This window comes from Antechinus flavipes, chromosome 3, assembly GCF_016432865.1.
Source record: "Antechinus flavipes isolate AdamAnt ecotype Samford, QLD, Australia chromosome 3, AdamAnt_v2, whole genome shotgun sequence".
NCBI classification, from domain to species: Eukaryota; Metazoa; Chordata; class Mammalia; order Dasyuromorphia; family Dasyuridae; genus Antechinus; species Antechinus flavipes.
The window spans coordinates 584,760,206-585,048,563 of NC_067400.1; the positions used below are offsets into that span (position 1 = coordinate 584,760,206).

The 288,358-nt window shown below is 41.0% G+C and overlaps 1 protein-coding gene across 4 annotated transcripts; it reads right to left on the bottom strand.

Moving 5' to 3' along the window:
* Nucleotides 1-123,786: 123,786 nt before the first annotated feature.
* Nucleotides 123,787-242,807, bottom strand: VWA5B1 (von Willebrand factor A domain containing 5B1). Of its 4 annotated transcripts, none has more exons than XM_051988362.1 (23): nt 242,645-242,807; nt 196,832-197,035; nt 194,993-195,139; nt 190,723-190,933; nt 187,919-188,064; nt 186,914-187,045; nt 185,461-185,585; nt 178,062-178,238; nt 168,190-168,300; nt 166,084-166,286; nt 165,239-165,353; nt 160,696-160,878; nt 158,015-158,183; nt 154,852-155,042; nt 152,761-152,968; nt 151,696-152,025; nt 147,815-147,952; nt 146,178-146,324; nt 141,126-141,257; nt 132,419-132,490; nt 131,079-131,148; nt 129,487-129,613; nt 123,787-124,501 (listed from the first exon to the last, which is right to left on the bottom strand). In XM_051988362.1, the coding sequence occupies exons 2-23, from the start codon at nt 196,968-196,970 to the stop codon at nt 123,887-123,889; spliced, it is 3,888 nt and encodes a 1,295-aa protein (XP_051844322.1). In that variant the 5' UTR covers nt 196,971-197,035; nt 242,645-242,807; the 3' UTR covers nt 123,787-123,886. The 4 variants fall into 4 exon arrangements, with proteins under 4 accessions (XP_051844322.1, XP_051844323.1, XP_051844320.1 ...); XM_051988363.1 differs by having other exon boundaries at nt 151,696-152,028; nt 194,999-195,139; nt 242,645-242,806; XM_051988360.1 differs by having other exon boundaries at nt 151,696-152,028; nt 242,645-242,806.
* Between the last annotated feature and the right edge of the window lie 45,551 nt (nt 242,808-288,358).

Below are 288,358 nucleotides of genomic sequence, written 5' to 3' on the forward strand. Positions count from 1 at the left end.
GAATGAGCAGTCAAGGGTAATGACAAGGTTATAAATCTAGATTCATAGCACCCTTTTGTAGCATTCTTTGGTTTAAACAAACTTTGGCAGAATCCTGGTAGTAAAAATGATTCTTCTTAATGCTTATTAACAAACATCAAAAAATTCATTAAAAAGAAACTTGAAGTATTACAGGGTTCCTTTTAACATGGTTTGAGAAAAATTGGTGGAAGAATCTTAGAAGTATAGTGGTATCCTTAACAGAAGTGGGGAAGTTCAGAAGGAGGGCTATTTGAGAGGCAAAGATAATGAATTGAATTTTGGATGTATTGAGTTTCTGTCACTTGACTATTACCATCGTCATTACTATTATAATCATCAGTACATCACCACCACCATCATTACAGCTGCCACTAGGACCATCCCAATCCACCCAATCGCCGACACTCTGATTGCTATTATTATGAGATCAGGGAGGGTCCTTAGAACACAGAGCTTGGAGGGCCCTTGCAAATGGAACTAAGCATATGGAAAGAGTCTTAGAACATAGAACAGTAGATCTGTAAGACACTTAAGAGGTCATCTGTTCCAGCTTGCTGTACCCATTTTACAGATGAAAAAAAGGCAATTACTAAGCCAGGGTTCACTTCCTTACATTCCTCTGCTCTTCAGTGGATTGTGGAGGGCTATGAGGGAGCATATAGAGGTAGCTGACAGTCTGGCAGAAGGTTCAAAGGGGCTTCCCCCCCTGCCCCCTTGTCTGCACTATGGCTCGTGGAGGTTCTTGTAGCTGATTTATGTCCCCATCTATACTTGTCGAATGTTTGACTATGGGACCGCGTAAGATGCTGGAACCCATCAAAGAACCTGGAAGAAAAATGGATAGAGGGAAAATCCCAGTATTTGGTGCTCTCCCAGTGAGGTCACTAATGGCTGGTGGGTATAGATGGATGGGTTTGTTTTGGGGATGAGCGGGGATGGGTTTACTTTGGTACCATCACCAGCTCCCTGACCTTGTCTTCATCCCTTTTATGGCCAATTTCCTACCATACAAAGATGATAGCTGACATTTTTATGGAACTTCATTCAGTAAATTCCATCCATTTGTTTTTCTTTGATCTTGGCAATAGATAGGCAATGTGGGTAATATCCTCATTGTATGGATGAATAAACTATGACTCATAGAGGTTATGTGATTTCTGAATTCCTTTTGGCTCACCCTCTGTTCTTTTTTATGAATTAAAAAAAATGCCCATGGACTTCTTTTTACAGCCATTGCTACATCTAAGAGTCTGTTTAAAGTTCCCATGACAGGAGAAAATCAGCTACTAGGAAAAGCTCGGCCCCATGGGATAGATTAGGAAAGCACTAAGAGACTGAGGTTGCAGTCTGGGCTCTGAGCACTGCAGGGAGTGACACTCTGGGCCTGTTAGAATTTGTGTGTCTTCCTAAGCCCTTAGTCTCCAGTTTGCTGGGTGTGACTATTATTATACACTTTAAAACCCAGGATTGTCTGCACTTGGAGCAGGTAATTCCATAGAATGTTGGAGACCAGTGGGATTTTAGGATTAGAGGATGTCAGAACGTTGGATCATAAAGGTTAGAGTTGAAAGGGACTTTAGAGGCCACCTAGTCCAAACCTTCTCATTTGGTAAATTAATCTCTTTTCAATGAACAAACATTTGTTTTCTTTCCCAAACTCTTCCTTTGTATGGAGAGCAACTTGAACTCAAGGGATTGTGATTTGCCCAGCAGAACTAATAATGTACCTAGGGTTCTTTCAACCATGCAATGCTGGAACCTGGAAGAAATCTGAGAGCAGAGAGTGTCAAAACAGGAAGGGAGCTTAGAACACAGAATATTAGAACTAGATGGTACCTTAGAACATAGAATTTAAAAAACACTTTGGAAGGGATCTTATAGCACTTAATGATATGCCTTGGAACATAGAATAATAGAACAGAAACATTATATCACAAAATGTTAGGGCTTAGAATGTAAGAACTGGAAAGGAGCTTAGAACACAGAATATTAGAACTAGATGGTACCTTAGAACATAGAATTTAAAAAACAATTTGGAAGGGATCTTATAGCACTAAATGATATACCTTGGAACATAGAATAATAGAACAGAAACATTACATCACACAATGTTAGGGTTTAGAATTTAAGAACTGGAAAGGAGCTTAGAACACAGAATATTAGAACTAGATGGTACCTTAGAAAACAGAATTTTAAAAACAGCTTGGAAGGGATCTTAGAACACCAAATGATATACCTTGGAACATAGAATAATAGAACAGAAACATTACATCACACAATGTTAGGGCTTAGAATGTAAGAACTGGAGAGGAACTTAGAACATAGAATTTAGAGCCTAGAGGGGCCTTAGAATATAGCATGTAAGAACTGGAAGCTATCTTGTCACATTTGCAAGTGGATCTGTTAACATTAGAAAAGAGATTTTCATTTTTTTGTGTGTTTAGAAACAGAGGCTAAGGAAGTGCAATTGATTTGCCCAAAGTCATAATGAATTAATGGCAAATTGGGATTGGAACTTGGGTTTCTGATTTCCCAATCCAGTGAAACAAATAATTGTTTCAATATCAAGCTTGTGGCTCAATTTATAGAGGCTCAGAGAGGTTAAGTGATTTGTCCAGTGTTACATAGCCAGTGTCTGAAGCAGAATTTGAACCCGACTTTTTTTGGATTCCAAATATAATTTTTTGTCTACTTAGTCTTTTTGTCTTTTTTCTGACTTTTGCTTATTTAAACCATTCACTTTGGCTATATCCTTTAGTCACCTGATTACCATCACCTTGAATTGTTCCCATTGCCTTCTTTAAAAAAAATACTTATTTACAAAGCATATGCATGGGTAATTTTTTCAACATTGACCTTTGCAAAACCTTTTGTTCTAAATTTTCCCCTCTTTGCCCCCACTCCCTTCCCATCTGGCAGGTAGTCCAATACATGTTAAATATGTTGAAATACATGTTAAATTCCCATTGCCTTCTTACACTTATGTCTGACTTTTTCCCTTCCTCAGTTGATCTTCTTGGATTTGACCATTGACCATCTAATTTAGGGCACATGCTTCTGTTTTATCCAGTTGTGTTTATGGTTTCCCCTACTTTTGCTCTTATCTGTGGCACTATGCCCTTGGCTCAGGCTAGCCATTTTGCAAACTGGAGCTGTTGATAATAAGCAGGGATGAATAACAGTGTGGATTGCTCAACACAAACCAGTTCTCAGAGGTAGGAACACAAAGAGAAAGAATCACTTTCTCTTTCTGGGGCCTCAGTTCCTTTGGACTATAAGGGTATTGTCGGCCACAGACTGCTTTAGTGTCCAGAGCATTGGCCTGGGAGTTGGTTAGCTCATGTGCTCATCAGCAAATGATTTGAGCCTTTATTTGTGCCTCTGGAAAATTTAATGGTTGGATTAGGTGATCTCTGAGGTGCTTTCCAGTAAGGATCCACATTGCAAGTTCACTTCCAGCTCTAACATTCTATGATTCTCTGACTTTGGCTGGGGACTCTGAGAGTTGGACTCCCTCCCTCTTTTCCTGCTTTTCTGCAAGGGGGATTGACCATAAAAGTTCTGGGGAGTGAGAAAACATTAGAACGGGAGCCCAGACCTGACTATGAATTAATAATGACCTGGTATATGTGGGGGAGAAGGGAGGGCAAGGCTCAGGGCTCAGGATTGCACAGGAACGTAGAAATCCTGACTGTTCCTATAAGTGGCAAATGACCCATGTAGGACTCAACATTCTGGCAACCAGGGTGGGATTATTGGCAACATTAATCCCTCTTCCCCATTGGGCAAGCTGGCTCTTGGAAGCTGAGCAGGCCTCCCTCCATCCCCAGGTGCATCTGGGGGTGATCATCTGGCTGCCTATTGTGGAAGGTCCCATTGTCTCCTCTCCGCCTTTCTGTTCCCAGGGACAATGGGTGGCAGTAAGGGCAACATGATCACCAGGGTCCCCTTACGTAGCCCTGGCCCCCTGTGCCCCATAGTGACATGAGGAGAATGCCCTCCTGGGGAGATGCTAGGGGCTCAGGCAGGCAGGGAACCAGCACCAGATGCATCTCTCGCTGTTTCCCTGGTAACTGCATCCACAAAATTGGTGGTTGGAGGTTTTTTTTAGGGTTTGGGGTGTGTATTTTTTTGGTTTTGTTTTTCAGTTTTGCTCCCTTCTCACTCCCTCTTGCTTTAGAGGGAAAAGAAATTTCTGTGTTGAAAGATCTTTAACTGGTTTGGGGCAAATGACTAGAATCTAAGACTCCTGCCAGCATACTGGGAGAATCTTAAGGCATCTCTTAATTTACCCTGTTCTTTCTGAAGAAAGATGGAAGAAAAGCAAACAAATCCAGTAATTAGATTTGGAGTCAGGAGAGCTGAGTTTGAAGTCTGGCTCCATTACTTATTACCTGTGTGACACTGAACAAGGCTCTTTCTCTGATCCTTAGTTTCTCCTTCTGCAACATGAGAGGACTGCTCTATTTCTAAGATTCTTCCCAGCTTCAAATCCTGTGATTCTAAGTCAGAAACAGTAGAAGGAGACATGTCAGGAAGTCTTGAATTATAATCTGACCTCAGATACTCAATAGCTATTTGATCCTGTATGAGTCCCTTTCCTTTTCTGGACCTCAGTTTCCTCATCTGTAAGACCATCATTCATCTGTGAGACAAGAATAATAAGGAAGAAAAAGAATAATGTTTGTATCACATACCACATTGTGCTGTCAGGAGAATTAAATGAGAGAATGTGTCTAAAAAAGTAAAAGACTAGGGGGCCATTATTCTTTAAGTATGGGGGACCATCAAAGCCAACAAAACTTGGTCTTATGGCGTTCTGAGTTTAGTCCTTGGTCTAACCTCTAGAGGTTTGCAATCAATCATTCAAACGGTTCTTGTTCTTTGTCAGGTACTGTTAGACAATGGGGATACAATGACAAGAAGGAAATAATTCTTACTTGCAAAAAACTTACATTCTAAGGCTCTCCAAGCTCTGACATTCCATGTGCTAAGGGCCCTCCTGGCTCTACATTCAGTGTTCTAAGGATCTTCCCAGCTCTGATCTTCCATGTCCTAAGGGACCTTCTAGCTCTATATTTAGTGGGTCCTCTCAGCTCTGATCTTCCATGTTCTAAGGGCCCTTCTAGCTCTACATTCAGTGTTCTAAGGATCCTCCCAGCTCTGATCTTCCATGTCCTAAGGGACCTTCTAGCTCTACATTCAGTGTTCTAAGGATCCTCCCAGCTCTGATCTTCCATGTCCTAAGGGACCTTCTAGCTCTACATTCAGTGTTCTAAGGGCCCTCCCATCTCTGATCTTCCATGTTCTAAGGGCTCTTCTAGCTCTACATTCAGTGTTCTAAGGGCCCTCCCAGCTCTGATCTTTCATGTTCTAAGGGCCCTTCTAGCTCTACATTCAGTGTTCTAAGGATCCTCCCAGCTCTGATCTTTCATGTTCTAAGGGCCCTTCTAGCTCTACATTCAGTGTTCTAAGGATCCTTCCAGCTCTGATCTTCCATGTCCTAAAGGACCTTCTAGCTCTACATTCAGTGGGTCCTCTCAGCTCTGATCTTCCATGTTCTCAGGGTCCTCCTGGCTCTACATTCAGTGTTCTAAGGATCCTCCCAGCTCTGATCTTCCATGTCCTAAGGGACCTTCTAACTCTATATTCAGTGGGTCCTCTCAGCTCTGATCTTCCATGTTCTCAGGGCCCTCCTGGCTCTACATTCAGTGTTCTAAGGGTCCTCCCAGCTCTGATCTTTCATGTTCTAAGGGACCTTTTAGCTTTACATTCAGTGGGTCCTCTCAGCTCTGATCTTCCATGTTCTTAGGGCCCTCCTGGCTCTACATTCAGTGTTCTAAGGGTCCTCCCAGCTTCTGGCTTCTAAAGCCTTTTCCAGTTCTGACTCTCTATAGACTCTGGGTTCTATGTTTCAGTCCTTTCTAGCCCAGTTATGTTCTGAGAGCTTTTCTAGTTCTGCCATTCTGCATTTCAGTTTCTAAAAGGCCTCTGGAGCTCCTTGATCTTAGCCAATCAATACAGAGACACAGGAGTCTGTATCCAAACTAAGGGAGGTAGCTCACCCTAATCCCCACCCCATCTCTTGGGCCCTGGAGGGGACTTGCCCTGGATGAGGGAAATTCCACCAAGCCCTTTCTCTAAAGTCCTGGAAAGGTCAAGTCTGGAATTCCCCGGGGAGGCTCATTGCTAAGGAGGCTCCGAGCCTGTTTGGGGGTGTTGTGACTTTCCAGCCAAAGCCTATCTTATCCAGGCCAGCATTCCCAGGCTCTCTGACTTCTTTAATTCTTTTTTGTCCCCCGCTGTGTTCTTTTAGAGCGCGGGGGTGGGACCCACAGGACCTGTGGAGGGGAACGTGGGTGGAGGTGTGTGTATCTGTGAGAATCACCGGGTGTTTGTGTTTTAGAACCAAGTTCAGTACTGGAACTAACAGAAGCCCAGGAATCTAATCTGGGATCTTTATTTTTTAGAAAGGGAAATTGATGATTCTGAGAAAGGGAGGTGAATGGTCCAAGATCACCTGCCAGTAATTAGTCCCTGGGCATTCCGACATGGGAAACATAGGTCCTCTGACTGGTCCCTGGTCTGGGGCCCTGTGCTTTATCCTGAAGCCCCGGTAACAGCAAACTTAAGGTGGGCTCCAGTCGGTCCTAGGGCTGGGAGGAGAATGTCAGCACTGACAGGTTAGAATGACCGTCTTCTAACACAGATTTCTCCTCCACTCTGGTTTCCCTGGAGCACTCACTCTCTTATCTCTTCCCTGCAATGTGTGTGTGTTGACTGGTTGGACTGGTGGGAAGGTGAGTGTATAGGGATGGTTGTATGTTTGAAGCTATGTAGGACATGTGTGGGATGTATATGATTGAATATACACAGGTGTGTGTATGTGTGGGGTAAGAGGCAAACCAGCCCCATGGTTCTCAATCTGGAGTCTGTGAACTTGGTTTCTTTTCTCCCTTTTTAAAAAGTATCTTAAGTATGAAGTAATTGATTTTTTTGTAATCCTATGAATTTATTTTAGGCATTGAAAACACTATGCTAATAAAGGGCCCAAAATTTTCACCAAAAGATTCCATGATTCTCAATCTGGAGTCTGTGAACCTGTTTTTTTTCCTTTTAAAAAATATTTAAAGTATTAAGTAATTTATTTCCTTTGTAATCCTATGAATTTATTTTATGCATTGAAAATACTTTTAATAAAGGGCCCAAAAATTTCACCCAAAGATTCCATGATTCTTAATTGGGAGTCTGTGAACCTGTTTTTTTTTTCTTTTAAAATTATTCTTTATAACTGTATTTCATTGTAATTGATTTCTTTTTTAATCCTATGAATTTATTTTATACATTTGAAAACATTTTTCTGGTAAGGGGTCCAGAAATTTCACCAGAGGAATCCATGACAACAAAAATGTTAAATACCCTTGTTCTTGATCAAGGTCATTGACCTCAGAAGGATTCCAATTCTTATTCTTCCATCTTTTTTTCTTGGAGAAGTGAAGTCCCTTTCAGAGAGGGCTGGGTAAGTATTGCCTATTAGGGACCCTGAAGTCCTTGGGCAAGGACTCAAGTCCCTGTTATCTTCTCTCCCCCTGAAAAGAGGATCCCAGAATCTTCTCTCTTCCTTCCTTTACCCAGCAACATCTGTGTTATAGCCATGGGGTGGGAGCTGGGGAGAACATCTAGGGCAGGGATGTTAGTGCAATAGAAAGAGTGGTCTCATGGGTCTGACACTTGGTGTGTCACCCTGGACAATCACAGTCTCATGTCTCTCATTTGAAGAAAAAAAAGTGAGGGGGATAATAAAATTTATATCACCAGCCTCTGACCTCCACGTCCTGAGAAAAGTGCTTTGTACCCTGCAAAGTGCCCTAGAAATGTAAGCTTCTGTGTGGTGGGGGCAGGGGTAACATTTTCCTGCTTCTTGAGGTATTTCTTCCCTCTAAAGCTGGAATGTGCATACACACACACACACACACACACACACACACACACAGACACACACACAAACACAAACTCGCTCCTCGCCCCCTGATCTGGGGCTGCCATGGCAACCAAGAAGTATTCTCAGCATCTCATGCCAGGGGTGAACTCAGCCAGGGGCTGACCCAATAAGTGAAGGGGATGTTGGGTGGGGGCAGGAGGAGTGCACAGATGGACACACTCCAGGGGAGTAATTCTCTGCACCTGTCACTTTTTGGCTCTCCTCCATCCCTGGGGCCAATGGATCACACACTCCCCCATCTTATATCTGGAGAAGTGGTTGTGCTATAGGGAAAAGAGCCTCATGGACAGGGAGCCAGAGGTCTAGGATTCTGATCCTGGAGGATGTCTCTGGCCCCTCAGTTTCTCTCCCTGTAAAAAATGGATGACATGTTTTTTCTGGCTTCTTCCTGCTCTGAGGCCCTAGAGCTCTACGGAAAAGAGGGAGGGAACTCTGAAATTCCATGATTCACCTTCAAGCTCTGGCTACTTTGCTGTTTGGATAAGTTCTGAGCTCTCTGGTTTTCTTTCACTGGAACAATGTCTCATGAGAGGAAGTGTAGAGTTAGGGCTGGAGCGCTGGTCCTGGAGTCAGGAGGATCCAGTCAAATCCTACCTCAGACATTTAGCATGAGACTCTGGAACAATCTGTGTGTCCCAGTTTCTTTTTCCATAAAATGAGAGGGTCGGACTCAATGGTCTCTAAGGTTCTTCCCAGTCCTAAAACCCAGTCAATGATCCTTACCCCTTCCTGGCTCCCAGGAAGATAGAACACATTTATTCTGAGAATAAAGGAGTAAGGAGGGATTGAGTCCTATGGAAGAAATGGGACCAAGTTAACCTTGCAGTCAGGTGATTCCAGTGCCAGCAGCAAGGGTTTTAAAGGGTCTGTTCCTCTCAAAGTGCAAGTGGCTCTGAGGTGGGGCATTGAAGCTTTCCCAGTATGGGGCCAGATTCCGAGGGATATCTGGACTGCGAGAACATAATTCTCTGGCTTGGGTCCAAAAGCCCAGGACAAGATTCCGTCCCTTGCTGAGGAGGACCAGGGCTCGTAAATGTTTAATGTGGAGAACAGGATCACAGTGGACAGGCCTGAGCCAGAAGGAGAAAGTTACCTGCTGGCTAGGTAGAGATTTATAGCTACTCATAGAATTCTGGAGCTGTAAGGGCCCTTTGAACCCAGGAGGTCAGAGCCGGGAAGGCCCTTAGAACCCAGGAGATCAGGGCTGGGAGGGCCCTTAGAGCCCAGGAGGTCAGAGCTGGGAGGAACCTTAGAACCCAGGAGGTCAGAGCTGGGAGGGTCCTTAGAACCCAGAATGTCAGAGCTGGGAGGGCCCTTAGAACCCAGAAGGTCAGAGCTGGGAGGGTCCTTAGAACCCAGAATGTCAGAGCTGGGAGGGCCCTTAGAACCCAGGAGGTCAGAGCTGGGAGGGTCCTTAGAACCCAGAATGTCAGAGCTGGGAGGGCCCTTAGAACCCAGGAGGTCAGAGCTGGGAGGACCCTTAGAACCCAGGAGGTCAGAGCTGGGAGGGCCCTTAGAACCCAGGAGGTCAGAGCTGGGAGGGCCCTTAGAACCCGGGAGGTCAGACCATTAGAGACCATCTAATTATGTTCTCTTGTAACTGGAGAAGGGTGGAATGAGTCGTCCCTGGATACTCAGGAAGCTGGATGAGGAGTTAGCACTAGGATCAAACTCATGGTCTAGCGGCTTTCTAACCTTACCCTCTTCCTGTCATGATGCTGTCAGGAGGGAACATGGCAGCCCTGTGAGACAGATTATGGGGCCCAAGATGTCCGGCCCTGCTTGTGTACCTGGTGACTGTTTCAGCTCCTGGTTCATTCATTCCCTTCCCCGATCTTAAGCAATTCTTCTTCCCGACCCTTTTACTCCCATCAGCAGCAGCTGCTGCCCAATCAATTGGGTAGGAAATGCAGGCTTGGGGGGATGCCAGGTCTAACCCTTTCCCCCATTTCAGTAAAAGATCTCTGAGGAGGGGAGTGACCTGAGCCCAGCTGGACTCTGGAATCTGGAATCGAACAGTCTTTCCGGAGTGAGCCTGTTGGGAAAGACTGGGAGCAGAGAGGCCAGTTTGGAGGCCCAGGCGATTGCCAAGGTGTGAGGTGATAAGTTTTTACCATAGAAGGATGGCTTTGGGATTGAAAAGGAAAAACTTCCCAACCCTCAGAGCTGTCACTGGAAAATGGGAGGGACCATGTCTGGGGATGGTGAGCTCCCTGCTCTCTGGGTGGCCAGGGTTTAAGCAGAGGCTACATGAACACTTAATGGGAGGTTGTGGAAGGCATTCCTGCTGCAGGAGAAAGTGGATTGGATGACTTGAGAGAATGGGCAACAGGAGAAAGTACACTGAAATAGCAATATTCTCAGAGGCTGAGGAATCCATCCTAGCTTCAGCTATCTAGGTGATAAACATGGCCAGCCTGACCCCTCTCCCTCTCAGCGTAGTCTGCGATCCAGTAACATTGGCCATTTTGTTCCCATTTCATCTCTTGACACTGCATTTTCACTGAGCTTTGTGTCATGAAGACCTTTCCCTGGTCCTTTCTATCTCTGTGATCTTAGGCAATTTACTTGAGGGAGGTTTCTTTTGCTCAGTCAAAAAATGGACTGAATTTCCTCTAAGGTCCCTTTTAGGTCTAAATCTCAGATATATCCCTCACCTGAGGTTCAATTGAGTTAAATTCAGACTCATTAGCGGTTGGCTGCTGGATAATGAATTTTCTTAGAAATTTTTTGTGATGTGGCAGGGTTGGAATATGTATCTGTTCCGGTGGTGGGGGGACAGGGCAGTGAGGGAGGGAGGACACCTTAAAAATCATGAATCCTTAAAGTATTGATTATTACCATTTTTTGGAACCTACCTGTCTTTGAGATATCTTGAAAACTGAGTCACTATTGCCTTTAAAATGGTGTCACTTCCAGTATGAATTTCTTTTATGTTTACTTGGCTTGGCCCGGTTGCAATTTCTGACTTAATTTTCTTGAGTGCCATTTTCACTTCTCCACTTAGTGCATTGGGTATTGGGATGGTAAATTCCAAATGTGATGATTTTGTATGGATGATGAGAGTTAATTGCTATAGAAATACTGGCAAATCTATTCCATTTCACATCTTTTTGTTCAGTCTCTTTTTGGTCTTGTCTGACTCTTTGTGACCCCATTTGGGGTTTTCTTGACAAAGGTACTGCATTAGTTTGTCCTTTTCTTCTCTAGATCATTTTATAGATGAAGAAACTGAGGTGGACAGGGTTAAGTGACTTGCCCAGGAGCACACAGCCAGATTTGAGCTCAGGACCATGAGTTTTTCTGATTCTAGGTCTAATGCTCTCTCCACTGCATCACCTACTTCATCTATAAATTCTCAGAGGACGGTCTGGCTTGATTGGATCTTACACTGTGCTGAAGCTTCCATAGTGTTTCTGTCTCCACTACTTTTCACTATTCTGAAAGGTGATACTACTCATGATCACGAAGTTGGCATCTTGGCAATGGATAGAGTTCATAATCTAAGTTGATTCTTGGGCTTCATCTTTAAAGGGAGATAAGACACACACAGAAGGAGATATTTATCCAGATGGAGAGCTACATGGAGAGGAACTAGTGCCAGGTGGAGATATATAAGGAAAAATTAAATGAGTAAGAGAGAAAAAAGATTTATTTGGAACCTTGATGTGAGAAGGTGGGAGAGGGGATGGAGAGACCCAGCCCTCCTTGCACCTAGTGGAAAGGCCACAGTCTACACTGTATGACTTGTACCCTACGTTGAAGAAGGACCGGCATGGCAAGAAACCACATACGTCAAGGAGCAATCCAAAGCCATCCATATGTAGATACCATTTGTTATGTAGACTGTAGAGGTCCAGAAGGAAGGTAGGATCCACCAGAATGTGGGCTGCTTGAAGCCTTCCAGAAAGGGAAAGAGAGTTGCCTGGATACTTGCAAGAGAGCTAAAGGATCTTGTGGGGACAGAAAACACTCTCTTGGGAAACTATGGGTGGGGGACAAAGGGATTTATAGAGATTATTATTGAGAGGGACCCTAATTGGGAACCCCATTCCAACTGTGTTAGGAAATGGGATAATTGACATATAGACTTCACAGATTCTTCTAATTTTATGTTAACTTCTACTTTTTCTCACTTTCTTGCATTTTTAAAACCAGCTGATGATTTGACTGCAGACACAAAGCTAATTCGGAAATGACTCCCACAACATCAGTAAACAGTAATTTTCTGTTTTTTAAAATATAATCAATTTCATTTTTGGATGATGTTGTTCAGTGTTTACCAAGCATAGCACCTTCATATTCTCTTCCTGAGAAAAGTAGTCATGACATATTTATATTGAGGACTCTCAGATGGATAAACCCAACCCTGGTTTCTCCCCCCTCAGCTTCCACGCTACGTCGTCAATTAACCGTCAAACCTTTCAAACTGGAAGTTCTGTAGTCATTTCAAATTCAGCACGTCCAAAGAAGAACTCATTATCTTCCCCCCCAAGCCCACCCCTATGCTATACTTTGCTACTTCTGTGTGGGGTACCACCATCCTTCTACTCTTAGACTTTTGTAACCTTACCATGATCTTTGACTTCTCATTCTCTCTCAATCCACATATCTTTGTTGTTGTTCAGCTGTGTGACCCTATAGACCATAGCACCCCAGCCCCTTCTATTCTCCACTATCTTTCAGAGTTGAAGTCTGTCCAAGCTCCTGTTTGTTGCTTCCATCACGCTTTCTCTCTGTCTCATCATCCGCTCTCCCCTCCTTCTTTTGACTTTAATCTTTCCCATTGTCAAGGTCTTTTCCTACGAGTCCCATCTTCTCATTTTGTGGTCAAAGAATGTCCCATCAGTTGCTTTTTCAGTTTCTATGATAGTTCTTCCACTCACCCCTTCCTAGAATTCTTAGAATCCAAGTATAAAATCTTCTGTTCGGCTTTTAAATCATTGCCTCAGCGAATCTGCCCAACTTTTTGGACATTCCTTTTCCCTTCTCCCATATATTTTTGATCTAGCAAATCTGGCCTGTTTTGTGGTTCCTACACATGGTATACCATCACTGTTCAACTAGTTGATCACTGGACAAAGAGCCCCCATTTAGAACACCAACAATTAATGATCATAGGGATAGGGACTGTGCTATTACCAGTCTCTTCACCAGTACAGATTGGTGCTTCTCTACAATTTATTGTCTTAAAGAATTGTTTAGATACGGAGATATTGAACTCAGTCTCTTCAACACTCCCAAGTACAACTGGAACCAGATAAAATATATATTGGATCCATGGGAAGGCCACAGTCTACACTGTATGAGTTGTCTCCAAGCTGAAGAAGGATCACTATGGCAAGAAATCACATACATCGAGAAATAATCCAAAACCATCCATATGTTGGTACCATTTGTGCTGTAGGCTGCATAGGTCCAGAAGGAAGGTAGGATCCACCAGAATGTAAATATAATATGAGCTGAATGTAATAATACAACATAATATAACAAAGAAAATAAAATATAGATGATTTAATATGTGATTTTCTGAGTCATTTTGTGACTGGAAGGTATCCTTATATAGGACTTAGTGAATTCTATTTGAATTCGGTGTCACTGGCTTAGAGTTACAAACCAATCCAATAAACATTTATTAAGCTCCCCTCACGTTCCAGGCACTGTGTTAAGTGTATTGTTGTTGAGGTCTTTTAGTTGTGTTCTCTTCTTTGTGACTCCATGTGGGGCTTTGTTGGCAAAGATACTGGAGGGGTTTGCTATTTCCTTTGTCAGCTCATTTTACAGATGAGGAAACTGAGGCACACAGGGTAACGTGACTTGCCCAGGATCACACAGCTAGGAAGTATCTGAGGTCAGATTTGAATTCAGGATGATGAGTCTTCTTGACTCTAGGCAAGGCACTCCACCCACTAAGGGTGTTCTAGCTAAGTCCTGGAGATAACATTTTAAAAAATAAACAGTTCTTGCCCTTAAGGATTTGCAGTCTGATGGGTGTGTGTGTGTGTGAAAGAGGCAACAGAGCAGGTGGTATCTGGGGTAGGGAAGCAATAGATGCAGGACTGTCTAAAAGTCCAGTTTCTGCCCTCTGTAAAGGAAGACACGGGGAGGAGTTCAGTGCTCCACCCTCCAGCCCTCCAATCAGAGGGGAAGGGAAGCTTGGGAGAGGCATCTTGTTTTATGGAATAGAATCCAACAGTGCAGCAGATGCAGAATGGAGGGAGGATGTATCAGAGGATGTTTTTGAACCCGGGTCCTAAAGCTTTCAAAGCTAGCTCCCAATTACTACAATATAATATTACTAATGTGCTTAGAGAAGAATTTTTTTGATTAAAGCTTTTAAATTTTCAAAACATATACACAGATCATTTTTAACATTCACCTTTGCAAAACTTTGGCTTCCAATTTTTTTCCTTCCCTCCCTCCCATCCCTTCTCCTAGACAGCAAGTAATCCAAAATGTTAATCATGTGTAATTCTAGAACAGAAATTTAGCCTGGTGTCTGTGGAGAGATTTCAAGGGATTTATTAACTTGAATTAGGAAAAAAATACATTTTTTAATTTCAGCATAATTGTTCTCCTTTGTAATACTGTATATTTATTTCGGGCATTTAAAAACTTATTATTCTGAGAAAGGGATCATGGGCTTTACTAGATTGACAAAGGGGTGCAAGTCACAATAAAGGTTAAGGATCCTTTGTGCTTCCTATCTTCTCCTATTCCTTTTTGGCTGTTCTGCTCTCATCACAGCCCTCAGGCCTGGAGTTGTCCAGGACTGAGGGCCATTTCAGAATTTAACTTGGTTCTTGGGTCCTAGCAGCCAACAAAATTAATTACTTAATGATCTCTGCTCTGCACATAGCTAGGTGGGCCCTTGGATGGCAGACTCAGCCAGCCACCTGGACAATACTCAGAGCCCTGCCAGCTGGGTATGGCCCAACTGAGCCCGAACATAGCTTTTAAGAGCCCCCCCCCTGCTTCGAAAGGGAGGGGACACTGGGTTAGGGAGCATTGGAGAACATCATGGGATGGTGGAATAAGTACTGAATTTAGAAGCAGATTATTCAAGTCCAAATCTAATCACAAATGACCAAATTTTATCTCTATTGCTCACTACCTATGAATGGAATGGGCTCAGGAACTGGGCTCTGGGAAGGGTTCTAGGTGATACAGAGTAGGTAGAATGTTGGACTTGCAGTCTGAATCCCATGTTGCCTGATACATGATGGTGCTGTGATCATGAGCAAATTACTTTTCCCTGTGAGTCTCAGTTTCCTCATCTGTCAAATGGGGATGTGGTGCTTCTACATTAATAGCCACAGGGCTATTAATGAGACCCAAATGAAATGATGTGTGGCAAATTTTAAGTCACTATTTATTATGTTAGTGTGGATTTTTTTTTCTATAGGCAGAATACTCAGGAGCAGCTTTGGAGGTACTTAATGGGAATGGAGAGATCTTGGACAAATCACTCCATTGCAATTCACTTAACCAAAGTTTCTTCATCTGGAAAATGAGATCTCTGCTGAGTCTTGATGGGAAGTGGGTGGTCCAATGGTTAGAGGGCTGGTCCTTCATGATTTCAAATCCAGCCTCGAAGACTTACTTAGCTGTATGACCCCTAGTCACTTAACCCTATTTGCCTCAGTTTCCCCATCTGTAAAATGAACTGGGGAAGGAAACTGCAGGGCGCTCCAGTATCTTTGCCAAGAAAACCCCAAATAGGATCACAAAGAGATAGACACTGCCAAAACTGAGTCTTTGACACTTATTTACTGAGCCACAATGGGAAAGTCCTTTCCCTTTTTAGGAGCACAGTTTGCACCTCTAAAAGGAGAAGGATACTCATTATACTGCCAGTTTTAGTGGTTTGTTGTAAAAAAAAAAACACTCCTTAAAGAGGTGCGATCTCTCAAGTTCCTTCCAGCTCCGAATCCTAGGACCTTTGAGGTTCCTACAATCCTGAAATTCTGGCTGGGGAGGAAGGGGCTAGATTATAAGGAACACAGATCTAAGGAGCTGTAACCAGCCTTGGGAAAATAAATGGCATAATTTCCATCCCCTCCAGCATCCAGCCTCCTCTGATGTACTCTGCAAGTGTCTGAATTGGCTGTGGGGAACAATTTGAAACTCATTCCTATCGAGGTCCCGGTGACTCATGGCTGCTTGAAGTGTGACCCTGCCAAGGACAGTTACATTTTCAGAGGAATCTTGATCTTATAGCCAAAGGAATAGCACTCTAACAGTGGAATATCAAGCATCAGGCAGGTATGATTAGAGCTGACATGCAATTTACTACGTAAAGATTTGAAAAATAATTTCCATACAGTATGAAAGCTCCTTCAGGATTTAATTTTGGCTCTGCATCTCCAGAGCCCAGGAGGTGACTTAGCACATATCTGGCCCTTAATCACCAAGCATTTATTAAGCTCTTACTATGTGGCAGGCACTATGCTAAGCAATGGGGAGTGCAAGGGAGAAAAAACACCCAGACTATATTTTCAAGGAATTTGTATTTTAAATGAGACACATTTACATAAACAAATACCTGTCAATTACCGACAGCGAAGGGTTCTGATGGATCTCATTTGATCTTGCAATAGTCTTTCGAAATAGGTGCTATTTTTTATACCCATTTTACAAATAAGAATACTGAAGATCAGCCTAAGATAGTATACATAAGGCAGTATAAGTATACTCCTAGCTCCAAGTTCAATATTCAAAGTCATTAAAATTTGTCCAGTGGTTTTCAAGCTGTTTAAAGCTTTAATTTTAGAAGTCTTTTTGTATCCATTATGTCTTCTGAGCTTTTTGCTTACCTGGTAAGATAGATAGTCTGGGAGTTATTTCCTCCTCCATTTTACAGAGGAAGCCACGAGGTTGGATGAAGTGAAGTGACTTGCCTATGGTCAGTTAGCTAGAGCATTTCAGAGGTGGGATTTGAACTCAAGTCTTGCTCATCCTAAATTCTATACTCTGTTTAGGTGAAGGTGCTGTTGGGGGGATAGGGACAACAGAGACATATATTGGAGGAGAGAGTTGGGAGAGTTTGTTATTCTTTTTTTCTGTTCCCCCTCACAGATGTGCCCCAGTGTTCCCCTACCTAGCTTGGTCTGGGGTTTGGGTTTGGGGAATGGGGCTGCCATCATTTTGGGGTATCCCATGTTCTCCTTACTAATTTGATTTGGGTTTGGGGATTCAGGCCTGTATTGTCCCAGGGTAAAAGCTTGAAATTGTGTGTGTTTTGTGGGTGCTTTATAGGGGGGAGTAGGGCAAATAGCAGCCAGGTTTCCCTTGCCCATCCAGACAAAGATGGTAAGACACAATCCTTGCCCCAGTTCCCCGCCCCCCACATACTAGTCTACTTTGCCAGTTCCTACTCTGCATCATCAGTGGCTGATTGTCTAATGCCTTGAAACCCTGAAAAGTTCCCTAAATGAAGTTCTTCACCATTCCAACGAGGTCAGTCTAGTAATTCATGTGATTAAGAAGCAAATGGATGACCCAGGTCTGTTATCTCTGATCTGTGTAGTTAAGTGGGCAGTCCATAGATCTAGACCATCAGACCATTCAAATGGACCATGAGCTGAGCCTGGAAACGAATTGGAGGAACAGAGTGGGCCGGATCGCACCTAAGGTATGGAGCTGGACTCGAAGCATTCCCTGGGCCACAAACAACGGCAGCCCTCCGGGGATGTTACACGGCCGTGACTCGTGGAATTAGCTCTTAGCCTGTGCTGAGAGTGTGTTCAGACTCAATCACCACATCTTTTTCCTACTTACTCATTAGTCAAACTAGAATTTATAAAGCACTTATTAGGGTCAGGCTATACTCTGATAGGTTGGTTGTTGTCCTTCATTCTCAAAGAGGACCAAAATGACATCACTGTGTACTATGTATCCGACTGTGGCTGATCAAACCCATACGAACTTGGACCGCTCTGCCACAGGTCAGGCACAAATAGTCCGTATGAACATTTGAGGTGGATTCTCTAACTTTGCACTTATCACATTTCTTCTGGGCTAATTCCCTCTAGGGTTACAAAGAAAGACTCTCAAAGAGCTTATCAACAATAGGAGCATCCCTCTTGTGCTATTAGGTTTTTTTTTTTTTTAAAGATTAAACATGTATGATTCTTTAAAAATATTTCCATATCTGTTATGTTGTGAAAGAAAAATCAGACCAAAAGGGAAAAAACCATGAGAAAGAAAAAAACAAGCAAGCAAACAATGGTAAAAATACTATGTTTCAGCCCACCTTCAGTCTCATAGTTCTCTGGATGCAGAAGGCATTTTCCATCCCAAGTCTATTGGAATTTCTTGGATCACTGCATTACTGAGAAGAGCCAAGTCCCCCACAGTTGATCATCACATCATCTTGCTGTCATTGTGTACAATGGTCTCTGGGTCCTGCTCACTTTACTCAACATCAGTTCACCTAAGTCTTTCTAGGCTTTTCTGAAATCATCCTGCTGACTGTTTCTTATAGAACAATAATATTTCATAACTTATTCAATAATTCTCAAAATGATGGCCATCCAGCCAACGTCCGATTCTTTGCCACCACAAAAAGGACTGCTACAAACAGTTTTGCACATATGAGTCCTTTCCCATCTTTTATGATCTCTTTGGAATACACACCTAGTAGTGACACTGCTGAATCAAAGGGGTGCCTTTGAAATTGCTCTCCAGAATGGTTGCATCATTTCACAATTCCACCAACAAAACATTGTACTACCGAGGTTCCCTTTACCTCCAGCCTCCCCCCTTCCTAATTCAGCTTCTAAACTGACATTTGTAAAGCCTAGGCCTGAACAAGTCATTCCACTGCTCAAAAAACGATAGTGGTTCCCTATTATCTCAGAGACAAAATACAGGCTCCCCAGCCTGCCACCAAAATTTCGCTGCCATCAGATTTCTCAGGATGGATTACCTGTCATCCCCTTTCCGCTCTACATTCTAGCAAGACCGGCTGCATCTGTGACTTTGAACAATGGAAATGTTCTCCTTTCTCAGCACCGAAAAATTCAGCCTAGTAATCCATATGATTAAGAACTAAATGGATGAGCTTGGTCTGTTAATTCTAGACTATGTAGGTAGATGAGTGGTCCATAGATTTGGGCGCTGGGATGGGTGTTAGAGACACAAAGAAGGGAATAAATAATCTCTGCCCTCAAGAAGTTTACATTCTATTAGTAAAAATGACTTCTCTGGTTTCCTCCCACTTCTAAATAGTTGGTCCCATGATCCTTAAAAATTTTCAGTCCCTTTGAACTGAATTCCCAGAGAGTAGGAAGTTTTTGTTTGTTTAATCTCAACATCTGGGCAGATACCTGAGCATAGTGTGGCTTGAAGGATGCCAGGCTCAGTCCTGGGCACTGCTTTTTAGGAAGGGCAGGGAGGAGCTGGGGGGCATCCTTGGGCAGGGTAACCAGGAACAGGGGAAGAGTAGGATTGTGGCAAAGGAGGAGAGATTCAGAAACTGTTTTTAGGTGTGGATGGTGTTTATCTTGAAGAAGAGAAGGCTAGGGGTGTGAAAGGCTAGAGGGACCTTTAAATGTTTAAAGGTCCCTCATTTGGAAAAGCGATGAAGCTACTTGTGCTCGGCTCCAAAGAGCAGAGCTAGCAACAGTGGCTGGAAATTGCTGAGGGAAGATTTTGGACTCGATGGGCTTCCCAACAATGAGAACAGTACAGAAGTGGGGCAGGCTGCCGTGGGGTTGGGTGCTGGCGGGCTCCCGTCCCTGGAGGCTTGCAACGGCAGGCTGAAGAAGCTCTTGGTAGAGAAGGGTTATTTCGGAGGGGATGCTCCTTCAAGCTCCAGAATTCTTTGATTCTAAGAAAGCTCAAAGGAATTTTTTTTTTGATATTTTGATTGCTATATTTGATTTCCTTTGTCATCCTACATGTTTGATTTTATGCACTTTGGAAAATGTTTTTTAAAGATGGGGTCCATAGGTTTCATGAAATTGCCAAAGGGGTCCTAGATAAAAAAAAAAGTGAAAAATTCCTGCCTTACAGCAATATGTTCTGTATGACTTCATATCTATAATGGGTATTGTATTTCTTGCCTTTTCAGTGGGTGGGGGAGGGGGTGGAGGAAGGAGAGAATTTGGAACTGAAAATAAAATTGAAAAGAAAAAGGAAAAAAAATCCTGCATTAGATCATCTAATTCAATCTTGCCTCTGTTGTTTATTACTTGTGTGCCTCTGGGTAACTCACTTCATCTCTTTCGGCCTTATTGTCTTCATCTATAATAATAGTAATAATAATTAGCATTCATATAAATATATATGTCACTTCGAGGTTTACAATGTCCTTTATATAGGTTAACTCACTGGATTCTCAGTCACCCTGGGAGGTGGGGGCTATCGTTATCCTCAACTTAAAAATGAGGAAACTGAGGCAAAGACGTGTTCCGTGTGACTTATCCAGGGTCACATAGCTAGGAAATGTCTGAGGCTGGGTTCGAACTTGGGTCTCGCAGATTCCAAGAGGTGCCTGGGTACGACCTGTAGTAACCCCTGGAGCCTCAGATGAAACGTGGAGGTGGGACATGATGCCTTCCGGTTTCTCCCTTCTCTAAGCCTCTGATCCCATGACCCACTCAGTGGAGGGAGCCATGGGGCTAGAGTCAGGAAACCTCAAATTCAGATCTGGCCTCAGACACTAGCATGGAACCCGAGCAAGTCACTGAACCCCTGTTTGCCTCATTTTCCTCATCTGTAAAATGGAGATAGTAATAACATCTGCCTCCAAGGGCTATTATGAGGATCAAATAAGATATTTGTGAAGTCCCTCCTCCCTCCCTCTCTCCCTCCTTCCTTCCTTCCTTCCTCTCTCCTTTCCTTCCTCCTTCCCTCCCTCTTTTCTTCCTTCCTTCCCTCCCTCTTTCCTTCCTTCCTTCCCTCCCTTTTTCCTTCCTTCCCTCCCTCTTTCCTTCCTTCCTTCCCTCTTTCCTTCCTTCCTTCCCTCTCTCTTTCCTTCCTTCCTTCCCTCCCTCTTTCCTTCCTTCCTTCCTTCCCTCCCTCTTTCCTTCCTTCCTTCCCTCCCTCTTTCCTTCCTTCCTTCCCTCCCTCTTTTCTTCCTTCCTTCCCTCCCTCTTTTCTTCCTTCCTTCCCTCCCTCTTTCCTTCCTTCCTTCCCTCCCTCTTTCCTTCCTTCCTTCCCTCCCTCTTTCCTTCCTTCCTTCCCTCCCTCTTTCCTTCCTTCCTTCCCTCCCTCTTTCCTTCCTTCCTTCCCTCCCTCTTTCCTTCCTTCCTTCCTCTCTCTTTCCTTCCTTCCTTCCTTCCTCTCTCTTTCCTTCCTTCCTTCCCGCCTTCCTTTCTTGCTCCCTCCCCTTCTCCCTCCTCCCCTTTCTCCCTTCCTTCCTCCCTCCTCCCTTCCCTCCCTCCCGCTCCCATTCCCTCTCTTTGTACAAACCTACCACAACCCGGAAGTAAGGGACTTGCTCAGGGTCACACGACCAGTTTGGGGCGGAGGAGGTATTGGAACCCTCCCCCCCCCCCCCCCCCCCCTCGGCCTCCAAGGCCAGCTCTCTAAAATTCACAGACACTTTCCTCACCAAAGCCCGGGGAAACGGGCGGTGTCAGTATTGTTTCCCTCATTTGCCAGAGGGGGAAACCGAGGCCGGGGGAGGAGACGGGAGCCCCGCCCCGTCGCGCCCGAGCGGCCCGGCGGTCCCAGGGCCCCCGCGCGGGGTCGGGCATCGCTCCCCACCCCGCCTTCCTCCGCGGCCCAGGGATTTTGGCGCTCGGGCACGTGCGGCCCGGTACATGTGTGCGCGCGTCTGCGCCGCCAGACTGGGAAGCAGCCAGGGCCGCCCGCCGTCCCCCCGCGCTCGCACCTTCCGCAGAGCCATTAAAGCATCTGAAATCCCGGGCCTCCATTCCAAGCGAGCTCTCGCGGCGGGACAACGAGTGTGAAATTCAATTCGCACTAATTATCCCGAAGTGAGAGATGCCGCCGAGGCGCCGGCTGCCTTACCCAGACGCACCTCGCGGCAGCCCCAGGGTCCCGTGTGCTGCTTATTTATATATGGGCCACGGGAGGAGGCTGGGGGAGGGGAGTCGGGCTGTTGTCATGGCGACGGAGGCTGCTCTCGGGTGCGCTCGCGGCTCGGTGGGACGTTCGATGGGCGTCCATAGGCGGGCCTCTGTGGGAGGGTACCTGGCTGGGGGGAGGCGGGTGGGTTTGTGGGGTTGGCAGAGGCCGTGTGCTGCTGGGTGGGCAAGTGGGCGAAAATGATCGCTCGCGCTCCTGTGGGCGCTAAGGTTTGCAGAGGGAGCCACCGGTATTCACACGTTTGTTCCTTTCAGCAAGCCTGCAAGTGAAACATGACTTGTAGGTGCGCCAATCATTCCCCTTTTACAGATGGGTAAGCTGAGATACTTACCAGGTAGACACTTGGTGGTGAGGGGGATGACCTGCTGAGCCTCAGAGTCAGGCAGCCCCGAGTTCAAATGCTGCCTCAGTGACCCTAGGCAAATCATCTAATCTCACCGCCTGCCTCAGTTTCCTCATCTGTAAAATGGAAATAGTGACAATATATACCTTCCCAGAGTTGCTATGAAGATGAGATGGTACTTGTGAAGTACCCAACAAATGCTCTTTATTATTATTATAATTATTATTTTTTTGCTGAGGCACTTGGGGTTAAGTGACTTGCCCAGGTCACACAGCTAGGAAGTGTTAAGTGTCTGAGGTCAGATTCGAACTCAGGACCTCTCTACTTCAGGGCTGCACCCCCTAGCTGTCCCACTTCATTCTTCTTCTTAAAGAATCAGCCCAGGACCATGCAGCTAGTATATGCCGGAGGTGAGGTTCAAAGTTGGGTTTTCCCTTCTCCAAGTCCAGCACTTGATTCCATGTAGTTGCTGGGTCTGTGTGTGTGTGAAAGGGAGACACAGAGAGAAACAGACATAAAGAAAAAAATGGGTATGGATTGTCTGTCTGTTGTGTGTGGTTTGTATGTTGTAGTCGAGGGCGCGTATGTAGTTGAAGATATGTCTGTGTCTGTCCAGCAACCAGTGTATGTAACGTTATTTAAGGGCTCACCTTGTATGTGTGTAGTATGGCTGAGGGTGTATATGTGGTTGAAGATGTGTGTGGAGTCTATTTTTCTCTGTGTAATCATGTCTGAATGTGCAAGAACAGGCGAGCCTCCGTGTGACTCTGGGTGTGGGTGTTTGTGTGTGACTTGAGGCTTTTCTCCCAATAATGGTGCTCTGGGCAGAATTGGCCCGTGGGGGGGAGGCCTTGGGGCGGAATGGGAGTCTGTGATGGGTCTCAGCATGGAAGCTCACTGTGTTTTTTGTGGCACTGAGACTGTGTTTGCCGTCAAACAGTGGTTTGTGAGGATTATGTGGGCAGGTCACTGTTTCCGAGCCATTTATCCATTAATTAGTGATATTCGTGGTCCTTGCTGTGATGGATCGTTAGCCTTGGGAGGGCCCCAGCCATGGTAACAGGAAAAAACCCCATTCCTGCTGTCAGAAGCCTTGTATAATTTAGAGCTGCTTACATTATGGCAGGGCTAAGTCCTTGCAGTTCTCCTCCCTCTCTTTCCTCTCTCCCAGAATCTGATAGAAGGGAGCTCAGAAGAGAAAGGGATTGCTTTGTTTTTCTCCTTGACCTCAACATCAAGCACAGTGTCGGGCACATGGGCATTTAACACGTCTTTTGCTTGATGGTTTTTGAGCTTTTGACGTCTGAAGGAAACTAGAAGTTTCAGAGGGGAAGAGAGAGAGCATTCTAAGCATGGGGGCAGGAAGGATGGGGGGGTGCAGCTTTAACAGGCCCCGTTACTGCAGGTCAAGGGTCAGGCCCAGAGGCCCAGAGGCCAGAGATGGCCAGGTTATTAAAAAGCAGAGTGTGAAGCTGAGCGAATTAAAAGCAGGCTCAACCTCCACAAAGCCCTGTGTTCACTTCAGTGGCAGCTCTAATAGTTAGGTAATCCTTATTCTCACATTCAAACCCCACTTTTCCTCATCTCCTGGCTAAAGATTCCCAGTTCTTCAGCCGGTCTTTGTATGGTATGGTCTCCATCTCGGCCCATCAGACTCCTCTGGATGGTTAAAAAGGCACGTCGCTGTCCTTCCTGAATGCGGCGCCCCCAGAGTTGTGGGATAAGGGCATCCACTCACTTCTCTGACTGGATACGACACTTCTCTTCCCTTGGCCCAGGGTCTCAGGAGTTAATGTTGCGTCTCCTGGCATCATGATGTTGACTCATTTTGACCTTGCTTCTCACACAAACACCTGGGTGTTTTCCCACAGGAACCATGTCTCATCTCAGTCTCCTTTGGTTTGTGCTCTCCCTTCCTGTAAGATTTCAGTGTTGCTCAGTCACTCACAGAACTTTGGGATCTCAGACTTAGAGGGAACAGTAGAAGTCACTAATCCAAACCATCCCTGCTGAAAAAGCCGGATAGAATGCCGTGCTTGGAGTTGGGGAGACCTGCATTCAAATTCAGCCTCTGACATTTATTAACCGGGTGACCAACACAAGATAACTTCTGCCTGTCTCAGTTTCCTTGACTGTAAAATAGGTGTAATAAATAACAGTACCCACTTCCCAGGGTTATGAGAGCCAAATGACATAATATTTGTAAAAGTACCTATATAATGCTTACTACAAAAAAGCTTCCTTCCTTCCCTCTGAGTGCTTTTTTCCTTCTTTCCTCTATATCAGTTTTTGTTTGTGAACCCTCAGTGAAGGAGGTCTCATTCTCAAAGACAGTTTCCATTCTAGGTTGGGGGAGTTCTAATTGTTAGAAAGTTATTCCTGACATCACACCTGCACCTGCGTTTTCACATGCTTTTGTCTCCCAACTCCAGCTGTTCCTAGTTCTGTTTTCTGGGACCATGCAGATCGAGCCCAGTCCTCGGCGCACATGATGGCCCCTCAAATGCTTGAAGAGAATCACTACGTTCTAGGGAATCTTTTCTTTTCTAGGCTAATGAAGCCCAGTTCTTTCAACTGATATTCACACGGCACAGATTTGAGACCCACATTCTGACATTAGGTTTCTGGAGAGGAGAGAGAGGAGTGTTAGAAAGGCAGCAAAGGAAATGAGATTGGCTTGTTGAAAAGGAGGAAAAGGAGTTCTGTCTGACAGGGTTTGGGTGTTTTCAGTTCTCTAATCTGTGGCCAGAGCCCTCCTTGCCATTGCCTATTCTTTGGACCACCATTTTGGAGTTCTGATGCCCTAGTGTTCCACTCTCATAAGAACCTACTGGCCATGATGCCTGTCTTCAAAGCAGGGACTTAGATCATTTAATGTTAGAGAGGAAATATTTTTTAAAATATAAAATGGCAGGACTAGGAGAGCTCTTAAAATACAGAGCTGGGAAGGCCCTTAGAACATGGGATGTCAGAGCTGGGAGGGCCCTTGAAACCCAGGATGTTGGAGCTGGGAGGGCCCTTAGAACATGGGATGTCAGAGCTGGGAGGGCCCTTAGAAGATGGGATGTCAGAGCTGGGAGGGCCCTAAGAATCCAGGAAGTCAGAGCTGGGAGGGCCCTTAGAACCCAGGATGTCAGAGCTGGGAGGGCCCTTAGAACCCAGGAGGTCAGAGCTGGGAGGGCCCTTAGAACCCAGGATGTTGGAGCTGGGAGAAACTTTCTTAGAACATAGATTTAGCTGGAAAGAACCTGAAAGTATAGAATGTTAGAATTGGAAGGGACTCCAAAAACCATTTAGTTCTTCCCTTCATTTGCCTGAAGAGGGGAAGAGGAGACTTGAGGTTTCATTCTTATCAATTGCCTTCCTCCCCTCTATGCAGGAGACGTTTGAACCCCAGGGGGCTTTAGAAAAAAAGGCACTTTTCCTAGCACTTGTCCCACCTCCAGCACATAACCCAAGGGCTGCACCTGCCATACTCTGAGCAGGGATTGGTACCAGTAACTTCTGCCCATCGTCATTTCTCTGTATCAGTACCCAGTGGTCATTCATATGCTTTGGTTCCCAGAGGGATGTGTTGGGGGGAGTTGGGGTGGGCAGAAGTGCTGCAGGGGTGCAGAGGGAGCCATCCCCTGGGGTGGGGACCCTAGCTGCTGGGGGGGGGCAGTCACAGGGGCTAAAAGCCACCCAAGGGTCAGCCACTGACTCAGGCTCCTAAAGCTCTTCTCTTCTCTGACTCTACCCTCCCACCCCACCCCCAAAGCAAAGGGGAGAATGTTTTGCAGGCCTCCTTTCCATCACTTCTTTCCATTTCAAGACAGCTTGATGTTCATTTTATCCTAATTTTACCTGGGGTGAAGGCGTGAGGAGGAGAGGGAAAGCCTGTGGTTTTTGGCAGGCACATCCTGGGGGTGGGGTGCGGAGATGGGGGATGGGGGTGGGACGGGGGCGTTGCCTGGAGGAACAGGCAAGATGGCTGGGGAGAGAGGCTAAGTATGAAGTGGGGGAGAAGCCACTGGGAGCCAAGCTTCCCTCTCCCTTCCCCTGCCAGGTGCCGGGAACTGGAGGCATCCTCCACTTTTTTTTGGCTTTCTTCTCCTTCCTCCTTTTCCTCTGTACACAATCGTCTTTTCCTCCTTCTTCCTTCCCTCCCCAGCTCTGTCTTCTCCTCTTTTCCCCTCTTCTCTCCATTCCTCCTCTTTTTTCTGCCCCCTCAGCTTCCTCTTTCCCCTTCCTGTCTTTTCTTCCTCCCTTCCCATTCCTTGTACACTTTCCCTTCCTTCCTTTTCTTCCCTTTGTTCGTTTTCTCTTCCCATTCATCCTTTGTAAAATTTTTCCTGTTTTCTTTCCCCCTGCTCTCTTTTTTTTCTCTGCCCTATCTTTTCCTTTCTTTATTTTCTTTTCTTTCTTCCTTCCCTTCCATATTCTCCTCTCCTCTCTCCTTTCTTCCTCCTCTTTCTTTTATTTCTACTATCTTCTTCTTCCTCTTACATCTTTTCCCTCTTCTCTTTCTCTTCCATTATTTCATTTATTCCTCTTTACTTTCTATTTTTCTTTTTCCTTATACTTTCCCCCTCCTCTCCAACTCTCCTTTTATCTTCCTTTCCCTTCTTTTCTCTTTCTTTTTCTTTCCCTCTTTCCCTCTTCCTCCTCTTCTCTTTCTTTCCTCTTTTGCCTTCTCTTTCCCCCACCCCTTTCCTTTTCTCTCCTCCTCCCGTTGCCATTTCTTCTTCTTTCCTTCTCTTCCTTCTTTCTCCCATTTTCTTCCCTTCTCCCTCCCTTCTTCTCCCCTCCCCCCTTCCCTCCCCCACAGCTCCCTCCCAGCTCTTTCTTCTTCACCACTAGAGGCCGCCGGGACTCTGTGATCTCAGGGTGATTTATTTGCTGAGTGGGGACACTGTGGGAGGCCACGGGCTCAGGGACTGCAGGAGGGCAGCCGGGGACCATCGGAAATTCCTGTCAGCCTTTGGCCCCGTGCCCCTGGCAGTCCTGGAGCTTTGCAGCTTCCTCAGCAGAGCTCCGAGGAGGGGTGCCAAGCCCCGAGAGGCCGCTTGGCTGGCTTGGGCCCGGCTGACCTTGCGCCTGGGGGATTTCCAGAGAGACTGGGGGACCCTGGGCTGTCCCAGGACCTTCCTGCCGGATGGGGCTTTTCCCTTCCCAGTCCTGGGCCTTAAGTAACCCAGCTCAGTAACTTCCCCGGAAAGGGTCATCTGGCCACAATAAGTCCCATTTCTATGTTGCTCCCAAGGTTAGCAAACTTTCCCCGCTCTGTTTGGGCAGCCATTTTTCCTGGGCTTGCGTGGTTGGATTGTTACCTAATTAGGTTTATTTGAGTTTCCTTTACTTTCCCCATTCAGCAAAGCTTCCCCTACCCCACCCCCTTCCTCCTCTTGGCTCTTGAAAGTGAAGAGCAGCAGTGGGCCTCCGGCCTCCGTTGGCAGCTGCCCAGCCAAGAGAGCACTTCTCTGTGGTCATCACATCTTTCCTCTCCCCGTCTGGCCCGTCACAGGCACCCCTGCCCGGCCCCTGCAGACGCCTCCTCCCCGCAGTCACCGCCCCCAGCACTGGTGGGAGTGCCCAGTGTGTGCCATCCCATCCGGCTGGGCTGTGCCAGGGACAGGACGGAAACCCAACAGCCCCTGCCCACAAGGAGCGCCCCTTCTACTAGATGGAAGCAACAGGGCCCAGAGGAAAAATGAGGGAGGGAGGGTGTGTGTGTGTGTGTGTGTGTGTGTGTGTGTGTGTGAGAGAGAGAGAGAGAGAGAGAGAGAGAGAGAGAGAGAGAGACAGAGAGAGAGAGAGAGACAGAGAGAGAGACAGAGGGAGAGAGAGAGAGACAGAGAGAGAGAGAGACAGAGGGAGAGAGAGAGAGACAGAGAGAGAGAGAGACAGAGGGAGAGAGAGAGAGAGAGAGAGAGAGAGAGACAGGGGGAGAGAGAGAGAGACAGAGGGAGAGAGAGAGAGACAGAGAGAGAGAGAGACAGAGGGAGAGAGAGAGAGAGAGAGAGAGAGAGAGACAGAGGAGAGAGAGAGAGAGAGAGAGAGAGAGAGAGAGAGACAGGGGGAGAGAGAGAGAGACAGAGGGAGAGAGAGAGAGAGAGAGAGAGAGAGAGAGAGAGAGAGAGAGAGAGACAGGGGGAGAGAGAGAGAGACAGAGAGAGAGAGACAGGGGGAGAGAGAGAGAGAGAGAGAGAGAGAGAGAGAGAGAGAGAGAGAGAGAGAGAACTAGAGCTGCTAACCAGTTTTTCTGATTTGTTTTGATCTGGACCTGGGTTTCACTGGGGGCACTGCCTCCGCCAGTGCAGATCAGCTGCTTGTTTGTCACGGGTTATCTTGGACAGTTGCTCATGCAGCTGATGTTCACCAAAGGTAGGGGAAGGGGCTAGGAAGCAAGGGTGACAACAGAGCGTTGGGAGATCCATGGTTATATTGAAATCCATCCTGTAATTGGACATTCTGATCCACATTGTGTCCCAGGCTTAAGCTTGTAGTCAATGAAAATGCCTAGGACCTTTCCATGGGAACGGCTGCCAAGTTGTATCTCCCACTTCCTGGATTTGTGTTATAACTTTAAATAATTAAAAAATCTAAATAAATAAAAAATAGGAAATGAAATAAACCAACCAATTAAGTCTTTATTTACTTATTTATTTTTTTTCCTGAGACAATTGGGGTTAAGTGACTTGCCCAGGGTCACACTGCTAGGAAGTGTTAAGTGTCTGAGGCTGGATTTGAACTCAGGTCCTCCTGACTTCAGGGCCTGTGCTCTATCCACTGCACCATCTAGCTGATCCGAATTGTCTTTATTAAGTGTCTATTGGCCAGGGCAGTAGGTGGTGCCATGGTGAATAGAGCGAGGAGTGAGTTCACATGGAGTGAGTTCAAATCCAGTTTCAAAAGCTTACTAGCTGTGTGACCCAACTAAGTCACTTAACCCATTTTGCCTCAGTTTCTCCATCTGTAAAATTAACTGGAGAAGGAAATGTGAAGCTATTCCAGTATCTTTGCCAAGAAAACTCCAAATGGGGTCAACAAATGCTGGATCTGACTAAAAAAAAAAGATTGAGATTTGGTGCTGAGGTTGGGAACCTGAGTTCCTTTTCAACCTTACTTCTGCCACTTACCCCGGTGTGAACAAGCCACATTACTATCTTGGACCTCACTTTCTCTGTATCCAGAATTAGGGAGGTTGGACCGGGTGACCTCTAAGATCCCTTCAAGACTATGCTCAAATTATCTTTGCTACTCATGACCTTTATGATCTCAGGCAAGTCACTCCCCTCTCTCTGGCTGTATTTATTCCTCTTTATCAAAAGTGCTGGACTAGACTGAGCTTTTTCACCTTCTTGCAATATGGATCCCTTAGGTGGTCTCATGTTTTTCAGAAAATATTTAAAAAATAGTAGAAAGAAATACAAAATTTGCAGTTAGAATTTAGTGAAAATAATGCAACATTTATGTAATAATAATGACATTTTCCCTTCCCCAATCGATTCATGGAACTCTTGGGGATGTCAGAGGATCCCAAGTTGAGACCCTCTGGACTAGCAGGTCCTTGAGGTCCTGCCCAGTTCTATATCCCTGATGATTCAATCAATGGGCCTTCGTAATCACTTTCCCTATGCCAGGCACCGTGCTACCCAAAATGCAAGATTTTTGCCTACAGATTTTCATCACTTGAATTGACTCATTGCAGTTTGCCGGGAAGATACTTCCAATCTCCTTGGCAGGAAAAGATGGAGGAGCTCTTCTCTTTGCCTTCTAAGGCTTTTGTCTCTGACTTTTTATTTCTCCAAACCACTTGCCTTAGGATCCTAGGCTTTGGAGCTGAAAGGGGAATTTAGAAGCATTTACTTGGAAGATTTATCATGATTATTATTTGCAGATGAAGAACCTGAGAATTCGAGAGATGAAATCATTCGCACCACATCACCTAACTCAATAACAGACCCCAGATTCAAATTCGGATCTGTGGGACCCCCACCCCATCCCCCTTCTCGCTGCATACACTGGCCTCATATCCACCCTCAGCATTCCTTCTATGGAATGATTCACAGACCATCCTTCCCCGGTTCTTTTTTGCTCCCTTTTAAGTTCTGAGTGGCCCGTGGCAGCCCCAGTGGCTGCTGTCTTTGCATTGGAAGAGATCAATGAACGAGGGGCAACCTCAGCCTTGGGAATAGTCACCCTCCATCCCCCAACACACATAAGCACACGGATACACTCACACACACACAGACACACACAGAACCAGAGTGTTGGTAGCAGTGTCTGGGGGAGCAGACAGTGTCTGTTTACACACAAATAGCTTAGTAATCCAAATGATCTGAAAAGACATGAACAGAGAGAAATCAGGTGATGCTCCCAAGAGAATGCAGGAGAAAACAGCATGCAATTTGCTGTATTGATATATAAATAGTTTCCTCTGATTGGGAAGAGATTAAAGAGAGCCAAGTGGTGCAGGAGGGGAGTGAGTCACAGGTGGGGAAAGATGGAGAGTCTCTCCACTCCCTCACCCCCCCTCCAGGATGGAAACTCAGGAGGGAGGACTGTGTGTATGTATCTGGATGTTCTCCTCTGGCTTTTCAGGCTCAGGAAGAGAAAAAAAAAGATCCCTGTCTTTGGGGAGGAGGAAGAGTCATGATTGAATTTAGAAGTGTGATGCTTGGAAAAAGAGGGATGGGCTAAGTGATTCCCCATTTATTCAATAAGCATTTATGTACATGGGCAACGATATATGTCAGGGGCTTGGGATATGAAGACAAAATGAAGACAGTCCCTGCCCTCAAAGAGTTTACCTTCCTCTGGACCTTTAAAGAATACTTTCTTCCATCTCCCTTCACCTTCCCTCCCACAACTTCCATATGTGGGATCACACAGAACCTCCACGGCTCAGATTGTAAACAAGATTGTAAGATTCTAGGAATGCATCTACCCTTATCCCTCTTTTTATATTTGATAAAATCAAGTGCTAGATAAGTTAAATAATCCAACCAATAATATGTACCAAATGACTCCAAATCCATGGATTTCTGGTCTTGAGTAGGGTCCATCTCCTGGGGAGATTTCAATTTCCTCATCTGTAAAATGAGATGAGACTCGGCAACGAGGGCCCCTTCCAATATTCTATGCTGCTGTAATAGCCTGTATTGTCAGGCTCTGCCATAGAAAGCCTTCCATGCTCTGACATTCTGTGTGCTATGGCCTCTCTCTCTCTGGCACCTAAGCTACAAGACCCATCTCCGGTTGCTCCTGGCTCTGTTTTGCAAGGTCTCTCCCAGGTGTGACACGTACGGTTTTAAGGACCTTCCGTGCTCCCACTAGGTTCTAAGGGCTCTGCAAGCTTTGACATTTTAGGAGCAGGATTTCAGCCCACAGGAGACATCCATTACCACTTCTAAACTCTTCTCCAGAGAAACAGCTGCTTTGAGGTTGGATGATGGAGATGCTAGGAAGACACATGTTCCTTATTTATCCAGCTCAGCCTTCGTCTTGGAAATGAAATGCCTTTTAATTTCATTGTCCGTTTCTCTTTTTATTTTCTTCATAATTTTGTCCACGTGCCAAGAGGCCTTTGGACAAAGGATGTGTGTTTAATAAATGTAATAAAGGCTTCTGTGTGTCTAGCATCTCTCTTTTCAGAGTTCCAAGAGCAGGTGGAGACATTACCTCATTTCTTTTGCCTACCTGTGTGGAGCCAGGAGATGTGACTAGGGAAAGGGAGAAGGGAGGGAAGGAAGGCTCCGTTCCTCCTTTGACCAAGGTAAGAAAGAGAAGCATGGATTCTCAGCACACAGTGGAAGACAACAGACATCATTCATTCTATCAACCCATCAATCAACAAACCTTTGGAGGATCTACTATGTGGCCTCCATGGTACCATACGAGAGAAAGCTTGAGGAATATCACGGACCATGTTGTCAGTGAACCGATAATTAAGTCATGGCCACAAAGAACTTTAATATAAAATGAGGTAATATTTACAAAGTGTTTAGCACAGGGTCTGACACATAATAGGTACTTATTAATTGCTTCCCTTCCCCCCATATAAGACAGAATGGTCTGGTAAGAGATGCCCGGCACTATGGGAGGTCAAAGCAGAATGTTACTCTGATTGAGGAAGACCTCATGAAGAGCTGAAATTTTGTTTGATGCTTAGAGTGGGACTTGGATAGGGGGAGATAGGAGAGGATGAGGTTGGGAGGACATTACAAGTGGAGGGAAAGGAAGGAGGCCTGCTCTGATTCCTCTCTCCCTAGCCACTGATGTTCTCTCTTCCATCCTATTACTTCCTGCTCTAATTATCTGCCTGCTGTATTGTGTTCTTCCTCTAGAATGTAATCCCCTTGAGGACAGGATCTGTTTACTTTTTTTTTCTTTTTGTATCCTCTGTGTTTAGCCTAAGTACTGGTTAGAATTAAGTGGTAGCTTAATAAATGGTGGCAGAATAAGACTAATAACTACAACAAACTACTTTACATTGAATTGAGAGAACAAAGGGGCAGAGCCAGGAAAAGAGCAGCCAGGGAGCAAAGGATCATAGAGAACCACGAAATCAGAAAGAGACTGTGGGACATGGAATGTTAGAAAATAAACTGGAGGAGCAGCTAGGTGGTCCAGTGGAGAGAGCATCAGCCCTGAAGTCAGGAGGACCTGAGTTCACATCTGACCTCAGACACTTAATACTGCCTGGCTGTGTGACCCTGGGCAAGTCACTTAATCCCAATTGCCTCAGCAAAATAAATAAATAAGTAAATAAAATAAACTTCCATAAGAAGGTTTTCTTCTAGAAGAAGGCCGAGAACAAAGAATGCCACAACTGGGAAGACCCTTAAAACAGAGAATGTCAGACAATGGGAGAGCCCTTAGAACACAGGACATCAAAGCTGGGAGGACCCTTAGAACCCGGGAGGTCAGAGCTGGGAGGACCCTTAGAACCCAGGAGGTCAGAGCTGGGAGGACCCTTAGAACCCAGGAGGTCAGAGCTGGGAGGGGCCTTAGAACCCAGGAGGTCAGAGCTGGGAGGACCCTTAGAACCCAGGAGGTCAGAGCTGGGAGGGCTGTTAGAATCCAGGAGGTCAGAGCTGGGAGGACTCTTAGAACCCAGGAGGTCAGAGCTGGGAGGGGCCTTAGAACCCAGAAGGTCAGAGCTGGGAGGGGCCTTAGAACCCAGAAGGTCAGAGCTGGGAGAGCCCTTAGAACACGGGAAAGCTAGGAAGGGTCTTTATAATCCATTCATTTTGGCTTCTAAATGTGTAGGACTCATTTTGCTACATTTCAATTCATGGAAACATAGCTTTGGAATCAGTAGGGAGTCTTAGAAGTCTTCTAGTCCCAGCCCCTCATATTCTAGGTGAAGAAAAGGCCAGAGGGCCAGAGAGTTTAGGGCCTGAGATTCAGCCAGCGTTTCAAAGGTAAGAGTAGATAAGCCAAGGTGGCCTTCAACCTTGGGTTTCCTGACTCCCAATTATACTTCTTTTGATTCCACCAGGCACAGGAATTACCCAGTCCCAGCTCTCATGGAGTTTTAAGTCATGGCCACAAAGAACTTTAATATAAAATGAGGTAATATTTACAAAGTGTTTAGCACAGGGTCTGACACATAATGGGTACTTATTAATTGCTTCCCTTCCCCCCATATAAGACAGAATGGTCTGGTAAGAGATGCCCGGCACTATGGGAGGTCAAAGCAGAATGTTACTCTGATCGAGGAAGACCTCATGAAGAGCTGAAATTTTGTTTGTGCTTAAAGAGTGGGACTTGGGTAGGGGGAGATAGGAGAGGATGAGGTTGGGAGGACATTGCAAGTGGAGGGAAAGGAAGGAGGGCTGCTCTGATTCCTCTCTCCCTAGCCACTGATGTTCTCTCTTCCATCCTATTACTTCCTGCTCTAATTATCTGCCTGCTGTATTGTGTTCTTCCTCTAGAATGTAATCCCCTTGAGGGCAGGATCTGTTTACTTTTTTTTTCTTTTTGTATCCTCTGTGTTTAGCCTAAGTACTGGTTAGAACTAAGTGGTAGCTTAATAAATGGTGGCAGAATAAGACTAATAACTACAACAAACTACTTTTCATTGAATTGAGAGAACAAAGGGGCAGAGGCAGGAAAAGAGCAGCCAGGGAGCAAAGGATCATAGAGAACCACGAAATCAGAAAGAGACTGTGGGACATGGAATGTTAGAAAATAAACTGGAGGAGCAGCTAGGTGGTCCAGTGGAGAGAGCACCAGCCCTGAAGTCAGGAGGACCTGAGTTCACATCTGACCTCAGACACTTAATACTGCCTGGCTGTGTGACCCTGGGCAAGTCACTTAATCCCAATTGCCTCAGCAAAAAAAATAAATAAGTAAATAAAATAAACTTCCATAAGAAGGTTTTCTTCTAGAAGAAGGCCGAGAACAAAGAATGCCACAACTGGGAAGACCCTTAAAACAGAGAATGTCAGACAATGGGAGAGCCCTTAGAACACAGGACATCAAAGCTGGGAGGACCCTTAGAACCCAGGAGGTCAGAGCTGGGAGGACCCTTAGAACCCAGGAGGTCAGAGCTGGGAGGGCCCTTAGAACCCAGGAGGTCAGAGCTGGGAGGACCCTTAGAACCCAGGAGGTCAGAGCTGGGAGGGCTGTTAGAACCCAGGAGGTCAGAGCTGGGAGGACTCTTAGAACCCAGGAGGTCAGAGCTGGGAGGGGCCTTAGAACCCAGAAGGTCAGAGCTGGGAGGGGCCTTAGAACCCAGAAGGTCAGAGCTGGGAGAGCCCTTAGAACACGGGAAAGCTAGGAAGGGTCTTTATAATCCATTCATTTTGCCTTCTAAATGTGTAGGACTCATTTTGCTACATTTCAATTCATGGAAACATAGCTTTGGAATCAGTAGGGAGTCTTAGAAGTCTTCTAGTCCCAGCCCCTCATATTCTAGGTGAAGAAAAGGCCAGAGGGCCAGAGAGTTTAGGGCCTGAGATTCAGCCAGCGTTTCAAAGGTAAGAGTAGATAAGCCAAGGTGGCCTTCAACCTTGGGTTTCCTGACTCCCAATTATACTTCTTTTGATTCCACCAGGCACAGGAATTACCCAGTCCCAGCTCTCATGGAGTTTTATGTCGATGACACAGACAAGAGTGCATTAAAGAGGCACAAACAGCAGACTGGATTATCCAGGGACCTGCCACTACCCCGTTTACCTTCCCACTCTTCTCTCTTCTTTCCCTCAGTGTATATCCACAAATTCTGTAATCCCTATAGTACAATGGAGACCTGGAGACTTATGGGGAACTGGAGGGATTAGAATTCAGAACCTGAATTCTGTCAGGCCAGGGGGATAGAGTATATTTTGAAACTGGGTGGGGGGAGGAGAATACATCTCATTCTCTGGTGCAAACTGCCCATCATTCTCCCCATCCCACCTTATCTCATCTCATGTGACCTGCTTGTGCACATGGGTACCAGGAGGCAGTTGCTATGGTGACAGTAACCATGAAGTAGATCAGCTCCTGGGATTTGCTCTGAGCCTTTACATTGGAGCTGGGAGAGAGCTGGAAGTTTTCATCCAAGTGCCTGATGGAAAGGGATTCTGGCCAACATTGTCCTTGTGTCCCCCCAGGCCCCTCCCCTCCCCCTCCCTCCTCCTTTCCACCACCTTGAATAACCCCATTTCTGCCCATAGGCCTGGCTGCCAGGCTCTTCCTCCAGCAAATGAATATTCATAAGGAGGGAAAACATAGTCCAATTTTCTAAGCTTCCTTCTGCCTCACTCCATTTAAATGGAACCAAATCAGTCCCTTAGTTCCCATTCCATCAATCAACAAGCAGTAAGTCCCTACTACGGGGTAAGCACTGTGCTAGGTCCTTAGCATGAAAAAGTGACAGATTCATGGGATCATGGAGTCAAGGAGAAATGGTAAAGATCATCTAGTTCAAGTCCCTTCATTTTTCAGATGAGGAAACTGAGACTGAGTGGGGACAGTCAATTTGTCCAGGATCATGAAGCTCTTAACAGAAGTGGAATTTGGACTTAGCTACTCTCTGATCTTTTCCACTGAAGAAAACTAATATCTTTGTTTTAGGCATTTTAAATCTCATTTTAATTTTTGTTCATTTTGAACTTAAATACAAAAAGGCAAAAAAGGAGAACATTTTCCTGTACACAGCACACCATAAAAAGAGAATTCAATATAAAACCATTAGTTTTCATGTCACACTGTTTAATAGAAAAGCAATATTGTGTAAAGCAGATTTTAGCTCTCAAGTGGTGTAGGGAAGAGAGAAGAGTGAGTTCTGTTTTTTTCCTCAGCTCCTGGGCTCCCAATGAGTTCTATTCCATAATTTTGGGGTCATTTTCCTCACCCTTACTCCTAGAATTCTCCTTGACTTCTTCTGCTTTAGCTTCTGAAATATTTGTGTTTCTTGGGTTCCTTCCCCACTTTGGAAAAAAAATGCTAAAGTGATGGGTGGTGGAAAATGCAGGGGGGGAATAATCAGGGGCTGTGGTCTCAGATTCTTGTCATGGTCACGCTTCTGGGTCTGCCTCAGTTTGCTCACTTATAAAATGAGTTGTCTGTGTGTTGAGGTCCAAAGTAACTGCCCTGCTTAAGAATTTTCATGGCTCCCTATTGCCTTTCAAAGTAAAATACAACCTCCTTGCCTTGAGGTTGCTTATAGTCTGTCCCAGACTACCTTCCCAGGTTTCAGGCACATCATTCTTATTCAAACATTCTACCTTCTACCCCAGCTTGGAGGAAGGGAAGAACATGCATTTAGTAAGTGCCTACCTTGTGCCAGGCAAGGTACTAGAAGGTGCAGTGAATAGAAAGAATCCAAATTCTGCCTCAGACACTTACTGGGTGACCCTGGGCGAGTCCCTTTGCCTTATTTGTCTCAGTTTCCTCATCTGTAAAATGAGCTAGAGAAGGAAATGACCAACTATTCCAGTGTCTCTGACAAGAAAACCACCTATGGGGTCACCAATAGTCCTACACGACTAAAAGCGACTTAACAATAACACGGCACTAAGTGCTTTACGAATATTGCCTCGCTTGATATTATTGGATTCTCACCACAACCCTGAAAGATAGATGCAATTATTATTCCCATTTTTCAGCTGAGGAAACTGAGGCAATCAGAGATTAAAAATAACTTTTCTAGAGTGGAAATTAGAGGGTGGATTTGAATTCAGGTTTTTCTAACTCCAGGCCCCCTGTGACTTTACCACCTAGTCTGATACTCTATCCCCCCATTTACATAGGCTCTGTCCCCTGTAGGGAGTGCACCCCGTCTTGGACTCTGCCTCTTAAAATCTGTTTTTCTTCAAGAATCACATCCTGTGCCAGCGTCTCCTCTGGAAAACCATTCCTGCTCCCCTTCTTGCTTAGTGCTCCCTCCTTGCTCCTTAAATTATCTTTCCTGGCCTCATTGCAGTAGCTTCCCTAATTGGTCTCCTTGACTCAAGTCTCTCCCCACTCCGATCCCTCCTCCACACAGCTGCCAAAGTGATTTATCCCAAAGCACCAGCCTGACTGTGTCATCCCTTACTCAATAAACTACAGCAGCTTTTCATCACCTCGAGGATTTAGTGCCGGCTTCTCTCTTCTGCGTGAGACCTTCCCTGAGCTCCCCAGTGGCTAAGCCTTCCCCCCAGACCTTGTACTTCGGCTCTTATTTTCTATGTTTATGTGTTTATTTATATATGTACATTTTGTCTTCTCCTATGAAACGGAAGCTTCTGGTATGCAGAGACTGCTTTATTTTTGGCTTTGCATCTTAGTGCCTAGTGGAGCACCTGGCACTGCGTTTGATTAATGCTTGTTGGATAGATTGGTCCATTCTAAAGGCCCGGGATGATATGATCACATATCCTGTCGGGATAGGATCTTAGAACAGAGAGTATCAGAGCTGGGAGGGGGCTTAGAACCCAGGAGGTCAGAGCTGGGAGAGCCCTTAGAACCCAGCATGTCAGAGCTGGGAGGGGGCTTAGAACCCAGCAGGTCAGAGCTGGGAGGGGGCTTAGAACCCAGGAGGTCAGAGCTGGGAGAGCCCTTAGAACCCAGCATGTCAGAGCTGGGAGGGGGCTTAGAACCCAGCATGTCAGAGCTGGGAGGGCCCTCAGAACCCAGGAGGTCAGAGCTGGGAGGGCCCTTAGAACCCAGCATGTCAGAGCTGGGAGGGGGCTTAGAACCCAGCATGTCAGAGCTGGGAGGGCCCTCAGAACCCAGGAAGTCAGAGCTGGGAGGGGACTTAGAACCCAGGAGGTCAGAGCCGGGAGGGCCCTTAGAACCCAGGAGGTCAGAGCTGGGAGGGCCCTTAGAACCCAGGAGGTCAGAGCTGGGAGGGCCCTTAGAACCCAGGAGGTCAGAGCTGGGAGGGCCCTTAGAACCCAGGATGTCAGAGCTGGGAGGGTCCTTAGAACCCAGGATGTTAGAACCGGGAGGGCCCTTAGAACACAGATGGCAGAGTTGAGATGAGAAACTTAGAACACAACTTGTCTGAGTGGTAGGGGACCTTAGTACTTAGAAGTGGCAGAGCTTGGGGGCCTTCAGAGCATAAAATGTCAGAGATGGGAGGACTTTTATGGATCATATCCTGTTTACTGTTTGAGGTACTTGTCCTGGGCAGGAGGAAATGAGTTTGTTTAGACATATGGCTAGCAGGTGGCACAATAGAGACTTGAACTCAGGATTCCTAATTTCCACCCCAATATCTGTTCACCAGACGTTCTCCTCTGGTTTACTCTTTTTTTCCCATTAAAAACCAAAGGTGGGTTAAAAACAAGGAGGAGTTTCTTTCCCCTGGAATCTGGTTTGAGGTTGCTCTGCTGGATCAGAATAGCTCTATACCCAAGGCTGGGTTCGTTTTCCTGGCTACAGTGGCAGAAACTGGAAAAGCCATTCTCTCCTCCCTGTTCCCTTCTTCCACCTCCCATCTTCATACTCCCTTCTCCTTGTTCCCTCCTCCCTCCTTCCTCCTCTCTTCTCCCTGCCCCCTTCTTTCTCTTCCCTCCTCCTCCCTCCCTCCCTCCTCCCATCTCCCTCTTCCCTGTTTCCTCCTCTCTCTCCCTTCTTCCTTCTCCTTCTCCTGCAGCCCAACTTCTGCTCTTTCAAAGGCAGCTTCTCTTGAGTGATCTAAGGGCCCCAAAGTTCCTTGGGAAGTTTGGAGGGGAAGAGGGGGGTTGGGGGCAGAGCTTAATCATCTTTTTTTCCTGCCAATTGATCTTTTCTGAGCTGGAGCTGCAGTTTAATTACTTAATCCTTGCTCAGAGAGAGAAACTCACCCAGGCCCATGCAACACCAAATATACAAGTGTGCATATAGCGGGAATCAGGCTTCCACGGGCAACACAGACCAACACGCACACACATGTACCCATACAGGCACTCACACATGTATGTGCACACAGGATACTGACATACATGCTCAAGGTAATGGACAGGGGCTTGTGCACACACATGTGCTTACACACATGCATACTCACAGGGACATGTATGTGCACACGGACATCCCATCAACACAAGGAAACTTACTCAAGGCAACAGGCAGGGACTTGTGCACATACAAGTACACGCGTGCACACTAGGGCACAGGGCAGGGACATATGAAGATTCTCTTGCCTGTAGGAGAGTTCCCATGAACATCCTTCCCTCTGGAGCGTCCTATTTTTGAAAATCACATTTCACAAGACCAGCAAACACCCCCAAAGACTTCTGTCTATCCATCTGCCATTGAAGGAAATTCCCTGATCCGGAGAGGGCAGACTCTGCCAAGCTGAGATCCGCGCTGCCCTCTGGCCCTGCCCGCCCCACCGCGTCCACAGGCTCCCCGATGCTGACCCTGAAGTCGCTGAAGACAGTGGATAGAACCCGAGAGAGATGAGACTTCAGAACTAGAACATTAAAACAGAGACTCCTGGAGGTGGAAGGGCCCCTAGAACCCAGAATATTGGAGCTGCAAAAACCCCTACCATGCAAATCAACCCATCAGTCAGCGTCTATCGAGTGCTCATTCTAGGCTGCATTAAGCACCAAAGTTACAAAAGGAAGCACAAGACAATCCTGCCTTTAAGGAGCTAAGACTGAATGTAGCATTAATGCTGAGAACACAGGACGTCAGCGTGGAGAGAAATCTTTAGAACAAAGAATGCGTTTCATTGAGAGAGATGGTTGAACTCAACGATCTTATTTTAAATTTGGGGAAACTGAGGCTAAGAGAGGAACTATCATACTCGAGCTAACACAACAATAACTTCAAATCTGAGGCTAAACCCAGATCTTGTATGCCGGGCTGTCTCCTTGTAGCCATTGGCCCACCAGTCACTGTCAGTTTCCTTGGTGGTACTGAGCATGGGAAAGGAAGAAGGGAATAAACATTTAGGTAGCATCTACTATGTGCTAAGTGTTGTTTTTTTTAAAACAAATATTATCTTATTTTATTCTTACAACAATTCTGCAAAATAAGGGCTATTATTCCCATTTTACAGTCGAGGACACTAAGGCAGCCAGAAGTAAAGTGACTTACTTGCATAGGATCACTGAGCTAGTTACTCCCATTTTACAGTTGAGGACATTAAGGCTACCAGAAGTGAAGTGACTTACTTGCACAGGGTCACTGAGCTAGTTATTCCCATTTTACAGTTGAGGACATTAAGGCTACCAGAAGTGAAGTGATTTATTTGCACAGGGTCACTGAGCTAGTTATTCCCATTTTACAGACAAGGACACTAAGGCAGCCAGAAGTGAAGTGACTTACTTGCACAGGGTCACTGAGCTAGTTATTCCCATTTTACAGTTGAGGACATTAAGGCTACCAGAAGTGAAGTGATTTACTTGCGCAGGGTCACTGAGCTAGTTATTCCCATTTTACAGTTGAGGACATTAAGGCTACCAGAAGTGAAGTGATTTATTTGCACAGGGTCACTGAGCTAGTTATTCCCATTTTACAGACAAGGACACTAAGGCAGCCAGAAGTGAAGTGACTTACTTGCACAGGGTCACTGAGCTAGTTATTCCCATTTTACAGTTGAGGACACTAAGGCAGCCAGAAGTGAAGTGACTTCTTGCACAGGGTCACTGAGCTAGTTATTCCCATTTTACAGTCGAGGACATTAAGGCTGCCAGAAGTGAAGTGACTTACCTGCACAGGGTCACTGAGCTAGTTAAATATCTGAGGCAGGATTGGAACTCAGTGTTCCTGACACAAGGTCCAGCACTCTATCCACTGCTTCACCAGTTGCCTCATGGACATGGAGGATCCTCTCAGAGATGACACTGGTGAGTGGGCCCATTTCCCTGTGGACTCTTTTTTGGCAGAGAATCGGTGGAAGAGAGCCTTCTGTCCTGGTCCGTGGGGATAGCGTGGGCTAACACATAATATCAATATTATCTGATTTTATCCTTACAACAAACTAGTAAGGAGCTTGTATTATCCCATTTTAGAGGTGACATAACTGAGGCAGGAAGGGGGTTAAATCACTTACCTAGGTCATAGGTTGGGATTTGAACTTAGTTCTTCCTCTCTCCAACTTCAGTCAATGGTCTTTCCCAAGACCACATAAATGGAAAGTGTGTGTGTGTGTGTGTGTGTGTGTGTGTGTGTGTGTGTGGTCTAGTGTGGAATCACAAAATCATAGGATCCCCCACTGGAAGCTGTTACATCGAACCCTTTGTTTTACAGATAGGAAAACTGAGGTCTATGCTGGTAAATGGACTTGTTCAGGGGTTGAGTTAGTGAGGGTAACTCTTCTTCTTCCAGATCTCATATATCACGAGCCTGATGGGGCAGAGGGGTGTCTAGTGCCTCGATTTCAGACTAAAATAGACCTTTCGTTAAAGGATTAAGGCTGGGTACTTAGAAATCCCTCCTGAAGGGAGGGTTCGGCTGCTGGAAGGGACCCCTTCAAATGGCTTCTTCTTACATAAGACGTTTTGAAACTTAAGGGAGGAAATTCTGCCAGTGGTCAGGTCCAGAGTTGGATAATCCAGAAGTGAAAAGGCCCTGGAAGGCCTGGGGGAGGGGGTGGAAGTCCCTGGAGGACCACTCTCTGCCTCCCGTTCTCCCCGTCTTTGAGGGGGGGGTGGTCTGAGGTGGGAGGGAGAGGGTCCAGAAGGGGAGCCCAATTCTCTTCCTGGGAATAGGCATTTGGGGGAGGGTGTGGCTGCCCACCTCCAAGCTGGGGCCTCCAGGAAAAGTAGGGCAGGGGTGGGACTGCTGCTGCACACACACCCACCCCCTCCTTGGGGTTGCTGTGGCAACGGAAAAGTTCAGGTCCGATGTGGATGCTGGGTTTGGCTAAAAAGCTTAACATCAAGGAGAGGCGAGGGAGAGACCCAAATCCGGGCCGGCAGGGCAGATGTTTCTGGCCCTCTTTTGGACACCGGGCTTGTCGGAATCTGAGACCCCGCTTTGGCCCCCACACAAGTGCTGGATCGAATGGTTTGGCACATTGAGAGTGGCTGACCGACTGACCAGCCGTGAATGAATGAATGAAAGCATGAGTGAGTGAGTGAATGACATTGGATCGATTAAGTACTTACTTGTGCCCAGTGATGTGCTAAGCATGGGGACGAGAATAGAAAACTGAGTCAGTCCCCTTCCTGGGCGAGGAGCTCACATTCTAATAGAGAGAGAAAACACATGCTGGAGGTCCAAGTTGCAGGGATGGTAGTGAGACCCAGGGACCCCTGTACTGATGCTCCAGTGTGGCCCCCTATGTTAGGATAGAGGAACGACTCTAACCAAATCTAATGGGAAGAACCTCAGGCAGAGAGTAAGCAATCCTAGAATACCAGTGACGGGAGGCCCTTTGGATAGAGAATGAATGGATGGATCTTTAGAGAACACTATGTCCTAGAACACAAAATGTGTTCTAAGCTAGAAGAATATAGAACATTAAAACATAGAATATTACTTCTGGGGACTTTAGAGTACAAGAGAAGTATTGGAAGGGAATTTAGAACAAGAATGGTAGAGCTGGAAGGGACCTTAGAACAGGGAATGTCAGAGGTGGGAGGATCTTTAGAACACAGAATGTTAGAGCTGGGAGGGACTTTATTATTTTTAAAAAATATATGTTAAATCCAATATATGTATAGATATTCATATAATTATCTTGCTGCATAAGAAAAATCAGATCAAAAAGGAAAAAAAAATAAGAAAGAAAACAAAATGCAAGCAAATAACAACAAAAACAGTGAAAATACTATGTTGTGATCCACACTCAACAGTCCTCTCTCCGGGTGCAGATGGCTCTCTTCATCACAAGATCATTGGAACTGGCCTGACTCATCTCATTGTTGGAAAGAGCTATGTCCATTAGGAGGGACTTTAGAAAAGAGAATGCAAGTATTGAAAGGGACTTTAGAATAAGAATGGTAGAGCTGGAAGGAAAGTTAGAACAGAGAATGTCAGAGTTGGGAGGAGCCTTAGAATAGGCCTTAGATCTGAGTTCTAATCTCTGTTCAGCTATTTGTCACACCCATGTAATGATGGCTAAGTTCTTTTTTCCTTTTTTGGGGCCACTTTTTTCACTTTTGTAAAATGAAGAGGTTGGACTAAATGACTTCTTAAGGTCTCTCTCAGCTCTAACATTCTATGTTCTAAGATTGCCTCCCAGCTCTAATATTCTGTGTTCCAAAGGCCTTTCCAATTCTGACATCCTGTGTTCTAAGGCCCCTCCAGTTTTGACATCCTGTGTTCTAAGGCCCCTCCAGCTTTGACATTCTGTATTCTAAGGCCCCCTTTCAGTTCTAAGGCCCTTCTCCACTCTGATGTTCTCAGTTCTAGCATTCTGTGTGCTTAGGTGCCTTCTAGTACTTGGTTCTCTGACCTTCTGCCCTCTGCCTATTTTTCTTTTTCTTTTCTAAATCTCTTTACCCCAGTTCCATCTCCCTCCCTGCTTTCTCCCTCTCTCTTCCCCGGCCTCTTTCATTCTCTCAGGTGCAGCCTCCCCCTCACTTCTCCCTTGTTCTTCTCATCATTCTTCCATTCTCTTTAATAAACTTTCATTCAGCCTAGCCCCGACTGCTTCTCTCACGTCGACTGGGCCGGGCCCTCTCAATGCTTTCTGGGTCATGCTTCAGTATTATTATTAGCCACAATCATCCTCTTCTTGGCTCCTTTTCTATCATCCTGCAAGCCCTCTTACAGGCAATCAGTGTGATCTAGTGAGAAAAAGAGCTGGGTTAGGAGACAGAAGACCTGTGTTTGAATCTCACCTTTGTCACCCATAATACCTTGGTAAGACATCAAATGTCTCTCATCTTCAGTTATTTATGAAGTGAGGGTTTGGAGGAGATATTCTTAAGTTCTTTTTAAGTTCAAAATCATAAATAGTATTGTGGCAGGTGTGGTTTAGCAGTAAGAGGACAGAGTGTCTGAGAGTGAGGATTCAAGTCCCAATTTTGTTACTTACCAGGTGTACGATTGTGGGCAAGACACTTAAAGATTCTGGGCTTCAGTTTGACTGGTACTACCTACCTTATAGTGTCCTTGAAAAATGGAAATGAGGTAATGAATGAAAAAAGCATTCATTAAGTACTTATTAAGCATTCATTAAGCACTTCTGATATGCTAAGCTCTAGATTTATACAAATAGAATACAAATAGAAAAAAAGAGACCACCCTTTCTCTTAAGGATCTCATACTCTAATTGGGGAAGAACATTCTTATACAAGAATTTATCTGCAGGGTCAGGTCAAGTAGATACTTTATTAATTACCTACTATGATTAGGGACTGGAGATTCAAAGAAAGGCAAAAGACATTTCTTGTCCTCAAGGAGCTCACAGTTTGACAAGGAAGACAACATGCCAATGAGAATGAAGGAAGGAAAGACTTGGAAGTCTTATGAGGATGGGAAATATTGGAAAATTAGAAAGGCCTAGAGGTTCTTAAGATATATTAACAGGCCCAGAGGCCTAGAGAACATGGCAGTAGGACAGATGGTGGTCTGGTAGTCTTTCATTTCCCTTTCATTCCCTTTCATTTCACTTTCAACTCATCCAAGTGATAGGAGTAGCCATATCACTTTTCTTATCTGTCTGTTTTGGTGAAGATCTAGGTGCCAGTTTTGGAGGAAAGGCAAGCAGAAGGCAAGGGCAAAGAACCTTGTTTAGAACCTTGTTTTAAAGTTCTATGGCTCTCATAGCCCTGCAATTCCACTGCAAAGAACTTAAATGGTGCCTGTAAAAGCAAAAGTTCATCCTGAGAATGCTGGCCTCCAGAAGCCCATCTCTTATTGTTCCAGTCCCTCCTGAACTCTCACTTTGATGAGTTTTCTTTGGTGACTTAGTGCATTCATCAAGGAGTTGTATTCTTTAATTGTTAGATGTGCCTCCCATTTCAGCTCTGGAGTGCTGTGCTCTCTGTGGTCCTGACTTTCCTGTGACTCTTCTCCTCTTCCCCATTGGTGAGTGCCTCGTGTGTAGGCTGGCTCCAGCCATGCTCCACTTGACATCTTCCTGCCAACTCTCCCACTCTCAACTCCTTGTTTCCAGTTTTGGAACTCTATGGGAAGTAATCTTGACATTGCTACTGGAACGAGTGTGATAGTCTACTTCTTTATGATTCTATTCATCGTCCCTCTGATTTCCCCAAACCTTTCTCTTTGGCATCCACTCCCTATATGTGGGTCTTCCCCAATTAGAATATAAACTCCCAGGGTAGGGCCAAAAGGTTATAAATCTAGAGCTTAAAATGTGATGTTAGAAATCATCTAGTCCTATCTCCTCATTTTACAAATGAGAAAACTGAGGCACAGATATGATACAGTGATTATCTTGCTTTTTGTAATTGTACCTCTACTATTGACTGTAATGTTTGGCATAAAGTACATATGCAACAAATGGTTTTTCATTTATTCATACATGTGTGAATACAATCTCCAATTAAAGCAGGGACAGGGACATGTAGCTTCCTCCTTTCTGAGTTTTCCACAACCTTGTCCCCCTGACAATCTCAGCCAACTCTGGAACTGGGAACCATAGAAAAATAGCTCTAAAGAGCTGGGCAAGCTTATAACATAAAGGTTAGAGATAAGAGGACACTTAGAACACAGGATGTCAAAACTAGGAGGGGACTTAGAACCCAGGATGTCAGAACTGGGAGGGCCCTTAGAACACAGGAGGCAAAAGCTGGGAGGGCTCTTGAAATACAGGATGTCAAAACTGGAAGGGCCCTTGGAACATAGCTTGTCAAAACTAGGAGGGGACTTAGAACACAAAATGGCAGAGTTGGGAGGCCCTTAGAACATAGGATACTAGAGCTGGGAGGGATCTTAGAACACAAGGTGTCAGAACTGAGAGGGTCCTTAGTAATAATACAGTTCAACATAACTTATTTCATGGTCCTGGAGAAGTAAAGAAACAAAACGACATGGCAAAGTGGCAAAGAGTGGCAAAGTCAGAACCCGAATCCAGGTATCCTGTCAGCCTGGCTGCTTTCCCGACTGTGCTACAGGATTCAACCTTGTCTTTTTCTCAGGCTGGGGGAAGGGGTTGCCTAGAGCAGGGCAGGAGGATGGGGAGCACCTGGCCTTCATACTTTGGGCACCATTAGCAAGTCCAACAGAGTGATGATGGCAGTGACCCTGTTTCCAGAGAAAGGCAATTAATAGGGAACGGTCCCTCCCCCTGATCTCTTTCCTGCTCTTCGGTTCCTCTCCTCCATTCCCACTCTGAAATGCTGGCAGCAGGTTATGTAATGTAGGAGACCTTATGTATAGTGTGGCTGGTGCCAGCCTTCTAGAGGAGCCCAGTGGACACTCTTTTGGGGGAGGGACAGCCAGGCAGAAGGAGGATGGTATAGACTCCCTTTTTTTCCCAGGAAGGCAGTCTTCAATCAAATGCCCCAGAGTAGAGAGGTACAGATGAAAAGGTAAAATTCTGGAACTCTGGAAGGATTGGCAACTTTGGGGAACAGAAAACCTCTGGGCTTTGAGTCAGGAAAGATCTGCTTTTGAATCCTCCTTCTGCTACTTAATATATAAGGGAAATTGAGTGAGTAATTTTCCTCTCTTTGGTTTCAGCTTTTTCATCTTATATTTAGCATGTATACTAAATGATCAGCAACAACAGACCCTTTAAGCTTTGCAAATGTTATCTCATTCGATCCTCATAATCACCTTGTAAGAAATGAATGTTATCATGATGCCCATTTTACAGATGAGGAAACTGAGGCAGATGGCGGTTAAATGACTTACCCAGAATCACACAACTAGTAAATGATTGGAGGCTAGATTTGAACTCAGGTATCACTGATTCCAAGCCTTGTGTTCTAATCACTGTGCTCTCTTACTACCTATTACAAACCATGCTTAGGTAACTTGGATTTGAAATCTGCCTCAGTCATCTACTAGTTGTATGATCCTGAGCAAGTCATTTTCCTGTGTTTGGGCCTCAGTTGCCTCAGCTACAAAATGGACCTAATAACTAAACTTTCCACACAGAGTTGTGTGAGTTTCTATTGAAATGATGTATGTAAATGCTTTTTGGACCTTTGGCTATTATTAAGATACCTAAACTTTTTTTTCTAGCTTGTAGCCCAAGATCTTGTGCATTTCTATGGTGATAAATGGATTTCATAAAAATAAATTTGGCTTCATCTGCAAAGAGATCAGGACTGTGGCAGCTCTGTAACAAGGAGGGATCCCCAGCTCCTGTAGAAAGTCCTGATTCATGGCCGATGTAACTTGGGATGAGGCATTTTTCCTCCCTGGGGTTCAGTTTTTCTCTTAAATGAGGAAATGATTCCCCCTCCTCAGATTCAGCAAAGTTCAGTTCAAAGGCAGGTATGACTGGACTTGAGGGATGTGGGAGGAAGAGAGACAGATAGCACATTGATGCTGCTCAGATTTGCTCCCATTTATCCATGTGCTTGTTTTTCTCTTACCCAGGGATCTCATCTCCCTGAGAGCAGACCCCACTGGATCTGCCTCCATGGTTCTGCCTAGGGAAATCACTGTCTGTGTTTCTCCTAGGAGAGGGCGATGCCCTTAGCAGGGGGATGGCTTGAGTGGGGGTGCGGGGGGAGGACCAGATGGTGGAAACAGTTCTGTTCCCCAGACCAGCTGCTGCAAACCTACTCAACCCAGAAAAGCCGGCCTCTATAGCCTTCCCCCTTCTCCCTCTTGGTTCTTCTTGTCAGGGGTTTGAGGAATGGGCATCATCTGGTACTTTCCAGCCTCCCACTTCCCTGATCGACACTCTCCATGCCTTCTGCCCACCTAAGGGGCCAATCTTTAATTGAACTTCAGAGAGGAGAGCTGCTGCTTCTCCATGGGATGCTGTCTCTGAAGACGTGGATGCTGTTCTAAGATGACACAATCTGAAGCTGGAAGGGGTCTTAGAGATCAATGAGTCTAATTCTCTCATGCTACAAACAGGAAACTAAGTCTCAGAGAGGAGAAAGGACTTGGTCTCTTGGGTGATGAATTAATGGTTAAGCTGAACTAGAATCAGGTGCCCTAACTCTCAGCCCAGGCTCTTCCTACTACCCCAAAGGATAGCAGGAAGGTTTGCAGCAAAGGAAAAATTAAAGATAATTTTGTCCAAACTGTTTTTATAGGTGGGGAAACTGAGTTAATGGTTAAGCTGAACTAGAACCAGCTGCCCTAATTCTCAGCCCAGGCTCTTCCTACTATCCCAAAGGATAACAGAAAGGTTTAGAGCAAAGGAAAAATCAAAGATAATTTTGTCCAAACTGTTTTTATAGGTGGGGAAACTGAGTTTCATAGAAATAATGTGACTTACCCAAATTCACTCAGGTAGGAGATCTGGGAAGTCAAACCCAGGTCCTCAGATGCTTTTTTCTATTAAACTTGGGCAGTTAGGAGGCACCAACAGTGCATAGATTTCTGACCTGGAGTTAAGAAGACTCATCTTCCTGAGTTCAAATTTAGCCTCATACACTTCCTAACTGTGTAACCCTGGCCAAGTCACTTCATCCTGTTTGTCTCAGTTTCCTCATCTGTAAAATGAGCTAGGGAAGGGAATGGCAAAACATTCCAGTGTCTGGACCAAGAAAATGCCAAATGGGGTCACAGAGAGTCAGTCATGGCTAAAAAGACTGAACAACAATCACCTTCGTCTTCCTAGCCCTCAGTTTCTTCATCTATTAAATGAGAGAGTTGCATTAGATGGCCTCAGAGGCCCCTCCTATCTCTCAATCCATGCTGACTCTCATTATAACAACACCTAAAATGTCTTGGGAGCAATCAGGCTGAATACTGACTTAATCTCCCAAGATTCTTTTGGCTTGAACATTTTATATTCTATATTTATGTTTACTAAGCAAGGAAGAAGTAAGGCAAAGTGGGAGAGGAAGGGCAAGGAGAGAAAGAGAAAAAAAAACTTACAGCTTATCTTTTCCTAGACTTCAGAGAAGCATCCCACATTTTCCCTAAGAGAAGCCTCTCCGCCTCTCTCCCACTTGTTATTTATTGATAGTTTCCTCTTCAAATGACTGTGTATCTGCTTATGTGTGTACATTTTGTATCTCCTTGCATGTGTGAACATTATGTATCTCCTTTGCAATTACTTAACTGTTGTTTGTTTTCCTAGTTCCTAGAACAAAGTCTAGCACTTGGGATCATAAATTAATTGAAAAGAATCTATGTAGCCATCCAGTTCAATCCTCCCATTTGACAGATGAGAAAACTGAGGTAAACAGAAACTAAGTTACTTATGTAGCTGGTCTCTTATGTAGCTGATTTGCATCCATCTTCCTGACACCAAGGACAGCGCCCCATTCATCTCTTAATAACTCTGTGGTGTACAAGGATTATTATTCCCATTTTACAGATGAATCATAGGCTTTAGAGATGGAAAGGACCTTTGGAGACTTTCTTATTTAACAGATGAGGAGAATGAGTGTCAGGGAGAGAAGTTAAATGTCATGGAGGGGCTCATACAGGATAGTAAATGCCAGAGGCAAGATTCTAGCCTGGGTCTGCTAACTTTACACATCTATGATATATTGCTTCTTGAAATGTGAGCTCCAGAGTCAGGTTGGTGGATATGTCACAAAGCTGGTTAGCATTAGTCAGAATTCATACCCAGATTTTTTATCCTGAAGTCTTTCTGGTACCCCACAATTCTTTCAAGAGAACCACAGACCCCTCTAAATCACCTCAAAGGGGATCTTTTTTCTCCCCACTCAAATGTATTCACAGCATACAACTCCCCCATCTTTCTCTTGAAAGTCAGTGCCTATGGTCCTTTCATGCTCCTTTCATCCTGTCTGTTCCCTTCTATCCGGAAATGTTTTAGCAGTGGAATTGGGTGCATTCAGAGCTGGATGAGATGACTTCTGGGGTTCCACCCAGTTCTAGACTCTAGACTTTTAGAAACACCAGCCCCAGTTCTTTCTTTTCCACCTCCATCGAGGCATTTTTTAAAAAACAATTATTTCTTCTGCTGTGGAATCTATACTGAGTGCTACCTAACAAAGGAGACAAGAAAGTAGAAATAAGAAATGAGGAAAACAGGGTCTGAGAGAGAGGATGGGGAAGAAGATTTCTGGACCAGGATGGAACAATTTCTCATTAAGTCAGTTCATAGGATAGAGTAGTGAGGAGTCTGTGCTCCTGCTACTCTTTTTTTTTTTTTTTTCTGGGAAAATTTCCATGACCCTAGCACCTTCTATTGTTCTTTCAAGGATTCTTCTATGGAAAGACATCCAGGAAAAATGGTTTGGAGGATTTTTCAATGTGAAGGGCACATGAGCATTTACACTGGCCAGAAAATTGAGGTTTGCTTTTGTTGATGTTGCTGGCTAATATACATGTTAAAGACAAAAATTGAACCAGGGAGAGATGGAGAGAAATGTTCTTTCCTACTTGACTAAATTGCTCAACTTCATTTGCATGACAATGAAAAAGGATTTTGTAAGCAAGTGGGATTTCTTGGTTCTACATTCTACATGGCTCCTGGGTTTATTTTAAAGAAGACAGATGCTCAAAATCAGCTTTGTAGGCACAGGATATTTATCGGGTGTTAAATGTAAGTCACAAGCAATTTTTTAAACCTTAAGTCAGGTTGTTGTCTAGAATGATAGACTTCAAGTCAGCCTAGTCAAAATCCAGTGCCTTTCTATTATTTATTTTTTATATTATTATCTATTATTATATATTTCTATATATATTATATATATCTATTATCTATTATTATATATTTAGGATCAATTAAATTTTTTCTGATACTTTCAAAGCTCTACACAAGCTGGCTCCAACCTAGCATTCCAGTCTTATTATATAATATTCCCCTTCACATACACTTTGGTCTAGTCAAATTGGCTTTCATATTGTTCTTCATACATACACCCCAACTCCCATTTCCATGGCTTTGCACATGCTTTACCCTCAAGCCTAGAACAGACTTCTAATCTCTGCCTCTTGGAATTCCTAATTTCCTTCAAAGCTCAGGTCAAGTGAGATTTCCTTCATGAGGTCTTTCCTGAAGTCCCCATATTTTAGTACCGCCCCTCAATTGCCTTTATTTACTTTATTGTACTTATTTTGATAAAGATTTACTTTATATGAATTTATTTTGCATATAGGGTATTTGCTTCTGGAGGGAAGCAATTTTTGTCTTTGTATCCATAGCACAGTGCCTGGCACATATTAAACAGGTCCTTAATAAACATTTGTTGTTTGAAGAAATGCACTTGATCCTAGCCTGAAAGATATTCCACTGGCTTTCATGAGTTTCCTTTCTTTAGGTTTGGTGACTCATAGCCCTAGAGGTTCTGTACCAAATAAACTAAGTTTACCCTTGCCAGAGAGAGGCTTCCTTGGCAGTACACCTTAGTAGGTTAGAGCAAAGAGCCAAATATGGTCCGGAAGATGTGGAGTCCGATAGATGGTAGCAGAGAAGAACTTGACAACTGGAGAAGCCTAGAATAGTGTCCTGCCTTAGTGGAGAGACATGGTCTGGTCAGAGATAGGAGTTTTCTGATAATATCTCTGTCCCGGTCACATGTGTCTCCTATGTGTCTTCTGGTCACATAAGTTCCTGGTAAGGGTCCCTTTTATATATTCTCTCTGGTCATGTATTTTCCCTACATTTATGCTCTTTTTCTTTTGCATATTCCCGAGTCATAAGTGCTATCTACATAAGTGTTCTGTCTATTGATGATCTCTAGAAGAGTGAAACACATTAATTAATAGCAGAATTTTTCCTTGTTGCTTTACTTGTCATGCTGTCTTGATAAATGCCTTTTTTCTGCATTAATTTGTCCTCTGGCTGCTTATGAGGAGTAAATACTCTGGTGGAGGCTCCTGAGCTATGAATTTGTGCATGGTTACTGATCCACATAGTATCTTGGACCTAGAATAGCTTTTACTGGGGTCACAGGTGAGAAGCATTGTCATGGATACTATACCAAGTTTTCTTTGATTACTCCAACATCCAAACTAGGCTTTCACTATCTTGTTATCCAGTTCCTGCCTTATCTGCCTTTTCTCCAAGTTCACAAAAGAAGGCAGGAACAGAGTTGAGACCAGAACCCAAACCTCCTGATTCATAGACCAGTGTTCCATCTTTGGGAACCCAAATGGCACCACAGTACATAGCAAACCAGATATGGGGGCAGAAAGACTCCTCTTCTTGAGTTCAAATCCAGCCTCAGACACTTAGTGACTATATGATCCTGGGCAAGTCACTTAACCCTGTTTGCCTCAGTTTTCTCATCTTTTAAAATGAGTTGGGGAAGGAAATGACAAACCACTCCGTGTCTTTGCCAAGAAAACCCCAAATGGGGTCAGGAAGAATAGGACGTGACTCAAATGGTTGATCAACAAAAAGAAAAGTTCCATCTTCAACATAGAAACAGTTTCCTGTTTCTCCAATTAATTCTCCCCCCCTTAGCCTTACTTTCCATATCTGTAAAAAGAGGATTAGTAATCCCTGCTTCTACTTTAGATGACTTTGTGGGAAGGGAACCAGTGAGAAAATAGACAGAAATGGCTCTAAGTTAAAAAGAGAATGGGAAATTTGAGGGATTGTTCTCATAGTCCCCCAGAAGGAGGCAGCCCAGACCCATCCCTGGCTTCCTCTTCTGGGTGTCTAGAGTATCAGAGAGTAGCATACAGGGACATCTCAGTCAAATAGAATTGACTGAAAGGGCTGTCGATCAACAAACATTTATTAAATAATAATAATAATAACAAGTCTTAATGTGATGCCTTAAAGACTTGCAGAAGGCTTTATTTATGTTCTCTCACTTTGATACCACCATGTACAGTTACTGTCCTGGTCCTGGTGATACAAAGACAAAAGTGAGATAGGTCCTGCCCTCAAAGAACTTACATTTTGTTGGGAGAAAGAACATGTATGAATTTAAATGTATCCAAAATTTATATTGTTATAGACGTATGTTCATGATAAAAGAAGGTTTTAGGACACTGGAGAATACAGCAGAGAGCAATAAAAATATTTCTTATTACATAGATCATGGGATGTTACTATTTAGAATATCAGGGATAGAAGGACACTTAGAATATAAAATGTCAGAACTTGGAGGGATCCTAAAACAGAAAATATTAAGAACTGGGAGGGCCCTTAGAACCCAGGATGTCAGAGCTGGAAGGGTCCTTAGAACACTGGATGTCAGAGCTGGGAAGGCCCTTCAAGTTGAGTAGATCATTAGAATGATCTAATCACATGGAATTCCAACTGTCCCACTTTCTAGTCCACAAGGTAGTTGCAGAGTGACTTGATTCTATCTGATTCAGTAACTTTAAAGAAAAGATAATCTGGCCCAAAATGAAAAAATTCTTTGATAGATACATGGAGAGAGGGAACCCTTGGGCCTACACTATAGCTTTTTCATTTTCTACAAAATCTTTGTAGAGGAAACTCAGACATCTAAGGCAGATTTAGATTTAAGAAGAATCTTAGAGAGCATTTAGTTATTTCACAGATGAGGAAACTGAGGCACTGTGAGGGGTTTTCCCCCAAGGTCATAAGATAATAAGTGAAGGAGCTGGAATTTGAACCCAGGTCTTCTGGGTTCAGGCCCAGTCTTCTTTGTCCTGCACCTTGCTGTCTCTCAGGATATACTTTAACCTTCACATTCATTTTTTTTTTGTGTCCTGAAACATAAACTTTTCCTGTACAGTGCCTTCAGAGGGAATAGAGAGGTAGCTGGGAGCAGGGGAAGTGAGTCACTTAGAACCCAGTAAGGCTAGAACTAGCTCCTCACGTGGATCTTGTCAGTTGACTCCTCGGGTCTTATGTTTCAGGAACACCTTGTGATGTTCCTGACCGTTGGGGGGAAAAGGCAGAACAGCTGGTGATGTTTGCTGATGGACGGGAGAGCAAAGTCAACTTTACGTCTCACCTTTGTTAGCAATGGAAGAGATCCAAGGGTGTGGTGTCCTGTTCTTCCCAGTTCCTGTGACAAAACAGGCCTCTCTATGGGGGCTGGGGAAGAGACACCTGACACCTCTGTCCTCCTGTAGAAGGGCAGCCCAGTATGGTGGAAAGAATATTTGACTGTGACTTAGCAGACTTGGGTACTGGGTCAGACTTTGACATAGAAGCTAACTGGCGAAGTAGATAAAGCTCTGGGACTGAGTTCAAATCTGGTTTCAAACATTTGCTGGCTATTTGACCCTAATCAAGTCACTTTAACCTCTGCCTCAATTTCCCATAAGTATAATGGGAAATAATAATTTCCTAGGGGTATTGTGAGAATAAAAGAGGCTTATTTGGCAGTACATCTTAAAAGGTGTTATTATTAATGCTTAACATAGTCCCTGGCACATAGTAAAGGCTATATAAATGTTATTATTATTATTATTATTATTAATGTAAACTTGGGAAGTGATTTTCTCCGTTCGGTAGATAGTTTACTGATTTATAAGAGGAATAAGTGACATTTAAGGAGCACTATGAATCTCACAAATCACCTTATTTATGAATTAGGTAGTATCAGCATTAATACATTCATTTTTACAAAAAAGAAAACTAAAACTCAGAGAGATGAATGAATGAAAAAAATACTTATTAAGCACTTACTAGGTACTGAGCATCATGCTTTAGTGCTGGCAAGCAACAACAACAACAGCAAAAACAGTCCCTGACCTCAAGGAGCTCATATTCTAATTGGAAGAGACAGCATGGATAAGGGGATAATGGTCAGGCAGGGGCACTTGGATCCTGGTTATGGCCAAGATGGAGAGTAGGGGAGATGGAGGAGTAGAATGACATAAGCCTTTCTTTTTGTTGTGCTCCTGCCAGCAACAATGGCAGAGTTAAATTGGTAATGATTTTTAGAACTTGGTGGGAGTGGGGGTGGAACAAAGTTGTTGGTGAGGGTGTCAAAAATGTGACTGGTGAGTTGGGGCTGAATCCAAGCTAGAATCTGCCTGAGATTGTACTCTAGGAGAGGGAGTCACCAGTCAGAACACGAAAGGGTTAATTCCACCCCCACTCCCCAACAGAGCTTCTATTGACTGTCAGGCTGTTGAGGTTAACTGTTAAGTAACAGTTGGAACAAGGATTAAATTCAAGTGTTTCAGACAGCAGGTCCAGAGCTCTTGGCCCTGTATACTCAGGCATGGAAGAGGACTAGACCAGTGATTTCATTGGTGCAGGGTGTTGCCCCCCAGGGGGCAACAAGGTGGTATGTTAGAGAGTGGGTTGGGCCAGGAATGAGGAAGACTCACCTTCATGAGTGCAAATGCTGCCTCAGACATCTATTAGCTGTGTGATCTTGGGCAAGTCACTTAACCCTGTTCCTCATCTGTAAAATGCAGATAATAATAGTGTCTGATTCGGAGGGCTATTGTGAGGCTCAAATGAGATAAAAGAAATATCCATTCTAACTCCCTTTAAGTCTTATCTAGACAAACATAATGAAAATGGATAGTGCATACAATTCCCTTATACATGTTTGGGCTCATTCCAGCTCTGAGAGCCTGTGTTCTAGGGGCCCTCCCAGCTCTGACTTCTGTCTTCTAAGATCCTCCCAGGTCTGACATTTTGTGTTCCGAGGGTCCTCTCCCTCTGATGTTCTCTATTCTAAGCCCCTCTTCACCCTCAGCTCTGACATCCTGTGTTCTAAAGTCCTTCTCCTTCTGACATTCTGGGTTCCAAGGCCCTGCCCACCTTAGACATCCTGTGTCCTTGGCCCTTCCCAATTCTGTTGTCTGAGTCTCTAAGTCTATTATGTTTGAAAGTGCTAATAAAAATTTTATCCAGCTTTTTACTCTTGCTGTTTCTGGCTGGAGGGTCTACTTTTTATTGCTTCTGAAATGCTTTTTGGCTGAGACAATGAGGGATGAACCTAAAACCCCATTCATGTTGGCCTTGGGTTTTTTGACCTATCCACTTATTATTTCACCTGCATCTGCAGGGGTTTCTGGGTCCCCACATCAAAGTTGGTTTCCAGCTCCTACCTGACCCCTTTGATTCAGGAGGAAGCATCTTTATCTGCCCATCTCCATCAAAGCAAATACTCTCAGAGAAGGATACTCCTAGGGGACAGTGACCTTAGTGACCATCTAGCCCAACCCACAGCTCCCAAACAATCTCCTTCACAACATGGTAGGACCAAAGGACCTGAGGAGTAAATCCAGCGACTCCCTCCCCCAAACAAGTGCTACCTCTTTCATAGATTTGCCAGTTAATCTTCTTTCCTGATTCCTAAGAATTTCCCTCTTTCCCCCTAGATTAACAGCTGGGGAGACTGACAGCTCAGGGGACTGTCAACTCCCTTCATGAGCTTAAAGTCCCTTAGCAGATCTAATCAAAACAACTTAAAGCTGAAAAAAGGAGAGGGAGGAAGAAAACTGCCTACATCCCTCCACCAACCTAGATACCAGAGAAAGGAGCAAAATGTAGGAAAAGCAGCAGATGAGATACCCAGGAATTCACAGGAAACAAAATTCAAGAAAAGATCTAATAACAAAAACCATGGCCCCAGATATATCTAAAGACAAATGCTCAAAGTGTGGATAACCAGCAATAGCCCATCCAGTCCCTGGAGATCCCAGAGGCAGATTTAATCTCATAGCCTAATCACAGAAACCTGGTGAGTGGAAAGCTATGTCTGGTCAATGGTTCTGAAGGGCAGAGGTGAAAGGTGAGACTGAGCATGAAGTAGATTAAGAACACTTACTCATGTGAGGAATTTATCCCAAGGATTTTACTGTAGTATCATATGTAGGTTCCTGCTTAGACAGAAAGGACAGAAGAGAGGTAGTGAAGAAGAAAAGGAGGAATAGAAGGAGAGAAGAAGAAAGAAGGGAAGGAAGGAAGAAAAGAAGGAAGGAAAAAAGGAAGGAAGGAAAGAAGAAAGGAAAAAAGGAAGGAAGGCAAGAAGGAAGGAGAAGAGAGAAAGAGGAAAGGAAGAAAGGGAAGTAAAGAAGGAAAGGAGGAAGGAAGAAAGAGGAAAGGGAGAAAGAAGAGAAGGAGGGAGGGAAGGAGGAAATGAAAGAAGGAAAGGAGGGAGAAGGGAAGAAAGGGAAGGAAGTACTTATTATGTGTCAGGCACTGTGCTAAAGGTTTTAAAATTATTATCTAATTTGATCCTCACAACAATCCTGAGCGGTAGGCACTGTTGTTAATCTCATTTTACAGATGAAGAAACTGAGCTTGAGAGAATGTAAGTGGCTTGCCAAAAGTCACACACTTAGGAAGAGTCTGAGACAATATTTAAATTTAAATTCCTGAACTGAGATTCAGTGTTTTGTCCCCTCATGGGTCCACCTTGATTCTTATTTAGGTGAAGATTAATGGAAACAAAAACAGGAGCCATATTGTCACTGGAGTCTGCTATAAACCACTGAGACAGAAAGGAAAGAAGGGAGGAGTTTTGGAAATAGAACCCGAGCTTAGCATAGAGACATGGCATAATAATGGGGTGGGGAGGGGATTTCAATTATCCAGAAAACTCCTTGTGTTTTTTTTTCTGCCAAAAGCAGAACAACTCACAATTTTAAGCCTTGTTTTAATGAGAATTTTGTCATTGGAAAAGGAGAGAAGTCATGATGAAATACAAGTCACAAAGTGAGAAGTAACCCAAAATGAATTCACAGACTCAAACCATTTCCAGGTCAAGGGGCAAAGCTATTATTGATGCTTAGTAAGTGGGCAAAATTCCTAATGAACTTTCAGTTAACAAAGAGGAAAGTGGGAGCTTTTATAAGAAAGGACCCTAAACAAGGTTGCTAAGTGTGCTAGTTGTGTGCATCAGTACACAAATGGTAGCTATGATCATCCCATTTATCCAAGATAGCCTGGGGAATTGACATCTATAGCTTGATCTCTGGATTGTAAATAGTCTCAGTGGGCATCAGTACAGGACAGTTCTGTCTGCCTAAGATAATTCTATCCCTACAAGATAGTTCTACAGGGTCAGTTTGTTCCCCACTGGGGCCCATTCAGATACGGGGTTGCCACTAGAGACATGGCTTTTTGCTGGAGTCCCTTCACCCCATCAAAACCAACCACGGGGGACTTCTATCCTGGACCTGACTTTTACAGCCAAGGAAGAGCAAGTTATTTGGATAGAAATGAAAGGAACCTTTGGGATTAGGGACCGCTCCATTTTATAGTTTGTGATAGAAAAGGAGAGGAGAGGGCAGTAAGGTGGTACATGGAGTCAGGAGGCCCTGAGTCGAATCCAGACTCAGATATTAGTTGTGTGACCCTTTGCAGGCCACTGAAGCCTGATTGCCACAAAAAGAAAAGAGTAGGAGAGCAGGTCATAGTCTGACAAACACCTTAGTTTTTTGTTTTGTTTTTGAGAGGGGAAACAGTTTAAGAGTGTTTGGAGAGGGACAGCTAGATGATGCCGTGGACAGAGCACCAGTCCTGAAATCAGGAGGAGCCGAGTTTAAGCCCAGCTTCCGACACTTAACACTTACTAGCTATGTGATTCTGGGCAAGTCATTTAACCCCAATTGCCTTGCCCCCCAAAAAGTGATTTTTTGGGAAAAAGAATAAATAGGATCATAGGGACTAAATTTCTACAGGAGAGATTGGCCCCAGATGGATGGGAAGTTATAAAGAATAAAATCCTATATATAGAAAGAAAAAATTCTGATTAGGAAGAAAAAGAGGAGTTGTCTGAAGGGCTCATTTGGATACACAGGAAATTCATCAGATACCTTCGATTCTAAATATTTTACCAAAGCAGGAAGCTGATGGAAGTAAATAGAGAATGGCTACAGAAGTGTGACAGAGTCCTCTAAGAATAAAGTCGACGGGGCTAAAGCTCAGAATGAGCTGAGGCTGGTGAGGAAAACTAAAAATAAAAAGAACATTAACATTTAAAAATTTAGTTTAATTTAAAAAGCTACATGAGGAAGAGAGGGGGATTGTAGAAAGAACAGGACCTTTTATTGGATGGGATGATGATCAAAGACAACAGCAGTCATGGGAGCCACATTTTGGATAAATTAAGAAGTCTCCAGAGGAAGGCCCAGTCAAAGGCTTTAGATTTGATTGGAGAAACTGGGAATAAGTAGAGAAGGTTTGAGCAGGTAGAGAGTGACATGTGTATTTAAATATATGAAAGATTGTCAGAGATTTGAGACTTGTTCTTGGCTCCAGAAAGCAGAAACAGGAGCAATGAGTATAAAGTGCAAAGAAACACATTTAAGTTTTATTTAAAGAAAACCTTCCCAACAGCGAGACCTAATTAGAGGTGGAATGGGTTGCCTCAGGAGACATTGGACTCTCTTTTATTTGAGGTCTTCAAGCAAAGATTAGGTGGCCACTTGTTGGGTATCAAGCAATCAGTAGGTTTGTATTAAAGGCCTACAATGTGCTGGACACTATACTAGGATTTGGGTATGCAAAGAGAAAAAAATGAAGCAATCCTTGCCTTCAGGGGGCTTACATTCTATAAACAAGTAGACTCATAAGTGAATTTAAGATAAAATGAAGTAAATCTAAGATAATTTGGGAGCAGGCACTAGCACCTAAAGAGTGATTAGACTATGGGACAAAAGGAGATCTTTGTTTGGACATCTCAGATGCCCTCTGAGGTCCTTCCCAACACTGTGATGCTATAATCCTATGATTTTCATAGTCCTTGTCTTAGTCCTTCAGTATTTAGTGTCTTGGGGGAAGAGGAAAGTTCATGGAGTTGAAATCAGGCAGAGCAGTAGATTCAGAATGGAGTGAATATGAAGAAATTTTGGGTTTCATTGAAGTCAGCTAAGCGGTACAATAGATTCAAGTGCTGGACTTAAGAATCCAAAAGTCCTCGGTTCAGATCCTACCTTAGGCACTTATTGGCTGTGTGACCCCGGGCCAATCACTTAGCCTCTGTTTCTTCCAATTTTCTCATCTGTAAAATGGGGATAGCCAGAGCACTTATTTCCCAGGATTGAAGATAAAATGAAATAATATGTTAAATTAAGCAACTTAATAACAATAATAAATTAAAAGCAATAATATCTGTTAAATTAAGCAAAGCTTAAAGTGCTCTATAAATGCTAGCTATTATCATTATTCAATAAATATTAGACACCTATTGAGTACCTCAATGCTAGAGAGAGAAAAATAAATGACCCAGTATCTGTTATCAAGGAGTTTCCCATTTAGACAGTATAAGCTAGGAAGTGTGTGTAGGTACCTTTCCCAGGTTTATATAAGTTCGATAATTCCTTCTCCAAGGAACTCTAAGGTTCTTTGAATAGCAAGGCTACAGTCATGAGACATGTATGGCAGTACATGATATCCCTCAAGCATTTCTGTGTGCCAGTGTCTGTGCCAGGAAAATTCAGTTCCTGCCCTCGAGGAGCTTTCATTCTAATGGAGGAAGAAAATACATAAAAGGGAAATGGAAATGGTAGTGGTGGGGGAGATGGGAAATGACCCCGGCCTGCATTGTTGTTGCTCTTTGTCAGAGGAGGACCATGACATTAGGCAGATGATGTCAGGAAATTCAAGGGAGTTGGATTCAAGTGAGGGAGGATTGCACAAAGTCACCCCAGAACTATTGGGGTCCAGTAGCCAAATACAGATCAAGATAACAGGAGATGGCCCCGGATGGAGAGCGTGACCTTTTAAAGACAATTTTTTTTAAACAGGTCTCAGTTTGATTGAGAAAATGCCCATTCCATGATTAAGTCTAGGTAAGAACTGAGGCAAAGTATAAGTTTTATGAGGGAACAACCATTTGATCAGAAAGAGGGACCCCGAGGATGAAACTACTTCTGTGATCTAGTGATAGGGCTAGTAATCTAGATTTCTAGGGCATGGTAGAGAAGTCCCATGTGCAGCTTGGTGAAAAATAAAAGCATGGCTGACCCCGGCTCCTCCTTAAGCTGAAGCTTTGAGGGGATCCATTCAATGAGACAGAAGGTCAGAATGATGGAGGAAAAGTGAGCGGGAGAGATCGATCGGGTGGGGAGGATCAAGAGACACTTTACATAGCAGGTGGTATCTGAGCAAACTTCTTGAAGGAGATGAGGAGGGAATATTTCAGGCATGGGGGTGGCGGGGTGGGCAGCCTGCTATAATTTTTGGAGGTGGGAGTGTGGTGTGATTCTGTGAGTCAATTGTCCTTTTCCTTTTAAAGCCATATAGTAAGTAGGTTGGGATTCAGTGCCCAGACTAGCCAAATGACAGATTCTTGAAGGGTTGAAGTGAATAGTTTGTCAAACGCTGATCTTACTATTGCTCCATAGTCAGGCGGCCCAATGTGGTCTATTGTAAAGAGCACTGATCTAAGTTTCACAGCCCTGGACTTAAATCCCAGTTCTGCTATAACTGTCATGACCCTGGGAACAATTTGTATTTTTCTGCCTTCATCTTTCTCTGTCCATCAAACTCTCCTTGCTTTAGCTTATGCCCCTTAATGCCCTTCTATACCTAGAAACTTTCATGTTAGAACTTGCTAATGTCCTAGTTGATCATCCTCTCCTTGCCTGTGACTTGGGGGTGGGAAACCAATCAGAGCCATCTGAGACAACACTCGTCCCTAGAAAATGTTTGAGCTGATGAGAAGCTTGAAAGAACAATGGAGCCAGGAGATCCAATGAGATTGGTGCAACAATGTGCCCAGTCCTGGGATCACCTTTGCTAGGCTGGATCACAAAAATTGAAAGTTGGAGGGAACCTTAGCTGCCCAACCCATGTCACTATTAGAACACGACCAGTAGGTGGTCATCGATCTCTGCTTGAAGATCTCCAAAGTAGGGGACAGCTCTCAGTACTAGGATGCTTTTCCTGAAGATTAAGCCTCAAGCTTTTTGGTTGATTTGGTAAGAGACAATGCTGTAAGGAGGGAGGGCTTGGGGACTTCTCTTTTTGAAAACACATGGCCCTGAGAAATGTTTGTGTCTTAAAGTTTATTCTTTCCTAATGATGGGATGGTCCCATTGATCTTGTGAGTGTCCAAAGGTAAGAAAAAAGAGCCATGGGAATAAAAAAATGGGGATCCAGGCTGAGTCTGGCAAGTAGACTAACATCCACGATCCGAGGAGCAACTGACTTTTAAGAGTGATTTTGTTGACTTAGGTCAATGGAAGCTGATCAGGATTCATCTGGATGTCACATTGCATCTGTAAGGGAAAATGGTGGGATCAGTGCTATGTGAGGGCTGAGCAAGGTTGAGCACCCTTCCCCCAGTGATGTAAAGGAGAATATGCCCCTGATTTGTTGGGAGATATGTTTATGTTCAATATCTTCCTTTGTAAAAGCTAATCAATATTAGTGGCTTAATGGAATTAGTACATTAGTCACCGGCATCTAGCAATGGAGGAAAGGGGGAACATGGCCATTGGTGTTTGAGCCAATGATATTCATGAAGAGAAAATTCTGAACTCTCAAGGCACGCTGGATCTCTAAGGGACAGTTTAACAGGCTGGGTCAGGGACAGAGGATCAGAGCACACAGTACATATTTGATATATTTTGTGACTTTTATCCATTGTTCCTGGTTCAGCTGGCTGGAAGCAAACTGCAAAAAGCAAATCCCTACTACATATTAGAGCATTTCAAAAGCATGAAGACCGCTCTTATATCCCCCTTGAATTTTCTCTTCTCTAGGATAAACATGCCTCATTCTTTCTTTCTTTCTTTTTTTAAGAAAGATTTTTTTCAAAATCTTTTTGAAGATTTTTATTTTCAAAATATATGCAACAGTAATTTTTCACCATTGACCTTGTGTTCCAAACTTTCCCCTCCTTCCCCTCACCCCCTCCCCTAGATGGCAAGTAACCCAATACATATTAAACATGGTGAAAATATATGTAAATCCAATATAGACGTATGTATTTATACAATTCTCTTGCTGCACAAGAAAAATAAAATCAAAAAGAAAAAAATGAGAAAGAAAACAAAATGCAAGCAAACAACAACAAAAAGAGTGAAAATGCTACATTGTGATCCCCCCTCAATCCCCACAATCCTCTCTCTGGGTACAGATGGCTTTCTCCATCACAAGTCCATTGGAATTGGCCTGAATCATCTCATGGCCGATAAGAGTCACATCCATCAGAATTGAGCATCGTAGACTCTTCATGCCTCATTCTTTCAAATGATGCTTATATGACATGGATTCAAGACCTTTCTCCATTTTGGAATTCTTCCTCTGAGGATTCCCAGCTCATCAATATCCTTCTTCATCTGTGGTATCTAGACTTGAATTCAGGATTCCAGAGGAGGTCTGACAGAGGCTGAGCACAATGGGACTCCCACCTCAGTGTTCACAGAAACTCTGCCTCCCTAAATGCAGCCAAATATCACAGGACTCACATGGAGCATGTGGTCTACTCAGACTCCAAGATCCTTTTAAGAACAAAAGCTGCTTTATGAGATCCCTTATCTTATACTGGTGAAATATATATATGCAAATACATATATGTAATACATATATGTGTATGCATAAACATATGTACATGTATGCCTTTAAATATTGAAGTACATATACATATATATATTAAAGTAAAAGGCCTTAGACTTCCCCTGCTGGATTTCACTGTGCTAGAGCTCTAGCCTGCCTTATTACATTTGGAACTGGACGCTGGTATCCACTGTGTTATCATTCCCTCCCAGCTTTGTGCCATCTGCGACTTGGATGAGCCTGTCATTTATGCCTTTCTTCAAGTCATTGATAAAAATCTGACCCAGCACAGGGCCCATCCCAGGCTCCCTTGGCCCTCCCCCAGAGATTTCCTGCCTGCCTGACACTGGAGCATTGTGGCCTAAAGATCACTGCATCCCAGGCCTCCCTGGGGACTCCCAGCCACCCTCCCCTCGATGGATGAATCCGGGGGAAGTGGGCCTGTGAGTTCTTCTCAGGGACGTGCTGGGAGCAGATCAGCGAGAGCTGATTGTGAGTGGGACAGATTCACCGGTCAGAGGGACGCAGCCATGGGAAGAAGCAGCCAGCTGGGGTTCTTGGGTCTGTGGCGCAGAAAAGGGGCAGAGTTTGGGGATCAATGACCTCAGATGCTAGTTTTGGAGGTGGATGACCGGGCCATAGGAGAACCAGTCCTTCCAATGGGGCGGATCTTTTTACTCTGGAGAAGAGGACGTGGGCTGGGAAACTTTCTTCAAGGCCTCCGAGAGCAGAGTCGGGACCGTGAGCCAGGGGCAAGTTCTGGAGAAGCAGACTGAGGCTTGGCTATGGGGCAGCGGGGCGTGGGTGGGGAGCCCCTGGGGAAGGAATGGAGCTGGCTCCCACCGCTGGCGGTTCTCACCCCGGCCTGAGCAGCACCAACTTCTCCCTGACTTTTCTTCCCTTTGCCAGGCCTGGTGAGACACTTTTTGGGGCCTTAAAGCGAAGGATTATAACAGAAAGCAGAGAAACAATTATGAAAAAAAGTGCAAGGAAAGACTTAATGAGAATCATCCAAAAGTGGGGTGAGCTGCCACAGGAGGCAGCCCTGGAGGCCTTCAAGGAGAGGGCAGATTACCAACCAGCAAGTCTATAATAATAATAACACTGATGATGATGATGATGATGAAGATGATGGACAACTGGCATTTCTATGGGCACTAGGGGGAGTCACAGTGCATCAAGGCTGGGCCCGGAATCAGGAGGACTCATCTTCCTGAGTTCAAATCTGACTTCAGACAATGACTAGCCCAAGCTAACGAAAATGTCCAGGATGGCCGGAGGGGCTACAGCCAGTTGGTAATGAAGAGCGAAGTGAGGATGGACTCACACACTATCTGATCCAAGCAGCTCCAGTCTGGAGTGAGCCCCAAATAGAACAGGTTTTTTTTTTTTTTGACACATATGAAAGTTGTGTGTATTTGGAGGTTATTTTTAGAGTCGTAGATCTCAAGTAAAAAGGAGATTTAGGAACCGTCAAATCTATCCCTTCCCCTCTTTAGTTTATGAGCCAGGAAACTGAGGCCCAGGAGAACAAGTCACACAGCTAGGAAGTGGTAGAGCAGAAATTCGAACTCAAGTCCCATGACTCTTCCTTGCTCATCCCATTGGATGCTTTTGGATTTCTTTATTGCTACCAACCTTCAGCGAGCAGGATAGTTTCGGGGGGCCGGAAAGATTTCTAAATCTCTAGAGGCTTATCTGGAATCTGCATCACCAAGGTTACGAGCATCTCTGTGGAGTGTTTGGATGGTGTTTTTGGAAGTAGTTGACAGGTATCATGAAAAGAGAAATGGGTGGTGCAGGGGAGTGATAGGAGGAGGGGGGGGAGCAGCCTCAGGAGATCTTCTTCATCTCTTTCTGACTGGCTGTGTGGTCTTGGGCTGGTCAACTCCCCTCCCTACCATTGACATTAAAATGAGGGTCTTCATTTAGACAGCCTCTAAAGGTTTTTTCACTGAGTGTTAGAGTTGGGAGAAAACTTAGAAGGTTGAATATTAGAGCTAGAAAAAAATCTTACAGCATAGAATGTCAAAAGTGAAAGGAACCTTAGAACACAGAGGTCAGAACTGGGAGGACCCTTAGAACCCAGGAGGTCAGAGCTGGGAGGACCCTTAGAACCCAGGATGTCCAAGCTGGGAGGGCTCTTAGAACCCAGGATGTCAGAGCTGGGAGGACCCTTAGAACCCAGGAGGTCAGAGCTGGAGAGATTTTAGAATAGAGAATTCTGGAACCTAGTTCAACTTCCTGATTTTACAGATGACTGAGTTCCAGAGACAGGAAATAACTTCCTTGAGGTCATATCACTACTTAGTGTCAATTTGGATTCAAAGCCAGACCTCCTGAGTCCAGTGCTCTCTTCGTTATCCCAACCTGGATAATTTGGAAGAAGTAGGTGGGGGTGGTGATCATCTTGCTCTCTCTCCCTTCATCCCTCCCTCATAGTCTCTGTCTCTTCTCCCCACCCCCAGTCCTCCGGTATCTCCCCCCGAAAGTGAGACCAAGAGACAGGGTCCCTTAGTGACAGGAAGCCCGCATCCTGCTCCAGTGCCTGGGCAGGGTGGCAGGAGGCAGTTAGCCTTGAGAGGCTCTGGCCCCCCAGAGAGCCTCCCTCTCCCCAGGCAGCCACAGCCCAGCCTGGTTTATGCAATTCCTGGTCTCTGTCTCAGCCTTTAAGCGGCTGTCTCTGTAATGTGCCTTAACACAATCTAGAAGGTGAATTGTTCCTTGAAGCCTGAAAGCGAGGGTGATTAGATCTATGACAGTTTCCTAAGCTGAGCTGGTTCCCATAGCAACCTGTCTGGTGCCAAATTGGCTGCTGGCCACCTGGAGGAGGGAGGGAAGGAGGAAAGGAGGGAGGGAGAAAAAGAGTGAGAGGGAAGGAGGGAGGGGGAAGGGGACAGAAAGGGAGGGAGAAGGGGGAGAGAGAGGGAGACAGAGACAGAGAGACAGAGACAGAGAGAGAGAGATAGAGACAGAGAGAGAGACAGAGACAGAAAGAGAGAGACAGAGACAGAGAGAGAGGGGTGGGAGAGAGAGGCAGAGACAGAGAGAGACAAAGACAGAGATGGGGGGGAGAGAGAGAGAGAGAGAGAGAGACAGAAAGAGACAGAGAGAAAGAAAGAGGGAGACAGAGAAATGGAGATACAGAGAGAGATAGAGAGAAAGACACACACACACACAACAAGGGACAGAGACAGAAAGACAGACAGACAGACACAGAGAGAGACAGAGAGACAGACACAGAAAAAGAGAGAAAGAGAGAGGAAGAGAGACAGAGAGAGAAACAGAGATACAGAGAAAGACAGAGAGACACAGAAACAGAGCTAGAGAGAGACACAGACACACACCAAGAGACAGAAAGACACACACACACACACACACACAGAGAGAGAGAGAGAGAGAGAGAGAGAGAGAGAGAGAGAGAGAGAGAGAGAAGAAAGCAAGCAAGGGAAAGATAGGGGAGGAGGGGGCCTGAGCTGGGTTGGAGAGCACCTTCTCCCTCCTGGATTCTTCCGTGTGTGCTCTGAAGATCCCAGGAGTGAGTCTTGGGATCCAGGGGCTTAATTGGAACTCTGGTTCTGCACTTCCTACCACATAGTTGACTGCTAAAATTTTACAACCCCCTTGAGTTTCCTCATGTGCAAAGTGAGGAGTCTCAGCCTAGAAGGTCCCCAAAGGCCTTTTCAGTCCTAACTTCTTCTTGGCTCATAGAGCCTGGAACACAGTAAGCAGTCAATAAATGCTTGCTGACCCAGGACCAGATGGATTTACATGTGAATTCTACCAAACATTTAAAGAATAAGTAATTCCAATACTATATAAAATATTTTTAAAAATAGGGAATGAAGGACTCCTGTCAAATTCCTTTTATGACACAGACATGGTACTGATACCTAAACCAGGTAGGTTGAAAACAGAGAAAGAAAATTATAGAACAATCTCCCTAAAGAATATTGATGCAAAAATCTTAAATTAAATATTAGCAAAAAGATTACAGAAAATCATCCCTAGATAATACACCAGGACCAAATAAGATTTATACCAGGATTGCAGGGCTAGTTCAATATTAGGAAAGCTTTTATCACAATTGACTATATCAATAACCAAATTAACAAAAACCACATGATCATCTCAATAGATGCAGAAAAAGCATTTGATAAAATCTAACACCCATTCCTATTAAAAACACCAGAGAATATAGGAATAAATGAACTTTTCCTTTAAACGGTCAGTAGCATCTATTTAAAATCATCAGCAAACATCATATGTGATGGGGGTAAACTGGAACCATTCCCAGTAAGATCAGGGATGAAACAAGGTTGCCCACTATCACCATTACTATTCAATATTTTATTAGAAATGCTAGCTTTGGCAATAAGAGAAGAAAAAGAGATTAAAGGAATTAGAGTAGGTAATGAGGAAACCAAACTGTCACTCTTTGCAGATGATATGATGGTATACTTAGAGAACCCTAGAGAATCAACTAAAAACCTATTAGAAGTAATCCAGTTTCAGGATACAAAATAAATCCACACAAATCATCAGCATTCTTATACATCACTAACAAAATCTAACAGCAAGAGATACAAAGAGAAATTCCATTTAAAATAACTATTGATAGGATGAAATATTTGAGAATCTATCTGCCAAGGGAGGCTCAGGAACTATATGAGCAAAACTACACACACAAAATCAGATCTAAGCAATTGGAGAAATATCAAGTGGTCTTGGATAGGTCGAGCGAATATAATAAAGAAGGCAATATTCCCTAAACTAATCTACTTATTTAGTGCTATACCAATCAAACTCCCAAGAAACTATTTTACTGATCTAGAAAAAATAACAAGAAGACTCATCTGGAAGAACAAAAGATCAAGAATTTCAAGGGAAATAATGAAAAGAAAAGCCAATGAAGGTGGCCTAGCTGTACCAGATCTAAAACTATATTGTAAAGCAGCAGTCATCAAAACCATTTGGTAATGGCTAAGAAATAGAGCAGTTGATCAGTGGAATAGGTTAGTTTTACCGAACTAAATAGTCAGTGACTATAGCAAACTTTGACAAAGCCAAAGACCCCAGATTTTGTGATAAGAATTCACTATTTGACAAAAACTGCTGGGAAAACTGGAAACTAGTATGGCAGAAACTAGGCATTGACTCACACTTAACACCGGATACCAAGACAGGGTCAAAATGGGTTCATGATCTAGACATAAAGAATGATATTATAAACAAATTACTAGAACATAGGATTCTTTATCTCTCAGATTTGTGGAGGAGGAAGGAATTTTCAACTAAAGAAGAATAGAGATTATTACTTGTGAAGACTGAGTTAGCATCCTGGATACCTTAGAATCAGCTGGAGTCAGGATAAGCAAAAGTCCTTGGTCTTTATTCTTGGTATTTAGGGGTAGAAATGAAGGGAATGGACATAGGATCTCCATGACCTTCCTTCTCCTTGTTTACCACCAAAGTGACTCTGGCTTGTCTTACTCCACCCCCTAATCCCTCCCACAATTCTCTGTGTACACCAAAAGATCAAACCAAATATGCTAATAGAGTATTGTCCAATCAGTAATTAGCCTTACGTATTTGGTTGTCCGACCCCAGTGCATAAACTCAGAGTTTCAGCCCTTTACAATTATTGATCACAAAATAGATAATTTTGATTATATTGAATTTAAAAGTTTTTGTACAAACAAAACTAATGCAGACAAGATTAGAAGGGAAGTAATAAACTGGGAAAACATTTTTATATTCATTATTCAAGGTTCTGATAAAGGCCTCATTTCTAAAATATATAGAGAATTGACCCATAATATGCTATATTATATATAATAGTTTAAGCCATTCTCCAAATGATAAATGGTCAAAATATATGAACAGAGAATTTTCAGATGAAGAAATTGAAACTATTTGTAGCCACATGAAAAGGTGTTCCAAATCACTACTCATCAGAGAAATGCAAATTAAGACAACACTGATATACAACTACACATCTGTTAGATTGGCTAGAATGACAGGAAAAGATAATGCAGAATGTTGGAGGGGATGTGGGAAAATTGGGACACTGAGACATTGTTGGTGGAGTTGTGAACAGATCCAACCATTTTGGAGAACAATTTGTAACTATGCTCAAAAAGTTATCAAACTGTGCATACCCTTTGATCCAGCAGTGTTTCTACTGGGCTTATATCCCAAAGAGATACTAAAGAAGGGAAAGGGACCTGTATGTGCCAAAATGTTTGTGGCAGCCCTGTTTGTAGTGGCCAGAAACTGGAAACTGAGTGGATATTGGAGAATGGCTGAATAAATTGTAGTATGTGAATATTATGAGATATTATTATTCTGTAAGAAATGACCAACAGGATGATTTCAGAGAGGCCTGGAGAGACTTATAGGAACTGATGCTGAGTGAAATGAGCAGAACCAGGAGATCATTATATACTTCAATAACAATACCATATGATGATCAGTTCTGATGGACGTGGCTCTCTTCAGCAATGAGATGGACCAAATCAGTTCCATTTGTTCAGTGATAAAGATAGCCATCTACACCCAGAAAGAGGTTTATGAGAACTGAGTGTGGACCACAACATAGCATTCTCACTCTTTTCTGTTGTTTGCTTGCATTTTGTTTTCTTTCTCAGTTTTTTCTTTCTTCTTTGATCTGATACAGCAAGATAACTGTATAAATATGGATACATGTATTGGATTTAACATATACTTTAACATATTTAACATATATGGAATACCTGCCATCTAGGAGATGGGGTCGGGGAAAGGAGGGGATAATTTGGAACACAAGGTTTTTCAGGGATCAGTGCTGAAAAATTATCCATGCATATGTTTTGTCAATCAAAAGCTTTAATAACAATTATTGCTGACAGACTGACTCACTGCACTATCCTCTGTGGAGAGAAGATGGGAAGACTTGATTCTGTCCTGAGGGCAAGGTCAATGGTTTGAGGTTGGAGGGAAACCAAGTTGGGAAGGAATAGGGAGAGAGGCCAGTGAATAAAGAGGCAGCAGAAGGTCTTGGAAAGGGCCAACTTCCTAGAAGCAGAGGATGTGCATTGACTCCTGTTCTGCCAATTACATACCAGGTGACCTTGGGCTCATTCACACTTAGGACCCTTCACATGTTCACTTTAAACCTGAAGATAAAAACAATTGCTCTATTTTAAAGAATTACATTGTGGTAAGATTATAGTAATATCAAATTAGTTAAATTAGGTGATAAGTAAATAAATAATAGCTAGTGCTTATTTAGTAATTTAAAGTTTACAAAGTGCTTTCAAATATCTCATTAATCTACTTGACAAATATGGGAAGAGGTCCTATTTCATTTTACAAATGAGGAAACTGAGGCAGACTAAGGTTAAATGGCCCGGCCAGGGTCATATAGCTAGTCAATGTCAGAGATAGGATTCACATCCTGGTCTTCATGACTTCAAGTCCAGCACTTTCTCTACCACCTCTAACTGCCTCTATGAGCTACTGAAAGTAATAATAATAATAATAAATAATAATGACTCGTGCCTTTCCAATCTCTGCTCTGTTATTTTATATTTAAGTTCCCTTAGCTTTCTAAGGTTTATTGTTCTAAAGGCTCTTAACTACTTAAAAATTCTTCATTTTAAGCACTTAACATTCCATATTCTATGTTCCCTCCTATGTGACACTCTGTCCTAAGGTGCCTCCCAGCTCTGATATTCTGTGTTCTAAGGTCCCTTCCAGCTCTGACATCCTGGGTTCTAAGGCCCTCCCAGCTCTGACCTCCTGGATTCTAAGGTTCTTGCTCAGATGTTTCTTACTCTAGAATGATATAAACGATTAAGGACAAGCTCTGGATTCCCCAGCCCTGCCCCAGCTCTATCACTCTTCCTTTCAGTGGTTGCTTCTCCATGGCCCAGACTCTTTCTGCAAGTCACCAGAAGATGTTTTTGTTGTTCTTTTTGAAATAAACAGGAGCCATTTATAGTTCTGGCTTCTTCCCAGCCCATCCTCCCAAGCCCCACTCCCAGGATCACTGTTCTCAGACATGCCTCATGGCACATCCAGGGAGCAGGGGATTTGAGTCTGGGAGGGAGTTTAGACTCAATCAGGTATCTGTCCCATACCATTTTATAAATGAGGTAAACTGAGACCCAGAGGAAGGAACTGTCTCACCCATGGTCATCTAGGTGTGTCTGTTTGTATTCCAATGGCATTGTAAGGTATCCTAATGAAATGGGGGTCCCCCCAATCCTTTTCAGTTCACTTTATGCCTTGGGATTTTAAATCTGGGATAAAAGCAGGATGGAAGTCTGACAGCACGATGTTGGAAAGAACATTGGATTTGGGTCAAAGAATCTGGTTCTGCCATTTATGGACTTCTATCTCTGGTAAGTGATTTACTACCCAAGTGTGCCTCAGTTTCCTCACTTGTAAACCAAAGAATTGGACTAATTGATAATAAGGATCCTAAGTTCTAAATCTGCAGTCCTATAGAGTGAGGGGGAGAGATACTAATTATCTAAATGCCCCCTGCATTAGAATGCAAGTGCCTTGCAGCCAAGAAGTGGATTAAAAAAAAAAAAAACACATTTCTTTGTATACCCAGAAGCTAATAAGTGCTTAATTACTGCTTATAACCTAGTAAAGCTTCATTAGTACTTATGGGTTATTAAGGAGAGGTGGGAAATCAGAACAAATATCATCATGTTTATCTGACAGACAGGAAGATTTTTACTCAGAGAAGTCACCTGCCTTGTCTAAGATCACACAGCAGAGGGAAGGTCCCAACGCTAGCCTCTGATTTCTCATCCAAGTGGTGGTTTCAAAACTGAGAGGAGCCTTAATGATCACCCAGGGAACAATCCCTCAGTTCACCAAAATGGAAAGAGAAGTCTGGGGACAGGTGTGTTGGGATGTTTCTCTCAGTGACTTCTCCAAAGTCACACAGGTAATGTGCGTAGCAGAGCTGAGATTTGAACCCAGAACTTTCACCGTCCTTTTGCTTTCTTAGCTGGATTAACTGTAAGCTCTTTGAAAGCAGAGACCAATTGGCTTTTTTCTTCCTATCCCTAGGACCCAGTTAGGGCTTTAGCACATGATAGGTGCTTAATAAATATTTGTTTTGTGTAATTAATTGAATTTGCACTCCCCACTCTCTCCAGCCTCATGCACTCGGTTTTTCTAAGGGCTCGCTTCTCTCCTGGAGTAGCTCATACATTTTCTTACTTCCAAAGCATCTCATTTTCTCTGCTGAGTCCCCTCGCTAAATGGCTGTTCAGTAGCTGGAGTGTGCAAATGTAGCTCTTAAAATTATTACGCTCACCTTTTGTTGGCTGAACATGCCATGGTGTAAAAAAAAAAAACAAAAAAAAATGAAAAACTTCCACCTCACCTGCTGGTGGCCGTGGGTGTGGGATCTCTCCCACTGTTTCCACTGCTTCGTGAGGACCAGAAGGCTTGTCTGGCTTCCAAGAGTTTGGCCCAGGTAGTCAAATGAAGAAACTGGACTGGATGGCTTAAAGCTATCAAGTGACCTCGGATTCCTATAATCAGAGAATATGAGAGCTTGGAGAGCCCTTAGAACCCAGGATGTCAGAGCTGGGAGGGCCCTTAGAGCCCAAGAGGTCAGAGCTGGGAGGGCCCCTAGAACCCAGGAGGTCAGAGCTGGGAGGTCCCTTAGAACCCAGGATGTCAGAGCTGGGAGGACCCTTAGAACCCAGGAGGTCAGAGCCAGGAGGGCCCTTAGAGCCTAGGAGATCAGAGCCAGGAGGGTCTTAGAACCTAGGATGGTAGAGCTGCTAGGGAGCTTAGAACAGGTAATTTTTACAAATTTTGCTTTTTAAAAATTCTTAGAATGGTTATAGAAAAGTATTGTACTATAGTAGATAGCAGAATTCTAAGTCAAGAACCAATCAAACAATAAACAATTATCAATTGTCCACTATCTGCCAGACACTGTGTTAAACTCTGAGAATGCAAAAAGAAAAAAAAAAGCAAAAGATAGTCCTTCTATTCAAGGAGCTTGTAATCTAAAGAGATAGTATACATACAAACACATTTATGCAAAACAAGCTATATATAGGATAAACAGGAATTTTTTATGCTAAATATGTTAAAATATATGTTAAATCCAATATATGTATACACAATTATCTTGCTACACTAGAAAAATCATATCAAGAAGGAAAAAAATGACAGAAAATAAAATGCAAGCAAACAACAACAAAAAGAGTGAAAATGCAATGTTGTGGTCCACACTCAGTTCCCACAGGCCTCTCTCTGGGTGTAGATGACTCTTCATCACTGAACAAGTGGAACTGGATTGAATCATGTCATTACTGAAGAGAGCCACGTCCATCAGAATCGATCCTCATAGAGTCTTGTTGTTTAAGTGTACAATGATCTCCTGGTTCTGCTCACTTCACTCAGTCTCTCCAGGTCTCTCTGAAATCCTCCTGCTGATCACAAACAGGAAATATTACCAGAGGGAAAGCCCTGCACTTAAGATGGGTTGGGGAAGGCTTTCTGTAGAAGGTGGGGTTTTTGTTGAGCTCAGTGAGAGCCAGGGAGGTCAGGGGTCTGTGTGGAGGAGGGAGGAGATTCCAGACTTGGGGGACAGCTAGGGAGGACGCCTGGAATCAGAGAGGGGGCGTGTCCTGTCTGTGGAACATCCAAGAAGCCACTGTAATTGGATGGAAAGGACCATGTAAGGGAGGAAGGCATAACGATGCTGGAAGATAGCGATGGGCTGGGGCTGGGGGGGGGCAGGTAAGGAAGAGCTTTGAAGGCCAAGCAGAGGACTCTGCATTTGGCCTAAGGCCACTGGGAGCCACTGGACTTTGCTGAGGAGGGACTGATGTGATCAGACTTTGCACTGCGGGACAATCACTCTAGTAGCTGTGTGGAGGGCCTATTGCAGGAGGGGGACGTGAGGCAGCAGACCCCCCAGCAGGCTGCTGTAACCATGGGAGAGTGGAATGGGGAGCACCTGCATCAGGGGAAGGGTCTGAGGAGAGCCGGGAGCATGTTCAGGAGATGCTGCAGAGGCGAAATGACCGGCCTTGGTCACAGGGTGGACATGGGGGTGAGAGCAGTGACTCCTAAGTTGGGAGCCTGAGGGACTGTGAGGATGGTGTTGCTCTCTACAGTAATAAAGGAGGTAGGAGGGGTTAGGGCTTGGGGAAAAGATAATGATCTCTATTTTGGACAGGTTTTTTTTTTCTGAGGTAATGGGGTTAAGGGACTTGCCCAGGCTAGGAAGTGTTAAGTGTCTGAGGGCAGATTTGAACTCAGGTCCTCCTGACTTCAGATGCTCTTACCCCCTGCTCCACCTCGCTGCCCCTGGCCAGGTTTAATTTATGATGTCTCCTAGTTCCAGATATCCAAAAGGCGGTTAGAGACTTGAGATTGGGAGTCCACAGAGAGTGACGGGCAGGATAGATAGATTCAAGAATCATCAGCATGGAGATGGTCATTAACTCCACTGGAACTGGTGAGGAGCATGAGGAGTAGTATAGAGAAGAGGGCCCAGGACAGAACACTGAGGGACACCTTTGGTCAGAGGTCATGATCTAGAAGAGGATCCAGCAAAGGAGTCTGAGAAGGGACGGTTCAGGAGGTAGGAGGAGCACCAGGAAAGGAGGTGTCCTCAAATTCTAGAGAGAGAAAATATCAAGGAGAGGATGATCAACGGTGGCAAAGGCTGAAGAGGTTAAGAAGAATGAGGTCCGAGAGCAAGCGTTGGCTGTGGCTACCAAGGGATTGTCAGTCATTTTGGAGAGAGTAATGCTGCCAGAGTAGGGATTCTCAGCATCCCTGGTCCCGGCCCCTTTCTCTTCTCTTTTAGTAGTGGTTGCAGTTGGAAAGGAGACCAACAGTCTCGAAAGGTACCCATTATTGTCCAATACCAATTAACTGTCACAATTGCCAGCCTCGATTAAGTCTTGATACAGAGTGATGGATTTGGAATTAGGAAGACATAGTATCAAATCTTGACCTTGACATTTACTTTCTTGCTGTGCTAGTTGGATACTCAATCTCTATGAGTCTGTGTCTTTACCTGTAAAACGGGGTAGGATGTTGGATTATTTAGCCTTTAAGATTCTTTTTTGGGCAGAGTGGATAGAGCACTAGGTCTGGAGTTACATCCAGCCACAGACTCTGACTAGTGTGACCCTAGGCAAGTCATGTCATCCTGTTCGCCTCAGTTTCCCCATCTGTAAAATGAGCTGGAGAAAGAAATGGCAAACCACTCACCAAGAAAACTCCCAATGGGTTCACGAAGAGCTGGTCACGATTGGAAATGGCTGAACAACAACAAAGGTTCTTTTCAGTTCTAAATCTAACAACCTTTGGTTCCTTCCAATTCTAAACTGTGATCCCATAAGCTAAAATCTTATGAAGTTAGAGGATCGGTATATAGAATGTCAGAATTGGAAAGGAACTTGGAATATGGAATGTTAGAGCTAAGAGGGACGTTAGAGATCATTTAATTCAGCCCCTTTATTTTAGAGAGAAAATTGAGACTCAGAATGAGACAGAAGCTTATCCAGTGTTACAGAGTAACAACACTGGAGCTGGGTTTATTCACCAGGCTTTTTGACTCCTAATTTCAAGCTTTTCCCATTAAAAACATAAATATTATTATTATTATTTATATTTTAATATATATTATTTTATGTATATTGTATATATATACATACATTATATACATATATCATACATATATGTATATATAATACACATAACTATACAATATAAACACACACATTAATACATATCAATGAATATGCATATTATACTATAAAATAAAAATCCTTTCCTCAGGATATAAGTTCATTTATCATGCCCTTCATAATTCAGGGTGATTTGAAATTTTTAGCTGTAAAGCCAGAAAAAGCAGACAAATCTGAGAAGAACTTGCTCCCCATTCAGGAGTTTATTTATTCTTCATGTTCTTTCTGCATTTTTGCTTCTCAGAACTAGGAAAAGAATTAGCACATAGGATTTTTACAATATAGAATGTCAGAACTGGAAGGCACCTTAGAACATAGAATATTAGAACCTACAAAGAACATCAAAACTTGGAAGGATCTTAGAACATAAAACAAAAGAGTTGGAAGAGAACAAAGTATTCACTTTCTTAGTCCAAGACTCAGATTGATAATTTGCAGTTCTGGTAGCCTAGGCCCCAGTGAGTGCTGGGATTCTGGAACACCAACCCACTGGAAGGCAACCAAGATAGGTCCCTGTTGGAGAGGCTGATGGTGCCATCAGAGCTGGGCAGAGCCAGGAAGGAGCTCTCCTGGAGATATAGCCACAGGGTAGAGGTGGGAGGAGGAAGCCATCTGGTAGTTTCCTATTTTTATTATTTATTCTTGCTAACCAGGTGCTAAGTTTAGTTGTTTCCACCTTCTCTTAAGATGTACAAATGCTGTCAATGTCCCCTAAATTTTGACGTTCTTGGTTTCAGTTCCACTCACCCCACCTTAGTTATGGTTCTGTTAATTTCTTTCATAATCCAGTTTGTCCTAAAATGCTAGGAAAGTGCAAGGAGAGAAGTTCTGGGTTGTACCTGAATTTTGCATGAGGGATGAGTGAGGATAATACCTTGAGAAGGCACGGAGCAGGAATAAGGAGAGAACAGTGAAGGGTTTGGAAGAGAGAGGGAGAGGAGGGAAGATGGGAAAGAGGAAAGTAGTGGGGGAGAAGGAGAGACACACACAGAGAGATATAAAGATAGACAGAAAGAAAGAGACAAAGACAGAGAGAAACACAAAGATAGAGGCCTGTATCTGCATTTTGCATGAGGGATTAGTGAGTCTGTTCATGTTTAGTCCCTTGAGAGGATATGAAGCAGAAGGAAGAAGAAAACAGTGAGGGTCTGGGAGAGAGAGAGAAAGAGAAAGAGAGAGAGAAAGAGAGAGAGAGGAGAGAGAGAGAGACAGAGAGATAGAGACAGACAGAGACAGAAAAACAAAAAGAGGGAAAGAGACAAGAACACAGAAAAATACAAAGAAAATAGTGAAATAAAAGAAGAAAAAAGCACTATTGGCAGTAACTGTTCAGGTGCTGCAAGAACTCTTCACTTACTCTAGAGAAGCTCTTCATCTATGATAGTGAATCAGAAAGAAAGAGAGAGGGGGGAAAGAGAAGAGAAGAGAAGAGGGGACAGAGAGAGAGAGAGAGAGAGAGAGAGAGAGAGAGAGAGAGAGAGAGAGAGAGAGAGAGAGAGAGAGAGAGAGAGAGAGAGAGAGAGAGAGAGAGAGAAGCAGACAGGGAGAGACAGAGAGAGACAGAGAGAGACAGAGACAGAGAGGCAGACAGGGAGAGACAGAGAGAGACACAGAAACAGGGGAGAAAGAGAGGCAGAGAGAGAGAAGAGAGAGAGAGAGAGAGAGAGAGAGAGAGAGAGAGAGAGAGAGAGAGAGAGAGAGAGAGAGAGAGATATGGGGGGGAGAGAGGGAGGGGAGGAGAGAGAGAGGGAGCGGGGGGAGAGGGAGAGAGAGAGTTCTCTATGGCCCTCTTCTGTACACACAATAGCCAAACTGTTCTTGTCAGCACATTTCCAGGTGTTTGTTGGCCCAGGCTGGGAGGAAGCACTTGGTGGACCAAAGCACTTCAGATGTCTTCAGCCGTCAGCAGCAGCTGCCTCTCAAGCATCTCATAGATCCTTTTTCACATTTAGTTGCTGACCCTGGGGTCTGCCTTCCAATTCTGTATTTGTCTGTTAACAGAACAGCTTTTGGAGGAGGTTGCAGGATGTGAACAAATTTCAGGATGTGAACAAATTTGAATCATAGGAAGTGACAACAGGATCATTGGTATTAGAATTGGGAAAGGACCATAGGGGTTTATCTAGAGCCTAGTTTCTTAAACTGTGGTTCTTGACCTCATATGGGGTCTCATAACTGAATGTGAGGGTCACAAAATGCTGATTTATTATTGGTAAATGTTTGATGTGTACACCCATTTCATTTACCTATATAGCTGGGGTCACGCAAAAACTTCTCAGGCAAAACGGGGTCATGAATGGGAAAGTTTAAGGAGCCCTGTTCTAGACCAACACTTTCATTTTGTGATGGAAAAATGGAGGTTATATCCCGACCAAGTTTTCCTGACTAGTAAGTGCTCCATCCAGAGAATCAGAAACAATATGTGGCTTAAGGGTGTGAGCACTGGATTTAGAGTCTCTGCTCAATCACACAGTGACTGTGAGAAAAGCTTTCTGGGCTTCCCTTTCCTTATCAATAACAATGATGGAGGTGGATCCACGGCTCAGGAGTGGCTTTCTCGCCCTATGATTTGGTGGTAGGAGACCTGAATTCTAATCCAGTCCCATGTGACCATAAGCAGTCTTTTAATTTGTCTAAACCTCAACTTTCTCATTTGTTAAATGGTGATGATAATTCTTGGTTCAATTCAAACAAGATAATATAAATGTAGCGAGTACATTCTGGACTCCCTCTCCTGGAGAAAGGTTAGCTGTATCTTTCTGTCAAGGTTCTAAAGGTACCGTGAAAGGTTGCCGGGAAGTGGGGGGACTTTTCTTTAAAGCTCTCCACATGATCCTTTATTGAATTTGTTTTCCTCATCATTAGCCACCAGTGACTAGTGCCCTGCTCATCAATTAGCCTTCAGACAGGGACGTTTACTTCAAAGATATAGCTAGAACAAAAGTTCAAACATTTCCCACCAATACTTTGGGGACATTCTCTCCCTTATCCCACCCAGGTCTCTAGGCTTAGTCTTAGCACAGTTTCTACATAGAACTGGTCTCACCAAGATCATGTGCAAAGGTAGCATTGCTGTCATATCAATCCTGCTTGATTTGGATATGTACTGAGCCATTGCCAAAGATCATGCTTTGTTCCTTGGGACCCCGATACCAAACGGGCTGCAAAACTCACCATGGGCTCCCAGGATCCCAGGGGCTTCTCTTTGAAATCATTGTCCCTGGTCAGAAGGTATTAGCAAAGAAGTCCAACCCAGAGAGAGAAAGCATGGCTAGATTTGGGAGGCATTCCCAAGTCCAATTCCATAAATGTAGCCAATCAGAGAAGCTGTTATGGGACTAGTAAATGGGAATCAGTTCCACGCATGTACAGTCCAGCTTCTTCTCAAGGTACTTCATATCATCATAATGCTTTCTATTTTTTTTGCTGAGGGGTTAAGTGACTTGCCCAGGCTCTCACAGCCAGGAAGTATTAAATGTCTGAGATTAAATTTGAACTCAGGTCCTCCTGACTTCAGAGCTGGTGCTTTATCCACTGCGCCAACTAGTTGCTCCCATAATAATTCTTTTTTTTTTTCAGATTTCTTTTTTTTTAATTTTTATTTAATAATTACTTTATATTGACACTCGTTTCTGTTCCGATTTTTTTTCCCTCCCTCCCTTCACCCCCTCCCCTAGATGGCAAGCAGTCCTTTATATGTTGGATATGTTGCAGTATATCCTAAATACAATATATGTTTGCAGAGCCGAACAGTTCTCTTGTTGCATAGGAAGAATTGGATTCAGAAGGTATAAATAACCCAGGAAGAAAAACAAAAATGCAGATAGCTCACATTCGTTTCCCAGTGTTCTTTCTTTGGGTGTAGCTGCTTTTGTCCGTCATTTATCAATTGAAACTCAGGTCTCTTTGTCAAAGAAATCCACTTCCATCAAAATATGTCCTCATACAATATCGTTGTCGAAGTGTATAATGATCTCCTGGTTCTGCTCATTTCACTCAGCATCAGTTCATGTAAGTCTCGCCAGTCTTCTCTGTATTCATCCTGCTAGTCATTTCTTACAGAACAATAATATTCCATAACATTCATATACCACAATTTACCCAGCCATTCTCCAATTGATGGGCATCCATTCATTTTCCAGTTTCTAGCCACTACAAACAGGGCTGCTACAAACATTTTGGCACATACAGGTCCCTTTCCTTTCTTTAGTATTTCTTTGGGGTATAAGCCCAATAGAAACACTGCTGGATCAAAGGATATGCACAATTTGATAATTTTTTTGGCATAATTCCTGATTGCTCTCCAGAATGGTTGGATTCGTTCACAACTCCACCAACAATGCATTAGTGTCCCAGCATAATAATTCTTTCTAAAGCAGTTTTCCTAGCTTTTCTACAGAGGAAGACACTGTCATAAACATTGCACATCTGTCAATATCTATCATAGATATAGTATATTAAAATTACATCTATAAATATACTATAATATATACTACACATATAATATAGTATATATTCTATATTATAGTAGTTAATATTCACATAGCACTTTAAAATTTGCAGAGATCTATATTATACTACATCATATCAGTCTTTATACAGACCTTAAGCTATTCCAGTCCAACCATTAAATACCTTTCTTGTCCAAGCCACTGTCTGAGGTCCTGAGGATAGAAAAATCAAAATGTGAACATTCGTTAATCTCTTCGACAACATACTGGTAGGGAACTGGGCAGGGGGGAAGGGGACACTATCACCCATAAACAAGTAAAGAGATGCAATGTATGTACACAGCAATACAAAATAATTTCAAGAGGGAAAGAGCATTACCAGCTGCGGTATCAGGAAAGGAATGATCTTTGATATGCATACATTAAAATCACTCAAGATTTTTTAAAAGATACAAGAGAAATATATATGTTCATTGAACATGAATACTAGGTCCTCACCAATACAATAGGGGAGATCCATGGCAGAGTCCTAACTGCAGAGGGTTTCCCCGTGGTTGCTGAGATTGTCCAGATTTTCTTTTTGCAGAGGTCATTGCATTGGGTGCCCCAAACACTGTAGGATCTCCTGAAAAAGATTGGCTTTTCCATCCATACAAGAAAGACAAAAATAAGGAAAAATGTCTCTTGCTCAAATTATGAGATGCATAAGGGATGGATCATTTGTAGAACTGACATATGTTTTTGAAAACATCCTTACTGGACAATGATTTGGGTCCGGAGGGAAAAGAGGCTAGATCACAAAGCCCATTGCATGACTTCATGATTCCCAAGGCAACAAAAATTCACCTAACAATTCTAACAATCTAATAATCCATCATTCCAAAATTCTACTGGTGTTGTATGGAAATAAAAAAGATGTGGACATATAAATGATAGGCAAAGATATACTTATTAAGCACTAACTATGTGCCTGGCGCTGTGCTGATTTCACTATGTATGTATAAACAAGCAGGACATAACACATAAAGAAGATCTAGAAATGAACTCTATGTGTCAGGCAGCAGCTTTGGAGGTGAGGTGGGGATTTGGTTCTAGACAAGATAGTAGAATGCTCATCTATGATCTAGATTTCACTAGTACAGTACCTAGCATATAGTAAGCACTTAATAAATGCTTAATGACTGTTTTTTAAAATAATTTGTATTGATGTCTACTTTATATCACCATAATTTTCCTCCACTATCTATCTCCTATCACCACCTAGAGATTTTTCTCATGTAACAAATAATATTTTCAAGACAAAAAAAAGAAATAGAAGAGGAAACAAATCAGCATATCTGATGAATACATTGAAAATATCTTAAAATGTGTGCAAGATGCAATGTTTGTGAACCTCTCACTTCTCAAAGGGATAGTAGGAGTACCTTTTCTTCTTTTAAACCATTCTTCTTGTTCTTTATAATTTTGTAACATTAACTTTTTATTTGGGGAGTGAAGTTATTCTTTCTACTTACCTTGTAGTAATTGTATATATTGTATTTTTGATTTTGCTTACTTCACTCTGCATCAGTTCATGTAGATATTCCTAGGTTTTTCTTGATCTCATTTTAAAAAACACTACAGTAACATTCTGTTATATGCATATATCACAGTTGGTTTAGTCATTGCTTAACTGAATGTTGTACTCTAGGATGCTTCCTGATCATGGAGTACATGGAGCCCTTTCTGAGGTGGAGGGCAAGTTTCTGGTGTGGAAGAAGTAAGGATGAGGGCTGGTTTGGAACTAATGGCTGGAAAGTTGAGAAATGGAATATAATGATTTCTGAAGAACTGGAAATGAATATCAGGCTGAAGGCACAATGGATGAGAATAGGTTCTAATAGAGAACCAATGAGGGACTTTGAACAAGAATAGAACTAAAAGATATTATCAGGGAAATGCATATGTTATGGAAATGCTCGTTTTGTTCCATGAATTAAAAATAAGATATATTTTTAAAAGAAAAAAGGAAGAAAAGTTAGGCTGGTCAGGTGGATAGAGGGAGGAATGACAGGTGCACAGCTGAAGTGCTCCATTGGTATTCTCATGATGTCGGGACAAAGTAAGGAAGGCTCTAGCACATTTCTTCTCTACTTGCTCTCCTTGGACAAACTTGAATGTATTTAGTTAAAAAGTAGAAGGTGGAACACAAATTCAGAGGCCAGTGTGACTAGACTGTAGAGTGGGTAAAGGGAAATGGTGCTAAATAAGTCTGAGAAGGTAGGCTGTAGTCAGACTGTGAAGGACTTTAAATGCCAAGTTGAGCAGTTTATATTTTATCCTAGAGGCAATTGGGCTCTTTTAAAGTTCTTGCACAGGAAAGTTGTTGCATGGTTGGACATGGGCACTTCAGGAAGATTATTTTGGAAGCCGGGCAAAGTCAGGATTAGAGAAGGGAGCGTGAGATTGAGGGCAGGAACGCCAACTGGGAAGCTGCTGCAATAATCAGAGAGACAGGTAATGAGGTTGTGTGATGGGGTGGTGGTCATGTGAGTGAAGAGAATGGAACTCGGAGGGATGAGTCACGGAAGGAAGATTGACAAGACCTGACAACTTAATTGAATGTGAAGGGGGATGGACTTAGGGAGATATAAATTCAATAGAAATATGTTAGTTTGGAGGAAGGGTGGTTTTAGGTGGGGAAAGAGAATGAATTATGTTTTTGGAATATTGAGTTTGACATGCTTATGGCAATCCAAATTCAGATGTACAATAATAGGCAGTTGGTGATCCATTAGAGAGGTCAGGGAGACAAATGTATGTGTACACAAATATAATAATGCACATATATGCACACATGTATATGTATAGATACACATGGTGGTTTGTTTTTAATTTTTGAAGAGGACCAATGACATCACGGAGTGATGTCTTGACTCATGAATTAACTGGATTTAAGTGAGACAGAGTTACAGTCATCAGTTCACTCGCTCTTCCAGAGTCATCCAAGTATGGTGGCAGGACAAAAGTCAGAGTGACTAAGAATGTCTTTGCTGTCTTTGGTGTCCGACTAAGCTCTAAGTGCTTCATAGTGTCTGCTTCAGCCACCTTCATGGTCACTGGAACTAATTTTTCCCATTTATTCATTCTACAGTTTTCACGTACGTGGGGTAGAACCTGTTGCTCCAGCTCATTAATGGGTCTGAGACCCATCAGTTACCCTTAATCTGCTGGGATGGTTTTACTGGGATGTGACTGTTACACATGCTTCTTGTTCCAACACGAGAGACTGGTGTGTCAGGTAGACCCTCAAAAGGAGATGAATGGCCTTGCAAAGGACTTGGAAAGCCCTCACCTCAGAGCTGCTGGTGCTCCTGGGCACCCCATACACTCCGTAGGTACACCTAGATATAATCTGGAAATCACCTGCACAGAGATAATAACTGAGCTCATAGAATCTGAGAAAGAATGAGAGAAAGTAACAATGGAAGGGGAGAATTCTTAGGAAGAGAAGAGGAGCCAGAATAGAGACTTGGGACACACTTATGTTACAAGGCAGAACCTGGATGATAATCCAGTTAAACCCACAGAGAAAGAACAATAAGAGATAGGATAATCTTTTTGCAGCTATCAGATAGGCCATCCTTATAACTTGGAGCAAATTGTGTTTGGTAAGGGAAGAGCAATTAGAATGAAGGGATGCTCAACAAGGTTGAAGATAACTGTGCCTGAACTATTTTAACTGATAGCTTGATGGCTACAGAGCTGCTCAGTGCCTGCATCCTGCCATTTAGGGGCATTGTAAAGTCCTATAAGAGGTGTTGCTGGGAAAAAATGCAGGGAAGAAGAAATCTTTTGGACAGTGTTTCAGGGCACTCTGACATCTGTTTGCTGAAATCCATTAATTCACCATGGTAGGGAGTATGAATTTAAAGTCTATTTAATTTTGTTTGGATTCTGCAGTCTGGAAACCAAGTTTTGCCTTTGATGTCTATGAATTAAATATGCAAATAAAATTTTATTACAATGGAAAGCACTCCCTTCCCCGTCCCCCACCATCCCCAAGTCACTAGATCATGAGTTTTGGAATATTTTCCCATAAGCCTAAACAGGTTTGTACTCAGCAATCCAATTTCATTTTGGGTTCCCCCTTGTGGTCAAGGGGTGTGAGCTAGTTCCAAGCACATGAGATCTTGGGGTTATAAAATTCAACTGGTTATTCAATCAACGTGCATTTATTAAATGCCAATTAGCTATTAGGTATTGTGCTAGGAGAGACAAAACATGCCTGTAAAGGTATACCCAAAATAAATAGAAGATGGATGGGAGAAGGACAATGAAAAAGACTGCATGGAGAAGGGGATATCTGAGATGAATCCTGAATAAAATTATTGATTTTGAGACAGGTGAGGAAGGAGTTCATGTCTTCTTTTTCTTTTTCTTCTTCTTCTTTTTTTTTGCTTTGATCCACATTTAATCTCTCTCTTTTTAAAATTCAACCATTATTTATTAAATCACTCATCATGTACAAAAAAGAAATGGAAAACAGTTCATGTCTTTAAGGAAATTACAATTTCCTGAGAAGATGCTACATATAAATAGATGAGAGAGGGAAATAAAGATGTTCTAAGATCCTGAAATATGAAATTCTCCTTTCTTTTCTTCTTTCCAATCCCACTTAAAATCATTGTCAATCAACTAAATGGCAGAAGACCTGTAATTATAGGGTTGTCTTTACCCCTTTGGAAGGAATTCATTTCAAGTTTGGGGTCAACCTATGCAAAGTCATGGATTTGGGATGTGAAATGTCATGTATAAAGACCAGTAAAAAGGTTGGATTAGCTGTGAAATGGTATAATATTTTGAAAAGCAATTTGGACTTATGAAAATAAAGTGACTAAAATGTTCACACTTTTTAAATAAGAGGTTTTTTGTGGATCTTTTGTATTTAGTATTTCTTTTTTAAAATTATAGCTTTTTATTTTCAAAGTAAATTTTATTTACATTATTATATTATTATAAATAATAATTTATTTACAAAATAGTTTCAGTTTACTGGGATTGTAGTATATATGCAAGGGAATCATGTATAATAAAGCTGGAAAGATAAGTTGGGCCAAATTCAAAGGGCTTTAAATGCCCAATGGAAAAATTTTTATTTGACCCTGAAAGTAAGAGGAAACTGGAATTCTTTTAAGTAGGGGAGTGACATAGTCAAAGTTGTGCTCCAGAAAAATCAGTTTGGAAACTATGCCAAAACTAGATTGGAGAGAGGAGATACAAACTAGGCAGAAGGCTCTTGTGAGAAGTGATGAGCTACCTGACCTAAATGTAGTTGTGTGAATGGAGAGAAGGGAATGCATGGGAGTGTTTTGTAGATTGAAATGACAAGATCTGTCAACTCAATGGACATAAGAGATGAGACAGTGAGAATTTGAGAATGAAGCCAAAATGGAAAGCCTGCATGACAGGAAGGAAAATGGAGAAGTTCGGAAGAAGGGTAAGTAGATCTGGAGAGACATGAGTTCAGTTTTTGACATATTGTATTTGAGATACTTGTGGGTCTTCCAGTTCCAATGTCCAAAAGGCAGTTGACCTTTCTTCTCAAATTCGGTACTTCTGCAAATGCAATACTAAAACTGAGAAGAAACTCTAGGACCTCAGATATAGAACTTTTAAAACTAAAATGGACCTTACAACACAGAATCTAAGAACTGGAAGGATCCTTAACACATACAATATTAGAACATCAAATGTTAGAGAAGCATAAGGGGTTGAAATTCTTTGACCCCATTTTATCTCTTATATCTTAACTATGTGAAAACACGGTCCAACCAATTAAGATCTTGAACCAAGGCCAAAAAGAATGTGAATTTTTAATGATGTTGCACAAGAATATTCACAAGAATCATGTTTCAGTGAGTCAAGGAAACTTGACCATGTCCCAGAGATAATCTAGAAATTGTCAGACAAATTGTAATGAAAGGAATTTCAGAATCTGGAATGAATGTGGATTTCTAAATGAACTCCCTAAGAAGTAATCACCGTGGGAGGAAGGAAATTCTTTGACCTCAGCCAAATCTCCTGCTCAATCTCTCCTCCCCTATTTCCTTGACCAGAGGAGGGTTTTCCATTTCCCAAAGGATCTAGAGAATATTGGATTTTTCTGTCTTCTCATTGACGATCCTACATACCCCTGGGGACAGCAATAGCTCCCATATTCCCATTAGAGTCCTAAGTAGTGTCCTGAACACTTCAAGAAGGGGAGAAAATACATTCCAGCAATAGGAGCTGTGAGTTATCCCTTTGCACATTATTCTCTAAGCTTAACTCCTTTCCCTTCCACTTTTTGTGTACTTGTGGGAGTGTCACAGAACTTGAAAGGTGTAGATGTTTTGGTACCAACTATTATTAATGCCCCACCTTAGGAAATAACTCTTAAAAAAAAAAGCTTCTTAAAGTTAATTAATTAAAGGATTCTTTACTGATAATAGTATGGGGAAAGTATAGCAATAGGGCACTGAAGCCAATAGTTTTTGAAAGTCACTCCTGGTTCCTTGGGGCTGCTCCTAGAAACCTGAAGGATAATGTAATCTTATGTAATGAGCCTTTTGGAACCTAACCCACCTATGGGAGTTGAGTAAAGGATGCCTCAGAATTATAATAGGCTACAGGTAAAAAGACATCCACTCATAGAATAAGCTAGAAGCCACCTCTGAATTTAGAATGTCACAGTGGGGAGGAGCTCTAGAACACAGAATATCATAGTTAGATCAGGAACCTTAGAACACAAAATGTCAGGGATTTTAGAACAGGGACTGTCAAAGTTTGAAAAGAAAGGGTCTTAGCATCTAGGATGTTAAAGATGAAAGAATCCTTGAAACACAGAAGATCAGATCTGGAAGGGAGCTTAGACCCTAATCAAATATCAGAACTGGGATGGAAATTATGACATAGAATGTTAAAACTGGAAGGAGCATTAGCATATATAATATTGGAGTATGGAATGGTAGGGCTAGAGTGATCTTAAATACCTCTTTTTACAGAAAAGGAAACTGAAAGCCACAGTTGAATTGATTTCATCAATTTCAAGCCAATAATGGCTCCAAGCTCATGAAACCCTGAAAACTTTCTAATTTCTTGTTAGAATTATTTTCTTGTTGAGATTTGGGGCAAGGAGAGAACTAGAAAGGAAATTTAATTCAACAAATATTTATCCAATCTTACAACATACAAAGCAGTAACTTCTAGAATATAGATATCTTTTTAAAAATAATTATAACTTTTTATTGACAGAACATATGCCTGGGTAATTTTACAACATTATCTCTTGCACTCACTTCTGTTCTGATTTTTCCCTTCCTTCCTTCCCCTTCCAGATGACAAGCAGTCCTATACATGATATATATGTTATAGTATATCCTAGATACAATATATGTGTGCAGAACCGAACAGTTCTCTTGTTGCACAGGGAGAATTGGATTCAGAAGGTAAAAATAACCCGGGAAGAAAAACAAAAATGCAAGCAGTTTACACTCGTTTCCCAGTGTTCTTTCTTTGGGTGTAGCTGCTTCTGTCCATCATTGATCAATTGGAACTGAGCTAGATCTTCTCTTTGTCGAAGAAATCTACTTCCATCAGAATACATCCTCAAACAGTATCATTGTTGAAGTAGATAATGATCTCCTGGTTCTGCCCATTTACTCAGCATCAGTTCATGGTACGTCTCTCCAGCCTCTCTGTATTCATCCTGCTGGTCATTCCTTACAGAACAATAATATTCCATAACATAGAATACAGATATCTTAGGGCAAAGTGACTCACCTGATGCCTGCACTCCTACCCAGTACAGCTCTGTCCTTGTCAGCTGAGTTTCCTAATAATGTAAGTCTCTTTAAGGTTTGCAAAGCATTTTATCTATATGAGCTCATTGATCCTTACAATTACATTATCACCCCCAAATTATCCTCTTTTTTTAAACAGATGAGAAACCTGAAGTTGAGAAATGTTAAGTGATTTTCCTAGGGTCATACAGCTAGCAAACATCTGAGGCAGAATTTGAATTCAGGTCTTTTTACTCCATGACTAACAATCTTTCACTGGTCCATCTAGTTGCCCTTGACATCATACTATTGATTCAGTTATTTGTGTTACTATGTAATATCTAATTTTTTGGGGGAGGGGGAGCACAACCTTATCGTGGTTTCTTGCCCTGATCTTCCTTGAGATTTTAGCATAATTGGTACCTCTACTTTCTTTCCTTTCCCTTTTAAAAAACTTTTTTCAGTTTGACTTTTGACCTCACTGTTCAACTGAAACTACTCTCTCTAAGTCACCAGATGTCTTCCTTGTCAGATCTAATGTTTTCCCTTCATCTTTACCCTTTTTAACTTCTCTGCAGCTTTGACACTTGATCCCTCTCTCCTCGATGCTCTCTTTTCTCTAGATTTTCAGGGCACTCCTCTCCCCAATCCATTCATTCCTTCTCAGTCTCCTCTTCTGGATCTTCATCCAGATCCTACCCCATAATCATAGGTTCTGTCTTGGACTCTCTTTTCTTCTTATCTGTACTATTTCATTTGGTGATCTCATCAGCTTCCATGGATTCATTAATTACCCCTCTGCTGATAATTCTCCCATCCACTTATCTTACCTTCCTTCTTAACCTTCCAACCAGCATCTCCAAGCACCTAGTAGGCATCTTAAAGTGGATGTTCTGTAGACATTTAAAACCTGACAAGTCCAAAACTGAATTCATTACTTTTACTCCCCTCTTCCCCCAAATTCTCTCTTCCTTCCTTTTACTGGAAACCTAGGTATCCTCCTGGACTCCCTCCTTTCTCCCTTTCCCCTCATATTCTATCGGCTAACAAGTCTTGACAATTTCTCTCTGTGATCCTGTGCTTTCTTTGCTCCAACTGTCTTCCCATGCAGCCGTCATATCAATCTTGTTAAAGTTCAGGTCCGACCACATCACCCCTTCTATTCAGTAAATTCCCTTTTACTTCCAGGATTAGATTTAACATGGTTGGCCCTTCAGCTTCCTTTTGAACCCGGCCTGTTCCTACCTTTCTGTTCTTGTTATACCTGAGTCTCTTCTTTTCCCCAGCTACTCCAAGGGTCCTCCTTTTGTTTCTTGCAGAAGACACTCCATTTCTAGGCTGTGCATTTTCTCTGGCTGTCTATCATGCCTGGAATTCTCTTCCTTCTCACTGGTGTCTCCTGGATTTCTTGGCTTTCTTCAAGTCCCAGTTTAAATCCTACCTTCTACAAGAAGTGTTTCATGGCTCCCCTTAATTCTGATGTCTTTCCTTTGTTGGTTATTTCCTATTTATCCTGAATATATCTTGTGTTTTCTGGGGACTTTTGTTTTTTGCTTTTCTTGGTTGTAAAAGCCAACACTTATCATAGCACTTGCCACATAAATGTTTGTTGACTGACTGACTGAGTTCAGGATTCCCACCTGCCATGTTTGCTATGTTCTCAGACTTAGATCTGCCCATGAAGCCTATGGTCTCACTGGGAAGACCCTACAGGCCTAGGAGAAACCCCGGAAAAATTCTAGAACTTGGGACTGAATGAGTGGATTCCGGGCAGGCTGTGGGAGTGATTGGTGATCGGTCATGAGCAGCTGAAGGAAAAGCCAAAGGAGGTCAAGGTTGGGATACTGGACCTTAGAATTAGTTCCTTTTATCACTTCCAAATAAAAGCAGCTCATATGGGCTTGAGGTTTTACACTGCATACAGCTTTTTCATGGTCCTCACTACAATACAATGAGGTAGGGAAGGAAAGTATAGACTTACAGAATAATGGAGCCTTAGAACATGGACTGTCAAAATTGAGAGGGGGATTTTAAACACTGAATGTCAGAGCTGAAAAACCCTTAGAACCCTTAAAATATAGAACATTAGAGCTTGGAGACCTTAGAAGTGGAGGGACTTTAAAACAAAGAGTATGAATGCTGAGAGAGCCTTTAGAACACAGGATGTCAGAGCTGGGAGGGCACTTAAAATGCAGAATATGGGAACTGGAAAGGACTTAGAACTCAGATTGTTTGAAATCACAGGAACCTTAAAGAATAAATTAATGCAGATGGAAAGAACTTTAGAACATAGAACATCATAATGAAGAGGGACTTCAGAGATCATCCAGTCCAACACTCTCATTGTCTAGTTGAGGCCCACAGAGAGGAAATAACTTGCTCAAGATAGCATAACATATTTCAAAACAAGACTTGAGCCCAGTCCTTCTGACTTTCCTCATTATAATCATTTGACAGATGAAGAAGGTGAGGTATACAAATGACAAGTCCACATGGCAAATCTATAAGATCCTAATATCCTGGATTTTGAACTGGAATGAGCTTCAGAGGTCACTTAGTTTAATATACCTATTTTACAGATAAGTAAACTGAGTACTAAAGGCAGATGATGGGACTTGGTCAAGTCACACAGAAGGTAAGTTGCAAAGTTGAACCCAAATCCTGTGACTCCAAATAGGGAAGAAGGAAAGAGACCAGTTCTCTTCATTTCTAGTTCCATATTTTCTCTACGCACACACTCACATTGTATTTTTTTCTCTTAATCTTTTCACCTGATGACTGTGGGCCCAGGAATATAGCCAAAGCCTTGTACCAATCTCCATCAAGGCATGCAAAACTAATATGCCCTTCTCATGATAAACAGCTAGCCTTGCACTGTGGTTACTATGGCAACTACTGCCCAAATCCCCTGAGGAGGGGAGCTGGAGTCAGAAGTGGGAGAGAGGCAGGGCAGTGAGATTTCTCTTTCCCCTAGAATGAGGATTATTAGCTTTTTTTTTCATGCCAGGAACTCCCTTGGGCAGTCTAGCAAACCCCATGAATCCCTTCTCAGAATCATGTTTTTAAACAATCGAAGAAAAAGCTAAATTCCAGTGTAAGGGGATGGAAAACAAAAAAATGTAGTTTTTTTCCTGTCCAAAATCATGAATCTCCTGACACCAATCCATAGGCTTTTGACCTAAAATCAAGGCTGTCCAAAGTGGAAGGAGCTGCCCCAAAAGGTTTGGGAGATAATCAAGCTAGACAGCCACTTGGCAGAGATTCCTGCCTCAGGACAGAATCACAAACCAGAGTTTTGCAAGACTTCCAGCCCAACACCTCCCCCCCAACCCCACTGCCATTTTATAGGGAGGGAGCCCAGAGCAGTTCCTGTCCAAAATCACGGAAGTAGTATATGGCCAAGCTGGGATTCAAACCAAGGCCTCTGGCTCTTAATCCAGCTTTCTTTCCACTGTGTCATGGTGACCAACTGCAGGTGCCCATTTATTCTAATTCTGTTTTTGTGCAATAGAGCTGCCTTTCACCATGAGTGTGTCAGGGGCCTCATATGGGAAGCCTTAGGCTCTTAAAGATTCTGGAGCAAGGGCAGCTAGTTGGTGCAATAGATAGAGCACCAGCCCTGAAGTTAGGAGGACCTGAGTTCAATTCTGGTCTCAGGCACTTAGCACATCCTGTCTGTGTGATCTTGGGCAAGTCACTTAACCCAATTGCTTCAAGGGAAAAAAAAGAGTCTGGAGCAGGCAGAGTCATAGACAACTTACCTCCAATGCCTTAAAACTCATCTTAGCCATGAGTTCATTAGTGGTTCTGTCTCTGGCAACCCTGGCCTCCTGTTCTCCTTTTCATCTCTGTCCCACTTTGGTCTTTTCTGTGACACTCTTAGGGCTGTGTCTACTTGGACTGAAAATTGATGACATTTCTTCTCTGCCCCGTTGGTCCTGCTGCCATCTTCTTTGTATTTGCCAGAGAATCATGACACCCCAGTGGTACTGAATCATAGATGTAGGGCTGAGAGACTCTGCTCAATCTGACTTCAGCCGATCTACCTTTCCCGGTTTATTATATATCACATTCCTTTTGGCTGATCAACTGACTTCCAACCATCTATATTCTAACCAGACTGGTTTACTTGTGATGATGGTACATATATTCCCATTTTTATTTTTTTATTTTTAAAAATTGTATTAAAGCTTTTTATTTACAAAACATATGCATGGGTAATTTTTCAACATTGAGAACCTCCTGTTCCAAAATTTCCCTTCTTTTCCCCACTCCTTCCTCTAAATGGCAGGTAATTCAATACAGGTTAAATATATTAAAGTATATGTTAAATCCAATATATGAATATTTATTTATACAGTTATCTTGCTGACTAAAAAAAATCGGATCAAGAAGAAAAAAAAAAATCCGAGAAAGAAAACAAAATGTAAGCAAACAACAACAGGAAGAGTGAGAATGCTACATTGTGCTCCACACAGCTCCCATGCTCCTTTCTCTGGGTGTAGATGACTCTCTTCATCACTGAACAATTGGAACTGGTCTGAAACATCTCATTGTTGAAGAGAGCCACGCCCATCAGAATTGATCCTCATATAGTATTGTTGTTGCCGTATATAATGATCTCCTGGTTCTGCTCATTTCACTCACCATCAGTTCATGTGAGTCTCTCCAGGATTCTTTGAAATCATCCTATTGGTCATTTCTTATAGAACAATAATATTCCATAACATTCCTGTGCCATAACTTATTAAGCCATTCTCCAATTCATAGGCATCCACTCAGTTTCCAGTTTCTGGCCACTATAAAAAGGGCCGCCACAAACATTTTTGTATATGTGGGTCCCTTTCCTTCCTTTAAGATCTCTTTGGGATATAAGCCCAGTAGAAACACTGCTGGATCAAAGGGTATGCACAGTTTGATAACTTTTTGAGCATAGTTCCAAATTGCTCTCCAGAATGGTTGGATGTGTTCACAATTCCACCAACAATGTATCAGTATCCCTGTTTTCCCACATCCCCTCCAACATTTCTCATTATCTTTTCGTATGACATTCTATTTTTATCTCTGTGGTTTTGCCTGGAATGCATTCCTTCTTCACCTCTATTTCATAGACCTTCTAGTCTCCATTTGTTGCTAGTGCCCAGAAATTACTATGTATTTTTTATTCTATTTATATACCTGTTGTTCTGCTCCACTAACAATAAAATGCAGATTCCCTTATGTGCCTCTAAACTAGCACAGGGTGGGGTAGATTTGTACATGTGGCCTCTTTTCCTGCCCCATCCCCTCCTGTATAATGTAAGCTCCTTGAGAGAGGAACTGTTTCATTTTTATCTTTGTATAAACTTAGTACAGTATGTATATTTTTACATGTAATGTTATCTCTCCTCTTACTCTCCAGCAGAATGAAAGCCCTTTGAAGACAGGGACTGTTTCATTTTTGTCTTTGTATACCTAGGGCCTAGCACGGTGTGTATATTTATATATGTATTGTTTTTTCTCTTCTCGTTCCCCAGTAGAATGTAAGCTCTTTGAGGACAGGAATCGTTTCATTTTTTACTTTGCGTTACCAGCACCTTGGACAGCGTTCATAGCATAGATGCTTGATGAATGAAAGGCTCCTTCAAATGAATAAAAATTCGTTGAATGAGTAAATCCATCAATTCAGTCCAATTTCCTCCTTTTAGAGGCAGGACCCCAAAGGCCCAGAAATATTATTTCTCTAACCTGATCCTCCTTCTTCCACCCCCAAATCCTGCAATATCCTCCCTTTTGATAATCACCTCAGAATCTTTTTTTTTTTAAATCAAAATTAAACTCAATTTCCACCTTTTACAGGTCATTCTTAGACCCCTCAATTGTCAGAAGTTTGGAGATTATCTTTCATCTACTTTTTATGTGTTCTGAATACACAGAATATACATTTGCATGTTGTCTTCCCATTATAATGTAAGCTTTTTCCTTGTGTCCCCTTAGCACAGTACCTGGCACAAAGCAAGCTTATTGATTCCTGGAGAAGAAGATTCCTCTAAGATCTCACATGTAGTACACGGAAGATCTGGAATTCAATTTAGATTCCAAGCCTTAGGCACTTTGCACTTCAAAACACTGCTGCCTGTGACCTCCCAAGGCCCAAGGTCCCCAGCCTCAGGCCTCTGCTGTAGCCAGGCTCTGCTGAGGCTCCATTTGGGCTGAGCAGCAGCTCATGAAGACTCTGGGATGAGCATTTTTAGGGCAGAAAGATTAGAGACATTGATGAGATAGAGAGCTGGTGAGCAGCCTAATGAGGGAGGAACAGCTGGAGAGAAATCATGTCAGACTTCTTTGAAAAGCCTGAGAGGGAACAAAGGAGTAAAGGCTTCCGGCAGCTACAGTGACAGCCACAGCCGCCTGTTCGTGGGAATGGTTCAGAGAGTTCTCTGGGAAAATGTTCTGAGAAAGGTGGGCCAAGAGGAGAGGGGGCCCTGAGACGGGGGATGCTGAGAGACTAAAGGGGACTGAGGGGGAGGAGGAAGGAGGAAAAAGGGCTCATGTTCTCCTACCCCAACTCTGTGGTCTACGGACCCACTACATCTTTCCCCAGACATCCTCACCATTTAAGGAAAGGATTCAGGATCACAGGGCTGTGAAGAAGGAAATGATGGCCCTTTTCAGGGTAGAGGTCAAGCTAGTAGGATATCAGAGCTCTAAGAGGCCTGAGGGCAGAGAAGGTCCAGGCTGGAAGGATCCTTAGGACAAAAATGATCAGAGCTGGGAGAACCCTTAGAACCAGGATATTACAGCTGGAAGAACCCTTACTACCTAGGATGTCAGAGCTGAGAGGGCCCTTATAATACAGGATGTCAGAGCTGGGAGGGCCCCTAGAACCCAGGATGTCAGAGCTGGGAGGGCCCTTAGAACACAGGATATGAGAGCTGGGAGGGCCCCTAGAACCCAGGATGTGAGAGCTGGGAGGGCCCTTAGAACCCAGGATGTCAGAGCTGGGAGGGCCCTTAGAACACAGGATGTCAGAGCTGGGAGGGCCCTTAGAACCTAGGAGGTCAGAGCTGGGAAGGCCCTTAGAACCCAGGATGTCAGAGCTGGGAGGGGTCTAGAAACATAGAATGCCAGATGTAAGAAGCCTTAGACAGAAGGTCAGAGCTAGAAGGGACCTTAGAAGTGAGGATCCCAGGCCTGGAAGAGAGCTTAGACTGTCAGAGGTGGATGGAATCACAGAACAGAATATTAACACTTAGAGCAGCCTGAGGGGAGCTGATCTCTCCTTCATTTTACTAATAAAGAAATATCTTTGATCCTCCTGGGAGAGGAGGAAGGAGGAGGTGTGGGTGGAAAGGCCTGAAAGAGGGGTGGCTGGGGGCACTCTCTTCTCTCAACCTCCATTCCCTTAGTTGGTTGGACATACAATTGTCCACTTATCTGCATCTGGATCATCTCTCCCCCTTCCTCCAGTCCTGGCTGGCTCCTCTCTACCTTTCTGTATTATTTCTCTCTAGGGTATCCCCTCCCTTTCCTCCTCCTTCCTCCTTCCTCTCCCCCAGCCTGTTGTGAGTGCTCTGGGAATGTAACCATTAGTCTAAACCAAACATAATTAAGAAAGAAAATCTGCTGCTGTTTAAAAAATAATAATAATTAAAAAGGCAGACAGAAATAAGGTTTTGATTATCTAATATCTTGGGGAAGCAGCTTTGGCATCAGAAGGGAAAATAAAAGAGTTCTGGCCTAGGAGTCAGTGTCCTGATTCCACAGGCTTGCTATGGGATATTGAGTAAATCACTTTACTTTCTTGGGCCTCCGTGTTCTCATCTGTGAAATGGGTAGGATGATATTTCCCTTCTCCTCCTCACAGAGAGGTTTAATGAGGCTCAGAGAACAGAATGAATCAGTGCAGCACTCAGCTGAGAGTAGGGGCACCTGGGTTCAAATTCATGCTCTGATGTTAACTAGCTAGCTATGTGACTCAGCTACGCGGTATAGTGGATAGAGCACCAAGTCTGGAGTTATTGAGAACCAAGTTCAAATCTGGCCTCAGACACTTAGGATCCTGCACAAGTTACTTAAGCTCTTTCTGTCTCAGCTGTGAAATGGGGATAGCAACAACATCTACCTCCCAAGGTTATTGTGAGCATCAACTGTGTCAGTGTTTGTAAAGTGTTTAGCATAGTTCCTGGCACACAGTAAGTACCTAATTAAGGTTCCTTCCTGCCTTTCCTTCCTTAGCAAACCACTTCTTCTAGGCTCTGGCTCCTCATCAAAGGAACTGAAGCAAGAAGGTTTGGTTAGATGATCTCTCAAGTCCCTTCAGCTTCCAAATCCCACAGATTTAGGAAATGCTGCTATAGTTCTGGGTTTTATTGGTTGTTCTAATGGTTAGGGAGGTTGGCAGGCCATGGGACTGGTTCAAAGCCCTTGGTTTTCCTCTAGCCTCCTGGCAAAATTCTTCCTGATCCCTACTGAGAGGAAGGTGAATAAGAAGATGTTTTACATAGAAGTAAAACAGAAACTAATCTAGATCAAGTCAGAGCTGGAAGAAATCTTAGAGACCATCTGGTCCAGGCTCCCTTTTACAGATGAGAAAACTGAGGTTGGGGAAAATTAAATGGCCCACCCAGGATTCCACAAGTAGCAAGTGACAGGATTCACACTCAGGATCCCTGGTTCCTAAAACAGGCCCCTTTCCACTGTGCTACACTTTAATTCCCTATCTGGGCTCTAAGAGGAAGCCCAGAGGAGAGCCTCCCTTTTCTTCTTCCCCTCATTGCTCTATCCTCCCCCACCTGGCCGATGATTTAGAAGGAGCTGGCTGGTTTAATTATTTTAATTTGCTTGCTGTCTCCTGCCTTGTACTGCTGTTCCTAGTGGGGCTGCAAAGCCTGAGCTTTGGTAATTGCTATTGCAGACACATTTTCCCAAGCCCGGAGGAAAAACCGAGGCAAAAAAAAATGCCAGCACTGAAAGCAAGCTAGAAGTAGGGCAGAGAGTTCTGTCCCTGCCCCTCATCCCCACTTCAGGCTTGCAGCCCAGGGATTGTCCCTAGTTCTGCAGGGTTGATTTGCCTCCTTCAAATGCTCTGAGGTCCCTTTCCCATCTTTAATTGGCTACAGTATTCTTCTGCCAAAATAGGGTGTTCCTGGGCTTCCCATCTCTGCCATCAGTGTTCTGTGGCTCCAGGTAAAAGACTCCCTTCTCTGGGCTTCAGAAAATGTTTTTACCGCCTGTTCCCTCCAGCTTTATTTCATAGGTTCTCAGAATGTCCAACGGGGAAGAGTCACTGAATTCAACTCCCTCATTCAACAGATGAAGAGACTAATGCTCAGAGAGGGTCAAGAATAAACCTGATAGCCTGTTAACAGCACTGCCCAGTCCAGTCAGAATTCTGACAAATATTCCATGCCCTGAGAGCTGCTGTAGAAAAGGAGACAGATGGAGAGCTTACTTCTGGGACTCAACCTGAACTCTCAATCGGAAAGATTGAGATCTTGGATCTGGTACCTTGGGATGCTTGTTAGCATTTAAAGTCCTCTCTACACTCTTCACTTCTGTCAAACCATTTTTTATTCATCCAGCTTTTGCACAGGCTGAATTCACTTTGTATTTATTTTTCATATAGCCTATGATTGCCATCTATGAGCAAATTGTGTCCTCCAGGAGAATGGAAGCTTGAAGGTAGAGCCAGTCTCATTTTTGTATTAGTATATTTGGTACTTAATACAGTATCTGACTCAAAGAACTAGAAGAGACCACGAAGATCAAGTGAAGTTCCCTCGTTTTACAGAGGAGGTTCTGATGCTCAGAGCAGTGAAATAAATGGCTTTCCCCGGGTCACATCATTGCTAATAAATGGCAGAAGAGGGATTTGAACTCAGATCCTTGATTTAAATCTGGGCTTCCCTGTGTTGAAAAATTAGTTGGAGTCAATGGTAGGCACTTTTACAAAATACTTGGTCACTGAATTGATGGAGGGCTGGGATTGCCCAGCCTGGAGTCATGTTGGGCTGGTTAGATTCTCAGTTAAAATAAAGAGACTATCTCCTGCCCCAGCCCATGGAGATTTGTGTGGTTAGAGAGTAACTTTGACACCAGCCAGAAAGCTACGCCTTGGAGGTGAGTGATATCCTGACATTGTTCCTTTGAGAACCTGCCAGAGAAAAGATGGTGGGTGACTGTATGTGTGTAATACATTTTCTTAAAAAAAGAAAAGAAGATGCAATAAAAGACAATCCTCCCATAACAAAAAGTGGAGTAATTAAGAGTTACTAGGAAGAAGCCTTCTTCCAAGTCCTGCCGATTTCATCCCTACCTCCCCCATGCAAAAGCTTGGTGCTGCTTGCCTATATTCTGCTGGAGGAGAGCCTGGCCAGTCTCAATAATGGCTCCCATTTCTTAATGATGCTCTCTTTGTAGCATCACTAGTGCAGAGGAAGACAGGGTTGTGCTGTCCAGGGCCGGAAGAAGGTTTCTCACTGAGTCCCTTCAGGCCGCTTGGTTGGCTTTTTCCCATGAGGGTAGCCAAGGGAGGTTGCTCTCTTGTAGGTTTTTGTGGGGCTGGAGGGTACCTCAGGACACAGAACTTACTCAGAGTCTATCCATGTACACTTGGCCATAGTGTTGACTCATAGAAAGTTAGAATTAATGTGGGGTTAGGGTGGTGGTATAGGGGAGTGCCTTTAAACATAGTGTCTGAACCAAATAATAACTATAATTATTTGGAAGAGAAATCAGAGGCCATTGAGTAAATCCCCTTCATTTTACAGATGAAGGACTAAAAAATAGAGAAGATGAGCTCGCATTCCCTAAGGGGCAGCTAAGTGCTGAACTTGAAGTCAGGAAGACTGATTTTTTTCTTTTCTTTTTTTTGGGGAGGAGGGAGTAAATATATAACTTGTTTAATTTCTTTTTCTTCTTTTTTTTTTTACACATTACTTTATGAATCACGTTGGGAGAGAAAATCAGAGCAAAAGGGAAAAACCAAGGGAGAGATAAAAAAGAGAAAAAAGAAGTGAACATAGATTGTATTGATTTACAATTAGTCTCTTTAATCTGATTTTTTTCTTCAGATATTTACTAGGTGTATGAGTCAGGACAAGTCATTTAACCTGTTTGTCTCAGTTTCCCCATGTGTAAAATAGGGATAATAATAGCACTTCCCTGCAAGGGTTAGCGTGATCAAAGGAGATAATAATCATAAAGTGTTGAGCGAGGTATGTGACACATAGCAGGTGTTATATAAAAGTTAGTTATTGTTATTGTTGCTGTTATAATGAATATAGTTGTTGTTTGTCCACAGCACCCATCTTGAAGAAATCCTGTAAGAATAATATAATAATCATAAAGGCCTTAGCACAATGTGCAGAATATTGTAGGTACTATATAAATGTTAGTTGTTCTTAATAGCAGATAATCTCAAAGGATTATTGTGAAAATCAAATGAGTAATATTTGTAACATCATATATAGGCACTCAATAAATGTTTGTTTCCTTTTTAATACTTTTATTCTGTGATCAAAAAGTAGTTAATTTTATACAATAAGTTCATCAACGATAATCTAAGTGATTATTTAGGGTCTGTCCCTATGTTCCAGGAATGATACTAAGCTCTGAGGATGTAAAAAAGAGAAAATGGTCTAGAGAATTAATTTTTTTTAATTCTAAGATATCGACTTGGAAGTGATATGATCTAGTGGATAGAGCAGAGAATGAATTTGCATACTTACTTAGCTATATGATTCCATATTGTCTCTTTTATTGTCTATGAAGGGTAGAGGCTGGACTTGATGACCTCCAAGGTCCCTTCCAGCTTTAAATATATGATCTAATGACTTATTCCAAAATTATTTCTATTTGAAAGCCAATGAAAAAAATGAGAAGGAAGATAATATTTAATAATTGACATTTACATAGGGCTTTCAAAGTTTGCAGAGTCCTTATTAGTCATGATTTCATTTGATCCTGATAATGGCTTTGATAATTATTAATGTCATTATCTCCATTTTACAGATGAGAAAACTGAGGCTTGGAGATATTAAACAAGAGTCAAGTCTTTACAACTCCATGTGCAGCCTTCAACCTTCTCTGAGACTTGCCTTAACTTTTCTTTTTCCTTTTACAAATGGGGCATGGAATGGAGATTCTACCTGCTGAAGGTCAGGGAGGAACCCCGGCTATTTTTTCTTTCTGTTCTATGTCCTTTCCCCCATATACTTTGGGAAGTGATCTGTACTCTTGCCTAAGGTAATCCTAAAGTCCAAAATTACTATCCTAAATCTTGCACCCACTCTTCCCCAACTCCACCCCTTCTGTTATCAGCTTGATTGCTGATGGCTGGGTGTTTTCCAAAGTAGAGAGCAGTCTGCCTAGTAATTACTTTTGGACTTATTAAGCCTAATTATCACATAGCAAGATACAACTGGTAATTATTGTGGCAGTTACCGGGCGCTAACTCCACATAGCATCATGGAAATGCATTGTGGATCGCATGTGGGAATGCACTGGAGTATAGGGGAAAGTGCACTGAGATATGGAGTCAGAGGACCTAGGTTTCAGTCTAGATAATGTTACTTTCTACCTGCTGTGACATTGGTCAAACCATGTAATCTTTTGAGTCCAAGTTTGTTCTTTAGTCATTTCAGTCATGTCAGACTCTGTGACTCCATTTCGGGTTTCCTTGCCCAAGATATTGGAGTAGTTTTTCGGAATTCCTTCTCCAGCTCATTTTACAGATGAGGAAACCAGGATTAAGTGACTTACCCAGGACCATGCAGCCAGTAAGTGTCTGAGGCCGGATTTGAACTTGTGATGAGTTTGATTCCAAGCTCAGTGCTGTATCTATTGTGTCAGATAGAAGTGATGGGGGATTGGACTAGATAGCCTTCAACATCCCATCCAGTTTTGATATATTCTGTTAAAGGTTCCTTCCATTCCCAACATTCTATACCTAAGAACCCTTTTAATTTTCAGTCCTCTCTGTAGCAATTCTAGCTCATGCCCAGCAACTCCCATTGGCGTGCGTAATGTCTCCTCTGTTCAAATTGCTTTGAACATGTGGGCTGGGAAAAGCAATTTGTTTCTTCTGTTAGGGTTCTCCTTTTTTTAAGCTGTTCGGACTTAGAATTATAGATCTGGAATCAGAAGGTTGATCTTTGAGGCATCAAGTCCAACATTTTACACAGAGGGAACTGAAGCACAGAGATTTCACACAGATAGTGTCTGAGGTTGTTGTTTATACTTTGTTGTCTGAGAGGACCATGACAGCCATGACATTTAAGTGAATTGGATTGAAGTGAGGGAGGGCTGTGCAAAGTCACCTTCCTTACCTTTCCCCTCCAAAACCATCTGGATCCAGTGATCAGATATAGACCAGGATGACTGGAGATGGCCCTAGAGTTTGAGATCCAGGCCAAGTGCTTTATTCACTGATTCTGCTTCCTACCTTTTATACTCAACCTGGTTTAGTGACATTTTGGTACATTTCCTTACTGGAGTGCTTATGTTTGGGACGCCTTCCATAGTCTAGCCCATTGACAATCTCCTTGGAATCTGGACAGTGTCAAGTGGGCTTGCTATTCAGGAACCCAGAATAGGGCTGGGATAGTTCTAGAGCACAAGTCCCCACGGTGGCCATTCTTGGAAGTCACAGAATCACAGAATATTACAAGGGACTTTAGATCAAGGGATGTTCGAGCTGGAAGGATTTTTTTGGGGGAGGACAAGGACTAGTAATTTCTTTGGTATAATGAACCATCAGGTGATGAAATTTCCTCTACCCCTGCAGGTGGGTATCTTTTTTATTATGTACAGTCTAAGAGAACTGCTTTTAGAACTGAAGAGTTATGCAACTTGCCCAGTGCCATTCAACCAGTATGTATGAGAGCTGGCAGGAATCTTGGAGCGTAGAATGTCAGAGCTGGAAGAGCCCTCAGAACAAAGAATGTTAGCATTTTTTAGTTTTAGCAGACTTAAAGTATCAAGACATAGCTGGTAAAGAGACTTACACAGTCTGGGACCCATAATGACTATGAGTTTCTTTGTTCTATTAGACAATCTAAATGGTGCAATGGATAGAGTGCTGGAGTTGGTGAAGACTGTAGACACTTACTAAATGTATGACCTTGTAATCCTATTTGCCTCAGTTTCTTCATTTGTAAAATGAGCTGGGAAAGGAAATGGCAAACCAAAAATATCTTTGCTGAGGGAACCTCAAATGGGGCCAAGAAGAGTCAGACTGAATAACAATAAAAATGCAATTCCCATGCTAAGGGAGCCTCAAAGCTCCTCCTTCTTCATAAGTCAATTATGGTTCATAATTGGGCTTAGGGCCCAACTCATTGGACTGAGAATTGGGTGAGTGCAAACTCAACTCTTCTTTTAGCCTATTATATCTACTTGCTAGATTCCAGACTAAGCTTTAGTAGCTTTCAAGCCAAACCCCATGCACCTTGGCACTGCCTCTTTCCCTGTGTGTTGCCTTCCTCTCACAGAAAGTAAGCTCCCTGAGAGCAGGGATTGCCCAGTATCCCCAGAATTCAATAAATGCATTTTCTTTCACTCATTTAACAAAAGGCTTATTTACTTTACAAAGGAATTCTCAAAATTCTTTTAAATTCTCAGCTTCCTTGGTACATGTAAAATGATTGAATTCACAAAAATTCGGATCTTCACAAGTTTCCACCATCTGTCTCAGTTTCTTCTCTACTTTTTTTTGTGTCTGACTCCTTTGTCTCTCTGTCACCAGGTCTTTTAGTATGTTTCCATCCCTCTGTCTCTGCTTTTCTCAGAATTTATGTTTGGCTTCCTATCTTGTGTCTGCTTCCCCTCCTTCCCCCTTTCTCTTAAACTATTTTTCTCTTTCTCTTTTCCTTCTTCCCTCCTCCCTTCTTGCTATTTTTCTCTTTCTTTCCACCTTCTTCCCTTCCTTTTTCTATTATTATTCTTTCTTCCTTCTTCCCCTTTCTCTCAGTCTATTTTTCTCTTTCTTCTTCCCTCCCTCCTTTCTTTCAGCCTATTTTTCTCTTCCTTCTTCCTTCCTTTATCTGTTTCTTTTTTCTTCCTTCTTCCTTCTTCCTTCCTTCATTTCTCTAGGTCTATTTTCTTCCTTTCTCTCTTCTTCCCTCCTCCCCCACTCTATTTTCTCTTCCTTTATTCCTTCCTTTTTCTCAGTCTCTTTTTCAATTCCTTTCTTCCTTCTTTCCTCCCTCCTTTCTTTTAATCTATTTTCTTCCTTTCTTCTTCCTTTCTGTTTCTTTTTCTCTTTTCTTCCTTCTTCCCTCCTTCATTTCTCTAAGTCTATTTTCTTCCTTTCTCCTTTCTTCCTTCCTCTCCCAGTCTATTTCTCTTCCTTCTTCCTTCCTTTTTCTCAATCTTTTTCAATTCCTTTTTTCCTTCTTCCCTCCCTCTTTTCTCTAATCTATTTTCCTCTTTCTCTTCCTTCTTCCCTCCAATCTTTCTCTCAGTCTATTTGTCTCTCTTTCTCCCTTCTCCTTCCTAACCCTAACCCCGTTTCTCCTAATATCCATCTAGATCTTTTTCTTCTCAGCTTATGTCTGTTCTCCTTCCTCTCTCTTATTTATCAATATATTTCTGGCTTGTCCGCCTCTGTCTCCGTCGGTGTCTATCTGTCCGTCTCCGCCTTCTGTCCTTCCCCCTGTATCTTTCTCTGTCCCACTCCGTGTGGCTTCGGTCCTTGCTTTCTGTCTCTCATCCCCGCGAGTACGCGTGTGTCCGTCTGTCCAGCCGTCTGTCCGGCCGTCTGTCTAACTATCCTGGGCGGCGGGAGCGGCCCACCCCACTTCCCAAGCTCTCCACCAAGCGCTGTAATATTTCTCGACAGCCCTTTAGGGGATTATTTACCAAGGTATCGCCGCCGACTCTATGCAGCCTAATTGCCCCCAATAAGCCCCTCCTGGTGTCTATGGCAACGCCTTTGTAACTGCAGCACTCATGTTATTTCACATATGAAAACAAATATTCCCCTTCTTCCCCACCTCCCTCGGCCCCTCCCCCTCCCAGATCCTAGTGGAGGCGGGCGGGGAAGGGGGGGGAGGGGATACTCCTCCCCCGTCTCGCCTCGCGGGACGCCTTGGTCCCCCTCTCCTCAATCTTACAGCTCTGTGCGTATCTAAGAGTTTCTCGGACGTCACAGTGCGGGACTCGGCGGGGGCGGCGGGGGAGGGGAGCTGGAGGGAAAAGTTTAATTGGCAAGATTTGGGTTAAGGACAGATGTTGGACTGAGTATGGTGGAGGATGTGCTGATGTGAGAGGAGGGAGGGGGGCACGGGGCGGGGAGAGGAATTGGGAGAGAGTGCAGATGGATGGAAAGGGAGAGAGGGACCAAGAAATCCTTGGAGGATAGGGAGACAAAGCAGAAATCAAAAAGGGAGAGGATGACAGAGGGAGATGCAGTCAGGGAGCAGAAGAAAGAAAAACGGGGGCCCCTGAGAGGTGGGGGGAAAGACAGAGACAAAGAAGGAGAGGGAAAAAGGGAGGAGGAGAAACAGACATAGACAGAGACATGCAGAGACACACAGAGACAGACAAAGACTCACAGAGAGACAGAGACAAAGAAGGAGAGAGAAGGGAGGAGATGAGACAAAGGGAAAAAAATACAGTTTTTCAGGAACAGAGAGGGAGAGGAAGAGAGGTGGAGGCACACAAAGAAACAGAGACACACAGAGACACAGAGAGAAAGACATAGAGACAGACAGAGACAAAGGAGAGGGAAGAAGGGAGGAGGAGGAGAGAAAAAGAAACAGTTTCTCCAAACAAAGGGAGAGGAAGAAAGATGGAAGAGAGAGAGAGACAGAGAGAGGGAGAGAGACAAACAGAGAGGGAGAGAGACACACAGAGAGACAGAGAAAGAGATAGAGACAAGGAGAGAGGGAGGGAGAGAGGAGAGAGACAGACACACAGAAAAAGACAGAGAGACAGAGACAAAAACGGAGAGGGAAGAAGGGAGGAGGAGGAGGAGGAAAGAGAAAGAAACAGTCCCTCAGGGACAGAGAGAGGAAGGAAGAAAGGTGGAGGCAGAGAAAGACAGAGACAGAGAGGGAGGGAGAAAGGAGACAGACATACACAGAGACAGAAAGACACACAGAGCTAATGAAGAAGAAGAGGAGGAAGAAGAGGAAGAGATGAGGATGAGGAAGAGAGAGACTAAGAAAGAGACTATATTTATAGAAAGGTATCTATAGAAAGGTATAGAAACAGGAGGGTGAGAAACGAGGAGATTGCCAGAATAACAGATTCTTCTTCAAAGAAGAGAAACAAAGGGAGCCATATTTAGAGGGAAGGAGGCAAAGTGAGACAGAAAAGAGACCGGGGAAGAGAGAAAGGGAAAAAGAAGAAGGGAAAGAGAGAGGTAGGACAGAAAGAGACCAGAGAGATAAAAGAAGTCAGAGAGAGACCTGGAAGCTGGGTCAGAGAAGCAAATAACAATAGCTCGCATTTTAAAGTACTTTTAGGTTAACACAACAATTTTCTCACAACAGCCTAATGAGAGACACACCAGGAAGAAGGAATGGGGAGAGACAGTGATGAGGGAGAGAGAAACACAGTGACACAGACTGAGAAACAGGGACAGAGGGGGAAGATGGGATAGAGGAGAGGCAGAGAAAAAGGGAAGCAATTGGTTCTACAGAAAGAGAAAAGACAGATGGGGGAGAAAAAGAATGATAGAAAAGAAGAGAGACACACAGAGACAGAGAGACAGGGGATGAGAATTTCTTTCTGCAAGCTAAAGTCCCTTCAGTGCTACTTCTGAGAGCCGCTGCTGTAGCTTTGACCACCCCAAGAGAGGACATTGGAAGTTTTGCCTTACTGACAGTGTTCTGACCTGATATTTCTCTTATATTTCATCCTGTTCCAAACACCGTGGCTTATGGGAAAAGTTAATACAGCATTCATTCATTCATTCATTCATTTTATGTCATTGTTGATTCGGATTTCTGCCTGTGGCCCCATCATCTGTCTCAGACTGTCAGTTCCCAGAGGGCAGGGATTGCTGCTGTCTGAGAGACCAGAACGGAATAGGGAGGGCCCAGCACAGGGCCTTCCCCACACAGCCAGCTGAAATAAAGCCCAGGGGATGGGGCTGGATAGATGGCAGTCCTGCTGCCTCTGCCAGGCAGGGAGAGGGTTACTTGCTCCCAGGGCCTTTTCTTGAACGTCCCCAGCAGTCTCCCAGTTGGTGGCTGGGGAAGATGAGGAGCGTAGAATAGGGAGGGCTGCTGGGTAAGTCGATTATACAGGGTGATATTTGCTTTGCCCATTGCCCACAGTCCCAAAGCTAATTTCCTGTCCCTGGCACAGGCTGGCCAAAGAGTCGGGCTCAGTTGCCTCCAAGGGAGAAAGAGGAAAACAGAGCTGTAACTGAATTGGGGCGTTTGAGGATTATTTCCAGGCTGGATGAGCTCCCTCCCAGCCTTCTCCCTTTTAGTTTACTTTTATAAAATGGAGGCCCCAGAAGTATAAAGTCTTTGCACAGGCATTGCTGCAATTCCTTTCCAATGCCCTTTGGAAAGTAGAACTGAACACTCAATCCAATCCAGGCAAGCAGTAAGTGACTATTGTATGTCAGCCTCAATATTTGGTGCTAGGAAAATATGGGGATTAATGAAACAATTTCTGCCATCAAGGAAGATGACTGACTTTCTACAGTGGGGAAACAACATATATCAGATCAGAAAATATCAAATATATACATAGGAGCTATAGAATGATTAGGGGTGAGTGAGTTAGAAACTATACTAAGCTGATCTCTAAGATACTCTGCCAGCTTTAGAACTCCAAGCTCAGCTGTTTTGATTAGGGAATAAGAGCACAAATTTAATTAGCTTATTGTTGACCATTTGGGCAGCTGGGGAGTGAAGTGCATTAAAGTGTCAAATCTGAAGTTAGGAAGGCTCATTTTCATGAGTTCAAATCTGGCTTCAGACACTTCCTGTGTGACCCTGCGCAAGTCACTTCAACCTTTTTGCCTCAGTTTCCTCATATGTAAAATGAGTTCCTCACCACCAGATCGTGCTCCATTTACCTCAACTATCTTGTATTTATCTTACTGGAAATACCCTTCCTCATCCCCACCCCATCTTGTTCTGAGATCTGTAATCAGATCGACACTATCATACTTAACCACTGTTCTGGGAAGAATATACTTTACCATCTTTACTAACAGCCATCTCATACCTGTCCTCCCCTTCTTGGCTAAACTCTTGGGAAAAGCTCCTTACATTTGACATTTCTGCTTTCACTTTTTTTTAATCCTTTTGCAATCAGGTTTCTGATCTCATCATTCCACTAAACATTCACTTTCCAAAGTTCCCAATATCTCTAAATTTGTCTAGTGTAATGTCATATTTTCATTTCTGTTCCTTCTAGATCTCTTCTGGATCTCTTTGCAACACTTGACACGATCACATGTTCTATCACGATACCTTCTTACTCAATAAACCTCAATGGCTCCTTATTGTCTCCAACATCAAATAGAAAATTCAGTGTTTGGCATTCAAAGCCATTAATAACCTAGTGTCCTCCTACCTTTCCATTCTTCTTACACCTTCCTCTCTGACATATACTCTTTGATTTTGTGACATGACCATATTCTGGGGACTTTGTCAGGCAGTTCTTCATGCCTGGAATCCTGCCTCTCCTCTCTCTAAATACTTTAAATCCCAACTAAAATCACATATTTCCTGGAATTCTTCCTTAATTCTCATGCTTTCCCTTCATTAATTATTTCCTATTTATCCTGTCTATAGATTGCTTTAAATATATATTGACATGCTGTTTCCCTCATTAGATTATAATCTCCTTGAAGGCAGGAAATATTATTTGCCTCTTTATGTATTCCTAGTATTTAGCACACAGTAGGTGTTTAATAAATTTTTGATTGATTTTTCTCTGGGATTCGCTCCAATCTCTGGTTTTTAATGACATACTCTCCCTTGGTTCAATCCCCAGCTGTCAAACCATTTGCTCCTCAGTCTCCTTTTTGGAATCACTATTCATATCATGCTTACTTACTGTAGGTGTTGCCCAAGGCTCTGTCCTGGGTACTCTTTTGTTCTCTCTACACATTTACTTGCTGACCTCATCAACTCCCATGGGTTTAATTATCCATCCAACATGTTCTCTCAAGACTACATATCCATCCCCAGTTTCCTGAGTTTCAGTAATGAACCATGACTTGCCTAATAGATGCTTCTAAGTGGGTGTCCAGTAGGCACTTCAAACTCAACATGTCCAAGATAGAACTCAATATTTGTTCCTCTAAAACTACCCTTTCCCCAAACTTTCCTACTTCTCTTGAGATTCCTTCTCAACCTTTACATCCTACTGAGCGAGTGAGTATGGAGGGAAGGAACTTAATATGTATATGCTTGAAGTGAGAGATGACTCGTGATAGTTGGATCAACTGCTAGAAGTGAAGGACAGGAATAAGTGAGTGAAGATGACATCCAGATGGTAAACTCGGGTCACTGGTATCTTCAGCAGAAAGTTTCAGGGGAAAATTGATTCTGTGTGGGACATAGTGAGTTGGAGATGTCCTGTGGGACTGTTGAATAAATCCAGCAGTCTGGAACATGGGATTGACCATCTCGATTCTAAAGCTTTTTTCTACACTAATGTTTTGTGGTCTAAAGTTTTGTTCAACTTTGAGATTGTGATTTAAAGATCCCAGGTAGTACATAGAAGTAAACCCCTTCCTTCGACTCCAGCACTCATTCCCTTTCTCCCTCCCTTTCCCATGATGTCTATTCTCTTATAGTGTTATCAGGTCAGTTTGGTGTTTTTTCTTTAAAGACTGAGATGCAATTTGAATTGTTCTTGCTGAATTGTTTCAATCATATCTAACTTTATGATCCCATTTTGGGATTTTCCTGCCAAAGATAATAGCATGGTTTGCCATTTTATAGATGAGGCAAGCAGACTTAAGTGACTACCCAAGGGTCACACAGCTACTAAGTGACAGAAGCTAGACTGAACTCAGGAAGACATGAAGAAGAGTCTTCCTGATTTCAATCTCAGTCCTCTATCCTAAGACTTCTTAAACTTTTGCTATTCTCAATCCCTTTTCACCCAAGTAATTTTTATGTGTCCCTGGGTATAGAAATATATAAGATAGGTATACAAACTAAAATTTTGTGACCCCCTCATGCAGTTATGAGACCCCATATGGGATCATGACCCACATTTTAAGAGGTTGGGCTCTACCCATTATGCTACCCAGATTTGGACTTAGGAAAGATGAATTTTCCTAACTTCAGGCCTGGCATTCTATTCACTGAGCCATCTGCCTCATTATCTTTGAGCATCTCAGCACTAGGAGAAGGGAGCTAGATTTGTGCCTGGAACTCTCTAACTTCTTGGAAAGGGATCTTTAAACAGAATGTATGAAAGCTTGGAGGGATCTGAGAATGTGAGAGCTGGAAGGGGTCTAAGAACATGAAACTTTAGAATAGAGGCTAGATTGCAGGAGGTCCCTGAACTTGAGTGAGGAAAATAATCCTTATTTTGACTTATCTTTGGTTTCCTTTGTAATTCTCTGGATTTTATTTTATGCATTTAAAGACTGAAAAGGGATCCATAGGTGCTAGCAGACTGACTAAAATGTTTCCTAACATGAAAAAGGCTCAGAACCCTTGGTGTAGAGCATAGAATTTTAGAGGTGGAAGGAACCCTGAAGAAAGGCTGTTAAAATTGAAAGGAAAGTCAGAATTGGAAGGGATCCTGGAATACTGAGTATCAGAAGGGAAAGAAAACTTGCCTCTTTCTTCCCTCTTTCCACATCTTCCTTGTTCCTCACCCGACCCTATCTATACCTGCTATTCCCTCTTCTTCTCCCTTGTAGTCCCACTATGTGGGGTGGGAAGATGACATTAGAGGGAAAAACAAGGCAAAGTTTTACAATTATGGCAAAATATGAAAGACATGATAGTAACGAAATAACAAAAACAAAAACAAAAACAAACAAAAAATTTAACTTTATAATGAATTCTCCTCCAGCCTTATCAATTATCTTCCTGTGCCCACACAGCTGCTTTGCCCCCAGTGCTATATATGACCAGAGAAATGATTTATTTCCTTAGTTGCTAAAGGAATGTAGCCAGCATTGGTTGCAACTAGAGAGTCCAGGGGGGAAAACACTGAGCCGAGAGTCTCTAGTAGGAGAGAAAACAGAACCATCCAGTAATAGACCCAACCTGGCCAGAGCAAGGAGAGACTGAAAGGGTTCCCAAAGCAAAGGGAGAAGGGTGATTTTATGAAGGATTCTTATGGGGTAGAGTATGAGGGGAGGGGGAAGTTGCATTGAGGTGCTAGAGGTACTAAGATAACAAACCAAACAGAACCCAAACCAGTCCCTACTCTCAAGTAGCTTATATTTAAATTAGGGAGGTGGAAGGGGAAGAACAGATAACATGTTCACAGAAATAAATTCAATATAAATACTAGATAGAGACAAAATATTTTGGGGAAAGGGTTCTAGCAATTGGGGACATCCAAATAGGCTTCCTCTGGGGAGCTTGAAGGCTTCAATTGCCTGGTTTTGAAGATAGCTAAGTATATAAGGCAGAAGTATATAAGAATGGGGAAGTCAGTGCAAATTCATGGAGATGGGATTTCATGAACAGGGAATGGTGAGCAACTGTGTGAAAGATGGATTAAAAGCGCTCAAGAGACCATCTAGTCTCAAACTATATTTTATATTGAAAGACTTGCCCAGCATCATGTATAGCTAGTAAGATCTGCCACTAGAATCCAGTTTCCCAATTCAGAACTGGTGCTCTTTTCACTATATCCATTTCAGGGGGGAGTGTCATCATTTGACTCTCCCTTGTGCTAACCACTTTTCCATCTCCATCCCTCTGCCTCTTATGAAGATGGCGGTGATATTTATAACACATTACCCTCCCCTCATCTGACTGGGGAACAGAGCAGGAGGCTCCTGGAAACAGCCTACTGAGTCCTTGCCCCCTTATCACAAGGGCAACTGTTCAATAAGTTCAGATAAAGTCATGAGAAACTTCTTGGTTGGGGATTTGTAGAGTGTGTTTTGAGGAGATTTTGATGAAGGGCTCTTGCTTTGGATACCCATTAGTTGCCCATCAGTCTGGGAGGGATGGAGAAGTGAACCAGTAACCCAAGGGCATTAAAATGATTTTTCTAAAAGCCATGTCTTCTGTCATCCCTACTCAATAAACACCTGGCTTCCTCTTGCCTCGAGGAGCTCTGTTTGGCATTCAAAGCCTTCCTAATCTACCAGTCTCCTTACACTTTACTTTCCAGTATATCCCCTTTATTCCAGGGACACCAGCCTCCTGGATGATCCACAAACAAGACGCTCCATCTCTTGGTTCTGGCTGGAATATTCTCCCTTCCCTACTCTGACTACTTTGGCTTCCTTTAAGTCCCAACTAAAATCTCATCTCTCCAGGAAGCCTTCTCCAACTCATCTTAACTCCAGAGCCTTCCCTCATTAATACTGCCTATGTATCCTTTATATCGATATTGCTTTGTATATGAACTTTTTATATAGACCTATTAGACTGTAAACTTCATGAGGGCAGGATTGTTTTGCCTCTGTTTTAAGCATCCCCATTGCTTAGCATACTACCTGACATAATAGTAATGAATAATAGTAGTAATAAATGTAATTAAAGAAGTAGCAAATCTTTATTGGATTGAATTGAACTGAAGCTTTTCAGCGATGCTAATGGTAATCACAAAGCAGTCATTTTGAGCATTGTCAATTTGGGCTTTGCACAATTGCCAAATTAATGGTGTTAACTGTGATCTTGACCCTTTCCTCCTTTTACATGAACCTTTAGGGTCAGAATTGTAAGTAAAAAGAACACTTAATCCAATCTCTCTATTTTGGAGATGAAAAAACAGGTCCAATCAAGAAAAAGTGACAGGCTCTCTGCAATGAGATGATTCAGACCAGTTCCAGTGGTTTTGTGATAAAGAAAGCCATCTGCACCCAGAGAGAGGACTGTGGGAATTGAGTGTGGATCACAACATAACATTCTCACTTTTTTTGTTGTTGTTTGCTTGCTTTCTATTTTGTTTCTCATTTTTTCCTGTTTGATTTGATTTTTCTTGTGCAGCAAGATAATTGTATAAATATGTATACATATATTGGATTTAATATATATGTCTATCATGTTTAACATATATTGGACCACTTGCCATCTAGGGGAGGGGGTGGGGGAAGACGGGAAAAATTGGAACACAAGGTTTTTCAAGGGTTAATGTTGAAAAATTGTTCATGCATATGTTTTGAAAAATAAAAAAGCTTTAATTATAAAAAAGAAGTGACTTACCAAAGATCATCTGGATACTAAATAGAAAAAAATGAGGATTTGAAATAACAATGTTGAACTTCAGAGCCACTGTTTTCTCTTTTGACTGTAGCCCAAATAGCCTTGAGAGCCTTGGCTGCAAAACCCTTGTGCCCAAATTTACCTCTCCCCTCATTTACCTGGACAGTCAAAGAGAATCCTGAGCATCCTTTCAAATCTCTATATGATGCAAATAGGGGTGTCAGATGATACTCCCTTTGCCTCTCCCCACATTCCAGGGCTGTGCCCCTTCTTCCTCCCACCCTTGGAAAAATAAACCACACAGAGAAGAGATCCGTTCACAGTTCACTTTTATTGAGGAATTAGCAGTGTAGATAGATGATAGACAATAGCAGTGATTGTTTGGGACTCACAGAAAGATATGGCATGAACTGGTAAGATTGGTGACCCCCCTCTTCTTCCCTCAGCAACGAGAGCTGGTTCAAGGCCCTACATGTCAGACAAAGGATGTCTGTGCCATAGCGAAAGTTGGTCAAGGATGGACCCATGGATTCAGCCCAAGGACTCTTGGCTCAACCTAAATGGTTTATTTAATTAGCTTTTCTTATTAGGAGTTCTTAGGACACCAAAAGGTGGTTTCCAACCCAATCAAAACTCCTGCTTTCATTCACAAGACCATATGAGTCAAACCTAAAAGGGACCTTAGGAATTAAAGATGAAGAAAATGAAACTCAGAGAAGGATTTGCCCAAGATTTTGGGTGGAAAGAAAATTGGACTGATTGTCAAAGGACCTGGGTTCAAATCTTGGCTATGACTTTACTATAATCAGCCCATAGTCAAAGGGCTTACAAAATTCTTGTTAACTGATGTGTGATCTTGGCCATATTTTGTCCCTTTTCTGGTCCTTAGCTTCTCCCTCTATTGGCTTTGAATTCTTTGGTTCCCTCCTAGCTTTAAAAATTGGGTTTGAATTATACAGAGAGAAGTGGCAGTGCAGAAAGCTAAACTCAGGTCCTGTAATTCCTATCTAACATTTCTTCCCTTCCTTCCTTCCTTCCATCCTTCCTTCCTTCCATCCTTCCTTCCATCCATCCTTCCTTCCTTCCATCCTTCTTTCCATCCATTCTTCCTTCCATCCTTCCTTCCTTCCTTCCTTCCTTCCTTCCTTCCTTCCTTCTTCCTTCCTTCCTTCCTTCCTTCCTTCCTTCCTTCCTTCCTTCCTTCCTTCCTTCCTTCCTTCCTTCCTTCCTTCCTTCCTCTTCAATAGGGGTTAAATGACTTGCCTAAGGGTCACACAATGTCTGTGGTTGAATTTGAATTCAGTTTCTCTTGTCTCCAGGACCAGTACTCTGTGTACTATGGTATCACCTATCTACATCTAGCATTCTTTCTGTATTTACCTCCTTGCTTTCTCTAGAAATGAAAGAGCTTGGATTTGAACCCAAGAACTGTGCCTCTAGAACTGCTTCTGCTACAACTCACTCCAGATTTTGCACTCCTTCTGTGTTTCTTAATGGCTTTCTATAGAGTGATTTGTTATGATGAAATGCAGTTTATCTGAAGGGTATAGTCCTAACCAGCATTCCCAAATCTGTTGAATTGGGGATGTTTTAGACCACAGACTATTTTTTAGTCCAGTCAATTCCTTTTATAGAAGAGAAAACAGGTTTGGGTGGGAGTGGGGTGAGTTGAAGATGAGGCCATACGGGTAGTAAGTAGCTAAGACAGGTTGTGAATCCATATCAGAGGATATGGAATTGTTCCATTTTACAGATAAGAAAACTGAGGTCCAAAGATCATAGAACTAGTTGATGAAAGTACTGAGAATCTGACTAATGCAGAGCTCGATTTCTCACCTGGTGATCTTTTTCCTGGTCTATAATGGCAATGTTCTCCTTTATCCTTACCCAATGTGTTTCTTTATAATCACCCCATGAGAGAGGTTAAGTGACTGCATCAAAACAGAACCAAACTTCAATTAGTGATTCAGTTTGCCATCTTGAAATGAGATGACTGATAAACATGTCCAAATGGGCAAAAACCCTTTGATGCTTTATGGATCCTGGTGCCCCCTTGCCTCTGATTGAAGGTGGCAAAGAGTGATGGGATCATGACGAGGATGTTCTAAAGGGAATAGAAAGTGTAAAAAAGAGCAACCCAATTTATGGGGGAGATGGGGAGAAAAGGGACAAACAGAAGTCAATATGGGGGTAGGGGTAGTAGAAAGAGTGGTGGGCTTGGAGTAGGAGAGCATGTTTAAAGTTCTGATTCACATTTACTGGTCATTGGACCTTGGGCAAAGGTTTTAACCTGTCTGGGACTCAGTTTCTTCATCTGTAAAATGGAAATGATGACATTGTGGGGCTTCCACCATTGGGTTATAATGAGGAAAACATGTCTTGCCTTTCCAAACCTTAGAAGGATGGGACTTACTAAGTGCAATCTGTCATCTTGCCGGGCTCAGTGAACCAACTGCTTTGGCTGCTCTAGGAAGGGCAGAGACCACCAGTTAAACAAACAAACCATTAGTCTGTGAACAGAAGCCTCAACTCAGGGGGGCAGATGAATTGGTTTTTGTTGACTGACACCAGCAGGTTTTCTAGGAGAAAAGAAGCTTCACAGATGCTGAAGCAGGAGGAAAAGTCATCAGGGAGGAAGGGCTGGAGCAGGGCTACACACATCCATAGGCACTTGAGGCACTGGAGGAGATGAGACCACATCACTCAGACCAAAGCCACTGGCAGGATGGTGGGATGAAATTAAGGGTGCCACAAGCAAGAATATCTCATGGGGGTCCCTGACACCCGGGGGGGGCAGTTACAGCCTGGACAGGACAGGGTCCACCATGTTAGGGGAGAAGCGGGGGTGAGAAGTACTGGTGGAGGTGCTGTAAGAACTACTAGGAGCCCAGTTACAGGGGTGGTTGGTCCTGCTGGGAGCTGTCCAGCATCAGCCAAACGTCAGAGGAGGCGAACCATTGTTTTCCTCCACTGTAGAAGCCAAATTCACCTCATATTATTACTGAAGGTCTGTTGATTTTGCCCCTGAAGTCCTGGTGACATGGAACCCTCTAGACAATCCTCCAAGCCTGAGGAGAGAAGGCTCCATCAATCAGTGAAGAGCGTGAACCTCAGTGCCAAAGTAGATCCAACAACAACGTCATAGTAGAAATCAGTTGTCCCGTCCCGGAGTGTGGGTAGGATGCTTCCAGTTCCAGAAGACAGCTTTAATATCCCCAGGGGCCAGTTTCCAGGGATTCCTGCAGGATCCCTTCAGGGCTGGAATGGAGACACAGCTTGCTTCTTTCTTGGAAAATTCGAGCTGTGATCAGCCTAAAGGCAGAGCAAGGCCCTAGGGAGCATCAGCCAAGGAACACAACAAAAATGCAAGGAGGCAGGCCCCAGGCTCAGAAGGGTCTCCTCTTCTTGAAAAGTGCCCATTTGGCCAGTGTGTCCTTATGGGATGCTCTGCCTTTGTCAAGAATCCTAGAGAACATATTCACTTAGCTGCAGGAACTATGTCCAGTCTGTTGTCTCAGGGTTAAGACTGCAGTTGATGCCACATGGAGAAAGCTGATGTCCTTCATCTGGATGTCCCCGCACTTTGGGCATTTGGAGGAGAGAGATATAGGTGTGGGCTGGTAAAGCATCATGTTTATTTACAAGGCTAGTGTAAATAATTTTTATGATCTTCCGGGGAAGTGAGTTATTGGTCTGGGACGATCTTCCAGAAATATAGAAATATGTGGCCTAGTTGCTCTCAGATTACATCTGACAATGGCTAGGACCTAAGCTTCTTGGGAGAAAGCAGATATCCCCCTGCAATGCTTCTTGTCTCGTCCCCTGGGTCTTTGGTGGAAGATTTGCTGCTTAAAAATGTCTCTTTTCAAGGATCACTATTCCCCTTGACTACAGAGCAAGAAGAAATAGGAAATCAAGCAGGTTGTATCTTAAGTCAAACAGGAAAACGTCACTTTCTCCCTCATGGAAGGTTAGCCAGATCCAAAGGGAGTCCAAGGACCAGGGAAACCTTTAGGAAAGCAGCTCTCTGTAGGTTCACAGGGGATGGGCAGAGTGACTCAAGGAAGTCACTCTACTCCTCCATCCCCAGGATCATGATCACAAAGCTGGAAGGATCAGTCTCAGAGCTCATAGGATCATCCCTTCAGACTTGCAAAGACCATCTAGTTTGAGCCCCATATTTTATAGATGAGAAAAACAAGGCCCAGAGCAAGAGATTTGAGTAAACAGCAGGGCTGAATTTGAACTCAAAGCTAAGTATCTCTTTACTGTCACCCTCTTTCCAATGAGATAGCTAGAATGTTCATTTCAACTTTTCTTAGGTCTCAGTACCTCTGGCCATAAGAAAAGGCTGTAGGGGTATATATGCATGTGTGTGTGAGACAAATATTTATATTTATACCCTCCCTCCATCCCCATGCAGAAGGAAGACACAAACCAGTGGGTCTAGAACATTCACTCCATTCAACAATATTGACCTTGAGTCAACCAAATCAAAAGTCAGATTTCTCTCTCCATTCAGGGCCTTAACAAAGCTCCCTCATTGAGTTTAACCCAAAGCTAGATTCCCCGCTGAGTGGCTACGTTCTGGGGCCTGCTACTAAATTTTAGATGACATCCAAGGCTAACCAATACCCCCAGTGAGCGGTCATGGACTCCCTCTGAGGACAGCGGGGGGCTGCCTGAGAGGGGCCCCTGGGATGTATTGGAGCATGGAACACTACCAGGCACTGCAAGGCAGAGCAGAGGAGAGAATAGTCCAGTCCTGCTGCAGTTCTCAACTTTTCACTAGACTTTTTGGCTTAATACTCCCATTGTCCAGCACATAGTAGGTGCTTAATGCGAATTTGTTGGATTGGAGCTTAACTGTGGCTGCCTCCCCTCATGGGATTGTAGGATTTTAGAGGGGGAAAGGACCACAACTCTAATTCAATACTTTTCCTCCCACTCTCCTCCTGCATTTCTTTTGCTGCTCTTTCTAATCCTATGGGAACAAGATGTTCCCTGAAGGCTTGGGAGGGCCTAGACCTTGTATAATTGGAGTGAATTGGATTTAAGGGAGGAAAGGCTGTGCAAAGTCACCAGCCTCACTTTCTCCTCAGGAGTCATGTGGATCTTGTCATCAGATACAGGTCAGGAAAACTGGAAATGGCCCTGCAAAAGGGAAATTCACCTTGGCCTTTTAAAGCTTAAGATCTTTAATAGGTCTCAGTTTGACTGGAGCAATCACCCATTCAGTGATTAAGACTAGGTAAGAAAGAAAAGAACTGGTGAATTCACTCTTTCCTTTCCAGGTTATGAGACAGCCCAGTAAAAATAGCTAGAGCAATAAGTCATTTGTGTATTGTGTATAAAGGGCTGTCAGACCATCAGTGCCTCAGATGTCATCAAGAAAATCATTTGGTTGGGAGCTGTGACTCTTTCCCTCAGGGTGGAAGGGGGGCAGGATAAAGGGATGTTTGAGTGAGAAATGTCTTGGGAGAGAGAATAGTTGGGTTTGGAAACAGCGATTAACTCACTAAACTCACTAGCTGTCTAATCATGGGCAAATGATCATCTGAGTTTATTTCTTCATGCAAAATGTAGAGTCCCTCTGTCCTTGCTCCTTGGAAGATTCCATCCAGAGGGTTTATTCGCTGTTGAAAACCATTGAGTAGCTAAAAAGCATCTCCCAAAGGAAGGCTAGCAAAGGCACTAGAGCCCATGGCATATGAGGAGCGGTTTGAAGTAGGGAGGTTTAGCCTACAGAAGACACTTGCGGGGAGAAGAGGTGGTGGGTGAGCAATCAAAGCTATCTTCAAGGGTCTGAAGGGCCTGTGGAGGAGGACTGAGGCCTGTTCTGTGTAACCCAAAGGGCAGAATTAGGAACAGAAGGTGGACGTGGCAAAGAAGTAAATTTCAAGAGAAATAGCCTAATAGAGCTATTCCAAAGTGTAATGATGGGGGACCTGGGAAAGCAATGGTCTTCATAGGAGGTCTTCAAGGTCAGGTATTGACAACCTCCTCTTCACATTCTCTGTGACCTTATTGGCTCCAAGGACTTATTCTTTTCTATGTAGATGACTCAGATCTCTATATCCAGCTTTAGGCTCTCCCCCAAGCTTCAGGCCCACATTATCAATCACCTATTGGACCTTCCAAACTTGGTGTCCTACATGTATCTCAAACTGAAAATGTTTAAAACAGAGCTTACCTTCTGCATTGACCCCTTTGCCAAACTTTGACATTTTTGAAGTCACCACAGTGAGTTCAGTCTCTTGGGGCTATAACTTCACCATCATCTTCATCCTCCTTGTTCAATCAGTTGCCAGATCTCACCATGTCTTCTACTATGACATCCTGTAATTCAAGCCCCTCTTCTCACCTGTATTATTGCAACATCTAGTCTTCCTGCCCCAAGAATCTCCCCACTCCAGACCTGGCACTAATGCCAAAGTGATTCAAGTGCTTATCTATTTTACTCCCCTAATCAAGCAACTCCCTCTCTTTTCCAGGATAAAAAATAACCTTTTTCTCTTCAGTCTCTTCTTCCAGCTTTGTCTAACCAACCTTGTCACCTTGTTGCTCACGATACTCCAACTCTCTCAACTTGTCTTTTTGCACCAAACACCTTTCATCCCTCTTCTTACCTTTCCCTCATTAATCTTTCCTTTAAAAACTCACATTCAACTTCTACATGTAACCTTGACCTCATCTTCTAGAGCATACTCTTTCTTCCTCAAGTTGTTATATTGTACTTTATTGTATTTATTTTTATATTTGTCATGTATATGCCCCTCATATGTACTTGTCTGAACCAATAGAATAAAAGCTCTCGAGAGATTTTGATCTTTGTAAATCTAATCCTTGGGCAGCTGGGTAGTGATGTAGTTAATGGTGCTGGGCTTAGAGTCAGGAAAACCTAAGTTCAAATCCAGTTTTAGACACATGAACCATATGACATTTCACTCTGTTTACCTCGGTTTCTTCTCTAAAATGAACTGGAGAAGAAAATGACAGACCTCTCCAATCTCTTTGCCGAGAAAACCCTAAATGGGGTCATGAAGAGTTGGCCACGACTGAGAAATGAGTCAACAGCAATCTCCAGCATCTAGCACAAGGGCTTTATGTTTGCCTGATGACATTCCACGTCAGTCCAGGTTGGACTTCTTAAATTCTATGATTCCAAGAATATCTTTGGTCTCAAAGGACATGGCATATGGAAGGTGCTATGCAAACGTTAAAGTGTTTTATGGTGTTATTTCAAGGAGGAGAGAAAAGATCGGTTTAGGGCTTGAATGAACCTGGGAAATTTAGGCTGATTTTCTAACTTGGCAGGTAAAAATGAGGCCAGAACAAGAGAAATGTCTTAATGATAGATCCAAATCTCAGAGGCCATCGACACCAGTGCCCTTATTTCCAGATGGGGAAAACTATGGCCTAGTGAGATCATAGGACTTGCTCTAGTAGAGGTTGAATTTAAACCCAGGTTTTCTTCCAGAGATGGTGTTTCCCCTGATTTCACTCTGCCTCCTTAGATCTTTCTTTCCTTTCTCTCCCTCATTTCTTCCCTCCCTCTCCTCTGCCTTCTGTCTCTCCCTCCTCTCTCTTCCTCTCTTCTCCCTCTTCCTTTTTCCCTCTCCCTCTTCTCTCCCCACCCCTTTTTTTTACTCCCTCACTTTTCCTCTCTTCCTCTCTCTTCTCTCCCCCTACCTCTATCATTCCCTCTCCTTCCCTTTATTTTCTGCTCTTTCGGTCTCTCCATTTGACTCTCCATCCCTCTCCCCCCTCTCTCCATCTCCTCTCTCTTACCCTCTCTCTTCTTTCCTTCTCCCTCCCTCTTTCTCCTCTCTCCCTCTCCTCCTCCCTTCTCTTTTTCTCTCCTCCCTTATCCTTCCTCCCCTCTCTTTCCTCTACCTTTTTTTCTTCCTCTCCTCTCCCCAGGTGAATCCCTCCAATGTCCATAAAAGCGGCTATGCCTCTGGAGGATGCAAAGGAATCCTAGAATCACAGAATCTCAAGAGCTAAAGAGGATCTCGGAGCCCATTAAGTCCTACCCATCCTAAATCCCCTTTCAGCAATTCTGACAACCATCTACCCTCTGTTCAAAGACCTTCAGAGTCCAGTCCACTTGGTGCAGCAAAATAAGACTGACGTTTTTGTTTTCATTTTTGTTTTTACTTAATAGCCTTTCATATATGAAGCTCTGCCATCATGTCCCTGATGTCTTTTTTCCATAAAAAAATCCAGGTTCCTCCAATTGGTTCTTGTGGAGCAATTTAATGGAATTTAGAGCTGGAAGGGCCTTCATCCAACAATCCCATTTTAAAGGCCAATAAGCTGTGGCCTAGTGATAGAAAGTGACCTGTCAAGGTCACTCCATAGGCAGATAAATGGCAGAAAAGAATATATTCTTTTTTTAACCTGTTAAAAGATTTGTCTTACTCCCAGATGTTACCTTCAGAGTCTAGAGTCTTTGGTTGTTAAACTCTGTGAGGTTTGGATCCCAGAACAACTGGTTTCTTTGATCCACAAACAAATCTTTCAAAAGAGAAAGAAAGCTCTTCTCTGCAGGTACTGCCTTTTCCTCTGAGAAGGGTTCATGCCCTTGAACATGAGCTGGGATAGCTGTCATATATAGTGAAGGCAGCTCCAGGAGGCCAGTCCACCAAGGGGACTGCTTTATGTGAGCCAGAACATGGAATTTAGAGCTGGAAGGGTCCTTAGAACCCAAGATGTCAAAGCTGGGAGGGATCTTAGAACACAGAATGTCAAAGCTGGGAGGGATCTTAGAACCCAAGATGTCAGAGCTGGGAGGGCCCTTAGAACCCAGGAGGTCAGGGTTGGGAGGGCCCTTAGAACATGGGATGTCAGAGCTGAGAGGGAGCTTAGAACCCAGAATGTCAGAGGTGGGAGGGACCTTAGAATAGAGAAAAATATCAGAACTGGGAAGACCCTTAGAACCCAGAATGTCAGAGGTGGGAGGGACCTTAGAATAGAGAAAAATATCAGAACTGGGAAGACCCTTAGAACACAGAATGTCAGAGCTGGGAGGGCCCTTAGAACCCAGGTGGTCAGGGTTGGGAGGGCCCTTAGAACATGGGATGTCAGAGCTGAGAGGGAGCTTAGAACCCAGAATGTCAGAGTTGGGAGGAAGCTTAGAACCCAGAATGTCAGAGGTGGGAGAGACCTTAGAATAGAGAAAAATATCAGAACTGGGAAGACCCTTAGAACACAGAATGTCAGAGCTGGGAGGGCCCTTCGAACAGAGCGTGTCAGAGCTGAAAGGGCCTGAGAACACAGAATGTCAGAACATGGAATGCCAGAATTAGAAGGAAACTTAGAATATGGAATGTTAAGAGTTGAAAGATCTTAGAACAGGCAATATTAGAGTTAAGGCAGAACTCAACTAATTTCTCTGGCAAGGCAGCTGAAGAGGACAGAATGGGGAAACATAGAATGGGGGACCTTAGAGACCTCCTGGTCTGATGCTCCTTGTTGGTGAGGAAGCTGTAAACCAGAGAAGGTGACTGACTCTTATCAGATGAGGGAGCTGATCTAGCTCAGGGAAGCTTAGGGAGGGACTCAGCTCTGGAGATGGGGAGTACGGCTGGTCAGAAGAAACCACTTTTGCACTAAGATCTCTGGAGGCCAATGGCTGGGAGCCACTGAGGTGCCAGATGCTGATGGGAATCTGGGAGCAGCGGGTTAGCACCTCTGGGAGGGGGTGACGTTTTCTCTTAGCATCGTTAATGGCCCAGGTGTCTTCCTTACCTGTACCTCTCTGCAAAGACTCTAAAGAAGGCTGAGCTATCCCACAATTCCCTTGGTGTCTGGCAGACCCTGCCATCCTCCACTGCTCATCTAGGGAATGATCCCAAAGCAGAGCAACATGGCTCCAGGTCCCGCCCTTCAGAGATGCTGGGGCAGATCCCTAAGTCCTGGGGTTGGAGGCTGGAGGTTAAGTGGCAGAGTTGGGATACGGGGATGGAAGCCGGGAAATGAGGATCCTTTTCTCCTCAGGGATGGGGGAAGGGAGCCACGAGTCCCCATTTTCAGGACAGCAGCAGTGGAGATTGGAGGGAGGATAGAGTCCCTAACTAGAATATCTGACCCTCAAGATTTTAGGTCTCAGAGATCTTAGAGCTTTAAGGGACCAGACCTCAGAGAGTCCCATCTCCTGTTTTATAGAGGAGACTGAGACCCTGAGAGGGAAGGGGACTTGGCTAAGGTCACACAGTGAGTTAGTGGCTGAGCCAGGACTAGGGCCTAGGTCTCCTGACCCCCACTTCAGACCTCTTAATGATTTTTTCCAAATATATTGGCCGTAGCCTGGGTTTTCCCCCAGGCCTCCACTGCTCCTTTGCTCTCCCCCAACCCAAATTCCCCACCCGCAAAAAACCCTACACACTATTGGGGTTGTAGCAAAGCAGGTTGAACTCAAGGTTCTCGTCCCAGTGCCGAAGGAGGACAAAGAGCTGTTGAGCCGCAGTCTTGATGGAGGCCAGGGAGCGGCCCTCGGGGACCTTCTGCTCTCCCAGCCAGGAGCTGGCTTTGGCTGCCACCAGTTCCCACTCCACAAAGTAGGAAGCGGAGCTGTTTTCCAGCCACCCCAAGGCCACGGCGGTGGCCCACACCTTGCCGGCTTGCTCGGGCTCGTGAGACTCCAGCGCCTGCTTGCTGTCGGCCCTGTGGAAGCCGTCGTCGTGGGGAGAGTCTTCCGGGGGGGAGGGCAGGGGCTCGGGGCAGGGGACGCGGCAGAGGGTCTCTGAGCTCTTGGGGGAGAGCTGGCCGTGAGCCGAGGAATGGAAAGCCCTGCTGGACTTCTTAAGGCTTGGACTCCTGGGCTCCGCTGACAGGAAGTCTTGGTTACGGGAGGAATTGTGGGAGCAGGATGTCAGCATCACTCGGTGGCAGGTGAAGGGTGAGGTCCACTTGAGCTTCTCCATGGGGATTCCCGTGGCCCTGCAGAAGGCCTGGTTGAGTAGGAAGGCCCCAGAGGCCAGCTGCAGAAAGACCTGGGGGCCAGAGAGAAAGAGCAGAGCTCAGAAGCCATCCCTTCACGAAGCCCCCGACAGGGCGTCCCACCGCGGAAAGGAAGCTGGAGTCAGACAGACCGGGCCTGGACACGTAGTGTCCGGCGACCTTGGACAATTCTCTTCGAATCTCAGTCTGCTCCCTTAATTAAACTAAATCCAACAGTTATTAAGTGCTTATAACAGGCACAATGCTACGTTCTGGGAACACAGAGACACTCCCCCCCCCCCCCCCCGAAAAAAAAACAAAAACAAAACCTAAATAAACAATCCCTCTCCTCAAGAATCCTATATTCTATTGGGGAAAACAACATGTTTGTAGGCAAAAATGAGTCACAGTGTCCTGTGGAAAGGGGGAGAGAAGAGATTCCAGTATGATTGGGTCCTATCAAAGGTCTTGCCTTGCGCAATCCTAGCCTTGAATTTCTTCCACCATCATCTCATGCTCCTGCTTGTTAGCCACTGAACAAAGATGGAGGAAATCACAAATTTATGTTCCATAATTGCGACTGGGCCCTCAATGCACAAGGCATTCCTCATTAGCTTACCAACCCACTAAAACCATAATGGTTCTTCTAGACTTTTTATTTCTTCTTAAGCCTATCATGGCTCTCCTTTCAAACTCTCTCAGCTGAGGATTTTGGTTTATTTGTAATATTATTGTATAAATATTGTTATTGTTATATACAATATATATACAATATAATGTTATATACAATAAATATTGTATAAAAATAATTGAGGTCATTAGCAAAGAGTTCCCTCTTCTCTCCTCATCTTCCAAAACTCAGACACCTTCTGCTACTAGTTCTTCATTTATTATTATATTTTATTTATTACTAATTTTAATTTTTTTATTTTTTCAAATACATTCAAAGATAATTTTCAATATTCCCCTTTGCAAAACTTTGTGTTCCAAATTTTTCTCTCTCTTCCCACCCTGACCCTTCCCAAAACAACAAGCGATCTGATATAGATTAAATATGTACAATTCTTCTAAATATTTCCATATTCTTCTTCAGTCATTTCACATCAAGAGATGGCATTTTTGCTCGCCAAGTCAAATCCTTCTACATGTACAAGAGTTCCTACTCCATCCTCTCTTCTCTAGGAGAATGCCCTCTTATATCCCTATTCTGTCATCAATCTTCAGTCTCTTCTTGTATACTACTTCCTTATTGCTAACAAACATACCCATATCTCCTTCCCACAAAAAACCCTATCTATTATGGATAACCATGATTTATTTTTCTGGCTTTTCTGGCTAAACTCATGGAGAAGACTACCTATAATGGGTACCTCTCCTGGATTGTCTCCCATCGGTAGTCTATCTTCCGACCCCATCAAAAAGTGTCTGTCTTCAAAGTTACCAACAATCTCTTAAGGACCAAATGAATGAGATTTCCTCATTCCTTTTTATTCTTGTTCCCTCTGTAGCCCTCAGTACTATTGATCATTCTCTTCTCCTTGATAAGTTTTCCTCTCTAGGTTTTCACGATCCCCCACCATCCCCTTTCTCTCCTGGTTTTCTGTCTACTTGCATGATCATTCATTCATTTTCATTATTCTTTGCTCTAGCTTTATCCAGACCACATCCGCTAATTGTGAGTATCTCACAGGGTTCTATCATGGCTCCTACCTCTTCCTTTTCTATGCTTTTTCACTTGGCGATGAAGAAATATGATTATGATTTTCATAATTATTGATATGTGTAATGAATATACTCATAATTCTCAGAGTTGTCTCTCCTGGTTTACAATGCAGCTTAAAATGATCGAGCAATTCTTGATAACACTCTCCTGTGTACAGTAAGTAAAATCAAGTCAACACTCCCTCACAGAACTCTATTCTGTCCCCCTCATCAAGTAACAATCCTTCGGATTTGAAACAATCCCTTAAGAACTGTTCCCATTGGATTGGAGAACATTCATATTATCCTGTACTCATGGGCTTATCATGGGAAACCACTCAGGCCCTGAAACTGACTGTATTGTAATCCATCTTCCCCCGCCCTTCCCATTTATGATTTGTGTATAAAATCTCTTCCTTTCCCATAAGAGGAGAAATTCCAGTTTGCAAACTGTATTCCTCAATCTGAAAGTGATTAATCACACTCTTTCATGAACTCTAAAACCTGAATCTGCTTGTATGGCACCAGCAATACTCAGTTTGGAGACCAAGATAGCAAAAATCCATTTAACGGTGATTTCATCAGGTCTTATGATTCCAAGATATCACCTCTATGCTAATTCTCAGATCCATTTGTCCAGCCTAAACTCTTTTTTTGTTAGCTATTTATTTTCAAAATATATGCATAGATAGTTTTCAACATTTACCCTTGCAAAACCTTGTCAGTACAAATTTTTCTCCCATCTTTCTTCCACTCCCTTAGATAGCAAGTAATCCAATATGTGTTAAATATGTGCAATTCTTTTATATATATTTTCACAATTATCATGCTGGATAAGAAAAATCAGCTCAAAAAGGGAAAAAAATGAGAAAGAAAACAAAAAAGCAATCAAACAACAAAAAATGTTGTGATCCACATTCAGTTCCTGCAATCCCCTTTCTGGGATATAGATAGCTCTCCATCACAAGTCTATTGATATTGGCCTGAATCACCTTACTATTGAAAAATGCCCCATCCATCACAATTGTTCGTCATATAATCTTGTTATTGTTGTGTACAATGTTCTCTTGGTTCTACTTACTTCATTTAGCATCAGTTCCTGTAAGTCTCTCCAGGCCTCTCTGAAATCATCCTGCTGATTGTTTCTTATAGAACAATGATATTCCATTACTTTCATATACCAAAATTCATCAACATGATTTTGATATTAACTATCTTGTGATGTCCATGTATAGAGCCCCTTTTGCATTGTTGAAAAAGATTATTTTCTCTGACCACTGAATACACAAAGAATAGTTGCTCTGACCACTGAATACCATGACAAAACTTATTAGTCTCTACCCAAGTGTTAGGGGTGTTAATGTTCAAAATGAATCTCAGCCCATGTGTAATGGGTGCTAAAGCTCAGGATGAACTGATATATTGGTAAGAACAACAAAAAGGAGGCTTCTTTTTCTTTTTCTAACTTATATTGAGTAAAAGGAATCAAAGAAAAGGAAAGATTGCTGCTTTGGTTGGATGACACTGAATACTTTGGACAAGAATACTATTTAATTCTTATTTCTTGGCCAAGGATCTGTGGATTATAAAGTACAGAACAAAAATCTCTTTCAGGCAGTTGACAGCCAACGAAGATAAAAGGATAGACAGTAAAAGATCAACTATTTGACTCTGATGAATTCCAGTCACTAGTCCAGATTGCATCTTGGGATACTGAAAGATCTCTGAAATGTCAGGGAGAATGGAATGATTACCAAGCAAACATTCTGATTTCTTTTAAAGGGAAGAAAATGGAATTTGTAAATTGGCAGACCAAGGATTTTTGGTTCACTTCTTGGCAAGATTTTAAAATGTACTATTAAAATGATGGTTCGAGCCTATCTAAAAATGACCATGTGGTCACAGAACTGGCACAGCTTCATAGAGAATAAGCCAGGCCAGAACAGTCTCATTTCCTTTGTTGATTGATTTAGTAGACTTGTAGATCAAGGGAATTATTGAGATTGTCTAGATTTTTAACAAAGCATTGAACAGATTTTTTCATGCCTTTCTTGTGGAAAACATAAGAGACACATGGGCTAGACCAGATCTCTGAAATACCATGGAAAGTGGAATGATTACCAAAGGGTTGGAGGGTAGCAAACTTTTTCCACTTGTAACCCCTTTTAACCCGAGAAATTTTTACAGAATCTAGGTATATAGGCATATAAAATAGGCATACAAACCAAACATTTACTGCAAATAAATCTAAAAGAAATTCATTCTAAAACAATTCTTTAGGGCAACTAGATGGGGCAGTGGTTAGAATATAGGCCCTGAAGGTCAAGACCTGAGTTCAAATCTAGTCTCAAGACACTTAATACTTCCTAGCTTTCTTAACCTGGGCAAGTCACTTAACCCTAATTACCTGGAATGGGAAGGGGGAAACAATTCTTTAGTATACATGTAATTTTACCATTGATTAAAGACAGAAGCAAATTTGCATACTAATGAGATGGAAGTGCTTGTTTATTTTTACATTAAGAATTAAATCATGGCAAATACTTGATAACTTATATTGTTGCCAAATTTTTCATCACCCCCACATTCTGTTCGTGATCCCATATAGACTTGCAAACCACAATTTGAGAAAATTAAAAGGTGACAAAGATGTTAGATATCTGAATAAAGATCTAGAATGATTATTAACAAATTTGGATTCAATCTAAGGTGATGAGATTTAACTGAGATGAATTTTTAAAAGGTTAATTGGAAGAGCATGGACTCTGAATTTTTATAAGAAATAGGAGGAGGGGCGGTTTGTCTGAAAGAGGTCTGTGAACTTCTTGGTTGATCTTAGAACTTGAAATGTTACCAGGAAGCATAAAATCCGAGCTCTGAGGGATCCTAGAATACAGAATGCAGAATGTTGATGCTAAGGAGGGACCGTAAGAACAAAGAATGTAAAACTAGAAAAGTTGAAAGCGAACTTGGGAATCAGTTTGTATCTGTTCATTTCTAAAATGCAGATCTGCTACTTCAACCCATTTTACAGATGAAGAAACTGAGGCTTCCTAGTAACCTGCTCATGGGTCACTTAAGTTGGAGGCAGCGGAGCTGGGATTTGAACTCAAGGCCCTTCAAGGTTCTGAAATGCCATTTTTTCTGCTCTATGCTGTGATGGGGGGTTTCATTTTTATTTTGGTGAGAGAAGTAGCATGATAGTGAAGCCTTATGGTTATGGATTGGGGACAATGGGCTGTGCCCTTCCCCAGTGACACCTCTCCCCTGCCGGCCTTCATACGCATCCCAGTCTCCCAGGACGGGTGGTCTCATGCACATATGTGGGGGAACTCACCAGAGGTAAATAATCCAAGTTCTCGGTCTCAAGGGGAATCTCCTGGGACTGGGAGGATGGTGCTGGGGCTTTGAACATCAACCCCTTGGTGGCTCGACTCAATAATTTGCTCTTGTTCAGGTTCAGCCTGTCCAAACACAATGGGGCAAAAGGACAAAGTTGGTGTGGGGAGCTTTCCCTCCATCCCCGTGTTCCAGGAGCCTTCCCAGTGGCCTCCCTGAAGCTCCCAGAGGTCACTTACCATTGAGGCCAGGTTCTACTCTGCCCAATGACCACCATTCCCCACCACAGACACAGAGCTAGCCCCCTCCCCTTCCTGTCCACTGCTCCTTTCCACTCTCTGACCTCTGACCCAAAGCATCTTCAACCTTCTGTTCTGAGTTAGAAAAAGATGTGAATTATAGGGCTCAGGATGTCAGAGCTGGGAGAGTCCTTAGAACCCAGGAGGTCAGAGGGAGGAGGGCCCTTAGAACCCAGGAGGTCAGTGCTGGGAGGGCCCTTAGAACCCAGAATGTCAGAACTGGGAGGGCCCTTAGAACCCAGGAGGTCAGAGCTGGGAGGGCCCTTAGAGTCCAGGAGGTCAGAGCTGGGAGGGACCTTAGAACCCAGGAGGTCAGAGCTGGGAGGGCCCTTAGAACCCGGGAGGTCAGAGCTGGGAGGGCCCTTAGAACCCATGATATCAGAGCTGGGGGGTGGGTCTTTTAGGACACAGGATGTTAGAATTGGGAGGTTCTTCAGACACAGAATATTAGGGTTGTATTACTTTTCATTTTATAAAGAAAATGAATCCTAGAGAAGGTTGCGAGAAGAAAACACAGAGAATATCTGAAAACTTTAATCTTTTCAATCATCAAGACCTTTTCTTTTTCACAACTGATAGTGAGACCCTGGGCCTAGCCTCCTGTCCTGGGTCATTTGCCCCAGAGTTCCCTGTCCTCATTGCTGCTGCCCCTTCTAGGAGAATTAGGTCCTGAGCCTGGCCGGTGGCCAAGTTTGTCCCTGAGTGCCCCCTCCAACCCCAGAATTCCCTTGTTCCCCTTGCTTAGTTCCTCCTTGCCAGATAGACAGGGTCTGAAAACTCATCCACATGGAGCTTTTAGGCCCCAAAGAGCTCATCTCTAAGGCAGGGTGGGGCAGAGGGGGAGGATTGCATTCTATTCGTCCTTTCGACCAGGACTTACTGCTTGTTTTTCTTCCTTTTTAAACGACTGCTTTATTGGTTCTAATCTCAGTTATTCTTAGCTATATTCTTCTTCCCTTCTTCCTCCTTGCCCCTGCCCCTTGTTGTATTCACTACTAGATAATGTGTTGGACACTCTACACATAATCCCCCACCTCTTCAAGGAAAGTAAGAAGCTCCATTTGGAGACCTGTATTTTACGGGACGATCGCTCTCAATCCCAAAGAATGATTCTTAATCACAGGCACTATGGCCATTGCATGGGGGAGACAGTGATGGGCATGTGTCTATCTCGGGACCCTTCATTTGCCCCTGTAGAAAGCTGCCCCTATTTTGACTACACTGACCACCCTGAGCTCTGCCCCTCCCCAGTTCAAAGGATGGAAGGAAAGGTCAGGCGGTCGGCTCTTACCTGGTCCCCAAGAGGGTCTCTGAGGCCCTAAGGCTGGAGCCGGGATTGAACAATGATTTGTACAGGGAACCTGAGGAAGAATGCAGAACCCTAACATGTTAGAACTTGGAAAGACTTTTTAGATGGGCAGAGAAAATTAAACTTGTTTCTATAGCGGTGAGTCTGGGTTTGAGGTAGAGACATATTGCCCAGAGAGCTGAGCTTGGAGCCAGGAGGTCTCATCTTCCTGAGTTCAAATTCAGTCTCAGACACTTAATAGCTGTGTGATCCTGGGCAAGTCTCTTCCCCCTGTCTGCCTCAGTTTCCTTACCTGTAAAATGAGCTGGGAAGGAAATGGCAAATCACTCCAGTATCTTTAACAAGAAAACCCCAAACAGGGTCATGAGGAGTTGAGCACAACTGAAACAAGTCAACAAGTCTAACAGTTTGTCTGTCACTTTCCCACCCCCTTTTCTAAGTAAATTCCCCTTGGGTCCAAAGGACTGGTATTCTTTCCATTTTCCAGTTGAGTAAACTGAGGTCCACAAAGGGAAAACAACCTGTCAAGTCACTGAGTCAGTGGCAGAACTTATGGGAGAGGAGCATTAAGGTGCCTTCTCCTAGTGTAGTACAAGGGTTTTTCTTGCTATACCACAATTCCTCCTTCTGTTTTCTCAGGGTGAGTGTTGAGGAAAGGAAAAGGTCCCATTTTCCATCCTTGCTCCTTGGGCCCTTCCTCCAGGGGCCCTGAAGGCTCCAGTCAGGGATGGATATGGACACAGTTACAACCCTTGACCCAAAGCATCCTGGTTTTTCATTGTCTAAAGGAAACTTAAAAGACATTTGCCCAGTGTGCGACCTCTTCCTCAGCTGCCCAGCTGGGCCCTGAATTATAAAACCAGCGCTCCGGCCCAGTGGCAAGTGTTCCACCCTGAGAGGCCGTGCTCCTGCACCTGCATGTCCTCCTCCTTCCTCTGAGGGTCCTGCAATGGTGACTCCACTCCTTTATTTCACATGAGAACACAATCTTGGAGGATTTGCCCAAGAACATGCAGGCAGTGATGGGCAGGACCAGGGTTCACAGCCAGAGTCTCCATGTCTGCCAGACTCTGCTGCTTTCCAGAAAATGAAATTTAGAGAAAGGAATGATTTATCTAAGGTCACTGAGCAAATGGGGGAGACTAGAAAACAGGTCTTCCAGTGTCGGAATGTTCTGTGGGAGCCTGTGAACTGGGCAGTCCAAGAGTTCTGTCATCTTCTGGGGAGGCAGGAGGAGAACAGAAGGAACCCTGGACTCTGGCAGCAAGTGGGGTCCTAGACAGAGGGGATCATAGGGGGATGGAAGGGGACTATTCACTCACGGTCCCAAATGGTGGTTCTTTCGGTTCTGATGTTGGGAGGTGGGCTGCCAGATGCACTGTTTTCTTCTAGATCTGCAAGAGAGAAAGCCCAGTGAACATCTCCCTCCCCCAGCTCCTTTCTTCACTGCCTTCTCTTCCTTCGCTCTTCCCTCTTCCCCCTCCCTTCCTTCCTTCCCTCTTTCCCTCCTTCCCTCTTTCCCTCCTTTCTTCCTTCCTTCCTTCCTTCTTTCCTTCCTTCCTTTCTTCCTTCCTTCCTTTTTCTCTTCCTTCTTCCCTCCCTCCCCTCCTTCCTTCCTTCTTTTTCTTTCTTTCTTTCCTTCTTTCCTTCCTTCCTTTCATTCTTTTTCTCTTCCTTCTTTCTTCCCTCCCTCCCTTTCTTCCTTTCCTTCCTTCCTTCCTTCCTTCCTTCCTTTTCTCTCTTCCTTCTTTCTTCTCTCCCTCCCTTCCTCTCTTCTTTTCAAATGCAAGTGGGGTTACATAACACCGCTAATAAGTTAAATTTGAATTCAGGTCTACTTGACTCCAGGTCCAGTGCTCTACCCATTATACTACCACCTAGCTAAGGCATATGTAGCTGAGGGTGATCTTGAAAGGTTTCAAGTAAAAGATGATATTTAGGTGGTATCACAGTACATGGAGCTCAGGAAGACGAGTTTACATTGAGCCTCAGACACTAGTGGTGTGATTCTAGGCAAGATGCTTGCCTCAGTTTATTTAACTATATAATGGGGATAATACTAGTACTTAACTCCCAAGGCTACTGTGAGCATCAAATGAGATCATATTTGTAAAGTATTGTGCAAATTTTTTTCATGTTATTTTATTTTTTTCATTTTATTATAGCATTTTATTGGCAAAAAATATGCATGGGTAATTTTTTAATATTGACCCTTGTAAAACCTTGTGTTACAACGCTTCCCTTCCTTCCTCCCAACCCCTCCCCTAGATGTTAGGTAGTACCATACATGTTAAATATGCTAAAGTATATGTTAAATGCTATATATACATACAGTTATCTTGCTGCACAAGAAAAATCGGATTTAGAAAGAAGGTAAAAAATAACCTGCAAAGAAAAACAAAACTGCAAGCAAACAGCAATAGAAAGAGTGCAAATGTTGTTTTGTGGTCCACACTCATTTCCCAGTGTTCTTTTACTGGATGGAGCTGATTCTGTTCATTACTGATCAATTGGAACTGGTTTGAATCATCTCATTGTTGGAAAGAGTCACATCCATCAGAATTGATCATCATATAGTATTGTTGTTGAGGTATATAACGATCTCCTGGTCCTGCTCGTTTCCCTCAGCATCAGTTCATGTCAGTTTCTCCAGGCCTCTCTGAAATCCTCCTGCTGATCATTCCTTATAGAACAATAATATTCCGTAACATTCATTTCCCACAACTTGTTCAGCCATTCCCCAGCTGATGAGCATCCACTCAGTTTCTTGCCCCTACACAAGGGGGGCTGCCACAAACATTTTTGCACATGTGGGTCCCTTTCCCCTCTTTCTGTTTGGGCTATAAGCCCAGTAGTAAGTGTTGTGCAACATGCTAACTATAATGATGATGATTGTTACTCTCCAGCATGGGAAACAGTTGTGTATAAGAAATAGGTTGAAGACTAATTTGACTATAGAATGGTGAAGGGAAGAAATGTGTGTGTGGGCACATATACATATATACCTATATTTGTGTGTACATGCATATATGTAGATGTATATATATATATATATATGCAGATATATGTCTGTGTCTATGTGTGTATGTTTGTGTCTGTCTATACTGAAAGGGGATGTTGAGGACAGATTATGAAAGGTTTTAAATTCTCAAAAAGAGAATGGAGGTTCAGTCCCAGAGCCGATAATCAGTCACTAGAGTTTGCTGAGGAGCCCCATGACGTGATCTGGCTCATGCTTAAAGTCCCTTGTGCAGCTGAGGGAAGCACGGATTGAGGAGCTGAGAGGTCTCAGGGAGGTTCTAGCATTCGCTCTGTGATGGGGACCTATCAGCGCTTGTTTCCTGTTGACAGACTGGGCTTCAGGCCTGGTCTGCTGTCTGGAAATGTGCCGCTGGGGATTCCTGGCTGCCTTACTGTCTTATCTGCCCAGAGAAACCTCTTCCCCCTGGTTGCTCCCTCCAAGTCCTTCTCACACTCCATCCCTGTGATCTTAGCTGTGCATTGGCCAGTTCCTCCCTGAACCTCCATTTTAAAAGACACGGCCCAGGCAGTAGATGCCGTCAGCCCTCTCCAGGAGGCTCCGTTGACTGGTTTTCTCTTTCAGGGCCTTACTCTATCTTTTCCTCCCCTGGCTTCCCTTTTCTGTTCCATTTTATGGGTTGTCTTCTCCCATTAGGATGCAAGCTCCCTGAGGGCAGGAACTGTCCTCCTTTTTTGCTTGTTTCTGTAAGAATCCCAACACTTAGCTCCAGGTCTGGCTCACACAGTAAATAATATTGTCGACAGACAAGACTGTACTGCCTATTTCTACCCACTGAAGACAAAACCTAAAGCTCAGTGCTGGAGATGGTGGATTAGAAGCAATGTTTTTCTGGAGATGAAGGATATTGATTGCGTTCCCAGGGATTTCAAAATAACCAAATCCAATGTCACCCCCCCCTCCTCTCTGCTTAAGACTCAAGGCTTTTGCAATGAGATGGAGTTGGGCTAGGTGGTCTCTAAGGTACATAACGTTCCATGTTCTAAGGATCCTTCCTGTTCTGATGGTCTCTCTTCTAAGCCCCTCGCGGCTCTGATACTTCTAAGTGCCTCCCGATTCTTCCAGTCTGCCTTCTAAAGCACCTCTCTGCTTTGATATTCTAGGTCCTAGGGTCCTCCTTCCCAATCCTTCCCATCATCTGTGTTTGGGAATGTTTGGCAAGTGTTCCACAAGCTGTTTTTGGAAGGGGATATCTAAGTGTCACATCTTAGCATTGCCTGGTATGATCTTCCCACAAACAAAACCCTATAATTTATAAACCTCAGGTGTCCCCCAGGCCCTTACACTAATGATGTTAAAACTCAGGAGAAGCCACAAACCACAGGAAGGAGATGGCAAGGAAATGTGCTTGGGGAATGGGACTCCGCCAGCAGTCGGGCAGGATGTGGGAGGATGCTCACGATTCTCTCAAGATTAGGGGAACTGAGCTGGAGATGTCTAACTATTCATAAATCGACTTCCCTAATCCCCTGGAAATTTACTTCCATAGCAGTTGGCTAATGTCGAAGCTTGGGGATCCTTAAACTGACTAAGAGTATACTCATACCCATTTTATAGCCCCCTGGAATTGTACGAAAGACTCTCAGCGATGGAGTCAGTTCCTTCTTCCTGGTAGCCTGATCCACACTTCCCTCTGCTGAGACACCCAGCCCTGCCTCCTTGGGTCTCAGGGCAGCCTGACGTTCTGTAGCTGAGACTTGTCAAGAACTGAAAATCTCTTTCTTGGCTGACTTTACCCCAGCGAATCCCCATGAGGGTCCTAATGGCCACGAGAGGTCACCATGAGAGAACTATTGACGCCTTGGGAAAAACCAGTTTTTGAAAAATTTTTCTCCAACCCAATTGTACTTGGCTCTAAAGTGACTGGGGAAGGAGGCTAGTCAGATTCAGAAGTAGCTGATGTGGTGACTAGGGAGTGTGTGTGTGTGTGTGTGTGCGTGTGTGTGTAAGAGACAGAGAGACAGAGAGAGACAGAGAGACAGACAGAGACAGAGAGAGAAAGAGAGAGAGACAGAGAGAGAGACAGAGAGACAGAAACAGAGAGAGACAGAAACAGAGAGAGACAGAGACAGAGAGAGAGAGACAGAGACAGACAGAGAGAGAGAGAAGAGAGAGAGACAGAGACAGAGAGATACAGAGAGAGACAGAGAGACAGAGACAGAGAGACAGAGACAGAGAGAGAAAGAGAGAGAGAGAGACAAAGAGACAGAGAGACAGAAACAGAGACAGAGGAGAGAGAGAGAAGAGAGACAGAGACAGACAGAGAAATAGAGACAGAGACAGAGAGACAGAGACAGAGAGAGAAAGAGAGAGAGAGAGACAGAGAGACATAAACAGAGAGAGACAGAGACAGAGAGAGAGACAGAGACAGACAGAGAGATAGAGACAGAGACAGAGAGACAGAGACAGAGAGAGAAAGAGAGAGAGACAGAGAGACATAAACAGAGAGAGACAGAGACAGAGAGAGAGACAGAGACAGACAGAGAGAGAGACAGAGACAGACAGAGACAGAGACAGAGAGAGAAAGAGAGAGAGAGACAGAGAGACAGAAACAGAGAGAGACAGAGACAGAGAGAGAGACAGAGACAGACAGAGAGAGACAGAGAGACAGACAGACAGAGAGACAGAGAGAGAGAGACAGAGACAGACAGAGAGACAGAGACAGAAAGAGACAGAGACAGAGAAAGAGAGAGAGAGACAGAGAGACAGAGAGACAGAAACAGAGAGAGACAGAGACAGAGAGAGAGACAGAGACAGACAGAGAGACAGAGAGAGAGACAGAGACAGACAGAGAGACAGAGAGAGAGACAGAGACAGAGAGACAGAGACTGCGGGAGAGAAGGAGAGGGAGGGGGAAGGGAGGTCATTTCCTGGTGCCAGACATCCCTTGATGGTTTGCTGATGGGCCAATTGGGCCTTCTCCCCTCTGCCTGCCTTCTGGTTGCCAGTTGGAAGGTGCGAAGCAGTGGGCAGGTGTCCCTAACAATGGAAGGCTTCCAGAGCAGGGCCGGAGAGCGGGAGGGACGCCAGCATCGCAGGGTTTGGCGGGGCCTTTTCTCTGCATTCAGTCCCGACGGGCTGCCTTGTGTCTGCCTCCCAGGCCCTGCGTGCGGGTCAGGGGTGTGTGGGGGTGCCGGGGAGACACCCCTCGGAGCGCTAGGAGACGCTCTAACCCTTTTATCAGGAGAACTTGGTGGATGAGACCGGCCTGGAGCCATTAACGGGCTCGCGCTGGGTGAGGGTGAGTGAGGGCTGTCCCTCCTGCCCTTATTTCTGCTCGGTGGCTGAGGGCGGGCGGCCTGGGTGCTGGTCTCAGCTCTGCCACCAGGGGGAGAACCCGAGCAAGTCGATGCCCCCTCCCCCAGGCTCCCAAACGGGAGCGGAGACGCGGGCCTCAGTCCCCGGGCTCACTCCCCCTGAATCACCGCGGGAAGAGCTGAGGGGCGGCCGGCGGAGCGGGGAGTCTCCGACAGAGTCAGGCCGGCCGCGGCGGCTTGCGAGGCCTTCCGGGAGCCGGCGCAGAGTCGGGGCCATCGGCTTTTACAAGGATAGAACTTCCCGAGCCTGAGCCCTCGGTGCCGCCTTCGCGCGTCTGGCCGGGGGCGGGGGGGGGGGGGGGCGGGGGGCGCTGCTCGTCTCTGGGGAAATCAAAGGGAAACGAAGCGTGTTTACAGCAACACCGAGGCCCCAGACCTGCCGCCCCAGCACCTTGGCGGCAGTCCTGCCCCCTAGTGGCCCCCACAGAAATCAAGAGGCTTCAGTCTTGGCTTCCAAGGATTCCGCCCCAGGAAAGCACTTTTAGGCCGAATGGAGGCTGAGACACTTTCTCCGCAAGCCCGGGGGCCAGACTGCGCTTGGCTCTGCGCTTTGTGCATCTGTGCTCCAGTCGTCCGTCACGGGCATCCCTCCTCTGTGATAGCAATCGCGGCCCATCCCGCTAGTCGCCCAGAGTCTCCTGTCTCTGTCCGCCTTCGTTCGTTCCTTCCTTCTTTCCTCTTCTTTCCTTCCTTCCTTTCATTCTTTTTCTCTTCCTTCTTTCTTCCCTCCCTCCCTTTCTTCCTTTCCTCCCTTCTTTCCTTCCTTCCTTCCTTCCTTCCTTCCTTCCTTCCTTCCTTCCTCCCTTCCTCCCTTCCTCCCTTCCTCCCTTCTTTCCTTCCTTCCTTCCTTCCTTCCTTCCTTCCTTCCTTCCTTCCTTCCTTCCTTCCTTCCTTCCTTCCTTCCTTCCTCTTCTTTCCTTCCTTTCTTTTTTCTTTTCTTTTTTTTTTGGCTGAGGCAGTTAAGGGTTACGTGACTTGCCCAAGGTCACACAGCTAGGAAGTGAGACCAGATTTGAACTCAAGTCCTACTGACGTCAGTGCTCATTGTCTAGCGCCACCTAGCTACCCCCCTCTGTCCTTCTTTAGAGACCATCTTCCCCATATCTTCATTTTTATAGTTTGAAAAACTGAAGATCAGAGATACCAAAATGGCTTAAGGGTACATGTCAAACAGGTTGTAGATTTGGGATTAGAATTCACACTTCTGTAGAATCTGCTCCCATTGAGATAGTGAACTTACCTTCCCCACTCCAGCCGTACAATTCTTTATAGCAGTTTTCAGTCATCTTCGTGATTGGTAAAATGAACTGTAGCCTCTTCATGCCCATCATGAACACCGCCCTTTGGGCGACTCTCCTTTAGTTCTGAAGTCCCTGTGGCCCTCTTGGACTTGAAGGAATATCACATCACTGGGAGAAGACTAGTCTAAAAAGGTGGTCCTTTCTCTTCAGACAGAAGTCATTAATAGAAAGGCTCTGGATCATTTTCTAAACACAATGCAGATGGCTTTATTTCTCCTTTTTGGCTGAGTCTAGATCATAGTAGTGTCTGTCCAAGATGAAGATGCTGACGGATTGTCCATCGAGCTACATATTAGGCAGTCTTCACCCACGTGGTGTTTCTTGTGGGGATAGGTAGGCTGAACTCTTTCCAGTGGATTATGGGCGTCATTTAGAGTTGTACAAGGTTCTGAGGCTTAGTGCAATGAACACAGACCATCTATAAACAGGAGTTTTTGGAGGATCCCACCATCTCCTCTTGACCTGGACTCTACATCACACCTTCACCATGATAGTGACCATTTTTGATGAGTATGTGTCTCCTCTTGCTTCACATCTTGCTTAATATGAATGCTTAGATGCTCCTCAAACAAAGTTGTCTCTGCTATTAAATCTTTCTGAAACAGATATAGAAGGTACCTTTCTTGGATTAATTAGCACCTTTAAGGTTTAGCCTTGTTTTACAAAATCAAGTTTTAAAAAGTCAACAAACAATAAATACACCAAGATCCTTTATTCCCTGCATTTTCCAGCCAACTTCAGTGTGACTGTAAAGATGTAGCCTACCATGGAATATCTTCTGTGGAAGTCTGTTACTCTCTTCTGCCATCTGTTAAAGATGCTCTTGTGTATATTAACTTTTCAACATAAGAACTTTGTACAGATGGGACAGTGGATGTATTAGTAGTCTGGAGTTGCTGGTATTCTCTTGTTTACCTTCATTATTTTTTGAAATGATAAAGTTGAAGTTTTTTTGCATGACTGTTATTTTCCTCTTTTTCAGATACCTTCAGAATGAATTCATCAATGTCTTCAAAACTTTGGCACAGTAATCTTGTATGTACTTGGTCCAGGGCCTGGGATAAAACAAAACTGGAGTCCTTGGATGTAGAAGTGGGTAGAACCAGAATGAATCAAGGAGGGAAGGATTTTTGGTTGGTGTTAGCTTTTTTTTTTCAGGCACATCTGATTTATTGTGGTCCCATTTAAGATGATCTTGACAAAAAATATAGGAATGGTTTGGCATTTCCTTCTCCAGTTCATTTTGCATATAAGGAAACTGAGGCAAATAGGATTAAGTGATGTACCCGGAGAGTAAATGTCTGAAGCTGGATTTGAATTCATGAAGATGAGCCTTCCTGACTCCAGGTTCAGTGCTCTGTGTACTATGGCACCACCTAGCTGCCCTAACAGCTGAACTCCAATGATTGAATTTAGGCAGCAGGTTTTAGGGGACAGAACAATCTCTGGAGTCAGAAGCTCAAATCATACCTTTGATGTCCATTATCTGTGTGACTCTAAGATAAGTCACTATATTCCCCTGACTCAGTGTCATTTGTAAAATTTCTGAAGCCCTTTCCAGACCTAAAACTAGGAGTCTGAGTGTGAATATAATGTCATTAATACCTCTCTACAAAGTTGGACAGAGCCCAAATCTCTTTGTTATCATCAATACCTACTCATACTTTTATCAACGACTGCATCCTGGAAGAATGAATCATAATCTATTTTTAGAAAAAGTTATAGTTTGCAATATAAAATCCCCCTGAATTCTATAAGAATACAAGTATTATGGTTTTTTTTTAGTTGCATTATATGAATCTTAGGGTAGAAATTATAGTCACAGAGACAATAAATTTTGGAGTTGAAATTTCAACCAAAGTTTTCCTGATTTCAAGCTTATTTGTTCTTTTATATCATGCTGCCTTCCAAAAAGTAAAGAAGAAATTGGTTTTCAGTTTACTCATTTATAAAAATAGGGAATTTCTAGCTCCAAATTCTGTGATCCCTGATTCTGTCTCAGGCTAACTTCTTGGTTCATTCTCAAGATATTCTTAATATAGATACATAACATCAGTCCTCTCTTCTGCCAGTTTATAACCTGTTTAGATCTTGAATCATTTCAGATTCTTCAAGCTTCACCCCACCTGCCTGGATTCTTGACCTTCTGCCTTCTTTGACCATTGACCATTGTCTGGCTTTTTCTGTCCCTGCCCCCAGTGGGTGATCCCTGTCCTACATGCATCCTTACAGTCCATCACTCATATTCTTACTGGAATAGTTTTATCTGTGGCTATGGCCCCAGGATCATATTAGCACACAGTTGGAAAAAAGAAAAAAAGGAACTAAAACTTTGATAGGTAAGTTGAATTGGTCATCTCCTCAAATGTACCTTGTATCTTGATGGTCAATCCAGAATTGACCTCTCCTCTGCTGGGATCTCTGCTCCAGAAGCCAATCTCTTTCTCCCTTTCTCTCCCTCTCCCTTCTCCTTCTCCTCTCTCTTTCTTTTTCTCTAGCTCTCCTTTAAAAATAAAAATAAAATTAGTTAATAATGGTTTGTTAATTTTAATTACCAACATAATAGTTATTTTTGTTTTCTTTTGTTCCACCAAATTTCTATTTTTGTGTTCACTTGGGTGTTAATTCAGTTATTATTTTCCTGGTCTTTTTTTTCCCTTACAACCAGTCAGTCACCCTGGTATTGCGTCCACTTAGTCTCTGAAGAAACCCTGTTACCAACCCAGCAGGGCCTGTTGTCCTACTCTCCCCTGAATTTTTGGAGCCTATTACTTTTCTCCAGAGGGGTCTTGCTTTACCCGTCTATACTCTCCCCCAACTCAAATGTTTGCCTAATCACAGATAAAGAATAATCCCTTTCATGGTAACAATTACAAATCCTACTTCTATAACACTTTCAGATGGGTCAAGTTAATTGATCAAAACCCTCATGAAATAGGTAGTATAAATATTATCTTATATGTAAAGACAGAGCCTTCAAGAGTGCCATTGCCCAAAGTCATATAGGAACTAAGTATCTAAGGCTGTACCCAAGTATTTAAACCTGTGTCTTCTGGCTCCAAGTTTTCTTGTTCTTCCTCCTCCTCTTTTTCCTTCTCCTTCATTTTCATTCTTTTTGGGAGTTACTCATATTCACATATTCTTATGTTTATATATTTCAGCCTGCTAATAATCATCATTACCTTTCTCCATTGTCCTCTGGGAGATACTCATTTCCAATTCTTCAGAGATATTCTAGGTCTTGCTGCTATGCAGTAACTGGGTAAAATGTTTATATTGAAAAGAGGGGCATTTGCTGTTATAGGAAACATGGAGTCTATAAATAACTCTGCATATTCCTAAAATCAATTTATAGCACTTTCCTTCTCAACTCTAGGTCCAGTTCATTATTTTACCATCTGTCCCTGATACACCCACTATGGGACAAATTCTAGAGGGTATTTGTGCAGACACATGTTGCAGGCTGGGCAATAAAATTAGGCATCCACTTGATGTTTCCTGTGGGTATGGATAGGCTAAACTTCTCTGAGTGATTACAGATCTCTTCAGGAGGGGTTCTGTAGTCTCCCGGGCTCTTGGGGTGCCCAATATAATGTCATCCACCAACAGGTGCATCTGGGTGACCTCATCTACAAGATTCTGTCCTTGACCTAGGATCTCTCTCATTACAACATCAAATAAATATAGTTTTCTATCTGGGTGACCTCTCCATCTACAAGATTCTGTCCTTGACCTAGGATCTCTCCAATTACAGCATTAAATAAATGTATTTTTCTATTTTATGTCTTGCCTGATATGTTTACCATCAGATGGTTATTACAACAGGGTTATTTTTGTTGTTAGATCTTCCAAGGAATCCTGGAATAGAGCTTGTTATATGGATGAGACATAGCTTGTTGGGAAAGAGCCTGGCTTTTTTGTTCTGCTAAGAGTTCCAATGATTTTTTTTGGTAACAACAACAATAAGTAATAGGTAGGCTTCATAGAGCTCTTTAAGGTTTGCAAAACGATTTATATATTACCTTTTATGATTAATGCAAAATCATGTAACCAACAAATGAAAAACACAATGGGATCTGATATTCTCTGCTTCTGAGAGGGCAAAGATGTGGTCCATTGTGGAGTCCTTCTTTCAAAAGCCTGCTTGCTCTGCACTAGCATCATCATGGAGAGACAGCCCCAATATGCTCTTTGTAAAGCTTTTGCACATATAGGAAAACTGGCATGTCGGTCAGACATTATTGGTATTTTCTCGGTCACTTTTTTGAGTATTAACAGGGTTTGAGATTTTTTTCTTTTGCATTTAATAGGTTCCCCTCTGTCAGATATCTTCATTGTACAGTATACCTTCCACATTGTGGGGATTAGGGACACGATGCCCCTGTGATCTTGAAAATCCATGTAAAATTTTTTGGCTCTTCCTTCATACCAGAGAAGTTTGGATTATTAAAAAATAAAATGTGTTGCTATTGCACAATACTCTACATATATTTTATGCATTTTGGAGTTTCTAAACTTTTTCGGTGTCATCTGTAGCTTCTGTAAAACTCCTGAAAAATTCTCATTTAACTTGTGTTGACTACATAACTCATTAGAACTATGATAGGCAAAGGCAAGATGTGGAAAGGATTTACAAATAATAAAACTGAGCTTTAGGGAAGATAATTGCCATGTTTAGAGTTAGATGTGGTGGCCTTTGATCCTAGAACTTGTCTTACTCTCAGAACAATGGGAGTAAAATGTGTAATTTACTATAGCTGTGTTCAACACCTATTTCTATTGTTTATTAGTTTTTGTTTTTCATCTGTAAAACAACAAGGTTAGACTAGATTCCAGGGCTAAATTTTAGGATACTGTCTGCTGTAGTGGCTCTCAGACATTTTGGTCTCAGGACCCTTTTACACTCTTAAGAACTGTTGAAGATGTCTAAGAACGTTTGTTGATGGCAAATGACCAACTCCCCCAAAACACATGATATATTTTAAGTTTAATTTGCATTGACATTTTTTTCTATCACTTTTTTAAGTTTAAAAAACCAACAAAATAAAAAGTCAAGCCTGATTTGTACCAGTTGTTGATTTCCAAAGTGCAAATGTTCACTAAAAATTTAACTATGGTTCTCACAAACTGGGATGTTTTCAGCATATGCTTCTTTACTGTATTTGAAATGAAAACATTTTAGTATTTTTATAGAAATAATTTTGACCTCATAGGCCCCCTGAAAGCATCCTGAGCCCTGTCAGGGATTCAGGCTCACACTTTGAGAACTGATAGTGAAACCACCAACATGGTTAACTTGTCCTGGTTCACTGGCCCTAAAATAAGTTTTAATTCAATTCAATTAAACAAGCATTCATTAAGCATCTATTATGTATATGAAAACTTTTAGCCACTGGAGATACAGAAGCAGAAATGATAAACAATCCCTATCTTAAGAGTTTTTATGTTCTATTGGGGGGGGGTTGGTGGAATTACAACATGTAAACAGATAATTAAGAACAAGATAATCTAAGGAGGGGAGAAGGGCCCAACCGTAAGTTCTTGGGTAGAAGATGATAGCTGAAGGGAGGAGGGAATACATTCCAAGCCATGGGAGGGGAAGGGAGCCTGTTTAGAAGCACGAAAATGGTAGACAGATTATTAAGTTTAAGGGGGGCTGGAATGTAACTTCAACATGTCTTGGAGCCAGATTTTGAAGAAGGGTAAAAGCTAAACCAGGAAAACTGAATTTTTGGCTTTGAGATAAGGAGTGATGTAGCTGGACCTGTGCCTTAGAAAGATCATTTTTGGCAACTCTCAGTTGGGAGATAGATCAAATTGGGGAAAGGGTAGAAGCAGGGAGACCAGTGAGGAAGTCACTGTCATAGTTGATAAAAGTTTGAACTAAACTAGCAGCAAGATTAGGAGAGATAGGGCGATGGGTGGGAGAGATGTTGTAGTAAGACTGACAAAACTTGGCAGTGAATTAGATATCGATTAGAAATTTGACAGGGCAGGGGTAGGCAAAGGGGTGACTCTAAGGAGGCCAGTGTGGACATCTGAAAGGATGGAAAATTCAATCAAAACCAGATTATTAGGTGCTGAGGTGTCTAGTTTTTTCAAGGTTTATAAATTTAAATTTAACTTTGAGAGCAGAGGTATATGTAGGATGACAGTTTTTATTGAAGGTGTTTTTTTAAGGTTGGGGGAGAGCTGGACATGTTTATAGGAAGCAGGGAGGGAACCAATAAGTAAAAAAGACTGAAGAATAAAGAAAGAAGGTGGCTAATGTAGGAAGCAGGGAGGGAACCAATAAGCAAAGAGATTGAGAATAAAGAGAGAAGGTGGGTAATATTAGGAGGAAACACTGGGAGGAAAGAGAAGAGATGGGGACCATCTTTATTACAGACTAGAACAAATGGGAAGAGAATAGAAAATGATGCAGAAGAATTTTGAGGTATAGAAGAGGGGAAATGAGGGATTCAAGATGGTGGGACTCTATCATTAAGTAGGAGGCAAGATTCTTTGCTGAGAGGGAAGAAGGTATAGAAAGCTTGACCAAAGAAAAGCAAGGTTAGAACCACCCTTTTGGGGAGAATAATGGAGAATCAATCAGGGAAGAGAGGGCAGGCTGATATTTGATAGTATCTATTCTCCCTGATCCCAGTCAGTCGGATTATGTGACTTCCTCCAGTGATACTTAGCAGCTCTCGAATGGAAGTGGAGAAAACAGATGGTGGAGGCACCTGGGGCTGGGGTTTGATAAGGTGTGAGGGATGACAGGACAAGGGAACAAGGGATTCTGTTTGTAGAGGATGAGATTTAATTATATTGGTTAACCACAGCATCAAAATTTTCTTTCATCTAAGCTTTCACTTGATGGAGACTGGGTCCAGGAAATGGGAGCCCAGGGAAAGAAAAGGAGGAGGATGGGCTCTGCTGAGATCAAACCTGGATACACTAGATCCCTTTCTCTTCAGCCCAGATTTTTTTTACATTACAATAAATTCACCCATGAAATCATTGTTCCAATCCTTGTCCCTAATGATTGAACATTCTTATAACACAATAAGAAATACAAAGAACCCAGAGATAGATAAGGATTATGATTCCTATTTTACAGATGAGGATCCAATGAAAGCAAACTGTCTATTGACACACAGCTAGTGATGACAGGTAGCAGGATTCAAACCAAATCTCAGGTCTCCAAGTTTCTGTGTTATGGATTCTCTATTTTTGAAAAGGAGGCTCCTCTTTTGCTGCTGGAGAAGGCCCCCTATGTAGGCTGACTCTCAGGTTAAAACTCAGAACATAAAAGGAAGGGGAATCCCTGCCCCCCACCCAGGGGCTCACCCACCCACCTTTCCCGGATGAGCCACAGGGCTCAGAGCCCTCCTGGGCAACCTGCTCAGGAAACCAGGAGGAGACAAGGCGAAGGGCTTACTTAGGTTGTAGAGTCCACCGTCCACCACTACGTCTTGCCTGAAGATGAGCTGGGCTTGCTTGAGATTCATGGCTAACCCCTTCTGTTTCTGGATCCCCATGACTATGCTCTTCGAGCTGCTTGATTTGGATAAACTGGATAAACTGCCTTAACAAGATCAATGGAGATGATTGGTATCCAGTATTTCCAGAGTGGGAAGAGAAGTCATCAAATAAGAGAGAGGCACAAAGACACCCACTGACCACCCCATCTTCTTATTTCAAAGAATCATAGACTTCTAGATTCATAGATTCTATTTCAAAGAATCATATGAGTTGGGAGAAGCAAAATAATAAAACAGAATGTTAGTGTCTAGAATGTTGGAGCTAAAGGGGACTTTAGAACATAAAAAGTCAGAGTTGGGAGGGACCTTAGAACGTAGAATGTTGGAAGTGGGAGAGTCCTTAGAACACAGAGCTAAAAGGGACATTAGAACATGAATGTCAGTGTTTGGAGGGAATCTTAAAACAGAATATCAGAATTGGAGCCTTAGAACATAAAATGTTAGAGCTAAAAAAGGACCTTAGAACATAAAATGTTAGAACTAAAAAAAGAACCTTAGAACATAAAATGTTAGAACTAAAAAAGGACCTTAGAACATAAAATGTTAGAGCTAAAAAAGGACCTTAGAACAAAGAATATCAGAGCTGGCAGAAACTTTGAAAATCAGAAATGGAAGAAACTGAGAAAAGAACATGTCAAAGATAGAAGAAGCTTTAGAACATAGAATGTCAGAGTTAGAAGGGCAAATGTCAGAGATGGAAAGGATGTTAGAACAGGGAATATCAGTTTAAAGTGATTTTAAAAGGGAGCATGATAAAGTTTGAGAATATAGAAAGTCAGAGGTGGGAAGGAAGAACCATTAAAAGATAAAATACCAGATGTGAAACTGACCATAGAACAGTAATTGTTAAAACATAGAAAATCATAAGTGAAAGGAACTTTAGAACAGAAAATATTAGAACATAGCAAATGTTAGTGTTAAGAGTTAGAAGACTTAGAACAGGGAATATTAGTGTTAGAGTTAAAAGGTTTAGAACATAGAATGTTAGTGCTAATGTTAGAAGACTTAGAACATAGAACATTTATTCTAGTGTTAGAACACTTAAAATAGAGAACATTTGTACTGACTGGAATCTTTAGAAATCACTAGTCCAGCTCCTTCGTTTTACATCAGAGGAAGAGGAAAGTCAGAGAGGAAAGGGGTTTGGCCAGTCACACAGCTATGTGGCCGATCCTATCACATTTAGAGTGTTTTGTAGTTTATAGAGCACTTTCTTTATACTGCAACAACCTTGCTTGGTAGGTAGTGCAAATGTTTATTTTTATTATTCACATTTTGTTATTTTCAAAGCTATTCCTCCCAAAAGTTTTAGGGATGGAGATGTGGAGTTTCAAAAAAGCTGAATGAGTTGCCTAGGGCCATAGAATTAAAAAGTGGGATTTAGAGAGTGCCCTTTGCATGATACCATGGGCTGGATTTGGGCTGGGCCCAAAGTCTCCAGGACGCTCCTCTGCATTGTAATCCTTCTCTTGGCCCTCTGCACTATCCCTGTGGCCCAGCCCTAGGTGCAGGCAGCCCCTGCCAGTCTCCTTACCTGTGTTGGTGTATTCCACCAGGGTGGGCAGATAGATTCGGCTCCTGAGGTCCATGGGCACAAAGGCCGTGTACTTGCTGATGATGTTGCAGGCCCTGCTGGTGTGCACAGCATTCGCTTGGAATCGATGGGCAGAGCCTGGCAAAGAGTAGGGGTGGGGGGGTTGAGGAAAGAGAAACTCTGGTTACATTTTCCACTACTGGAAGGGAAGGGATCATAGGATTTTGGACTCAGAGCTGTAAACTATCTAAGAAGTCATCCACTCCAACCCCCTTATTTGACAGATGAGGAAACTCATCCTAGATCCTTTCTGGCTTTTGCAGCTAAACTCTGTGAGAAGGTCATCTATAATAGTCGCTCCCACCTTCTCTGCTCTTAACCCCTTACAATCCAGCTTCTGACCCTATCATTCCACCCACACTGCTTTCTCCAAAGTTCCTAATGACCTCCTAGTTTTCAGACCCCAAGGCCTTTTCTCACTCCTCATCTTCCTTGACCTCTCTGAAGCCTTCAAACCCTGCTGATCACTCTCCTCTTCTTGATACTCTCAATGAAATTTGGCTTCCCCATAATGATACAGCTTCCCAAGATACACTATCAGGACTGGTTTCATTTCCATTCATTCTCAGCTCACTGGTCGAGGTGGGGAAGTTAGAACAGTCCTTGTTCCCCACGACCACTTCCATGGTTTCCCCCTTTCTCTATCACTCTTCACTTGAAGTTCATGCTATTCATCTATCTTCCTTATAACCAAAATTCTGGTAGCTTTTTTTCTCAACAAACTTGATACTTGGATTATAAATATTTTTCTGCTTTCATATTTGGGGACTTCCACTCTTGCTCTAATATCCTAACCACTTAGTTCCTGCAGCCTACTTACTTCCTAAGAGCAACTCCTCTATCCCCCTCAGCCACACACAAGGATGTCCATCCCTAGATCAAAGAGTGTGGAGGGATATCTGGCTCATGGGCCTTATATGGCTCACAAAACTGCATGTGGCAATGAAAAGTTAGGTGCAACAACTTCCCTCAACTTGAGTTCTATAACTTGATCATTTTGTAGTCCCAAGAACAATGTTATAAATTTCCAAATGTCCTTGGCAGAAAAATAAGGTTTTCTATCTTTTCCCTAGATCTTGTCATCACCCACAAATGCACCACCATCTCCATGTTCAAAAATTCTGAAATCCCTCATCTGATCATAATCTGTTGGCTTTTCATCATTCCCTCTGTCTTCCCTTACAAAACCCTACTCTTCATTTGCTTTCATCCACCTTCAATCTCTTGATCTCCTCAATTCCTTCCCACTCCATCTTCCCTGTACTAGCTATTTTTTCCTCTTCTTCCCCATCTTGGTCCTTGGTCAATCAATTCACCTGGGACACTCTCTCCGTGTCTCTTGAATTCCTAGGCTCTTTATCATGTCACTGATTGTGTCCAGCCAAACTTCAGCCTTGGATCATTCCCATCATTTGTTGCCTACACATGGGCTACTAAATGAAGGTGGAGAAAATGACATGACTGTTCTGATCCACTACAAATTTATATTATACAACCTCAACTGAGCTCTCAGTGATATTAGTCAACCCTACTATATTTCCCTTTTGTTGTTATTGTTGTTGATTAGTCATTTCAATCCTATACAAGTTTGTGACCCTATTTGGGGTTTTCTTGGCAAAGTCAAGAGAGGTTTGCCATTTCCTTCTTTAACTCATTTTATAGATGAGGAAACTGAGGGGTAAAGTGACTTGTTCAGGGTCGCAAAGCTAGTAAGTGTTTGGGGCTGGATTTGAAGTCGGCTCAACTCCAGGCCTGTTGCTTTATCCACTTCACTATCTAGCTGCTTTATATCTCCTTCATCAACTCACTGTCCCAGTCTCCACACCTTCTTCCAAACCTTTTCATCTTTCCTCAAACCTTTGATAGCTCCCCCTCCTCCCACTGTCTTAGCTGAGACCTTGCCTTATATTTATAGAAAGAAATTGAAACCATTCTCCATGCCCTTTTCTCTCCTTTCCCCCATTTCCTATTACTCAGGTCCCTTCTTGCTTTCCCCTTCTGTCTCATGTGATGAAGCGGCCTTCCTCCTTTCCAAGGTTATTTATTCAAGTGATCCTGCTCCATTCCATCTCCTCCAACCCTTGCCCCTCTGTCATCCCCACTCTTCTAATTATTTTTGATCTGTTTATACTGACTCATTTCCTACTGCCCACAAACATGTTCCTGTTTTTCCTATCCTGAGAAAATCCTCACTTGATCCTTCCACCCCCTCTATCTTCCGATAGCTCTTCTCTTTATAGCTAAATTCCGCTCTTTCCTCTTTGATACTCTCATCTCTTGGTTTTCAGGATATCCTCTCTCCTGGTTCTCCTATGTCTTTGACCTCTCCTTCTCTGTCTCCTTTGCTGAGTCCTCATTCGGCTCAAGCTCTCTAACCACAGGTGTCCCTCAGGGCTCTATCCTGGACCATCTTCTCTCTATTTCTCATCAGCTCCCATAGATTTAAAGACCATTTCCTCGCTGATGATTCTCAAAGTTACCTCTCTTGCTCTCCTTTGACCTCCACTTTCACATCTCCAACTACCTTGCAGACATTTGGAACTGGATGTTCAGTAGCTATCTTAAACTTGGTATGTCCTAAACAGAACTCCTTATCTCTCCCTCTAAACTCTCCCCTTCTCCCACCTTCCTTATTAGTCTAGAGGGCAATACCAACCCTCCCCCCCAGGGTCTCCGTCTCATAACCTGAATTCCATCTCTCACTGACCCCTCTCCCCCAGCCCCAAGCTGTTGCCAAGGCCTATTGATGTCATCTTTTCTCCATTTTCCAAATATGTTCCTTCTCTCCGCTGCCACTGCCCCTACTCTAGCGAAGACCCTCATCACTTATACCTGGGTTATTCCACTTCCATTCAGCCACTAAAGTGATTTTCCTAAAATGAAGGTCTCATCATTCACTCCCCCATTCAATAACCTCTACTGGCTCTCCTATTACCTCCAGGATCAACTACAAATACTGTTTGGCATTCAAAGCCCTTCCTAACTCAGTCCCCTCCTACCTCTCCACTCTTCTTATATCTTACTTCCTTATTTCCTCTTCAAACTAGGGACATTTGCCTCCTGGCTATTCCAAGACCAAGGCATTCTTATCTCTCTGCTCTGGGCATTTCTCTGGCTGTCCCCCTGCCTAGGATACTCCATTTTGACTATTTTCTACAGGAAGCCTCCCCCAGCACTTCTTAATTCCAGCCCCTTCCCTCTATTAATTATATCCAATTTGTACTTCATGTAGTTTGCTTTGTACAAATTTGTTTGCATGTTCTCTCCCCTGTTAGATTATAAACTCCTTGAGAGCAGCTTCTTTATGTAACTTCTGGTACAGTTCCTGATACATAGTAGGCACTTAAATGTATATTGATTGATTAGTCAATTGATTAAAATTGTGTCTCAGGGAAGTCAAATGAATGAATGTCATTAAATAAGTGCCAAAGTTGAGATTTGAACTCAGATCCTTTAATGCTTCTTTCCATTTTACCAGCACCATAGGGGGAAAATGATCAGAAGGAGGGAAGGGAAAATGACATAGGAGGGAGTATGACTAGGGAGGGGTATGGAATGAGGGACAAAAAGAGGAGCTCTTTCTTATTGCTTGGTTCCATCTGCTCTCCCTGGTTGGTGTTCCTTGACTGATACACCCATTATAATGAAGGATGGTAGAGGATGAGGAGTTGTGGGAAGAAGGGATGTGTTTGGGGAAGAAGGATGGGTGAGGGAAGTTGGAGATGGTGCTTTGAGGCACCTGGACTTCCTGGAGGAAGGCAGGGGAGTAAAAGGCAATTTAGGTAAGGAAGGGAGACAATGGGCAGGGTGGCCATGCTCACCTGGTTCAATATCATTCTCTATCTCAGCCAACTGCTCGAAGTCTCTGATGATGGACCTGGCTGCCAAATGGTGGAAGGTCCTTTTCCAAAGGTCAGTGTCAGGTTCGCTGTTGGGGTTATCATGATTCCGCAGGTCATGCTCCAGGTCTCTCAGGTCGAAGGCTACCTCCCACTGCACTGGCTTGCTATTCTTTATGCCTCTGACCACAGCCTTGCAGAGAAGTCGGGGCATCGGGAAGCAGCTGTGACGCATCTTCTGTATGACCTGAGACGATGCATCCTCCTTGGAGGGGGATTCTTGCTCTGGCTCCATTTCAGACTCAAAGAGAGCTGCTGTGGATGGGGAATAGATAGAATCCAGAAGAAAGGGGTTACTAGCCAGGGCTTTCCTGGGATGGGACCTAAACATATTCACAGAGGAGTTTGAATTTTTGGTTTTGCTTTGTTTTTTTGTCATGTCTGACTCTTGTGATCCTATTTGGGTTTTCTTGGCAGATATACTGGAGTGGTTTGCCAATTCCTTCTCCAGTTCATTTTACAGATGAGGAAACCGAGGCAAAAGAGTAGTGACTTGTCCAGGATTCAAAGAGAAAGGTTCAATTTTTTGTTTTGCTTTTTTTTTTTTTAATCATATCTGACTCTTTGTGACCCCGTTTGGGTTTTCTGGGCAGATATACTGGAATGGTTTGCCAATTCCTTCTCCAGCTCATTTTACAAATGAGGAAACTGAGGCAAAAGGATGAAATGACTTGTCCAGGGTCACACAGCTAGTGTGATGGATTTTCCTGACATTCTTTCCACTGTGCCACCTAATCATCCATGGGATGTCTGAAACCATTGTGCAGTAAGGAAAGGGTGAGTTTGTGTTTGGTTCCATCTGCCATGATGTCACTGGTCACACTCATTGGCCCATGGCCTTGCCCACTCTTCCTGACTGGGACTCACCCAGTTCTGGATAGCCCCTTCCCCAAGTCAGTGGCTTCCCTGTTTACCCCTCATGTTTCTTAAGCCCGTTCAACACCTTCCCCTACATCAGCCTCTTCCCCACCCCCTTGCCTCTCTCACCCTGATCCCCAAGGCTGAAGCTGTGGCTGTCAGAAGAGGAGGATCTCAAGGAGACGGCTGAGTCCCATTGGTCCTGGTCTTTCACTGGTCCCCGGGACTGGCCCTCAGACCAGCGGGACAAGTTCGAGCAGCCCGATCGTGGCAAGGACTTCCGAGCACTCCCCGTGATCTTCAGTGGCTGGAGTTCTGGGGTGGTACATCTCGAGTGCTGTGATGGAGCAGGAGAGGGAAAATGTGAGACTCCATGGGGGAAAATTGATGCCGAAGGACTCTCTGACACGAATCATCACCTCCTTCCCCAGATCCATTCCCACATTCCTTCTCAACTCTTAGGCACCCCTTGCTTACCCAGGAAGAAACAGCATCGCAGATACCCCCAAACTGGGGAACATCCATAAAGTGATCTACTTGGCTACAGAGCACTTCACTGTGCTGAGACTAACATTAAAGTGAATAGGCAGATGATCTCTGAATAATCACGGATTATTGACTCGACTTCACATACGTTGGGGTAGGTAATAGACCTGAATACTGAAAGCCAGGGAAGTCCAGAATCTAAAGGCTGACGGAGATCTCAGCAGTCATTTAGTCCAGCTCCTGCCAGAAAGGAGCCCCAATCCTCACTCTTGACATCCCTGACAAAGGGTCTCTCAGCCCCAACTTGAAGACCTCCAAGGAGGGGAAATCCCACTGCCTCTCAAGGTAGCCCATATCACTTTCTAATAATCCTAATTGTTAAGAAATTCTTACAGATGTCCAGCAGAAATTCCCACTTCACGACTCCTACCCATTGTGCCAAGTTCTGCCTTTTGGGGTTTTATCCGTTCCCCCAGGTTTTAACCTTTCAAATTCTTGCAAATACCTGAACAGTCTCACCAGCACCAACTCTCATCTCTCATTCCTAGGAACTCTGGCTCTTTTTATGTATTCCAAGATCATATTAGCTTTGGGGACAACCATAATCACACTGTTGAATTGTATTCTGGTCCACTAAAAACTTCCAGATCTTTTAAAAGAAGAATTGACTACAATATTTCCTCTATCTTTTATTTGGAAAGTTAAATTTTTTCCATCTAAAGAGTAAGATTATATACATTTAATTCCTCTGAAATGTCAAGTTATTCAATTTGGCCCAGTGTCCTAGCCTGTCAATATACAATTTTGTGTCGGACTTGATACAAAAACTACCAAATATGCTTTCATGCTGAAGTTGGCCATAGAGACGCCATCCCAGATTTAGTCAGTACTCTGATTTTGAGGGATGGAGAGGGAGTTTGGGGAGGGGGAGTAAAAAGGGGGGGTAGGGAGAGGAGGAAATATGAAGGATAGGGAAGGGAGAGCTCAAGAGTACCTGAGACACACAGAGAGTTTCTCCCCGGGATGTCCTCGGTGCTTGTTGTCTTTAATAGCTCTGTACTCAGGTCTGGGAGGTGACATGAAACCTCTTGGACTTATCTCCCACACTGCTCTCCTCTCATATGCTTTTTGTTTCAGTCGGATTGGGATGCTGCCTTTAGCTGACGGCCAGCTGTTTCTGCCCTCTGGATCTTTGCTAATCATATCCTCAGAAATGGATTCCCCACTGGCCCTTTCTATCTCTCTCCCTTTCTTTCTCTAAGTCCCAGCTCAGGAACCACTTCCTGCATAAAGCCTTCCTGGATTCCCTGCCTCCCTCTTCCCTGGAAGTCATCTTTCTCTATCACTGCTTATGGTACTTTGGCCCTCTTACAAAATCCCAAAGACGTATGAATTTCAGAGGTGGGAGGCACCTTTCTGATTATAGGACCATCATAGATGATCAATTTAGAGCAGGAAGGGACCTTGGAAGTCATCTTGGTCAATCCCCCCATTTTACAGACGAGGACATTGAGGACAAAGGTTGAGTGACTTGTCTGTTGGAAATCCTCTTGGTCAATCCCCCCATTTTACAGATGAGGATATTGAGAACCAAGGTTAAGTGACTTGTCTGTTCATAATCACAGAACAGTGATTGCAAGATATGGGATTTGAATTTGGGCTCGCTGCTTCTAATCTCAGGGTCATGCTGTCTTCTCAATGAGTAATGCTTTTTGGAAGTTGTTTCCCCAATACCTGGGACTCAGCCTGCCACAGGCAGGGTTCTGTGACGAAGTAGTCCATCACGTCCTGCCCTTGGGTTTTCCGCAGTAGGTGTTTTCCTGATATGATGGCGGAGTCACTGGTGTTGGGCATCCTGAGGCACGATTTGAGTTCTGGAATCTGACTGGTGCTGTACGCCCGGTGTTGCATTGAGTGATCTAGTCCTGGAGAGGAAGTGGGATAGCATTAGAGACCCAGGTGATGGGGAAGGTGACACTGAAGTCTGTTCTGAAGTCAAGCTATAAGGAGGTTTTAATGTCCCTCCCTTCTATCCCACCTCCTCATTTTATACATGAGAAATGGAGCCTCAGAGAAACTCGTGGTGCAGTAGTAGCAAGAATATTGGTTATGAAGTCAGGAGACCTGGATTCAAATCCTGACTCAGAGACTTTCTGCTGGTTTTATCCTAGGCAAGTCCAAACTTCAGTCCCCCCCCCCCCAATTTGTAAAATATTGCCTACATATATTTCATGGTACAATGAAGAAAATTCTTTTTTAAATCTCAAAGCGCTGTAGAAATATGGATCATGAAAGATATTAGATCTTGAGGTTCACTGACTTTCATTTCTCATCACACAGAGCTGCTTCCCTGGGTGATTCTGCTGACAAGAAATCAAGAGGTGTCATATTAGGACTACTGAGGGAATTTGGTGACTCCCAAGAATAGGGTTTTAGTCATAAACTACAGACTAAGTTGCTGAGTGATCTTGGGCAAACCATTTCACTAATTCGCTGAGCCCTCAGTTTACTCATCTGTCATGTAGAAATAATAACCCTAGCCCTAACCTCATGTAGTTGTGAGAACTCAAAAGGATAATGGCTGTAAAAAACCTTCAACTAAGTTGAATGTGCCAATGTGATAAAAGGCAATAAATTATAATGACATCCTAAAGTTATAGCCATCTCTGGTTACAAAATGGGTTCCACTAGTGCTTGAGGTAACCCCGTAGAATAGATCATCCAACAAGATGGTGGTTACCATAGGGATACCCTCCTCAGGTCCGAAATGGGAGTGAGCATGACTTCAGTTAGTAAGCTAACATTTATTAAGGACCTACTATATGCCAGACACTATGCAAGTTGCTGTACTTTAGAACACAGACTATCAGATACAGAAGATCCCTTATAATATATAATACTAGAGCTGGAGGGGACCTTATATCTTAGACTATTAGAGCTGGAAGAGATCTTAGGGCATAGAATGTTATAGATGGAAGGAATCTTAGTCCTTAGAACATTAAACCTAGAAGTGAACCTAGAACATGGAATGTTAATACTGGAAAGAGTCCTTAGAACATAGAATGTTAGAACTGGAAAGTCTTCTAGAGCATAAAATATTAGAAAAATGCTAAAAGATAGAATGTCATATTTGAGCTGAAAGACATAGAATATTAGAGCTCAAAAGCACCTCAGTGATCATCTAGTCCAGACCTGTCAGTGTTTAGATCAGTGGGGTCCCCTGTCAATGTTTAAATCAGTGGGGTCCTCTGTCAATCTTTAGATCAGTGGGGTCCCCTGTCAATGTTTAAATCAGTGGGGCTCTCTGCCAATGTTTAAATCAGTGGGGTCCCCTGTCAATGTTTAGAACAGTGGGGTCCCCTGTCAATCTTTATATCAGTGGGGTCTCCTGTCAATGTTTAAATCAGTGGGGCTCCCTGTCAATGTTTAAATCAGCGGGGTCCCCTGTCAATGTTTAGATCAGTGGGGTCCCCTATCAATGTTTAGAACAGTGGGGTCCCCTGTCAATCTTTAGATCAGTGGGATCCCCTTGTCAATGTTTAGATCAGTGGGGTCTCCTGTCAATGTTTAAATCAGTGGGGTCCCCTGTCAATATTTAGATCAGTGGGGTCCCCTTGTCAATGTTTAGATCAGTGGGGTCTCCTGTCAATGTTTAAATCAGTGGGGTCCCCTGTCAATGCTTAAATCAGTGGGGTCCCCTGTCAATGTTTAGAACAGTGGGATCCCCTATCAATCTTTAGATCAGTGGGGTCCCCTGTCAATGTTTAAATCAATGGGGTCCCCTTGTCAATCTTTAGATCAGTGGGGTCTCCTGTCAATGTTTAGAACAGTGGGGTCCCCTGTCAATGTTTAAATCAGTGGGGTCCTCTGTCAATCTTTAGATCAGTGGGGTCCCCTGTCAATGTTTAAATCAGTGGGGCTCTCTGCCAATGTTTAAATCAGTGGGGTCCCCTGTCAATGTTTAGAACAGTGGGGTCCCCTGTCAATCTTTATATCAGTGGGGTCTCCTGTCAATGTTTAAATCAGTGGGGCTCCCTGTCAATGTTTAAATCAGCGGGGTCCCCTGTCAATGTTTAGATCAGTGGGGTCCCCTATCAATGTTTAGAACAGTGGGGTCCCCTGTCAATCTTTAGATCAGTGGGATCCCCTTGTCAATGTTTAGATCAGTGGGGTCTCCTGTCAATGTTTAAATCAGTGGGGTCCCCTGTCAATATTTAGATCAGTGGGGTCCCCTTGTCAATGTTTAGATCAGTGGGGTCTCCTGTCAATGTTTAAATCAGTGGGGTCCCCTGTCAATGCTTAAATCAGTGGGGTCCCCTGTCAATGTTTAGAACAGTGGGATCCCCTATCAATCTTTAGATCAGTGGGGTCCCCTGTCAATGTTTAAATCAATGGGGTCCCTTGTCAATCTTTAGATCAGTGGGGTCTCCTGTCAATGTTTAGAACAGTGGGGTCCCTGTCAATGTTAGATCAGTGGGGTCCCCTGTCAATGTTTAGATCAGTGGGGTCCCCTGTCAATGTTTAGAACAGTGGGGTCCCCTGTTAATGTTTAGATCAGTGGGGTTCCCTGTCAATGTTTAGAACAGTGGGGCCCCCTGTCAATGTTTAGATCAGTGGGGTCCCCTGTCAATGTTTAGAACAGTGGGGTCCCCTGTCAATGTTTAGATCAGAAGAGTGGGGTCCAGAGAAAGAAAACATTTCACACAAGTTAATAGAACAAGTAGTTGCAGAGCTGAAAAGGATTTTTCTACTGAGTGCTTCCTGGTATATTTCCAAAGGTACTCTCAGTTTTAAGAGCTCTTAATCTCTTCCCCAGATTAATGATGCATTTGGGCCAATCCTGCCCCCCCCAACAGGTTCAAGATAACTAGGGGGAAAATATGTCTGTAGGACTGACCTCGGATCATGTTGGCATCTTTGGTGAATGCTGGTATATCCTGGCCCTTCTCAGAGGCACTGAATTCCAGGGCTTCTTGGGTGCAGTCCCCACTTTCTGGAGCAGATCCCTTGTCCTGGGAATGGTAGAACACAGAACTCTGGGAGCGTGGTGCACCATAATGCTGAATCTAAATATAGGGAAGAACAGGAGACAAAATAAAAGTCCAGGAATTAGGAGAGAATCAAGGAAGAATTGCAAGTGATTGGAGACACTCATCAGACTACAATAGTTTCGCTAAATCCTGCAAGAGATAGGGACTAGATTAGCTCTTTTTGTCCTCCTAGTGGGTCATGTCCTGGGGCTCCAACTCATTCTGGGAGCTTAGATTGCAGAGCAAGTCTAGTACCACTCTTCATTGCCAACTTTGTTCTTGCATCACCAATATGACAGCTAACTCATTCAACACCCCAGTAAAGTTTAAATGAGTCTTTTGAAATTGTTTTTGATCACTGTATTGCTGAGAACGAAGTTAATCACAGTTGATCACCATACGATATTGTTATTACTGTGTACAATGTTTTCCTGGTTCAGCTCACTTCATCCAGCATCAGTTCATGTAAATCTTTCCAAGTTTTTTAAAAAAAATCTGTCTGCTCATATTTCTTATAGTACAATAATATTCCCTTACATTCATATATCACAATTTGTTCAGTCATTCCCCAATTAATGGGCATTCCCTTGATTTCTAATTCTTTGCCACCATAAAAAGAGCTACTATAAATATTTTTGTATATGTAGGTCCTTTCCCCTTTTTTAATGATTTCTTTGGAATACAGATTTAGTAATAATATAGGTGGATTAAAGGGTTATGCAGTTTGGTTGCCCTTTGGACATAGTTCCAAATTACTTTCCAGAATGATTGGAGCAGATCACAACTCCACCAACAATGCACTAGTGTCCCCATTTCCCCACTGTTTATCATTTTCTCTTTCTGTTGTATTAGCCTGTCCAATGGGTGTGAGGGTGTTACCTCAGTATTGTTTTAACTTGCATTTCTCTAAGGAATAGAGATTTAGAGCATTTTTTTCATATGACTATTGACAGCTTTAATTTGTTCATCTAAAAACTACCTGTTCATACATATCCATTGGCCACTTATCAACTGGGTATTGGCAAAAAGATCATTTCATTTATGTGGAATTAGATTTTGCATGAACAAATCAATACATATAAGATAAAGAATGCAGACAAGTATAGGTTGAACTAGATAATCTTTGAAGTTCCTTTCAGCTCCAAGATTCTGAGTCAAGACTAAAGACCTGCCCCAAGGAGACCACTCCATTCCATCTTGTATACATAGTTATATACAATATTTCATTCTTGTCATAGCATTAGGGAACTATAAACACATTTCTGCATGAGGTCTAAAAGGATCATTCATGGTGGAGATGGAATTTCAGTTGGGTTTTAAAGGATGTATTCAATAAGAGAGAGAAAAAGAAAGGCAGAAAAAATGGCAGAAGCAAAGGCATGATGAAGAGAGTACAAGGTATATCTGGGAAGGCAGCCACATTGTTGCCCATTTAAAATAACTGTAAACAATATAATAATAATGTCAGATTTATGGGGAAGGGAAAAGTTCATGACCAAACAAAAGGTAGAGACCATTACATGGTGCAATTTGATTACACTAAAATAAAAATTTTTTATATATACAAACATGCAAACAATGCAACCAAGATTAGGAAGAAAGCAGAAAGCTAGGAAACAATCTTTATAGCAAGTTTCTCTGGTTAAATGCCTCATTTCTCAAATATATAGAGAATTAGGTCAAATTTATAAGAATACAAGTCATTCTCCAATTGATAAATGGTCAAACGATACCAACAGGTCCAGTTTTCAGATAAAGAAATCAAAGCTATCTGTAAGAAGAAGTACTCTAAATCACTTTTGACTAGAGAGATACAATTTAAAACAACTCTGAGGTACCACCCTCCTACCCATCAGATTGGCTAATATGACCAAAAAGGAGAATGATGAATGTTGGAAAGGATGTCAGACATTTGGGACACTAAAGCACTGTTACTGGAGTTGTGAACTGATCCAACCATTTTGGAGAGTAATTTGGAAGTATGCTCAATGACAATCAAATTTGCATATATCCTTTGATCTTCAAGGAAGATATTTTACTCTGATATTTGTGTTTTAAAAGTTATAATAGGGTCTATTGAACTAATATTGTACGTATTTTTATATTTTATATTTTCTTGTTCAAGACTGGGTTTTACTCAAGGGCTTCTGAGGTCCTAACTCTAAAATTCTGTGATTAAATATTTGAAGACAAAATGTTGATTTGGAAAAACGCAGGGAGGCAACAATGATAGGAGGGTTTCCAATCTTAGAATCAAAACTGGCAGGGCTAGAAGAATCTTAGTGATCTTTTAAAAGATCAAGAAATTCAGAGAAAATAAATGAATTATCCGAGATTGCAGCATAGAGCAAAGATTCCCAGGTACCAGTCCCCGTTTCTCTTTCTGTGGTATCTATAGATCCAAGGATGTGAATTGAGCTGACATCCCCACCCTTAGGCTCTGTGTTGAATGCAAACAGTTGTACTGAGAACTAAGAAAAGTGGTACAGGCAGATCAAAGGGGATTGTCCAGTTCTAACAGTTCCCATCTATACTTCTGGAGACTTACAGATCTGGAGCTGGGCTGGTAAAAAGAGTTACACACGATGCCGTAGCCCATCAACCGATCTCCAGGGAAGAGGGAGCCGGTGCTGACAGGTGATATTAAGACTTCAGTGCTCTCTGGAAAATTCCACTCCACAGTGACATCGCTGACAACAGGGGCCATGGCCTTCTTCAGAGACTTGATCATCTGTAACAGGGAGGGGAGAAAGTCACATTGAAGGGCATAAGTAGGCAAGGGATACCCACAGGAAAAAGGAACACGTTCTTTTGGGAACAGACTACATGAAAATATGGGGATGTGATGATAGAGGCAGCAACAAGGATCTTTATTTGTGCATATACATTTCTCTTTACTTCCTAAGAGTCAGGACAAATCTATTAAAAGTAGAAAGGGACTTTGGAACATTGACTATCAGAGCAGGAATGCTTAAGGCATAGAATACCAGTTCTGGAGGAGACTATAGAATATAGAATGTCAGAAGTGGGAGGAATCTTAGAATATGAGCATCAGAGCAGGAAATGACCTTAGAACATGGGACATACAGACTGGCTAGAATGACAGGGAAAGATAATGGGGAATGTTGGAGGGGATGTGGGAAAACAGGGACATTGATACATTGTTGGTGGAATTGTGAACACATCCAGCCATTCTGGAGAGCAATTTGGAACTATGCTCAAAAAGTTATCAAACTGTGCATACCCTTTGAGCCAACAGTATTTCTACTGGGCTTATATCCCAAGAGATGCTAAAGAAGGAAAAGGGACCTGTATGTGCAAGAATGTTTGTGGCAGGTCTCTTTGTAATGGCCAGAAACTAGAAACTGAGTGGATGCCCATCAGTTGGAGAATGGCTGAGTAAATTGTGGTATATGAATGTTACGGGATATTATTGTTCTGTAAGAAATGACCAGGAGGAGGATTTCAGAGAGGCCTGGAGAGACTTACATGAATGGATGCTGAGGGAAACGAGCAGGGCCAGGAGATCATTATATACTTCAACAACAGTACTATATGATGATCAATTCTGATGGACCTGACCATCCTCAGCAATGAGATGAACCAAATCAGTTCCAATCGAGCAGTAATGAACTGAAACCAGCTATGCCCAGGGAAAGAACTCTGGGAGATGACTAGGAACCATTACATTGAATTCCCAATCCCTGTATTTTTGCCTGCCTGCATTTTGGATTTCCTTCACAGGCTAATTGTACAATATTTCAGAATCCAATTCTTTTTGTACAGCAAAACAACGATTGGTCATGTATACTTATTGTGTATCTAATTTATATTTTAATATATTTAACATCTACTGGTCATCCTGCCATTTGGGGGAGAGGGTGGGGAGAAGGAGGGGAAAAATTGGAACAAGAGGTTTGGCAATTGTCAATGCTATAAAGTTACCCATACATATAACCTGTAAATAAAAAACTATTTAGCTACACCCAAAGAAAGAACACTGGGAGATGAATATAAATTGCTTGCATTTTTGTTTTTCTTCCCGGGTTATTTATACCTTCTGAATTCAATTCTCCCTGTGCAACAAGAAAACTTTTCGGTTCTGCACACATATATTGTATCCAGGATATACTGTAACCTATTCAACATGTGAAGGACTGCTTGCCATTTGGGGGAGGGGGTGGAGGGAGGGAGGGGAAAAATTGGAACAGAAGTGAATGCAAAGGATAATGTTGTAAAAAATTACCTGGCATGAGTTCTATCAATAAAAAGTTATTATAAAGTTGGGAAAAAATAAAAAGCTATTAAAATTAAAAAATTAAAAAAAAAGAACACGGGACATAGAATGTCAGAGGTAAGGGACACACCTTAGAACATTAGAGTTAAGATGGACATTAGAATATAGAATATTAGAATCTGGAGGGATATTTGAGATCATCTAATATAAAGCCCTCTTTTTAATGAGGAAGATACTGAAATCAAGAGAAATGAAATGAATTGTTTAAGATCAATTAGTGACAGTGTTAGGACTAAAACTAAGATACACTATTGCTCTTCAGTCTCTTGGATATCTTTCCATGATATCACACAGACTTTAGCTCTGAGAATATCACCAATTTTTTTAAAGCATTACCTACTTGTCTGTTAACATGGGAATTTATCCAGAATGATTCCTATGCATCAACTAATAGCATATATAATGCTCCCTTTCATCTCCCCACCATCGGGCATGCTCAATTGAAATTTCAGGCAAGTACCTGGAAGTCTGGAGTAGGATTGCCCCAAGCGCAAGTGTTAGAGAGGCTCTACCTTCCACTTCAGACCAGGTATGGATATTCTCTCATTGCTTCCTGTTGGTCAGTTCATTTAGTACCTAGCCTTGATCATTGATTGGTCATTCTCTCAGTCAAACTGAGACCTGTTAAAGACCTTGGCTTAAAAAAATCCAAGGTTTCCCACTGTATCCAGGGCCATCTCCAGTCTTTCTGACCTCTTTCTTTCACCGAACCCAGATGGGTCTGGAGGAGAAAGTGAGGCTGTTGACTTTGCACAGCCTTCCCTCATTTAAATCCAACTCATTTGCATGCTATGGTATCACTCCTTGATGTCCCATTCTTTTTGAGAACAAAAGACCAACAAGGGCAGCATGTTGGCCAAGATGACTCAGAAGTCCCACAACAGAAGTTGTGATGAAGTTTTTTTTTTATGTAATTACTGAGGTAGAGCTACCTGAACATAAGAGGCGTCAATCTCCAGCCCTTCACCCTCTTTTCCTTGGAGGTGGGGGGGCAGTCCATTGGACAGCAATGAGCTAGATTCTCCCACCTGTCTACTACATGCCCATGAAAACATGGTGCCTCTATTCCTTTTGTTTCTCTTGTGTTTATTCTCTCCTTATCTTAAATAAATGAATAAGGAGATAGAATTGACCAGATTTTGATCTGGTATCAAAAAGATTCATCTAGAGTCAGTAGTAGAGACCTTCAGAATTCAGTAGCAGCAGTGTCTGTGTTCTAATACCATTTGCCCAAAGAAGCTACTCATCCACTATGAATCATTGCCTGAGGTGAATGTGGTGGATACTCTTCAATGAGGGAAAAAGACTTTTATGGCTAGATGGTACTAAGTACCCTTCAAACCTCACAAGTGGTCTACATTTGTGCCACATGTTTGAGCTCATTTTCCTCAGGGATTGAGATTGTGCAGAGAAAGAGAACATCCATCCTCAGTTTGGGGGGAATCACTTCATAATGTGTTTCTTTGTCTTATGCATTTTTAGTAAACTGTTTTTTGTAAAGGCTAGTAGATGTCTACTGACTTGACTGATATTAGTTGAGCACACAGAATGGGGGCTTCTATATGTCTGGATGAGGCAGCTCATCCACTTGAGTGTTCATCAAGCAGGATTTTAGCTTCTCTGAGAGGATCAGTGGTGGAGAGACTCTCTACTTAGGACTTTTTGCTCTTGAAAATATAGCCTACTTTCAGGGATCCACTAGAGTAAAATGATAGGGAGGAGTAGTATGACCATCCTCCCTCTTCCTGGGTTTGTTTTATATTCTCTATATAATATTTTATATGTTATAACTATTGTTTTAGCAATACTTTCTCAGTAAATTTCTTATCGTAAAAGCTAATTGATGTCAGCAGGCTGATCAATGTGAAAACACACTAGATGGGAGCATATGAATTGAAGAACTAGAGTTTCCCAGGCTTTTTAGGATTGTCCACTGATGGAATATAGAGGAGGAAAGTAGTCCATTTGATCTGTGATTTGGGAATTAGGAAAGGGGCCTAAAGGAGCTGATATATCCATTAAATCTGACAAAGCTTTTAGAACAGGGGATCAGCAAATAACTGTCTAAAAGGCAAATTTGGTGATGGTAGTATTTGTTTGGGTTTTTTTGCCCCCAAATGGTTGCCAAATACCTTTAAATCTTAGCTCATTGGGTCTTAGTAGATCAGTGATCCCTGCTTTAGAATACAAAATGCTGGAGTAAAATGTCTTCCTTGAGGACAGTGACTATTTTCCATTTAGTGGTTGTGTTTTGGGCACTTGACACTATGCCTTACATTTTAGTAAATACTTAATAAACCATTTGTTGGATCAGAGCTGGAAGTGACCTTAGAACATAGTTCAGGGCTGAGAATGGTATGGAATACAGAAGTTAGAACATTCTCAGCAAATCCATACAAATGGGGGAGGGTGACTTTGGAATGAGGGAGGGGCAGAGAGCTAAGTATTCCATTACTGATGAAAATTGGAGTTTTTATTATTGCTCAGATGACTGAGTCAGCCTCACTTTTATACTGAGGGTACACTTGGTGCCCTCATTTGAAAAATGGGAATGAGAGCCACTTAAGGCTTCCCCAGGGCCTTTTCAGAGAGGAGGGGCACCTGCTCCATCTCCTCTGAAGGAATTGATAACCCCTTCATCCAAGAAGGTGGGCTGCCTGGTGGCAATGGGCACCTGGCCTGACAGAATGGTCTGAGAGGAGGGGAGGAAAGAGTGGAAGGAATGGGGTGGAGAAGCATTAAGGGAGATGAGGGAGGTAAGGGAGGTGGGGGTCATGGTAGCCTTCCAATTTACCTTGGGCTGGAGTCTTTCTCCTTGCATCAGGAACTCTGCACTGCCTTTAGACACAGCTGCCAGTCCCTCAACCAGTCTGGGACAGGCTTTTGGACCAATCCCAAAGCTATAGCACCTGTTGAAGATAGAAAGAGGGGAGAGAGACTATAATTCCCTTCTCCCTACTGCTTAGGGAGAATGAAACAAAAATCTCTCTGGAAAAGAACTTTAAGGGGGCATCTGCATGCAAGAATTTCTACTTCAGCATCATAGCATATGTAAGATTAAAAAATTCTCTATGTATAGAAGAATTGAACATGTGTAAACACATTATTTGCCGTCTAAGGGAGGGATGGGGAAAGGGAGGGAGAAAAATTGAAACACGTGGTTTTACAGGGGTGAATGTTGAAAATTATGCATGTGTTTTGAAAATAAAAAGCTTTATAAAAATTTCTCAGAACCAGAGATGCAGCTCTTGAATTTTCCAAATCCAAACATACCTACCTGCCCATCATTCCCTGATATATTGTCTCTCAGATTAGAATTTAAGCTCCTTAGGAGCAGGGGCTATCTTTAATTTTGTATTTGTATCCCAATTCTTAGTATAGTGCTTGTATATAGGAAGCACTTAGTCAATACTTTTAAATTGAATGTTATTCATTCATTCCTCCATACAAAACAGCTCCTGCTCCCAAGAGCTCACATTCCATAATTTAACATACATTGAATTTACTGAACGAGCAGAATGCCAGGAAAAATCTAGACCTTTTCTGGATATTTTCAGGCCTTCTCTGCTTGGGTTTCCCAGAGTTGTCATCCTAAACAAGCCTGGTTCTCCTTCCTCAAGCCTCTTCCTCCGTACTCACCTGGTGGTGAAAGCATGGCTTCGTACCAACTCCAGCACTTTCCCTGTGTTGCTGACTGAGCCATCAGTGAGAAGGAACAGTAGGCGTGGATGGCCAACATGGGTGGGCTGCCGGGTGATCCACTTGAGTGGGGACAGGATGTTGGTGCCACCCATGTCAGCCCGAATATGCTGGATGTTTTCACATGCGATACTCAAACTCTCCTGAAAATCAGGAATGAGAGAGAAAGGGAGAAAGAGAGAGAGAGAGAGAGAGAGAGAGAGAGAGAGAGAGAGAGAGAGAGAGAGAGAGAGAGAGAGAGAGAGAAGAGAGAGAAAAGACAGAAGGAAAGGCAGAAAGATCTTAGGAATCATCCCAAAGTTGAACATTTCCTAAGACCATTGGCAACTGACATGCTGATTCCCCCTGGGTTCCAAGATTTTTCTGGACTTGGAGACTAAAATCTTCCTTTTCCATAAGCAAATTCATTGACTCTTTGGATCATAGATCCAAAAAGACTTCAGAGATCATCTGGCCTCCCTCACAATTTAAGTGGATGCCATTAGTTTTTCCCTGCTGGGTAGAGACGAAATCAGGACTCAGATCTATTTTCTTCCTTAGAGGGAGTGGTCAGACTTCACCTGGGAGGTAAGGACAGAAACAAAATAGATTCCTGCCAGCAATAGAGCACTTTCATTTGCCAACCAGCTTTTCTCCTAAGAGGAGCTTAGGAAATCCCATCTCCTCCAATCAGGAGCTCCATCTTCATGCTCACAAATTATCATATGCTTCAGTGGCCAGGTTGACAAGTTAACTCAGAAAACTGGGGGGATGCAGAGCAGCCTCTTTTTTTTCCAGGACCTCTTCTTCACCATGATATAGAAGGGTTAGGAGTCAGGAACGGGCCCAGATCAAAGTCTGGAGGACCAAGTTCCTGAGCAGCGTCCAGACTAAGAAGGGGATGGAGAAGATCGTCCCAACAGCTATCAGCATGGGACATAGCTGGAACCTTCAAGCTTCCAGGAGGCATATTTCTGATGTGGAGGCAGCATTCCCTCTACACTCCCAAACTCCCTCCTCATCTGCCTACCTTTCCCCACCATTCTAAGTACTTCTTGTTCTTGCAAGCAGAGTGATGCTGGCCAAGTCACATTAACTCTCTCAGTTGCATTTTCCTCACCTCTAAGATGGAGCAATTGGACCAGGTGATGTCTAGAGTCATGACAGCTCTAAACTTCTACTTCCAGACCCTTTCCAGCTCAAACATTCTGTGTTTCTTCCGGATCAGCACCCATGGTCCTTTGGCCCCATGACCTTTCCAGCTGTGTGCTGCTACACTGATTACCCCTCCCTAGTTTCACAACATGGTTCACATTTATATATTGTTTTATATATATATGATCTTATCTCGTTATATCATCATAAAACAGCCCTCTTGAGATTGGCAGGACAATAGTGATGTCTTTGCCATACTGGTGAGGAAGCTCAGATGCAGAGAGGCTTAGTGAGTTAGAGGCGGAGCTGAGATCGAAACCAAGGTCCGAGACCCATGTTCTGTCCATGATATCCCCGTTGTCTCACTAGGTCTGGGACCTACATGTGTGGATCTTCATGTAAACATGCAGGTGTAAGTGTATAAACATGGGCACAGTCTCATTTAAAAGGGACAGAGCCAGTGGAGCCATGAATTTGAGGACCATATAACGTTTCAGTTTCCTTAAGAACTTAGCCCTTGCACTTGGCTTGGTTTCTAGTTAGATTGACAGCTCATAAGACCATTGATCACAGATTTAGAGCCAAAATCAATTATAGAAATCATGTCCAACCACAGTTTAGAATGGTTCATCTACTTGCCCCAAATCATGCAGCTGGTGTCTAAGGCAGGATTTGAACTCAATTCTTTCTAACTCTAAGTTTATTCATTGTGTTATCTACTTAAGAAAGTTCAAGTCAAGTTAAGAAGCATTTATTAAGTGTCTACTATTGTCAGATACTAAGAGATAACAAAAAAATGTGAAAATTTATTCTTGCTCTCAAGGAACTTACAAAGTCCATAATAATCAGGTCTTCCCTCCTCCTCCTTACTACTCAGTCTGGTAGGGGTCAGACAATAATATTACCTCTTACCTCATTGTAGAGCTGACTGGAAGGGAATAGGGTCTTAAAGGAGGAGCCAAATCCAATGATGTTGAACAGACATGTTGGCATGAGACTCTTGAGCATAAGTATCAAAGCTTCCTGGGTAGGGAAAAAAAGAGTTATTAGAGCTCTGGTGGGAAAGTGTCTGGTTTGCACAGTTTGGACACAGCATGCTTTCCTCCTGAACTTTCATTCCCAGTAGTCCATTTCCCTCCCTCAACTCAAAAGAGCAAACAGTTGCTATTAATTCCAACTGTCCAGCTGTGGAATGGAGTCCTCTTGGCTTGGCATGATAGTGGAGTGGCTAATCACTCAATATATTTAAGAATATTGCAGGCTTTGTGAAAAAGCTAGACAGAAAGACATTTCCGGTTCCTTCCAAGTCTACCATTTTAAAGCTCTAAAGTGCTAGTGTTCCAAGATTCCATGGTTCTGGGAGCCAATGATTTTAATATTATAATATTCCATCATTCTAATGTTCAGGAGGCTGTGATTTTCAGATTCTGAGATGATAAGGTTCAGAAAATCTAAGATGTTAATGACTATTAACTAGTTGCTCAAATCCTTATTAGTCCTTTTTGCACATTTTTTAGACAAAATGCTCCCTGTTCCTTCAATGGGTGCTCATCATGATCCCAAGGCTCTCCACCACCTTGGTCACTCTGCTCTGGATACTCTCCAATTTATCATCCCCCTCCCCACCCAACATTTAATATATATACTTGAGCACAATCTTTTACATGTGATCTGCCATGGACAGAGCAGAATAAGACCCACTTTCCTTCTCTTCCTGGACAATATACTTCTCTTAATATAGCCTTAACATGCATTAGCTCTTTTGCTTGCCATATCATTTCAATTTAATGGACTCACCTTGAGCTTGGAATCCCCTAACACCTTAAGATCTTTTTTAGGTGAACTGCTGGTTTAGTTCAGACCTCCTTGAATCTTATACTTGATTTCATGAACCTATGTATAAGACTTTACATTAATCCTTATTAATTTTCATGTTGTTTTATACACATATGTATATATATTCATACACACATAATCTTGGTCAGTGTTTTAAGTCTAGAAAGACATTTTTTGAATCTTGACTCTATCAACCAAAGGGTTAATTATCCCTCTTAGCATTGTGTGATTTGCAATTTGGTAAGCAAGCCACCATTTATTTATTCAAGTCATTGATAAAAATAGTAAAGAACACAAGGCCCACTGCAACCCCCAGTGCAGAAGCCCTCCCTTTCCCGATGATATCTAAACTTTCCTGATAATTCTTTGGGTCCAGTCATTCAGCTAGTTCCATTTCCACTGTCACATCTCTTCTTTTCAGAATAGCACAAGAGATTCTATTCAATGCCTTATTAAAATCTAGACAAACTATAATTACAGTCTTCCACTGATCAATAAGTCTAATAACTGTCAAAAAATAAACAATAATAACTAAAACAATGATTTCACTAAGAGCTTTGAAAGTTTACAAAAACACTTTATATATATGCGCTCATTTGATTCTCACCACAATCTGTGAGGGAGGTGCTATTATTATCCCTATTTTACAGATGAGAAAACTGAAGAGCAGAGAAATTTTGAGTTGTTAGAACATAGAATATCCAAAACTACCCTCAATTGTAATTTAGGTCCAGTGCTCTGTTATACTAGCCAGCTTTTTTAAATGAGTTGAGTTAATTCTGTATGGCCTGCAATACAGTCCTTGCAAAATCCCTCTAATATGGTTCACCTTGGCCTGGGTGCTAGGACCCATAAAGTGCAGCTGGAAGCTCTTTTCCCTCCCTGTTTCTCTTCAATTTCAATGCCTTATTAGTCACTTTTGTTCTGCCTTTTCCAGTCCTTGCTGGTCAGAAGCAGATCCTGAATTGAAATTCCCTTCCTTAGTTCTTCTGCCTTTTAAAGGATGAAATTATCATTAACATAAGCTAAAAAATGATTAGCAGGCCTACTTTTGGCAGAGAAAGATGCTGAAATATATGTGGAAAATCGAAGCTTCTTAGTACTATTATAAGATGCTGCTGTGTCAAGCTTGTGATGTTTCCTAAATTACTCTTTTATTTCCTCTTTCTATTCAGGTGGCATCTATGACTGAATGAATGAACGGCACTTACTGTACCCTACAATGTATTAACTGCTGGGGATAAAACTATAAAAACAAGACTCTCATAATTTTGTTGATTACAAATATTCCTTTTTTCTATTTCTATTAGTCTCTAATCATATACTCTTTTTTTTTCTTTTTTTTTTTTTTGGAGAGGGGAGCAATCAGGGCTAAGTGACTAGGGCCATACAGCCAGCTAGTGTCTGAGGCTGGATTTGAACTCAGTTCCTCTCAAATCCAGTGGTCTACCCATTGTGTCATCAGATATTTTTACCATGCTTCTCTTCTCTGGTTACTGGTTTTCTTTACATGAATACATTCCCTTAATGTACATTACTCTTTCCCCTTCCTACTTTTATTTTGAACCTTTTGAATTGCATGTTTGGTAGTGTACCATATTTTAGACATAGGTCTCATCTCATGAGGTCTCATTGATGTCAATGAGGGCAAATCTGTCCCTTTACTTTATAATCTCTAGTTCATTTTTGTTATTTCTTGTATTTTGTATATTTGTATGTAGACATTTGAGGCCAGGGGTTTTTGTGGCTATGTCCCTCCTTAGATCCTGTTTCCTGTGGATGTTCCTGCCTGCTGTTATTATTTTTTAAGATTATAACTGTTCTCTAGGGTAGCTAATTTAGTTTATGCACATAGTCAATCCCCCCCCAAATTCCTTTTCAACTTAAACGGTTTAAATTAAATTTCCAAAGCTCCCCAAAATACATCTTATTAATCTTTGGTAGTGTACTTTATTCCTGGAACTATCATAATCATGTTTTAAGGTATAATCTAGAAATCAAAACATTATTCTCAAATGCCACTTTTTCAACCACTTCTCAAATCCATCTTTCCCTTCTGAAGTCTGGGTCAGTGATTTTAGTCTTTGAAAACACCATTCTCTAGTGCTATTAGTATCTTAAGTTTCTTGCCTAAAACTTTATAGTAATGCTTCCTAGATTCCTTCTAGCAGTATTGTTTGTGCTCACTTGAATCACCCGCAAATATATAATAGTTATTGGAATGTATGGCGTAACCAGGGAGGACTGGCACCTCTTCTGTGAGGACTTTCTGAATCCTTTTTGGGGCTTCTCATCCACCTTTGATATCCACCTTCACATAACTGTCATATGTAACTAAAAAACCATAGCATGCATAGCATCATCCCCTGGTGAAAGCATCTAGGTAATTGGGCTAATGGATAGGACCGGAACTCTGGAGAAGTATACTTGAAAGAAGGATACTTACAACAAGGTGTTAACTCAGTGGAACTGATGAGATGATAGTTCTTTAGTATACATATACTTAATACTTAGCATGGTTATGTAATTCATATACATTCAGTATGCTGTAATGATGTAATTACAATAAGGTATATAAGGGCTAAGAAGGACTGAAAGAGAGACATTTCATTTTTGACCATTCTCCTGGTGGCTCTCCTGCCTCCTGTACTTCTCCACTAAGATCAAGACTGGGCCAGAATAAAGACGCTAGACTCTATTCCTGACCGCTCTCATGGTGTCTATCCTGCTGAGACCAAGGCCCATCCAAAGGACTTCCAGAAAGCTAGACCAATCATTACAGGCTAAACCAAGTTGAGGGTAACCAATGGATTTCAAGTCCACTGATGAATTGGGTAAATGTCTATCTCAAATGTGAAGATTTTCCCTGGTGGAACGGATGGATGAGAACAATTTGTTCCAATGACCATGAAAGCAACTGAAGTAGGCACTGTGGAACACTTAGAGCTTAATTAGGCATTGAAAATGCCAAGGTCACCCACTGAATCCCAGGCCATTGCTAATCTTCTTGACTTGTCCTGCAAAGAGAGAGGCTGATGATTTTGAGCAACTCTGCTTCACTTAAATCCAATTCATTTGCAAGGTGACATGACACTGTGATGTCATTGGTCCTCTTCAAAAATGAAGGATATACAATAATAATAATCATTAAATGTTTTGCCACTAGATCACCACTCTTCCTTTCCTTACCCAGTAGGAACATGATTATTTTAGTACTCTTAGCCCCCACCTGGGATGTAATAGTTGAGAGAAGGGAATGACTAAATAATTGTATATCAGCAATATTATGTGATGAAAACAAAATGGAAATAAGGAGACCTGAGTTATAATCCCTACAATCAATATATTGCATTATCTTGAGCAAGTCACTTAATTTCTCTAAATCTCAGTTTTGAGATCTATAAAATGGGAAAATTGGATTAGATAATCTCTAAGATCTTTTACAAATCCAACATTTTATGTCCTATGATCCCTCTCAGCTCTAATATTTTATATTCTAATGCTCTTCAAGCTGTAACATTCTATATTGTAGAATATCCAAGTTCCATTACAGCTCTGGCTTTCTGTATTCTAAATTCCCTAATACTCTGTGATTTCACATTTTGAGTGAAATTGAGGAAGAGGGCTCCATACATAGTTTATACTATGAATACCAAAGGTAGGGATAAATATTTGTCTCTTACAGTGGAACTTCCTTGCAATCCAGATACTGACAAACTTTGGTCTTGCCTTAGAACAGAAATGGCCAATCAATGGCCTCAGGGGAACAGAGAGTTACACAAAGTAAAATCTAGAGAGAAGAGTAAGTAATGAAGCATTAGGAGAACATTCACACATCATTACAGCATACTGAATGTGTATGAATTACATAACCATGCTTAAGTATTAAGTATATGTATACTAAAGAACCATCATCTCATCAGTTTCTCTGGTTCCAGGGACTAGTAGATTTCCCCACCCCTATTCCCCACTGTCAATATTAACCTACATTTTCTCTCCATCTCTCTTCCTTTCTTGGGTCAATATATTCTGTTTCTCTACCAAATAAGTCATTATCAGTACATTTTTTCCATTAGCCCCTAATTTAACAGCAGCCTTAGCTGATTCATACAGATTGCTTCTATTTACACCTATTAGAGCTTCCCCCCTCCCAAGAATATTTTCTTTTTTAGTGAACAGCAACTGAAAAATGGGACCAGCTGTGGCAATTGAAATTGTCTGAATTCAGGCTATAAAAGGCTTTCCTCCTTTCACTATTTCCATTCAGTCCCACATGGGAGTCCTGCCAGGAGGAACTTCCAAGCTTTTTAGAGGTTCTCAGAAATTTAGAAGTGTAGTGAATAAGGTTCTGGTCCTAATGATATTTGACCATGACTTCTCTGACATTTTCTAAAAGGGCCAGTTTGAGCCTGAGAATTCAGTGTTCTTCACTGAAGAAATGGTTTTAACTTTGGTGAAATGAAATAGAAATAATAAGGATACTCTCATCAAATCAGATAATGGACCTGGAAGATAATTTGGAATATAAAATTTTAGATGTAAGGGGACATTAGAACAGAGAATATCATGGAAGGGACTTTTGAGATCACTTTGTCCACTTATTTTGTGAGGATGTGATTATGTGAAGAAACTGAAATCCCAAGAAGGAAAGTGATTTGTCTTAAGGTTACATAATGAGAAAACACAGAATGGAGAGATTTTAACTAGATCTTTGAGGAGATCATTATGTGAAGAAACTGAAATCCTAAGAAGGAAAGTGATTTGTCTAAGGTTACATAATGAGGAAATAGCAGATCTTTTATCTCCCAATCCATTCTCTCCACTACATCAAATGGTTCTCAAACTTTTTAGTTTTAAACTGCCTCTGCACTCTTTTTTAAAAAATTTTAATTTTTAATAGCTTTTTATTTACAAGTTATATGCATGGGTAATTTTACAGCATTGACAACTGCCAAACCTTTTGTTCCATTTTTTTCCCTCCTTCCCCCCACTCCCTCCCCTAGATGGCAGGATGACCAATACATGTTAAATATATTAAAGTTATTAAATTAAATACAAAATAAGTATACATGACCAAACCATTATTTGCCTCTGTACTCTTGAAAATTATTGAGGACCCTCCCTAAATATGGATTGTAGACATCAATATTTACTGTATTAAAATTAAAACATTTTTTAATATTATTGTAAAAATAGCTTTGATCTTGTAAACACCTTGAAAAGGACCAGACTGAGAATGACTTTATTTACGCCACCATACCAATTTGAGAATATTATTTTTGAAAAAAGTTATTTGACAAGGATGGAGTAATATTCTCTGTAAAATAGAATATTATTTTACCGTCTTCCATTCTCTTTCTAAGATGAATTCCCCTACAAAATCTAAGGAACTATTTAGAATATTCCTTCCACTTCTAGTGTGATTGGAAGTCCTTTGAGGATATGAACAGACAATTCTCAGACAAAGAAATTGAAACTATTTATAGACATATGAAAATATGCTCTAAATCATTATTAATCAGAGAAATGCAAATTAAGACAACTCTGAGATACCACTACACACCTGTTAGATTGGCTAGAATGACAGGGAAAGATAATGTGGAATGTTGGAGGGGATGTGGGAAAACAGGGACACTGATACATTGTTGGTGGAATTGTGAACACATCCAGCCATTCTGGAGAGCAATTTGGAACTATGCTCAAAAAGTTATCAAACTGTGCATACCCTTTGATCCAGCAGTGTTTCTACTGGGCTTATACCCCAAAGAGATACTAAAGAAAGGAAAGGGTGTATGTGCCAAAATGTTTGTGGCAGCCCTGTTAGTAGTGGCTAGAAGCTGGAAAATGAAAGGATGCCCACAATTGGAGAATGGTTGAGTAAATTGTGGTATATGAATGTTATGGAATATTATTGTTCTGTAAGGAATGACCAGCAGGATGAATACAGAGAGGACTGGTGAGACTTACATGAACTGATGCTGAGTGAAACGAGCAGAACCAGGAGATCATTATATACCTCAATAACGATACTGTTTGAGGATGTATTCTGATGGAAGTGGATCTCTTTAGATGGACAGAAGCAGCTACACCCAAAGAAAGAACACTGGGAAATGAATATAAACTGCTTGCATTTTTGTTTTTCTTCCCAGGTTATTTCTACCTTCTGAATTCAATTCTCCCTGTGCAACAAGAAAACTGTTCGGTTCTGCACACATATATTATATCTAGGATATACTGTAACCTATTTAACATGTAAAGGACTGCTTGCCATCTTGGGGAGGGGGTGGAGGGAGGGAGGGGAAAAATCGGAACAGAAGTGAATGCAAGGGATAATGCTGTAAAAAATTACCCTGGCATGGGTTCTATCAATAAAAAGTTAAAAAAAAAAAAAAAAAGGAAGTCCTTTGAGGAGGCTCAAAGGTAAGTTTAGTACCATGGAGAGCTATCTAGGACTTTCCTGGAGTTAGGGGAAGGATACGTCTTCCCAAAGTAAGAAATGGCCAACTTTAAGTCCTTTGGAGAAAGTAACTGATCCTGGAATAGTGCTCTCTTCCTGTCTCCTCCACCTGCCCTTTTCCTTCCTTCCTTCCTTCTCCTTCTTCTCCTTCTCCTTCTCCTTCTCCTTCTCCTTCTCCTTCTCCTTCTCCTTCTCCTTTCCTTCTCCTTCTCCTTCTCCTTCTCCTTCTCCTTCTCCTTCTCTTCTCCTTCTCCTTCTCCTTCTCCTTCTCCTTCTCCTTCTCCTCCTCCTCCTCCTCCTCCTCCTCCTCCTCCTCCTCCTCCTCCTCCTCCTTCTGCTTCTCCTTCTCCTTCTCCTTCTCCTTCTCCTCTCCTCTCCTCTCCTCTCCTATCTTCTCCTCTCCTCTCCTCTTTCTCTCCTCTCCTCTTTCACTCCTCTCCTCTCCTCTCCTCTCCTCTCCTCTCCTCTCCTCTCCTCTTCTTTCTTTTCCTCTCCTTTCCTCTCTTTTTCTTTACCTCACTCTCTCCTTTTTCTCTTCCACCTGTCTAAATCAAGTGTCTTCTAATCCTATGATTCTGCAGCAAATCCACAGTAAGTAACTCTATGACATGTCAATTCAGTGTGTGATAGTCAAAAGATCGATGGATTTCAGGTAATAAGATTTTATAATAGTAAATACTGAAAAGATATTAGAGGTCATATTGTGAGCCCTCAAATTTCCCCTCCTCCATTTTAGAGATGAAGAAACTACTACTCTGAGAGGTAAAGTCACCCAGTAATAAGTCAAAGAGTTAGGATTTAAGCAGACACCCTCTGGTTCCAAATTCAATGCTCTTTCCATTATACTATAATATATTTCTCGAAAGAGATAGATTGGAATCTAGGCTAATTGTGTGAAAGTTTAACAAACCACATATATTTGTTGGGCTTTAGTTTATTTATCTATCAAAACGAGAAGGCTGGACTAGATCTCTAAAATGCCTCCTAGGAAGGTGACATAGTGGTCAGAGCATTCCTTTGGCTCAGGAAGACTTGAATTCAAATCATTTGATACAGTGACTTGAGAAAATATTTGTAAAACACTTTGCAAGTCTTAAAGTGCCATATAGATGCTGTTTACTATAATTATTCCAGCTCTAAGTCCTATGATTGAGGAGTAGAGTCAGGCAGAACCAGAAATGACATGAGGTATTTAACAAGGAAGGAAATTCAGTTTATGAGAAGGAGTATCTTCCCCCAAGAATCACAACTACACTTGTTATTTTTAATTCCTATAATGTTCTCCCTCCTTTCTCTTCTGAGTGTCTCTGGCCTCCTTCAAGATTCATCTTATAAAGTACCATAGCCTTCCCCTCCAAAGTTATCTTCATCAATTCTGTAGCTGCTTTGTGGCAGAATGGGGAGAACCCAAGACTTGGAGTCCAAAAGACCTGAGTTTGAATCTTGCCTCAGATGCTTCCTAGCTATGTGATTCTGGACAGGCCACTTAACCTCATAATGCTTCAGTTTCCTATTCTGTAAAAGGGGGATAATTGTAGAACTTCCAGGGTTGTTGTGAGGATTGAATGAATTTATATGTAAAGTCTTTGTAAATCTTAAGCTACAAGTATTATTATTATGCACTATATAATGTATTGATAAGTCCTCCAATAGAGTGTAAGTTCCTTAAGGAACTTTTGGCCTTCTTGTGTATCTCCAGTGCTTAGTATAGTTCTTGGCACAGTAAATATTTAATAAATATTTATTAACTGACAACGGAATGTTTCAAAAGATGTGAGTCTTCATCCTTGAAAGTATTCAAGTATGGATTAAATGATCACTTGGTAAGGAAGATTAAAGAAGGAGAGGATGTCATATTTCACCAAATGGCCTGATGAGATGCCCTCTGAGATCTATTCCAGCTTTGGAATGTTATGGCATATATGTTTCTACCCATCAGTGGGGTAGTCTTTCTAACATTATTTTGTTTGGAAATGAAAACAAAGCTTCTACATATCACAATGTCCTGGTGGAGTTTAAAGGTCCTAGACTTGGTGGTTGTATTTGCATACTGGTTTTTAAAATATCAATAGGTGTCTTCATTATAATAGCAAAACTTCAAAAGTTTCTAATTATGACAATAAATGATGGTGTTCTGAATAACACTATATATATGAGATTATATAAATTGAAGCCCACTAGAAAATGTGACAAAATATGAAATGTTTTACTCAGAGAGATCAGCAGAATGATGGCTAGATGCATTTTGTCTTTAATGAGAAAAAATTGTAATCAAACATTTGTTAATGGTCTATTAATCCTGGTGATTCTCCTTTGTAAAGTGCTCTGGGTTTTAGATGGTTTGATGTTTAGGTGAAATATCTGTAACTTTCATTAACAATAGCAAAGAATCTGAAAATTTATAACAAAACGTGACAATAAATTATGCTATGATCATGTAATCTTCTAATGCTGTAAATGTGATTTGATACTCTAATAAATCCACGGCTACCTTGACTCGGTTGATGTTGATTCCACTCATACTTCCACTTCGATCAATGAGAAAAATGAACTCTCCATGGGTCTTGCGAAGGCTTGATCGGGATAGTTGGAGGTCAGGACAGAAGTTGAGCATGACTACTGAGTGGTGAGGGATATCCTTGTGGAGACGTTTCCTGATTATTTCCATCTGGAGTACAAAGAGATTATCTGGTTTAGCAAAATTAGCTGAGGTCTGGGGCAAATTCTCTGCAGCCTATCAGTCACGAGTTAGTCAACATTGATCAAGCTTACTAAACAAAGTAAATACAACAGTGCAGACTTTAGCAAGGGGGTATATATGACCACCACTATACATATTATCTGATCAGAGAATCAAGAGAAATGCCAGAGAACATTACCAATAGGTGGGATGAGGGAAAGATTCCTGGAGAAGCTAGTATTTTATTTGGACTTTAAAGGATGGATCATAGAATTTACTAGAGAAAGACAGGAAGGAAGGCGTGTCAAGTATAGGAAACAGTGTGAGCAGAAGCACAGAGATAGGGAAAAGCAACATTTGGGGAGAACAGACCAGTCTGTTCTTTGGTCAGATCCCAGTTTGGAGTGTAGCACGCCTAGCCGAATGTACTGTGAAGTGGGAAGACATGCAACACAGCATCTGCCAGTACTTATCCTCTAAGAAGTCTTCCAGGATTGACTCCACCTAACTCTTCCACTTGCCATGTTAATATTTCTGTACTCATTTTGTGTCATTTTTCTGTGAATGATCTCTGGTTGTTTCATACATGGGTATATGGTATATGTTTTACCTTTTGTGATTTCCCTTCTGTGCCTTTATACCTTTCACTTTTCCTCAAACTCTTCTTGGCCACAAAACAAATGATCTTGTGAAAGGCAATGTGATACAATGAAAGTGCTGGGTTTGAAAGTGGGAGTAATCTGTGTTTAGATTCCACTTCAATCACATTTGCTAGGTTATAGAAATTAATTAACCTCACTGAGCCTCAGTCTTCTCATTTGTCAAAAGGGGATATTAATACATAAAAGACTTGTTTCACAGGATTGTCAGGAGAATAAAGTTAGATAATGGATGGAAAGTCTATCAGGATCTAAAAACCCTATATGAATATCATCTATTGTATGATTATACACCAAAACTTCAAAAGTCAATCACCAAACATACATCAAGTACATACTAAGTGCTAGATGTGGGATTTTACTATGATTTCTATTCCCCAGGAAATCCCCTCTTCCATGTCTTAAGAGACTTTTTTCATGAGTTACTGTGACCGAACAATTCCATCATTTGTCTGCAAATAAGCAGCCAGCTATTAAGCCCCAAACTGAAGCCTTTCTATCTTGGTAAGACCTGCCAGAGATCTTTTTTAAAATAACTTTTTATTGATAAAACCCATGCCAGGGTAATTTTTTACAGCATTATCCCTTGCACTCACTTCTGTTCCGATTTTTCCCCTCCCTCCCTCCACCCCCTCCCCCAGATGGCAAGCAGTCCTTTACATGTTAGATATGTCACAGTGTATACTAGATACATTATATGTGTGCAGAACCGAACAGTTCTCTTGTTGCACAGGGAGAATTGGATTCAGAAGGTAAAAATAACCTGGGAAGAAAAACAAAAATGCAAGCAGTTTATATTCATTTCCCAGTGTTCTTTCTTTGGGTGTAGCTGCTTCTGTCCATCCTTGATCCATTGAAATTGAATTAGCTCTCTTTATCGAAGAGATCCACTTCCATCAGAATACATCCTTAAACAGTATCGTTGTTGAGGTATATAATGATCTCCTGGATGCCTCTTGTGCTCTGCTGAGTTTTTGGGAAGAGTTAGAGCTGTTCAAAAACCAGAGCTTCCAGACAGAATCACACTTTTCAGAGATGTGAAGAAACCCAGGGGCCATCAAAATCTAGGCCAATCAATACCTAAATAATAATCTTCTCTATATCATCACAATGAGTAAGCATTCAGCCCTTACTTGGTAACATCTAGTGAGAGAAAAATTATACCTCTTGAGGCCATTCATTCTATCTTTCATAGTTAGGAATATTTTCCTGATGTCAAGCTTAAACTGGCCTCTGAAATTTCTGCCTGTTGCTTCCTGTTCTTCTGGAATCAAGAAGAACCAGGCTAATCTCTATTCCATTGAACTGTCATTTAAATACCCAAATATAGGTATCAATTCTTGTCCAAATCCTTATCTTTTGTAAGCTAACTATCCCACTCTTTTCAATGATCTTCATGGCATGAACTTGTGTCCTTTTTTCCCCTAGATAATCTCCACCTTCTTAATATCATTCCTAATAAACCTAAATCCAAAAATAAATCTAATATTCTTGATATGATCTGACAGTAGGACTGTTATTTTCCTAATTCTGGGCATTCTATCTCTCTGTTTCCTGGTTGCTATGTCGCATTAATTCATCTTTCAGTTTTTTCAGTCCACTAAAATCCTCTGATGTCTAGTCATGACTTACTCCATTGTATAGTTGAGACACTGACTTTTTGAACCTAGGATGAGATTTTACATTGATTCCTGTTAAATTTCATCTTACCAATTTGGTCTAATGTTGAAGATTGCTCTGGAGACCATCAAGTAAAAGCCGAGTGACCATTTGGCAGTGATCCCTGTTCAGATGGTCTCTGATGTTCATTTTAGTGAGCAGTGTCTATAGTTTTTAGAATCAAGGGTCAATATCATGTCATATTGGGCCATCATGAGAGAAGCTCTTATGAGAGAGAGAGTATAACAATCAGTTGAGGACTGGCTTTGGAGATAGAAAATCTGATCTCTAATATACATTGATTTATATGACTGTGATCAAGCCATTTAATTTTATTGTGTCCCCAAGCAACTTGTTACTCAATTTTCAGTTTTCATTAGGGGAGAGAATTTCTAAACCTGCAATTCCTCACTGATAAAATCATAGGTCCACATTTTAAAAAAACTTATATTTACATAATGCTTTTTGTACTTTACATAATTATCTTATTAGTGTCTCACAACAACCCCATCAGGAAGAGAGGTAGTGCATATTTAATTATCATCTTTTTTACATTCGAGGAATGTTAAGGGTCACAAAAGTGAAATGATTTGTTCATCTGGGAAGTGTTGAATCACCCTATGGATTCATAACCTTGAAAATTCTAGATTCTCTGGCCTGAGAATGTTACATTTCCCATCCATACCAGGAGACTGGCTGATTGAAAGTACTATGCTTTGATCCATATTCGGTCTCCATAGTTCTCTCTCTGGAGATGGATGGCACTTTCTATATTACAAGTGTATTGGAACTGCCTTGAATCAACTCATTGGTGAAAAGAACCACATCCAAAACTGTTGATCAACTTGTTGTTACTGTGTACAATGTTCTCTTGGTTCTGCTCACTTCACATAGCATCAGTTCATGTCCTTCCATACTTTTCTGAAATCAGCTTGCTCTTCATTTCTTACAGAACAGTAATATTCCATTACATCCATATACCATGATTTATTCAACCATTCCTCAGTTGATGGGCATCCCCTCAATTTCCAGTTCCTTGCCACTATAAAAAGGGCTGCTACAAACATTTTTACAAATGTTGAGTCCTTTTCCCTCTTTTGTAATTGGATACAGACCTAGTAGACACACTGTTGGATCAAAGAGTATGCAGAACCCTTCCATCTTTGACATTCTGTATTCTAAAGGGCCTTCCAGATTTGACATTCTGTGTTTTAAGTTCCCTTTCAAGTTGACATTTTGTGCTTGAAGAACCCTCTTCTGCCATTGCATGTTCTAAATTCCCTCTTAGCTCTGACATTCTCTGCTCTAATGCTTCTCCAAGCTTGAACATTTTACCTTCCAAGGGGCCTTGCCAGTTCTGCCCCTGTTTTAGCATTTCAACTCTAACACTCTACGATGCCAATAAGAGTCCTAGAATGTCACAGTCACATCTGCTGGCAGTATGTATTGTCCCAGGGAAGATTTATTTCTGAAGCAAGAAAGGTAAAGGTGAGATCCCCTGCTGGCCCAGCAGAACACATTGAGGAAGATTCTTCAGTGTCTTGTTGCCATCACTCCTCTCTCTGTTATTATCCAATTACAATAAACTCATCACATCACCCCAGTGCTGGTTGATCTCTGTCAGCCCTGGAGCTAATGAGAATTCAGGGCACTTGCATAACCAACCAAAGGTGACAAATTAATTCCCTTTTGAGACTGAATTTTCTGAGCTAACTCATTCAAACAACAGTTCAGGAGCCCCATGGGGTGCTTCCCCTATCTGTGGGCCAGAAATCTTCTGATGACCCAGACAGCTCTGCTTGTGCCTGAGGGTTGGAGTTTTGATGTGGGGAGGCTTGGGAGGTCTGGGAAGTCTGGGTCTGTCCATTCACTTCTCCAAGGTAATCTAGCTTGCGGTCTTTCCGGCGAGGGCAGCAACATAGTACAGAGATCAAGGCTTGATCTCACTCTGGCAGAACACTTTGAAATGTGGCTATGACAGAGGGAATGAGATCTACTAAAGTTATTTGAAGCCACTGGCCTATTACCCTCATAGTGGAAGTTTGCAAAATGGTGAGGGTGAGATGGGGTAGACCCACGGTTGATGCTTGAGCCTCATTACTGGGTCCATAGAGGGAATTGAATCCCTGACCTTGGTTTCTTCAATGCTTGGCTTTAACCCATTCAACCATCTAGGCAGTCTCCCCCAAAAAATAGGGTATTCACCCATATATACACACATGTGTATATACATTCATATGTATATACACGTTATATAAACATATCTATACTATCTGTATATATGCTATGCTATGTACAGTATAGTATATACGATATATTACATATGTATATATTATACCTATATAAGCATATATATGTATAAACTCATTCATTAAATAATCTTTCTCTCTCTCCTCCCCCATCTCTTTTTCCCTCCCCCTTTTCTGTTTCTCTGTCTCTGTCTCTCTTCCTTCTCTGTTTCTGCCAATTTTCTCACTCTCTATCTTCATCTCCTTTTTCTATTTTTCTGTATCTGTGTCTCTCTGCCTCTGGGTGTCTCCTTTCTATGTGTCTGTGTGTCCCTCTGTTTCTATGTCTATTTCCTCATCCTCTCTCTGTGTGTGACTCTCCTCTTTCTCTTCTATCTCTGTTTATTTATCTGTCTCTTATACCATAAGGTTTTTAAAATGTCCAGACTTGATCTTATTTGATCCTCAAAACAATTTTATGACAGGTTTACTATTAAAAATACTTAGACTTTAGGTATTTTAAGGTATACAAAACATTTTACAATTATCATCTCATTTGATCCTCACAATAACCCTGGGAGGTAGGTGCTGTTTTTATTCCCATTTAACAGATGATAAAACTGAGGCAAATAGAGAAGTGACTCACCTAGGATCACATAGTATGTGCTTGAGACCAGATGTGAACTCAGATCTTCCTAAATCTGGGTTCAGCACTTTATCCACTGAGTTCCCTAGATATTACAACTATTATTGCTTTCATTTCATTACTCTTGATATCATTAGCTAGAGAGGCAGTATGATGTGTTGAATAGAGAACTTGCATCAGAATCGGGAAGAAATAGATTCAAATCCTATGTCTGACACTTCCTGGCCAGTTATTTAACCTCATAGTGCCTGTAGTAAACAAGTTTACAAAAGCAGTGGTCCCTCTGAGTTGGTAGAAGTGGCTGCCATCTCACTGGGAGTTCCCTTCTCTAAAACAGTTACAAATCTGGTCTTCCCAAAATCTGTTATTAGAATATTAACATCACATAATTTTACCTAGGTGGAATCTCAGAGAACAATTTCCTCAATTTATAAATGAGGCAATTGAAGTCCAGGCTAAATAGAGAAAAGCAAGGACAACGAATCCAGGTCCTCCTCTTTCCTAACCAGTGAGGAAGCTAATAAACAAGAACTGTGACCTTATTTTGGAAATGAGGTCTAATATAAGAAAATGCAACAGAGTCTATTATTCTTAAGTGCCCTGCCTCTTTTCATCCATTGCTCTCCTAAGATGGGAAAACACTAGGAAGTCCTTACTGCTTGTGATTCTTAATCTCAATGAAGATCTGAGAATGTTTGGTAATTTGATTAGGATCAGGAGCAAAAGGGGGCAGAACAAGGAATTGGAGGTAGGATTAATGGCATGTCCTTTTGTCTACAGCCTATCTGCCTAGACCTTGTTACAAAGCAAGTTTCTGTGGTACAGTGAAAACCTTAAGAGCCATGGGCTTCTCTTCCACCTACTCAGTGTGTGATCTTGGAAATTCTCTACTCTTAGACTCAGTCAGTGAATGCTAGAGCTTGAAAGGATTGTAGAGATAAGATCAACCATCCTTTTAACAGGTTCTTATCCTCTTCCTCTTGTACTTCTATAAGAACTACTTACCTGGACCCTCTGTCTCCAGTTTCTCTTCATTCCAATCCATTCTCCACAAAGCTTCCAGAGTGATATTCCTATAGAATGTGTCTGACTGTATTACTTCCATGCTCAAGAACATGTGCTGACTCTCTCTTGTTTTGCAGTTAAAAAACAAAATCCTCAGATTGGCATTTCCAGCCCTCTATAATATGATTCCAGTCAAATTTTGGGTAATTGTTCTTTAATCTCTTTCTTGCACCTCATGTCCCAGGCAAACTAGCCTGTGCTTGCTGTTTCCTGTGCATAATATCCCATCTTCTTTTCTTGGGCTTTCCCCTCCCCTGAGGCAGTAGGGGTTAAGTGACTTGCCCAGGGTCACACAGATAGTAAGTATTAAGTGTCAGAGATTAGATTTGAGCTCAGGTCCTCCTGACTTCAGGTCTGGTGCTCTATCCACTGTGCCACTTAGCTGCCCTTGCCCTTACACTTTTGTACAGGCTATAACTCATACCTGATGAGCACTTCCCGTTCATTTCTCATCTCACAATCCCTATTTTCTTTCTATGTTCAGCTCAAGTGCTATTTTCTATAGGAAGCCCACCCTGACCTTCAATTGCTAGTGTACTACCTGCAAAAATACATTATGTATGTATGTATGCATGTTTATATATTTACTTTCCTGGGTACATGTTTTTCTAATAGAATGTAAATGCCTTGTAGGAAAAGACTGTTGAATTTTTTCCTTTGTATCTCCACAGCACCTTGGACAGCGCCTGGCACATCACACTTAGGGAATGAATGAATGATTTTCTGTTATATTGTATTCTGGGCCTGTTTCCTCTTCTGAAAAATTAAAGGGTTGGTAAAAATGATCTCTGAGAACTCTCTCCACTCTAAAGTTGAGCAGTTCTATAAATACATAATTATAGATTATGTATAGATATCATAATTATGTATCGCACTTCACAAAGACCAGGATGGTACTTCTCCTTCCTCCCCACTTCAGCTTTCTACCAGCCCAAGTCAATCGCCCACCTCACCTTTCTCTGAGTGTTGATCATTTTCTTGGTCCCTTTGGTGAAGTCACTTCTCCCCTTCAAGTGCTGTTCAAACTGTCCTTGGGTCATATCCCCCTGCTCCATCAGGATGTGTGGTATGTGAGGCTCTAGGTGGGGAGGAAGGAAGGGTCAGAACAAAAAATATGGCTAAGCTGAATACTGGAGCTGAGGGAGATTGGAGGGAGCTCATGGAAAAGTTAGGGGAGGGAATGAAATAGTCCTCAAAAGATGGGAGATCATTCTTTGCCCACTCTGGTCTGGAGGGCCTGATGATGAACCACTCCCAGACAAGAACAGTATGTTTCAGGGACAGAGTCAAAGGGCCTGGGGTTCATATCCAGATTTTATCATTTCTGAATTATGTTACTATGAATAAGTCACATAGGGTTCTCAGTTTTTGTCTCTGAAAACAAGGGTGTTGGTTTAGATTGGAGGTTCTCTAAGTGTGGTCTGAAAATCCTTAAGGGTCTCTGAGACCTTTTCAGAGAGTCTGTGAGGGCAAACCTATTTTTACAATCATATTATGATGTTATTTGCCTACTAAAATACTCCTCCTCCCTTTTCCAACTACATATCTGTGGGAGGTCGAATTTTCTTCATACACTTCAACTGAAAAAAAAATATCACAAGAGATTAAATGCAGGAGCAGACAGGAAAATATATATCTGTCTTCTAATAAGCCATATTTTAAAGCCATACTTGCAAACATATGCAAAACAATACCATAATTCTCAGGTTTTTGTTTCTGAAAATATAACTTTCATTAAAATAGATTACTTATATAAACATGTAACAGGTTTAGTACTGTTATTATGAGTTAAGGTTTTAAAATTTTATCAGTTTTAGTTTCTAATATAGTAAATATTACTAGATAAAACTTATATAAATAAAAGCTCTTTGGTTTCCTTATTCATTTTTAAAAGTATAAGGGAGACCTGTTGTTCCAGATGATCTGAAGCACCTTTAAGCCCTAGATCAAAGCAACAGAGAGATTGCACAATGGATAGAGTGCTCGGCTTGGATGTAGGAAGACTTGAAATCGAATCCAGCCTTAGATACTTAGTGGCTGTATGATCCTAGGTGAATTATTTAAGTTTTGCCTGCATCAATTTCCCCATAGGTAAAATGAATAGATTGGACCGAATTGTCTATAATTCTCCTAGCTCAGAACCTATGGTATTATATTTCTAAAGATGTCTAAAAAGATGGGCCAGGAAGAAGTTTTAATTGGAGTGTAATAGTTTGGAGGAAAGTATGTCCCACCTCATTGCTTTTTATTTAATTAATGATTCTCACTAATATGGCAGTAAGTTTGGCTACTTTTGTGCTGTAAGAGTGGGATACTGTCAATGTTAGTATCAGGGCTTTTTGCTGACCCATTTCCAGACTACACCAGGGCCTAGGAAAGGATGTGGGGAATTTGAGGCTGCCCTACCAGTGGGGTGAATAAGAATCTCCACAGGCCTGTCAAAAGTATGCTTATTGGCCAGTGTGACGATGATGCTCTTGGCAGAGTGGGCGGATGGAGAGGCATCTGCTCGGATCTCATGGGTGGGACTTTCGACTCCTGAATGGGACAGAAAGGAACAAATAGTGAGACACATATGGTGGTATGGGATGGTGTTGGGAGGGGAGGAGAGAGGGAAGCAAAGAGATAAAGACATACAGTCGTCTACAATGAGAGGATAGACTCCAAGATGGTGTGGGAAGAGATCTGGGAATCTAGTGTCCTGAATTCAAGTCTTTGCCTCAACATTAACTCATTGTGTGACTATGGGCAATCCCCTTCAGTTCTTTGGCTCTTGATGTTATCCACTGTAAAATGAAAGGGTTAGGCCAGATGACCTCTATTATCTCCTTTGCATCTTTCCATTCCATGTTCTAATGATCTGTGTTCTTCTTAAGGTTCCATTCTGTGATTGCCATCATAGCATGGTTGCTTCCAGTGGAAACAACCGACTATTGTGCCATTCTCATGGAATGCCCATTTGGGAGCCTGCCAGGCTAGTAACCATGGCAGCCCTTAAGTTTGGAGGACAAGGAACAATATAATTTATAGAAACTACTAGCTAGGTGGTAAAGTGGAGACTTGAGTTCAAATCAAGCCTATAGGGACTACTAGCTAGGTGGTAAAGTAGAGACAAGTTCAAATAAAGCTTATGTGATCTGGAAGAATCACATCTCCCTCAGTTTTCTTAACTATAAAAGGAGAATAATAGCAGCATTCACTTCCAAAAGTTGTTGTAAAAATTAAATGAGATAATATTTTTGTAAAATATTTACCATAATACCTGGCACATACTAGACATGGTACTTAATCAATCCTCCTTTATTCTTATTGTCTTGTGCATGATTTCAGATCCTCCCTCAACCCCTCCCTCCAACAGATAGTCTAGGAGAAGGGAAGTGGGAGCCAAGAAAAGACATGGTGACCACTCACCTGCGAGGAGGCAAGGTCCTCGGATCTCTAGTTGGAAGTTAAATTCATACTCCATGGGGTTGATGACTTCATTTTCTAATAGATGGGTTATACACAGGGGCTTGCTGGTTTGCTCAAAGTTCTTGGGCACACAAATATGTTTGCTTCTGTAAAGAAAAGGGAAAACAGTTTGAGACGAATACAGGGGCTTTGGGGTCTGGAAAAGGTAGCAATAGGGTAGGGGAAAGGCCAGTTATAGTTGATAGAGGGAAGTTCCAGATGAGGCATTTCCTCTGAACTGGGAGTCAGATGATCTCTACTTATGCTCTGCTAAGGACTTCTCAGATCTTACATTCCCTGTTCTAAGAGCCTTTCCATCTTTATTATGCATGATAGTTGCCAGGATATTGGGCATTGAGATTTGCCAATGATGCCATTGATGGATGTACTATCTATGTCAAAAATTAGGAAGGCAGCCTGGTCAACTGCAAAGCATGCTCAATTTGGTGCCAGAGAACTCAAATTCAAGTCTTGTTCCTGCCAATTACTACTGCTACAATCTCAGACACGGAGAGTTGAGGAGTCACATATAATAGGGAGCTGGCCTTGGCCCCTGGAAAACTTAGGTTCATGTTCTATATACTGGCTGTATGACCAAATTACTTAACCTCTCAGGGAGTGCTTGGGCAAATCTCTGAGACTATAAATTACAGAGGAGGTATGTTGTCCTGCATTGGCAGAAGGCATTTCCTCATCTGGGACTTCCTTCTATCAGTGAAATCAGAGTCCAGGCTCTATCTCTTATGATTGTAAGCAATTTGCAGAATATCTCCATCTCTCGAGGTCAAATTTTCCTCATTTGTAAAATGGAGGGGTTGAAGTTAATTGATCTCTATGGTTCCTTTCATCTTATAATAAACCTTTGATTCTATGTTCCTTTATATGAAAATTTTAAAATTTCTTTTATGGTGTGGAACTCAAGGCTATTGTTCCTGCAAATTGTGGTTAATATTAATCTCACATGACCATAACCTGTCCCATGGGATGTGAAAATTTACTTAGAAACTCCAACTTTCCTTAGATAGGAAGCCAGAAGAAGCTCAAATGTCTCTGACTCCTTGGCAACATGTAAATCTTCCTCCTCAGTCTGTTTGTGAATCCTCTAAATGTAGTTTAATCTATAATATGACTTATTTTATCTATAGAGTTTGTTTAAGGAAGTTTGTGTCTTAAGGGATGTAGGAGATTATAACTAAGTTTTCAACTTTTATGACATGGAAGGAGATATGGCATTATAGACCTATCTTCTTAATTTTTTCAGTCTGAGAAGAAGGTACAAGTTTGCAATACATAAATAAATTATTTCTCTGTCACTCTGATATAATTTTGCCTTTAAGAAGCTTTGTCAGAATCCTCACTATATTTAGGTTTTCTTTGAGGTCTGAATCCATGATAGCGTATAATAATAAAACCTAGGTTTTTGCCTTCATGATTTCTGTTTGGGGCACATCTACAGAGTTATCCCTTCCACATCATGGGGGTTAGGATTCTGATGCCCCCGGATTTGGAAAATTCAAATTTGTTTGAATTCCCTTTGTACCAGAGAAGAAGTCTGAATTAATATGATATTAAATGATATCATAAAAAACTATGTATGCATATGCATATGTATGTCTGTATATATATATATATATACATATATATATACACACATATTTGTATGTGTATATATTTTATGCATTTCCAAGTTCCTAAACTTTTTCTGTGTTGTCTGCTGGCCTTTGCAAGTTGTTTTTGGCTTCTGGAAAACTCATCATAAATTCCCATTTAATTTCTTATGCTGACCCATATATACCAAAATCATGATGGGGAAAGTCACAACATGGGGGATAATTATTTGACAGCAGTTACCCACCCATATGAAGTCAGAGAGGATGTTGTTTTTTTCATAACACCCAAAAAGTTCTATTCCCCACTTCTGATAATGAACCACCTTTGCCCCAACCCTTCTGATAACTCAAGACCACTGTTTCTGAAAATCCAGATCTATACTGCAGTGATTGAGATGGGAGTGGAAGGCAGAGGGCCTTTGAAGGTCATGTTCAGGTAGTCTTCCTCAATGAAGTGAATGGATCTGAGGACTGAAAATTAAGTCATGAAGAAGCATCTGTATAAATGTGTGGAGGTGGGGGAAGAATTGTCAAATATAGGGAAATGTAAAACAAGAAGGCCAGTGGAAGGCACAAGTAAGTGCTTTGTGTTCTAGTGCTCAGGCCCAGCAGTGTACTTCACACCAGAGATCAGAGAAAGCTGATGTTTACTGACATTAAAGTAGATACCCCATTTTCCACCTTTGAGGGTCTGCCCTGACAGTCAAGGTCCAGTAGAACCAAGAGCTTCAAGAGCAGTCTCTTAACCTCTGCTCTTTATCTCCTATTTACCCAAAACTCTGCCCTCAGGTAAGGTAGAAACAAGTGGGACAAAACCTCTGCAAAGATAAAAAGAGTTTCCCCTGCTCCCTCTTCATAGTATTTTGAACCCAGAAATCCCATAAACATGGATCTCATCTCGGGTGTGTGAAACCCCAGAGTTGGTTCAGAAAGATCACTTCCCTTTCCCAAGGGGTACACCTTCATCTGGCCTCCAAAGAATATTATCTACTTTCATTGATTTTCTCTCTTTCAGAAGAGGGTCTGAGGGACTGCCCTCCTATACTCACACTATTCACAGTATGAAAACAATGAGGCAGACCCTATTATTACTCTCCTCCAAACTGTGAAGAGTCTGCCTCCTGGCATTAGAATGGGGCAAGGGATGTGTCTCACCCTCGGGAAGGTCGAGCAGAGATGCTATTATTTGTGTGAGGGACAGGTGGGACACACACAGCTGGCAGCAGGACTCTTACAGCTCCACTTGGCAGAGTCTGAAGTTCTGAAGAGGTGCTGATGAAGATGGACACACTTTCCAGGGGGCCAATTGTACCCAGATTAGCCAAAAACACGATCCGCTCCAGGTCTTCATCCAAAGTGATCTTGCCTGAGAAGGACATGGGATGGGAAGAGTAACCCAGGAAAACAACTTTCTTAAAGTTGGGACTCAAATGAGTTCAATTGAATTGAAGTGACGTGAACTGAATTGCGTTCCATTAATTTCAGTGCATGTAGTAATATTCATCTCAATTCAGGTCAATTATTTAATTTATTCAAAGCAATTTAATTGAATTTAGTTCATTTTAGTCCATTTCAATTCAATTTGTTAGTTTTTATTGGGTAACTCCTATATATCTAACATGATTGGGGGACAAGGAAGAAAGATTGTAAGAAAACTATTCTCTTGCATAACAATGTTGGAATTGCTTAAGATGGTTTTGTAATTTTGCTGAACTGGCTTCTTTATCTCCCTCCCCCTGCTTTTATTTTTTTTTAAATAGGAGGTTATCTTTTGGGAAATAAAGGTCATGTAAAAAACCAAAAGATAGCAATAAAATCTTTTTGAAGGAAAAGAAAAGAAGGTAGGAAGGAAAGATAGAAGGAAGGGAAAAAAAGGAGATAGAGAAAGAATAAGAAAGAAAAAAAGAAAAGACAGAAAAAGAAAGAATCCTAGATTGCAATGTCTTCAGTGACTACTGCTGTTCACTAAATAAAAGCAAAAAAAAAATCTCCTGCACAATCTTGTTCCAAATTATCTATCTAGCTTTATTTCATGCTGTTTCATATTTTCTACATTACAGACAATCTAGACCAATATTTCCCCAAATACTTCCTAATTGTTTTTGCTCCAACTGTTTCTCTATGCCTTGGATGCCACCTCACCCCTATTTGTGGACATTCTGTCCATTTTTTGAAGGCCATGTTCAGGTATAGTCTTTCTCAATGAAGTGAATGGATCTGAGGATTGAAAATTAAGTCATGAAGAAGCATTTGTATAAATGTGTGGAGGTGGGGGAAGAAGTGTCAAATATAGGGAAATGTAAAACAATTTGAACATTTTGTGGAGAAAGGTTTGGAGAGGATTAAAGGCAGAGAAAGTGAGTAAGAAGCCATTTCAATAGCCCAAAGGAGAGGTGATAAGGGTATGAGTTGGGGTGCTGGCTCTATAAATAGGGAGAAGTGTACAAAGAAATATAGAGATGAAATGAATAATACTTTGTGACTGAATGATCATGAGGTGATGTTGGGGTGAGGGAGAGAGAAAAATTGAGGATGACATAAGGCTAAGGTGACTGGAAGGATGATGGGTAATAGTAATATTGATAGTTATAGACATACACATGGCATTTGGAGGAAAGCCATCAGATTCCATTTGGATATGTTGAGTACTAGTGCTTGCAGCAGTCAGGGTGTAAGGGCCCTTCTAGGATAGACTAGAGTCCAGGTCAAGAGAGCAGTGATCACATTTCTCCCTAGATCATACTACTTTGGAAGCACTGAAAATTCATGGACTCCCAGCTCTGAAAACAGTAGCATTAAGAAATCCCTAAAGTTTGGCATAATGTCTCCCCACCTCTAGGTGAGCAAAGAGTAACTTTAATTATAAAGTTCAAAGTCAAGAAATAGATAAAAAAAAAAAGAACAACAAAAAGAACTTGACCATGAAAAGCTATTGTAGTAGCAGAAAAGATCAAGACACAAACTCAGAAGACAATAGAACTTCAAAGAAAGAAAAATGATAATTGGAGACATACCCCACAAGATAGTTGCCCCTGCAGTAGTTTAAGAGGTTAAGGGTAGGAGAGGAAAAATTGGGAAAACAAATGAGAGTGATCCAAAGAAATTTTAAGAAGCATAGAAATGTTGAAAAAAATTATAAGACCTTAAAAAACAGAATAGTCCTTCTGATAAAAGCAGCATAAAAATTCACAGAAGACAAGAACTCCTTAAAAAAACAGAATAGGCCAGTCGGAAAAGGAAACAAAAATTTATTGCAGAAAGGAACTCCTTAAGAAGAAGAATTGAACAAATAAAGAGATACACAAAAGGTCACTGAAGAAAATTCCTTAAAAATTAGAATTGGGTAATTGGAAGCTAATGACTCCACGAAACATCAAGAAGTAATAAAAGAAAGTCAAAAGAATCTAAAAAATTGAATAAAATTGAATAAATAAATTGAATAAGTGAAATATTTCATTAGGAAAGAAACAACTAATCTGGAAAATAGACTGAGAAGATAAAAAAGAGCCTAGACACCATTTCCCAAGAAATTGTCAAGGAAAACTGCCCTGGTATTCTAGAATCAGAGAGTAAAATAGATATTGAAAGAATTTACCAATCATGTCCTGAAAAAATTCTAAGAATATTATAGCCAATTTCCGGAGCTCCCACTTAAGGAAGAAAATATTTCAAGCAGTTAGAAAGAAGCAATTCAAACACAATAGAGTCACAGTAAGGCTCACACAAAAATTTAGTGACATCTACATTAGAAGAGCAGGACACTTAGGATATAATATTGTGGAAAGCAAAGAAGTTAGGATTACAATTTACCTAGCAAAATTGAGTATAATCTTTCAGGGCCAAAATGGATATTTAATGAAATAGAGGGCTTTCAAGCAGTCTTGATGTAAATACCAGAGCTGAGTAGAAATTTTCACATTGAAACATAAGTTTCAAGAAAAGTATGAAAAGATAAACATGAAAGAGAAATCATAAGGTTTCGTAATGGTCAAAGTGCTTACATTCCTATATAGGGACAGGATTCATGTAACTCTTAAGATCTTTCTCATTATTGCAGTTAGAGGGAATCAATATAGACAGAAGGCTGATTGTGTGTTATTATGTTGGAATGACCTATTTTAAAAAATGAATAGGTGAGAAAGAGGGATGCACTGGGAGAAAGGAAAGGGAGAAGCAAAAGGAGGAAATGTTTCTTACATAAAAGAGTTACTCACTCAAGGAAGAGCTTTTACAATGGAGAGGCATTGGCATAGTGCTTAGTATAGTGCCTCCCACTCCAAGTGAACAGAGAGCAACTTTCATATAAAATTCAAAGTCAAGAAATAGATAAAGAAAAAGAACAAACCAAAAAAGAACTTGACCATAAAAAAGTAAAAGCAAAAATAGACTTAATTAAAAGTCATAACAAGGGAAACTTCACTTTACTAATAGATACCATAAACAATGGAATAGCATAAAATAATTTTTCATGAAGCTTTTTTGATAAAAGCCTCATTTCTCAAATATACAGAAAATGGAATCAAATTTATAAAAATAAACATAAATGGTCAATGGTCATATGAGTGTAATGGAGTACTGTTGTGCTACAAGAAATGACAGAAGAGAAGGTTTCAGAAAAATATGGCAAGACCTATATGAACTGATTCAAGGTGAAGGGAGTATGACCCAGCAGTTATTATACATAATAGTCACCATGTTGGAATGATGATCAACTATGAATGACTTGGCTACTCTGATCTACATAATGATCTAAGACAGATCCAAAGAACTCATGATGGAAAAAAAATGCCATCCACTTCCAAAAAGTGAACTGATGAACTCCCAAGTGCTAAATGAAGTATAATTTTCTCCTATTTCTTTCTGCTTTATTTATTTTAGCAGCATGGCTAAAATGGAAATATATTCTGCATGATTTCATATGTATTATCAAACTCATATTGCTTAACTTCTCAGTGGATTGGAGAGGAGAGCAGCAAGGAGGTAGTGAATTTGGAATTCAAAATTCAAAAAGAATGTAAAAATAAATAAAATTAAAAATTAAACTGACTTGGTAGAACTTAATCAAGTGACGTTAAGCTGTTCTTTGGATAAGTATGTCAAAACAAACTCTGGATTAAGGGAAAGATGGGAGGGGGACAGAGACCCAAGAAGGCAGAGATAAAAGAGCTGGAAGGTAGGGCACTACTGAACTCACCCCAACTTATTTAGGTCCTAAGTTCTGCTGTTTCTATTTGGTTAAGGTTTGCAAGTATAATTAGTACCTTCTAAAATTGGCACTCTGGGATAAAGCTCTACTCATTGCACCCTAGTTATGGTTAATTGGTTCTTGGTCCCAATCTCAACCCCAGGCCCAGTAAAAGCTCCAACTATACCCCTAACCCCAGTCCAGATTCCAGATGAAATTTTCTTATTCTAGCCTTCTTACCCATACCATTATGAGGCCGGTGCATGTCAATGTAGTTACTGTTGAGTTTGGCTTTGTCCTTGATCTGTACTGTCACGGCTCTCTCAGAGATGATGGCTTCGAATCCAACCACTGTAGTGTGCTCATCCAGGGGGTACACGAAGAGACCTGCCAGAGGAAGGTACCCCATCCCCACCGTGGACATTGAATGACTGAATGACATTTAAATTAAGTTTCCTCTGACCCTCTATGTGCCATAGTCTCCCCAAGATGAAGGTTGCCATTGTGATTTAAGGACACATCAAGATATAGCCATTAGAATGCTGTGTTTGGGGTCAGGATTCTTGGTAACAGATCTATGACCTTGGACTTTTCTTCTCTGGGTCTCATCTGTAGCATGAGGAATTGGGCTTCATGATCTACAATGTCCCTTCTAGTTCTAGCTATGATTCTATTTATTCTTATGACACCTGATATATGTGTCTAGTGCTATATAGAAGTCCCTTAAGGTTACTTTTTACATCTAGACAGTATCTCTTTTGACTGAAACAACAATCCATAGTGTCATTATCACCATTTACCAGATGAAGAAACTCCAGATATAAAAACTTAAGCTATTTTATCCAGAGTTCTGGAATCAGGAAGAGGTGGAGATGGGAACTGATATCTTCCTGCATCCAAATCTAGTATTTTCTCATGTGATCCCAAAAACAGAGAGTGAAGGAACCTCAGAGACCATCTAGTCTGGTGCTCTTCTTTTTACAGAGGGGGAAACTGACGTCTAGGGACATCAGGTAACATGTCTGAAATCACACAGACAGTGTCAGAAGCAGAATGTGGACCTATTGCGTGTCTCCTCAGAGTCATTAAATGCTTTCTCCCTTGATTGCCAGAGTGGAATAGTGAAGGCTCTTCCATCATAGCATGTTGCCACTAGCCAAAGGAGTCAAACTCATGGCTTTGGGGCTTCATGCAGCACAAGACTCTTAAGTGCTATGTGAACTAAATCAAAATGTAAGTGGGAAATGTTAAAAAAAATACAAATAAAACTTAAGTGTTCTTCAGTGCTTTTTAAATCAATATAGAAAAGAGGGATTGTTTCTATTTGTGTGAAGCCACTGTCTTAGACTAAGATCTTGGCAAATCCCTTATGTACTCTCTGGGAACTATCTAGAGAATGAGGGAATTGGTCCAGATTGAATAAGGTCTGCCCTACTTCTCAATTCTAGGATCTGGTATGAATCTTGGAGTGAGGGCAGCACAGATGACACTTCCAAACAGCTCTGTGTGTACCATCTTATTTGATGATGTTAACATTCCCTCTTTAAGGGAGATTATCATCCTTGTTTGACAGCTGAGAAAGCTGAGATCAAGAAATAGATTTGCTTAGTGTCATAGACATAGTAGCAGAGTGGGGGGTCAACCAGGGCCCTGTGATTATAGAAGTCAGTGGTCTTCCCTCTTCATCACAGTTGCCTCCATTTGGGGGAACTGTTATCCTTACTAGTAGAGCTTCAGAAAAACTTATAACAAAATGAGTACCAAAGTAATGACTGGTGACAAAGATGGGGGTGGTTCAGACCCAGGCCCTCTGACTTCAAGTCCAGGGCTTGAATAGAACAATGGGGGATGCTTTACATAAAATAAATGATCCCTGAGATGGACCTGTGCTATACCTAGGATATATTTATTCTCTCTGAACGGACTCACCCTCCTGACCCACCAACTGTTTAGTGGAGGACATCCCAGGGCTGAAATTAATACCTACACTGTTCACCTGGACACCCAGAGTCCAAGCTGGGCAAAGAGGGGTCATTCAGAGGGAGGAAGAACAAAGTGGGTATAGAAGGGGGTCTTTACCTTGGAAAGGCTGGACTTCCACATTGTCATAGGTGAGAGAGGCCATGAGCCCAAAGGCATAACCCTGGACACAGGAGGTGATCTCAGAGGAGGTGAGTGGAAGTGGTTCCCAGGTGCTAGAGTTGAGTAGTCCAGGCATCTTGTTGCTGCTGCTGCGGTGGCTACTGCCGTAATGTCACTTTTACTGGTCTGTGTCTCTTAAATCTGCAGGAGACATGACAGGAGGGAAAGCTCTCTCTCTTGGTTCTTATATCCTCAGCATCCTCATTCCTATTCCCCAGGTCCACCCTGCCTCAACTCCCATTTCTCTTGGTCTTTTCTAATAGAAAGTCCATAATAGGAGAGTATAAATATGATTAATCTCATTTGGCAGATGAGGAAACCGAGGTTCAGAAAGGGAAAGTTAAAGATCACACAGCTACCAAGTGCTAAGCACTTTACTGCTATAGGATTTTCCAGTTTAATTCAATATGATTGAGTAAATATTTATTGTATTCCTACTGCTTGAGGATATAAAGATAAAAAGTGCTCAAAGTACTTACAATCAATTATCGGGAATACTGCATATGCACACAAATATGCCTTATTCCCCAACAGAACATAAATGGTTCTTGAGAACAGGGACCATTTCATTACTGTCTGTATCTATTACAGTGCCAGGTGCCTAGTATGTTAAATCAAGTCATGTCAGCAAGCATTTATTAAGCACTTTGTATGCTCCAGTGTTAAATACTGGAGATATGAAGAAAGGCAAAAACACAGTCCCTGCCCTCATGGAGTTCACTTTCTAATGAGGGAGACAATATGCAAACAACTATGATATCAAATATACAGAGTAAGGAAAAGTCACTCTATGAAGGAAAGGTAGGGGTATAGAGGTATAGAGGAAGGCCTCCTGCATAAGGATAGAATTTGAGTTGAAAATTGGAAGAAGTTGGGGAAAACTACAAGGCAGAGGAGAAGGTGCAAACGATTTATAGACATGAGGGACAGCTTATGGAAAGGCATGGAGAGAAGAAATGAAGTGGTATATCCAAAAGAACTGCAAGTAGACCAGTATTAAACTGAATACAGAAAGAAGAATGAAGTGAGAAAGGATTGGAAGGACGGGAAAGAGCCATGTAGTTAGCCCTAATTAGGGTTGAGGTTTTGTGAATAGAGAGAAGGAGATTGATGTTGTGAAGGCAGAAGTGAAAAGATTTGCCAATGGGTTGAATATATGGGATGAGTGAGAGTGAAAAGTCAAAGATGGTCCCTAGATTGAGAGTCTGGGAGGATAATGATGCCCTTGACACATAATAGGGAAATTGGGAAGAAGGTCTTGGAAAGAAAGATAATGAGTTGTTTTGGACATACTGAGTTGGAGGTGCCCATGGGGAATTCAGTTCAAGATATCCCCAAATCATGAAAAAATGGAGGTCAGAAGAGAGATTAAAGCTTAATTAATAGATATAAGAATGGGAGCTGATGAGATCACCAAATAAAATAGAAGGAGAAACAAAGGGGAATTTTTGGGTGATACCCACAGTTAGTGTTATGACTTGGAGGAAGATCCTGCAAGAGACACGGATAGGAGATCATATTGCTCTCTCTTGATGTTCCCATTTGAAAACATGGAGTTAATTATCATCTCTATTCCAATAATTCACACACCAGCCCAAGTCTCTCCCCTGAATTTTGACCTCACTTCACCAATTGCCTTTCTGACATTTCAAACTGGACATTAAAGACATCTCAAATTCAACACAATGAATGCAGATCTCATTGTTTTTCCCCTTCAAATTCATCCCTCTTCCAAAATTCCAAATTATTGAGGCTTCATCATTCTTCTAGTCTCCCGGTTTCCAAAAACCTTGACATTTATCTGAACTCCATCCTCATAAGATGGTCAAAAACAGTAGTACAAGGATCCTCTCATGGTCTCTCTTAAGAACTTTAGAACTGATTTATAATATGGGAGACACTGACACAAGATTGCCCAGCATGGCGTGCCCTCATCAGAGAAGGTGCTGTGCTCTATGAGCAAAGCAGAATTGAATTAGCCCAGAAGAAATGTGAGATGCAGAGTTAGAGAGTCTATCCCAAATATTAATTGGGACTCTTTGTGTACGACTCATGGTAGAGCTTGTATTGGTCTGATCAGCCAGTAGGACACACTGTAACTCTAACATAATGATGTTATTCTGGTCCTCTCTGAGAATGAAGGACAACAAAGCAATCCTTTTATCCCATATAACCAATCAATAGCCCCAAATCCTGCTACTTCTTCCTCCAAAATTACATACTTATTTACATAATAGTGCAGTACCTTGTTCCCTCTTTACTAGATTCTTGAATCACTCTCCTTTTGAGTCTCCTTGCCTCAAGTCTCTGTCTATTCCAATCCATCTTCCCCATAATTGCCAAGCATAGGTCTAACAATGTGACCCTCATAATCAATAAGAAGCAAACTTTTCCCTTTCCTCTAAAAACAAATATAAAATGTTTTGCTCTTAAAGCCTTTGACAACCTGACCCTAATCTAGCTAGCTTCCTTGGACATCATTCTCCCTCTCTTCAAATGAAATAATATTTGTAGTGCTTACTAGAGTGCCTGGAACATAGTAGAGCTTGTTTCTTTTCCCATTCCCCATCTCCTATATCTTATGATTATTGTCCAGCTAAACTGATTTTTTTTATTGGTTGAGAAGCTCAGTCTCCCATCTCTCTGCTTCCATATTGTCTATCTCCAGGTCCTGGAATGCATTCTCTTCCCATTGCTACATAATTCTAAATTATTACTTAGTGCATTAGTGTACTTTTTTTCACACTCCCTCCAACATTTGTCATTTTATTTTTCTGTCATATTAGCCAATCTGATATGTGTGAGGTAGTACTTCCAAATTGTTTTAATTTGCTTTTCTCTAATAATGATTTAGAGCATTTTTTTCATGCAACTATCAATTGGAGAACGAATCTTGTTTTTGTAAATTTGGCTTATTTTTCAATATAGTTGAGAAATGAGAATTTTATTGGAGAAATTTGCTGTAGAAATGTTTCCCTAGTTTACTGTTTTCCTTCTAATTTTTGTTGGAATAATTTTATTTCTGCCAACCCTTTTTAATTTCATGTAATCAAAGCCATCAATAGTCACATAATGATTATAATGGAATATTATTATTCTGGAGTTAAGTTCATGAGACACAATAATCAATAATCATAGTAATCTAGTGTTTGTAAACCTAAAGACTCCCCCATTTCTTGGAGAAGAATTCATTATTTGACAAAAATTTCTGGGAAAACTGGAAAATAATATGGCAGAAACTAGGTATTGAGCAACATCTAGCACCCTATGACAAAATAAGGTCAAAATGGGTTCATAATTTAGACATAAAAGCTAATATAAGCATATTGGGAGAATAAAGAACAGTCTACCTCTCAGATCTGTGAAAAAGGGAGAAATTTATGACCAAAAAACTAGAGAACATTATGAAATGCAAAATGGATAATTTGGATTACATTTAAAAAGTTTTTGCACAAACAAAACCAATGTAGCCAAGTTTAGAAGGGAAGTAGAAATCTGGGGGGAAATGTTGATAGCATTTATGACAAAGGCCTCATTTCTAAAATATATAGACAAGTGGTTCAACATTGTCATTCCCCAATTGATAAATGATGAAAGAATATGAACAGACAATTTTCAGATGAAAAAAATTAAAGCCATCTATAGTCACATGAAAAAATACTCTAAACCCTATTGATTAGAGAAATGCAAATTACAACAACTATGAGATACCATCTCATATCTCCCAGACTGGTTAAGCTGACAGGAAAAGATAACAATAAATGTTGGAGAGGATGTAGGAAAACTGGGACACTAATGCATTGTTGGTGGAGTTGTGAACTGATCCAACTATTCTGGAGAACAATTTGGAAGTATGCCTAAAGGGCTACCAAATTGCACATACTCTTTGATTCAGCAGTATCTCTAGACACTAACCAATATTAGACATTATGTTATACACAGAAAGATCAAGATTATGGGATGATCAGCTATGATGGACTTGTCTCTTTCAAACAATGAGATAATTCAGGTCAATTTCAATAGTCTTGTGATGGAAAAGTACCAACCTCATCCAGAGAGAAAACTATGGAGACAATGTGGATCAAAGCATAGTATTTTCACCTTTTTGTTGTTTTTGTTTATTTGTTCTTTTTTATTTTCCCCTTTTGATTAGATTTTTCTTGTGTAGCATGTTAATTATGCAAATATGTTTAAAAGAATTGTACATGTTTAATCTATATCAGATTGCTTCCTATCCTAAGGAGGGAGGAGGGAAGGAGTGAGGAAAAAAACCCAAGGTTTTGCAAAGGTGAATGCTGAAAACTATCTTTGCATGTATTTGGAAAAGTAAAATACTATTAAAAGCCAATTTTCATACATATTTCCCACATTTATCATGCTGCACAAGAACAATCAGCTCAAAAAAGAAAAAAAATGAGAAAAAAGCGGACAAACAACAACAAAAAAAGTGAAAATACTATATTGTGATCCACATTCAGATGCCACAGTCCTCTTTCTGGATAAAGATGGCTCTCTCCATAACAAATATATTGAAATTGTCCTGAATCACTTTCATTGTTCAAAAGAGCCACATTCATCAGGGTTGATCATCACATAATCTTCTTGTTGATATGTACAGTGTTCTCTTAATTCTACTCACTGAACTTAGCATCAGATCATGTAAATCTCTCCAGGCCTTCCTGAAATCATCCTGATGATCATTTTTATAGAACAATATTATTCCATCACATTCATATACCATAACATTCAGTTATTACCCAACTGATGGGCATCTGCTCAGTTTCCAGCTTCTTGTCACTACAAAAAGGACTGCTACAAATATGTTTGCACATGTGGGTTCTTTTCCCTCTTTTATGATCTCTTTTGGATACAAACCCAGTAGAGACACTGCTGGATCAAAGAATATGCACAGTTTGACAGCCCTTTGGGCATAGTTGCTCTCCAGATTGGTTGAAGCACTTCACAACTCCACCAAGTGTATTAGTGTCCCAGTTTTCCCACATCCCTCTCCAATATTTATCATTATTTTTTATTTTCATATTAGCTAACTTGAGAGGTATGAAGTGGTACCTCAAAGTTGTCTTAATTTGCACTTCTTTAATCAAAGTGATTTAGAACATTTTTCATATGATTAGAAATGGCTTTAATTTTTTCATCTGAAAAAATTGTTTGTTCATATCCTTTGGCCATTTATCAACTAGGGATTGCTTGTATTCTTATAAATTTGAATTAATTATTTTAAATTGTCATTTTAAAAATGAGGCCTTTACTAGTACCCTTGGATGTAAAAATTGTTTCCCAATTTTCTGCTACCCTTCTAATCTTGTTTGCATTGTTTTGCTTATACAAAATCTTTTAAATTTAACACCAAAATTATCAATTTTGCAGGACACAATGTTCTCTAGCTCTTCTTTGACCATAAATCTTTTCTTTCTCCACAAATCTGAGAAGTAAACTATCCCTTGTTCTCCTAATTTGCTTATAACATTACACTTTATGTTTAAATCATGAACCCATTTTGACCTTATTTTGGTATAGGGTGTTAGGTATGTTGGTCAGTGTGTAGTTTCTGCCATATTATTTTTCAATTTTCCCTGCAACTTTTGTCAAATAGTTCTAGGAACTAGAATCTTTGGATTATCAAATACTAAATTACTACAGTCATTGACTATTGTGCCTTGTGAGCTTAACCTATTCCACTGATCCACTACTGTATGTCTTAGCCAGCACCAAATGATTTTGATGACTGCTGCTTTATAATGTAATTTCAGGTCTGGTATTGCTAGGCCATTTTTATTTACATTTTTTTTCATTAATTCCCTCAAAATTCTTGACTTTTAGTTTTTCCAGAGGAATTTTGATAATTTTTTCTAGCTCTATAAGTAATTTCTTGCAATTTGATTGGCATGGCACTGAATAAGTAGATTAATTTATATAGAATAGTCATTTTTATTATATTAACTTGGTCTACCCAGTCACACTTGATATTCTTCCTACTGTGCAGATATAACTATTTGTGTTAAATATTTGTGAGTGAAAATGTTTTGTAATTGTGCTCATATTCAAAGTTCCTGGCTTTGTTTTGGCAGATAGACTTCAAAATAGTTTATATTTATTACAGTTATTTTAAATGGAATTTCTTTTTCTATTTTTTGCTGCTGAATTTTATGGGTAACATATAGAAATGCCAATGATTTATGTAGATTTGTTTTGTATCCTGCAGCTTTGCTAAGGTTATTGTTCCCTGATCTTATTGGGAATGCTTCTAGTTTATCCCTATTACATATGATGTTTGCTGATTGTTTTAGCTAGATGGAGAAATGAGGTTTTAATCAGAGAGATTTGCTATAAATTCTACCCTCTTTCCCCTGGCCCAGTTTCTTGATTTGCTTCTAACCTTGTATGCACTGATTTTATTTATAAAAATAGTTTTAAAATTTGATGTAATCAAAATTATCTGCTTTATATCCCATAATTATCTCTTCTCATAAATTCTCCCTTTATCCATTAATTAGGCAGGTAAAATATTCTATGTTCTTCTAATTTGCTTATGAGATCACCCTTTTATATCATGTATTCATTTTGATTTTATCTCAGTATATGGTATTAGATATTGTTGGTCCTTATTTCCAAACTGCTTTCCAGTTTCCTTAGCAACTTTTGGTCAAATAGTGAGTAGTCCTTGCTCCCAAAGTTTGGATTGTTGGATTTATTAAACATTAGATTATTATGGTCATTATGTATGTTGTGTACCCAATCTATTCCATCACTCAACCTACTGTGTTTTTTAGCCAGTACCATATTATTTTGCTGATTGCCACTTTGTAACATAAAATCTGGTATTACTAGGTTACCTTCTTTTGCATTATTTTCATTAATTCTCTTGATATTTTTGACTTTTTGTTCTTCCAGATGAATTTTGTTATTTTTTCTAGCTCTTGAAAATAATTTTTAATTATATTGGTATGGCATTAGGAAAATTAATTTAGATAGAACTGTCACTTTTATTATATTGGTCTGAACTACCAATGAGCAATGACTATTTCTACAGTTATTTAGATTTGTGTTTGTATGAAAAGTGTTTTGTAATTGTGTCAAATTCCTTTGAATCTAATTTTATTCACTTTCTATTTATTTAGTATGCATATGTATACATACATGTGTATTTATAGGAATATTCCATACACTCTGTAGTCTTTCACCATTCAAATATAAGCTCCTTAAGAGTAGAGATTTTTTTCCCCCTTTATTATATCTGCAATCTCAGCATAAAGCATAGTAGGTACTTAGTAAAGAATTATCTGGAAGATATTATGGAGGCAGAGTAGGAAAGATTTGGCAAATGATTGGATTTAAGGCATGAGAGACAAAAAAGAGCCAAAGATGATAGTGAGGTCCCAGATCTGAGTACTTCACAGGGTGGAAGGCACAGTCGTTAAAAGTATTATCTCATCACCTAATTCATTCCATTAGTAGCTAATCTCAGTCAGGAATGGAGGGCGCCAATTTTCTTCTCATTGTCATAAATGAAGAGAACTTAAGTGATTCTTGCTCAATGTTACCCAGCAACCCAAGGGTCAGAGTTGGGACTAGAATTCACATTGCCTGGCCCTTGGCCAAGTTAAGTTCTGGCCATTCTAGTTCTGTCTCCTTCCTTGGAGCATTTTTGGGCTCCACTTTATCCACTAGTCCCAGATTGCCTCATCTGTAAAATGAAAAAATTGGGCAAAACCCTTAAATTATATGATTATACAATGAATGAATGAATGAAATGAATTAATGGAAAAATTGAAAGAGACATTCAAAATCACTTCCTTACCTGAAGTATGAATTTCCTCTACAACATTCCTAGCAAATGATCAACCAGTATTTGCTGGAATGAACCTCAATTGGTTTCTAAGGTTCCTTTGACCCCAAACATTCTATGAGCTATGGTCTCTTTCAGTTCCAACATTCTAGGATTCTACATCCCACAGGCAAATCTTTTTAGAAAGTGCTCTCATGGAATGAGGTTGAGTCTCCTCCTCTCTGATGCTCACCTGTAATATAAAGTAGCATCCTTAAAAAAAAAGCATGGTATACAGAGTGTTTATTGACTCTGGGAAACAGACAAAATTGGATAAGATATACATAGTCCTCACCTTCTTGGACCTTATAGACTAGTAGGAGAATACTTACAACAGAGAATATTAGTACATAATATTAACAGTTAAGCATTTGTATAGCACTAAAAATGTGTAAAATGCCGGAGGTCTGATTGACTCCTTGGCCTCAAACAGCTGCTGTTTCCAAGGTCTAAATTGCTTTTCCCTCCTTTTTCTTTAGTCATTGCCATTGTAATTGGATACTTTAGGAGTGTGGCAGCTTTACCATATCTCTTTTTATTCCCTTGCCTCTGTATACTCTAGACCATAAGGATGCATTTGGTCTGGGTTTATTTAAAAGAAAAAAAAAACAGGGTATTATAAACTCAGTAATAATAAATATCAGAATTTTAGTAGTTAGGTATCAACCTTTAGATTTTAACTTTTTCCTTAAGTTCCATGGATCTAGCACGGACCAATTCTTGATCATCCAGTACTCATGACCCCAAAGGAAAATGTCACTCATTTCTTCTCATATGGAGACTCAGTCCTTTGATGTGGCCATTCTACCATCCCAATTCTCAGCCAATTGAGAAACCTTATGATTGAATGCTCTCTTGATATTACTTTGTTTTTATTCAGTTGTTTTTAGTCATATCTGATTCATTGTGACTCCATTTGGAGTTTTCTTGGCAAAAATATTTGCCAAAAACAACGACAAAAAATGTTGCCATTTCCTTTCCCAGCTCATTTTACAAGTAAGGAAACTAAGGCAGACAGAGTGAAGTGACTTGCTTAGAGTCACACAACTAGGAAGTGTCCAAGGCCATATTTGAACTCATAAAGATCATTCTTTCTGATTCAAGCTCAGTGATCTATCCAATGGACAACCTATGCATTGATCTGAGATAAATGACAACTTCTCTGTGACCCAGTTTCCTCTTCTATAATATGAATGTGTTGGGCCAGTTGACTTTTATAATCCCATTTCTAGATCTATGATCTAATGGTCTTTGGACTGACTGTATCAATCAATGATGTTTATTAAGTATCTGTTATGTTCCAGACAACTTAACCAAGAAGCATTTTATGGGTAGATAGGAATTTAGTTTAGCTAAGTCCTTGGCTGAACATTGGCATCTGGCTTCTACCCTGTGACAAGCTTTGTGAATTGGGAAGCATGCTGGCTCTTATTTTTAGGGCTGTCCTAAGGTGGGCAGAAAAGGGGAATCTGCCCCCTACTTAGCCACTTGATAAGTCTCCCATCCAAGTATCCTTTGTGAGCTTGGCCAGGATCCTCTCTCCTGCCCCCTCCCCCAAATCTTGGTGTTCTGCCATTGGAGAGTCTTTAATTATGTTTTTCTTTGAAGCAATTCCCTCTGCCTTATCTCAACTCTAGCTTATCTTCTGTCACTCTGATGGACAGTGAGGAGGCAGATAAGGGGTCTGGCTGCATTCATAGCTGCCTTCCATGCCAGAACTCTCCCCTTTGTGGCCCACAGGCTGGCCATCCTAGACATAATAAGACGAAGCTATTAATTTCCTGGCACACCTTCCCTTTGTTCCTTCCCTCTTCCTCAACCCTTACCCTCCCCAACCTGGCTCATTCTTGTCTGGAATGCAAAACAGGGCTTTGCTCTCATCTTTCAACTGGAAAAATAAGTCCATGCTGGCCACACTGTCAGCTAAGTTTCAGTTGTGACTCAAAGAGGACTTTTAAAAAATGGAATCTGAGTTGGAAAGGATGCTGAAGTCATCAAATTCAATCTATACCTTGAACAGTAATGGAAAAAATATTGACTCTGTTGCCAGAAGTTGTTCAGCCATTTTTCAGTCATGTTCAAATCTGCATGACCCCATTTGGGGTTTTCTTGGCAAAGATAATGGAGTAGGTTTGCCATTTCTTTCCTTCTCCAGGTCATTTTACAAAAGAGGAAACTGAGGCAGACAAGGTTAAGGGATGAAGTGTCTGAAGTCAGATTTGAAGTCTTCCTGATTTTGGGCTCAACTCTCAATGCACTATGGAGTCACCCACCTGCCTAATCAGAGGAACTGGATTCAAACCCCAGATTCAACTCTTACTAGTTGGATGACCTTGGTCAAACTGAATAATTTCTCTGAGTCTCAGTTTCTTTATCTGCAAAATGGGGGAGACATGGCATTGGACCAAATGGCTTTGGAAGGTCCTTTTCAGCTTTTAGTCAGTGATCCGGTGAATGACAAGTCGTCATCCATGTACTGTTTGAAGACTCCAGAAGTGGGAAACTGACCATCTCCTGAGATAACTCATTCCATTCTCCTGAGGCTCTAATTGTCAGGAAGTTAACATTTGCCTCTCCCATGATTCCTGACTCTAGTTTCTGGGGCCAAACAGAAGAAATCTATTCCCTCTTCTATATGATGAATACTAGCAATTTACTAATAATACTTTCTAACCTGTTTCCTTAATCTCTCACCCCAGTCTTCTCTAGAATTAAGAGTCCCAAGTTCTTCAATTGATTCTCATATGCAATGTCCTCTTCCCATCATCCTGGTTGCTCTCCTCCTTCTGGACATTCCCCAGGTTGTCAACGCCTTCTCTAAAATGAAGTACTCAGAACTGAACACAATATCCCTGATGTGGTCTGGTTTGACTATGGCAGAGAACAGTAGAACTAGTGTGGATATGCCTAGTCCTGAATATGATGCTTTCCTTGATTCAGCCAAAGATCATGCTAGCTTTCTTGGTTGTAGTATCATAACAGATTTGTATTGAGTTTTTGCAGCCACTAAGATGCCTAGACTCTCTTTTTTTCATGTGAACTATTGCTAGTGTTCTTCTCCCTCCTCTCTTCCCACTATATCTACATTAATCTAACACTCCTACTGGGCTTTAGATATTCAGTCAACAAATATCTATTGATTATTTATACTGGATCATCTGTGTGGCAAATCTCTCCAAGCTCTTTCTTCCTAATCTTGGGTGGGAGCTAGACTGTCCTAGATAGACCCAATCCTTTATTATAATGTTGGTACCCCTGGGAGAGGTAAAATATCATTATTATTAAAATCAGACCTAGGATTTCATTCATTTAAGTGCAGGGTCCTCAAACTACTGCCCACAGGCCAGATGCAGCAGCTGAGGATGTTTATTCCCCTCACCCAGGGCTATGAAGTTTCTTTATTTAAAGGCCCACAAAACAAAGTTTTTGTTTTTACTATAATCCGGCCCTCCAACAGCCTGAGGGATAGTGAACTGGCCCCCTATTTAAAAAGTTTGAGGAACCCTGATTTAAGGAACTCCCAATAAGGAAAGCCCCTCAACCAATGCATAATACAGGGGCTAAAGGTTGATAGATGCAGGAAAGCAGCTCCTGCTCTGCAATTTACAATCTTAGAAAGTTTTCTAGATTGGTTGAGTGATTTGTCCAATATCACATAGCCTCACATAACAATATATTGGGACCTAAATAATCTTACTGTGAAAAAGCTTATCAAGTCAATTTGTTTTCCATGAAAAGAAAGACTGAAGTTGTGTTTGGGGTTTTCTTGGCCATTGTTGTGGTTGGCCATTTCCCTCTCCAAAATAGATGATGAAGGTAGGTAGGCAGAAGAGGTAGATAGATAGACAGATAGAATATATGAAATCTGATTGGGGAATGGTAAAGAGAAACTAGCATTTGAAAAGATCAGATAGGGCTTCATGTAGAAAATGGATTCAATAAATGGAGTTTTCCTTAAATGATCAGCAGCATCTATGTCACGGGAGCCACCTGCTAGTGATTACTGGGATCTAATTCTGACCAGCAGAATAGATAAGTGTCATGTGAGAGGACAACAATGATACAAGGAGACTGAGAGGCAGTTGCAGTGAAAATCTCTTGACCTCTTACCTCTTACCTCTTAACTTTGATTTCTTTCATCTCTACACAGAATATATATTTTCAAAGCACAGCAAGATTATTATTGTTTAAAGAAAAGCATACATTCTTCCTCAAGCAACATCTGCACTAGTAAATTTATTTTATGACCTTCAGACAGATATTTCTGATTCTTTGGATTATGTCAGTCTTTCCTTAGGCCTATTAGCTCTACTTCAAAGAGTAAGATATAAAGATTGTAATAACAAAACATTCCCTTAATCTCTCTAGTATTCTGTGTTTCAAAGGTGTGTGGGGCTATACCCCAAATGATGCAGTCCCCTTTGACCTTTTTACAGGCTTACTGTGTTCCACACTTAAGAGTGGTCCTCAACAATCTATTTAAAGATTAGATCTTTAAATCTAAAGATTAAAAGCAAGTATCAGCAAGCATCATATGTAATGGGGACAAACTAAAACTATTCCCAATAAGATCAGAGGTGAAACAATGTTGCCCACTGGGGTGAAACAATGTTACCCACTATCACCATTACAATATTCAATATTGTATTAGCTTTGACAAGAAAAAGAATTGAAAAGAATTAAGAGTAGGTAATGAGGAAACCAAATTATCACGCTTTGCAGATTATATGATGGTATACTTAGAGAACCCTAGAGAATCAATTAAAAAAAAAACAACTAGAAACAATTCACAACTTTAGCAAAGTTTCAGGATACAAAATAAATTCACATAAATCATCAGCATTTTTATACATTATCAACTAAGTCTAATAGCAAGAGATACAAGAGAAATTCCATTAAAAATAATTGTTGATAATATAAAATATTTGGGAATCTACCTGCCAAGGTAAAGTCAGGAACTATATGAACCCAAGTACAAAACACTTTCCCCACAAATAAAGTCAGATCTAATCGATTGGGAAAATATCAAGTGCTCATGGGTAGGTTGAACAAATATAATAAAAATGACAATACTACCTAAATTAATCTACTTACATACATACAAATCAAACTCCCAAGAAATTATTTTATAATTCTAGAAAAAATAATAACAAAGCCCATCTAGAAGAATAAAAGGTCAAGAATTTCAAGGGAATTAACAGAAAAAAAATTGTCAATGAATGTGGCCTAGCTGTGTCAGACCTAAGGGTTAATGTTGAAAAATTATCCATGCATATGTTTTGAAAAAGAAAAAAGCTTCAATAAAAAAAACTCAAAAAGGGATTAAAACACCTACTATGTTCTATCATATGGGGATACAAGAACAAAAATGAACTGAGTCTTCAAGACGCCAAGGATTTTAATAGTCAGGAATGAGAAGAGAGTACTTTCTAGGTATAAGGGACCGAAGTACAAAGGGTATGGAGGTGGAAATTTTAGTTTCACTTTTGAGAAACAGGAAGAAATTAACTGTGGCTGGATTGTAGTATGTGTAAAAAATGTTGTAGAGGTGGGAAAATTGTAATATTCCTTGTTCCCCATTGCCACTGCCAGGTTCTCCCCCTTCTTCCATCTCTCTGTGAACTACCCTCTTTCCTCTGAGGTTCATGCTGTTCTTATATATCACCCAATCAAAATCCTGGTAGCTGTTATCTACAGACCCCCAAGGTACTTTCTTTCCTTCCTTCCTCAATAAATTCAGTACCCAAGAGATCACAATTTTTCTCTCCTATTCATCTTCTGCTCTCATATTAGAGAACCTCAACATATGTATATGGCCTTTCCCTCTAATATCTGAATCATTAACTTCCTTAGCCTGCTTCACTTCCATGAATCATTGCTCTAACCCACCTTAGACATACACAAAGGTGTTCATACCCTAACTCTTGCCATCACCCACAAATGTATGATTTTCCATGTTCAAGAAATCTGAAATCCCTTTATCCAACCACAAGCTATTGATTTTTCACCCTTCCCTCTTCCTTCCCCTACAGAACCTTATTCTTTATTCTGCTCTGTAATTTTCAATTCCTTGATTCCCCATTCTCTCCCAGACAATTTACCCTGCACTCACACCATTTTCTCCTTTTCTTTCCATCTTGACTCATTGGTGAACCAATTAAACTCTACATGGTCCCTCTCTCTCTCACACACATTGCCAATTACACCCTTCCAAGCCTCAGCATTGGATCACTCCCACCATTTAATATCAAGGCTACTAAATGTAGGTGGAAAAAAACTCACAATCATTCTGATTGGGTCTACTATCCATTTATGAAATATAACCTCAATGAGTCCAATGGGTCCCTCACTGCTGATAGGCAATCCTACTACACCTTCTTCATCAACTTACTTCCCCTTTCTCCAGAGTGGTTCTTCCAAACTTTTTTATCCCTTCTTAAGCCTTCCATGGTTTCCCCAGTCCCCAACTATCTCAGTTGAGATCCTTATTTCATATTTTACAGAAATAAATGAAACCATTTATTGTGAATTCCCTTTTTCCTTCTCTTTGTTATTATCTCCCTCTTCTCCTGTTTTTCTCATTTCCTATCATTCAAAAAGCCTTCTAGCACTTTCTTCTTCTTCACCCTTGCCTTGCATAGTGAAGTGACTTTATTTCTTATTAAAACCAACCCTTCTGTTTGTTGAAGTGATTTCCTTGTGATCTCAAGTTTGTTCAAGTAACCTCAAGTGATTTCATCTCCATCTCCTCCAACAGATTGCCCTCTCTGTTATCCTTCACTTTTTTCATTTGTTTCCAATCTCTGTTTTTATTGACTCATTTCCTACTGTCTACAAACTTGCCCATGTCTCTCACATGTTGGAAAAATTCTCGCTTGATCCTTCTATTCCCTACTTACCATACTGTAGCTTTTTTTCTCTTTGTGGTAAAAGGCCATCAAACACAGGTGCCTCTACTTTCTCTTCTCTCACCTTCTTCTTCAACTCTTACAATTTGGCTTTCAAGTTTTTTATTCCACTGATACTGCTCTCTCCAAAGTTATTGATGATATTTTAGTTACCAAATCCAGTGGCCTTTTTTCAGTTGTCCATCTCCTTGACACTGTAGTCTTTTATACTGTTGGTTGCTCTCTTTTTCTTGATATTCTCTTCTTTCTAGGTTTTCCAAATAACACTCTTTCCTGGTTCTCTTCCTACCTGACTGTTCTCTCTATATATTCTTTGCTAGATCCTTCTCTATATGACAGCTTTTAAGGTATAGATGTCCCTCATCTCTGCTCTCACTGTAAGACTTCATTCAGTCATCTTATCAGCTCCCATGAATTTAATTACCATCTCTGTGCTTACGACTTTAGGAAAATCAGTTTTTAGAGGCTGTCTGGAGGATGAGGTAGAATAGAGAGGTGAGACCAATTAGTAGACTATTGCAATATTACAGGTGAAGAGGGCCTGAACTGAAAACTCTGAGAGTAGACAGTGAGCTGATATGAGAAATATTATGGGACCAGAAATAGCAAGATGTGGCAATTATTTGCATATGTGAAAAGAGTAAGAACTTGAGATAAACACTAAGATTGTGAATGTGGGTGACTAGAAGGATGGTGGTGTCTTAGAGGTTTGGAAGAGAAATAGGCTTGAGAAGAAAAATATTCAATTTTGTTTTGTATATGTTGAGTTTGAAAAGCCTTTGAGATAGCCAGTTCCAAATGTGTCATTGGAAGTTCTTAATACAGGATTGGAAAGATTTCACTTAGAAAAGGCATTAGACTATTCTTGACTCCAGAGGGCAGAACTCAGAGCAGTAAGGTGGATATTGGGGGAAGAGCATATTTCTTTGTTTGTATACTCTTTTTATTGTTTTTCTTTTAAAATTATATTAATCTCTTATTTTCATATTACCTTAATTTCCAAATATATCTTTCCCTCCTTTACTATCCATCCATCAAACGATCCCTTTTAACAAAGAATAAAAAAGAAGAGAAAAACAAGTTCAAAAAAACTAATCAACCCCACAGCCAAGTCTGACATTATATGTAATGTTCAATCCCCATTATTACTTGTCAGCAAAGAGGTGAAATTCAGCTTAAAGAAAGTATAACTTTTCTGCCAATTGGAGCTGCACAGGAAGTGAAATGGACTAACTTGGGAGGTATAGTGGCTTCTCCCTCACTGGAGATGTTCAAGCAAAAACCTGATGGTTGCTTTGATGTCTCATAGAGCAGTTTCTTTTTCAGGTATAGGTTGGAGCAAATGGCTGCTACTGAGGTCCCTCCTAAGTTCTAAAACTCTATGATTCTGTGAGCAAATGGAAATAGGACAGTGAGAGAGGGATGGGGAAGGGGGCAGAAAAAGAGGGGGTGATAGTTTCCAAAGTCAGCCCACAGGACCATAGCTAGCTAGAATTGGAAGGGTCCTAAACAATCAGAACATAAATGCCTCTCAAAAAACGTGTGGTGAGACACGTGAAGAGAGAGGGAGGGACCTGACCCAATGTCTCACCGTGAATAAGTGGAAGCAATGGGACTTCTTCATAGGAAAGACTCAGGAATGGAAAGACTTAAGAGAGTAAGCTAGGTGGAACCATGGACAGAGCTTCTGAGGCAAGAAAACCCAAGTCAGATTCTGCATCAGTTATTTAATTTCCCTAGTTAGTTTCCTTGTTGATGGAGGAGGGGGTTGAAGTTTATGACTTTAGGATCTGCTTTTGATTCTAAATTCTATTTATTTCAGGGACTCAGATACATTTAGTCTACTGAGGTCCAGCCAGGAAAAAGTGGTTTGTCCAAGGCAACATGAGCAATAAGTAGCAGAAACTGAATTTGAAGTTGGAAAGCAAACCAAGGTAATAACAGGATGAAACAGACCATGGTGAAATCAAGATATAGGGAGTGAGGGTGGAGAAGAGGATGGAGGAGGGCGGGTAGCATAAAAGCATTGGTTAAAAAAAATGAACCATGTGTGCTGGCAAGAAAAGGGTAAAATTCAGGAATAGTAGCTAAGACAGAGATCAGGAACTCATCTCTGGAGACCAGGGAATGAAAGGGCAGGGATCTTGGGTACACAGTCCAGGTCTGCAGAGGTAGGAGTTTAGGCTAAAGAACAAGCATATGGGAGCAGCATAGGAATACAGTTTGAAAAAAGTGGTAAATGCAGAGAAATCATAAAATTTTAGAGCTGGAAAAGACCTCAGAGATCACCTACTGCCCAGCTCCTTAAATTCTGGATCTTGACCGCATATGGGGTTTTATAATTGAATGAGGGTCATTAAATTATGATTTAGTTCAATTTGTATACCTACTGTTTATATACTCATATACCCAGGAGTTAGGTAAAAATTTCTCAGGCAGAAAGGGATTGTGAGTGGAAAAAGTTTAAGAAGCCCTGACCTAAATTCTGATGGACGGGGTTCTTTTCAACAATGAGGTGATACAGGCCAATTGCAATAGATTTGTGGTGGAGAGTGCCATCTGCATGCACAGAGAGCACTATGGGAACTGAATGTGGATCATAACATAGTATTTTCACTTTTGTGTTGTTTGCTTATTTTTTCCTCTCATTTTTTTCCTTTTTGATCTCATTTTTCTTGTGCAACATGATAAATGTAGAAATATGTTTAGAAAAATTGCACAAGTTTTAATCTATACTGGATTACTTACTGTCTAAGGAAGGGAGTAAGAGAAGGGAAGGAAAAAAATTGCAAAACAATGTTTTGCAAGGGTCAATGTTGAAAAGTATCTGCATGTATTTTGAAAATTTTAAAAAGCTATTATTAAAGGGGTGAAAGTAGTCCTGATCCAGTCTAATTTTTGTTCCCCCTAAAGACACTCCATTACAACATACCCCAAATCCCTTTTTCTGATGATAATCTTCTATTATTTCATTTTCCCCTTCTTTATGACCCCATATATGTTTTTGTAATGCCTGTAACCCCCAATCTCTCCATCCCTCAGTGCTTTCCAAGACTATCACCCCATATAACAATTACCTTGTCCTCTCCATCTTGATTCTTTGGCATAACACTTTAACTTTCAAATCCTTTGCTCTCTTATCCTGATCATATCAGTCCTTACTTTGGATTACTTACCATGTCTGGTTATAGTTCCTATTTACATACTATTAAATGAGTTTGATAGCATCTGAAAAATTCTGCACACCTGTGGTCTCTTCTTTTTTATAATATAAGATGGTTCTCTCTGGGAGCAGGTTTCTTGGGGAGGTTTTCTGGAAGCAGCCTTAGTTTCAGCTCTGAGTAATAATCACTCCAAATACAGACAGGTGTTAAAAGTTCAGATCTTTTATTGTTTCCTACAAAATATCCCAGTTAGTTTTCTTAAAGACCTATCTCTCTGCTTGGTTCCAAGAGCTCTTGCTGTTAAGCTTTTGCCTCTGCCAGCTTTGGCTTCTCTTCTTCCAAAGGTCTCCAGCCAGCACCAAGATGAAAGTTGGAATGAATCTGACTTGGCCTCTGAGAGTGGGCTTGTGGGCTTCTGTATCTCCCAGAGAGCTCCTCTTCAACTCCTGGCAATGTTCCAAACTAACTAGCTGACCGAATCTCTGTCAGCTTATTATATATGATCTCTTAAAGGTTGACTCCTCTTCTGAGGGAGGGATTAAGGGAGGTGTGAATTCACAAAGTTACAAAGTTAACTTTGTGAATCTTCCATACTTGTGAAATCCAATGAGTACTTAAATACATTAGTGAGTTAGAAAATTTGCTAGGTACCATGCTAAATTAGGCAACTGACTTATCACTTTGTAAGGATTTGCTCTAAGGTGTGAACTAATAAGCATTGTATCAATTCCATTGAGTTAACACTAGGATTCTAACACACACCAGCTCTCCTGTTTAACAGATGAGGAAACTTCCAGAATAGGGAAGTGAATGCCCAAAGGCATAAATTAATGGTCCAGTAGGATAGAGTAATGATTCAAGGAATCCCTGCGTCCAAATCCAGCCTCAAACACTTACTAGCAGCAAGATCATTGGCAAATCATTTAACCTCTGTCTGCCAGTTTCCTCATCTGTAAAATGGGAACAATAGTAATATTTGTCTCTCAGGGTTGCTATGAGGATCAAAAAAGATAATATTTGTAAAGTGCTTGTTCTCTTCTCCTACTAGGAGTTCCTTCATCTGTAAAATGAGAGAGTTATGAACTAGATGGAACCCAGATCTGCCATTCTAGGTTCCAAAGTCTTTTCCAGCTCTGACAAGCTCTATTTCTAAGGCCTTCCCATCTCTGATATCCTGTGTTCTAAGGGCCCTCCCAGCTCTGACATCTCTAGCATATGTTCTGAGGTCTTTCAGAGTTTTTGATTATATATTCTAATTTCACACTTAGCTCTAATATTCTATTTTCTAAGGTGGTTTCTTCAAATTCCAACTGCAACTGTTAACCTTTCCCACTTGGTCCTCTAGTGTATCATCCCATTTTTCTCTGTCTCAGAAAATAATTCTTTCTCTTTCTCACTGAAAAAAAAGGAAGTCAATCATTCTGAGTTCTCTTATCAAGTGACCTGCCTCCCTGACCCCCCTGCCTCTCTACCCTCTCTTCTCCAATCCTATTTCTCCCAGCTGTCAAAATCATTTCCCTAGGACATAGAACCTTCTCTAGTACTCTGTGTATAGTAGAAGACTCCTTAGTCCTCCATCACAATCCGGCTCCACACTGTTTCTCTGGTCAGGTTTTCTATTATTCTCCTCAAATACTCTGAATTGCAAACTGACTGGATTAGCGGCTGTTGTCTGAACTGAGCATTTCATTCTATTAGCCCAGGTCATCCTTCATGTACCTGAACAGGCTCAGAATCCTAATCCTTATTGTTTGAAAGGGAGAGCTGCCTTTAACAATTCTTGTCTTTCCATTATGAAGCCTTTCCTGATTTCTGTCCCTGCTTCATAGGTGGTTTCATAACATTAAAGGGCAGAAGCCTTCATTTTACAAATGAGGAAATGAAACCCAAGTTGGCAGGTATGTCCTCAGAGTGCGTGGATGTGAGCATCATATAAATGTAGGTCCTTTTGCTCCAGGATCCATGATCTATCCACTAGACCATTCTTCTTTTGTTTTTGCTTTTCTTTGTATCCCCAGCTCTTAGCAAAGTATCTGTCACATAACAAGCACTCAATAAATGTTTGTTGACCAATTGCGTATTCCCCTATTCTCCTTAAATTATCTTGAGCTTACGTATCTTGTCTAGACACATTCCCCAAGTACTCAGTCCAACTCATTCGGTATTTATTATGCCAATAAACCTATCATTCTGGGGAATAGGCAAAGACAAAAATGAAACATCCCTTGCTCTTAAGGTTGAACTTACTGTGGAAAGCCTTCCCTACAAAGGTTCATGTCTGCCTATCTTGTTTGGGTCTTAATCATGACTTCCCATAAGTTAGCCATGGTAGGCTGAGTAGGACACTAAAACTTCTGGGCACCTTCCTTGTTTCCTTTCTATCCTTTGTAATTATATGTATAATTATATTAATTATATGTATAATATGCTTAGAAGAAATGCACATGTTTAACCTATATTGGATTGCTAGCTATCTAAAGGAGGGGATGGGGAAAGGGAGGAAAAAATTTAGAACACAAAATTTTTTCAAGAGTGAATGTTGAAACTATCTTTACATGTTTTTTAAAAATAATAATGTTGGACCCCAAATAATTGTTCATTTGTGGAATCTTTCCAAGACACATATAGTGATCAATGAGTCCATTTAACTTCATGTCCTAGTCTGGAAAATAGGTATTATTCCTTCCCTTGATTTTTCCTGTGTAGCTGATCAAACTATGCTGTTTAGAATGGTTATAGTTTTTTATCTTTAAAATGGCCATAACAGTACCTGCCTTTATGAGACTCCAAAAAGAGAATATCTACAAAGGACCATATGATTATCAATTGTTATTTTTAAATAGCAAAATCCTGGAATCTCCTTTTGTAGTTATTCTAGGAAAAACCCCTTAATTAATAACCAACTAAGTGGGTGTTTTACTAGATAGATGGGCCCTTCTCCTTAATTGGATTAATTAAGGTCCAACTACAAGGTGCTACCAAGAACAATTAGCAGCTTATGGGCTGAAAGATGTACCCAGTGAAAGATGTACTAGATTTGCCTGAGAGAGCAGTATCACATTACCAAGATTCAGGATTTTAATTGGTATCCTGATTTTTAGTGAGCTTGCTTTTCAAGGCACACCCCACCAACTCACTGTATCAGGGAGCATTGAATAGATGCCCTCCTTTCTTCCCTCTTCAATCCAACTACTAGCAAACCTCTCTTCCTTACTGGTACCAAAAAGTCCACTTTACAAGCCTCCAGGCCACTTTTCCTCTTTCCTTAGAGCTTTCAATAACTCTTGACTCACAATCTTCCTCTCTGTTACTTCAGGCTTGGTGACTTCCATATATACATAGATATCCCTATGAAAATCCTAATCACTATGGTGCATCTCAACCTTGTGATCATAGCCAGACACAGGAACCCAAAGAGGGAGCTGACAACAAAATCTGTGGCCTCAAAATGACCATTCATAAACTCCCAAAGTTCAAACAAAAAGCTGGAAAGATGGGCATCATATCATACACACACACACACACACACACACACACACACACACATCATATATATCTGTACTGAGGATATATCTCCATATATATATATATATCACTCCTTCTCTGGGGAGGAAAGAGACCCATGACTGCTCTGTGGCCTTGGATGGGCATACTTTATTCAAAAGAAACAGGAATAGGTTAGTATGGTGAGATAAGAGAATAAGTATTGTATATCTCACAAATAGCTAGCTGGCATAGTGAAAAGAGAAAAAGAAACTAGCTTCCCTTAAGCTCTCTAAGCAAAAATAGATAATTTTGATTATATTAAGTTAAAAAGTTTTTTTACAAACAAAACTAATGTAGACAAGATTAGAAGGGAAGAAATACATTTGGAAAACATTTTTACATTCAAAGGTGAATGCCTCATCTCTAAACTATATAGAAAATTGACTCAAATTTATATTTCAAGCTATTCTCCAATTGATAAATGGTCAAAGGATATGAACAGACAATTTTCAGATGAAGAAAAAATAAAACCATTTCTAGTTGTAATGACTGCGTATTTAAAATCAGCCGGAGTCAGGAATTCAGGTTAAGGGAAAAATCTTCAATCTTTATTGAAGTGAAAAGTTGAAAAAGGATTGCGATAGCAATATGGGCAAGAAGGATTGTGATAGTAATATGGGCAATTGCGACAGGAAGCCAGCTGGCAGGGAGAGACCTGAGCTGAAGGGCCATTGCAATGGCAATGCGAGCAGTCTCTCCTTCCGCTTCCCTTCACCCTTGCCTCCACCCACCAAAATCGTCATTTCCTATACAACATATCAGGACTTGCACAAAGAGTGGGCGGGGGCCATTCTTTCTTCAAGCTTATATATTAATAGAGTATGGTCCAATTACTATTTAGCCTCATGTGCTTGGGGCCTCAATGCATCAACTCAAGCCTCAGCCCATTACATCTAGTCATATGAAAAGGTGCTCTAAATCACTCTTGATCAGAGAAATGAAAATTAATGAAGTACCACTACAAATCTTTCAGACTGGCTAAGATGACAGGAAAAGATAATGATGAATATTGGAGGGAATGTGGGAAAACTGGGACACTGATACATTGTTGGTGGAGTTGTGAACTGATCCAATATTCTGGAGAGCAATTTGGAACTATGCCGAGTTTTTACTGGGCTTATATCCCAGAGATCTTAAAGAAGGGAAAGGGACCCACATTGCAAAAATGTCTGTGGCAGCTCTTTTTGTAATGTCAAAAACCAGAAAACTGAGTGGATGCCCATCAGTTGGAGAATGGCTGAATAAATAATGGTATATGAATGTTTTGGAATATTATTGGAAATGACCAGCAGGATGATTTCAGAGAGGCCTGGGTAGACTTACATGAACTGATACTAAGGGAAATGAGCAGAACCAGGAGATCAGTGTACACAGCAACAGCAAGATTATATGATGATCAATTCTGATGAATGTGACTCTCTGCAACAATGAGATAATTCAGGCCAGTTGCAATGATCTTGTGATCAAGAGAGCCTTCTACACTCAGAGAGAGGACTGTGGGAATTGAGTGTGGACCACAACATAGCATTTTCACTCTCTCTGTTGTTTGCTTGCATTTTGTTTTCTATCTCATTTTTTTTCTTTTTTGATCTGATTTTTCTTGTGTGGCAAGATAAATATATAAATATGTATGCATATATTGGATTTAACACACACATATATATATATTACTATATTTAACATATACTGGATTACTTACTATTTAGGGGAGGGGATAGGCAGAAGGGGCAGAAATTGGAACACAAGGTTTTGTAAGGATTACTGTTAAAAAATTATCCATGCATATCTTTTGAAAATTAAAAAGCTTTTTTAAAAATGGGGATAATACTATCATCTACCTCACAGGTAGATGGACCAAATGAGATTACATAGGTAAAGTAATCAAGGCACCATAGAAATTTGAGTCATTATTAAGATATATTCATATGACAAAAATCCAGGGACAAGGGCAGAGGACAGTCAAATTTAATTAATAATTAATTATCTAAGTAAAACCTTATATAGCATTTAAAACCACCTGCTGTGCACATATTATATGTACCAGATCTTGTACTAAGTTCTAGAAATACAAATACAAGCAAAAAGAAAGAGCTCCTGCCTTGAAAAAGCCTATATTTTAACTGCAAATGTGATACTTAGATATATGTAAATATAATAGGGGAAGAAAGTAAAAAGCACATAAAACAGAGCCAAATAGTTGAGAGTACCCATAAAGCAGCATGTTGGTAAAGTTCAGAGAATGAAGGATGGATATTGGGCCTTTCTTCCAAAAAAATGGAGGTTCCAAGAAGAACTCACCAATGGGAGAAAGGGCTGAAGGGGAAGAGAGAAAAGGCAGCTGAGTAATGGTGGTGAAGTCAGAATAATGAGATGGATTTCTTGAGCTACCTACCTCAAAGTGGAAATTTAGGGAAAGCTCAACATAGGGAAAAAATGAGGCATACAGATAGAAGGAAGGGCACAGGAATAAGGTAGCTTAATCGTGGTAGAAAAGTCATGGTAGGGAATCATTTAGGTGAAGATCAGAGAAGGGAGAAACAGAGACAATTATTTTTCACCAGAGTATATGCTACAGATCACCTGGATAGAAACATGATATGGATGATAATAATTCCATTATCAGAACAGTCCTGAATATTAAAAAGAAATGTACAAAAAAAAAGAAATGTATAATATACAAACTGTGGCAGCCAATGTAGGATGACTAAATGCATGGCACAGTCCTTTAAGCATAGAATTAGGTGTGCTACAGTGAGACAGGTGAGGAAAACTATGGACAAGAGGGTTTTATTTTTATAAAGTTTTATGAGAAGGGGGAAGGGTAGGATTGAAAGTTAGGATATCATTGATTTGGATGGAAGTAATGATGATAACTGGCAATCTGGGGAGAGGGCACAACTGCCCATTCACTACTTCCCTTTTCTCTGTCAAGGAGAATGACCTTTACATCGGGAAGGACAAGACACAAATAGTGAATGGGGAATTGATGTCAAAGTAAATGAGGATAGAGTTAACAGGGAATCTATTTCATTTTACCTTTGGTCAGTACCAGTCCCCTTACCCAGTAGACAAGATAATGCATCGGGTTGCTGAGCCTTTGTTGATGATATTTGAAAAGCCATGGAGGACAAAAAGGCTAAGTACAGATGTAGCACTGGCTAAGCAGATATTATTCTAATTTTCAGAGAGAGAGAGAGAGAGAGAGAGAGAGAGAGAGAGAGAGAGAGAGAGAGAGAGAGAAAGGAGAGGGGAAAGGGTATGGAGAAGAGGGGAAAGGGTATGAAGGAGGGGAGGAGAGAGAAAAAGAGGTGGACGGGAGAAAACAGTTTGCAACCCACAAATCAATGAGCTTGACTTCCATTCCTGGGGGAAATTAATAGAATGAATCATTATAATTGTTGTTTGTACTTCATTCTTGAAGAGAACTATGACATCAGGGAGGTGATGCCATGACATGCAAGTGAACTGGATTTAAGTGAGGGAGGGCTGGGCAAGGTCACCTGCCTCACTTTCCCCTCCAGTGAAATCAGGATGACTGAGATGGCTCTTGATGCAGATGTTATTGAATGTCTAGCCACTAGGGAGCAACTAGATCGTTTGGTAATAGAACACTAACCCTGAACTCAGGAGGATCTGAGTGTAAGTTTGACCTTAGACACTTAATATTTCCCAGCCTTGTGACCCTGGGCAAGTCACTTAGCCCTAATTGTCTCAGGGGAAAAAAAAGTCTAGCTACTAGAAAAAGGAAATGAAGGGGATGTGAAAGGAAATGGTGACTGCAAAGAGTCAACAAGGTTTCCAGACCAGGTCATCAACAAGTTGACTTTATTTCCCTTTTTAATAGGCTAACTCATGTAGCAGGTGAAGTGAATGTTGTGGATAAATTTTTTTAAGCAAAGTCTTTGATAAAGCATCTCATAGTATTCTTATGGAAATGATAGAGCAAATGAAGATTAGATGATCATAATATTAAAATGATTTGTTGTTGTGTGTTTTTGAAAACAGGACATCTCAGGGTGGTGTCTTGATTTACAGTTGAATTGGATTTAAGTGAGGGAGAGTTGCACAAAGTTAATTAGTCTCATACTCTGTTTCAGAGTCTTCAAAGTCCAGTGGCAAGAGAAAAGCCAAAAAGACAGACTCTGGCTCAGGATGCAGTGGATGACCTCCATGTCTTCAATATCTTTCCCAGCTCTTAGCACTCCACTGCACTTGCTTCAGTGGCCTTCATGGCTATTGGAACATGTTCTCATTTGCCCATTCCACCTGGAGAAGCTTTCATATGCTTAAAGTTGATATTCCCCTAATCACTAGATCTATATTCCAGAGAGATGTTTTTAAAAGAGAAAAAGGACATATTTATATAAAAATATTTGTAACAGTTCTTTTTTTGTGGGGGCAAAGATTGGAGATTAAGGGGAGATCTATCAATTGGGGAAATGGCTAAATAAGGTTTGAGCCCCTTGGTTATCCTCAAGCTGCTTTAGCCTGTCTGTGAGACAAGTTTGCTGAAATGTGACTAATCTAACTAGACTCAGAGACTAGTCATTAGTGATTTGATGGCAAATTGGCAGGAAATATAACTCCAGGGATCTATGTTTGGCTCTGTGTTGTTTAACATTTTTATCAATGATTTGGGATAAAGACATAGATGGCACACTTAGCAGACTGGCAGATGATGCAAAGCTGGAAGTGGGGTAATAGGTAACATATTGATTAAACATCAGGATCCAAAAAGTTATTTATAGGTTATTGTATTAGACTAAATCTAATAAGATGAAACTCAATAAGGACAAATGTTAAGTCTTCTACTTGACTTCAAACAATCAGTTTTGTAATTACAAAATGGAGGAAGGAGGATTGGCCAGCAGTTTGTGCGAGGAAAAAGGATCTAGAGGAGTTTAGTGGACCAATTTGAGTTCAATATGAATGTACAGTAGCAGCCAAAAAAGCTAATTTGATTTTGGGTTGAATTGAAATGCATAGATTCCAGGAATAATATTATATGTGTGTGTGTGTGTGTGTGTACACATATGTGTGTAAGCACATATATGTGTATATATGTGTGTGTATACACATGTGTGTGTAAGCACGTGTGTGTGTGTGTGTGTGTGTGTGTACATACACACAATATTTTTCTCTGGTCAGATACATTTGGAGTATTGTACTTATTCCTATGAGCCAAATCTAGAGCCTGTTACCTTTTTCCATACAGTCTGGGAGTTAAGAATAGTTTTTACATTTTAGAAATCTGGACTTAAGAAAATGATAGAGAAAATGTTAATAATAATTAAAATTTAAAAAGTATTTTGTTTTTCCAAATACATGGAAAGATAGCTTTCAGTATTCATTTTTGTAAAACTTTCAGTTCCAAATTTTTCTCGCTCACCAATCTCCCTCCTCTTTATGACAAGAAGCAATCTGACATATGTTAAATATGATGCAGATGAAATTTAAAAGTGTATTCAATCATTTGTGAATCTTTTGTCTCCTTGTCCTTTCAACAGTTATATTTTATCAGACTGCCACCTTCACCATCATATTCAGATCGACTCACATGCAACTGAAAGTTGTTAGACTACCTAAAATCATATGAAAAATACTCTAAATCACTATTGATAAGAGAAATGCAAATTAAAACAATTATTAGGCACCAATTCATACCTATTATATATTGGTTAATATGACAGAAAAGGAAACTGATAAATGTTGGAGAAGATGTGGGAAAATTGGGACAGTAATGCACCGTTGGTGAAGTTGTGAATTGATCCAACCATTCTGGAAAGCAATTTGGAACTATATCCAAATGGCTACAAAACTGTGTATATGCTTTGTTTCAGCAATACCACCATTAGATCTATATTCCAGAGAGATGTTTTTAAAGGGAAAAAGGACATATTTGTATAAAAATATTTGTAACAGCTCTTTTTTGTGGGGACAAAGATTGGAAATTATGGGTAGGTCTATCAATTGGGGAAATGGCTAAACAAGTTGTGGTATATTGATTGTGATGGAATATTATTGTGTTATAAGACAGTCAGGATGACTTCAGAGAAACCTGGAAGACTTACAGACTTACATGAACTAATAAAAAGCGAAATGAGCAGAACCAGGAGAACATTGTACATAGTAACAGCAATATTTTATAATGAACAACTGTGAATAACTTAACTATTCCCAGCAATACAATGATCCAAGACAATCCCAAAGAATTCATGATGAAAAAAATGCTATTTGCCTCCAAAGAATTGATGTCATCTGAATACAGACAGAAACATAGTATTTTCATTTTCCTTTGTTGTTCAAGTTTTCATCCATAAAATGACTAATATGGAAATGTTTTATATTATTGCACATGCAAAGCTATTATCAGATTGCTTGCCATCCCAAAGAGGAGACAAGGAGGAAGGAGAGGTATAAATTGGAACTTAAAACTTAAAAAAAATGTTAAAAATTGTTTTTACATGTAATTGAGGGGAGATTTTTTTTTAAAAAAAGAAAGTTGTAGAGAAAATTACACAATTGTAGAATTGTAGGGCTCCCTACAAGTTTATGTTATTTAATCTCAACTAGGTCCTCATGGCTACAAAACAGTCCTTTTAATTTTCTATGACTGATTCTCACACTCCCTGCTAAGGCTATTCCAAACCTTTTGTTCTCTCTTAGAGTCTTTAACAAAAAGCCTTTCTCTTTCCTCTGCAGTAGGGGACCATGCCTTCTCTGTTAGAGAATAAACTCATATTTCTCTCTTCTCTTCTATTCTCTTCTGCACCTGAAAAAGTCATCTCATTTTCTCTCCTCTAAAGTTTCCTCTGAAAAGATTTCTTTATTACTTGCCAGTGATCAGATTCCATATTCGTGTTGCTATCCCTTCTGAGTTATAGTTACATGTCACCAATGGCCTTTTATATTGTCCAAATTGGTATTGGAAATACCTCGAGCTCAACTTATCCAAAACAGAATCAATAATCTCCCCCTCCCACTCCATCTCTACCCAACTTCCTATTTCTCCTTATTCTCCTAGGCCTGAAGCCTCAGCATCATCCTCAACTCCTCCCTTTTTCTCTAGATTGTCAATTCATTGTCAAATCTTATGATTTCTACTTTTATACCATATCTTGTTTTAATCCTAATCTCTCTACTCATAGAGTTACCATCTTAGTTCAGGCCCCTATTGCCTCTTAGCTGCACTGTATAGCAATAAACTTCCTAATTGATCTTTCTACTTCAAATCTCTCTGTTCCAATCCATTCTCCAATCAGTCACCAAAGTAATTTTTCTAAAGTTTTAAATCTGGGAAACTTTCAGGGACAGAACCAAGATATGAGAGTAGAGAAAGCATTGCAGATGAGCTCTTTAACAACATTAAACTACTTTAAACAATTTACTTTAAAATAATGCCTCAAGGGACAGTTATATGGCACTTGAAGTCAGAAAGATTTGAGTTCATATCCTCCCTTGGACACTTAACATTTACTAGCTGTGGGACCCTGGAAAAGTCACTTAACTCCAATTACCTTGCAAAAAAATTAAAAATAATTCTGGAATGGTGAAGCCAATAAGAGGTCAGGATTTTAGACATTCTTTCAGTGCGAGACAATTTAGGGGATTGGCTCAGAGCCCACGTGGATGCAAGCAGCATCTTTGGGAGCTTTGGGAGCTTTTAAGCTAGAAACAGTAAAGGGATATTGGGAAACTTGCCAGAAAAATATCACAAGGAACTCCCCTGTGCTTTCTTTTGCAACATGGCTAATATGGAAATGTTTTGCATGGTTTCACTTATATAATTATCACATTGCTTACCTTCTCAAGAGGTAAGGATCAGGAGAGAGAGAAATAGAGAGAATTTGCAACTCAAAAATTTGAAAAATGAATGTTAATTTTTAAAAAGTATAATTGGAAAATATTTAGGCAAATCAATAAAAATATTTTTAAAAATCCAAGTCTAACCACATCATTCCCTTTTAATCAGGGATTAAATCAATTAAATTAATCAATTAAATCAGGGATTTTAATCAATGAATTTAGTAACTTCCTATTATTTCCAAGGCCAATTTTAAATTTTGGAGGGTTTTAAAGCTCTTTTTTTAAAAAAGCTCTTCCCAAAGTTTTTAAAGCTTATTTATATCCCTTTCCTATCTTGCCAGTTGTCTTATACTATAATCTCTTTCATGCACACTGAGATGCAGTGATAGTGGTCCTCCTTGCTGTTTCTCTCGCAAGAAACTATCTCCAGACTGACTTTTCCTACGCTCATTTCTCTTAGCACTTTTGACTTCCATCAAGACTCAATTCAAATGCTACTTTCTGAAGGAGACTTTTCCTGATCTCTCTCCCACTGAACCCTGACTCCTGTTGATCCTTTCCTCTTTGAAATTATCTTCCATATTCTGTGTACTCTGTATATACCTCATCACTTACATGTTGATTCTTCTGTTAGAATGTGAGCTTCCAGGGAGCAGGTCTGTTTTTGCTTCTCTTTGAATCACCAGCACAAAGCCCAGTGTCTGGTACGAAGTAAAGCATAATAAGATCTTGTTGACTGATTTACTTTCCCCCACAACTCCAGGAAGCTTTCCTCTCAATTCTTCCCTCTCTCTTATTTTCTATCACTCTTTAGCAGCTTCCCTATCACTTTCATACATACCTTGGTCTTCTGCATCCTTTAAAAACTAAAGAGCTTAAACTCCTCGACTTTGATATCCTTTTCAAGCTTGCCCTCTATTCTTCCCTTTCTGCCAATTGTCTAGAAAGGACTGTGTACCCTTGTTGCCTTCCTTCCATTGCCTTCCCTCTCACTCACTTCTCCATCTCTTGCAATATGGAGTCTGACTCTGTCACTGGAATGAAATGGCTCTCTCCAAAGTTTTATTTCATTTTACTCAGACTGTGACATTTATGTTGAAGAGCTAACATGGGGACTACCAAAGGGGTGCCTCATTTACCCAGGATTGCATAACCACTATGTGTCAGAGTCAGGACCCAAATCAGGCCTTCCTAATTTTGAAAGAGGCTCCCTGTGCATACTGCTATAATTGCTCTCAAAAAAGCTCCCTGCCCTCATTAAAGTAGCAGCAGTTTGGTGGCCCAATAGATGGACTACTGGGTCTGAGTCAACTTTAGATTCTTAATGTTTTTATGCTCCAGGGCAAATTACTTAAATCTTTGTATTCCTCACTTTCCTCAGCTATAAAAACAGAGATAATAATAACATTCTATTTCCTAAAATAGTTGTGAGGATCAAATGAGATAATATTTGAAAAACAATCTGCATAATGCCTGGTACCTAGTAGGTGCTTAATTAATGCTTACTTCTAAGGTTGTCAATGATTGAGAGCTATAAATGATGGCTCTTTCTCAGTGTTACTTCCATTTGTCTCTTCCACAGCTTGGAATGCTATATAGGTCACCTTCTACCACATGTTCTGTATAATCTTCCTTTGGCTCCCATGACACCATTCTTCCTTAGTTCTCTTAGCTAGCTCTCTGGATGCTCCTTCTGAATCTCCTCTGCTAGATCATCAATTATCCTTCTCCAACCCACTAATTATGATCTCTTTTCAAAATTCTGTCCTAAACCCATTTCTTTCTCCTTTGATGACCTCATCAGCAACTACAAGGTCAATTGTTCTCTTTGCAGATGACATAAAAATCCCCACGTCCAGGCTTAATATTTCTCATAAGCTCCAGTCTTGAATTATCAATTGACTGGCTATATAGCTCTATCTGAATGACTCATAAGTATCTCAAGATAAACACAAAATAAAAGAGCTTTCTATATTTCCTTCCCAATCCATCCTTATCTCTAGAGGACATGTGTTCTAGGGCAATGGACTGTAAGTTGGGAAGATCTGAGTTTAAATCTCACTTTAAATTACTTAATAGTTATGTGATCTTAGGCCTTCCTAGGCCTCTGTTTCCTCATCTGTGAATGAGGAAAACCATTGGACTTGTTGGCCTTTAAGGTCCCCTCTCACTCTAAATCTATGATTCATACTTAAGACTCTTTTTCCAATCACTTAGGTTTGCAATCTTGGAATCAACCTCTATTCTTCCTTCTCCCTTTTATCACCATATTCACTCAGTTGCAAATTCTTGTGGTTACTACCTTCAACAAAACTGCTCACCCCTTTCTTTCCATTTACACAGTCTTTGTTATTTCAGGCTCTCAGCATTTCTCACCTGGACTACTACAATAGCTTCCAAATTGGTCTTCCTGTGTCCCGTCTTTCCCCTTTTCAATATATACCCATAGCTGCCAAATTGATATTTCTAAAGTCAAAATCTGATTTTGTCATTCCCTTATTCAAAAATATATTGGGGTAGCCTGTAAGAGAAAAATCTAACTGCTCTTAACAAGTTCACCTGGCTCAGATAAATTACACGCTTGGGTCCTGAAAGAACTGGTAGATATGACTGCTGAGCCACCATAAATAAAACTTGAAAGTAGCGATATGCTGGTAAATTAATATAACAACTGTTTTTTTTTCTAAAAACAAACAAACAAATAAGCTATGTATATAAGACATATTTTCAAGTACAATCTTACACTTGGGTTCAAAAAATCAGCTTCACGAGTAAAGATGGTAGGGATATGGCTAGTTAGACAGCAGTGTGTCTGGAAACTATCTGGGAGTTTGAATGGATTGTATGCCACACTATGATGTGGCAATCAAGGAAACTGATATTTATGAGAGGCATAGATTTCAGGTATCAGGAACTAAATTCTGCCTTGGTCCAACTATGTCAAGAATAACGTGTTCTATGTATAATCTATATCAGATTGCTTTACTATCTCAGAGGGGAGGGGAAAATAGAATTTAGAACTCAAAACAAAAAAAAGTCAAAAATTGTTTTACCATGTAATTAGGGGATATATATATATTTAAAATAACGTGTTTTATATTCATTCTCCTCCTCTCACTAGATCCTAACAACCCTGCCAACAAATCTTTCTGTAACTCTTTTCTTTTCTGCTAAACTTCCTTGAGAAAGTTTTCTACTCTAGTTGCCTCAAGTTCCTCTCCTCTCACTTCTAAAACCTCTGAAATATGGGCTCCAAACTTCATGATTCACCTGAAACTGCTCTCTCCAAAGTTACCAGTGATTTCTTGACTGACAAAATCCAAAGACTTTTTCTCTATCCTCATCCTTTTTGATAAAAAAAGCATTTTCTCTGCAGCATTTGACATTCTCCCTCTAGCATCCTCCTCCTTCTGGAAACTCTCTTCTAAACAGTTATGAAATTGTTCTCTTCTTTCTCTTCCTAACCTGTCTACCTTTAGTTTCCTTTGCTGGATCATCCTCTAGATAACACTTCTTAATCATGGGTAGACTCCAAGGGTCTATTGTGGGCCCTTTTTCCTTCTCCAACTCTGTTGAGGTTGGGAAAGGGGACCCCCAGAAGTTTGGGGTCCCAGACTGGTGTCACGAAGTGTTTTAAAAGAAGTTGCAGGCTTGAACCCATCTCTTAGTTAAGGGGCAGAGTTTATTTTAATTGTAACTCCATTACAAAAGCTGGCTTGAGTTTCTAAGAGAATCCAGCTACGGAGAGACATTTATCCAGCTTTCAATCATAGACATGCTAATTCTATGGCTCATAGTTTGATGGAGTGGTCTCTCTTTGAAATTTGGTTCTTGTTGACCAGATTACCAATCAGCAATGAATTGAGGAGTGGTCTCCAGAATCAGGCAGATTGTCAGAACAGTAGCATTCTTAGGTTGGGGGTATGTGTGTGTGTGTGTGGGCAAATCCAGAGAACTTTGGAATCAGATAGATTGCCACAACAGAAGCCCCCCCTAAACTCGGAGGACCACAAAATCATATTACATCACCCCCATACTTTTGATTGATAATCTCATTAGCTCACATTTTTTCATCTATGGTCTGTAGGCAAAAGATTCCCAAATATATATACCCCTCTCTTCTGTGCTGTTATTTTGCATTCCCAACTGCTTTGTAGGTCTCTCAAACTTAACATATTCAAAACAAAAATTATTTTCTTCCCTTTTCTGCCTTTCTATCCCCAGAGCCTCCTGTCTTCCCTACTTCCTTATCATTATTGTTGAGGGCCCTTTCTTCCAATCACCCAAGCCTTAAATATCAGTGTCATTCTTGACCCTTCCCTCTCATCCCACATATCCAAAATGCTGTTGTCTTTTTGTTTCTGTCTTTAAAATGTCTCTTCTCTCTTCTCACACAAAGGCTGGTGCAGACCCTCATCACATCTATCTCAAATCTCTTCAATCCCTCACTCAGCTAACTGCCAAGGCAATTTCCCTAAAAAGCAAGCCTGACTATGTCTACTTCATATTTACTAAGCCCCATGACCTCTAGGATCAAATGTAAAATCCTTTGTCAGGGTCTCTTCCTACCTCCAGTCCTTTTCTGTTCTACATCTCTTCATATATTTCCACAATTTACCGTTACTGGTCTTCATGGTATTCCTTGAACACAACACTCCATCTCGGGATTCCATCTCAGCTTTTTCTACTGGCCCATCCCCCAAGACCCTCTTTTCCCCTCTGTCTCCTGGTTTCCCCAGTCTCTTTCAAGTCTTAGCTCAAAAATCTCACTTTCTGTAAGTAGTCTCTTCCATTATCTCCCCCTTCTCCCCCATACCTAGTGCTTTCTAGGCACAAGATGTAGAACATCTTGTGAAAACATTTATTTGCCAAGATCTTGTTTTCATCTTTTTTTTATCCCTTGTACTTAGCTCAGTGTTGAGCCCACAGTAAGGACTTAAATAAATTCTTGTTGACTAACTGCTCAGTTCTGGGTTCCATTGTTTAGGAAGGATGTTGACAATAGGAGAGTGAATAGAGAAAGATCATAAGGGTCTTGAGTCAACATCTTAAGAGAATTAGTTGAAAGAACTAGGAAGGTTTAGCCTTGAAAAGAGAAGCTTTAAAAGGGACATTATTGCTAACATAATCCTGGAGAAGTCTCATGAGGAGCAGAATAGTTCTTTTCAAGTATCTGAAGGGCTGTCAAATGGAAGAAGTGCTAGACTTATTCTGTTTAGAATTTAGATTAGTTCTATTTAGAGGGCAGATTCGAGAGCAATGAGTGGAGATTCCAAAGTGTGTTGAGATCAGGAAAAATTTCCTAACAAGGAGAATTATCTTCAAGTAGAATTAAGATTTGACAAGTAATTGGCAATAGGAGAGGAACAATGAGTCTTGAAGATGTGAATCACAGGGATTATATGTGCACCAGTGGCCTCAACAGAAATAGGGAAGTTAAGAAGAGGGGTGGGTTAGAATAAAAGATAAAGAGTTCTATTTCAGACAGGTTGATTTCTAGACACCTAACATTCAACTGGAAATTCCAGTAGGCAGTCAGTAGAGACTGAAAAAGAAATTAGAGCTGTATATATAGGTCTGGAAGAAATCAATGACAGTTGAACCCACAGGAGTTGTTGAAATTATCTAGAAAGAGCATAGCAAGATGAAAAAAAAAAACCCAGAAGAGCTTTAAAGAACATCCAGAGTTAGGGAATTAAATATGGATGATCTAGCAAAAGGAATCTTAGAAGTAGTAGTCAGGTAAGCAATGATAACATTATTAACTAGCATTTAGAGTAGTTTAACATTTGCAAAGTAAATTTGCAAATAATATCTCATCTAATTCTGACAACAATCTTGGGAGGTAGGTGCTATTATTGTCCTCCTTTTACAAATGAGGAAAACTGAGGCAGACAAAAAGTGATTTGCCCAGAGTCACATAGCTAGTAAGCACCTGATGCTGATTTTGAACTCAGCTCTTCCTGACTCTAGTGTTGCATTCAATGCAGTATACCACACCTGGCTGGTAAGAGAACTGAAAGAGCAGATTCATGAAACTTTCTGGAGAGGGCATTAATGAAGGTAGGGTATTTCACAGTGAAAATTGGGTAAGAAGGATATAGACAATCAAAAAAAAAATCATTGGATTGCCACTTGTCAATGAGGTTTTGGTAACTTTGGTGTTTGGTGAGAGCAATTTGAATTCATTGATAACGTTACAAAGTAGATTTCCAGGAATTGAGAAAGAAGAGAAAGGACAGGACATGGAAGCAATGAGTCTGATGCATTTCAGTATCATCTCTAAAATATGGAGGTTAGACCAAATAATCTTGTTTAAAAATATCTTCAAATAGCTTTTAGATTTCTTGACTATACCTCAAAATGTAGGAATGATAGGACCATGGACAGGGATAAAGTGTGACCTTGTCCATGGACAAAGACTGATTTTTTTTTTAAGTATTTGTCTGCAAATCCAAATGATAGAAATTTTAAAATGAAGGGGAGATTGAAAATTGTCATGTTATTGCCATGCTATATAATATGTGTTTACCATGTGAAGTGAGAGTAATTAAAAGATAGGAAGAACAGCAGTCAGGATGCCCAGAAATTCATAGGACATAAAATCTAAGAAAGAAATAAAATCTATAGTTTCTTCTGGCTATACAGAAAATTCTAAAAGTCTTCAGATGTTTTAATCTCTAATCACTTGCACTAACACTTTGAGGATACTCTGTATACAAATATACAAAGCATAGGTAAAAAAAAAATTTCAAGTAAAAGAGAGAGCCTCATTAAATGGGGTAGATTTGACCTCACAGGTATTACTTTGCAGGATGAAGCCCATGATAGAAATGTTGACTCTGCGTGGATATACCTTGTTTAAAAAGGAAGATAGTCAAAAGAGTGAGGATGAAAAACAGAGGTATATTTTGTGTGTGTGTGTGTGTGTGTGTGTGTGTGTGTGTGTGTGTATACATACTGTTCCTAGGAACCCTAGAATTAAAAAGTATGAGCTTGATGGAGGGCATTTAAGTGAAGATCAAGGGAGGCAGGAATGGAAGCCATTTTGTTACTATTTACAAAGCATTTGGATAGAAAGAAGAAATAGATGAAAAGTTTAAGAAACAGAACACAAACTTGAACAGAGTCACAATATAGTAATGATGGGAGGGTTTTGGTCCAGACATCGCTGGAACTCTGCCAAAAGAGGAGCTGCTAAAAAGAAATTATTTGCTTCAGAAATAACTTCATTCTTCAAAAGAAGAAGTAATGAAGAAAACTTCTCTGGAACTGATTTTCCAATCACTGCCATGCAAATGCTGGGAACCCTTGTTTGGTGGAAGTGAATACCCCATCTTAAAATCTGTGGTGTTGTGGTCTGTTGTTTACCCTACAATTAGGAAGAGCCAATTGCAAAGAATAGGGAGGATAGGAAGTATTCCATGAACTCAAATTTTAGATGATAAGTCAGAATGGGAAAGATAGGAAGCTTTTAGAAATTTAATTCTGAAGAAGTGGGAGGAAAGGGGACAAGAGAATAATTATTTCTATATTACCTACTGTGTGCCAGGCACTGTGCTAAGCACTTAACAAATATCTATTTTGATCCTGACAACAGGAGGTAGCTGCTGTTATTACTCTCCATTTTATAGTTGTGGAAACTGAGGCAGGCAGAAGTGAAGTGTCTTTTCCCAAAATCAGATAGCTAGTAAATATCTGAGGCTGGATTTGAATTCAGATCTTCCTAATTTCAGACCCAGTGCTCTATCCCCTGTGCCACAGCTTGGAGATGTAATGAATAGTAAGAGAGCACCTCACACTTCTCTTGATGGGTTCAACTGACCCAGATGAATTAAACATATTGGTACATGTGATATAATTGAACTGCTGTCAGTAATCAAAGTTCTTGAATAATGGGAAAGATGCCAGTGGATTGAAGCAGAACAAATGTCCCAGTTTACCAAAAATGAAAGAAAACAGGCCTTCAGACTTGGCTCATTGTTACTTTCAGTATATAACTCAAACTTTTCATCAACAAGTTTCAAGTCCTCACAATCTGATTTCAACTTATTTTTTGGAATTTATTCCATAATCACCTTTTATAAACTCTGTTTTCCTATCAAAATCTTACTTTGGCCCTAGATTCAACATTCTATGTTTCATCTATGTGCCTTTTCATGGCACAGGAGGCATTTTTAGAATTCACTCTCTCCTCATCTTTGTCTCTTAAACATTAAGCTTCTCTTTCAGGAAGCTCAGATGACACTTCTGTGAAATCTTTCCTAATTCCCTTTGTCCTCAAGTAACCTTATATTTTCTTATCTGTGTCTATGTTGTGTCTCTCATTAGAAAATAAGTTTCTTGAAAACAGGGGTCATTTCCTTTTTTGCCTTTGGATCTTCAGAGCCCAACATAATATCTTACAAGGAGTAGACCCGTTTTTTATTTTTACAAATACATGGCATATAGTTTTCAAAATTCATTCTTACAAAACTTTGTGTTCCACAATTTCCTCTTTCTTTCCCCCCCTTCTCTCTCCGCAAGATAGCAAGCAATCTGATTTAGGTTAAACATGTTCAATTCCTCTAAATATATTTCTCTATTGGTCATGCTGTACAAGAAAAATCAAATCAAAAAAGAAAAAAAACTTAAGGAAAAAACCAAGCCAAACCAACAAACAATCACCACAACAAAAAGGTGAAAATATTATGCTTTGATTTACATTTAGTCTCCATAGTTTCTTTCCTTTTCTGGAGGTGAATGGCACTTTCTATCTCAAAACCACTGGAATTGCCTTGCATCAACTCATTGTTGAAAAGAGTCAATCATCACATAATCTTGGAGTTACTGTGTACAATGTTTCTCTTGGTTCTGCTCACTTCACTCAGCATCCTGTCTTTCCAGGCTTTTCTGAAATCATCCTGCTGACCATTTCTTATAGAACAGTAATATTCCATTATATTCATATACCATTATATTCAGCTATTCCAATTGCTGGACATCCACTCAATTTCCAGTTCCTTGCCACTACAAAGATTGCTGCTATAAACATTTTTGCATATGTGGAAAGGAGTGGACTCTTAATGGAGGTTTGTTGAACTGAATTGAATTCCAGGGAAAATCCTTGAATTATATTATTACCGGGATGGTTTGTGAATTTGGAAAAAAAAATGCAGTGATCAAAAAACATAGCAGAGCTTCAGTAAGAACAGATTATTCCTCATTAAATATATTTCCTTTTTGGACAAGATTATTAGGCCCAGCTAGTAGAATATAGCTATAGTTATACTTTTAATACATTTCCTCAAACAAGTGACAAAGGTTCTCATGCTTTTCCTGTTGAGAAGAGGGAGAAAGTGAATTATATGAGAAGAGGCCCCTCAATTCAGAACTAATTGAACATCCAGATTCAATCCAATCTAATCTAGCCCAACAAACATTGGTTTTAAAACCTGCCATGGATAAAACTATGTGTTCAGTGATGAGGACATTAAGATAGAGAAAAGCAATTTTCCCCTGAAGGAAGATTTGTTCTACTGGAAGAAGGCAAAGGGAAAACACTTTGTAGACAAATTGGTCATTCGTGATTTGATATTAGCTTAGGAAAAAAGACATCCCTATTGATATGCCCTCCAGAACTCTAGCATTGCCATCCCCTCTATAACCTGTTCTCTTATAAGTGTTCTTTCTGAATAGCTGAAAGCGGGGATTGACTCACTTTTCTAGTTGTATCCCTGACAGCACATGGTAAATTAAGTGCTTGCTAAAGTGCTTTTTAAATTCATTCATTCACGGCTTTTTGACTCCATTTGAGCACTTACTCTTAGAATTCAAGAATTGGAAACAAATAGCAACTTGGGCCATAATAAAGAAATATTGCCAGGAAGATGACTCGTCTAGCCTAAGATGAAATCACCTGTCCAAACACATACAGATATTTAGTGGTAATCACTACTAAAACCCAGGTCTCCTGATTCCCAGGATTTTAGGATTAGACTGAGAATATATTTCAGAGATCATCTAGTCCCAATGTCTTAGCTGAGGCCCAAAGAGATTAGATGACCAGTCCAAAGTCACATTGCTAGCAAATGATAGAACTAAGATTTTAACTCTTTTGAAAAGAAGAGTCCTTTTCCAGCAATGAGATGATTGATGCCAGTTCCAATGATCTTGTGATAAAGAGACCATGTACACCCAGAAAGAGGACTGTAGGAACTGAATGTGGACAAACAACATAACATTTTCACTCTTTTTGTTGTTGTTCACCTGCATTTTGTTTTCTTACTCATTTTCTTTCCTTTTTGATCTGATTTTTCTTGTGCAGCAAGAGAATTGTATAAATATGTTCATACATATTGGATTTAACATATATTTTAACATGTTTAACATATATTGGATTGTTTGCCATCTAGGGGAGAGGATGGGGAGAAGGAGAGGAAAAAATCTGAAACACAAAGCTATGCAAGAGTCAATGTTGTCAAATTATCCGTGCATATATCTTGAAAATAAAAAGTTTTAGAAAAAAATAACAGAGAAGTGTCCTGGCTATGTTTTTGATACTTTACCATCATTCACTATGTCCAAAAGTGTTTCCTATAACTTTATGCTATGTTTTTTAGGAGATTGAGGCTGTAGGGAAAATTCAATTTTCTTTTTTAAATTTATTTTTTATTAAAGCTTTTTAATTTTCAAAACATATGCATGTATAATTTTTCAACATTGACCCTTGCAAAACTTTGCATTCCAATTTCCCTCACCTGCCTCCAATCCTCTCCCCTAGATGGCAAGTAATCCAATATATGTTAAACATGATAAAAATATATGTTAAATCAATATATGCATACATATTTATAGTTTCTTGCTGCACAAGAAAAATCAGATCAAAAAGGGAAAAAAAATGAGAAAAATAAAATGCAAGTAAGCAACAACAAAAAGAGTGAAAATGCTATGTTATGGTCCACACTCAGTTTCCATAGTCCTCTCTCTCTGGGCATAAATGGCTCTCTCTATCACAAGACCATTGGAACTGATCTGAATCATCAGATTGTTGAAAAGAGCCACGTCCACCAGAATTGGTCATCACATAATATTGCTGTTGCCATGTACAATGATCTCCTAGTTCTACTCACTTTATTCAAAATCAGTTCCTGTAAGTAAATCATCACGCTGATCACTTCTTATAGAACAATAACATTCTATAACATCTATATACCGCAATTTATTCAGCCATTCTCCAACTGATGGGCATCCGTTCAATTTCCAGTTTCTGGCCACTACAAAAAGGGCTGCCACAAACATTTGTGTTACATACAGGTCCCTTTTCCCCTTCTTTATCTATCTAAGCAATAGATATCCCTATGTCTTTGGGATACAGACTCAGTAGAGATATTGCTGGATCAAAGGGTATGCACAGTTTGATAACTTTTTGAGCATAGTTCCAAATCTCTCTCCAGAATGGCTGGCTCCATTCACAATTCCACCAACAATGTATTAGTGTCCCAGTTTTCCCACATAACCTCCAACATTTATCATTATCTTTTCCTGACATCTTAGTCAATCTGACAGGTGTGTAGTAGTACCCCAGAGTTGTCTTAATTTGCATTTCTCTGATCAATAGTGACTTAGAGCACTGAAAATTCAATTTCCAAAAAAGTAGATGAGTCATCCAGGAATACCAATGACCAAGAACTCTATAGTTTCCCAGTGGCTAACATCTTTTACTTCAATCACCTTGCCTATAGATGCAGTCCTCTGGAGACCACCTGACATCCAGACCCCCAGTTCCCAGCACACCTCTTCCTTCCCCCAACTACAGATTGAGCTCTCTGTTTCTACATTTCCTCCCCAGTCTCTGCAATAAGTCCAGCTGTCTCTAATGACATGTTGACTGAACAAAAAAAAAATCTGCTGATAGATCAGCAGAAAGTCAGAACTTAGTGCCTGAACAGTAAGAAAGCAAGGAAACCATTAGCAGTAACTCCCAGAGAAGAGTTGGAGAGAGAAGGGAGAGAGCTCTGATCCCAATTCTCTAATTTTCAGGAAGGTGAGGTTGGTGGGGATCAGACTTCTTTTCCTTTGATGGATTTTGCTATCAAAGGGGGGTTAATTCTATGAGATCTAGAGCTGGACCTTGAAAGTAATACAGAAGCATAAGATAAATTTGAGCTGTAAGGAACCTAGAAGTGATCAGATCCATCTTCCTCATTGAAAGTGGGAAAGAAGGTCAGCTAATCCAACTCTCTCATTTAGCAGGTGAGGGAACTGAGGCCCATAGAGAGTAACCTCCTTGACAAAAGTCATACAAATCCTCCACTTCAGAATCAGGATTGGTCCTAAGGCTCATTGATTTCATTATTTTCATTTTATTGAAGAGGAAGAAGAGAACAGAGAACAATCACAGAAAATCAAAATTGGAAGGCACCTTATACCCTCTATTTCTTAACCAGTATTCATAATTGATCATAAAGAGTCATTTGGACTTTGCCTTAAAGATTCCATTTGGCAGATGGGGTGGGGAGTCAACTCATTTCACTTTGAGACTCATACAATTGTCAAGAAGTTTTCTCATGATGGAAATCTACCTCTGCACCTAGTGCCAAGTAGTGTTATAGAATCCCTCTTCCTCAAGACAATCCTTCAAATCCTTAAAGACTGTTATTCCTTCTGTACCTTCTAAGTCTTCTCTTTTCTCCATGCTAAATGTCCTTGAACCAGATGTTCCCTTATATCCCTCTCTCTCCAGTCTTCCCCAGCATCCTGGCACTTTTCTGGGTGTGATTCATTTTATCAATGCCTTCCTAGGATGGGACACCCAGAACAAAGTACAATATTCCAGCTATGATTTGACCAGGACAAAGGACAATAGAATAGTCATCTCTCTCTTTCTATGGTAATGTCTAAGATCACATATCAGCTTACTGGCCTACTTCATGGATGAATTAATAACTGGGCTTCCTCTTGAGATCTTAGTCATAGCTGGATATTGGTTTGCTTTTTAATTTAAATCCAAACATTTATAATAATTGTTAGCATTTGCATAGCACTTTGAGATTTGCTAATTGCTTTACAAATCTTGTCTCATTATATCCTCACAACAATCTTGAGAGACAAGTACTGTTATTATAAGCCATTTTAAAGTTGAGGAAACTGAGGCAGACAGAAGTTAAGTACAGGGCCACTGAATTAATATATCGGATGAATTTAAACTCTAGGTTCAGTTTCCCAGATCTAGTACTCTATTGTGTCACCAAGTGGATTATTATTGACATTTGTGTTCAGGGCACTAGGGACTTGGGGAGATTCAAAGTTTAGATGAGACCCAATCCCTGACCTCATGGAGCTTACAATCTAACTGGGTGATATGATATGAACCGAAATAAGTCTTTTCCTACATTCTCTGCTGTTGCCCTCCTGAACTAAGCTTCTCAAGAGACTATTTGCTCTGCAGAACTAGAACTAGAATTAGAACTACCATCCCTGTTGATTCAATTGCCCTGACAACAGTTATACCAAGGTGATAACATATAATAGACAAAAAAAGCTTCATTCCTAACCTGACCAAAATCCCAGGGCCCAGAATTAAGTCAGTCAGTCAGTCAACTGGCATTTCTTAAATGATTACTATGTGCCAAGCACTCTGCTTAACACTGAGTATACAAAAAAAGGAGAAACAAGACCCAGGCAGATATAGCTCCTGCCCTCAAGGAACTTATATTCTAATGTGGAAAATAACTTGTAAATATCTAGGTACTTACAAAAGATAATGAAGATAAATTAAGAGGGGAAGGTTTTGAGGCCCCTAAGTGGCTCAGTGCTAAGCCTGTAGTCAGGAAAACTTGAGTTCAAATCCATTCTTCCTCACTTGCCACTTGTGTGATCCTGGGGCAAGTCACTTAAGCTCTGTTTGCTTCTGTTTTCTCAATTGTCAAATGAGGATAACAATAGCACCTGCTTCCTAGAATTTTGGTAAGGATCAAATGAGATAATATCTGCCTGGCACATAATAGGTGCCTAATAAAATTCTAGCTGTCATTGTTATTATTATGATAACTGGGCAAACAGATGGAGAGGTTGATCATCAGCAAGATATCAGCAAGGCTTTGTTAGCAAGAGACTAAATAGAGACCTCCCAAGTGGGGTAATTATAATAACAGCTCACTTTAAAAAAAATTTTTTTTAAGGTTTAAAAAATGTTTTTTACAAAATCACAGTTTTTTACAGAATCAATTTTTACCCACTACTTGTAGTCCCATTTTGCAGATGTAGAAAGTGAATCGGAGGTCAGGTTATTTGACTAGGATGACAGAACTAGTAAGTGTCAGAGCCAGGCCTCCAATCGAAAACCCAACCTAATTCCAAGACTCAAGACTGTTTCTCTTGTCAATCAAGCCTATATGGGTGTTTGGGGGAGAGGGGAATCAAGGCAGGCTAGCATAAAATCCAAAAAAAAAAAAAAAAAGGCAAAATAGTAATTTCCATTTTTTAAAAAAAATTCTTCTCAAGGAGTTTACCACAATCTTACCCCCCCTGGAGGCAATTGGGGTTAAGTGACTTGTCCAGGGTCACATAGCTAGGGAGTATTAAGTGTCTGAGACCATATTTGAACTCAGGTTCTCCTGAATTCAGGGCTAGTGCTCTATCCACTGCACCACCTAGCTGCCCCAGTTTACCACGACCTTTTAGTTTTTCAAGATTTCCAGAATAGAGACCTTAATTAGCATGGAAGAGTCAAACCTGCACTGGGGAGGGGGAGAAGACTCCAAAGTCTTAGAATGGAAGGATCATGCTATAACCATAGAGAACATAGTAGAATCACAGACTATTGACAACTGGAAGAAACTCAGAGATTCAGTTCCCCTTATTCAGAAGAGAAACCTGAGATCCAGAGAAGAAATACAGATTTAATTAAAAATCATTCATTGTCAATGCTATTATTTATCTCTATTTTTTTTTCATTTTATTTTCAGAGATTACAAGAAATACCTGCTTTGTTGGTGGTGGGAGGAGAAGAGAAATAAGAAAGACTGACTGGTCCTTGTGATCTTGGATGAGCCACAACTTTTCTGTGCCTCAGTTCCTTTAACTGCAAATGATGAGATTAGGCTAAATGACGTCTACAATTTTTTCCAGCTCTGACATTCAATGTTCTAAACTTCCTTCTAGCTCTGGCATTCTATATTGCAATATTCTATCACTTAAGATGCCTTCTAGCTTTGACACTATGTTTTAATATTTTTTCCCTTAGATTATATCCAGTTCTAACATTTGATATCCTAAATTCTGTTCCTTTTTGCTCAACCTCTATTCTGGTATTCTGCATTCTAAACTCCCCCCCAGCTCTGATACTGTATATTCCAAGCTTTCCTTTCCGGCTCTGACATTCTCTGTTTTCTGATTTCCCTGCCTGAAAAAACCACTTGTCTGCTTTGGAGTCGAGGAAGAGACTTGTCTGTACTGAACAGTTGGGGCTGGTAGATACAAAAATATTATGACAGGATTGTAACACTTGGTGGGGTTTTGTGTGGCAACTAGACACGCTGCATACAGACTGAGAAGCCAAGTCCCAGCATGCATATTCCCCCCCCTCAATCAAACACACACTCTTGATCCTTTCTCTCCCCCCCCCCCCATATCCTACTGTTCAAGAGCTTCTGAGCTTACCTTGGAGAGGAGGGGGTCAGATGGGATTCTGTCAGTAGCACCCAGCTGGCCAGCTTCTGAAAGCATCAAAATCTGGCCACAGTGGCTGGGCAAGCAGGACTGAGCTAACTGTCAATTCAGGGGAGGGGAGTTTTCTAAGCTGCCAATTGCCTTGGGCCCTAAAGGGATAGATAAAGAGGGGAGGAGGAGAGACAGGAAAGAAGGATGAGGGAGAGAGAAAGAAGGAATGAGGGGAGGGGGCAAGAGAAAAAAAGAGAGGAGGGAGAAAAGAGGAGTGATGAAAAGGGAGAGAGAAGAGATGGGGAGATAGAAACAGAGAGAGTGGTTCAGGAAAGGAGAGAAACAGAGAAACAAAGGAACAGAGAAGGTGCAGAGAGAGAAAGAGGGAGAATCAAAGAAACAGACAGAAGGAAGTGGAGGGAGAAACAGAGAGGTGTAGAAAAAGAAATAAGAGAACAAGACAGGGAGAGAAAGACAGAGAGAGAGGGAGGGAGGAAAAAAGAGAGAGAGAGAAGACAGGCAGGGAAAGATTGAGGTAAGAAAACACAGACAGAGAGAGAGAGAAAGGGAGGGGAAGGGAGGGAGGGAGAGGGAGGGAGGAGAGAGAGAGAGAGAGAGAGAGAGAGAGAGAGAGAGAGAGAGAGAGAGAGAGAGAGAAAGAGAGAGAGAGAGAGAGAAAGAGAGAGAGAGAGAGAGAGAGAGAGAGAGAGAGAGAGAGAGAGAGCGAGAGCCCTACATGGCCCCGGCTCTTAGCCTCAGTAGCAAGGCTGGCTAGCCCCCCTCTCCCAGCCGCTGTCACTGCCTGGGGCTGGCAGGGCCAGGCGGGAGTTTGCCTTACCTTGGCCTGAGCAGCAGCAACATGTGTCCCTGCTAGTGTTCTTGGTGGCGGCTGTTCCTCTGTCCCGCCCCCCCCTGCAGCTGTGAGAGAGCCCCGCCTGCTGCAAGGGCTCTGCCTTCGCCCAGTCACCCAGAGCCTGCCCAGCCCCTTGCCCCACTGGCAGCCAGCTTGCCGATGAATGCATATCTTTTGGTAGCTGTTTGGGTGACCGCTGTAGAGCAGGGCCATTTGTTTTGTCAGAGACGTAACCATGACAATCACCCTCTCCATCCCTCTCCCCCAACCCCCACCCTGCTTCCCTTCCCTAACCCACTGCCTTTCCCCTCTCTGTTAGGCTCTTAAGTAAGGCTTTTCACACCTTTATTTCCTCCTGGCTCTGATGGAAAACCATCAGCTGCCATCAATGTGAGAGAAAGGAGAGGAGACCGGGGCTTGTCACACGGATCCTCTGGGGGTCCCTCACCTGTAATCCTGCCTCTGGATACCTCCAAGACATGACACCCCCCCACCAACATACACACACACATTAGCTGTTCATATGAGTGGACGTAGTTCCAGTCTAGCTTACCCACCCCCTGCCCGGCGGCCCAGGCCTCCCAGGGTCCAGACTAGAATCACATTAACTCTCTCCTCCTCATCCTCTGGGTGCCCCCCCCATCTCCCATCACCTCGTGATCTTTTCTTCCTGTGATTCAAAATGTCACCAACTGTCTTGCATCTCAGGATACTGCAGCAATTGCTATGTCATTGGAGGGTCCTCTGCTCAAGTGCTCGATGGGTCACTGCCCATGGGCCCATTTGCCTGATTGGAGAGTTTCACAAACCTCATCTTGCCCTAGTTAGGCTCAAACTGAGCCAGCTTGGAGTTCCTGTCATATAGGACAAAGGTTCCTATCAGGGAGGGTACCAGAAGGAGGGTGAGCCAGCCTGAGGGTAAGCTTGATACCTGGTAAAAGTCTGGGAGTCAACAGGGCCACAGAAACCAGAGAGTTATCTGTTTGATAATCCAAAGGAAGGTCCAGAATCTGGGAGTTTGGAGGAGAAGGGGAGGAGGAAATAGGGAGGACTAGGATAATGGTGATGGTGAGGTACACAGTAGTAACATGGCAAAAATGGGCATGACCCAGGATTGTAGAAGGTCAGGGAGAAGAAAAGGAGCAAAAGATATAAAACTGAAAGGGACTTTGGAGATCAACTACTCCATTACATTCATTGTTCAGGTAAGGAAACTGAGGCCCAGAACATATGTCATTTCCCCCAAAATCACAGAGAGAATAAGAAATCAAAGGGATGCAAATTCTCTGAAAGAATTGGCTCTAAAGTCAGAGAATCTGGACTTGAATCTCTCCTGGGACATTCTCTCCCTTGTGTGATATTAGATGTCACTTCAACCTTTCACCCCACCCCACCTTCCCCCACTCCCACCCCTCTACTTCTCCAGCCCCAGTACAGAGTGTCTTAATTTGTAAAATAAAAGGATTAGCCCTGCTGGCTTACTTGGTCCTTCTGAACTTTATATACTCCCATAAGAGGACTTCCAACTCAGTCTCATAAGCCATAAATAGGGAGCCATGATCCCTTGGGATGCTCATCAGGTTAAAAGGATGTCTACTATCTTTCTGCCTTCTCCAGACCCTCTGGCTACATAGGAAGTAATCTCAGAGTGGGGTTGGGGGAGCAATCACACCCTGCTTCCAGTGAACCTCGTATTAAGGGTTATATGCAATTTCTTCATGAGGGAAATGGTTATGCCCAAAGGCACAGTTCAAAATTAAAGAGAATCAGGAGGAGGAAGGAAAGAAGCTCTAACAGTTTTGTCTGGATCAACCACATTTGAATCTGTCATCTCCTATCAGCATTCCAAGATCTAGAAAATGAATGGATCTAGAAAAAAAGACATTACCTTTAAGTGTGGTGCCTGTTGTCCTTTCCCCTTTCTTTGGCTTAGATCAATGACTTCATCCCTAATGAGGAAATTCTAGTGTGGTTAGTATTTTTCCCCTTCTCCCAATCAAGATTGACTGTCTTGAGCAAGATCTAAGACTTGAGGTTGGTGGGTAGCAGACAGTTGAAGAGGAACTGGCACATAGAAGGGGCCTGGAGTAGTAGCTAAGGATTCGGGATAGTTAGGTTGGGAGCCACTAAATATATTCAGGAGTTGTGAAAATCATGGACAAGTAACTTTAACTGTCCAGTAAATCTCTTTCTCTTCTGTAAATAATATTTGCATGATCTAGCTTTACAAGTTGATTTTGAGGAAAGTTCTTTGCAACCCGAAAGCTTCATATGGGATTTTATTGAAGATTCCTTTTTTAATAACAGGAAAATAACATTAAAAGAAGCAGGGATTCTACCAGAGATAGCCTCCAAAAACAGGAGGTGAGAGATAAACTATTGAGTATGGAGAAAAGTAGACTAGTTTGGTTAAAATGTAAGCACCATGAAGAGGAACTTATATTAAATCTATACTGTATCTGAGGATCTATTGAACTGTCAAGCTGAGGAGTTTATACTTCCTCCTAGACATGATGGGAAATCATTGAAGATTCTTAAGCAGGGTAGTGACATGGTTAAACCTGTGTCTTAGGAAGATGATTTTGGTCTATCTGGATGATGGCTTAGACTGTGAGTCTGGAATTAGGGAGAGAGTTGTTAGGATGCCATTGCAATTATCCAGAAAAAAAAGTGAGAGAGAGATGAGCTAGACTGGTAACTGTGTGAGTGGAGAAAAATGGGCTGATTGGAGGGATGTAGTGGAAGTAAAAGTAACCAAAAGTATAACTGACAAGATATGGGCAATGAGGGAGTCAGGGATGGTCCTGAGATTGTGAACCTGGGTAAATAGAATTGGTGCTCTCCTTAACAGAATAGAGAAGTTAGGAAGGAGAGAGACTTTGGAGGGAAATATAAGGAAGGTAAGTACTTTATTCTGAGAATTTTTTCACAAAGTAGTTATTAACACAATGGGGTAACTATAGAGCTGAATCACAGAAAAAAGAAAACAATTTGTGGAGTCATACTGCTAGATAAGTGTTGGAATATAATGAAATTGGGAAATTGTCCATTTTGGTACGGTTCTTGGTACACAGTTTTTGGCACACAGTAGGTGCATAATAAATGCTTGCTGGTTATTGATAACCTAGAATGGCTCCCTCCCCTGGGACAAAAAATATGATCTTAGATATTAGTATGATAAGGGGTATGGAACAAAGCAAAACATTAATGATCAGTGAGAGTTCAGGTGATAAATTATTATAAGCCATTTCCCCATTCCTGAAATGTTATTTGGTCTTATCTTCTCGATCTTCATCTTCCTTCATACTTAGTTTAGATATTACTTCCTCTGTGAAGCCTCCTCAATCCCCAAACTTATTAACGTACTCTTCTTCCTCTTTCCTAATACTTCTTTTTTCCTTATCTTTATACATATCATATCCGATTGTTGTTTGTCCTCTGTTCTTGAAGGGGACCAGGACATCAGGGAGGTGATGTCGTGACATGCAAGTGAATTGTTTTTAACTAAGGTCGGGCCGTGCAATGTTGTCAGTCTCACTTTCTCGTCCAGAACCATCTAGGTCCAATGGCCAACTATAGACCAGGATGACTGGGGATGACTCTCACATATGAGAGGCACATATGCTTCTCAGTAGAATCTATAACCTGTGATCCAGCTTTAGGCTCACCTAGAATCACCTAGAGTCCAATTCATTGCTCTCAAATGTAACTTATGCATGGTATATATCTATAATTTCCACAAATGTACCAGTCTCCAGTTCCTATACAAGCAAAAGGTTAAAAAAAATTGCATTAAATACAGGGCAGTTATTATTTCACATTACAGTAAAAGCAGAAAACATTAAAGACCACAGGAGCCCATAAAGAAATTCAGATAACCTATAAAAATAATCCATAAACACCACAATTCTCTCAATCTAGCAAATCCCATTTTTCTGCTAAGGTCCTAAAGTACTTCTGTTTGAACACAACCCCCAGGGACTACATTTTCTTCAGAAGGGAAGTGAACTTGGATTGCCACTGGATGAACAACCCAGTATTTGAACCTCCCTAGATTCTGTCCAGACCCTCGAGGACTTGCATTACTTCTCCTTGACTTGGATTCCTCCCAGAAAGCAAATAATCTTTGAGGCTGATGTACAAGCAATCGTTTTCCTTATATTGTCCAACTAACTCATGGTGATAGAGAATAATATGCTCTATTTCCCCATGTCTTAACTTTAGTCTATTTTTGTGTCCCCAGCATCAGGGGCAATATGAATTTTTTTTTTCTCTAAGAGGAATGCTACATAGGAGACCAGATTAAATTCAATGTAGGGGTTATTCTCAAAATGATCTTATTGGTTGCTCTAGTACAAGAAATCTTTCTTCTCTTTCTAGAAAACTGAATTTTTGCGATGTCTGGCTAAGAGATCCCTTTCATTTAACTAGGTGTTTATGTTGTCCATGGAATCTCTTCTGGGGCCAGGTGGGTGGGCAGATGGAGTTCCTCTGTGCTTCTTCAGGATATTCTATCATTGACCCAATTGTTGTCTTCTCTTGGTGCAGGAAATCAACTCTCTCATCTCTGGGTCATTGGTTAATGCTTAGAAAGGAAGAAAGTTAAAATCAGACAGGAATTCTCTCTGGTTTCATGATTGATCACACAAAGTGATTCGTGGTTTCTTGAAGAGGTTCCCTCCCTCCCACCCACTTGGACCTGTGGGTGCTCTTAGCTCGGCTGCATTTTAAGGATCTCTTGGGGACAGTCAAACAAGTCATCTTTTAGACAAATTCAATCACGGAAACCTATTCCCTGGGAGATGCCAAAGAGTGGCTCCAAACCCATCAATTGATTGGAGCTGTTTTGAGTTTTCATCAGAAGGTAAATTCTTTAAGTGTCCTTTTATCAAAGTACCAATGGCCATGGCCCCAGCATCTAGAGGAGCTCTACATCCTCATGTAGATGTGGAAAGAATCTTGGAGGCCATTGATTCTTTTTATAGATAAAGAAACTGAGGTTCAGAGAAGTTGAGTGAGTTGCCCAGGACACATGGTGGAATCTGAACCAAGGTTTGCCTGACTACAGTGTCATTGCCCTACCCACTCTGCCACCCAAAGGCTTAACTCATCAAATTGATTGGAAGAATGTTTCTGATCACCTGCCAACAACACCCCTCTCACTGATCTCTCACTCCTTATAAACATAAGCTCCTTGAGGGCTTATTCCATTTTTGGCTCTGTATTCCTAGTGCTTGGTCCATACTATTATCTTAACAGATATTTGCTGGATTGAATGGTTAAATCAAAAACATTTTTTAAGAAAAAAATATTAATTTGCATTGAATTGAACTGAATGATTGCCAGTTTCTTTGACCTTCAGAATTCTGTGAATATAACATAATTGTGTGTGAAGGAAGAGTGAGGAGATTCCTTAAAAGACCATTTGTGGTAAAGAGGGCTTTTAGTCCACAAATCACACACATGTATATGTATATCCACATTACATATAGTTCATATCCTTTGTTACTGAGTGATTTGAGTTGTGTCTGACTTTCTGTAATCCTTTTTGGGGTTTTCTTGGAACAGATATTGGAGTGATTTGCCGTTTTCTTTTCCAGCTCATTTTACAATTGAGGAAACTAAGGCAAACAGGGTTAAGTGACTTATCTAGGGTCAGACAGCTAATAAATGTCTGAGGCTTGACCTCAGGTCCTCCTGACTCCAAGCCTGGCACTCTATCCACTGCACCATTTAGCTGCATAGTTATATGCCCATATATGTATTTGTATTCCTCTTTCTTATTACTCCTTTTTTTACTTATCTTTATGCATATCATATATGATTGTTGTTTGTCCTTTGTGTATACACAAACTATACACATATGTGCACATATGTGTCTATATAAGCATACATATATGCATGAAAGAATGAGTTCCAGAGTATCAGAGCTGTACCTGAAAGCCAAGAGTCTTTTGACCTCTGAAAATCCTTTTCTGTGATATCCCCCTGCCTTTAGTTTCTCTCTCTGTAAAATGAAGGGGTTATACTAGGTCATCTCTAAGGTCCCTTCCAGTTCTAAATCTGATGATCTCACCTAATTTGAATAGCAGGCCCTTGGCAGGGGCCAAGGCAGATAAAAGGAGTCTGTTTAGTGTGGGAGTTTGCTTATTTGTCATGCAAGATCTGCCAATCTCATACCTTCCATTCAGGTCAATAGGCAAGGGCAACATCCCAGCTTTGGAATTCTTCTGAGCTCAGGAACACAGCCTTTGGAACCCTCAGTCCAGCCAGGTCAAGGATGGGGCTCCGGGCCGGTGCTAGTGCCCCAAACAGGTGACTTTTCAGGAATAACTTGAAAAAGGAAAGAGAGGGGGCTGCTCCAGGAACAAAAAAAGTTCCAGGCACTAGAGTCATTTTTTTTGCACCTGATTCTCCTCCAAAGATTTAAAAATAGATACATCAAAAAGAAAAAGAAGAAGAAAAAAGAATGATGAAAGTAACTATTCAAATCCTTTTCAAGGTAATTCCTTTTGTGTCTTTCCTCCCTGTGAGTAACAGATTCATCTAATGCTTATTAGTATATGGAATATTATATTAGAACATTGAACGTCAGAGCTGGGAGGGACCCTAAAGCATAGAACATCAGAAATGCAAAAGGTCTTAGAACATCTTAGAATGCCTGATGTAAAATTCAAAGGAACACAGAACACAGACTGTCTGAACTGGAAGAGATTTTATAACATAGAATATCAATGTTAAAATGGATATTAGAACCCAGAATATTAGAGCTGGAAGGGAACTGAAATCTAAGAACTGGGAAGGAAGTTAGAACATAGAATCATAGATTTCGATCTGGAAGAGATCTTAGAGATCATTGAACTTACCTTCTCATTTTTCAAGTGAGGAAACTGCGGCACAGAGAGGGTCAGTAATTTACTCAGGAACACACAGACAATATGTCAGTACTTGAAACCAGGTTTTTCCTGATTCCTAGTAAAATGCCACTGAATGTTAGAGCTGGGAGGCCCCTTGGAATCCCAAATGTCAAAACTGGGAGGGTCCTTAGAACATAGAAAGCTAGAGCTGGGGGAGTCCTTAGAACACAGGATGTCAGAACTGGGAAGGAGGGACTTTAGAAAATAAGATGTCAGAGCTGGGAGGGACCTTAGAATAGAGAATGTCAGAGCTGAGAGTAAGCTTAGGACAGAGAATGTAAGAGCTGATGGGGCCTTGGAAATCATCTGGTAACGCCCCTTTTATTTAAAAGACAAGAGAATTGGATGTCCCCAGATGGGAAGTGATTTGGGCAAAGTCACAGAGTAAACTCCCATAATTTAACTTGTTCAGAAACGGAGAAAATCTAAGTACAACTGTCTTTCTGCTCCTGGAAGCTCAGGCCCGGTCCATCAGGAAGGCAAGCTGACAATACTTGTCCTTTGTTCAGTATGTCTCTGCCCTAACTAGACCAATTTAAGGTCTCCTCTTTCCTTCCTGGGCTCAGAGCAGATGAAATCCCCATGCTTGATCCCGCTGGACCAGTGGTAATCACTTATGTGTCTTAGCCTGAGAAGAGTTCCCGTTTAGTCCACCATGCTGAGGAGATGTGAGCTTGGCAAGAAGGAATAGAATACAATCCAGACAAATTTATACCACCTGGATATTCTTTAGGCATCTTAAACTCAGGATCTCCCAAATAAAATGATTTTCTCCTGTCTAAATCTATCTCTCTTCCTCCAAACTTTCCTAATTTTTTTAAAGGGTATCATCATCTTTGTAGTCTGTAAGGCTGGCCACCTTGAAGTTGTTCTTGGCTTTTGCCTCTCCCTTCCTCCTTCTTCCCAATCCATTGCCAAGTCTTGCTGCTCATCAGTCCACAATAGTTGTTTTGCATCTGTTCCTCCTCTTCTTTCATGGTCACCACCTTAATTCAAGCCTTTATCCATCACCTCTTGCCTACATTACTCAAATAGCCTCATTCCAATTGGTTTCCCTGATTCTAGTATTTATTCTCTCCAACATATTCTCTACATAGCACAGTCTTATAGAACAAATCTGACCATGTCTCTCTCCTGCTCAAGAATTTTCAGTGGCTCCCTATTGCCTCTAAAATAAAATGCAAACCCTACAATTTGATATTTAAAAATCTTTATAATTTGGCTCCAGTTTTTTTGTTTGTTTTTTACACATTGAGTTCATATTTTTCTCCCACACATATTCAATATTTTGATCAAAATGACTTATGTTCCCACTCTAAGCATTTGCAAATACTGCAAGGCTGCATAGTGACTTAGTTTTTGTTTTTTGTTGTTATTTGTTTTCTTTCTTTCTTTGTTTTTGCTGAGGCAATTGGGGTTAAGTGACTTGCCTAGGGTCACATAGCAAGGAAGTATTAAGTGTCTGAGATCAAATTTGAACTCAGGTCCTCCTGACTTCAGGGCTGTACCACCTCGCTGCCCTTGACTTAATTTTAAAATGTAGTATTGTCTATATTTTACTGTATTTTCATTTATTTTATTAAACATTTCCCAATTATATTTTAATCTGGCTTAGGCTGCCCTCAAAGTGTTGTGACCTGTGGATGGCTGCAGATGGTGTGTTCCATACATCTATCTTAAGCATCCTCAGTTTCCTTCAAAGATCGCCCAGGGGCTCCCCTCTAAGATATTTCCTCATCTCCCTAGTTATTACCATTCTCTCACTTTGAATAATGATGCATTTATTGACCTGGGCATATGTTGGATCTCCCCTGCCCAATAGAATATAAGCTTATTGAGGGCAGGGACTGGATTTAGTTTTAGTTTTTGTATTTTTGTATTCTCAGTGCCCAGTTCAGTGCCTTGACTGAAAACAAAAGTGCCTTCTGTCTGACTCAGTCCCACCTGATAACCTGGTTGTTTGAAATACAGGCCCTGAATTCCTGCCTTATGATTTTGTTCCAATAGGATCCAGATTATAAATACAGGACCTGTCAGTAATTGATGATCTGATCTGAAGTGCCTTCTCATCTCCAGGTCTCAGTTTCCTCATTTATAAAATTATGGGTTTAGAGGAGATGATCTATAATCTTCCACGACTACATCCTATGTCCACTATTCTAGCGTATTGGGTTCTCCTCTCCTCTAGTTCACAAGAATGGCTCCTGACTCTCAGCATGCTTATTGGACCTTGGCAATCCATCAGCAAGTGTTTATCAAGTATGTGGCGTTCTTCAACAATGAACTGATTCAGACCAATTCCAGTTGTTCAGTGGTGAAGAGAGCCACCTACACCTAGGGAGAGGACTGTGGGAACTGAGTGTGGACCACAACATAGCATTCTTGCTCTTTCTGTTATTCTTTCTGTTATTGTTTGCTTGCATTTTGTTTTCCTTTTCAGTTTTTTTTCCTTTCTAGATCCGATTTTTCTTGTGCAGCAAGATAACTGTATAGATATGTATACATATATTGGATTTAACATATATTTTAACATGTATGGGACTACCTGCCACTTAGGGTATGGCGTGGGGGGAAGAAGGGGAAAATTTGGAGCAGAAAGTTTTGCAAGGGTCAATGTTAAAAACTTACCCATGCATTTGTTTTGTCAATAAAAAGCAATTTTTTAAAAAAGTGTTTATCAAATTTGTACTATATGGCTAGACACTGTGCTACACACCTCAAAACCAGGCTTCGTCATTTCTTTGAAAAGAAGTGCAGGGGGCAGCTAGTTGGTGCAGTGGACAGAGCATCAGTCCTGAAGTCAGGAGGACCTGAGTTCAAATATGGCCTCAGACACTTAACACTTCCTGGCTATGTGACCCTGGGCAAGTCACTTAACCCCCAACTGTCTCAGCAAGAAAGCAAAAAAAAAAAAAAAAAAAAAAGAATAAGCACAGATCCCTGATTTACAGAGTAGCCTCTAGGTTCAGAATGTCTTGCTACACACACCATGTTCCCAATTCACTATGACAAGTACTTGCTGTGGATGTGGCTGGAGATATAAGAACACAAGTAGAAATAGTCCATCTTTCAAGGTACTTAACATTTTGCTAAAGGACACAATGAATCTCCAAGCCAAGAAAAGTAAACACAAAGTAATTTAGGAGAGGGGTAAATAGTCTTTTTTTTTTTTTTTTTTTTTTTTTTTTGGTTTGGCTGAGCTCAAGATTCCAAAAGGGAGAGCCTGGCACCAGGCATGGTGCACAGCCTTTGCAAGAGCATGGCAGTGGGAGATGGAATGTAGCTGAATACAGAAAACACCAAATAAGGGAGTTTGGCAGGAACTAAAAAAGGGAGAAGGATAATGTGCAAACAACCCAGTTTGGGTTGTGGAACCACAGATTTAGATTTCCAAGGAGCCTCACAGAAGTCATCTAGTCCAATCCCATTTTACAGATAAGGAACTGGGACCTAGAAAGAGAATAGAGTAGCATCAGAGGCAGGATTTGAATTGAGGTCCTCTGATGAAATTTTATCTTAAAGTTCGAGAGACACCAAATCATTTTCAGGGAGAAGGGGAAGTTCTATGATCAGACATGTGTTTTAGGAATATCAATTTGGTGGCTGTGAAGAGGCTAAACTAGAGAAGTGAGAGACTAGTGGCAGAGAGACCAATTAGGCAGTTATTGCAAGTTCAGACCGGAGGTAATGGGGACCTGAACCAGAGTGATGGCTTCATTAGTGGGAAGAATGGAACAGATCTGAGTCTTCCAGTCCTGTAGTTGGGCTTAGTTCCTCCCATGCTGTGATGGCTGTGGGTGGCCTGTCCCCAGAGCAAGAGGTCTCTGAGTATCACAGACTCAAGGGAAGCCATTGATCAGAAGGAAGAGCCTCCCGTGGTGGTTTAGGAAAACTGAGCATGACTACTGGTTGTCAGGCACTTTTGCCTTTCTGAGATTGGACTCTGAGCTAAGTCCCCAAAGCCTATGAAAAGCCATCACTCAGGAGTCACCAGAAATGCCACATTGTAGGACTCCTGAGAAAGGCTTGTTGCCATGGCAGTCATCTTCCCTGTTCACCACGGTCTGGGCCTTTCAGAGACTGGATGGATACGCATTAGCTCATGCCTTGGTAATAGGGATAGATGTTGCCAAGAGGATAGAGTTCTCCCTTGGGTCTGGGTTTCTGATTCCATTGTTCCTCTGCATAGCCAAGAGAGGTTGGTCCTCTTGGTTTTCAGTGGGATAGAGTGGAGGAGGAAAGGGATTGCTATTACATATGTTCCCTAAGGGCAATAGATTGTATCTTCAGGGATCTACAATGGCGGATTGAATGCTAGAGTTGTGGTAGGGGAGGCCCTGCCTGTGACACTTACTGGTTTGTGATGAAAGAAGTTACTTCTCTCTGAGTCTCAATTTCCTCATCAAGGAAATGGGGTAATAGTGCCTCATAATATGGAGAAAGAGACACAGAGAGAGAGAGACAGAGAGAAAGAGAGAGACAGAGACAGAGACAGAGACAGACAGAGACAGAGAGACAGAGAGAGAGAAACAGAGAGAAAGAGAGACAGAGACAGAGAAAAAGAAAGAGAAAGAGAGAGAGAAGGAGAGAGAAGGAGAGAGAGACAGAGAGAAAGAGAGAGACAGAGAGAGAGACAGAAGAGAGAGAGAGAGAGAGGAAGGAGAGAGAAGGAGACTGAGAGACAGACAGAGACAGAAGAGAAGAGAGAGAGAGAGAGAGAGAGGAGAGAGAGAGAGAGAGAGAGAAGAGAGAGAGAGAGAGAGAGAGAGAGAGAGAGAGAGGAAGAGAGAGAGAGAATAGCCTAAATATTCTTCATCTTTTTGGTTTCCAGACTAGCCCACTAAAGTCCATATAAACAACAATGATGTGCCAGAAATGGAATGTCAATAATAATCCTATCTCTCACTCTCCATATCCTATCAGTTATGCAGTCCCTTTGGTTCTACCTTCATAAACTTCTTTCAACCCTATTCTCTCTTCTGGAATCACCCCTACCCAAGTACAGATCATTATCACCTCACTTATTGCAATAGGCTACTGTCTGTCTCTTTACCTTAAATCACTCTCCCCTTTAGCCCGTCTTCCACTGAGCCACATCAGCCACTGTCTTTTGATTCTATTAATTTTCTGATCATAACATTCCCCCCCCCAAAAAAAAATAAATTTTATTTTCACATGCCTGGAGAAACTCTTTCCTGGCTTCCCTGTTCCTCCAGGTCCCAGCCCAAATCCCAGCTTTCCTGGTTCCCTTAAGCCTTTAATATTCTTCCCAATTTATTCTCTCTCTCTCTCTCTCTCTCTCTCTCTCTCTCTCTCTCTCTCTCTCTCTCTCTCTCTCTCTATATATATATATATATATATATATATATATGTATAAAATCTTGTTAGTACATAGCTATTTGATAGTTGACTCCCTCATCATATTGTGAGCTCCCGAGAGTAAGGACTGATTTTTGTCTTGCTTTGCATCCCTAGGGATACATATAGTAAGTATTTATTAAATAGTGGAGACCTTGTTGGAGGCAGGTATATGGCTCAATCAATAGAGTGCTGGGTCTAGAGGAAGACCTGAGTTCAAATCTGTCCTCTTGACAGAACATCAATCCCAAGTATGTGTTATTAGCATCTTACATTTTCATTTCCATATATTTACTTAAGAAATGACATCTTATATTTGTTTAAATAAAAAATTGGCTCCATGAAGCCTACAAAGGGAGGTTTCATTTTTACCTTTTCATTCTCAGCTCCTCGCATATATATCAATGACTGAAAACTGATTGTGGGAAATTGAACCAGGAATAAGTGTTTCCATTTTTCTGAACCTGCAAAGCCTTCCTGCTGACTGACAGGGACCGAATGAGCAGATGTTTAATGGAGGTATGTCCACCTTCCTGCCTTTTTATTGGAACTGAATGCTTTAAATGTATTATAAAATCATCATAGTTCAAATTTGAAGCAATAAAGTCATGAAATACCACAAATTACAACATCTTCAGGAATTCTAGTAGATTTTTAAATCAGATAGCTTTTTCTTTGAGGCCTTTTGGAGTTCATTCTTTTCTTTTGGGTTTATTTTGGGGGCATCTATGCCTCTACTATATCCTCTTGTAAGCATTTTTTGGGTGCTGAGAGTAGGAACGAGATTCTGACAGGGTGGAGTGAGCCTCCGGAAATGAGACGACATAATTAGGGGGAGGCACCCCGGACATGGGGAGAGGCATCTCGATAAGACGGTATCTGACATTCTGATAGCTTGGCATGGGGAGAGGCATTCTGATATTCTAAAAACATAAAATCTTTTATCCTTATCAAATGTTCTGATAAAAAGGGAGGGGAGGTTTTGCAGGACTGAGCTTTGAGAAGCAGGGAAACTGAGTCAGGATAATTGGAGAAACTGAGTCAGGCCAATAAAAGAGAACTGTGGCATAACATAATAAGAAAACCAAAAAGCATTCAGTCCCAATAAAAGGGCAGGAAGGTGGTAAAGTAGACAGAGTATTGGAATTCAAGTTCAAGTTCAGTCTCAAATCTGACTCCAGACATGTCATTTAATCTCTATTCGACTCAATATTTTCATCTGCAAAATGGGTACAAATAGTATCTACCTTCCAATATTGTTGTAAAGATAAAATGAAATAATATCTATAAATGCTTTTTACAAAACTCAAAACACTGTATAAAAATACTCTTATGTCATCATCACCACCGCCACCATCACCAGTGCTCTTTCTCATAGAATTTTGATGCATTTAATTCAGTTTACATTTTCAGAATAGGAAGGCTTTTGAAGGAGCCTGTTCTCGTGCTGCAGTATGCTGCCTAGCATATTTTTAAAAGCCATACCTATGATTTCATTTGTATAGGGTGAAAAAATCCATTTTTAAAATGCAGATCAGTACCTGTTCTGTCTGTAATTTATAGGTTGAGAACAACATGAGGTACTGAGGGTCTAAGTGATTCATCCAGTCAGTACTTGGCAAAAGAGGGATTCTGGCTGGGGTCTATCTGAGCTCTGAAGCCAACTCTGTGCCCCCACTAAGGGCACCAATTCTTTAGCTCTTGAACTTAGTTGGAACTTTATAAAGACTTGTTAAATGATTAGTTGGGTTAGAGATGAGCCTTTTGCTTTTTTGCAGCACCACATTTGCACACCTCCAATATTTGCTTTTAGTGTCATGCTGGCAAGTCTTGCATTCAAATTCTTACCCAGACATCTTCTAGCTGTGAGACCCTGGGCAAATTGCTTTCTGTCTCTGAGCCCTAAAGTCTCCTTATATGTAAGATAGGGATATTAATAGCACTTCCATCAGATGGCTGCTGCCAAGATCAAATGAGATAATGTATACAGTGCTTTGCCAACTTTAAATCGCAATATAAATGTCAGCTATTATTACTGTTATTATCTACCCCACGGGGTTGTTGGGGGGAAAGTCAAAGATGTGATTATCAAAGGCTCTTCCCTATATTTGCATAAGGGAAAACCTGCCTCCATTTGCATAAGAAAAGACACCTGCCTACATTTGCATAAGAGAAATCACTTCCCACACCTGAATCAGGGTAGGCAACTCTTGCCACATTTGCATAAAAGAAGACTTCTCTTTCTAATTTCTTAAGGGCATCTAAGCAAAGTGGCAAGAAAACTGCATGAGACCTAGGAGAGTAGACTTGAACTATTATGACCTTGCTGCGTGTGACAGGAGGCAAGTCACCCTCTCTAGAGCTGGATCTAATCCTGCAAGGGACTTCAGAGGTCATCTGGACCATCAATTTACACATGAGGAACCTGAGGGCCAGAGAGATTAACTGGATCATTGGTTAAACAGAATTCAAACCCAGATCCCTTAGCGTCTAGCCAGAGTTCTTCACACTATACTTGAAGTAAATTATTTCTGAGGTCTTATCTAGGGCAAACAGACATGCTGCATAAATTTACATAAGAGAAGAAACCCATCACTCCCTTTGTTCCCACTCCCCATCTTCCCAGAATCTGGAGTCAGAGGCTGGATTACTAAATACCTTTATGTATATAGCCATGAGACCATCTATACGTCTTGAAAGTGACCTTTACCTATTTCATTTTATGCTCCCTGGGAATTACTTTGGGGATGATGGATGGGGGAGAGAAGCCATGAACTCGGCAGATGAGATAAATCTCCCCATCATTATCCACAGTAATAGCAGCAGCCTCACCTGGCTGTTTCTTGACCACACATTCAAGATGAGTCTCTCCTCCTTTCTGAAAATTTCCTTCCTGTCTGTCTCTTTGACCTTTTAGCTAGTGAGGATGTATGGAGGAGAGGGAGGAAGAAGGATGGAGGGGACTTCGGCTTGCCCAAAGGCAAAGCTGGGTGTTGCCATGGTACCAGCTCTGATGTCATTCAAGAGCAATCCAATTAAAAGACTCCTAAATGAACTATGCTAACAAGGTAGAGCTGTAAGAAATCAGGCACCATATTAGTCTAAACACAGTAGATTTGCCCACTTGTAATTCTCAGCTCATCTTTCTAATCCTCTCACCTTTGTATCAATAAAACACCGCCTGCCTGCATGCATGAACTCATTCATTCATCAGATGTTATTGTGTACAGAGCACTGGGTGAAGAAGGAGGAAGATTGCAGATTGATAAGAGTCCCTGCTCCTTCTAGTTCATAAGCTCAAGATCTAAAGGGATTTCAGCACTCACTTCCATTTACCCCCATTTTACCGAAGAGAAAACAGAGGCTCAGAGAAGTCAGGTACCTTGCCCAAAGTTGTCCCGATGGCAGAGTCAGAACTGAATCCTGGGGCTGAGAACCCTGTGCTCTCTCCACTGTGCTACAGAGAGTTTGATCATCTGGAAGGGTGGTGAGATACAAATACCGAACTTGTAGAACTATCTAATATTATGTAACATAGGCAGAGATGGCCCCTGCCCTCAATTCAAACTTATTTGAGAGAAGGCATATCAAGAGAGAGGAGAGATCCACAGTTGAACAGCATGAGAATCATGGGCAGCTGGGAACAGGAGGAGCTAGCAGTGGATGGGGAGAGCAGGGGAAAACAGAGGAGGAGCTGCAGAGTGGTGGCTTGACTGTGCCATGATGATTCCAGAAGCCACAAGGGAAACCAACTTCAGGGTATCACTGTTACGATGGCTGAACTCCCTAAACTGGAAGGAAAGATAACAGTCAGACAGCACTAGACCCTCAGCTTCATCATAGTTTAATTGAGGCTGAACTATTGAAATCCTTCTCTATAGTAAGGGAAGCAGGAAGAATAAGGGGGAATATTAATGTCACTTCCATGGAGTAATGGGAAATGACATCTATTTTTTGTAGATATGCAGAGAACATTTGCTGCCTGATTCACTTCTTGTTGTTTACCTTGCTCGTCTGTCTTACTGTCTTTTGTTGCTTGGCTTAATGTCTCTTTTGGATGATATGTCAAAGAAGTGGCACCAGTGGGGGCTCAGGATAAGCTTTCGAATCACCTAATTATTCCAAACAATACACCAAACCTGAGAAGTAGTGAGAGGTCCCAAAATTGCATGGAAATGTGTGACCCCTAAGTTTTAGCCCATTCCTCCTATGGAACTTATATAATTAAAAGTGGGCTCTAGGCTTTTGGTGGGAGTATTTTATGCTGTCTTAACTATGCCATCTTATTGGAAAGCTTTGATAAAGGCTAATTAAGAATGGCTAGCTGATTGTGAGTGCCAATCCAAGGAGTTTAGCCCTTCAAGGTCACCTCTTAGCAAGTAGTTCCAGAGGAGATACTATATCTTTAGCCATATGTAGTTCATGAACTGATTAACCCTAGATTTCACTAAAATTGGTATCAGTGGAGGGGTATTTTGGATGAATGTGATTATTGTCTCTTTCCCTCTTGTCTCCCCTATTAGATTGTAAGCTCCCAAAGGCAGGAACTGTCTTTTGCCTGCCTCTGTATACCTAGCTCTTTGCAAAGTACCTGATACATCTTATTCAATTGTTTCAGCCATGTCCGATTCTTTGTGATCTCATTTGGAGTCTTCTTTACAAAAATACTGGAATGATTTGCCATTTCTTTCTCCAAATGGGGACAAATAGGGTTGTGTTCAGAATCACATAGCCAATAAATGTCTAGGTTTGATTTGAATTCAGGAAGATGAACCTTCCTGATTTCAGGTCCTGCATTCTATCTACTGTGCCATCTAGCTGTCCATATATTATAAGAGTGTTATATTTAATTTGGATAATCAATTCAACAAGCATTTTTTAAGCTTTTTATTTTCAAAATATATGCATACCTAGATTTCAACATTCATCCTTGCAAAGCTTTGCGTTCCAATTTTTTTTTCTCCCTCCTCTTTTTCCACTTCCTCCCCAGATGGCAAATAATCCAATGTTAAACATGTGCAATTGTTCTATATATATTTCCACAATTATCATGCTGCATAAGAAAAAATCAGATCAAAAAGGAAAAAAATGAGAAAGAAGACAAAAAGCAAACAAACAATAACAAAAAAGGTGAAAATAGTATGTTGTGATCCCACACTAAGTTCCCACAGTCCTCTTTCTGGGTGCAGATGACTTTTTTCATCACAAGACCATTAGAACTAGAAAAGAGCCACATCTATGAGAATTGTTCATCATATAATCTTGTTATTGTTGTGTACAATGTTCTCTTGGCTCTACTCACTTCACTTAGTATCAGTTCATGTAAGTCTCTCCAGGCCTTTCTGAAATCATTCTGCTGATCATTTCTTATAGAACAATAATACTCCATAATATTAATAGACCATAACTTATTCAGCCATTCCCTAACTGATGGGCAGCCACTCAGTTTACAATTCTTTGCCACTACAAAAAGGGCTGCCACAAACATTTTCACACATGTAGGTCTTTTCCCCCTTTTTTTATGATCTCTTTGGGAGACAGACCCAATGGAGAGACTGCTGGATAAAAGGGTACGCACAGTTGGATATTTGGGCATAGTTCCATATTGCTCTTCAGAATGGTTGCATCAGTTCACAACTCCACCAACAATGTATTAGTGTCCCAGTTTTCCCACATCCTCTCCAACATTTATCATTATCTTTTCCTGTCATCTTAGCCAATCTGAGAGGTATGTATAGTATCATCCTTTATGTCTAACTCATGAACCCATGTTGACTTTTTCTAGGGATAGGGTATTAGGTTTCTGCCATACTAATTTCTAATTTTTCCAGCAATTTTTGCCAAATAGTGAGTTCTTATCCCAGAAGCAGGGATTGCTGAATTTATCAAATTATCAGATTACTATAGTCATTGACTATTGTGTCTTGTGGATCTAACCTATTCTACTGATCTACTACTCTATTTCTTAGCCATTACCAAATGATTCTGATGACTGCTGCTTTATAATATAGTTTTAGGTCTGGTACAGTTAGATCATCTTCATTAGCATTTTTTTCATTAATTTCCTTGAAATTCTTGACATTTTGTTCTTCCAGTTGAACTTTGTTATTATTCTTCCTAGCTTTGTAAGATAATTTCTTGGGAGTTTGACTGGTTTGGCATTGAATAAGTAAATTAATTTTGGTAGAATTGTCATTTTTATTATGTTACCTTGGCCTACCCATGAGAATTTAATATTCTTATAATTGATTACATTTGACTTTATTTGTGTGGAAAGTGTTTTGTAATTGTGTTCATAGAGTTCATGACTTTGTCTTGGTTGATAGATTCCCAAATATTTTATATTACCTATAATTATATTACCTATACAGTTAAGAGGAATTTCTCTTTGTTTCTCTTGCTGCTGGACTTTGTTAGTAACATATAGAAATGCTAATGATTTATGTGGATCTATTTTGAATACTGCAATTTTGCTAAAGTTGTGAATTGTTTCTAGTAGTTTTTTAGTTGATTCTCTAGTATTCTCTAAATATACCGTCATATCATCTGCAAAGAGTGAAAATTTGGTTTCCTCATTAACTATTCTAATTCCTTTAATTTTTTTGTCTTCCCTTATTGCTAAAGCTAACATTTCTAGTACAATATTGAATAATAATGGTGATAATGAGCACCCTTATCTTGTTTTACCCCTGATCTCATTAAGAATGATTCAATTTTATCCTTTTTACATAAGATGTTTGCTGATGGTTTTAAATATATGCTACTGATTAATTTAAAGAAAATGTCATTTATTCCTATGCTCTCTAGTATTTATAATAGGAATGGGTGTTGGATTTGTCAAATGCTCTTTCTGTATCTGTTGAGATAATCATATGATTTCTGTTAGTTTGGTTATTGATATAGTTAATTTCACTAATAGTTTTCCTAATATTGAACTAGCCTTGCATTCCTGATATAAATCCTACTTAGTCATGGTGTATTATCCTGGTGATAACATGGTATAATGTCTTTGCTAATATTTTATTAAGATTTTTGCATCAACAAGATAATTGTATAAATATGTTTACATATACTGCATTTAACATATTTTAACATGTATAACACATATTGGATTACTTGCCATCTAAAGGAGGAAGCAAGGGAAGGAGAGGAAAATTTGGAACACAAGGCTATGCAAGGATCAATGTTGAAAAATTATCTGTGCATCTGTTTGAAAATAAAAAAAAGCTTTAATAAAAATAATTAATCAAATGCAAAGATTTTTGCATCAATATTCATTAGGGAAATTGATCTATAATTTTCTTTCTCTGTTTTGACCCTACTTGGTTCACATTTCAGCACATACAAAGGAATTTGGTAGCACGCCTTCTTTCCCTTTATTTCTAAAAAGTTTGCATAGTATTATTATTAATTGTTCTTTAAGTGTTTGATAGAATTCACTTGTAAATCCATTTGGCCCTGAAGATTTTGTCTTAGAGAATTGATTGATAACTTGTTCAATTTCTTTTTCTAAAATGAGACTATTTAAGTCCCAGTATTTTCTCCTATGTTAATTTGGGCAATCTATATTCCACAAGCATTTATTCAGCACTTGCTATGTGCTATGTGCTAATAACTGTGAAAGTGCAAGGGATAAAAACATAAGCAAAAAAACCTTTCCTTCAAGGAGCTAAGATTCTAATGGGCAACATAATACAAAAGAGCTGAAAAGCAGAGGAGGTACCACAAGACAAAAGGTTAAAGAATAAGGAAAAGAGCTGGGAGAAAGTATAGGAGTGAACAAGGCTGGCCTGGGTACTTCATCAAAATGGAGCTTCTGGGAGAAACTCACTACTAAAATAAGGGAACTCTCAGGGGAAAAGATAATCTTGCAGAGTGAGAAGACTGGAAGAATCAAACTGGGGGTCTTATTGAGACTAAAGGGAAGAATGAGAAACTAGATATAGACAGAAATGACCTTTGGATCATTTTCATTGGGTTTCTAGTATAGCAGTCATAAGGACTTAGCCCCTTCATGATCAGAATCCTTCCTTAGTGCCCAAAGGTTGCCTAATTAACATACTGCCACCCAAGCCCAGCACCATCTTATTTGTCAATCAGTACTTCTCCACCTCGGCCTCCATAGAGCTGATTCGGTAGCAGGTCTAACCTCCTTCACTAGGTTTGAGAAAAGACCCTAACTCTGACCCTGTTTTTGTTACTATGGAAATCTTCCAAATCTCTGGTATCACTCTTTGTCTGAAGAGAATCCAACCATTAGTGCCTTTTCCCCTACTGGTGCTGTTTCTGAGTATGCTGATTAAACCTGCTTGCTTCCCACCTTTGTAGTCCTTGCAGTTTCCTAAGGTTCTCTAGAGAATGAGTGAGTCTTGGCACTGGTTGGTACAGTGACCACTAAGCCAAAATAATTCAAATAGACATTTCCTCAGAGCCAGAGCCAGAGCAGAAAGCAGTTTTCAATAGGAAAAGGGCGTCATATCCCCTAGCAGTCTAGTGGAGTGAGGCAAAGGACAGGCAATAGAATAGGGTTTTTTAATACCTTAAAACAACTTTTACCCTATAATGGGCCCTAACTGTCCCTGACTTAATATCAGGGCTCACATTTTCAGGAATCCATTCCACCCTCAGGGTATAAGTACGGGGGGACTACAGATTACAAAGTAGTTTGTGTGGGATTAAGCAAGGGAACAAGCAAAGGGAGTTTTCCTGGAACTTTAGCCCTAAATTATGGCAGGGATAGTTTTCTGAGAATGTCTCATGTTCATCTCATTTAATCCCTTCCCTTTTTGTGACCATCTGAGGACTTCTGCTAATCCTGATACAATTTTTCAATTTCTATATTGATCTCATCTTTGGCACTTCCCTTATCTTCTTGATTTATGGACTTCCATCTCTGATTCCCCATCAATTGGATGTTACAGAAGTTACAGGACATGAATCTCCACTTCTCATTACAAAGTCAATCCCTGCTCCCAAGAAGCTTATCTTCTTTTGGGAGAAAATAAACCCCACCCTTGATTATTCCTTGATGTCCTTGTGAGTTTCATTTTTCTAATTTAAATTTCATTTCTCCAATTTAATTTTTATAACTGTGGAAAGCAAATGCCCATCCATTTCTCACAATCCTATTTTTTTCCTTTTTAATAATTTGGTTTCCACATTCTTTTCTAACCCCTTATATTTGGCTAAATTTTTTACTTCCCACTTCATAAAAGTCTGTTCATCCTTACATAGATTTCCTTATTCAGGATGGATAACTAATCCCTGAATTTTCTACTAATTCTTTTAATAGGGCTAGACTAGGAGTGAAACTCCTTTTGTAGTTTTGTAACTACATGTTCCTCCTCTTTCTGCCATTTACATTTTTATTTTTCCATCCCATTCTGCTAATGGCATCTAATTATTCTGCTATTCTCTTCACTGCTTGTCTGGTATAGCTTATTCAATAATATTTACTCACCAGGGTAGGAATAGCTCAAATCCCAAACTAGATTTCTTGCCTTGAATTCATTAATTACTATCACTGACTTAATTCTTCCCGATTCAGTCTTTCTTACTTTTCTGAGTGCCAAGATAAAAGGAATAACCACCTGGATCAGTGCACAGGTGCCCACTCAGTTCCCGGACAAAGCAGGTTTAAAAGTGTTGCCTCCATCCAAGGTTTGCTTGGGTTATGCTCATCTGAGAAATTGCCAGGACTACCCTCAGTTACGTTCCAGATTTGGGTACACACCACTATAGTCCCTAGATTTTTTAATCTTTTACCCTGCCATGAGAGGCAAGCTGATTGATCTCCAGAGGCAAGGGACTAGTATAAAGCATTGCAATTCTCTCCATGAATGTTATTTTGGGAACAGGAGAAATTCGCTCTCATGTTTTTCCATACCCAAAGGGAATGATACCATGTGAATATGAGGCTACCTGTAGCACAAACAGAGAAATTGCTTTTTGTTTAGACTCTTTTACAGATTACTTTACCAATTCTACCAGGCATTGGTATCTATCACTTGCCCTAAGTCCTTAACTTGATTCCAAATCTTCCCAAGAGGTCTATACCTCTTACATATATAACCAACTTACTCTTTGATCTGCATTTTCTAAATAGCTAGCCCTTGTAGTAAACCAAAATTATTCCAAATTGGATGGGTAGTTCCATAAAAACCTCTTTCTCTATTAAGACAAATTGTACCTACTTGTCAAGTTTAGTCAAACCTCTACAATTCTATAATTTGACAAGCATCAAACTGAATTGTTTATGCAATATCCTTTCCCAGTAATATTAACTGAAATCTTAACCTAATGTCCCCATCCTAAGCCCCAAATACTATTGCAATAGGGGAATACTATTCATCCTACATAACATTTCCCCTTCACAGGATTGACAAATTCCTTACAAGGAATCACTTAGACATAGGCAGTTTGAGTTCATTTACCAACCAGTTCCAGTTCCTTCCCAAACAAATAGGGCCCAACGTCTTTTAGGGTATGGGATGATGATCTCATCTGAAATGACTTCCTGCTGAGAATGGATACTGAGCTGGATCATCCTACAGGGCCCCATCTGAAAGAGTTTGATCTGATTGAAGATCCATTTCTATATATTTTCCCATTGATATAACAAAATGTTCCATAAGTTACACTCTAAGAAAATTTGAGTACACTAAAATCCCCTTCTCTAAACCATATGAAAGATTTCAACTTCAGTTTCAATAACCAATAAAATAACAGGTCCCACAGACAGTTATATCAATTGTTTTTACATGTACATAGGGTTCTTAAAGGATCTTATTTTATACAGACTCATACATCTAGCAACTGATAAACAGGCCAAACACTAATTTACCTAATTATAAAACATAATGATTACATATTGTCAGATCAAAAACAGCAAAATATTACACATTTGATCTGTTCTTATGGCTTCTATTGATCACTTACTCTGATTAAAGAAATTTGCTCTAAGAGGAAAAACCAGGGTCATGATTATAATAGCATCAAAACTGATCCTTTAGGACTTCAATCTGAGGATATAATCGACAACCAATCGTGAAGTAACAATTTCAATTTAGCCAATTCAGCTCTTAAATGGTGGATTACTAACTTAATAATTCATCAGATAATCATTCACAAATTCAAAACTCAAAACAATAACAGTTATAATTCCAAGAGATTTCATCTCAATAGCAAGTTTCACTAATCATGTTTTAAATCCTAAACTATTTATCTCATGTGCAAGAAAGCTATAGATCATATTCATTAAACAATGAGACCATGATGTACTTAATAAATAAAAAGATAATTTACTGAATGGGGTTTGAAATAACTACTTTTAGAGGATTTGCAATTAACCAGAAATCTAACAAACTTCTCTTAGAATTCCCTTGCATTGCTAAGCAATTGAACCTTTGATATAGCATCACAAATGAGTTTGCCTTAAAACAACCACAGGCTTGAAAAATAAAAACAAACACTCCATTATTAACACCATGTAACTGTAATCTATTCCTTCAATAGAAGCAATTAATGTTAAAGTAATTTTATTTAACCAGTAAGGGGGTGACAAAAATTGGGGGAAGAGCTCCATTGAGTTGGGTTTGTGTAGAGGGAGGAACTCTGAAAAGGTAAACTTAAGACTCAATATGTTTGATGTAATCTTACAACAAGATATTAACTCAGTGGAACTGATGAGATAATGATTTCCTAGTGATATAATGATTGGCTTATACTCAGTATGATGAATTGATGTAATTGTAATAGAGTATTTAAGAAGGCAGAGTCAGAGACTAAAATGTGCAGACTGCTGACTGGCTGACTGGAAGAGATGAGAGACTGTAGACTAGCTGAATGACTGAGACTGTTGGCACAGATTGGGAGACTGAGGAGACAATAAAGACTTTGGACTTTATTCTTGACTATTCTCCTGGTGATTGTTCTGCTGAGACCAAGGCTGGTCCCAAGGCCCTCTAGAAAGCTAGCCCGGACATTACAGATTTTTTTCTCACTTTCAAGAAACAACTACACCCAAACAGGGAAGAGTGGACTAAGCCTTCAATTTCCCAAGCCAAAAGATCTTTCCCTTTCCTCTTCCCCCATGCCATGTGGTATCTCTCCTAATTTCATTATGCTTTACAATCCCACTTCTCCTTACAGCTAACTCTTTTAGGGTGCTAAGTCCCTTTCAGGATTTAGTCTGCCAGCTAAGGGCATGCACCAACCTCATGAGGTGTTGCCTTTCTTCTGGCAAATGGCAAGTTCCACTAAGGAACTTGTCCTTTCCATCATTAATTATTTAACCCCCTTTCAATGCTCTCCCACTTTATTTCATATTTACCATTCCTGGTATCTATCCCTCCATTTTTGGGTCCTAGAACCATATCTTTTGATGCCAGTCAAAACATCCTGCTCTTCTCTGTGCCCTCTAACATCTCTTCTCTCTCTCTCTCCAGCAACCTATCACATCAATAATTCTTAACAATTTTAGGTTTCAATATTATGACAATAACCCCACATAACTTATTAGCAGTTTCACAGTTTTCATAAGTGATAGCTAAATAGCCACAAAATAACCTAATATAAGAATGGATAGGTACTTCAAGTAATTTATAATCACATTTCCAATTTTAACAAAAACACCAATTGGAAAAAATTATTTTAAAAATCAATAATTAGCTTGAGAGATTCTAACAGAATATTACATTCAAACTATTAATTGCTTTTGCAAATCAATCTTTCTTGTCCCTTGTTTTTAAAAACCACCTCTTTTTAATATCTAAATAAATTTGGACTAAATTTCATATAAAATTTATATGTATGTTTAGTGCAACTGACTAAATTTTAAAGCATAGCTCATAATTTTTACAAACTACCCAATATACAATTTAGAAAACAGCATATTTCATCTATTTAGAAGATACAAATGTGACCTTTTTAGGTAAGTTATCAGAGAACTTTGTTATAATAACCATTTTAAAACTTCAAATCAAATGCAGATTTAAACTTCTAGTAGCAATACTACAATATTAATTGTGGTGTTCTCTTCTTTTGTAGTATATATGATGGTTCTCTGGGAGCAGGTTTCTTGGGGAGGTTTTCTGGAGGCAGCCTTAGTTTCGGTTCAGAGTGATAATCACTCCAAATGCAGCTAGGTGTTAAAGTTCAAATCTTTTATTGTCTCCTTCAATATAGCCCTGTTAGTTTTCTTAGAGGCCTATCTCACTCCTTGGTTCCAAGAGCTCTTGCAGCTTAACACCTTGTAAGGATTTGCTTTAATGTGTGAACCAATAAGCATTGTATCAATTCCATTGAGTCAACACTAGGATTCTAACAATTTAATGTACACATATTTCTAAAATTGCATTCCCAAATGCATTAACTGAAAGTAATTTTATTAGATACCATTTAAATTTAAACATACAGTAATTTAGTCACATTTTTGGGAGAAAAATTCCTTTTCCCCTTCAAAAACTTAGACTGCCTGAAACCTCTGAAATAGCAGTCATCTTTTTAAGATCTGAAATGGAGATGCAGACCCCTGGGAACAAAATGGCAATGGCTTCTATCTCTCCCCTAAATTATATATTCTTCCCTAAGTGGACTACTGTCTCCAAGCCATGTGGAGATAGACCACATCCTTTTACAGAATCCAGAGTTCCCTGACAAGTTGGGACTTTGGGGGTTGGGAAATATAGATACTCATCTAGAGAGAAATTGAAGCTGACTCCAGAGCATGGGGTTTTGGGGGAGCCTACCATTCTTTGGCGAGGATGGATTAGACATAATTCCACACACAGCAGCTTTGCTGATTCCCAGTCTCTTCTAGGGAGAGAAGCTTGAAAGCTTAAGAAAATTTAGGTTACTTTGCATCAAGATGCCTTACAAATACTTTTAAATCCCCAAATGGCCATTTCTTTTATTTTGTAATTCAGCTAACTGAGAAAAACAAAGAAGATAAAACACAGACTCACACGCGCGCGCACACACACACACACACACACACACACACACACACATACACACACACTGTTTTTTAAATTCCTAAAGGGTTGCAAAGGAGCTTTCTTCCAGATTGAAAAGCTCCTTAACATTTCCATATGAATTTAACTTTTGACATACCCAATCCTCAGAAAATCCATTCTGTGGCCAAATGGTGCCCTCTCCCTTTACATGTAGAGGACTCACCCCAATTTTGCAATTTGTTTTTTCAGTTCACACTGATTTATTACTGAATGCCAATTACAAAGGGGTTATCTTCTTCCCTCAGTCATCTGGAGGGGCTTATGAGGCACTGTTCCTTTCACTGGATCTATCTCTAAAGATCCTAGGCCCCTGTTCAGTTTGGCTTACTAGATGCTGTCCCTTCCCAGGATCCCTGTTCAGCTTTTTCTGCATGTTATATGTATATATCTCACATGATCTTTCCTCTCATCAGCTGGTTGGCTTTTCCTCTCTTAATTACAGAGCTTCTTTTGGTTTCTGTTCTGATAAATGTGTCTCTTAGGGCTCCTACTTTCCCACAGCAGGATCTCCCCAATAAACTCCAAAGACTATTGGGGCTGCTCCGCCAACAGACACTTGCCTTCGGGAGTGATGAGAGTAGTCAGTGAGAGAGCACAAATCCCGGATGAGCCCCCAGAAAATTGTAATCCAAAAAAGCTCAAATAGACATTTCTCAGAGCCAGAGCAAAAAGCAGTTTATTCAATTTCTACAGAAAAAGGGCATCATTTCCTCTAGCATAGTCTAGTGGAATGAGACAAAGGACAGGCAACAGAGTAGGTTTTTTTTATACCTTAAAATGACTTTTATGCCATCTTGGGTCCCAGCTGTCACATTCTATCACCACAATCCACTCCACCCTCAGGGTACAAGAACAGGGAAACTATAGATTTCAAAGTGGTTTGTGTAAGATTAAGCAAGAGTACAAACAACTGGAGTTTTCCTGGAATTGTAACCCTAAACTATGGCAGTTAAACAACGTAGTCAGTTTTCTCAGAAGGCTTCACATCTATCCCACTTAGCACTTTGGTGCTATGTTTTATAAGTCTTGGACAAGAGAGATCTGAGACTCTTATAAGTTGATTTGACTTGAGATTCCTCTTAGCATACCTAGAGAGCAAAGGTTCCAGATGTGTCCCAAGGAAAGGAAATCCTTGTTTTCCTAATTAATGAATGGGACTGGACCTAAGAGGCTTGCCCTGAATCTTAGTTTCTTTGATTCTTTCTCTTAACCCTACTCCTTCTTACCTCAGAAGCAGAATCAGTGACATTTAGGTGTTACAATGGATAGAGCCTTGGCTTTGGAGTCAGGAAAACATGAGTTCAAATCTGGCCTAAGTATAGATTAGCTGTGTGGTCCTGGACAAGTCACATACCCCTGTTTTACTCAGTTTTCTCAACTGTGAAATGGGAATAATAATAGCACCTACCCCTTAAGGTTGTTATGAAGCTAAAATTAGATATTTGTAAAGTGCTTAGCACAATGCCTAATTCATAGTAGAATGCCTCTCCCTTTCTTCAATAGGTGCAGAAATAGGAACAGTCATGGGGCAAAGGTGAAAGAATGGGCATGTGACCAAATAGTTTTGGTCTTCTCCATATAAAAGGTGATGTTATCTACCTAGAACTGTGAAAAAGTAGAGGTTTGATTTAGGAAAAAAAGAAATATTTAGTCATTTCTGCTTTCTCTCTACTCACACAATCACCCATCCTGAGGCATGCCTTTATCAAAACCTCACATCTAGACTATTAGAATACCTTGCTGATTGTTTTCCTCTATCTCAAGTCTCTCCATTCTCTAGTCCAGCCTCCATTCAGCTACCAAAGTTATTTGATTAAAATGCAGGTATTTCTCAATCAACTCCAGTGACTAAATCCAGATTAAATAGAAAGTGTTTTGTTTGGTTTTTTAACCCTTTCATAACCTGTTCCTTTTCCATATTTCCCAACATTCTCATATTGTGTAGGGAATTCTGCATAATTTCCAGATTCCATCAGCTTGTTCCACTTATTTACCCTCTCTACATGGAGGATTTGGGGAACTTGCTTTTGAGAGAATTGAGCTGATATTAACAGAAAATGTCTTGGAGAGATTGTAGAGCATGTGTAGACACTTTGTAACTGTACATGACTGGCTATCCAGCTAATTAAGGTTTGGTTGGTTTTAGAGTCATTCAAAAAGGCTTGTGGAACTGGGCAAGACAGCACATTCTTAAATCCTTGGACCAAAGTAGAAGATGCTGGGCTGGTGGATCCCTTATGTTCAGGAGCTCTGAGCTTGAGTAAAGCTAAAACAGATCTGGTGGCTACACTAAGTCTGCTATTATATCTGCTATGGAGAAACCCTAGGAGGAGTGCTGCCAGGCTTCCTAAGGAGGAGCTAATCAGCTGAGGTGTGGAATGGAGCTGGTAGAAGCTTTTGTGCAAATGAACAGTGGGACAGAGACCTGGGAGTGGTTGTTGTACTTCCAATTTGGGAAAGATAGAGTAACCTAGTCTCATTACAAATATACACAGAGAGAGAGAGAGAGAGAGAGAGAGAGAGAGAGAGAGAGAGAGAGAGAGAGAGAGGGAGGGAGGGGAGGAAATGATCTGTCCACTTCACCCACATCTTTTTGCTTTCATTCAATGATTCCTTCATTCATGGTGTCTACCAAGAGTCCATCCTATAAGGAGGTAGGCCTTGAGGCCATTGACCACTCTGAAGCCTTTTGGATCATGGAGGTCTTTGGCCTCTGCGTTTCTTTTTGAAGGTAATGAGCTTCCTTCATCCTTGGGTTCCCTCTTGATCTTGTTCCTGATTTTTAAAACTATTCTCCTTCAGAAAATGCTGGCTCACCTGGAACTTCTCTTAGTGTCTGAGGCCTTCTTTTCCTGAAATAGCCTATCATCCCTTGGTGTCTGCTCACCTGGAATATCCCTGGGCAAGACCCACTGCCCTGCTCTCATTGGCGAATCCCTTGTGGAGCCTCTATTTTGTGGTCTGCCTTCATTTCTCTCCCAACTTGACTCCTGACTTTTTTTTTTAACTTTAAAACCATATTTATTCCATTTGTTTCCTCCCCTCCTTTACTTTTCACTTCTGTTTTGGGTGTTGTCTTTTCCCATCAGAATAAAAACTCTTTCAAAATAGGTATTGGCTTTCTTTTTGCTTGTATTTATATCCCCAGCACATAACATGATGTCTAGCACATAATAAGTACTTAATTAATTAACACATATTCCCTCTCTCCCTCTGGTCCTCCCTCCCTTCCTTTGTTCCTTCCTTCCTTCGTTCCTTCCTTCTTTCTTCCTTTCTTCCCTCCCTTCCTCCTTCCCCCTTCCCTATTCCCTATCTCTCTCCTTCCTTCCTTCTTTCCTTTCTTTTTTTTCCCTTCCTTTCTTACAGGGTTCTGAGGGGACACCAGCATCAGGTATTTTTGTAACTAAGTCACCATGAAATCTCTAAGGAACAAGAAGCAATTCCTGATCCCAAGCCAGCAGACACTGAGAGAACAATCTGTGAATTTATGTGGCAATTATGCCAACTCTGGGACATGAACTTGGTGGGACCAATGCCATGTGGTAAGTGAGCTAAGTTTTCAGCACACTTCCCGAGATCAAAAGGGTCTAGAGGAAAACATCCTGGAGGCACTGAGGGAAATACTTGCAATCTTGTTCTTAATAAATCTTTGAAGTAAATATCCATTTTTTTTCCTGAGGCAATTGGAGTTAAGTGACCCAGGATCACACAGCTAGGAAGTGTTAAGTGTCTGTGGCCAGATTTGAACTCAAGTCCTCCTGACTTCAGGATTAGTGCTCTATCCACTGTGCCAAGTAGCTGCCCCCTTAAATATCCATTTATGAAAGCAACTTAATACTAAACAGAGAGATAAACAAGGTGCTTAATTATAAGGGAAACACATCCAATGGGGACTCCACCATAGAGGAGAAATACTCCCAAGTCCTCAGATTTATCCCTGGACCTCTGAGGCAGATATAGCCTTCCTACCTCTGAGAGAGTGAGCCAGTTAATTAACATTCTCACATTTCACTTTCTTTCATGTATTCTAAAACCCAGTGACATTGGCTTTTTTGTTATTCCTCACATATGACATGTCTATTTCTAGAATCGGTGCCTTTTATCTGTCTGTTTGCCATCTCTGGAAAGCCCAAGTGTTTACTACCACTTCTCAGTGTCTCTGGATTCATTCAAGAATCGGTTCAAATCCCATGTGCTGCAAAAAAGTCCCTTTCCCCATTTGGAGCTTGCCTTGTGAGGTTAGTGCCAAAGAGGAATATAAATATATGTATATACACTCAAATATATAGATAGGCTATATATATTACATGTGCAGGTATAGAAAAACATCTATATTGCACATACAGGTTATAACTATATATATAATATATATGTGTGTGTGTGTGTGTGTGTGTGTGTGTGTGTGTGTGTATACACACACACATAACTTTTTGCATGTTGCCTCCACCATTAGAATATAAACTTCTTGAGGGCAGAAAACATTTTTGACTTTTTTCTTATATCCCTGGATATACAGATCTATCTATCTATCTAACTAGATCATGACATCATTTTGTATCATTGGATATATAGATGTTAACGTATATCCCTGTTCCTTGGCACAGATACAAACACACACAAAACATACATATATGAATTACATTTGTCTCCTCCATTTGTTCTTGAGGACATAGAACATGTTTTTGACTTTCTTTGTATTCAGCACAATGCCTGGTATAATAAGCCCTTCATAAATGCTTTGCTTGTTGAAACAACTGCTGTGGTAAGAATATGAGGGAGAAAGTGGGCAAATGAGAGGATTATTGAGGTACACTGGGAACCAATAGGGACAGAGGAACTAAATGGTATGAATCTGCCACACACTGGGCCAATAGGATTGCTTAGTCCCTGGGGCTAGAAAAGACTGAATTGGAAAGGAAGTCTAGGGCAAGGAGAGGATTCAATATAAGCTCCAGGGAGTAATAATAATAAAAGCTGGCATTTATAGAATGCCTTCTCTGTGCCAGACACTGCGTTAAGCACTTTATAAATATTATCTCATTCAATCTTCATAACTACCCTGGGAGGTAGGTACTATTATTGTCCCCATTTTACGTTTGAGGAAGCTGAGGCAGCAAAGGTTAAGTAATTTACCTAGTATTAGACAGCTATTGTCTGAGATCGGTTTTTACTCAGGTCCATCCTGACTCCCAGTCCAGCACTCTAGCCATTATTTTTACCAACTGTCTCTAAAGATACTAGATCCACAAGACCAGGGTTTCATTCTGGCTCTACAATTTACTGTCCGTGTGACTTTGAGTACGTTATTCAACCTCTTAGGGCCTCCATTTCCTTATCTGTAAAAATGAAGAGGCTAGATCCCTTAAGTAGCTCCCAGCTCTCAATCTCTTCTCTGAAGTTTATATGAATGTTCAGATAACTGACAATGGTAAAGAACAGAGTAGAAAGGCAGAAAGTTTATCCCTTGAGGGCAGGGAACATTTTATCTTTGTCTTTGTATTCCCAGCATCTAGCCCAGTATTTGCCACATTCTCTGCACCAGAGCTACCATTTCACAGATGTTGGGAACTCCCAGTGAGGAAACAAGATTGGCACATGTTTTATCATCTTAGAGAGTCATCTGATACATAACATACTAGATGCTTAATGAATATTTATTAATTTGATTTGAATGGATTGTAGCCATGACTGGTAGATGAAAATGGCTATACTTATATAACAAGTCCAATCTTAGGAACAAATACCCCGGCTTTTTCAAAGACTACATTGAATTAAGAAAGGACCCAGACCTTCAGTCTACATATGGGCCTTGAAGTTCCTGCTGCATCAAGGAGGAGTCCACAGGAAACTAACTGGAACAAGTTCTTATTTCCCTGATTGCTTTTTACCCTGAGAAATTTAGAATTAAGAATGCATCCACTGACTCCAAAGGAATTCTAGCAATTTGTGAAGGAAGGAAGAAAGGAAGGTAAGAAGGAAGGAAAGAAGGAGAAAAGGAAGGAAGGAGAGAAGGAAGGAAGAAGAGAACAAGGAAGGAAAGGAGGTAAGAAAGGAGAGAAGGAAAGAGGGAGGAAAGAGGGAGGGAAGAAAGAAAGGAAGGGAGGAAGGGAGGAAGGGAAGAAAGAAGGAAGAGAAGGAGAGAGGGAGGAAAGGAAGGAAACAAGTATTTATTAGGCATCTACTGTGTACCAGGTACTGTGTTAAACACTCAGTGAATTTCATTTGATCCTCACAATAATCCTGCAAGACAGGTGCCATTATAACCCCTCTTCCATAGTTGAGGAAACTACTGCAGTTTCTTGCATGTCATTTGCAAATGACTTGTTCAGAGTCATACAGCTAGTGTCAGAGGCCAGATCTGAACTCAGGTGTTTTTGACTCCAAGTCCCCACACTGTCCATTGTGCTACCTTGCTGCTGCCCGATTGGTTTATTCTAGATTAGTGCACTTTTAAAAATATAATTTTTTTTTCAGGGAAGAAAAAAATGTTTTTTTCCTCCCTCCCACCTTCCACTATACTCCCCCTCTTTGGGGGACTAAACCCTTATAACTAATATGCTAGACTGCAGCATTTGTTAGTCATCAATTTCCTTTTACTTAATATAAAACCTCACAGCTTCTATCTAAGGTGACCATCTGCTGGCAAGATTATAGCTGGCCAGGCTATTATTGTCTGGGTAGAGTTGATCTCCTCAGATCAGTTATTGGGAAAGCTTCATTTTTCCAGGCCATACAAAGATAGACTACCCATCCAAAGAAGTTAAATATATGAAAGAACACACATTTCCTTGTATCATAAATACATACACACACACACACACACACACATATATACACACACACACATACATATACATATGTAGATGTGTATATATACAAATATGTACACGTGCATATATGTGTACATATGTGTGTACTGAGCCTGAAAGAATCTATTTGGGTCATCCCAAAGAGCTTTTTCAATGGAAGGAAGACCCACAATGGTGAAAGTTAAAGTTTCCTAAAGCAAAGATGCCCAGTTTTGCTGCCCATAAAACTCCCAATGCATTTGAACCAGATTAAAATGTAATTGGGAAATGTTTAACAAAATAAATAAAAATACATACAACATAAATGATGTTTATTTGTGGTTTTTTATGTCAATATGCCATTTGAGGGTATTCATTTTTATTTGAGTATGACATCACTGCTCTAACATACTAAAAGAAACAGATTATGGTAAGGATGTTAGAGAAACTGGTTTGAATCTTGGTTCTGCCAGTTACTACCTCTATTACCCTGGGCAATTCACCTTATTTTATTTTTTTTGGGGGGGGGCTCAGTTTCTTCATCTGTAAAATATGATTGAAGGAAGATTCCTTCCTTTTCTAAATCTTAAGATCCTATCATAACCTCTTGCCTCTTACTAAAACTCTGGTTTTTAGAGAAAGAAACTCTCAATGGATTCAATTGAGACTTCCCTCTAGTAAAAAGGAAATAAATATTTATTAAGTATCTACCATGTACTAAGTATTTTATATGCATTACCTCATTTGAGCTTCATAACACCTTTGGGAAATAAGATGATATTATTACCATCCCTAATTACATTTGAGGAAACTGAGACAGGCAGAATGACTTGCTCAGGGTCACACAACTTATGAATGTCTAAGGTTAGATTTGAACTCAGGTCTTTCTGATCCTAAACCCAATATTTTATTGACTGCATCCTAACTTCTTCTAGTAATTTTTGCACATGCCCCTTTAGAGAAACAAAAAGCAGATCCAACTTTCAAATAAGTGCTGTTTCCTTTCTCTGTTCTTCTAGAGAGTCAATGATAGATCCTACAAACAAATATTTTGCAGCCTGATGGGTAAAATCCCAATAGTATAATTGGGTTGAAAAGCTCATTGATTAAAAGTATCACAGTCTCCCAGCTTTCTTTATTTCAAACGTCAGCTCGCCCTCTTGGTCCAACATTCAGGTTCCTAGTCTATACCCCATCTCTTAGCTCTTGGTCCTGCAATTCCACAGAAATCATTGTCACTCCTGTGGTTTCTCATTTGGAGAACTTTTTACCATTTGCCCAGCAGCTGCTGGACCTCTAGCTAACATTATTCATCTTTTCCATACCCTAGAAGTCTTGTCTGTCTTCTCCATAACTATTGTTGGGAAGACATTATAAGACAGGACCATTTCTCTCCTTTCTCATAAGTCAGATCTTCTAGCCAATACAAGTAGGAAAGGTGGATGTGTTGCAACGCCTCTCTATGTAGACAAGTCACATTCTCTGCCCACTGTTCTCTGAATATGGTAACTTTTTTATACAGACTAGATATGTATTATCATTTTAGAGATGGACTAATATGAAGCTGAAGCAACCTGAGAGGGCTCATGGAGGAGGTAGGGACCTAAGTTGAAGTATGAGGGTGTTGGTGATTGAATTAACAGTAGAACTATAATTTCCCATTCTGGGAAATAATTTAGAATTATGCAAGAATAATCTACCAACTGTTCATACTCTGTGACTCAGAAGTCCCATTATCAGAAATGTACCCTAAGAAGGCAAAAAGACAGAACAAAAGGTCCTTTACATATTTATAGCAATACTTTTTGTGGTAATGAAAAGCTAGAAACAAAGTGGATGCCCATCAGTTGGGAAATGGTCAAGCAAAAGATAGTATATGTTGTAAAATCATAAATCATGGATATAATGAACTCCAGAAACCATGGGAAAACTTATGTGAACTGATACAGTGTGAAGAGAACAGAACCAGGAGAACAAAATATATATTGGCCACAATAACATAAATGAAGACAATACTGAAGAAAGATAAACTTGGATTATCAGTTAGGTTGTGTGTTACTTCTCAGATCTGGAGAAGGAAGGAATTTATGACCAAAGAAGAACTAGAGAACATTATAAAATGCAAAATGGATAATTTTGATTATATTAAATTAAAAAGCTTTTGCATAAACAAAACCAATGCCTACAAGATTAGAATGAAAGCAGAAAAATGGGAAAAAAAATTTGCATTCAAGGGTTCTGATAGAAGTCTTATTTCTAAAATATATAGAGAATTGATCCAAATTTGTAAGAATTTAAGCCATTCTCCAATTGATAAATGGTCAAAGGATATGAGCACACAATTTTCAAAGAAATTAAAATCATTTCTAGTTATATGAAAAGGTACTCTAAATTAGTATTGATCAGAGAAATGCAAATTAAGACAATTCTGAGATAACACTACACACCTCTTAAATTGACTCAAATGACAGGAAAAGATAATGATGAACGTTGGAAGGAATGTGGGAAAACTGGGACAACTAATACATTGTTGGTAGACTTGTGAACTGATCTAACCAATCTGGAGACCAATTTGGAGCTATCCCAAAGGTTATAAAACTGTGCATATTTTCTATTAGATCTGTAACCCAAAGAGATCATAAAAAAGGGAAAAGGACTCACATGTGCAAAAATATTTATAGCAGTCCTTTTTGTAGTGGTGAGGAACTGGAAACTGAGTGGCTGCCCATCAATTGGGGAATGAATTATGGTATATGGATGTTATGGAATACTATTGTTCTATAAGAAACGATCAGCAAGACTTCCAGGGGTGGAGCCAAGATGGTGGGGACAACACACATGTTTCTTTCTGGCCTTCTAATACTATTCTCGACCAATTAGCAAATCCAGCCACTGAATTAGTTCTGGACCGACAGAACACACAAATATTGGGAGTGCAACAAATTATTAGCAGAAGATTATTTCAAAGGTCACCAGAGAAGGTCTGTTTCAATCAGAAATGGGAGGGAGGCAGCTAGTGCAAGCAGCTGAGCACAAATACTAGTGTAGACAGCGCAGAGTTCCAGGGTGATGCAGACTCCAAGACCTGGTGAGGACTCCTCAGGCCAGTGTGAACTCCGTGGGGTGCAGACTCAAGTGGCAGAGAATCTACAGGAAGAATTCTAGGAATCTAAAGCAGTGTTGACCACTCTGCCTTAGTTGCAAGCAAGTAGATCAGCAGAGAAGTTATAAAACATCCAATACAAACACAAAAGGTAAATAGTGAACCCCAAAATGCCAGAATCTCACAGGATCTGGCCACGCCTACCCAACACCAAGAATGAGTCAGCACTGACCCAGCATTACCACACTTATAGAGGAAGCTGTTGCTTATAGGAAAAGCTTGGAAAACCTCCCCTGCCCTAAAAGCAGACTTTAACTTTTTAAAAAATGAGTAAATAAGAGAACTGTGATGAAAAACAGCTTTTATGATGAAAGAGAGGTCTCCTGAGGAGACCAAAGGCAGATTGTTTCCAGATGAAGCCCCTAAAGATGATATAACCTGGTCTCCATCACACAAGGCTCTCCTAGAAGAAAGTAAAAAGGATCTTAAAAGAGAGCTAGAATAAAAATGGGGAAAGGAAAGGAAAACTTTGCAAGAGGGTTTGGAAAAGGCATATAACTCATTAAAAGATAGATTTGATAAAATGGAAAAAGAAAACAACTCCCAGAAAAAAAAAAAAAACAGAATTTGTGAAACAGAAAAATAAAATAACTCCTTAAAAAACAGAATTTGTGAAATGGAAAAAGAAAATAATTCCTTAAAAAACAATTTGTGAAATGGAAAAAAAATTCCATAGAACAAAACAACTCACTTAAAAATTCAATTGGAGAAATAAAAAAAAAAATGAAGAAAATAATTCACTAAAATTCAGAACTGAACAAATGGAAATGAATGATTTTTTTAATATCTTTTTATTGATAGAATGCATGGCAGGGTAATTTTTTACAGTATTATCCCTTGCATTCATTTCTGTTCCGATTTTTCCCCTCCCTCCCTCCACCCCTTCCCCCAGATGGCAAGCAGTCCTTTACATGTTGAATAGGTTACAGTATATCCTGGATACAATATATTTGTGCAGAACCGGACAGTTTTCTTGTTGTACAGGGAGAATTGAATTCAGAAGGTATAAATAACCCGGGAAGAAAAACAAAAATGCAAGCAGTTTATATTCAGGAAATGAATGATTTAATGACACAACAAGAATCAGTCAAGCAAAACCAAAAAACGAAAAAATAGAAAAAAAGTAAAACATCTAACTGGGAAAACAATGGACCTGAAAAATAGATCTAAGAGAGACAGTCTAAAGATTATTGGACTCCCTGAAATATATGATTTTAAAAAAAAGAGCCTAGACACTATTTTTCAGGAAACCATCAAAGAGAACTGCCCAGACATCATAGAATCAGAAGGTAAAATGACCATTGAAAGAATTCACCAAATACCTCCTGAAAGAAACCCTAAATTAAAATCTCAAGGGATATCATGGCTAAATTTGAGAACTATTGGACCAAGAAAAAATATTACAAGCTGCCAGAAAGAAACAATTCAAATACTGAGGAGTCATAATAAGGATTGCTCAGGACTTAGCAACTTCCACTTTAAAAGAGCTAAGGGCCTGGAATCTGATATTCCAAAAGGCAAAAGAACTTGGAATGCAACCAAGAATAAATTATGCTGATAAACTGAGCATTTTCTTTCAGGGAAGAAGATGCACATTCAATGAAACTGGTGAATTCCATTTATTTTTGATGAAAAGACCAGAGCTAAACAAAAAATCTGACTTACAAATATTGAACTCAAGAGAAGTTTAAAAAGGTTAAAAAAAAAAACCCTTGAGAACTATTTCTGTTATGGGTATACATAGAGAATACATGTATAATCTGATTTTACTGCTATACAAAAAAGAAACTAGAAGTAGAAAGGGGATTGTAACAGAAAAAAAAAGAGGGAAAGGGGAGGCAAAATGAGAGAAATTACATCTGAGGAAGAGACAAAGAAAACCTATTATAAATGAGGGGAAAAGAGGAGGATGGTGAATATTGTGTGAATCTTACTCTCATCAGATTTGGCTCAAAGAAAGAATATTAGATATATTTGGTTTCACTGAGAAACTTCTCTTAACCTTATAGAAACGTGGGAGGGGAAGGGGGGAAAAGGAAAGGGTAGGCTAAATAGAAGGAAAAAGAGAAATAGTAGGGGAAAGGTAAAGAAATGGGGGAGGATCTCTAAAGGGGGAGGACTGCTTGAGACAAGTAGTGATCATAACTAATATACTGGGACTAATATACTTAGAGGGAAAGGGAAAAAGGAAAGAGAAATGTATAATTTGAGATTAATAAAATGGCAGGAAATACAGAATTAGTAGTTTTAACTGTAAATGTGAATGGGGTGAACTCTCCCATAAAATGTAAGTGGATAGCAGACTGGATTAAAAGCTGGAATCCTATAATATGTTCCTTACAAGAAACACATTTAAAACAGAGTGATACATACAGAGTAAAGGTAAAAAAGCTGGAGCAGAATCTATTATGCTTCAGGGGAAGTAAAAAAAAAAAAAGCAGGGATAGCCATCCTCATCTCAGATCAAGCAAAAGCAAAAATTGATCTAATTAAAAGAGATAAGGAAGGAAACTATACCTTGCTAAAGGGTACCATAGATAATGAAGCAATATCAATATTAAACATAAAAGCACCAAATGGTGTCGCATCTAAATTCCAAAAGGAAAAGTTTAGAGTTGCAAGAAGAAATAAAAAGCAAAACTATAATAGTGGGAGATCTCAACCTTGCTCTCTCAGAACTAGGTAAATCAAATCACAAAATAAATAAGAAAGAAGTTAAAGAGGTAAATAGAATACTAAAAAAGCTAGATATGATAGATCGTTGGAGAAAATTGAATAGAGACAGAAAGGAGTACACTTTCTTCTCAACAGCTCATGGAATGAATAAAAAAATTGACCATACACTAGGACATAAAGACCTCAAAATCAAATGCAGAAAGGCAGAAATAGTAAATGCATTTTTTTCAGATCATGATACAATAAAAATTACATTCAATAAAAGTCCAGGAGAAAATAGACAAAAAAGTAATTGGAAACTAAATAATCTCATCCTAACAAATAAATGGGTGAAACAGCAAATCATAGACACAATCGATAATTTTATCCAAGAGAATGACAATAATGGGACAACATCCCAAAATTTGTGGGATGCAGCCAAAGTGGTAATAAGGGGAAATTTCATATCTCTAGATGCTTACCTGCATAAAATAGAGAAAGAGAAGATCAATAAATTGGGCTTGCAACTAAAAAAGCTAGAAAAAGAACAAATTAACCACCTCCAATCAAATACCAAACTTGAAATTCTAAAAATAAAAGGAGAGATCAATAAAATTGAAACAAAAAAAACTATTGAATTAATAAATAAAACTAAGAGTTGGTTTTATGGAAAAACCAACAAAATAGATTTAATTTTAGTTAATTTGATTAGAAAAGGGAAAGAAGAAAATCAAATTATTAGTCTCAAAAATGAAAAGGGAGAACTATCCACCAATGAAGAGGAAATTAGAATGATTATTAGAAGTTACTTTGCCCAACTTTATGTCAATTTGACAACCTAAATGAAATGAAGGAATACCTACAAAAATATAGATTGTCCAGATTAACAGAAAAGGAAATAAATTTCTTAAACAGTCCCATTTTAGAAAAAGAAATAGAACAAGCTATTAATCAGCTCCCTAAGAAAAAATCCCCAGGACCAGATGGATTTACATGTGAATTTATAATTAACTCCAATACTATATAAACTATTTGAAAAAATAAGGAATGAAGGGCTCTAGACATAGTACTGATACCTAAACCAGGTAGTTGAAAACAAAGAAAGAAAATTATAGATCAGTCTCCCTAATGAATATTGATGCAAAAATCTTAAATAAAACATTAGCAAAGAGATTACAAAAAATCATCACCAGGATAATATGCCTCCAATTTATTTCATTCCCAATCCACAAAGAATATCTGTGTTAGTAAAGGCTGCTTTGCAACTCCTTCAAGTGTTGTGATTCACAGCTATAAAGGCTCTCAGGGAATTGACCTGCCCTTTCACTTAGGCATGGTCCTTAACAATTCCCCATTTTTTAATGGAAATGTGATTATCTCTCCCTCCCTCCCCCGATAACATGGTAAATAAGTTTATACATTGACTGATATCTAAGTGCACATGTTAAGGTATCTGAGTCCGCATGATAGAGAGTGCAAACAGCATTATGGCAGGTGTTGAAGCTTGTGAGATGTCATAGAGGCAAACTTTCTAATGGAGAAGAGGACTATAGTCAAAACAAGCATTTTTCATCAATCTCTCATCAGTCTCCTGGATCAGCCCTTTGATATATTGACCCATTTAATTACCTAGACTAAAAATGTCTTACCGGGTCTCTTCTCCCTTTCCTTCCCCATGGGTTACCAAAGGATCCTATTCATGAACAGCTCTCAGGTGTTGCTGCTTCTTTGTTTCTTGTGTTTTTTATGTCCCACATTCAGGTGCCATATGTTGTGATACTGGAGCCACCTGCCAGTGGCTGCTGGAGGTCTAACTCAGACCTGTAGAATGGATCTGTTCATGTGAGAGGATGATAATGATACAAGGAGACTGAGAGGCAGTTGTGTTCTCTGGCCTCTCTCCTCTTCCCTCTTGCCTCCAATTTATTTCATTGCCAATTCACAAGGAACATCTGCATCAATAAAGGCTGCTTTGCAACTCCTTCAAGTATTATGATTCACAGCTGTGAAGGCTCTCAGAGATTTGACCTGTCCCTTCACTTAGGCATGGTCCTTAACACATTACTATTCAATATTGTATTAGAAATGCTAGCTTTGGCAATAAGAGAAAAAAAAAGAGATTAAAGGAATTAGAGTAGGTAATGAGGAAACCAAATTATTACTCTTTGCAGATGATATGATAGTATACTTAGAGAACTCTAGAAAATCAACTAAAAAACTATTAGAAGCAATCTACAACTTCACCGAAGTTTCAGGATACAAAATAAAACCACATAAATCATCAGCATTCTTATACATCACTAACAAAATCCAGCAGCAAGAAATACAAAGAGAACTTCCATTTAAAATAACTGTCAATATGATAAAATATTTGGGAATCTGTCTGCCAAGGGAAGGTCAGGAACTATACAAGCAAAACTACAAAACACTTTCCACACAAATAAAGTTGGATCTAAGCAATTGGAAAAAAATATCAAGTGCTCATGGATAGGTCGAGCAAATATAATAAAGATAACAATACTCTCTAAACTAATCTATTTATTTAGTGCTATACCAATCAAACTCCCAAGAAATTATTTTACTGACCTAGAAAAAATAACAACAAACTTCATCTGAAAGAACAAAAGGTCAAAAATTTCAAAGAAATTAATTAAGAAAAAAGCAAATGAAAGTGGTCTAGCTGTACCAGATCTAAAACCATATTATAAAGCAGTGGTCATCAAAACCATTTGGTACTGGCTAAGAAATAGAGCAATTGATCAGTGGAATAGGTTAAGTTCACAGAACAAAATAGTCAATGACTATAGCAATCTATAGCAAACAATTCAACAAACCCAAAGACCCCAGCTTTGGGGATGAGAATTCACTATTTGACAAAAATTGCTTGGAAAATTGGAAACTAATAAGGCAGAAAGTAGGCATAGACTCACACCTAATACTGTAAATCAAGATAAGGTTGAAATGGGTTCATGATCTAGACATAAAGAATGATATTATAAACAAATTAGAAGAACATAGGATAGTTTACCTTTCAGATTTGTGGAGGAGGAAGGAATTTGTGACCAAAGAAAAATTAGAGATCTTACTGATCAAAAAATAGATAATTTTGATTACATTAAGTTAAAAAGTTTTTGTACAAATAAAATTAATACAGACAAGATTAGAAGAGAAGCAATAAACAGGGAAAACATTTTATATCCAAAGGATCTGATAAAGGACTCATTTCTAAAATATATAGAGAATTGACTCAAATTCATAATAGTTCAAGCCATTCTCCAACTGATAAATGGTCAAAGGATATGAACAGACTATTTTCAGATGAAGAAATTAAAATTATTTGTAGCCACATGAAAAGGTGCTCCAAATTACTATTGACTAGAGAAATGCATATTAAGACAATTCTGAGATATCACTACATGCCTGTCAGATTGGCTTAGATGACAGGAAAAGAAATTACAAATGTTGGAGAGGATGTGGGAAAACTGGGACACCAATATATTGTTGGTGGAACTGGGAATGGATTTCACCATTCTGGAGAGCAGTTTGGAACTATGCTCAAAAAGTTATCAAACTGTGCACACCTTTTGATCCAGCAGTGTTTCTACTGGGATTATATCCCAAAGAGATCTTAAAGGAGGGAAAGGGACACACATGTGCAAAAATATTTGTGGCAGCTCTTTTTGTAGTGGCAAGAAACTGGAAACTGAATGGATGCCCATCAATTGGAGAATAGTTGAATAAATTATGGTATATGAATGCTATGAAATACTATTGTTCTGTAAGAAATGACCAGTAGGATGATTTCAGAGAGTCCTAGAGAGCCTTATATGAACATTGATGCTAAGTGAAATGAGCAGAACCAGGAGAACATTATACATGGGAACAAGAAGACTATACGACGATCAGTTCTGATGGATGAGTCTCTCTTCAACATTGAGATGATTCAAACCAGTTCCAATTGTGCAGACGAAGAGATTATATATAGAGAGAATCATGGGAACAGAGTGTGGAACACAACATAGCATTCTTACCTTCTCTGTTGTTGTTTGCTTGCATTTTGCTTTCTTTTTTACTTTTTTCTTTTTCTTCCTTCTTGATCTGATTTTTCTTGTGCAGCAAAATCACTGTATAAATATGTATACATATGTTGGATTTAACATATATTTCAACATATTTAACATGTATGGATTACCTGCCAGCTAGGGGAGGGGATGGGGGGATGGAAGGGAAAATTTGGAACAAAAGGTTTTGCAAGGGTCAGTGTTGGAAAAATTATCCATGCATATGCTTTGTAAATAAAAAGCTTTTAAAAAGGAAATGATCAGCAGGATGATTTCAGAAAGGTCTGGAAAGATTTAAACGAACTGATGCTAAGCAAAATGAGTAGAACCAAGAAAACATTATATATAGTAGCAACAAGATTATATAATGATCAATTCTGACAGAGTGATTCAGACCAATTCCAATAGACTTGTGATGAAAAGAGCCATCTGCTTCCAGAGAAAGGACTATGGAGACTGAATGTGGATCACATCATAGTATTTTCCTCTTTTTATTGTTGTTTGCTTGCTTTTTTCCTCCTCAATTTTTCCTTTTTAATCTGATTTTTCTTATACAGCATGATAAATGTGGAAATACATATAGAAGAATTGCACATGTTTAACCTATATTGGATTACTTGCTGTCTGGGGCAGGAAGAGTGGGGAAGGGAGATAGAAAAACTTGGAATACAAGGCTTTTCAAGGGTGAATGTTGAAAAATACCTTTGCATATATTTTGAAAATAAAAAGCCATTATTTAAAATTAGTTTTACTGACTTATTTTTGTTTCTACATTATCTATATTTTCCAATATATTCCTTTTCCTCTCCAAGAGAGCTATCATTTATAATAAAGAATAAAAAAGAGATCTTACCACAAAGAGTTCGGCAAAACTAACCAACCCATCAAAAGATAAAGATTTTTTGTTGTTATTATTTTGAAGAACATACTTAGCATTCCTGATGGAATTCAACAAGATTTCACATCTTCATCCTGCCTCACAGTTTTTTGGCCTTTAATGTCCAGGACAAAAAAGATTGTGATCTTTAGATAAAAATATAAAATTTAAGACAGAGTTGGAGAGGACTTCCAAGAGTGACAATGTAACTTTGGGATAGATCTAAGGGTTTAGAGTTGATTTGAAAAAGTAGAATTTGCTTTAAAATATAGAATTTCAGAACTGGAGGACATCTCTTAGACCTGGGAGGGGATCTTATTTTTTAAAGTGAACAATTCTCTCTTTTTTTCTTTTTTTACTTTTTATTGTTGTTTACTTGCATTTTGCTTTCTTTTTCAGTTTTTCCCTTTTTGATCTGAATTTTCTTTTTTTTAATTATAGCTTTTTATTTACAAGTTATATGCAAGGGTAATTTTACAGCATTGGGAATTGACAAACCTTTTGTTCCAATTTTTCCCCTCCTTCCCCTCACCCCCTCCTCCAAATGGCAGGTTGATTAATACATGTTAAATAGAACAATTCTTTTTAAATACACATTTCTTTTTGAACCATGTTGGGGGGAAAAAATCAGAACAAAAGAGAAAACTACGAGAGAAAAAAATCTCAGAAAGAAAGTGAATATAATATGTGTTAAATCAACATTCAGATCATCCATCTTTTTGGATGCAGATGACATTTTCTATCCAAAGTTTATTGAAATTGTCTTGCTGGGAAGAACGAAATCTTTCATAGTTGACCACTGTACAATCTTGCTATTACTGTGTACAATGTATTGGAAAAAAATACATTTCACTCAGCATCAGTTCATGTAAATCCTTTTTAAAAATCAGCTGGGTTCATTATTTTTATAAAACAAAATGCTCAATTACTTTCATATACCATAACTTATTCAGCTACTCTCCAACTGATGGGTATTTACTCATTTTATGGAGGGAATCTTTTTTTTTTTTTTTTCACTGAGGCAATTGGGTTAATTGCTTGCTCAGGGTAAAACAGCCAGGAAGTGTTAAGTGTCTGAGGTCAGATTTGAACTCAGGTTTTCCTGATTTCAGAGCTGGTGCTCTATCCACAATATCACCTAGCTGCCCCTATGGGAGGGAATCTTAAAGACATGTGTTGATGGATTAAGAATATGAGGTTTGAATTGATAGATGGATAGATAGATTGATAGCTGAATAGCTAGATAGATGAATGATCAGACAGATGGACAGACAGATTCATAGATAGGAAGGTAGATAGATAATAGAGATGGATGAATAAATAGAGACTTTATTAAATATATAAAGTGCTATGATATACATAAATGTAAACAAAACAATTCTTTCCCTAAAGGATCTTACATTCTAATAGGGGAACACAACATATAAAGGGGACCTAGAAAAGATAGCTAGCATAGTGTGAAAGCCTGGCTCCAGAAAAGACAAGGTGAAAGTTTGCCTATCAGAACCTAGTATTGCAAAGGGATGAGGCAGGTATGGAGATAGCCAGGACAAGATGAAGAAACTTGTCCAAGGTCTCATGGCTAGCATGCAAAGGAGGTCTTGACTCTCAGCTCTGTTTTCTTTCCTCTACATCAACTATGTGGGAATGAACCATGATGAAGATATTTTTAGGCCATTGTATCTTTATGCTTCATATCAGTGACTTATCTGGCCCAGGTGTTCTGGTGGCCAGAACTTGAAGGTATCATGAAAATTTACTTTTAGTTTCTTTTGAATATCCCAATTTTTGTATATGGGTTTTTACCAGACTGTAAGTTGCTGGAGAGCAGTCATAATTTTGCTTTTGTCTTAGAATCGCTATCA

Excerpts from the sequence above, each read along its gene's own strand:
- VWA5B1 (XM_051988360.1), bottom strand. The coding sequence starts at position 196,970 with ATGCCTGGACTACTCAACTCTAGCACCTGGGAACCACTTCCACTCACC. Across the intron at positions 187,046-187,918 it reads AGGACCTTGCCTCCTCGCAG|GAGTCGAAAGTCCCACCCAT; the intron begins GTGAGTGGTCAC and ends TGTCCCATTCAG. Across the intron at positions 152,969-154,851 it reads TGTGGCAGGCTGAGTCCCAG|CACTCGAGATGTACCACCCC; the intron begins GTATTGGGGAAA and ends GCTCCATCACAG.